This window comes from Pristis pectinata, chromosome 7 (genome assembly GCF_009764475.1).
Source record: "Pristis pectinata isolate sPriPec2 chromosome 7, sPriPec2.1.pri, whole genome shotgun sequence".
Lineage (NCBI taxonomy): Eukaryota > Metazoa > Chordata > Chondrichthyes > Rhinopristiformes > Pristidae > Pristis > Pristis pectinata.
Genome location: NC_067411.1, coordinates 13,178,270 through 13,466,627, shown reverse-complemented (window position 1 = coordinate 13,466,627; position 288,358 = coordinate 13,178,270). Strand labels below are relative to the sequence as shown.

The following is a 288,358-nucleotide window of genomic DNA, read 5'->3' as shown; positions in this document are numbered from 1 at the left end:
CTCTTGCATGAAAAAGTTGCCCCTCAGGTCCCTTTTAAATCTTTCCCCTCTCACTTTAAACCTATGCCCTCTAGTTTTGCACTCCCTACCCTGGGGAAAACACTGTGGCTATTCAGCTTATCTATGCCCCTCATGACTTTATAAAGCTCTATATGGTCACCCCTCAGCCTCTTATACTCCAGGGAAAAAAGTCCTAGCCTATTTAAACTCTCCTTATAACTCAAACCATCCAGTCCCACTAACACCTTCATAAATCATTTTTGTATGCTTTCCAGTTTAACGACATCCTTCCTACAGCAGGGCGACTAGAATTGTACCCAGTCTCCAGATATGGCCTTACCAATGTCTTGTACAGCTGTAACATGACATCCCAACTCCTGTACTCAATATCCTGACCAATGAAGGCAAGAGTGCCGAATGCCTTCTTCACCACCCCATGTCTATATGTGTCGCCACTTTCAAGAAAATATGTACCTGTACCCCTAGGTCTCTCTGTTCTATGACACATCTGGATAAGTATATAGATAGGAGGGGTTTAAAGGCATATGGGCCAAATGTAGGCAAATGGGACTGGCTTGTTGGGCACCATGGTCAGCATGGATAAGTTGGACCAAAGGGCCTGTTTCCATTGCTGTAGTACTGTATGTCTCTATGACTCAGTGACCACCCAGGACCCTACCATTTATTGTGTAAGCCATGCCCTGGCTTGTCTTACCAAATGCATTTATCTGAATTAAACTCCATCTGCCATTCCTTGGCCCACTGGTCCAGTTGATCAAGATCCTGTTGTAATCTTAGATGACCTTTCTCACTTGTCGACTACGCCACCAATTTTAGTGTCATCTGCAAATTTACTAACCATGCCACTTACATTCCCATCCAAATTGTCAGTATAAATGTCTCTGTTCACGGATTCCAGGATAAATGTGATTTACTAGTCACACTCACACATGTTCTGCCTCTGGGGAGGAAGACACAGGTGAACTTCCCTGTGGATGAGTCTAGTACTGAATTTTGCACACTTAGGAGATGGTTTCACACAAACCATCTGAGCCAGCTATTGTTGCACATCACAGATTGACTCCATATGTAAAAACAAAATGAGAAATCCTTGCAAATCTCCAAAAGGAGGCCATTGGGCCCATTGTACCTGTACTGATCTACCCAATTACTTGCTCTTCTCTGCTCCACCCCTGTTTACTTGTAATTTTTTCCCTCTCTAATTATGTGTTCAATTGTTCTTTGAAATCAACTTCCAGTGAGCAGTGCATTCCTGATCATAACAGCTCAATGCATAGAACAATTCACTTTATCTTCCTTTTAATCCACCATTCACCTTAAGGCTGCATTTTGTGATAATGCAATATTCAGTTTCAGTGGAGATAATTGGGTAATTTCCTGTCAATTTTGCTTGGTGACCACTCTGCAATAAGTGCCTGTGATTGATTTTATGCATGTAATTTATTTGTAAACATCCTACAAACTGCATTTTTTTCAAGAAGAAATTGCCTTGCTTGATTAGGAGAGGTTGCTGCATTTTTTTTCCTCTCTTTAATAGACTCTTGTCTTTTGACTAAATTGACTTTGTTTGCTGTATGGTAGATGGTTTGCTGTGAGTCATTTGTCGTCCTGTTCAGTGGTTGGTGCAGTATTGCCAATAAATACTCTGCTCTCTTAAAACTCAATGTCCTGGTAAACAAGCCTCCTGCTGATAGGAACAGATTCCCTGCATTTGATCTGTATAAACCCCTCAGAATTGTGAAAGCCCCTATCATCTTCCCTAGACTTCACAACTAAGAGAAAATCCCATTTACTCCAGACCCTCTGTGACCTGATTTTTGCTTGGTAAATTCTCATCATTTTTGAAAAACCTCTTTCTTGCTGTTGACCTAACATTCTTTAAGTGCACATTGCAACTGACCTAAAGAGAAAATGATAATTATAAATTACATGCACAATTTAGTTTCAAATGCTAAATCTTTATGCTCATTTGCATCCAAGGGTGTTGTTCTTTTTTCTTAAATACTCTACTTAAGTTTTGGAAAAAAAGATTGGGAAGGAACAGAGAATATAATACTATCAGAATAGGAAAGTGAAGCACAATAAGAGAAGCTGTGATGTCATTGAAACTCTTGGGCAGATCTTTGCTGCTTGAGGTCACAGGTTGGCAATGCCTTGGATCCAGCCCTTCCTTCCACCATGGTCCAGGGAACAATCTTTTGCTGAGGGACCAATTCTCAGCACAACAGCGTAATGCAGCATCTTCCCAGTACAAGCAACAAGCTGCATTTACAGAACAGCTGCTGAAGCCAGTGTCACCGGCTATTAATGATGCTATTGAAATTTAACGTTAGATTTATTTAAGGACTTGGAGTTGAACTGCTCAAAGTTATAATGTTGGTATTTGAAGCAACAAACAAAGTGCTGGGGGAAGTCAGCAGGTCAGGCAGCATCTATGGAGGGAAATCTACAGTCAACAACTTGGGTGGAGACGTCAACTGTCCATCTCCCTCCATCGATGCTGCCTGACCCGCTGAGTTCCTCCAGCACTTTGTGTGTTGCTCCAGATTCCAGCATCTGCAGTCTCTCTTGTGTCTCCATGATGGGATTTGAACTCATTTCTTTGGATCAACAGACCAGAGTTCTGAATATTAGCCCAATAACTTACCACTAGGCTACCACATCCCTACTGGTAGCATACAGCGTGGAAGCAGGTCCTTTGACCCACCAAGTTTGCACCGATTGTCAAGCACCCATTTACATTAATCCTACATTAAACCCATTATATTCTCCTCATATTCCCGTCAATTTAACCCAGATTTTACCACTCACCTACACAATGGGAGCACTTTACCCATTATCACCTCTAATACCAATGATCAGAGGAAAGTGTTAATCTGCATGTTAGTTAATATTAATCCATATATATTTATGGACTTACATGAAACGTGGTAGTCTACCATAATTAGAACATAGCAGGAAATGGCATCTCAAGCTCATCCCATCATTCAATAAGATTGTTGCCGATCTGATCTTGGTCTCGGTTCTGCTTTCCTGCCTGTTTCCCATGAACTTTGACTCCCCTAAAGTCTAAAGGTCTGGCTATATCAATCTTAAAGTTATTCAATGTTCATCATCTTCAGCTTCTTTTGGGTAGAAAATTCCAAAGATTTATGACTCCCCTGAGAGATGAAATTCCTTTTTGTCTCCATCTTAAATGCCTCATTCTGAAACCATACCTCCTAGATTCCCCCACAAGGTAATCAGCATAGTGCTAGGTTAGCAACCCAGAATTTGTGTGTTAATCCCTACAACAGCAGGTTATGAAATTAAATTCACCAAATCCGATCAGTTGTGTTAACACCAAGAAAGTAATGGAGTATGCAGGATTGATCAGTGAACTGGTTTGTTAACCCGAGGTAATGATTTATGTCACAAAGTTCCATGAAATATTTTAATCTGTTGCTTTTCTCTTGTAAAAGAAACAACACATATGAATAAAAGTGAGATCTCTTCTTTGCTCCTGGTATCCTTGTCAACTCAAATGCACCTGTCTTTTCTGTGTACTCCACTGTCTTCCTGTGTATTCTTGTGTATTCCCCTGTATTCCCTGTATTACCATATATTCCGCATATTCCCATGTATTCCATGTGTTCCATTATTCCAGTGTATTCCCCTGTATTCCTGTGTATTTTCCTGTATTCCACTGGATTCCTGCTCAGTCCCCTGTATTTCCATGTATTCCTGTGTATTCCCCTGTATTCCTGTGTATTCTCATGTATACCTGCATATTCCCATGTACTCCTATGTATTCTCCTGTAATCCTGTGCATATATGTATTCCAGTGCATTCCTGTGTATTGCAGTGTTTTCCCATGTATTCTGTGTATTCCCATGTAATTCAGTGCTTGACTGGAATTAATAACTGCTGTCATCTGCTCTGTCTCTTCTCTCAGCTTCAGAATTGATGTTACAGCCTTCTGTCCGATATATTGAGCTGGAAATCAGCACCTTTGTGGACCCCTCTTCTTGTCTCTTTCATGTGACACTACCACGGAATCTGCAACGCACTGGAGTCTTCTCAATCTTAGGCACTCCCTTGGGATGGAAGATGACTTGCCTCCATGAAGAACGGGAGAAGATGCTTCATTAACTAAATCTCAAAACTAGTCATTAAATTTTCACCCTTACGCAAGACTCCTCTACCACACTGTGAGTGTAAGTGGGTCTGTTGCAATCATATCATTCCCAGAACAGTACTGGGAGTATTTCCAACTGTTAGAGGTGTTGCCATTTGGATAGGTTATTAAACTAATGTTGCAGTTTCAGTTCTCAGTTCAAAGTAAAAGATTTTATGGATGACAGAAATATTGGTGGTGTTATGGATATTGAAGAAGGTTGTCTGATGCTACAGCAGGATAAAGATCAGATGGAACGTTGGGTGGAGCACAAGCAGATGGATTTTAATCTTGACAAGTACAAGGTGATTCATCTTGGGAAGTCAAGTAAGTGTAGGACATGTACAGTAAATGCTAGAGCACTAAGGAATGTTAATAAACAGAGGGACCTTGGGATACAAGTCCATGGTTCCCTGAAAGTGGCAACACAGGTAGATAGGATGGTGAAGAAGGCATATGAGATGTTTGGCTTCATAGGTCAGGCCATGCATATAAAAGTCGGGATGTTATGCTGCAATTTTACAAGACACTGGTTAGACCACACTTGGAGTATTGTGTGAGGTTCTGGTCTCAACGACGTGGTGGTGCTGGATAGAGCGCAGAGGAGGTTCACTTCAGTGTTACCTGGATTAGAAGACTTTAGTAATGGGGAGAGATTGGATAGGCAGAACTTGTTTTCCTTAAAGTAAAGGAGGCTGAGTGGGCGGCCTGATAAGGGTATATAAAATTATATTAGGCGTAGATAGGGTAGATAGTCAGAATCTTTTTCCCATGGTAGGAATATCATTTTAACGGGGTTTGGAGTGGAAAGTTTTGTTACATAAAGAGTGGTTGTTATCTGAAATTCGGTGCCAGATACAAAAGCTCACCAGCGTCTTTGCTTCCTCAGGAGGCTAAAGAAATTTGGCATGTCCTCTTTGACGTTCACCAATTTTTATTGATACACCATAGAAAGCATCCTATCTGGATGCATCACGGCTTGGTACGACAACTGCTCTGCCTAGAACTGTAAGAAACTGCAGAGAGTTGTGGACACAGCCCAGTACATCATGGAAACCGACCTCCCCTCCATGGACTCTGTCTATACCTCTCGCTGCCTTGGTGAAACAGCCAGCATAATCAAAGACCTCACCCACCCTGGTCATTCTCTCTTCTCTCCTCTCCCATCAGGCAGAAGATACAGGAGCCTGAGGGCACATACCACCAGGCTCAAGGACAGCTTCTATCCCACTGTGATAAGACTATTGAACAGTTCCTTTTATGATGAGATGGGCTTGTTTGACCTTGCACCTTATTGTCTACCTGCACTACACTTCCCTGTGTCTGTGACACTTTACTCTGTACTTTTATTGTTTTTATCCTGTACTACCTCAATGCACTGTGTAATGGATTGACCTGTACCATCAGTATGCAAGACAAGTTTTTCACTGTAACTTGGTACAAGTGACAATAATAAACCAATACCAATACCAATAATAGACATTTAGACAGGCACTTGAAGGATATGGATCTACTGTTCCATTCAGCTCTATGATTCTATGACTCTATAACTCCAAGAATAGGCAGTTCACCCCAGTGTGCTGGTCAATATTGATCCCTCAATCAATATCACTGAAAAGCCAGCTAATCTCTTCATTATCATCTACTGTGTAGATCCCATTGTATTATTTCAAAGAGAAATTCTCTCTGGTGTTCTGGCTAATGATTATCTCTCAATCAGCATCACTAAAACAGGATATCTAATCATGAATAAATGTATAGTTTTGCATAATTTATGTTTCTCTTGTGAATGGTGTGTATCTGATGCTATGTGCCTGTGAATGCAAGTAAGTTTTTCATTGTACCTGTACATACATGTACTTGTGCATATGACAATAAACTCGACTTTACTTTGAACATTGCTGTACATAAACTGACTGCTGTGTTTCCTGCATTACGGTGGTGACTGTGTGCTCCCAATGCATGGACTCATTCCAGAATCTCCATCTCTACTTTGAGTGGTTGTGGGCCAGAATTCCCAAGAATTAATGGGGATGTTTTTTCATGGAGACTTGTCCATCTGGTAAACACTTTCCTTGATAGAGCTTGGAAAGAGTATCCATTTTGGGAATCTGATGCATCTTGTTCAATGCAGCTGATTGAATTGAATTAAGAGCTTGGTGCTGGGGATGTCAGCCTGGGACCGGGGCCCTGTGTAAATGGCAGAAGGAGTGCACCTCACAAACTAGCCACCCGTTTGTTCTGTCAGGAACCACTGGCCCCGCCTCTGGAAAGGTCCACTGTTTCCACATTGGCCTAATCAGTCACCTTAGACTCCACAGAACCTTTGTGGAAGCAGGTTACAGAGTCATAGGAGGTACAGCATGAACCAGACCCTTCGTCCCACCAAGTCCATGCTGACAATCTACCACCGACTAATCCTACATCAATCCAATTTTTAATTCTCTCCACATCCTTATCAACTCCCCCAGATTCAAACACTCACTTACACATTAACTTTAGTGGCCAATTAACCTACCAACCTGCAAGTCTTTCTGATGTAGGAGGAAATGGAGTACCTGGCGAATACCCACATGGTCACATTGAAACTCCACACGGACAGCACCCGAGGTCAGGATTGAACCTGGGTCTTTGGTGCTGTGGGGCAGCAGCTCTACCAGCTGTGCCCCTGTACCGCCCCAACTCAGAAGGAGGCCATTCAGACCATCTCTTCCATGATGGCTCTCACAACAATCCCATGCTCCCACACCCTATTGTCACCCTCGATCCTGAGTAAATGACTAAGAAGACAAAAGAGATGTCAAAAAAGAAAATGGGCAATTGGTTGAAGGCTCTTTGGTGCATCCTAAGATTTTGAGAGGTGCTACGTAAATGCAGTTCTTTCTTTCTTTCAATAAAGGATCCCAACTAAAAAAATATGGCAGGCTTTCTGATTGCATAACTCTGCATTACGATGGCCAAGGAATAGTTGGCAGCTGCTTCTGTACAACAGAAGATCACAGCACAGAAGGAAGAAATCTGTTCTGCTGTGCCTTATTTTGCACATTTATGTGTCATTTATATTATAATAATTGATGTATAAAACTCTGCACTTTGGTTCCTGTTTCATTCTTAATTCAAAGTCAAAAAAATCCCCAGGAATGATTTTATAGAACAGGGGAGTTCTCCCTAATGTCTGGATATGTCTTATATTATGCCTTGCTTGATGAGTGGCATAGTAGTGCAGCTGGTGGACCTGCTGTCTTACAGCTCCAGTGACCCAGGTTCAATCCTGACCTCCAGTGTTGTCAGTGCAGAGTTTGCACGTTCTCCCTGTGACCGTATATGTTTCCGCTGGGTGCTCTGGTTTCCTCCCATACCTCAAGGACATAGAGTCATACAGCACGAAAACAGGCCCTTCGGCCCAACTGGTCCATGCCGACTAAGATTTCCATTTAAGCTAGCCCTATTTGCCTGCGTTTGGCTCATATCCCTCTAAACCTTTCCTGTTCATGTACCTGTCCAAGCACCTTTTAAATGTTATTAATTTACCTGCCTCAACCATTTCCCCTGCTACTCATTCTATATACTGACGACCCTCTGGGTGAAAAAGTTGCCCCTGAGGTTTCTATTAAATCTCTCCCCTCCCACCCTAAACCTATGCCCTCTAGTTCTTGATACCTCAACCCTGGGAAAAAGACTGTGCGCATTCACCCTATCTATGCTCCTCATAATTTTATACACCTCTATAACATTACCCCTCATTATCCTATGCTCCAATGAAGAAAAAACCAACCTGCTTAACTTCTCTCCCTAACTCAATTTCAACATCCTCATACATCTCCTCTGCAGTTAGCATAACGATTTACAGCACCAGTGACCTGAGTTCAATTCCGGCCACTGTCTGAAAGGATGTTCTCCCCGTGTCTGCGTGGGTTTCCTCCGGGTGCTCTGGTTTCCTCCCACATTCCAAAGACATATGGGTTAGGAAGTTGTGGGCATGCTATACTGGCGTTGGAAGTGTGGCGACACTTGCGGGCTGCCCCCAGAACACTACGCAAAAGATGCATTTCATTGTGTGTTTCAATGTACATGTGACTAATAAAGATATTTTATCTTATCTTATCTAATGGCATCTTTCCTGTAGCAAGGTGACCAAAACTGAAGACGATATTTCAAATGTAGACTCACCAATGTCTTGTACAAGTTGGTTGGTAGGATAATTAGTTATTCCCCCTTGGCGTAGGTCAGGAAAAACTGTAGGAAATGTAGGGAGAATAGAGTACAGGGTAATTTAATGGGGCAATGGCCTCCTTCACAGTTGTAAGAAAATGTGGAACATGAGTCACAGAATGAAAACTCGGTCCTTGTCCTGCACTGTGTTCCTGAATGTTGGTCATTAATTTGCAAGATTGAACTTCAGAGCAGCCTCTATTAATTAAAACAAGTACCTTTATTTTGTAGTTATTTGTAGTGGCTAGACTCACAGAATCATAAAGAGATACAGCACAGAAATAGGTCCTTCAGCCCACCGAGTCCATGCCAACCACCTACCACCCCGTTACACTCATCCTACATTAATCCCATTTATTATTCTCCCCACATCCTCATCAACCTCCTCCAGATTCTACCACTCACTTACACATTAGGGGCAATTCACAGCGGCTAGGTAACCGTCCAACCTGCATGTCTTTGGGACGTGGGATGAAATTGGAGCACCTGGAGGAAACCCATGTGGTCACAGGGAGAACGTGCAAACTCCATAGACAGTACCCAAGGTCAGGATTGAACCTGGGTCTCTGGCATTGTTGGGCAGCATCTCTGCTAGCTGTGCTCCAGTGCCACCCACATGGACAATGGATCTAGAGACATGTTTTTGAATCCCAACATGGTAGCTGAAGAATCTAAATTCAATTAATTAAATAAATCTGGAAATTTTAAAAAAATCTAAAGGTGACCATGGAGCTACTGGGTTATTGCAAAGATGCATCTGATTCACCAGTGTCTTTCAGGGAAGGAAGTCTCCTATCTTTAGCATGAAATAGTCTTATTGTGAGGATCCCACATGTAAGTATAGTTCTTTCATTATTTACTCTGTGCCACACGATCACTCCGTTAGTAATGGATCCCAGAATTTCCTTTACCACTGATGTCAGGCTAACTGGTCTATAGCTCCCTGTTTTCTACCTCCCTGCTTTCTTAAGTAGTGGACTTAGGCTAGCTACCTTACAAACTGTGGGAACCATTCTTGAATCTACGGACTGTTGGAAAATGACCATGGTTTCCATTATTGTTTCCTTTAAACCGTTAAGGTGCAGGATATCAGGTTCTGGAGATTTATCACCTTTCAGTCCATTTAGTTGTACTAATACCAATGCTTGTCTAGACTGTCCTTAAATGTTATGAGACTTCCTGCTTCCTTTGGTTATGGGGAGAGATTGGATAGGCGAGGCTTGTTTTCCATGGAGCGAAGGAGGCTAAGGGGTGATAGAGACATCTATATTTCTAAGAGGCATAGATTGGGTAGATAGTCAGAATCTTTTTTCCCATGGTAGAGTATCAAAAACAAGAAGGCATATGCTTAAGGTGAGAGGAAAGGGTTTTCAAGAGGACTTGAGGGGAAAGTGCTTTATACAGAGAGTGGTCGATGTCTGGAATTTGCTGTCAGAGGAAGTGGAGGTCAGATACATAGAACATAGAACAGTATAGCACACTACAGGCCTTTCAGCCCTCAAAGTTGTGCCGACCTTTAAACCTCGCCTAAGACTATCTAACCCCTTCCTCCCACATATCCCTCTATTTTAAATTCCTGCATATGCTTATCTAGTAATCTCTTGAATTTGACCAATGTACCTGCCTCCACCACCGCCCCATGCAGCGCATTCCATGCCCCAACCACTCTCTGGGTAAAAAACCTTCCTCTGATATCTCCCTTGAACTTCCCACCCATTACTTTAGTCATGCCCTCTTGTATTAAGCATTGGTGCCCCGGGAAAGAGGCATTGGCTGTCCACTCTATCTATTTCTCTCAATATTTTGTACACCTCTATCATGTCTCCTCTCATCCTCCTTCTCTCCAAGGAGTAAAGCCTTAGCTTCCTTAGTCTCTCCTCATAATGCATGTTCTCTAAACCAGGCAGCATTCACTACATTTAAGAGACATTTAGACAGGTATTTGAATAGGCAAGGTGTAGAACGATACAGACCTAATGTGGGTAAATGGATTTAGTGTAGATGGGAAAAATGTTTGGCATGGCTGTAATTGGTTGAAGGACCCATTTCTGTGCTCTACAACTTTATTGCTCTATGATTCCAATGTTCATTTTGGAACCATTGTCCCAAAGGACCTCATCAGCTCGCCGTGTTTGTTGAAAGAGGTGTTAAACTGGTGCTATTCCCCAACTCTTCTCCCACCCCCAACTCTTGCTCTTCCCCCATAGTCCAGCATGTTCTTTCTTTCCAGAGGTAATTACTTGAAAAGGTTAAACTAAAACTACAGGCCTATGACACATAAGCAGGGAATGGCATTAATTTGATGTTTTTTTTCAAAGATCCAGAACAATCAGGATGGACTGAATGACTCTGTAATGCTGTGGCCCCTAAATAAGTAAATATCCAAATCCCTTTTCCTCCATCTTCTTCCCTCAGATAATATGTTTTCACAATTTCAAGGCTTATTGCTCTTCTATGTCCTCGGGAGACTGTTACGCTAAAGAAAACCAGGAAGATTATCAAAGTTAATTCAAGTAGAATAAAAGTCAAGGAAACAAAATAGCAATAGTTGGAACTTTCCTTCAAAGCTAACAGTGTCTTCACCAGCTAAGGATGGATGATTTTATAGGGATGAATATCCTGAAACTGCTTCAAAATGCCCTAGAGAACTTGGATCTATAAATATTGGGAAGGTGAGTGGGTTGGAGTGTACATCCGCCATCATAGAACCATGGGTGGCACGTCAGTGAGTAGTTGGTGATGTTGCCTCACAGCTCCAGGGATCCAGGTTCGATTCTTCCATCGGGTCTTGTCTGTGTGGAGCTTGTATGTTCTCCCTATGACTATGTCCGCTTCTGCTCTGAGTACTGGTTTCCTCCCATATCTCAAAGATGTGCTGGAAGGTTAGTTGGCAACTATAAATTAACCCTTATTATTGGGTAAGTGGCAGAAGAATCAAATGTAAATTGATGGACACGTAAGTGGGAATAAGTTGCAGGGCTGCATGGAAACAAGGTGGGGGTGGTTTGGAACCAATAGGATTTCAAGGCTGGGAACTGGAATGGACTCAAGGGGCTGAATGGCCTCCTTCTGTGTTGTAATAAGTAGGGTTTAACACAGAAGGAGTTCTTTAAGCCCATTGAGATTATGTAGGTTCACAGTAATGCTATCCAGTCAAGTTATGAACTCCCTTCCTCTGCTCTTTCACTGCAGCCTTGTACATTATTCTCATTCAGGTTTCTATTGAATTCCCTTTTGATGGCAGTGATTGATTCTACTTCTAGCACCTTTAATGAATTCCACCCCATAAAGCTCTCTGGGTAAAAGGGGTTTTTAATCACATCTTCCTTTCTCCATGTTCCCTGATAGCTGCTGTCCATCCCTACATTAAAACAATGCCAATTCCAAAGGATTTAATTGGCTGTGAACCAGTTTAGGATTCCCAATGGTTGTGAAATCGCTGTATGATGATGACTCTGATTCAGATTCAGATTCAGATTCAGATTCAGATTCAGATTCAGTTTCTTATCATATACACCAGAGTGCAATGAACTTCCTTGCTCACGTGAAGCTCACAGAGCAAACAGTGTACCTGATAATAATAGATGCACAAATAAATACAACCATGAGTGCAAAAACGGCAGAATAGAGCAAAGTATAGTAGTGCAAACTGAGGTAGTGCAAAATGAAATGCTAAAGTGACAATACGGAAGAGGTAGAATTGCAGGGCTGCATGGAAACAAGGTGGCGTTGGGTTGGAACAAATAGGATTTCAAGGCTGGGAACTGGAATGAACTCAATGGGCTGAATGGCCTCCTTCTGTGTTGTAATGGGTTTGACACAGAAGGAGTTCTTTAAACCCATTGAGATTATGCAGGTTCATAGTAATGCTATCCAGTCAAGTTATGAACTTCCTTCCCCCGGGCAGCACCACCAGTAAGGGGGTGCAAAAGAGGTGATTGGTTCAGAAGTCCGATAGCAATGGGGAAGAAGCTGTTCTTGAGTCTTGTTGTCCAGACCAAATGCTGGTAAACAGCAATAGTGTAGATGGGTACTTCATAGTCAGCATGGAGACTATGGGCTGAAAGGCTCGTTTCTGTGTTGTATCACTCTGGGTATATGGTCTTTTCTTCATGCACTAAAATCTTCTGGGGTTATTTTCAGTCTTCGGATATCAAACCCAAAAGAAATAATCCCCATTGCCAAGATAATAATTTCACTCTATCAAATCCAGTCTTTCAATAATCTTATTTAATCACATTGGGTCCTGCCAGAATACTTTAAATATTCCACCTAAGGGCAGCTTAATAGCTTGGATTTCCCTGTAAGTCTCTGGTTCAAAACATCATTGAAATCGCAATTCACTGGCATTTATCTGCAACTTTCTCATTCTATTAATCTAATTTCTTCCCTGTCTGTCAGATCTTGCTTCTGGTTCAGCTGAGCAACACAACAAAGATGATGAGCAAATGCCATTTCAAATCTAGTTACAGTCAGCAACTATTCGATTCTCTTTCTGAATTTAAATTTTCAAAAACTCTTCTTAATAAAGAAGGACTTGCATTTTTCATAAGCTTCGCAGGATGTCCCAAAGCACTTCACTGTCATCAAAGTATTTTTGAAGCATAGAGAAAACAGGACAGCTAATTTGTGCACATGAACTTCCCACAAACAGCTAAATGACTGGGTCAATTCTTTGTCTTGATAGAAGACATCTAGCTCCCAGGTAGGGACATTCAGGAGCCAAGCCAAACGATGATTGGTACAGCTCTCCCCATCACTGAGGACATCTACAAGAGGTGATGTCTTAGGAAAGCAGCATCCATTATCAGGGGCCCCCACCACCTGGGCCGTGCCCCCTTCTCATTGCTACCATCAGGCAGGAGGTACAGGAGCCTGAAGATCCACACCTCAAGGTTCAACAACAGCTTCTTCCCCACTGCCATCAGGTTCTTGAACCAACCTGAAAAATTTTAACATTACCTTATATTTCTGTTTCTCTCTCTTAACTTGCACTAGTGTCATTATGTTCACTTTGTTGTTTATTTTTACGCACATGTAGGTTATGTATAGTTGTCCTGAAGAAGGGTCCTGACCCGAAAGGTTGACCACCTGCTTTTCTCCACGGATGCTGCCTGGCTTGCTGAATTCCTCCAGCATCTTGTTGTTTTTTTCATCCAGTTTCCAGCATCTGCAGTCCTTTGTTTCTCTCTAATGTTAATTTAAGTTTTTGATAACTTATGTTTGTCATGCTTGTAACGTACTGTACTGCTGCTGCAAAAAACTAATTTTCATAGCATTTATACCCTGTATATGTATGTCTGTGAACATAAACTTGACCTTGAACTTGATCGAATTACTTTATCATTATTCTAAAGCCCATTGTTGGGTTCACTGTATTGAGCTTTCCCTTTAATGATTTTAATCTTATTTTGATTATTTTATTAACCATGAACTTAAAGAAAATTTGACAATTTCTTAATATATTATTTGATATTTACATAAGAGACTGGGATAGGTGTAGGCCATTCGTCCCGTTGTCTTTTCCATCATTTAACACAATGATGGCTGATTTTTACCTCAGTGCCATTTTCCTGTATTGTCCTCATGTTCCTTCATTCCCTTACTATCCATAAATCTTCTTCAATGATTGAACCTCCTCAGCCCTCTTGGGTACAGAATTCCAAAAGTTCACCACCCCTCTAAATGAAAAAGGTTTCCCGCTTCTCAGTCCTAAGTGTCCTATCCCTCATTTTGAGACAGTGCCCCATAATTCCAGACTCTTCAACCAGGCAACCAGCCCTGTAAGAATTCTATGTTTCAAAGAGATCTCCTCTCACACACCAGGACTCCAGAGAATACAAGACTTGTCGACACAATTTCTCTTCTCTGTGTTGGCAAGGTTGCATTGCAGTCTGGTTGCATTCCTGGAACCGGTCTAGTGAACCTTTGCTGGACTACCTTTATGGCAATTATATTCTTTCTTAGGTAAGGAGACCAAAACTGTACACAAGACCTCACCTGCTTTCCAATTTCATATTTGTACTTCTTAGGATAGAACATAGAACAGTTGAGCACAAGAACAGGCCCTTCGGCCCGTGAAATCTGTACTGACCATGATGTCAACTTAAACTGTACATCTGCCTGCACATGGCCTGTGTCCCTCCATGCCTTGTCTGTTCATGTGCCTGTCTAAATGCCTCTTAAACATTACTATCATACCTATTTCCACCACTTCCTTTGGCAGCATGTTCCGGGCACCTACCACTTTCTATGTAAAAAAAAAATTACCTTGTAAATCTCCCTTAAACTCTCCCTCTCCCACCTTAAAGCTATGTTATCTAGTATTTGACATTTCCACCCAAAAAGACTCTGAATATCTACCCTATCTATGCCCCTCGTAATTTTATATACTTCTATTAGGTTGTCCCTTAGCCTACAATATTCCAGAGAAAATAATTCAAATTTGTCCAACCTCCCCTTATAGCTGAAACACACTAATCCAGGTAACATCCTGGTGAGCCTCTTCTGCACCCTCTCCAAAGCCTCCTGTAATGCAGTGACCAGAACTGCACACAATACTTCAAATGTGGCATAACCATAATTTTATAGAGTTGGAACATGACTTCCTGTCTTATATACTCAGTGCCCTGACTACTGAAGGCAAGTATGGCACACGCTTTCTTTACCACCCTCTCTATTTGTGTTGCCACTTACAGGGAGCTATGGACATGCACCCTGAAATCCCTCTGTAGATCAACGCTCCAATGGGTCCTGCTATTTACTGTGGACTTTCCTCTTACATTTGATGTCCCAAAGTGCAATATCTCAAGCTTGGTCAGAGTAAACTCTATCTGCCACTTCTTCTCCCATATTTCCAACTGGTCTATATCCTGTTGTATCCTTTGACAACCTTCCTCACTCTCCACTCTGCCAATTGTTGTGTCATCTACAAACTTATTAATCAGCCCACCTACATTTCCATCCAAATCACTTATATCTATCACAAACAACAGAGGCCCCAGCACTGATCCTTGCAGAACACCACTGATCACAGACCTCCCGTCAGAGAAATACCCCTCTGCCACTACCTTTTCCCGTGACCAAGACAATTTTGTATCCAATTTCCCAACTCACAGTGGGTCCCATGTGACTTAATCTTCTGGATTAGCCTACCATGATCGAATTTGAAGGCAGAATACAAGGTTAATGGCAGGACTCCTGGCAGTGCGGAGGAACAGAGGGATCTTGGGGTCCACATCCATAGATCCCTCAAGGTTGCCACGCAGGTTGATAGGGTTGTTAAGAAGGCATATGGAGAGTTGGCCTTCATTAGTTGGAGTATTGAGTTCAAGAGCCGCGAGGCGATGTTGCAGCTCTATAGAACTCTGGTTAGACCACACTTGGAGTATTGTGTTCAGTTCTGGTTGCCTCACTATAGGAAGGATGTGGAAGCTTTAGAGAGGGTGCAGAGGAGATTTACCAGGATGCTGCCTGGATTGGAGAGCATGTCTTATGAGGATAGGTTGAGTGAGCTAAGGCTTTTCTCTTTGGAGAAAAGGAGGATGAGAGGTTTACAAGATGAAAAGAGGCATAAGTCGAGTGGACAGTCAGAGACTTTTTCCCAGGGTGACAATGGCTAACACGAGGGGACATAATTTTAAGGTGATTGGAGGAAGATATAAGGGGGATGTCAGGGGTAAGTTTTTTACACAGACAGTGGTAGATGTGTGGAATGCATTGCCGGCAGAGGTTGTGGGGCAGATACATTGGGGACATTTAAGAGAGTCTTAGACACATGAATAATAGAGAAATGGGGGACTATGTGGGAGAGAAGGATTAGATAGATCTTAGAGCAGGATAAAATGTCGGCACAATATTGTGGGCTGAAGGGCCTGTACTGTGCTGTAATGTTCTATGTTCTACGTGGGACCTTGTCAAATACTGTACTAAAGTTCATGTAGACAACATCCATTGTCCCAACCTCATCAATTACCTCCATTATCTCCTCAAAAAACAAATTTGTAAGTTATGACCTGCCACGCACAAAGCCATGCTGACTATCCCTAATGTCCATGCTTTTCCAGATGTAAATAGATCTTATCCCTAAGAATGTTCTCCAGTAATTTTCCTACCATGTATTTTAACTTGTTCCTTAAGTTCATCACTGTGCATTTGTCATCCAGACATTAATATCCCAATGAAGAGTCTCGACCCAAAACATCGACTGTTTGTTTCTCTTCATAGATGCTGCCTGATCTGCTGAGTTCTCATTGCAAGCTGCTCTCCACAGATCTACTCATTACCCTTACTATAAACCAATACCAATTTTGTGTGTGTTGCTCCGGATTCCAGCATCGACAGAATCTCTTGTGTCTCTGATTACTATCAATATACTGTGAAAGGTAAAGGCTGCATGTCCACAGAATCTTGGGTATTTAGGGCTAAATAAGGGGAAAAAAAGAAGCACATGGCAGTGTAAGCATCTCAGGAGTGTAGAAAGTGTAGGGAGGGCACTTAAAAAGAAATTAGCAGAGCAACGAGGTGGCATGAAATATCATGGGCGGACAAGATTCAGAAAAACCCATTCTACAAGTATATTAAGAGCAAAAGTATAGCCAGAGAAAGAGTAGGGCCTGTTAGGGACCAAACAGACAATCTGTGCATGCAGCCAGAGGATATAGATGAGGCTTAAATGAAGACTTCTTGTCCAAAAGATGAAGAGCCTATTGGATCCATGGCACGTTAGCAAATTGAACCCCAAATTAGCTTGGCATTAGGAGGCAGAGGGCATGGGCGATGTTTGGAAGCCTGTGACCAGTGGTCACAAGAAAGTGCAGGGACTACTCTTGTTTGTTGTGTACATTACCAATTTGTATAGGAGGTATGATTAGTAAGTTTGCAGATGGAATTAAAATTGGTGGCATTGTTGATAATGAGGATGAGAGGCTTAAACTATTGGGTGATAGTTGAAAAGATGGGCAGAGGAATGGCAAATGAAAGTAATCCTGATAAGAATGAGGTAATGCACTTTGAAAGGACTAGTAAGAATAGGAGATACTGTTGTGTGAAATCGTTCTTTTAATTGTCTTAAGGATCAAGGACTCTGGAAACGAGCTTTGTAGACCAAAACTAGTTTAATCACAAAGGCAAACGCAGGACAGAATGGATGGGAACAGACACACGCTCACTCACACACAGGATACCATGAACCCAAGAGGGGAAGTGCAAACTGGGGTAAAATACACTCTCTCACACACACACACACACACACACACACACACACACACACACACATACAGACACACACACACATACACACACACACCAATACACACAAGCACACAGTAACAGTGTACAACTTCAGGATATAACACTTCGATGCCCGTCCCACACTAGCATTGACCCTTAACGCTCCCTGAGACTGAGTGAAACGCTCCCTGACCCTGAGTGAAATGCTCCCTGACCATGTGGTGATGCACTCTTACTAATGATCTCTGCAGCGTTGTCTCACTATTCCTGGGGTCATCGAAAGAGGAAGGGTTAGGGGAAGCAGCCCTTTTTGTGGTGCTAGGAGGCTGGGTGGAGTCTCACTGTTGTGATTTAAATGAGCCAATGGTGTGGAAGTCAAAGTCAAAGGTTCCTGCCACAGCCAATGGTCAGGAAGGTTCAGAGACAAAGGATACTGGTAGGTGGAGCTGCACCTTTATTGACAGTAGTATCACTTCCCATCAGAGGAGCAATGCTGTCCTCCGGTCAGCGGGGGTCAGTGTCGTTACTGTCACGTGACAGCCGTGTGGATTTCTCACAACAGATACATGATGAATGGTAAGGCCCTAGGGAGCTTTGAGGAAAGGAGGGACCATAGCGAACAAGTCCAAGTATCCCTGTAGTAGACAAGTTGGTGAAGAAGGGATTTGGGCTACTGGCCTTCATTAGACAGGGAGTAGAACATAAGGGCAGAGAGGTTATGGTACAAATTTATAAAACAGTGGTTAGGCCACAGCTGGAGTACTACATCCATTTCTGGTAACCACGTAGAGGAAAAGCATGATTGCACTCGGGACAATGCATAGGAATTTCACCAAGATGTTGCCTGGGATGGAGCATTTTAGCTCTGAGGAAACACTGGATTTGTTTTCCTTTGAATGCAGAAGACAAGGTGAACTGATAGACGTATGAGCGGGATGGATAGGGTGGATAGTAGCAAACCAGAGGTTTAGTTACCCTCTCCCTCTCTCCCTCTCACCACTGCTATTGCTGTAAGTTATTTCTGGATAATGTATTTCTCTGACCTGCTCCAGTTCATTTCCCATCAGTGATTCCTCCTTTCTTGCATTCTCCCCATATTATGTCAGAAAATGTTCTTGTATTCACTTCAAAAAGTTCCCCTTTCACTCCTGTTCCCTGTCAGTTTACATGGTGAAAGTTTGAATTCATCATAATTCCAATTCTTATTCATTCCATTGAATTGCCTCCTTTCCTTTCTGGTGTTTGGGTTATGATACAACCTGTAGGGTAACTAATCCCTTCCTATCATCTATCCTGATGTGGATTCTGAATCTCTCTATCTGTTAGTCTTTCCTTGCTATTGTAGTTAGTTATTTCTGGATAGTGTAGTCATGCCATTACTCTTCTTCTTCAAGAGTTCCAACTGTAGTTCCACCTATGACACAACTTGCAACATAAGTAGATGGGGACATAAAAAAAACATACGGCATGTTTGCCTTCGTCAGTCAGGATGCTGAGTGTGAAAGTCCAGAAGTCATAATGGAGCTGTATAAAACTTTGGTTAGGCCACACTTGGAGTAATGTGTGCAATTCTGGTCGTTGCATTACAGGAAGGATCTGGAGGCTTTGGAGAGGGTGCAGAAGAGGTTCACCAGGATGTTGCCTGGGTTAGAGGGTATTAGATATAAAGGAGAAGTTGGACAAAGTTGGATGGTTTTCTCTAGAGAATTGGAGGTTGAGGGTCGATCTGATTGAAATATATAAAATTAGGAAGACATAGATAGGGTAGACAGTCAAAAGAGATTTTCTGAGGGTGGAAGTGTCAAATATTAGAGGGCATAGCTGTAAGGTGAGAGTGGGAAAGATTAGAAGAATATTTTGTAGCATTTTATTACTCAGAGAGTGGTAGGTGCTTAGTACGCACTACTAGGGGGAGTGCTGGAAGTAGATATGATAGCAACCGTTTAAGATGCATTAGACAGACACATGAATATAGGCATGAAATTGAAGGATATAGACCATGTGCAGGCAGATGTACAGTTTAAATTGGTGTTGTGGTCGGCACAGACATTGTGGGCCAAAGGGCCTGTTCCTGTGCTGTACTGTTCTATGTTCTATAATATTTAACCACCAATACCTTCTGTCACCTGACATGTTTCCATGACTCTCATTACACATATTTGTTCAATTTTAATTATTGCCTTCAGTTCCTTTATATTGTTTCTGATACTTGAGATTTTGGTAAATGAGTGGCTTTCTTAACTCTTCACTCTTGCCACTCACCACCTGTACACCTTGGCTGCAGTGTGACTGTCGACAAGATGCTCTGAAGCAAACCACGAAAGCTCTTTGAAAGCACCTCCCATCTGACAAGAGTGACAGATGCACATGTGAAAAACACCACCTGCAGGATACATAACTTGAATTATATATAACTTACACATGTGCAAATTAAAGTTAATTTAAGTTTATGTTAACTTATGTTTCTCCTTGTCTTGTAACATACTGTGCTGCTGCCGCTAAAAGTTAATTTTCACAGCATTTATACCATGTGTCTGTCTGCCAATGACAGCAACAATAAACTTGAACTTAACCTTTGCTTGGCCCATCCCCACTTGCACTGCAATCATCTCAATGGGCAGCTGGGTGCTAGGGAGAAGCAGTCAGAATCAGAATAAAGCTTCAGATACAGTAGCCGTTAATACAAACAAGAACGAGTCTTTATGAACCATTTCAAAATCTAAATTACAAGCGGTAACCAGTTTTGAAATTAAGAGGTTAGCTGAGTAAACAAATAGCGCTGTCTGCAGAGAACAGGCTAGTGCATTACAGCAGGAGGCTGCTTAAGAGATATGGGTGGTAAACTGACGTGAATGTGAGATATTCTTGCATGCATTGGCCAAATGAACAGATAATGGGCCTAAATCAAACGAAGCATCAGACATCTTGAGCTAAGCAATCAATAATCAGGGCACCTTGGGGTGCAATTGCATGAATCATTGGAAGTGGCTAGGTAGACAGGTAAACTGGGTGGTTAAGAAGGCTTATGGAATGCTTGCATTTATTAATCGAGGTATTGAGTATAGGAGTCAAGAAGTTATGATGCATCTCTATAGAACTCTGGTTTGGCCGCATTTAGAGTATTGCATGCAATTTTGGTCACTTCACTGTAGAAAGGATGTCAAGGCTTTAGAGAGGGTGCAGAGGAGGTTTACTAGATGCTGCCTGGATTAGAGGGCATGTTCTATCAGGAGAGGCTGGACAAACTTGGGCTCTTTTCTCTGGAGCAGCAGAGGCTGAGGGGTGATCTGTTGGAGGTGTATAAAATTATGAGGGGCATAGATAGGGTGGACAAGCAATATCTTTTTCCCATTATTGAGCAATCCAATACCTGAGGGCATGCATTTAAGGTGAGGGGGGTAGGTTTAGAACAGACTTGAGAGGTACGTTTTTTACTGAGAGAGTGGTGGATGCCTGGAATGTGTTGCCTGATAGGGTGGTGGAGGCAAATTCATTGGGGGCTTTCACGAAGGGCTTGGATGGGCACATGAATGGGAGGAAAATGGAGGGATATGGGCATTCTGTAGGCAGGAGGGAATAGCTATGTCAGCATAACATTGTGGGCCGAATGGCCTGTTCTGTGCTGTACTGTTCTACGTTCTACGTTCTATTTGTGTACCCAGAGTGTGAGCCCTCACAACACTAACTTTTAGTGTCTGGGGTTTCTGTCCTCAAAATCCTTTAGACCACCTCCATGAATTATTTTTACCCCAACAAACGTGCTTGATGATCTTGTCAGTTAAAGTATACTCCTATTCAATGAAACCATTTGTCTGTACTCGAAATATTGGAGTAAACTGTGTAATAGCAACTTGGCTTCTGGACTTTCGGATCAGCAGACCTCAGTCTGTTAGAGTTGGTCATAACATTTCATCCACCCTGACCCTCAACACTGATGATCCCCAGGATTGCATGCTCAGTCCCCTGCTCTACTCCCTATGTACCCATGACTGTGTGGCCAAATACAGTGCTGACCCGGTCTTCAAGATTGCCGATGACTCCATTGTTATAGGCTCAGGAAAGCGATTGTAAACCTTGTGTTGTGGTGTCAGAACAATGACGTAACCCTTAACATCAGCAAGACAAAAGAGCTAGTTGTTGACCTAAAGAAGCAGGGAGGGGGATGAACACAATCCTGTCCTCATCAACGGAGCTGCTGTAGAAATGGCCAACAGCTTCAAGTTCCTAGGCATCCATATCATCAGCAACCTCCCCTGGTCCCTCCACACTGATGTGGTGATCAAGAAAGTGCATCAGTGTATGTACTTTCTTAGGTGTCTGAGAAGATTCGACTTGTTCATGAGGATTTTTTCGAACGTTTCGGACAGATGCGCTATAGAAAGTATCCTGACTGTTGCATCTCAGCCTGGTATGGCAACTGCTCTGCTCTGGACCAACAGAACCTGCAGAGGGTGGTAAACACTGCCCAGTCTGTCACAGGCTCATCACTTCCTTCCATTCAGTCCATCTTCACGGTGAGTTGCATCAGGAAGGCTAACAGCATCGTCAAGGATGTCTTTTCTCTTTTCTACCTTCCAGGAGAAGGTGCAGGAGCTTGAAAGCCCAGACGTCCAGACTTAAGAACAGCTTCTTCTCCACTGCTATCAGACTCCTGAACCAATCACCTCCTTCACACCCCCTTCCCGGTGGTGCTGCCATGTTCTCAAACCTTACATTCTACCTCTTCCATGATTGTCACTTCAGCATTTCTTTTATGCACTTCCTCAGTTTGCACTACTATACTTTGCACCGTTATGTTGTTTTAGAGGTTGTATTTATTATTACCATGTATACTGTTTACTTTGCAAGCTTCACAAGAGCAAGGAATTTCACTGCACCCTGGGGTATATGACAATAAACTAACCTGAATCCATTGAAGTTGTGTTCAATCACCTGTTGCTATATTTGTTCTAGAGATGTACTTTGTTCAGAGAGATTCCACCAAGAGATTCTCCCAGGAGATTCTTCTACCATGTCTCCTCTGTGTGTCTGAGTGTTGTGCTGAATAAAGACCTTTTACATCTACAGCTCCACTCTGTGTGGCTCATTCACAGTCCTAACTTTGGGTATCACAGGTAGATCAAACCAAGTTTGGGTGGTGGACGAGATTAAGAAACTGAAAGGGTTTTTACAACAATCCAGTAGTTTCATTGCAATTATCATACCAACTATGTATTCATAATTGTTTACTAAGCTGCAGAGCTACAATTCTTACTCACTCTGATTAGTAATACAGTGCTTTTTTTAGTGATGGGTGTTTCATAGATTTATAACCATTTTAAACAATCTTGTATCATTTCAGTATCCTGAATGGAATATTGGGATACATTTTGCCATTGATGTTTTCTGTTGTGATTCTGCTGTTCCAGTGTTGCATCTTCAAAAGGCTTGTTTTGCTGATGAACCATCCTTTCATAATGCAGTTAAATTTACCTTTAAAGACAGCTGGATCGTTGCAGGCAGATAAAGGTAACTTGGCACTAAAAAGTGTCTTTTATCGCAAGAAAATACCATGAAAAAGATAGAGGTAGTTGTGGGGAAGGGGAGGGGGAGGTGATGGGGTGTGAGAGTAGGTAAAGTGCAGGGGGTGTATGGGGTGTGGGTGGATAGGAATGTGGGGATGTGGGCAGGATGGGGGAATGTGAGGGGTAGGAGGCTGGGAGGTGAGGAGGGTGGAAGGAGTGATTGGGGGATGCATTATTTGTAGTTAATTGTTTGTGTTAAGTGCACAATTGAGTAATGGCTGGTGGGGGGTTATACTCTGCTTCCAAAATCCAGTTTCATTGACATCAAAAGGACCACAATTTAGTAGTGGACTACAATGATCATCTTCTGATATATCTTGCACATTTAATGCAAGCAATCTGGAATAAATTTCCACATCATGGATTGTTATAATGCCCTATTGTCTGTCCCCTGTAATGGCTGTTAACTCATCCTCAGTTACAAAGGCTCAGCTTCTCAACACAAGGTACTATCACTATCTTTAAGCATATAGCATGCTCTTTTCACTTGTGTGTGTGTGTGTGTGTGTGTTTGTATTGTGATTCAATTGGACAGTTGTGTACCTATTTATCAAACAGTATATTAGTTTTACAGACATCCATGTTTGCAGCAAGGGTTTAGAGGCCCGACATGTATATGGTCAATGTAATACCTTGTAAATAAACCTCTAACTTTCTTGGATATATATCTGCCATGTCTCAATGGGGACAAAAGACATTACATTCACCACCATTGTCAACAAAACATCATCACCAGCAACTAAACAAATGCCTGTATGGTGAAACCCTGATTAAAATGTAGTGAACATAAGCATCCCATAGAATGTACGCCATGTACTTCCACACCCTTCACCTGACCCAGCTCCACTTCCAGCCATTAATGAGATTGCACTGTTCAATTGAATCACACTATAAACACAGACACAGACAGATTGCACCACCATTAGCAAGTTTTCAATAGGAATGTTGGACTACCTGGTCAAAGAGTATAGCATTTTCAAGAGAAGTTGAAATCTCTTGAGTTAGCAATAAAATGTTTCAGCAGAAATTGTTTTTCTTCTTAGATCTCGTAAACTTCAATCGAATCATCCCTTAACCTTCTAAATTCCAGGGAATACAGTCCTTGATACCTTTTATCACCCACCCATTAAAACTTTCCCTCTTCAAGTAATTATCCAATTCCCTTTGAGAAGTTATCCTGAAGTCTGCCTCCAGGCAATGGATTCAGATCATAACTTGCTGTGTAAATATATTCTATTCTTCTTACCTCTTTCTATCATAAAAGAAAATAATTTAAAAACTGCAGATGATGGAATTCTACAATAAAAACCAAAAAATGCTGGAAATACTCAGCAGATCAGGCCACATCCGTGGGAAGAGGAAATACTTCAGGTTGAAAACCTTTCATCAGAACAGGGAAGGAGGGAAATGAAGACATAAGAGAGACTGCAGATGCTGGAAATGTGGAGCAATGCAGAGAGAAATGAAGTTTGTTAAGCTGCAGGGTGGGTGGGGGAGAAGGAAGACTCTGATAGGGTAAAACCAGGGTATAAGCTGTAAACAAGGTTACTTGGTCAATGAGTGAATGGGAACAGTTAGAAAGCGAGAACATAGACAGAAGAATGTAGGAGTTGCAAAATGCGGAGCAGAAAGCCATGCCCAGCAGGTCAGGCTGGATATGTCCTCCATGTCCAGAGAAAAGAAAAAAGAAAAAAAGGAAAATAAAACAAACAAGCTGAGCCAGTATTACAGATGGACAACTGAAACAGACAGAGAAATCAAGTTACCTGAAGTTGCAGAATTCAATATTGATTTCAGAAGGATGTAACAATGTTGAGTCTAGACAGAAGGTGAGGTGTTGCTCCAGCTTGCATTGGGCCTCATTGTTGTAGAAAGGTGCAACACGCCCAGTGAGGTCTAGCACAAGCTCACTGAGCAGATAACCTTGTTCACAGTTAATCCCCATGGTCATCCTCATCCTGGTTTTACCCTATCAGACGCATCCCCCTCTCCCACCCTCCCTGCAGCCTAACAAACTTCTCTTCTCTCCTTCCCAGTTCTGATGAGGAGTCTTTGACCTGAAACTTTAACCTTGAGGAGAATATTTATTATGGGTCATTGTTGAATCCTGGAGTAGCTCAGTAATCTGTTTCTCTTTCTATCTTAACTTTGTATCCTGCAGTTACAGATATCTCTGACTCATCCACAGCTAGAAGTGGCCTCTGCTTATTGACTCCATCATAAACTTTGTGAATTTGGACACCTTCCTTCTCTTTTCAAAACAAATCTTAGAAAATAGTTAACGATGATGGCAGTCGCCATACGCTTTGAGGAGAACATTTATTGTGGCTCATTGGCGAATCCTGAAGTAGCTCAGTAATCTAATCCTGTGCCTGCGGATCTAGCTGCAGAAATCCCTGATGTGGGGGTTCTGCCCATAAGCTGAGGTTGTTTACCTTTTTCTCTTCTGTGCTCTTTTCTTGGTTTTGAAAGCAAGATCTTTCTCTTCAAAGCAGGCTTGATGGGCCGCATAGCGGCTACCACACAGTTCCACCCACCTGGGTTCAATCCTGACCTTGGGTCCTGTCTGTGTGTGGTTTGCATGTTCTCCCTGTGAGAACATGGGTTTCCTCTTGGTGCTCTGGTTTCCTCCCATATCCCAAAGCCGTGCGGGTTGGTAGGTTAATTGGCCACCGTAAATTGCCTGTAGTGTAGGTAGTAGAATCGATGGTTTAAAGAAAAAATAAATGGGAATGGGATTACTTTATGAGCCAGCTTAGATGCTTTGGGCTGAATGGACTCCTATGCTGTATGGAAGTATGGGTTTAGCACTATAGTGATCAGTCAGTAGCTGGCTATTGCCAGCATTTGATGTCCATGTCTTTTTTTTTATTGAGAAATGCTTCCAAGTGCCTTTGTAGCATTTCCTTTGATGGACATGGGATCTCTAACCGTGACTGAGAAGGCTAAAATTGTCTGACGAGTCAAGAGTCAAGCATCCATATAGTGTCCAATCTAGTGAAAAATCATTTTTATTTGACTCTTCAGAAAAGAGTTTCCCTGTAAAAAAAAATCCTAGACCAGCATCAATATCTGGGATTTACAGTTTAGGTGGTGCATTACAAGTCCTCTTACCACATCTTTTACAATGGGTTGATTCATCCTGAAGGTAATTTGGTCATTTCTACGCTCAGAGAATTGAGAAAGAACAATTACACAGCTGATCAAACAAGTTCCATATGTTGTCAATGAGGCTTTAATTATTAATCAGCTTCTAAATTGGTTGCTTAATTAATTATTGTGGTTTAATATTAATATTCATATATAATAAAAGGACAGCCCTCATGCATTTATGCAGTAATAAATCCAAAGAGAATCTTTATGTTTTGCAAATCTACCAGTTAAATGTTCTTGGGAGATGAGCAACACAGGTGATATGGCATTTGTCCTTATGCCTAGCTATTCTGACGGTGTTATCAGCCAAGCACACAATGTGAAACTGCAGGGGCCATAAGAAAAACATGACATCCCGGACATTCTCTCTTCTCCCCCACTCCCATACAAAAGCCTGAAAGTATGTACCACCAGGCTCAAGGACCGCTTCTATCCCACTGTTGTAAGAAAATTGAACGGTTCCCTTGTACGATAAGATGGACCCTTGACCTCACAATCTACCTCGTCATGGCCTTGCACCTTATTGTCTGCCTGCACTGCATTTTTTCTGTAACTGCAGCACTTTATTCTGCATTCCCTGAACTATCTCAATGCACTGTTGTAATGAAATGATCTGTATGGATGGCATGCACAACAAAGATTTTCACTGTACATTGGTACATGTGACAATAATAAACCAATTTACCAATTTACTGTGTGACCTCATTTTGGTGACAATGAGTGCCCATTAGTTTTTGTTGAGGCTGGAGGGAGTATTTTCCTCATGCATACAAAGTACAATGTGGCATGCACTTTAAGCATCGCAAAACCCTGCCCCGCTGCAGGATTGTACGTGATAACCCCACATTACTTCCAAAGTCGCCTGAAGATCTTGGACATAAAAACATAATATTCCACTATAGAAGAAGTTATTAAATTGGCTGTTGTCCAGGTGATTAAGCAGGGGCCACAATAGCTATGGTGATGGCTTTGAGGGGGAATTCTGAGATAGGAATTGGTATTTTACATTTTGTGCAATTGGAGCTGGGCACTTGGAGCAAAGATCGACCTATCCCCACCCTCCACCATGATCTTAAAGACCCCTAACAAAGAAGAAGTCCTCACCTGTAACAGCAGAGCCATAGGGACATGAATGGAAAATGCTTTGATTGTCTTCATTGACAGACTGCCTAGACAGAGGTTTCAGTGGACTGGGCCCTTTAACTTAACTTTGAGCAGGCTTTCTTCCTCTCATTAACATCTGCTCCTATGTTTGAGGCCTATACATATATGCACAAAATTAATATTGCAGGAACAACGTCAAACATTTGTTGTCTGATAATTGATATTACTGCTTATTTTGAGACTATAACCCCTGCTCAAGACACCTCTGCCAAGGCAAGCATCAACTCTATCAAAGCCCCTTAAGAATTTTCCACATTTCAGTGCGATCACCTTTTATTGTTCTAAACTCAAGACAGTGCAAACCCAATCTGCTTCATCTCTCCAGAAACCTGCCTTTCCAGGAATCAATCTGGTAAATCTACACTGCATTCCCCTATTGGAAACATGTCCTTCCTTTGGCAAAGGGACCAGATGTGTGCCCAACATTCCAGATGTGGTCTCACCATGACTCTATTTAATTGAAGCAATATACCTCCATTCTTTTGGACAAATTCTCATGGAATAAAGGACAACAAATGATTTGCCTTCTTAACTGCTGCTGATCCTGCAAATTAGTTCAAGCTATTCGTGTACAAGGATACCCAGGTCCCTCTGAACATCAACACTTTTCAGTTGCTCATTATTTGAGAAATATTCTGCCTTTCTGTTTTATCCACCAAACTGGTTAACGTCACATTTTTTCACATGATATTCCATCTGCCATGTCCTCCCTATTCACTCAACCTGTCTATCTTCTCCTGAAGCCTTTCAGAGTCCTCCTCACAACCCACCTGCAATCTTTGGTATATTACACGTTGCTCACTCTTCTTTTTTATATATCCTATTTATATATTTCTTGCACTGCAGATGAGACAATCAACTTCCTCCACGTTGCAATTGTAAGAGGTTGAAATATTGCTGCATGAATGTGTGCTCCTTCATTATGTATTGTCATGGCTGTCATTATTGCCACTGGTTTTGTGAAATGGTTTAATGCAACACAGTAGATACATTCTATTCTGAGTTGTTGGTGTTTTTTTCCCCCAGAAATTGTTATCATCTTGGAATGCAACACATGAAAGGGCGGTGGAAGTCGACTCAACAACTTTCAAAAAGGAAGTGGGTACACACTTAAAAAGAGATAACAATGACATTTTGGTGAGGATTAACAAGGGAAGTGTGACAATTGATTGAGGCACAAGAGACTGCAGATACTGGAATCTGGAACAAAAAACAAACTGCTGGAGGAACTCTGTGGGTTGAGCGACACCTGTGGGGCGGAAGGAATTGTAGATGTTTCGGGTCAGGATCCTGCATCAGGACTGAGAGTGGAGAGGGCACGTGACCAGTATAAAGAGGAGAGGGGGAGGGATGAGACAGAGGCTGGTAGGTGATAGGTGGACTGAGGAGGGTCAAAGATGATGGGCAGAAGGAACCAATGTAGTAGATGGTTTGCTTACTAATTTTAGAATAAAGTGGAATTGTCGACAAACTTTTGAATACAGTGTAAATACAAATTTTGAAAGCAGCTGCTGATTAATATTGTATGTATTTAGTATAAAATGATTTTGAGTCTAGATTGGCTGATGTTGAGTTCTTGGTAATCAGACCCATTGTATTGTCCCATTCGTGTGAAATCTTCCATTGTGTTGCTGCTGTGTGGAATATTCAACATATTGCACCTTGAAGGTGTTGTTTAGATTTCTTCATTCACAGAGTACACACAATCTTGGATGATCTTGTTTGCTAGACAACTTGAAAAGGATATACTTGCCGATGAAGGAGTGAAGCAAAGATTCAATAGATTGGTTCCAGGGATGCAGGCTTGTGGTATGAGGAGAGATTGAATACACCAGTCCTGTATGCTCCAGAGTTTAGCCAGATCTCATTGTAAAATTTAAAATTCTTACCAAGTTCGAGAGGGTTGATGCAGGATAAGCCACTGTACCCAGGTGCTATCAACCCTCTTCAGAGTTCTTTGTTGTATCCAGAGTGATATATATCAAAATCATTGAAAATAGGTTATCCTAGCTGCTTAAAGGGTCTCATTGGGAACAAACTGCCTCCTTGTTTGCCTGCATTGCACAAGTGTATACATTTCCAACAGGGCTAACTGGTTAGCATCCTACCTTGCCCCAGCCCCTTCCACCTATTTTCCAGTGGCATTGTCAGCATAGTGCATGGAGCCCCTGTCCCCAAAACATCTCTGACATCCAGCAGAGCTTGAGGTGGAGCTTTGCCGGATGCAAAACCTGTCATTGGTATTAAATATCTTAGAGTCATGTAAAAACAACTAAAACTGAAGCGAGCAATTAAAAAAAGGAACAAGATATTTTAAAATACCTAATTAAAATGTAAAAATAATGATTAATTAAAAAAACATTAAACTAAAGCAAAATAATTTTGAAAATAGCATCCTCTCCTTCACCTCTTTATCCACAGACAGAATGTTTACAGGATTCAAGTCATAGGGAGATGTTGGGCAGGCTAGGACTTTATTCCTTGGAGCATAAGACACTAAGGGGTGACCTTATAGAGGTGTATAAAATCATGAGGGGTATAGATAGAGTGAATGCACACAATCTTTTTCCCAGGGAAAGGGAACCAAAAAAGAGGGCATAGGTTTAGGGTGAGAGGGGAAAGATTTAAAAGGAACCTGAAGGGCAACTTTAAAAAAAACCTGAAGGAACCTGAAGGGTGACAGTGGAAATAGTTGAGGTAGGTACAATAACAGCATTTAAAAGCCATTTGGATAAGTACATGGATGGGAAAGGTTCAGAGGGATATGGGCCAAACACAGGTAAATGGGACTCGCTTAGATGGGCATCTTGGTGAACATGGACAAGTTGGGCTGAAGGGGTTGTTTCTGTGCTGTATTACTTTGTAATTCTTAAAACAAAAGCAGGAGTAGGCCATTCAGCCCCTTTGCCTGGACGGCCTTTCAATAAGATCCTGGCTGATCTTTTACCTCAGTGCCATTTTCCTGCGCTAACCCCTTCGTCAGCAACAGCCTCTGCAGCCGCTTGAATAGAGAATTCCAAAGATTCACTACCTTCTGGGTAAGGAACTGTTTCTAATTTTGGTCCCGATTGACTGACTACTTTTTGTGAGTCTAGACACCCTAGACGAGATAAGTATCATCCCTGAATCTACCCATAGATCCCTATTAGAAGTTCAGTTCCTTCAATGTCTCTCATTCTTCTAAAATTAAGTGAGTATAAATCCAATCTGTTTAATCCCTCCTCACAAAATGAACCTCCGTCCCAGGATAATCCCCACTGAAAACAACAGCGTCTGGAGTGTGCAAGGTTCAGGATCCAAGAAGTAACCTCCTGGTGTATCACAGCAACACTGACCCAAGCTGCTGGAGGACATGTGTCCTGCAGCACATGGGCAGATATCCAGGGCTTGGGGAGATTTAAATAGTTGAATGACAGCAGATTCCATTGAAACTGCTAGCTGAACTATACCCTTCAACCCATTCAACCAGAAACTTTAACTCCATTTTTCTCTTCGCAAATGCTTCCTGACTTGCTGAGCATTTCCAGAATTTTCTGTTTTTTTATTACTTCAGTATAACCATTTAACTCTTTCTCTTTGCACAGACCCTACCTGACGCTCATGGATTTTTCCAGTATTTTCTCTCTGCATTCCACTTTGTTAAACTAACTCACACTCTGGAATATAATCTGAGTCAACTGACCAAGCTATTTCTTTCAAAGTTGGGTCTCCAGCACCATCATTTAACACGGAGAGGGGATATTAAAATTATGTAGAGCTTTGAAATACAAGTGGCATATCACAAATGAATCTTATCCTGAAGGCAAAATGAAGAAATAGGTCTGGTACAGATTCAATGTTGGAAATGGTTTAAAAGTTCAAGGTTTTTTATGTTGTCAGATCAAATTCTCATATACATGATGCACAGTTCAAATATGTAAAGCATTATCCTAACATTGCCACTGAGAAACTATTATGCAGTGATTGTAATGTTAGTCTTAGTCGGGAATGTGATATTGAGTCCCATGGTTACTTTAATATTGATGCAGTTTTGAATACTGAAGGAATCGAGGGATATAGGGGCTTGTTTGGGTTATCAAATTAGTGCAGGATATAGATTTAGTGCAGGATTAGTGTCATTCTTGGGATAAAGAATTATCCTTTGCAGAGAGGTTAAATAATTCTGGTCAATACTCATTGAGGCATACAAGTTTCAGGAGGTGATTGATAGTATTCATGCCGAGAGGGTTCCACAGAGACCAGAACTAGGGTCATAGTCTCAGGATAAGGGGTCAACCATTTATGACTGTGATGAAGAGAAATATTTTTGTTCAGAGGGTTGCTTGTCTTCAGAATTCTCTACCCCAGAGAGTTGTGCATGGTAATATCCAAGGCTGGGATTGACAGAGCTTTGGATGCCAAGAGAATCAGAGGATATGAGGATCTGATGGGAAAGTGGACTTGAATTAAAGGATCAGCCATGGTCTTAATACTTGAGGGGCCTACTCCTCCTGTTTCCTCTGCTGTTATTTTCTGTGTTTATCTTGGATTAATTGTTGCTTTTGTTTGAAAATGGATAAGATATTTGCTTGAAAACGGAAAATATATACTATTTTAGTCCAACACATGTCATTGGAAAAATGTTAGAACCTATTATTAAAGATATTATAGCAGGGCATAAGCAAAAAAATCAAGGTAATCAGGTAATTTCAGCATGGTTTTGTGAAATATTTGACCAACTTATTGCGGCTGTTTGAAGAAGTAACGCGTGCTTTGGATATAGGGGAATCGGTGAGTGTCCAACATTTAGATTTCCAGAAAGAATTTGACAAAGCATCATATTAAAGGTTTTTGTGGAAAATATTAGTTAATGATGTGGAAGGTAGCATAATGGCATGGACTGAAGATCGGCAGGCTCACAGGAAGTAGGAAAAAGGTATAAATTGGTCTTATTCTTGTCAGTAAGATGTCATGAATGTTGTGCGTCCGGAATTGGTACTGGGGCCTCAGCTCTTTGCATTTTATATAAATAACTTGTATGATTGCACTTAAGATATGTGGCTGTATTTGCTTATGGCACAAAAAATATATATAGGAAAGTAAATTGTGAACATAAGGAGGCTACAAAGAGAAATACTCCGACGAACTGAATGAGCAAAAATTGGCAAATAGAGTCCAATGTGGGAAAATGTGAAATTGTACATTTTAGCAGGAACATTAGAAAGGAATATATTATCTTAATGGTGAGTGATTGCAGACCTCTGAGAAGTTGAGGGATCTGGGAGTCCTAGTGCAAGATTCACAAAAGGCTTGAATGTCAGTAGGAAAAGTAAATTGGTCTATTATTGTCACATGTACCGAGGTACAGTGAAAAACTTTGTTTTGCATTGCCATCCGTACAGATCACTTCATCACCACTGCATTGAGGGAAAAACAACAACAGAATGCAGAATATAGTGTTACAGTTACAGAGAAAGGGCAGTGCAGGTAGACATTAAGGTGCAGGGCCACAATGAGGTAGATTGTGAGGTCAAGAGTCCTTCTTATCATACAAGACATCTGTTCAGTAGTCTTATGGGATAGAAGCTGTCCTTAAGCCTGATGGTATGTACCTTCAGGCTATTATATCTTCTGCCTGATGTGCGGGGGGAGAAGAGAAAATGTCTGGGGTGGGGAGGGTCTTTGATTATGTTGGCTGCTTTACTGAGGCAATGAGAAGTGTAGAAATTAGAAAAGATAACAGAATATTATACTAAAGCTGAGAAGTTATACAGCAAAGTGGTAAGAGCTCATACTGTGCAATGTATTTGTCTTAAGAAAGGATGCAAATGTGTTGGAACCAGTTCAGAGGAGGTCTACTGGACTGATATCTTGAATGGGTGGGTTGTCTTATGAGGAAAGGTTGGACAAACTAGTCTTGTGACTGCTGGAGTTTAGGAAAGGTTGACTGAAACATCTGAGATCTTGAGGGATCTTGGCAGGATGGATGTGGAGGGGATGTTTCCTCTTTTTGGAGAATGCGGAACTACAGGCCACTGTTTAAAAATAAGAGGTTGTTCATTTGCAAGTTGAATTCCAGAGCTGAAGTGAGAGGGCTGCCCTTGACATTAAGGCAGCATTTTACGAAGTATGGCATCAAACTGACCAGGTAAAATTGAAGTTAAGAGTTAAGGGTATCAAGGAGAGTACACTCCAATGTTTAGAACTTAAGGAAGATGGCTGTGGTGATCAGATATCAATCATCCCAGGTACAGGACATCACTGCATGAATTCCTTAGAGCAGTGTCCTAAGCCCAGTCACCTTTCACTGTTCCAACAATGATCTTCTGTCCTTTATAAGGGCAGAAGTAGGAATGGTCATTGATATTGTACCATGTTTGATTCCTTTTCCAACTCCTCAACGAATGAGGCAGTCCATACCTGCAGGTTGCAAGACCCAGAAAACATTTAGGCATGGTCTGATAAATAACAAGCAACACTTGCACCACAGAAGTGCCAGGTAATGACAATCTCCAACAAGTGAGAGTCTAAGCACCAACCTTTGACATTTGGTGGTACAACCATTGCTTTGTCCCTCACCATCAACAACCTGAGATCACCATCAAACAGAAACTCAATTGGATCAACCATTTTGATACTGTGGCTACAAGATCATGTCATATATTTCATATACTACCTCATAACACCAAAGGAGGCCATTTGGCCCACCAAATCTATTCTAGGTCCCAGAGCACTTCCTCCAATCTCCTCTCCCTGCTTACTTCCCTGTAATCAATTCTCCCACACATGCCCACTAACACCATACTGACTCTCCAAATTACCTTACAGAAACCAAGTAACCCGATGACTGGTATTACTTTGGGATGTGGGTGGAAATCAGAGCACCTGGGGTAAATCCACAGGGAGAATGTGCAAACCCCACACAGAACAGCATTGGAGATCAGAATTGAACCCAGGTCACTGAGACAGTTACGCTATCTACAGCTGCATTGTTCCACCCAAAGTCAACTGAAGAACTCGAGCATAAAGCAAAATGTTGGGAGCAGAGTATGTCGTAGCTTGGGCACTTACCTAGCATTTGATGTTTAATTAAGTGTGGTACTATAGTAGCTTTGCAGAGCCAACTGAACTCAGACAGGCTTTATTTTCTCCTTCACTGAATTCCTACTCATGCACCTTTGAGACATTCTTTTACAAAGTTCTAGGGTAAAATTGGTAAATTGATAAATTGATTTGTTATCATCACATGTACTGAGGTACAGTGAAAAACTTTGTTCTGCATGTCATCCTACAGATCATTTCATTTAAACAGTGCAAGGAAGTTCAAGGAAAAACAAAAACAGAATGCCGAATAAGATATTTTTATTAGTCACATGTACATTGAAACACACAGTGAAACACACACTCTTTTACGTAGAGTGTTCTGGGGACAGCCCACAAGTGTTGCCACGCTTCCGTGCCCAACGTAGCATGCCCACAACTTCTTACCCGTACGTCTTTGGAATGTGGGAGGAAACCGGAGCACCCGGAAGAAATCCACGCAGGACATGGGGAGAAACGTACAAACTCCTACAGACAGTACAAACTCCTTACTGAATATGGAATTGAACCAGGGTCGCTGGCGCTGTAAAAGCGTTACACTAACCGCTACACTACCGAGCCTGCCCACAGAAATAAATATCTCCCCGTCAGGGAATTGAACCCTGGTCTCCCATGTGACAGGCGGGGATACTAACTATTATACTAACGAGGAAGCGTATAGTGTTACAGTTACAGAGAAAGTGAAGTGCAGGTTAACAATTAGGTGCAAGGCCATGACGAGGTAGATTGTGAGGTCAAGAGTCCACCTTAACATACAGGAAGTTCATTGTAGCACATCCTCCCTTATATCAGCACATAACCTCGTTGCTCTCCCCTGTAAGGTCTAGAAGGCTTGTCAATGTTGTGATACCCTGACTGTCTACAGCTGTAGGTGACCTGGATACAACAGGTGATTAAATAGAAATCTGAGGATGACAAATGCAACCCAAACAACACTGGTCTCTGCTTTTCTCGGTTCAGGTGCACTTTATCAGTTTGTGGAGGCAACTAAATGCAGCATTAGCAGGGTCAGTACTTTATCAGGCTCTTGCCACTCTCATGCTGTCAGTCTACGATGACAAACACATGCAGATTTCAAAACAGCCTTGTGATTCAATTAAAATACAGTGCAAATGTAAGGACTTGTCACACCAGCACAGATTTCTGATGGATAATGAATTCTCTGTTGCTATGGTAACAGTTTAAAAGATTTGGAAAGCTGCGCTGCTTTAAAGTCATCAAGTATTTTATTATGCCATTGCAATAAAAAAATAGCGAATATTCAAACAGCGCTTGACCACATTTAGTCCTTTATTAGTGTAATTTAATCCTTTTGTTGATTTGCATTTGATAACTCATTTTTCCCCAGATGGGAATTTGGTTCTAAACTAAAATGAAAATTCCAAAATAGCCATTTAATGATCAATTGGTTGGCATGAAATAAACATTTTCCATTCATGCCACTTTGTTAATGGTCTCATTGTAACAGAGGGCTTCCTTTTTAATTTGTGTCCCTGGCTGCCTTTTTTTTCCACTGGAGCTGAACCTGGGGCTGACGACTCATTTGCAAAAATGCTGCTGCTGCAGATTCAAATGCTTGCTCGGCAGCAGAAGTGTCAAAGCCTCCCGTTATCAAACAAACATCTCGGTGCCTTGGGTCTGCTTGGACGAATGTGTGATTTTAGCACCTCAGAAGCAATTTGCCTATTCAGATGAACATCATTTGGGGTGGGTGGGGTTTAATTTGTATTCAAGACCTACTTATTTAATATTCTTTCCAAATATGCATACATATTGCAGAATACCTACACCTCCATCAAAAAAGGCTTCTGTATGGCTGGAATATGGCTGGAGAAATAAACAAAGCTTTCACAAACCTTTGCTGCACTGTGAAAGGACTATGCTGCAGGTTATACGGGTGTGTTATAGCAGGTCCACAATGAGATGAATAAATAAATGAAAGGCCGAATGAGAATTGGAGGACGTAGGAAGTATCCAAAATACGCGGAGATGGTATGCAGCTGACACTGCGATAAGTGGAAGTGATGTTACCATGCTCTGAGGGAATCAAACATCTTGCTGTGTAGTAATTAGGAAGGTTGGTGGTGTGCCTGCTGGTAATATAAATCCTGATTCGCCTATATGTACAAAAAGGCACTTAAGCCACCACCATACATAGAAATGACATCTGACTCCTTTCTGATACATTCCTCTAAATTGTATTTTTAATGTGCATACATATTCAATGAGCCCATTGTACATTTTGATTACTTGCCATGAGTGCGAGGCACACATTAATGTGGTTATGATTGCACTGGGAGCAACATGAAGTAGGATCAGTCTGTGTTCCGTGGTTTGTTATTTACCTTGCTGTCTGCTCCTCAAACTGTCTTGGCACCGGGATGGAGAAACAGTATTTTTAGCTTCCCCACTTTAGGTGAACCCAGGTTAAAGGGGGAATTACCTGTGAGGGAACAATGGAAGAAGGCTCCTGTGGAGGAGCTGACAAATTCAAAATTCTGAGACATTGACAGGTAGGTGTCCAGATTTAGGGATATAGTCTCAATATAAGGGAATAGTTATTTAGTATTGAAATGAGGAGAAATTGTTTCACACTGTGATGCTTTGGAGTTATCTATTTCAAGAGAGCAGTGGATGCTCAGCCAACAGTACATTCAATATTGGTGTTGATAGATTTTTAGAATCCATGGTCTTCAAGGGATATTGAGTTTGTATAAAAGAGTGGACTCAAAACGCAGGATCAGCCATCATTATAGCCCAAGCTGGCGCAGGTTCAGAGGACCATACGACCAACTCTTGCTTCAACTTCTTACATTCATGGAGCAGTTAAGCAGTTGTCTGGCTTGATACAGTACATTCCAGGAAATACTCTTCCTGTTTCAGATGGAAGGTGTGCTTTCAAAACTTGGGATATGCTTCACTTCACTAGGCAGTGATGTTCCTGTGTAGAGTGTTCAAAGCATTAGTCACCTGTTATCTCAATAACTGCTATGCCAAAGGGGAGAGGAAGTCAAGTCAAGTCAAGTTTATTGTCATGTGCACAAGTATGGTGAGGTACCTGCACAATGAAAAACTTGCTTGCAGCAGCATTACAGGCACGTAGCTACAGACAACACACAGATTATAAATTAAGATAAGATATCTTTATTAGTCACATGTACATTGAAACACACAGTGAAATACATCTTTTGCGTAGAGTGTTCTGGGGGCAGCCTGCAAGTGTCATCACGCTTCCGGTACCAACATAGAATGCGCACAACTTCCTAACCCGTACGTCTTTGGAATTTGGGAGGAAATTGGAGCACCCAGAGGAAACCCACGCAGACACAGGGAGAACGTACAAACTCCTTACAGACAGTGGCCGGAATTGAACCTGGGTTACTGGCGCTGTAAAGTGTTATGCTAACTGCTACACTACCATGCCTGCCACACATAAATTCTACATAAAATCATACCATACAGTGAAAAAAGACTGTGCAAATGCAGGACTGTAGTGCATATGAAAACAAATACACAATCGAAGACAAGTCTGTGGTAGTGCAAGAGGTGGTCCATAGTGTTTCATTGCTGAGGTAGGGTTGGGGTTGTGCAGATATGTTCAAGAACCTGATGGTGTGGGACTTCAGGCTTCTGTACCTCCTGCCTGACAAAGACAGCATCATCATGATGAAAGTAGTGGAAATTATGGACTGTTGAGGAAGTTGATACAGGATGAAGAGAACCCTATACTTACTCGAAGTGGGATAAGATGATGAATACAAACTGCACCACAATGCTGCTCATATTCACCTGAAGTTGGTGAATGAAATGGGACAGAGAAGTGGATACTGCTGACTGTGATGGCAAAGATGCAGGCCAGAGGTTCGGCCTCTCCAGTAACTCCTTGAACCAACCTTGGAGAGATATCATTAATATATCAAGTTAAAAAAAAGCATGTTAGCACTCACTGTGGAAGCAAGGGTTCAGAAGAGAGACTCTTTACCAGCTTCTCAGGAGCAGTTGGGTCATGGTCATTAAATCCTGACCTTGTCAGAGATGCTTGCCTCCCAAGAGAATGAGCTAAGAAGTAATGCCCTCCTCTAGATTCATGCTTACACAGATAGCTGTGATAGGTGAACAGCCCCAAAGTAATATGGTCACCTATGGCACTTAGAGCTCTGCACTTGCAATTCTCTGCAAGCTTTCACACCCTTACTAAAGTACATTGCCTAGACCTGACTGCAATACTCTGAAGACACAGAAATTTCTGCAGATGCTGGAATCTGGAACAATACACAAAAAGTGCTGGAGGAACTCAGCAGGTCAGGCAGCATCCATGGAGGGAAATAAACAGTCAATGTTTTGGGCTGAGACCCTTCATCAGGACTGAGAAGAAGACTGAGATGGCAAAGATGCAGGCCAGAGGTTAGGTCTCTCCAGTAACTCCTTGAACCAACCTTAGAGAGGTATCATTAATATATCAAGTTAAAAAAAAGCATGTTAGCACTCACTGTGGGAGCAAAGGTTCAGAAGAGAAACTCTTTACCAGCTCTTTACCAGGTCCAAAACGTCAACTAATGCTGGGATGAGAATACATTTCTCCTCAGAGGGCTGTGAATCTTTAGGATGATTTACCCATGGTGCAATGGTGAATTCAAGGCTGGGACAGATGGAGTATCAAAGGTACTCAAAGGTAATTGGGATTAAAGAGATAAGCTTTGAAGTGAGGGTTAAATCAACAATAATCTTATCTGAAGACATAGGAGGCTTGAGGAACCAAGTGGCATTTTCCTGCTATTACCTTTTATGTTAATTATTCCTTAATTGGCAGCCCTAAAGCATTGCTGTGTATGTGAGCTGGCTGTGTTCAAATTGGCTGTCAAGTATCTCCTGTTGCCGAAGTGACCACAGAAAAACTTCATTTCCCGTGAAAGGTTGCTAAACGTACCATGTAAGTTCTATGTCGTTCACTTATATTGCTAATTTGTAGATTTAGATATGCACATGAAGACACACACACACACACATACACACCTGCATATAAAGGCAGGGGGGATTCACATGTTCCTTTTACACAATAATCTGGTGTGTGATGAATACTAAAGGAAAATCAGGTCATTCCTGGTTAAAATTAATGGGGTGTGACAAGTTAGGTTTGTACTTAGTTTACAAAGCAACAGGTGGAATTGGCGGCACGGTAGTGTAATGGTTAGTGTAACGCTATTACAGTGCCATCAACCCGGGTTCAATTCCCACTGCTGATTGTAAGGAGCTTGTACATTCTCCCCGTGTCTGCGTGGGTTTCCTCCGGGTGCTTCGGTTTCCTCCCACATTCCAAAAATGTACAGATTAAGAAGTTGTGGACATGCTATGTTGGCACTGGAAGTGTGGCGACACTTGCAGGCTGCCCCCAGCACATTCCCAGACTGTGTTGTCTGTTAACACAAAAAGACACATTTCACTGTGGGTTTTGATGTACATATGACTAATAAATAAATAAATATGAATATTAAAATATTAGTAATCAGCTGGATGTTAGTTAATGTTACAAGCTTCAAGGTGATTCATAACACCACGACCTTAACACTTTATTAAAACAATCTGAGAACCTGGTAAAGATAAAATGGAAGTGGAAGAGCTCTGTCTAGGTCAGAAAGGTTGTAATTTATTTTTGTTGAATCAATTGCGGAGTAGGCACCCAGATTCTTGTTGGCAGCTTCCAGGGCATTACCGAAAGTATTTACTTCAAGCATTTCATTTTCCTTGGATACAGTTTTGTTCACCACTGTATGATTGTTTCATTCTTATACATTATAAGGTTTGGCAGGTCAGTGGCTTCTCAACCCCTTTCAAAGACCATTGCAGTGTGTACAAACACACACATGAAACATAGACCTCAAATATAGTGGATCTATTCAAGGGCTCTTCACAGATTGTTTTTCTGGAACTTACTGAAAAAAATAGTTGCCACTCAGGGAGCATTTAGTTACATAACACAGTGCTTCAATTCGTGACAACTTTGAAGTAATATCATGGTTCACAAACATCATTATATAAAAGAACACATGTTTCCCACATAAATCTCCCAAAAAGGTTTTCAAACCACCAAGATCATGCAAGATCATGCAAATGATGCCTGGGTTGATATGGAGATTTCTGGCATCTTTTTATTCTGCTTAGACATATACCAATTTGAAATCCTATTGAATTTTTTACTTCTGCTATTTTGTTTCTTCAGATATTGGCTGGAAATTGTATTAATTTACACACATTGCCATGTGCAAAATGTGCATGAAAGTTGCTTTCCATATATGTTACATGTTTTCCACATTAACAACATCTAAGAGGTACTTGGACAGGTACATGGACGGAAAGGTTTAGAGGGATATGGGCCAAACACGGGCAAATGGGACCTGCTTAGATGGGAAACTTGATCGCTATGGACCACTTGGGCTGAAGGGCCCATTTCCGTGCTGTATGACACTGTGACTCTATGTTAGATTGTATTTGCAATCATTTCAGTATTAAATTAGCAACCACCAGGAACTCTGTTGGCTAGTAGAGCATGCCCAATGCTTTCACAGCATTAGATATGACCATCATCAGGTGCCTAACATCTACTTCCATGTTAATCAACAGAAATTGATAGTGGAAAGAGGAAAGTTCAAATATTTGTTTCATATTTATATTTTTCATTGTCATTTTTAAAACATTAAGTAATGTTTAGTATATTATTTTTTATTTTTATGTTTCATCTTTAAACTTCCACATTATAGAAAATTATTTGCACCAATGATTATTTTCTTAATTAAAAGTTAAAACTGCCTCCCAGGGAGGCAAGTCTTCATCTCCAGTTTTGCCTACTGTCAAAGTTGCCAGTGCATTAAGGGCTGGTTCATCAGCAGTTCATGGTTGGACACCGTGAAAAGATGCCTTGCTATGGCTTCAGGGGGTGGAGAGAAGTCCATCCGAATCCATCTCAGTTTGACCCATTTTGACACTAATTCATATAAGAAATAATTCAGTTGCTTGTACATGGATCTTGATTTGAGAAACATCTTAAAGGTAAGTACAGAGAAGCATTACTTTACAGAGAACATTTTTGTGGAGCTTATGACTTAAGCAGCTGACAGCTCAGTCACCAGTAGTGGTGTGAACATTGGAATGTCATAAGGGGCTAGAATAGGAGGGGTACATCAAGCTGTGGGATCTTAAAGAGAAGGATGAGTACAAGGTCATTTGAAAACAAGTGTGTGTTTAAAACAGAGGTGTTATTGGATCAGGAGCTAATATAAATCAATATGGGGAAATCAGGATTGGTTTAAGGTCTAACATGGACTGCAAAGGACTCATCTTCACAGAAGTTACAAGATGGGAGCCAGCCTCGAGCCCATGTCAATGGTAAATTTAGAGGTAACAAAGGTATAGACAATGTTTCAGCTGCAGAGGGGCTGAAGCAAAAGTGGAGATAGACAATGAGATGGGCATAGCTGGTCTTGGATGTAGAGTGAATATGGGTTCAGAAGCTCAGGATGCCATGGTTGTGACCCATCTGGTGCTACCTCATCTAGTTTCTAGGGGAATAGATAGTGATGGACACCAAGAACAATAGCTCCAGTCTACTCATTACATAAATGGAGGAATTTTATTCACATCCAATACTGGGTGCATTTTCTTCACCTCTAGAATTCAGCTCTTTTTTTTTGAGGACCAGTCCACGAGTAAGGTCCAGAGTCAAGTGATCCTGGCAAAACTCAAACAGATCATCATTGGGTCAGCTAATCATGTGTAAATGTTGTTTGACAGCTCCACTGACAACACCTTCTTTCACTTTGCTGATGACCAAGATGGAGCAATCACTTGCTAGATTGGATTTCTCTTGTCAATACAATTTAAATCCATTCTCATATTGATTTGCAATTTTATTAAGTGTTCGCTGTGCCTCTGAGACAGAAATTTGTGTGTTCAAGTACCACTCCAGACATTTGGATTTAAAAACCCAAGTTGGCACTTTAGTGCATTACTGTTGGAGGTGTCAGCTTCAAGATGGAACAATAAATCAAGAAGCCTGTGCTCTCTCCTTGGATGTAAGTGACCTATCAGACTATTTCCATTATTTCATTGCTGCTTATCGGTGAGTGTGATACAAAAAATAGTTACCCTTTTTCCTATATTGTGATTATACTTCCTTAATTGGTTATAAAGTGATGTGAAAGGTGCTTCACAGAACATAGAACATTGAACACTAACAGCACAGGAACAGGCTCTTTGACCCACACTACCTATATACAATTTTACATGGATCTTCTACTGTGGTTAACACCAGCTTTGGCATTCTGATGCAAGGATTTTTTAAGCACTAAGGTAACAGCGTAAAATGCATTCCAAGTCTGGATGCCCAAAAAAATTAAAATGAGGCAAAAACAGTAAATGAAAATATTGGCCGAGAAATAATTCTGTGCCTCAAAGATGCTTTAAACTGGCAATGTGCAGGTGGGACCTCCAGCGGTATGTTGCTGCTCATGAGTCCCAAGGTATCAATAGAACAGGAGTGGCCTTGTCTGGGAAAAAAAGTACAAAGTGGAGGATCTCAGGCAAGTCACAGATCACAGGTCAAAGATTGTAGCTGAGGATCCTGACGTACATAAGGAAGGTCAGAGCTTTTAGAACATAGAACAGAGCAACACAAGAACAGGCCCTTCTGCTCATGATGCTGGTACAAGTAAGTTTTTCATTGCACCTGTGCACACATGTACTTGTGCACATGACTATAAACTCGACTTTCACTTCGACTTTGCCTGTGCTGACTGTGATGCCAATTGAAACTAATTCCATCTGCCTGCACATTGTCTATATCCCTCCAACCCCTGCCTGTTTATATGCCTATCGAAGTTAAATATCTCTATCATATCCATTTCCACCACCTCTCCTGCCAGCGCATTCCAGCACCTACCACTCTCTATGTAAAAAAAACTTGCTCCATAAATCTCCTTTAAACTTTCCCCCTCATGTTAAAGCTATGCCTTCTAGTATTTGACATTTACACCCTGTGAAAATCATTCAGGCTATCTACCCTATCTATGTATCTCATAATTTTATATATTTCTATCAGGTAACCCCTCAGCCTCCAACGCTCCAGAGAAAACAATTTTAGTTTGTCCAAACATTCTTTATAGCTGATACTCTCTAATCTATGCAACACCCTGATGAATCTCTTCTGCATCCTCTTCAAAGCTTCCACACCCTTTCTGTAAAGTGGAAACCAGACCTGCACACAATACTCCAAACGTGGCTTAACCAAAACTTTAGATGGCTGCATCATGACTTCCCAAGTTTTGCACTCAATGCCTTGATATCAGCAAGTGGAGGGGAACTGGGTTACTTTGGGGAAGGGTGGAGCTTCAGGGGTTCTGACTGGTTGGAAGGTAGTGAGGGGACTTAATGAACATCATTGCAAATTTGTGGAGGGAGGGAGTGAGGAAGTGAAGGGTAGGTAAAATTTTAAGGGACTTTTAAGATTGAAGGTGCATTTATGGACCACACAAAGGTGTGCTGCATGCTGTTTGATGCCAGTATCTGGAGAATGTCCAGACCCCTCCAAGTTTAAGCATGTCATATGCATAAGGTGCCCTTATGAATGGAGGACCCACATCATATTTTGACAAGCCACACCGTTTTAGGATTGGATTTTTAAGTAATTCCCTTAGTAATGCAAATGAAAATGTTTGTCAGCTATTGTTCGAGTGGGGGTCACTAGAACTCAGGGTCTGTGTTAGCTTTGAGTGGCATGCATAATCCTTGGATTTGGCTTCACTGTTGGATGTCAGATACAAAGAGATTGGAATGGCATTATTTAGAAAGGGATGAAAAGGATTTGCATTTAGATGGCATCCTTCATGTCCTCTGCATCTCATTGAAACATGAATGCAAAGCAGGCGTTATTGAACAGTAGCCAATTTTCACCCATCAAGCAATGGACCATGACTGGATAATTTGTTTTAGTGAAAGGCAAATATCAGCCAGGACACCTGGAATAACCTCCCAGCTCTCTGCTGATTTCGGAACAAAGGAAGACTTGCATTTTTACAGTGTCTTTTGCTTTCCTCTCAGGATGTCCCAGACCACCTGACTGCCAGTGGAATGAAATCTAGACACTGGGGAGCCAAGCTGCACATTTTTGCACAGCAAGCTCCCATATAAAATGACAAGGACTAGCATCTTTGTTTTGGTTATAGAGGATTATGGAGTCATACAGCATGGAAATGGGTGCTGCAGTCCATCAAGTCCATGCCGACCATCAAGCACCCTTTCATTTACATTGATCCTACACTGATCCCATTTTTTCCTCCCACATTCCTATCAACTCCCCCCATATTCTACACTCCATAAATGGTCCATAAGTGGTCCATAAATGTACCTTTAATCTTAAAGGTCCCTTTAAAATTTTACCTACCCTTCACTTCCTCACTCCCTCCCTCCAAAAATTTGCAATGATGTTCATTAAGTCCCCGCACTATCATCCAACTAGTCACATATTACCAGGGGTAATTTACAGCCACCATCTAACCGAAAAACCCGTATGTATTGGGATGTGGGAGGAAACCAAAACCACGAGGTCACATGCAGAATGTGCAAGTTCCACACAGACAGCTCCGGGGTCAAGGTTGAATCAGGGTCGCTGGAGCTGTGGGACAGTAGCTCAGCAGCATTGCGCTCTACTACTGCCACTTTGGTTGCACCATATTTCTCTGTTTCCTCTTTCTCGTCACAGCACAGTGGAACAACTATTTCGCCTACTCTAGTGCCAGTTTCTAGAATGAGATTGAAAGCAAAATCTTCAATCTTAGAGGCACATATGATTCCAAGTGATCGACAGCTGTTAACTTGAGAGAAAAGATCCATGATACTATTATAAAGTATCAGGCTAATTCATGTGCACACACGACTATAAAGGGACTTAAACCCATAATATTCAGACTCATTAGAAAGAGTGCTACCACCTTACCTAAAATGATACTACGTGAACGAAACAAAAAGTAGAAGCATGCCTTTAATTCACATTCACTGTTGGAAAGCTTTGCCTCGTGTTGCTTTCCCTTGTTGCTTTAATTAATTCATATCTTGGGAAGAAGGTAACACTGCTAAGGCCATCATTCATTGCCCATCCCCAGTTGTCCTTGAGAAGGTGATGGTGAGCCACCTTCTTGAACTGCTGAAGATGAAGGCTCTTCCACAATGGTTTAGGTATGGGGAACGCTGACATATATCCAAGTCAGTGTGGTGTGTGATTCATAGGGAATTTGCAGATGGTGGGGTTCCCATGAGCCATGAGTCTGCTACACTTCCTGGTGGGGAGATGCTGTCAGAATAGCTCAGCCAACTGAGTGCAGTGTATTTTGCAGATGGTACACACTGCAGCCATTGTGTGCTGGTAGTGGAGGCAATGAGTGTGTTTATTCTCAGTGCTCCATGATCTGCTCTATGCCTCACTTGCTCATGAAGGGATGATGTAGTGAAAAACATTCAATTGCCCAGAGGCCTTTTGTCTTCTTTGAATCATCTTCCACTCATTGATCAAAACTGCCACATATGCTCTCTGATACAGAGCATTAATCATGAGTACAACACTCTCTGGCTAACTGCTCCCTTTTTTTCCAACCTCTAGGGTGATTAAGATGGATGTGCACAGGTCATTAAAATTTATATTGCAGATTTTAATGCAACCAACATATTTGAAATGAACTTAGATGCACCGTGCATGAAGAAATGCGTGTGCCTACTGATGTGATTGGGACCCTTTCACCTATTTGACACAGGTACAGTACAGGCACTGAGATTGATGTACCATTAAATTGGTGACTACGTGCATGAAAACCAGCATTAAAACCAAGAGCAAAGTGCAGCAAGGTATTAAATGAAGTGAGTTATTGAGGTTGCGCTGCTGATTTTATGAGGGTTCTAGGCTTGGAGACTCAATACCTACAGTACCTTGGAGATAAATCTTTCAAATACGTATGAAGCATCTTTCCTAAGACATTGAATAATTTTCAACAATAATAATTTGCTTTTATGTACCTTGCTGCTGCAAATTTCTACTTTTGCCAAAAAAAGCTTACTGCCTGTCAGAATTTTATCTCTGAGGATTAAGTTTATTACCATGTTGAAAGCAGTGCTGGAGCAGTCAAAAGTTGGTAAAGTAGCATCAGTTCATTGAAAATACATTTCTTTGTCACACAGGGATGTGGAGGCTTTGGAGACAATTCAGAAGAGGTTCATCAGGATGTCACCTGGATTAGAGAGTATTAGCTATAAGAAGAGGTTGGACAAACTTGGATTGTTTTCTCTGGAACATTGGAGGGTGAGGAGTGACCTGAGAGAAGTATATAAAATAGTGAAAAACATAGGCAGGGTAGTAGTCAGAGTTTTATTTTTCCAAGGGTGGAAATGGCAAATACTAGAGGGCATAACTTTAAGGTAAGAGAGGGAAAGTTTAAAGGAGATTTACGAGGTAAGTTTTTTTTAACATAGAAAGTGGTAGGTGCCTGGAATGTGCTGCCATTGTGGTGGAAGTAGGTATGACAGCAACGTTTCAGAAGCATTTAGACAGGCACCTAAACAGGTAGGGAATTGAGGGATATGGACGATGTGCAGGCAGAAGTGCAATTTAAATCAACATCATTGTCGGTACAGACGTCATTGGCCGAAGGGCCTGTTCCTGTGCTGTACTGTTCCATGTTTTGTGTTACGTATTCACATTGAGAGGCAGTGACTTCTTGGATAAGTATTCCAAGCTTACTTATAGATATAGTCCAATTAAAAGTTGTTTGTGGTCCCAATAAAGCCCAGCTGAGAAATGTAAGAGAAACAATGGACAGCAGATGCTGGAATCTCCCTCTCTCACTGCTCCCCCTCTGTGATCTCCTCTGACCTCTGGATCCTTGACCATGTGCTCACTCAGTTCCACAGCCATGTGCACTGTCTCTTACCTGCATCTACCTATCATCACCTTGTGCCCACCCCACCTCCCCTCTTTTCTCTACCTATCACTGCTCTGCTTTTCCCTCCTATATATTGGGCTTCCCCTTTTCCTATCCTCAGTCCTGAAGAAGGGTCCTGACCCGAAATGTTGACTGCCTGTTTTTTTTTCCACAGATACTACCCGGCCTGCTGAGTTCCTCTAGCGTCATAGTGATTTTTTGGCTCAGAAATATATGCAGGTCAGGATGATTCGCTTCATCTCACTGCCACGTAAAGAGTGCATTTGAGCCTGTTATATTTACAGTAATGGTGATGTTGGAGGATGGGTCTGGAAGTAATTATAAGCACTTAGACAGGCAACAGTAGTCTTCATCGTCTGACTGTGAGCCTTCTCTACCATCTGCATAAAGGATCAACAGCCCTGTATCATTTTATTTTCATTTTGCAATCAGACTCTTCTGACTCCTTAGCCTTAGGCAATTGTTTCTTTACCTACCATTGAGTGGCAACCAGCTCCTCCTCATCCACTCCCCACTCCTTCTAGTGGAGTGAGTCACCTTTTGATATGGACGCTAACCCTTAAATTAAATTCTTTTCATTTCATTCCTTTCATACAAGGGCCACAGACACCACAGGCATGCACATTTATTTCCCACCTCTAATTACCTTAACAGATTAGGTGACTGGCCATTTAAGTGTCCATCACATTTTTGGCCAATCAGATAAAGACAGGTGAATTCCTTTACTGAAAGGCATTTCTGAACCAGATGTTTGTTCAGATTCTCCGATAGTCAATATTATTAATGCCAGCTTTGTAATTCAAGATTTATTTAATAATTCAAATCTAAATTCGCCAACTACTATAATGGAATTTGAATCCACGACTCCAGATCATTAATTTAAGACTCTGGATTAGTAATCTAATAACAAAACCACATCCTTGGTGGTTATATCTGGCTGAGTTCCAACTGCTGTTAATGTGAACAAATTCCTGATGTTAACATTGCAGTTTTTACCAGTTGAATCCACATTGGCTTGTTCTTCTATAGGGGTTTAATTTCAAAGATGTTCTTGAACCCTCCTTGGAAAAATGTAAAGTCCTCATCAATTTATGGGATTTCCTCTTCATACATTTTCTTCTCCCCTTTGAGCATTCCAAAGGTGGCTTCTTCCCTGCGATGCCTTGCTATACTCTCCAGTCGTCACACTGACAACCCTCCCCCTTCCCACAGCAGATGCTGTGCAAGTGCAGAAAATTAGACGTCCACCCTCTTACTTTCTCCCACCCCATTGCCCATGTCCTCACACACTGCTCACAAAAGAAAAAGTGATTTATTTGTGCTCTTGCAATCCAGCATTTGGCATTCACGGCTTACAATCCAGTCTGCCCTACATTTGGGGATATGAATTGCAAGTATGAGTTAATATCATTCCTATTACTACCCCAACACACTTTCATTTTCCCTTTTTTTAACATGTTACACAATAGTATAACCATTTTTTTTCAGAGAATCTGGTGAGTTTCAGCTAATCAAATGGGTCCTGGATCAGTTCTGAGGAACGGTCTTTGTCCTGAGGTGTTAACTCTGTTTCTCTTTCCACGGATGTTACCCAACTTGCTAGGTGTTTCCAGCATTTGCAGTGTTTCCGACATGTTTATACTCTGTGGATATCTTGTCAGGCAACAGTCCAAAAGAGGAAAGCCCAAATAAATTATAAGATAAGCACAGTAAACATTTAATAACTGTTTTCAATTTATTTTAGTTTTAATTATTCTGTCATTTTGTTTCACTTCGACCTTTGCCTCAGCAGTGAGAATTTATTTACTTTTAGCTCACTTGTATATCATGTCGAGAAGTCTTTTACTTTCTATGTGATATGCCACTGTCTTTGAGAGGCAGAAGTAAACAAGTCAAAAGCCAAGCCAGTTATGGAAAAGAATCTGGGAAAGCTTAGAAAGTTATGGACCAAGTGCTGGTAAATGGGATTAGTATAGATGGTTGGCATAAACAGTGTGCCGAAGGGCCTGTTTCTGTGGAGTATGACTATGACTCTATAACTTCCTGTCCATTTCACGTAGGAACTCAGAAACTGTCCAAAAGATCAAATTAATCAGGAGTTAATACTTTCTATCTGACTCTTGACTGATGAGGAATCCAATCCAAGCCAAAAATGCTCAAGGCATCTCTTGCAAATGTATAATTGGTCTGAACAACACTGGCTTTGGCTGAGGGTTCTTGAACCAACCTGCACAACTCTGATCATTACCCCAGTATAGAAACACCATGACCACTTTAATCATTTTGCACTACAATGGACTTTGTCTTCTTTTGTCTTTTTTTTGTTCTAATTGTGTTCTTTCTTGTAAATATTGTGTATAATTTGTTTAACTTATGTTTTTCTTGTGATTGCTGCTTATCTGATGCTATGTGCCTGTGATCTTGCTGCAAGTAAGTTTTTCATACATGAACTTGTGTATATGGCTTTGACTTTGGACATATGTACATCTCTGACTTACACTCAGGAACTCTGATGAAAGATAATCAATCTGAAATGTTACCTCTGTTTCTCTTTCCACAGTTCCTGCTTGGTGCACTGAATATTTCTCACCATTTCAAGTTTCTAGCACACATTTCAGACAGGATTGGAGGTGGCACTTTGCAAGAGGGGGCAGAGGTGATGGAGGCTACTGGGGTGTAAAAAGAGGACAGTGCTCCTGGGAGAGAGGGGATACAATGACAGCAAGAAGTGGCTTCATTAATCATGGTGGATGATGAGGGAGGTACATTAACAAAATTTAATAGGTACCTGGACAGGTACGTGGATAGGAAGGTTTCGAGGGATATGGGCCTAACATGGGCAAATGGGACCAGATTAGATGGGAGAGAAACAAAGGACTGCAGATGCTGGAATCTAGATGAAAAACACGATGATGCTGGAGGAACTCAGCAGGCCAGGCAGCATCCATGGAGAAAAACAGACAGTCAACATATCGGGTCAGGACCCTTCCTCAGGACCGAAGAAAGGAAAAGGGAAAGACCAATAGGAAAAGCAGAGCAGTGATAGGTGGACAAAAGAGGGGAGGTGGGGTAGGCACAAGGTGTTGACAGGTATTTTCCCTCCTATCTATTGGGCTTCCTCTTTTCCTATCTTCAGTCCTGAAGAATAGTGACATGGAATAATATCATGAAATATCATGAAATTACAGAGACACAAGTGACTCTGTAATTGTGACTGCGTGAAATTGCAGTTGTGCAGGAATATCCATTTTTGACCAATAAAGAGAAATATCCAAGTGTTTTTAAAATGGGATAAGGTTAGAATATGTGGAGTTCCTTAGTAATCTAGTGGTCAGTATACATCAATAACTGAAATGTGATTGTAAGACACAACACTTAATTGAAAAGCCTAATGAATTCTTAGCTGATAAATAGAGGGCTAAAATATAAAGAAGGTGTCTTATGGTAGCGGTATAAAGCCCTAGTTAGACCAGTTTTGAAGTACAGTGTACAGCTCTGGACACCAAACCTCAGAACAACACCTATCCACCCAAAATGTTACCAGAGTTTCCCAGGGTTAGATTATGAGATACTATATATTGTATAAACTACAATTTTATTTCTTGGAAGAAGGAAGACTAAGGGGTATTTTGTTTGAGAATTTTCAGATTTTGAAAGGATGAAAAACTTTTTCAGTGTCAAGGACAAGGGGACATAGAGTCAGGCAGCATGGAAACAGGCCCTTCCGCCGACCATGCCAACCATCAAGCACCCATTTACGCGAATCCTACACTAATTCCACTTTATTCTCCCCATATCCCCATCAATTCCTCCCAGATTTTACCATTCACACTAGGGGCAATTTACAGCGGCTAATTAACCTATCAATCCACATGCCTTTGAGATGTGGGAGGAAACCGGAGCACCCGGGCAAAACCCACAGGGTCACTGGAGCAACATGAAAACCCCATACAGATGGCACCTAAGGTCAGGATGGAACCGGGGTTGCTGGAGCCAAGATGTAGCAGCTCTGCTAGCTGCACTATAGTGCCACGCATACCCTTAAATTAGGAGCTAGGATATTCAGGAGAGAAGTTAGGAAAGACATCTTCACACAAAGAAAACTTGAAATATAGAAAAATAAACATAAACAGAATTAGCATCCCAGTCAATAATAACTTTGCACCTGTGATTGATGGATATTTGCTCTCAAAGGATATTAAAGAATCTGGCACCAAACTATGTGGCTGGATTTAGGAGAGAAATCATCTATTATCTCATTGAGGGGTAGAATAGATTAAAGGTCTGATGGCCTTCTTTATCCCGATATTTCTAAAATCCTAATGACACCTTTCATTAATTGGGCAACTTCTCAAGTAGTTGTATGAGAATTATCAGATGAAATTTGACACTGAACCCCACAAAAAGCTATCAGGGCAAGTGAAAAAACATCTGGTCAAAAGTACTGGCTTGAGGATAGTCTTAAAGGAAACCAGGGGCACCTAGAAACAGTGAAGTTTGGCAAGGAATTCCAGAGTTTAGATTCATGGCCGCTGAAGGTATGGTCACCAATGGAAGAATGATGGGAAAGCAAACATTCACAGGAGGCCAGAAATGCAGAGGGTTCTAGGGCTGGAGGAGATTTTGGAGATGTTGGAGGTTGAGGCCATTGACTTGGAAGCAGGAATGAAAGTGAGTTCTTGCTGGTTGCGGATCTGGTGAACACAGGGTATGGATAAACAGGAGTTGATGTGAGTTAGGATATGAGGTTTGGATGATCTCTTTTTTACTTTTAGTAAAAGTAGAAACATTTGAAATGTTGCACAGCAATTCCAATGCACAGGAACACAAAAGGCTGCAGAGAATTGTGAACACAACCCAGTCCATCATGGGCACAGCCCTCCCCACCATTGACCACATCTACGGGAGGCGCTGATTAAGGAGGCTGTATCTATCCTCAAGGATCCCCCCCATCTGGGTCATGCCATCTTCTCGCTGCTACGGTCAGGCTGGAGGTACAGAAGCCTGAAGTCCTACACCACCAGGTTCAGGAACAGCTGCTTTCCTACAACCATCAGGTTCTTGAACCGACCTGCACACCCTAACCCTACCTCAGCAATGGAAACACTGCAGACCATCTCTTGCACTGCCATGGAATTGTCTTTGATTGTGTCCTTGTTTTTTTTGCACTGTCTTGCTTTTGCACAGCTTTTTTCACTACATGGTATAATTTTATGTACAATTTATATTCTGTTTGTTGTCTGTACCTGCAGATGCTGCTGCAAGCAAGTTTTTCATTGCCTTCTACCTCACTGTACTTGTGCACATGACAATAAACTTGACTTAGCTTGATCATCTTCACCTTCATAAATTGGAAGCAGAATGCAAACCAGCATTCCAAGTCTTTAGTAAGCTACCACAGCATTGCAATTAATTTATGAGGATGTAGATTTCAAAATGAATGAACAGATATATGTAGGAACAAAAAACAGAAAATGATGGAAACACTCAGCAGGTCAGACAGTACCAGTCGAAAGAGAAACTGGAAAAGTGAGAAAAAGGTCCGTTTTAAATTGAGAAGACAGAGGAGGAATAGATACAATATTCTTCAGCATGTTTCCTGCAGGTCTGTGGACTTTTAGCTGCACCCTGGAGTGTATAAAGTACATGTGGCTGTTCTGAATTCAATGTGTGTGGGGAGCAGTGCTGGAGGAATACCTAAATTTGCATTAAGCATGAGTTTAAATTTGAACTGCAGGTCCCAAATAGACTGTACAGTACAAACATAACACAGAGAAAGTCTCTGAGAGGGAGAACAATGCACATAAAACACAGTATGAGCCATACAGGAGTGAACAGTGCAGACATAACAAGGTGCAAGTTCTGTTAGAGTGACAATGCAGACACAGCACCGTGGAAACCCCTTAATAATATTGAGGAAGGTAGAATAAATAGTACCGAAAGACAGGACAAGCACCGTTAGAGTGTATAGTGCAGAAAAACATAATAAAATCTGTGCAGAGCAGTATCACACAATGACAGCCTCTGATAGGCAATGGAGCTCAGATACAGAAAGTGGAAGCCCCTGATAGAGTGTTTGGTGTAGACACAACAGAGTTCAAGCGCTCCAAAAAGAATGGAGAACATAGGTACAACATGGTGAAAGTCTGCAAAAGACTGTAGAACAGAGGAAGCCTTTAATAGAGTGGTAAAGTGCAGTGACAATATAGTGAAACCTCCTCAGAGTGCACAGAAAAGACAACACTCTGAAAAGTCCCTGTCAGAATGTGGAGCACAGCCACATGGTTGAAGGCTCATGATACAGTCTGGTGGCAGTCACAACCTTGAAAGCCCGTGATTGAATGTGGAGTGCAGGTCCGGCACAGTGGAAGTCCCAAATAGAGTACACAATGTTCACAGCCCTGAAAGCTTCTAACAGAGCATACACTTCGGACACAACACAGTGAAGCCCTGATAGAATATATAGTATAAGCAAGACAGTGAAATCTCTCAGTAGAGTGAGCAGCCCAGATACAACACAGTGCAGGCATGATAGTGAAAGCCATTGATAGATTGTACTGTGCAGTGTCAACACAGTCAAGGTCCCTGATTGAATCTACAGTGGTCACAACGGTGAAAGCTCCTGAGAGAATGTCTTCTCCTTAGATGGGGAGTCACAGGTAGACAGGGTGATGAAGAAGGGCTTGTGCCACACTGGCCTTCATCAGCCAGGGCATTGAGTATAAAGGCTGGGAGGTCATGGTGCAGTTGTACAGGACACTGCTGAGGCTGCACTTGGAGTATTATATTTAGTTTTGGTCACCCTGCCATAGGAAAGATGTTATTAAATTGGAAAAAGTGCAAAAAAACATTTACAAGAATGTTGCCAGGACTTGTGGGCCTGAGTTATAGGGAGAGGTTGGACAGGCTAGGACTTTATTCCTTGGAGCGTGAGAGACTGGGAGGTGATCATACAGAGGTGTTTAAAAATCATGAGGGGCATAGACAGGGTGAATGTACTCAGTCTTTTTCCCAGGGTTGGGAATCAAGAACTAGAGGGCATAGGTTTAAAGGTGAGAGGGGAAAGATTTAATAGAAACTTGAGGGGCAACTTTTTTACACAAAGGGTGGTATGTATGTGGAATGAGCTGCCACAGGAAGTGGTTGAGGCAGGTGTAATAACAACTTTTAAAAGACAGTTGGACGGGTAGATGGATAAGAAGGGTTTAGAAGGTTATAGGCCAAAACGCTGGCAAATGGATGGGGCATCTTGGTTGGCATGGACCAGTTGGGCTGAAGGGCCTGTTTTCGTACTGTATGACTCCATGACTATGACTTAGATGGTTCCTAGGTTCAATGATCACATGCTTCCACATCAGTTGGTTCTGAGGCGACTGATGAGGATAATGTGGGGACCGACAGATTTTGCCGAATGTGGTGCAGGAGGTGACTGATGGGAGGAATTGGTGGAAAGTTTTTAAGGTGATGCTCTCTTTCTATCATTTGTGCATTGTTCCTAATGACAGGCTTGAGGTTCTCAGTGCCACCCCGAATGTTCCTTCTCCACTTTGAGTGCTCATGGGCCAGGATTCCCAAGAGTCAGTGAAAATGTTGCACTTTTTAAAGGAAGTGTTGAATATGCAAATGGAGTGGTTTTTCCCAACGGAGTCCATTGGGGTGTAATTAGGACCTCACTGCTGGGGAACTTGGCCTGGGAATGGACAAGTCGTCGAATTTATTGTCATGTGCACTAGTACAGTGAGGTACAGGTACAATGAAAAAATTTGCTTGCAGCAGCATCACAGGCAATAGACAACACACAGAACATAAGTTATACATAACTTCTACGTAAGTTATACAAGACCATGAAGAAAAAATAAGTGGATCATTGACACAGTCAATGAGTCATTAATCTTACAAGTGGATTTGAAGGATTTGCAGAGACGGCATTGCCTGTATCTCTCTCCAATGTTTTAACATATGTAATCCAAGTCTACAGGAGGGTTGGGATCACTGCTGCAGTTAAACCATGAGCTCTGTACTAGGTTTGAGGTCTTGATCTCCAAATATTCTTTTCTTCAAATGCCTATTCACTACTCAGTGAAAGTTCGTGTTGTGATCTGGAGTGTGAGCCTGTCCCAGTGAAATGCTTTGTGCACTGCAGATTCAAATTGTTCAATAGACCTTGTTGGATGTGCACTGCAGGCAGAGCACAGTGTGTGTGCAAGCTGCTAACATACCAAGCAGATTTATAAGATAAGATATCTTTATTAGTCACATGTACAGTGAAATGCATCTTTTGCGTAGAGTGTTCTGGGGGCAGCCCACAAGTGTCACCACGCTTCTGGCGCCAACATAGCATGCCCACAGCTTCCTAACCTGTACGTCTTTGGAATGTGGGAGGAAACTGGAGCACCCGGAGGAAACCCATGCAGACACGGGGAGAACGTACAAACTCCTTACAGACAGTGGCCGGAATTGAACATGGGTCACTGGCGCTGTAAAGCATTACGCTAACCCTACAACTGGCATTCCAAGATTGTCCAAGATCTCTCAGCTTTTCAAAATGTCAAATATGACCTTTCCAGAGAGAGCTTGGCTTAATCATTTGCTGTTAAGGTCTGATTGAACATAATGCTATTTATTGGTGGTCCTTCCCTCTTTCAACGTGCTGCCCTAAACATGTAGAACAAATTAATATACACATGGTCTCTTTGCTGATCTGTGAAAATAGTTTGTCCAGTTTGGTTTGTTCCACCTCTTGTTGCTTACTCACTGGATATTCTTTTAGCCAAAGGCAGTGAGCTGAGGAAATGTGAAGTGGACAGTCATCATATTCGCTTGTACTCTTTAAACTGTTAGTGCTCCATTTCCTTTGCTTGTGTGTACAAAAATGTTCCCTGCGGCTGTCCTTTGCTTAGCCAACACAAGTTATTGGAAGTCTAATCACAGGGTCCTTTTATTTCCTGACCATTATTTTTATTTGGCCTAATGCCGAAGGCTCCCTTTCAGATGCATTTTGTTTTGTTTTAAATTATTTTATTAAAAGCAACAAAAAAATTCAAACTTTAATTAAAGCATTATGCCCCCCGGCCTTGCAGTGCGTACCAGAGGACACCATGTGACCCTTCTTCAGGGAAATCCAGAGATAGACGTAACCTTGAAGAAGGGCAGGCAATCTGTACAGGCAGTCTGGGATTCCACAAATCGGTTTAAATCTCTGTTGCTCGAGATTGCTCTGTGCAAAAATTTCCACCTCCGGTTCTCAATATAAAGGAGAGAGAAGTCCCACATGGGGAGACCTCCAGTGGGGCTTTCTTCATGCTCAGGTGAGAAAATGGATTGCCAGGTTGTGTCTGGAGAGCAGGTGGGGGCAAAAAGAGTGCATTGTATGCAGGAGTACTCCATGCAAGAATTCCCTTTGTGTGCTGTAGAATGGCATGGAGGACACTTCCAAGAGATGGCTCAAATTATGTGCAATCGCCTCCCTAAGAAGGTTTTGGGCTTTAGGTCCAATGTGTAATTCTGAGTGTCTGCCCAGTTGGGATCATGCCCAAGCCTTGAACCAACAGTAATGGACCTTGGTGTGGTTTGGCTCCTTCATTATTTGACTCATCACCAAATCTGGCCACCCTACAGCCAAAGTCCTTGCTTCTGCCAACAGGGACCAATGGGAAAAGGGAAAAATGGAAGAAAAGGACCCAGCGCATACCATCCAAGCATGTTTCACTGCAGTATCCAAAGGTGAAAGGTAGCAGTCTGGATATATGGGCGTACATCAGTGACTGACCACTCTCATTGATCAGGAGACTCAGACCCACAGCAGAGACCCAGTGTTTTCTCTTGTTCATCAGAATGTCAATACTCATAATGGATGCCAGCACAGAAAACATTTGAAATGACTAATTTCAGCTTGTACTGATGTACTTTTCTGAATGCTTGCCTTTTGCCTATATTGTTTTGAACCTTGGATTGTCCTGCGGAAGATTTAAAACATAATCACTGTAGTGTTGACTTGGTTTTGACAAAAAAACACACAAGTTACAAGAATACGACCGGAAAATAGGAGCAGGAGTAGGTCACCTGACTCCTCAAGCTTGCACCGGTCCTTAACTCCTTGTGTGCCCGTTCCACATAGCCTTCAATTCCCTGAACTTATCTCCCTCCTCTTTAAGTACCTGCAGAGTTCTAGCCTCCGCAACCATCTGGGGCAGACAATCTCCGAGATTCACCACTCTGAGGAGAAATTCCATTGCACCTCACTACTAAGTGACTGTTCCCTTATATTGTAAGTATGTCCCTGTGTTGAAGACTTTCTCATTGGTAGAAACATTTCAACACCTGCTTTGCCATATCCACTTGGTATCTTAAACATTTCAATAAGATCACTCCTCATTCTTCTAACCTCCAAAGAATACAGGTCCAACATTTGTAGCCATTTGTCATAGGACAGCCCCCTCATCCTAGGAATTAGCCCAGTGAATCTCTGCTGGACAGGCTCCAGTGCCAGCACATCCCTTTTAACATAAGAGTACCATAAGTGCGCAAGGTACTCCAGGTATCGCACTTTGTACAATCCACAGCCTGTACAATTGTAACAATACTGCTCCATTTCTAATCTTCAACTCCCTTCAGGAACAATGGTCAATATACCATTTACCTTCCTCATTACTTGCTGTATCCGCATGCTGACTTTTGTGTTTCATGCACAAGAGAACCTAGCTCCCTCTGTACTCCACACATTTGCAGTTTCTCTCCATTTAGATAATAGTCTGCCTATTGATTCCTCCTACTGATGTGCATGATTTCACACTTTCCCAGATTAACCAGGTTTCCATCCATTCACTCAACTCTCGATATCTTGTTGCAGAGTCCAAATATCCACATTGCAGCTTGCTCTCCCATCTACTTTCGTGTCATCAGCAAATTTGGATAGTTTAGACTCTGCCCCCTCCTCCAAGTCACTGAAATAGACAGTGAATAATTGAGGGCCAGGACTGACCCTTGGAGCATCCTCACTGATTTCATCTTTACAATCTGAAAACAATCCATTTATTCTGATCTCTGGTCTTCTATGCAATAAATAGTCTTCAGTCCATGTTAACACACTTCCCCCAAAACCGTCAGCTCTTATTTTATGCACTAAGTTTATATGTGGTATCTTATCAAATGCCTTCTGGAAATCTAAATACACTACATCTACAACTCCCCCTCTAGTGATTCTGCTTGTTAAGTTTTTGACAACCTTCAGCAAATTTGTCTACAAGACCACAAGGTCCCACAGATTCACCACCCTCTAGCTGATGAAAACTCATTTCAGTTTCAAAGGGACATCCCTTTATTCTGAGGCCATACCCTCTGATCCTTGACTCTCCTACTAATGGAAACATCCTCTCTATGTTCACTCTATCCAGGCCTTTCAGTATCTGTGAGTTTCAATGACATCCCCCCTCATCCTTCTGAACTCCATCGAGTACAGAACCAGAGACATCAAATGCTTCTCCAAACCTGAGTCACCATTATAAAACCATGTTAACTTGGTTTGATTACACTAAGCTCCTCTAATTGACCAGCTAATCCTTCCTTGATTAAAGACTCCAGCATCTTCCCAGCAATAGATATTAAGCTAATGGGCTGATAGTTTCTTACTCCTTGTCAACATCCTTGCTTGAACAATGATGTCACATTTGTCTTTTACCAATTTGCCAGTTCCCTCTTGGAATGCAGTGAGTTTTGAAAAACTTCAGCCAACTGCTGCACCACCTCTGCAGCCACTTCCTTTGACACCCTTGAATGTCGTCTGTCAGGTCCTGGCTTTAGTCTCATTAATTTTTCCAATACTTTGTCCCCCATGATAGGGCTGTAAGAAGTTCTTTTCTCCTATTTGAAACTGGCCCATTTGTTAACTTTGGGATGTTTGAACTTTCCTCCACTGTGAAGACGAGTAAGAGTTTTGGTTTAAATCATCTGTCATTTCCTTATTTCCCATTACGAATTCCACTTTCCAGGAGTCCTGCACTTACCTTAGATATCACGGTAGTGTAGCAGTTAGTGTGACACTATTACAGAGCCAGAGACCCGGGTTTAATTCGCGCCGCTGTCTGTAAGGAGTTTGTACGTTCTCCCCGTGTTTGCATGGGTTTTCTCTGGGTGCTCCGGTCTCCGACTACATTCCAAAGATGTACAGGTTATGAAGTTGTGGGCATGCTATGTTGGCGTCGGAAGCGTGGCTACACTTGTGGGCTGCCCCCAGAATACTCAATGCAAAAGATACATTTCACTGTGTGTTTTGATGTATGTGTGACTAATAAAGACATCTTATCCTTGTATGCTCTAGTGTTTGATTTAATATTATCCTTGACCTCCTTTATTAACCATTGAGGGTTCATTATTTTCACTGTCTGTCTCCCTCATTGCGATACATTTCTGCTGAGCATTATGAAATAGCTGTTTAAAAATGTCACTGTTCATCTACTAATCTTTCCTTTAGCTAATTTTCCACTCCATTCCAGGCAACTCTTTCTTAATACTTTAGTAATTGCCCTTATTGAAGTTACCGTTATTGGTTATGGACCCTGAGTGTTTGCCATGAAACAGCAGTGATCACTACTGCTAGAAAATTGTTAACTACAAGTTCATTTATTAATTGTACCTTAATACACGTGACCAGATCTTAAGCATACTGTAAACACAGGAGACTGTAGATACTGGAATCTGGAGTAACAAAAAACCTGCTGGAGGACCTCAGTGGGTCGAGCAGCATCTGTGGGGGAAAGGAATTGTCGATGTTTCGGGTCGAAACCCTGCATCAGGACTGATTATCAGGATTAAATATACTGTTCCTGGGTAGATTCTATAACATATTGGTCTAAGAAATAATCCCTGATGCTCTCCACAAATGCTTACCAACTCCATGGTATTCTTACCAACTTGGCTGGTCCAATCAACATGCAGAATAACATCGGCTATGATAATTGCAGTACCCTCCTTGTATAAGAATATTTTCCCATTTTTATTTCCTATTCCCGTTTAATATTTCCCCATTTATGCTTTGTCATACAGTGAGACAAAACTTTGGGGACACAGACTACTTCCATCCATGACTTCTTTCCCCTGCTATTACATATTTCTACCCATACCAATTCTATATCATGATCTACTGCATTTATACCACTATTTCCCACTGTATTGATACCTTGCTTTATTAAGACAAGATAAGGTACCTTTATTAGTCACATGTACATCAAAACACACAGTGAAATGCATCTTCTGGGGGCAGCCCGCAAGTGTCGCCACGCTTCCAGCACCAACATAGCATGCCCACAACTTCCTAAACCTTACATCTTTGGAATGTGGGAGGAAACCGGAGCACCCGGAGGAAACCCACGCAGACACGGGAAGAATGTACAAACTCCTTACAGACAGCGGCTGGAATTGAACCCCGTCGCTGGCTCTGTAATAGAGTTACGCTAACCGCTACACTACCGTGCCTGCCCAACATAGGATATAGAACATAAACGGTATAGCACAGGAATAGGCCCTTCAGCCCACAATGCATGCTACCCCATCCTTCCCTGTTTGCATATTTTTTGGAACGGCAACTAACCTGCAATATTGAGTTCTCAGTCCTGGTCACCCTGCAACTAATCTTTGTAATAGCTATTAACTCAATCTCATTTATTTCTAATTGTACTATCAGCTCATCTATCTTGTTAAAATGCTGCATGCATTCAGACAAAGATCCTTAAGCTTTGACTTTTGCCATTGTTAGTTCAGTTCCAATCTCTGCCGCACAGTTTTGCTTATATTTTAGCATAACATTATTACAGCGCCAGCGACCCGGGTTCAATTCTGGCCACTGTCTGTAAGGAGTTTGTACGTTCTCCCCGTGTCTGCGTGGGTTTCCTCCAGGTGCTCCAGTTTCCTCCCACATTCCAAAGATGTACAGGTTAGGAGCTGTGGGCATGCTATGTTGGTGCCGGAAGAGTGGCGACACTTGCAGGCTGCCCCCAGCACATTCTCAGTAACGCAAAAAATACATATTTCACTGTGTATTTCGATGTACATGAAACTAATAAATAAATATCTTATATCTTAACTTCTTCCCGCTATGCATTGATTTTCCGTCACCCCCTCATGATCTCATGCCACTGTTCTCTCACTTATTTTGGATTTACTAGACATCCTGTCACTTTAAGCCTCCCACCTAGATTAACGCTCTGTCTGTAACTCTAGTCATGTGATATCTAGGACACCAATCCTGGCATTGTTCAAATTAACCCCTGAATCCCTCTACCTGCCTTGTTTGTAGTCACAGGCTGACCGCTGATCAGATTTACGATATAAAGGGTGTGACTGCCTCCTGGAACACAGTATTTGTTATATTTATCTGCATAACTAACCCACCCCCCCCCCAAACACACACAGAGGTGTCTCTGACATGCGCAGTGTTTGAAGCTCGGACTCCAGCTCAACAACTCTGAGCCAAAGTCCCCTGACCAACCAACATTTATTGATGACTCTAAATCACAATGAGTTGCACTAGTTTCTCCATGTTGTAGTGATTGCCTGTCCAGCTCTCTGTATTCCAATTAATTAATAAGTTTGGACTTTGTTAATTTAAACATACACTCTTTGGTTGTACTAAGGAGCATGGTTTGGGAATATTGAGAGTATTAATACCTGTTTATGTGAAAACATTGGAAATGGTTAATTCCAACCTGTACTTAAGTACTTTTTCCTGAATCCTTGCCTTCTCTCTACATTGCTTTGAACCATGGATTGTGCTAAGGAAGGTTTAAAACAATTGCGGTAGCGTTGATTTGGTTTTAACAAGAGTGGAGCTTCTTTTTCCCCAGAGTGCTGACTCTGTTGCCATCCAACGCGTGAGGGGTCAACGTTGCTGATCCAGTTCCAGATTGCGCCAGGTCACGTTCGCTCAGAATGAGACTGCACTCCGTTCCCCCGGGGTCAAGCTCCCCGCGGCGAAATTTCCCACAATATCATCTTCCAAAGCGTTTCACAAAAGTCTCGCAGTCTGTAGTTTTTCTATGTTCTGATTCACACGAGCCAAAACTTCCATCCCCTTTCAAGTGGGTGTGGTACTGGGGCCATGTGCCCACTTTACAGTGATATCGTTATAACACCCCAATCAGTGGGGAGAAAGAGCCTGTGCTGTGTACTTAACAGACGCGGTGCTCATGAGGGGTTACTCAATGACCTGAGTAGGAGTGTTATTTAAACCCAGCGAGAGCGTTCAAAGACTAACGACGTTCAATTTAAATACGTTTATAAGCTTGTCAATTCAGATCCGCAATACTTAACACAACTAGAGTGTATCAAATTGCAAAGAAATAAAGCTTATTTTTTTCCCTGCAAGATTGTACATCTCTATTAAAATTAAACGCATGCACACATCCTGGGTTTCTGAGATAGAGCCTGCAAGCAAATGGGTTTTCCCACTGCGATAGGAGGGGGAGATGAGTCGGTGGTCTTTTCTGGTGTTAATGAAACACCCCCTTTCCGCAAATGCTCTTTGCTAGAAGCCTCCTTGGCGTCCGAAGCACCCAATATTCTGCACATACCCTCCTGTTTGCTGAAATCATTTTCTTTCGCAGGAGCAAATCATTTCCGAGGGAGCATTTGTGTGCCAGGCAGAGGCACAACTCGGAGTTGTTGCTGAATTCAGCGAGCTCAGTCATTTGAATAGATGCTTTGCAGTGGGACACAATGGTCAGCATTGAGAAGAAACATTGATAATCACGGAAGAGCAATTTGAATGAAATTACACTTGACAAGCAATCTCGAGGCTAAATCGAGGGGAGTGAGAGAATAAGAGCCAAGCTCTGAGGACTTGCCCAAGACAGAAGACTTTTTCTCTCTCTCTCTCTTTCTCCCCCGCCTTCCAAAGCTTCTAATTGAAGCTTTTGTTTGATTTTGTGCATCCTCTAGGATTGACGACAGCCAGCAATGGAAGAGAATATGGAAGAAGGACAAACCCAGAAAGGTATTGTTGAAACAAAATGCATTAAAGAGCACAACTTTTCCTTCCGGTCATTAACTTGGCTAAGATGCACGGGGCATTAATAAGTAAACAGTCTTTATTAGTTGATCGCTGTGATTTGGTCTGATCTTTGCTTCTGTCGAAAAGGTGTCTTCCCGTGGGAGTGTGCGCGTGCACGCCCGCGCGTGCATGTGGGTCCGTCTATATCTGTGGATGCATATATGTGGCCGTGTCAATGTATGTATGAGTGAATGTATAGAAGTGTGGGTGTACATACGTGCCTGTATATGTGTGGGCGAGGAGATGCATATGTGGGCATATGCGTTTATGTGTTAATCTGCAATGTATGACAGAGAATGTGGGTGTACCCTTGTTTGTTTATAAGTATGGGGTGATTATTTTCTCAGCTCTTTATGCAGATTTATGGCTGCAGTGTTACTGATTTAAAAACGGTACAGAGTTGTTGAAATATTAAGCTGGTTGAATCTTACTTGCACTGTCCACGAGAGGTGCCTTTGTTAGCACAGCTATTGCCTGCCTTCTTACGCCTGGCAGGACAGGTCATGAGTGTCTAAATGTCAATGAAAAATACGTATCATCTTATTTGTTTAATGTGACAGGGAATCTACTAAATAAGACATCTGTCTACTTGGCGATCTAAGTGCCTACCTAGTATCAGTCCACTTAAACACATTATTTACCTAAATATCTATACATTTATGTACTTGTGTGTATACCTTGATGCATATATGAATTTGTATTTCATGTGAGAATGCACGTGGGTACAGATATCATGCATTATGCACACTTGTAAGTGTATATTAATTTACAAAATATTTTACATTAAGATACAAATTCTTTCATGCGTGGGTAAGTATTTGTATTTTAAAAATTTGCTCTTCCTAAATCAGCTCATATGTTTGCCACCTCTACGTAGTGTTAATCTTTTTCTGTACCGATTTCTGATTAAAGATTATATTGTTTAGAAAAAGAATGCTAGACTCTTGAAAAGAAACCAAAGTGTTCAGCAGTGGAATGCTGGCTATTTAGTGAGCATATTGTATATTAGTTTTATTCTGGGCACCATCACCAGCCCCATTATACTGTTGAATGCAGGTCGTCAATTAGCGGTCTGGTTGCTTTCTTTTCCCTCCCTCCCTCCTTGCATTGGGGATCCTTTCTGTGCTTCAAACAAATAACTGGACCTGAGGTCTCCAGTCTAAACTTGGCATCGGACTTCTGTCTTCCTAATTGCTTCTTTGCCTGGGGGTGGAATACCTAGCTGTACAGTGTGCTGTCGTTTGTGTGAAAGCTTTATATAAAGCATAAACTGAGCAGATTGTAAGAGGGAATGGAATGGAAGAGACTAATGCTTCTATAGCTGCCATTTTGAATCATGAGGCAATATAAATTTGCAGTCACTTTGTTTAAAATGAGTATAAATTTATATTTATTTTATTGCAACGGACACTGAATCCAATTGCATGTTCCAATCAATCATTTATCCACATTGAGCCAACAACTGCCATGCTCAGTCATTAGAAGTGACCCATAAAAGAAAAATAGGCTTGATAAAAACACATTTGTTATCTTGACTTATGTGTCTGTCCAATATCAACAGTAAATTAAAAAAAGAACAGCTGTCACCTCAACATATTTGTGTCAACTGAGTTCATCCTGTACAATTGGAATTTAATGAAGAGAAAGGTCTCCATTGTTTATCAGTCAAAGAGTGTTTATCTTGTATGATTTCTTCTAATTAGTGGAGTAAAAGAAACAATGTTGTATGAACTGAGGTTAATGGTGTGGGTATGTTCGGCAGGAGGGTGGTTGCAAAACTGGAAATCTCAAACCTGAGATTTATCACTAGTTGTCATGAACACAGATACTTGTACAAGGCCAGTTAACCCACTGTTTTTAGGCTGTTCAGAGGAGAATAGGTTCCAGACCTGTCAATGAGCAGTAACACTTCCTTTAAGCGACAAGAGACTGCTTGGCCTCCAGCAAATAATTAGCATATACAAAGACTGGGCGTTTAGATTATAGAGCTGGTGTAGATCTAACATACATTAATGCTGTAATTAGATCTTTGTTCTTTTAAACCCCTTACAATAGCTGGTTGAATTTATAAAATACTCATCTAAGGTTGCCCAGAAATGGGTTTGAAAGCTCTGTAAACCTTTTTTTAATCACTGAACGTGCTGAGTATTTATACAAGAGTTAATTAAAAAAAATTCAATAAATCAATTTTACCAAATTTCAAAATTGAAATGTTGTTGTAGGTGGTGTGTAGTGGTAGGTACAATGGTTACAACACAGGAATGCAGGCATGGTAGTGTAGTGGTTAGTGTAACACTATTACAGCGCCAGTGACCCGGGTTCAATTCCCACTGCTGTCTGTAAGGAGTTTGTACGTTCTCCCTGTGTCTGCGTGGGTTTCCGCCGGGTGCTCCAGTTTCCTCCCACATTCCAAAATGCATACGGGTTAGGAAGTTGTGGGCATGCTATGTTGGCGCCGGAAGCGTGGCAACACTTCCGGGCTGCCCCCAGAACATTCTACGCAAAAGATGCATTTCACTGTGTGTTTTGATGTACATGTGACTAATAAAGATATCTTATCTAATAACCTATGGTTTTAGGCTGGCAGTACAGAGACTTGAGTTCAAATCCCAACAACGCCAGCTGTGAAATTTAGAATTCACTTAATAATATGGAGTTAAAAAGCAATTTGTCATTAGTAATGAAGAGCATAAACTATTGGATTGTTGTAAAAATCCATTTGGTTTATATGGCCCTTCTGAGGAGCAAAACTGTTATCCTTACCTGGGCTTCCCTATATGTGACTCCAGGTCCAACAGTGTGGTTGGTCTTGGCAGTAGTGCTCAAGAATATCAGAATAAATGTAGCTGCAAGTGGAGGGTTGTTTATACACCTGCTTGTTATTAGGAAATTATAGAAACATAGTTGAATTGAGCCACTTGCTTGGCTGGGAACAGGAGGAGTGGATAAGCAAAGGGAAAGTCAATGCTGGGTCTGAACCACTTGCCTCCTGATAGTCATACAGCATTGAAACCTCATATCCATGCTGACCATCAAGTAACGATCTATAACTATCCCTCTAGTAACCAAGTGAAAAGCAGCACTGATGCAGGTGTCAGCATGCATTTCCCCTCTTCTTAAAAGTGTGACTGAATGAGATACAGTTGAAAGGTTTCACACATGAGATTTTGCAGAGAGAGGATCTTTTAGAACTCTGATATGAAGGGAAGTAATATTGCCAGCTGCCAGCTTTGTTGACTCTTTTGGTGACCCTCCTGTTCCTGAAACCAACTTTTGTGCATTAAATCTAGGCTGATTCTCCCAGTGTAGTACTGAGTCAGTGCTGGAGTGTTGACTGTTTATTAGATAGGGTGTGAAACCCAGGGCATGTTTGCCCTTTCAGGTGGTTATAAACATTACCTTGAAGAAATGGTGGGGAGTTGCATGGTGTTCTGTCCAATCCTCTGAGCATTTATTAGCATTATTTGATCGTTATTGAATTGTTGCTCTGAGACTTTGCTGTGGGTAAGTTGGAAGTTGTATGTGTCATGTTATGAAATGACTGGAGTTCTAAATTACTTCATTAGCTGTAAAGTCCTGAAAGCTGTATAAGAGCTGTTATATTATTTAATCTTTGTCTATAAAACAAAACATACTACGGTCTGAAATCTTTAACTGAAAGGGGCAGACACTAGAGGCTGCAGATGCTGGAGTCTGTAGCAAAACAATGAGCTGCTGGAGGAACTCAGCAGGTCAGGCCGCATCTGTGGAGGGAAGTGGACTTGTCGATGTTTCAGGTTGAGACTCCTCATCTGGACTGGATAGAGGTGGATTTAGGAGTAACTTTCAAAAGAGCTTGGATAAATATTTGTAGGACTGTGGAGAAAGAGCAGGGGAGAGGGGCTAGTTGCATAGAGCTACCTCAAGCACGCTGAGTTGGTTGGATCCTCGTCCTCAAGGTATTTGATCTCATGAAATGTAAGAACATAAGAAATAGGAGCAGGAGTAGGCCATTTGGCCCATCAAGTCCGCTCCGCCATTCAATAAGGTCATGGTTGATCTGGTCGAAAGGCAGAAATGGAGTCATGAGTTGAAAGAGAAGGGTGTCTCAACAAAACTATTAAAGATCTGTCATCTATATAGCACCTTAACGCTATAAGGATGACCCAGTACATAGTGGGATCAAGAATCTGAGGTCAGTGTTCATTGTAATCTCCATGAAAAGAACAGCCCAACCACTTGATTGGGTGCCCAACACTCATCAGCACTTTTGGCTGGAAACTGTAGAGCCCTGTCTTCTTATGGGCAGGCTCTCTCACTGACCTTGTCCCTTCAGTCTGTGGGTCACTACCTGAAGGGGGCTGATCTTTCAGGCTTTGCTTCTTCGGATAGAACGTAGAACATAGAACAGTACAGCACAGGAACAGGCCCTTCGGCCCACGATATTGTACTGAACTAGTTAAACTAGTAATTAAATGCCTAACTAAGCTAATCCCTTTTGCCTACACAATATCCATGTGCCTCCATCCTCTGCACATTCATGTGTCTATCTAAAAGCCTCTTAAATGCCTCTAATATATTTGCATCCACTACCAACCCTGGCAGCACATTCTAGGCACCCACCACTTTCTGTGTAAAAAGAAAAACTTGCCCAGCACATCTCCTTTGAGCTTACCCTCTCTCAACTTTCCCCTAACCCATGTTTCTGGTTGAGACCCTTCATCTGCACTGAACCTTCATTTGGTCCAGATGAAGGGTCTCAACCTGAAATGTTGACTGTCCATTTCCCTCCATAGATGCTGCCTAACCTACTGAATTGCTCCAGTGCTTTGTGTATTGCTCCAGATTTCCAGCATCTGCATCTTGTGTTTCCATTGAGCCTCAACTGTTATGTCAGTTTCTGGCTGAACCATAGGAGTAGGTGATGGCATTTCCAATATATGGCTTTATTTTTGCCCTTACCATTTGTCTAGAAGGTTTCACATACATGAAGGAAACTCCTGAAAATTCAATCCAACTGTGACTATAATGGAGCCTTTAGGGATTTCAGCATCAATGATTTTGATTTTTGTCATTGGAATTGTACTTGCCTTTGTGTCTTCCCACCAGGGATTTCTGTAGACTTGATGCATTGAGACTTAAACAGTTTCCATTATGTATTAGGTTTGGCTAAAACTTCAATTATGGTGAATAATTAAGCTTTCAGTGAACTGTATCATTCCACAATCATTTGCATATCTAAATAATTTTTAAGAGTAGTATTTTTTGTAATGTTAAGTCGTGTTTATTAACATGGAAAAATGCACTAGAACAGTGAACCAGATACTGGATTAGACTCTGAGACACTATCATGTACCAGGCTCAAGGACAGCTTCTATCCTGCTGTTATAAGACTATTGAGTGGTCCCCTTGTACGATAAGATGGACTCTTGACCTCACAATCTACCTCGTCATGGCCTTGCACCTTATGTCTACCTGCACTGCATTTTCTTTGGAACTGTAACTCTATATTCTGCATTCTGTTATTGCTTTTCCCTTGTACTACCTTGATGTTCTGATTTTGTGAAATGATCTGTATAGATGGCATGCAAAACAAAGTTTTTCACTGTACACCTTTGCATGTGACATAATAAAGTAGTTACCAATTACCAGATGGTATTGCATGAATTTACAACCAAACCTCCCTCTTTAAGAAAGATCTGAAGAGAGTCCTGGATCTTTCAAGAAAGATGTCAAGCAGAGGCCAGGCACTTGCCTGGGGCAAGATGTGAAGCTTATCTGCTGTCTTGGTTGTGCCATCATTTGCATGCCTGGGCATAGATAACCACCCGTGCCCTTTAAATAAATTGTATGGATCCCTTTAGAGAAAAGGAACGTTGGTTGAATTAAAATTAGAAATCCCTGTGAGGAACAGAAATATCTCATACTCTCTTACAACATAGAAGGAGGCCATTCAGCCCACTGAGTCTACACCAGATCTCAGAGCAATCCTGTCAATCCCACACTCTCACTTATTTCCCTGTAACCTATCCTGTCTCATTTAGCGATCAACTCCACCCTGATTCTTCTGCCACCTACCTACACTAGGGGCAACTTACAGTGGCCAACCCGTGCGTCTTTGGGATGTGGGTTGAAAACAAAGCACTTGGGACCAAATCCATGTGTCACGGAGAAAGTGTAAATTCCCCAGGAACAGCGCCGGAGGTCAGAATCAAACCCGGGTGGATGGAGGTGAGAGGCAGCAGCACTACTTGGTGCCTCTGTGCTGTCCACTTTGTATATGTTTATACACAACTAAGATGACATTTAACTTGTATAATGCCTTTAACATAATAAAAACAACAAGGTGCTTCACTGGAACTTTTTCAAAAATAAATGTGATGATAGGGCCATATTATAAGGTCAAAGTGGTAGGTTTTCAAGAGGAGAGAGAGAGGTCGAGGTGGGGGAAAACCAGAAATTGTGGATCTGGAAATCGTGTCTTTGTTGGTGGGATAATAAAGGTTAGGGAATCGGAAGCGGCCAGAATCGAAGGCATGCAAGCTTCCACAGGGTGCAGCCAAGTGTTGGTTTGGCATTGAGGTTGGACTGGTATTGTCATTAAATGCATTCTGACTGGCAGGAGCCAAGATGTCATTCTGGATGCTGTAAGAAGAAAAAGCCCCTTGGTGAGAAAGGAAGTTATTGACCTACGTCCACTTGCAAAATAGCTTTGATAATATTGGTGAAGAAGTCTTGCATTTGACTAGCACTAAATATATTTTGATTTTCAATGGGGAAATAAAAATTACTGAGTTGTGTGCAGTATTGTACAATACTATACATCTCACATCCAATATTAAACTGTAGCAACAACATACAAAATGACGTTAAACTGTGGCAGCAATGTTCTAGAACGTGATTTATGGTACTATTCATTTCAAAAATATGCCACGGAAGGAATACACAATATTATACTATGCAATAAAAGAGGCCACTTCTAGGGGGCAGGAAATGCTCAAAGACCTAAAGTTCTGTTCTATGTTGGAACAGAATCAAATTGAGGTCTGAAAAGGATATTGTCTACAAATTCATCCCCAGCTGATAATATGCAATATGGCTTCCAAGAACTTCAGAGGCAAAGCACAACATCAGAGGCTGGGGAGAGATCTGATAGAAGTTTATAAAATTATGAGAGGCACGGATAGAGCAGGCAGCTGGTATCTTTTTCCTAGGGCATAGCTAGGGTGGACATTCAAAATATTTCTCCCAGGGGAGAAGTGTCAAGTACTAGAGAACTTGAAGATATGGTGAGAGGAGGAAAGTTTAAAGGAGATGTTTCGAGCAAGTTTTTTTTTACACAGAAAGTGGTGGGTGCCTGGAATGTGTTGTCAGCAGAGACGTGGAAGCAGATGGGGTAATGGTGTTTAAGAGGCAGTTGGACAGACACATGAATATGCAGGGAATAGAGAGACATGGATCATGTGCAGGCAGAAGAGATTTAGTTTAATTCGGCCTCGTGTTTGGTACAGACATCGTAGGCCGTAGAGCCTGTTCCTGTCCTGTACTGTTCTCTATGTTCTATGTGCGTTAACACAACCAGATAAGATTTGTTCATTAGTCATGTGTACATTGAAACACAGTGAAATGCATCTTTTGCATAGAGTGTTCTGGGGACAGCCCGCGAGTGTCACCACACTTCCGGCGCCAACATGGCATGCCCACAACTTCCTGACCTGTACATCTTTGGAGTGTGGGAGGAAACCGGAGCACCCGGAGGAAACCCATGCAATCGTAAGGAGAACGTAGAAACTCCTTATAGACAGCGGCCGGAATTGAATCCGGGTTGCTGGTGTTGTAATAGAGTTACGCTAACCACTACACTACAGTTGAACCATAGGGATTTCTGATGAATGTGAAAGCACGTGATCAGAGTTTATTGTGTCAGCAAGTTTAATTAAGTTATATTTGGTGGTCAGTAGGGTTGTAGAGTTCATGCATCAGATGGTATATGTAGCTATTGACTGGGGATGAACTTCTAGGCAGCACCTTTAGGAGGATCAACAAGAGTGGACAATCCAAAAGAGCCATCAGCAAATCTGCTTCTTGCCCCAGGTAAGCATACAATCTCCTATTGACCTCAGTTCCAGCAGCAGAGAACAGGAAGCTATTGGCTCGCAGGGACTGTTTCCTGCCATCATTAATGTGCATCAGGCTGGGCAAAAGGGTAGCCAGCAGGCTGCATTATAATAGGTGCACAGTAGCATAGTGGTCAAGATACTTGGAGTAGTATGCAGAGACATGGATGCTTGAGAAGGAGACTTTTTTTTGAGTTTGAATTCCATGGGCAGGCATGGTAGTGTAGCGGTTAGCGTAATGCTTTACAGTGCCGGTGACCCGGGTTCAATTCCCGCCGCTGTCTGTAAGGTGTTTGTACGTTCTCTCCATGTCTGCGTGGGTTTCCTCCGGGTGCTCTGGTTTCCTCCCACATTGCAAAAGACGTAGGGGTTAGGAAGTTGTGGGCATGCTATGTTGGCGTCGGAAGCATGGCGACACATGTGGGCTGCCCCCGGAACACTATGCAAAAGATGTATTTCGCTGTGTGTTTCGATGTACATGTGACTAATAAAGATATCTATCATGGCAGCTGGGGAATTTAAATTCAAATAATTAAATAATCTGCAATGGAGGAATAAAGCTTGTATCGATAATGATCATGACACAAGAAAAAGATTACCCAGAAATTCATCCCTGATTTTTTTCAAAGAGCATATGGTGACTCATAGGACAATTCATTGCTAAATTACAGGTGGAATTGAATGAGGTCGATGATCAACTGTAATTAAATGAACTATCCAGGCATGCACGGCACAGTAGTGTAGCGGTTAGTGTAATGCTATTACAGCACCAATGACCTGGGTTCAATTCCGGCCGCTGTCTGTAAGGAGTTTGTATGTTCTCTCCGTGTCTGCATGGGTTTCCTCCGGGTGCTCTGGTTTCCTTCCACATTCCAAAGATGTATGGGTTAGGAAGTTGTGGGCATGCTATGTTGGCGCTGGAAGCGTGGCGACACTTTTGGGCTACCCCCAGAACACTCTACGCAAAAGGTGCATTTCACTGTGTGTTTTGATGTACATGTGACAAATAAAGATATCTGATTTTATCCTCAGATGTGTAAATTAACCAGTGCCCAGTTCCAGGTAGTCTCAAAGGGCGAGGAGAAAAATGTCATCATTATTTCTGTGTGGTCCAGTTCATGTTTCATATTGACATAGAATTGACTCAATGGGCAAAAAATTTCATTGTTAATGGAATATAATTATCCCAGTCCTTCTCTGAATACAGTGAACAACGAAGGTTGGTGAAACTAATCTCATTGTTATCACTGACTACAGTGATGATGATGCCTATCCACTGCTGAATTTGTCATTAATACTTTTGTTCTCACCTGATTTGAATAGTCCAGAATCAGAGTGAGGTTTATTATCACTGACATATGTTGTGAAATTTTATGTTATGAAGTCCAATATTCACCTGGATGATGAACCACCTTGAAAGATTACAATCCTCCTGTCTACACCCTAACTCCTACTAAATCCCATCTGCCCATCACGCACACCACCTCCCTGCAATGCTCGTTAACTTGTGTTAGCATCTGGTCTAGCTGTGCATCAATTTTAAAATCATCAATGGCTTTTCCTGCCTCTGTATCTCCAACAAGAAAGCATTCTTTAAAGGTGCCTGTGCTCCTCAAATTCTGTTCTCATGGTCACCCTGAATTTAGTTGTTCCCCATATGTTGACTGTGTCTTCATCTCCCTTGATCCCAGTGAATTATAGAATCACAGTCATAAAGCATAGAAATAAGCCCTTTGTCCTGCAGAGTCCTACATTAATTCTTCACTAATCTCATTTTATTTTCCCTACATTCCCATCAATTTTACCCCCAAATTCTGCCACTCACTTAGACACAGGGAATAGTTTACAGTGCCTCATTAACTTACCCATCTGCACATCTTGGAACGTGGGAGGAAACCAGAGCACCTGGAGGAAATCCCCGTGGTTATACAGAGAATGTGTACCACATAGATAACACCCAAGGTCAGGGCTGAATGATGCTTTGAGGTACTAGCTCTACTGACTTCACCACTCTAATACCTACCACCTCCTTTTCATAACTGCTTGTTTAGTCAAGCTTTTGTCCTAACATCATCTTGCATGTCAGACTTAAGTCTAATAATTGTTTCTGCACTGTACTTTGGGACATTTAGCAATACTGGTGGTTTTAAATAGGAGCAAGTCATTGTAGTATCACATGGTGAATAAACTGAGCTCTAGTGTTTCACAACATAATGAATTGCATATCATTTTTCAATGGCAAAAAAAACCTTGTGACCTATTTTAATCTCTTGGCAATGTTGAATTTCTGTCAGTGAGACACTAAAATTTGGTGAGGTCAATAGAAAATGAGGGATAATGTCTCCTGTGCAATCTGCTTGTCCAATAAAATGTCAACAGAGAAGGTGTGTGTGGTGGCTATTAAACTATGGTCTTAAATGTCCTCATAGAGAATAACCACTAAATTTAAAGCTGATCTTTAACTCTGAGATTTAGTTTTGTTTATTTGTCAATGGGATGTGGATGTCGCTGGAAGAGCAGTATTTATTGCCTGTTCCAAATTGGTCTTAAACTGAATTGCTTGCTACAACATTTCAGATGCCCATTTAAGAGTCAACCACCTTGTTGGATTTGTTGTAGCATTATAGTTACACAACACACGAAACAGACCCTTCAGCCCACCAGTATGCATGCCGACCATCGAGTATCCAGTTACATTAATCTCATTTGGTTTGTAGCCTTCTATACCTTGGTGAATCAAGAGCTTGTCTACATAGTTCTTATATGTTGTGAGAATAGCTGCCCCCGCCACCCACTTACATGGTGTGTTCTAGATTCCAACCAACCTCTGGGTGAAAGAATTCTTCTTCAGATCCCCTCTAAACCTACTAGCCATTTCTTCAACCTGTGCCCTCTAATTTTAGCCACCCCTACGACGGGGAAAAGTTTCCTACTATCTACCCTATCTATGCTCATAATTTTGTAAGGGGTGACATTTAGCCAGTCCAGGTAAGAAGTGTAGACTTCCTTCCCTGTAGATATGACTGAACCAGATGGGCAATCTGGTAGGTTCAAGGTCACCATTACTAGCTTTTCATTCATAAAAATAGAGCATAGAACAATACAGCACAGGAATAGGCCCTTCAGCCCACCATGTCTCTGCTGACTATGATGCCAATCTAAATTAACCCTAACTGCCTGCACATGGCCAAGATCCCTGCATTCTCTGCTTGTGCATGTGCATGACTAAATTCCTCTTAAAAATTGGTATAGTAACTCCTTCTATCACCTCCCCTGGCAGCATGTTCCAGGCACCTACCACTCCCTTTGTAAGAAAAAAAAACTTGCAAATCTCCTTTAAACTTTCCTCCTCTCACCTTAAACCTATAATATTCTACATTTCTACCCTGGGGAAAAAGGACTCTAATTATCCACACTATCTATGTTTCTGATAATTTTATATACATCTCAGGTCACCACTCAGCCTCTGACGCTCCAAAGAAAGCAATCCAAATTTGTCAACCTCTTCTTATAGCTAATACACTCCATTCCAGCCAGCATCCTGGTGAACCTCTTCTGCATCCCTTTAAAAGCCTCCACATTCTTCCCATATGAAGCAACCAGGCATGGTAGTGTAGTGGTTAGCGTAACGCTTTACAGCGCCAGCGACCCGGGTTCAAATCCGACCACTGTCTGTAAGGAATTTGTACGTTCTCCCCGTGTCTGCGTGGGTTTCCTCCGGGTGCTCTGGTTTCCTCCCACATTCCAAAGACGTACAGGTTAGGAAGTTGTGGGCATGCTACGTTGGCACTGGAAATGTGGCGACACTAGTGGGCTGCCCCCAGAACACTACACAAAAGATGCATTTCACTGTGTATTTCAATGTACATGTGACTAATAAAGATATCTTATCTTTTCTTATCTTAGACACAAATGTGTCTCCACTCTCCACAATACTCCGAATGTGGCCTAAACCAAGTTGTATACAACTGCAATATGACTTCCCAGCTTTTATACTCAGTGCCCTGACAGATGAAAGCAAGAGTGCCTATCACCTTCTTTACCACCTTATCCATTTGTATTTCCATTTTTAGGGACCTATGGACTTTCACCCTAAGATCCTTTTGTATATCAACATGTCTGAGTGTTCTACCATTTACTGTATACTTTCTTCTTGCTTTTGGTCTCCCAAAATACATCACCTTACACTTGTCTGGATTAAATTCCCATCGAGAATATCTCCGCCCAAACTTCCAACTGATCTATATCCTGCTCTATCATTTGACAACCTTCCTCAGTAGCCACAACACAATGTCAAGTACAACATACTAATTTCTTGAATCCCTCAGTTCCCATGTGTCTCTAGATCAAATAGTCCAGTCTTCAGAATACCAGGACTAGCTAACCACTATGCTACCAAAGCTTTGCCTATTTCACATCTGTCTAATAAATGCAACATTTGAATTTTGTATCCTCAGAATTGTTTAATTTTGAACACTGAATGTATTTGCTGGTTTTAAGACATCATCTTCCCGCCACATATGTCAATCAATAAGTCACATCCAATTAAAATGTTGCTTTAAGGCATTTATTTGTGTGTGCTGATGTCTGTGTGGATAAGCTGCATAACCTGCAGCTGACACAGAACAGCTCAATTTAAACTGAATAACTATTTAATAGATTGATTCAAAAGTGGTTTACTGCTGTATTGGTGCAGAATAAAGGGATTGCATTGGAAACATCGCATTTTGATCCATTGGACGTTGTAAGGTCTTAAGCATGTGGAACCTTTGTTTCAAAGGCTGTTTGCTAGCAAATGCATATAAACCAGCAGGATGGGCAACACAACACTTGATGTGCACTGTTGCTATGGCAACAACCCGAATTTGTGACATGATCAAAGCTCTTCTTCACTATGACCATTGCCATGGCCCAAGATTAGGAAGCATAACACACGTTGTACCCCATGTTTCCTTGAAAGTAATCACATTCTTTTGCTGTCATTTTAACGAAAAGGTGGCTTTGGAATCCAGTTCCTGCTGGATATTAGAATAACATTGCTGAAAAACATTAAATTATGTTTAACCATTTCCTTGTCAATCAGGGCTGACAATAAAGGTGCACAAAGCTAAGTGGAATAGATATGCAGCCTGAGCAGTCTGACTCCCTGATTATTAACAACACATCAATGGTAATTTTTCTTTTTCTGTCAGCCCGGTACATATGCCAGACTTGAGCATCTCAACTCGTTACGATGGGTGTCAAGGTCTATAAATTGCCTGCCTAATTTTATACCTATGTAAATGACTAGGCAGAGAATCAGGCAGGCTACAGATGTTGCTAATACATTTTGTGTAATGCAGAATCAGCACTTAAATCACCTGCCCTCACACTTCCTTATATTCTTCCTCAATCCCACTACCGTCATTTAATACATGCCTTAAAACCTGCTTCCAAACATTTCCTTCTTAGAGTCCATGCCAGAAGTTGTTTGGTCATGTTCCTGATGAAGTGCCTTAGGAATCAGATGTATCGTCACTGACGAAATGATGTGAAATTTGTTGTTTTGCAGTAGCAGTACTCTGCAAAGGTATAAAATTACTATAAATTACAAAAGTAAATAAATAGTGCAAAAAGATAGGAATAACAAGGTAGTGTTCATGGACCATTCAGAAATCTGATGGTGGAGGGGACAAAGCTGTTTCTGAATCACTGAGTGTGGGTCTTCGGGCTCCTGTACCTCCTCCCCGATGGTAGTAACAAGAAGAAGTCATGTCCCGAATGGTGAGCATCCTAAGTGATGAATGCTGTCTTCTTGATAAGATAAGATATCTTTATTAGTCACATGTACATTGAAACACACAGTGAAATGCATATTTTTGCTCAGAGTGTTCTGGGGGCAGCCCGCAAGTGTCGCCACGCTTCCAGCGCCAACATAGCATGCCCACAACTTCCTAACCCATATGTCTTTGGAATGTGGGAGGAAACCAAAGCAGACACGAGGAGACCGTACAAACTCCTTACGGACAGTGTCTGGAATGGAACCCGGGTCGCTGGCGCCTCTTGAAGATGTCCTTGATGGTGGGAAGTGTCATGCCCGTGATGGAGCTGGCTGAGTCGACAATCCACTGCAGCCTCTTGCAGTCCTGTGCATTGAAGCCTCCATGTTTTATTATGTTTGTCAGTACAAGTTGTTGTTGCAGTTCTTTCGGGCAGGAATGGCTTGGTGGTTGGGGTTCAGAGTTGCCTCTTGTGGAACCCACTTGACTTAGCTGCCTGGTTGGTCATTCTCCAAGTAGCAGGTGGGTGGTCAAGGTTGAAAGCACTCCAACTATGCTATATTTTGATACTTTTGGTGCAATTTCATTAGGAATCTTTTAAATTCCTGTTATTTACTTACTTTGGCACAGAAGGAAGCCATTGAATGCCTTGGATTGATGCCATCTACCAACAGCACTATTCCATAATTCCCGTAGCCCTCTCCTTATTTCCTGTAGCCCTACAACTTATCCTCTCTCGCATGTCCGTTAACTCCTCCTTGATTCTTTTGCCACTTGCCGGCACTAAGGGGCAGTTTACAATCATAAATTAGCCTATCAGCATTAAGACATGGGAGGAGTTTGGAGCACTGGATGGAAATCCACCTGGTCACAGAAAGAACATGCAAATTCCACGCAGACAGCACCCAAGTCAGGATCGAACTGGATCCCTGGAACTGTAGGACCTTCTAGAGATACTTATACCTCAAAACTTATTAGTTTTTATTTCATTTTTTTTTAATCAGGCAATTTGTTCCTTTGCTTACTTTTCTGTCCTTTTGTTTTTCCAGAAGGCTTGGGTGGGGAACTAATCTTGATTCCTACTTCTGGAAGAGAAGACAAATGGCAGATTGAAATAATCTCAGTTTCGGATCAAGTCAGATGTGTCGCTCTAGTCTCTTGTGGCCACAGAAGATTTTTTGCATATAATCCCCAACATGTGCCTCTCAGTTAGCTTCCAGTGTCAGAGTGGCTTTATGATCCCTGCTAGTGCTGTCACTCTGTTTTGTATTCACTGCAATATGAGCCTGGCCGCACCTAATCATCTTTAAAATAGAGAGAAAGTAAATGGGGCAACATTTGTTTTTTTACATTGGAATTGTGAGCTTTTGTATGAAGAATCCGCTGACAATTTTGCCTGAAATATGAATCCTCAGATCTCTCGCCTTGTAAATACATCATCGATCAATTGTCTTTTACATCACCCACAAATTTGTCATGTTGCCTCAGACAAGTGAAGAATTCCAGCAATAAAATTGATTAGTGGAAGCATGAAGTATAATGTGTAAGAATTAAATTTGCATATATTAATATGGGCCTGCTTTACAAGAGAATTGACGAGTTTCAAAGATATTGTAAGCAACGAATAAAATTCATGAGGGGATATCAATGTGATTTGAGACTTCTGGAGGTGTTACATCCTTGAAATATGCTCCTTTATTACACTGTTAAGAGCTGGCAGGCTATTATTTGCAGTTGCTGGCAAGCATTCTTTGTAAACAGCAGGTGCCACTCTGTGTTGAAATTGAATCGCATGATTTAACTTGAAAGTCGGACCTTGCGGTGTGCTTTTAATTCCATTCGCACTTGTTATTATATCATTGCCTTTTAATGAACATACCCGTTATTAGGTGTGGGTAAATAAACCAATGCATTGTCTGGCTATGTATTTGCTTTGTTTTACACTGGTTCTTAAAGAGGCATCTTCATGAACTAGATTTTGTGTGGGGATAATGAGAAAACATCATGTCAATTAACAATGATGCATTTGTCTCTGATGGGCAAAAAAATGATTTTCCAATTTTTTTTGCAATGTTCCATTAAACCCACACTCTACTGATAGTTTATCTTTTCAAGGCTGCTGCTTGTCTGTCAAGGTGGATTAAATAATTCCATCGAGCATGGAACACATCCTGTATAATTTGAATCCACTTTGCCTGCAGAGTGCCTTTGCAGTCTGTATATTACGTCTGGAAGCCTTTTAGCAGAAACCTCCATGTTGTCTATTACCAAAGATTATACTTAAATCCCACTGCTTTCTGGGTGAAGCTAAAACACTAATTCAATCTCGTTTTTTTTCCTGAGCACTAACCATAGGAGGTGTACTCCTGATGTGTGTGATAACATTGGAGCAAAAAGATGTGAATTACTGTTTATGACTCATTGACAGTTTCAATTAGCCTTTGTCTATGCTGAGCAGTTACCTAGAACTATCAAGATTAATGTGGCCGAATTTCTAATAAGTAAATATGACCTTTCCTAAGTTCAACTGTTAAATACTTTTACAGCTCTTCACAGTTGATAGCTAGCCAGAAGGGTTGTGGGACCTCTGTTCAAAACGTCATGTTGTACAGATTCATTTCCAATGATTCAATTCTTTGTCATAGAGTCACAGAGAGGTACAGCACGGAAATAGGCCCTTCGGCCCATTGAGTGTGCACTGACCATCAAGCACCCATTTACATTGATCATTCATTCCACATTTTTCATTTGCTCCTCAGATCCTACCATTTCCCCTACACACTAGGGGCCATTTACAGTGGGCAATTAACCTACTAACCCACGTGTCTTTGGGATATGGGTGGAAACCGGAGCATCTGGAGGAAACCCATGCAGTCATAGAGTTGTAGTAATACAGTATGGAAACAGGCCCCTCAGCCTAACTCATCCATGCCAATCATGGTGCTAGTCCCATTTGCCCGCATTTCGCCCATATCCCTCTAAACCCCTCCTATCCACGTACCTGTCCTAGAGTCTCTTAAATATTTTTATTGTACCTGCCTCAACCACTTTCTCTGGTGGCTCGTCCCATATACGCACCACCCTCTGCTTAAAGAAGTTGCCCCTTGGGTACTTTTTAAATCTTTCACCTCTCACCTTAAACCTGTGCCCTCTAGTTTTTAGTTCCCATTCCCTGGGAAAAAGACTGAGTGCGTTTGCCCTATCTATACCCCTCATGATCTTATGCACCTCTATAAGGTCACGGGGAGAGCGAGCAGGCGCCACATAGATAATACCCCCAGGTCAGAATTGAATTTGGGTCTCTGGCACTGTGTAGTGTTGGCTGTATTAGCTGCATCCCTGTGCCACCGAGTCAGATAATCAAGAGTTTGCTTCATAATGCATTCTACAATCCTACCTGGCAGAAGGAGGCCATTTGGCTCATTGCACTGGTACTGGCTCTATGAAGGAGTTAGCAGTTCTCTGCATTTTTCCCATTACCTTGCAGTTTCTTTTCCTTTTTCAAGTATACATCCATTTCCCAGGTTCTGATTTAAAAACTTGAACAGCACCTCATATTCTGCCTGGGTAGCCTACAACCTGACGGCATGAACGTTTAATTCTCCACTTTCAGGTAAACTGCTCCCCCTCTATTCCTCTTTCCTCCTGTTCTACCCACACCCACCCCAGCCCCCCATCACCCTGTTTCCTTCCCCTTCTCAACCCACTCCATCTGTCCATCACCCATACACTCCTCCCACTATCTCCCCTCCCACCACTGTTCTTATCTACACCATCCCCTCCCCCCCCCCTTATTTGGCTACATGTTCCACTTTCTGAAAGATTCCACCACCTGTAGCCCTTTGCCTCCACTTATCACCTCCGAGCTTCTGTCACTATCTCCACCCTTCCCTCCTCCATCTGCCTATCACTCCTCCTCACCTGGATCCACCTATTGCCTGCCAACTCTTGCTCCAGCCCTTCCCCTCACCTCTTTATACAGGCCAACTTCCCTCTGGACTGAAAGATATTCAGTCCAGATGAAGGGTCTCTACCCAAAACATTGACTGTCCATTAGTCTCTTGTGCCTCAACCGTTCCTCTATTCCCTGAGCCCTTGCACTATTTTGTTTTTGCTTATTTTCTGATTTCCAACATGGGCTGTAATTGAATTTTCTTTATCCAATTCTTCTCTGGGAGCTATCAGTGAACCTACTCTGGCTATCTTTACAGGCATTGCATTTCTGATCAGAAGACACGAGAGAGACTGAAGATGCTGGAATCTGGAGCAATGTACAAAGCAATGGAGGAACTCAGCAGGTCAGGCAGCGTCCATGGAGGCAAGTGGACAATCCACGTTTCGGCTCGAAATCCTTCATCTGGACTGTCCATTTCCCTCCATAGATGCTGCCTGACCTGCTGAGTTCCTCCAGCACTTTGTGTGTTGCTGCATGAAAGGCATTTGCCTTATCTTCTTCACGTCTTTTTGTTGACAATGAAATATGTATCCTCTTACTTCAGGACCTTCCACCAGTGGAAAAACAATATTTAATCTTCTACCTTTTTGAACCCCACTTTAAGCTATATTGCTCACAGGAGGAAAATCTAGTCTCTCCATTTAACAAGCTCCTCATCCCTGCTTCCATTCTGACACTTCTCCTTTGCAATCTATTGCAAAGAAATAAAGCAAGGTGTTTGGAAAATAGCCATTGCTGAAATATGTGTACCATTTAGATTTTGAAACGTAGGCATAAAGAAGGGAAAGGCATCATTTTAAAAATGTCGCTGTTGTGTTAATGTTAAAGGTCTTAAATGTTATCCCATTATTTTACAAGCATATTTCTGGAAATGTCTTAATATTCCATTGAAAGGATGTGAAGGCCCCTCGAGAGGGTGCGGAGTGGATTGAGTGGTTATGGGGATGGGGGATTTCAGCTACACGGTTAGATTGGAGAAGTTGGGGCTGTTTTACAGTCATGGAGTTGTACAGCATGGAGATAGGCCCTCTGGCCCATACTTGTCCATGCCGACTAAGATGTATATTCAAGCTAATCCCATTCCCCAGTACTTGGTCCACATCCCTCTAGTCATCCATATACCTGTCAACATTAGATACATTTCTTAAATGTATCTAATGTAGCTGCCTCAACCACTTCCTCTGGCAGCTGGTTCTATTTTCTTTGGAGCAAAGAAGGTTGCAAGGAGGTTTGATCACAGTGAACAAGATGGTGACGGGTTCAGGTGGGGTATCAAGACAGAAGTTGTTCCCATTGGCAGATAGTTCAAGGACCAGGTAAGGGGTGAAGTTTAAAATTCTGTGCCAAAGTTCTAAGACAGATATGATGGAAAATGTCTTTACTCAGGGAGTGGTTTAGATCTGGAGTTCACTGCCTGCAGAAATGGTGGAAACGGAATCATTCAGTGCATTCAGAAAGCAACAAGATGGGCACTTTCAACAGAACAATTTGCAGGGCAATGAAGTAACAGCAGTTGAATCGGCTTGGTTACTAGGTGGTGGCAAAGATGCAAAAGGCCAACTGACCTCCTTCTTTGTCACTACAGACCTATGGTTCCATGGGGGACAGGGGAAACCGGGGTGACCATGGGGACAATCTGTAAACAAGGTTAGAGATTCAAAAGACTTCAGATGCTGGAACCTAGATGAAAAACACGATGAGGCTGGAGGAACTCAGCAGGCCAGGCAGCATCCATGGAGAAAAGCAGGCGGTCAACGTTTCGGGTCACGAACCTTCTCCAGGACTGAAGATAGCAAAAGGGGAAGCCCAATATATCGGAGGAAAAAGCAGAGCAGTGATAGGTGGACAAAAGAGGGGAGGTGGGGTGGGCACAAGTTGGTGATAGGTAGATGCAGGTAAAAGATGGTGATAGGCAGGTGTTGGGGTGGTGGGGAGAGCAGATCCACTGGGGGATGGCTCAAAGGTGCTTTTCCCTCCTAGAAATTGGGCTTCCCCTTTTCCTATCTTCAGTCCTGAAGAAGGGTCCTGACCCGAAATGTTGATTGCTTGCTTTTCTCCACAGATGCTGCCTGGCCTGCTGAGTTCCTCCAGCATCATAGTGTTTTTCTTCTGTAAACAAGGTTATCCGGTCAGTGAGTGAATGGGAGCAGTTAGAGAGTGAGAACATAGACAAAAGAACATTGATAAAAGAAAGTAGGAGTTGCAAAACGTGGAGCGGGAAACTAGCTCAGCAGGTTGGGCTGGGGACATTCTCCACTTCCAGAAGGGGGATAAATGAACAACCAAGCTGAGTTAATGTCACAGAATGATGGAGAGAGAGAAGTCAAGTTACCTGAAGTTGTAGGATCCTCAACTTGAGGTCTTCTGCTCCGATATCTCCTCCACGTGGCTTTCTCTCTCCTGTAGTTGATGGAGCCCTCGCTGACATTTCCTTCATTTCCCAGATATTAATCTCACCGCCCTTCCCCCTAGACAGATCGGAGATGGGAGTCCCCTCACCTTTCACCCCACTAGCTTCCTCATCCACCATATCATCCTTTTCTGCCAGCTGCAACAGGGTCTCATCACAAGTCGCCTCTTCCCAACTTTCTGCAGGGATCATTCTCTCTGTGACTCCCCGATCCACTCATTGCTACTCACCCACCTCCCTTCATCACTTGGTGCTTTCTCCTGCGACCGTAGGAGGTGGAACACCTGTCCCTACACAACCCCGCCCCCCCCCACCACCACCACCTAGGGACCTAAACAGCCATTATAACTGAGGCAGAGATTTGCAAGCACATCCTCCAACTTCACATGTTGTATTCAATGCTCTTGTGGCCACCTACCTGGGTCATTCTCTCCTCTTCCATCAGGTAGAAGAGACAGGAGCCTGAGGGCACATACCACCAGGCTCAAGGACAGCTTCTATCCCACTGTGATAAGACTATTGAACGGGTCCCTTATACGATGAGATGGACTATGACCTCACGATCTACCTTGTTGTGACCTTGCACCTTATTGCACTGCACTTTCTCTGCAGCTGTGACACTCTACTCTACTGTTACTGTTTTTGCCTGTACTACCTCAATGCATTCTGTACTAACTCAATGTAACTGCACTGTGTAATGAATTGACCTGTATGATCGGTATGCAAGACAAGTTTTTCACTGTACCTCAGTAGAAGTGACAATAATAAACCAATAGCTGTACATTAGCGAGACATTAGAGTAGGTGTTCTTTTGTGGAGCACCTACATTCTGTCCATAATGGCCAGCTTGAGCTTTCGGTCGCATGTCTGTTCAACCCCTTCCCATTCCTATACCGGCCTGTCCTCTGCCTTCTCTATTGCCACAGTGAGGCGAGTCACAAACAGGAAGAACACCATATCAATTCCATTTGGGTAGCCTATAACTGAATGGTATGAACATTGAAGTTTCCAGTTTCAGGTAACCTCATTGCCTTGTGTTCCTTTCCCACTCCTCCCTCGGTCCACTGAGCTACTATCTCTTTGTTCACCTTTCTCATTTCCATCCGTCCAACAGCCACACACCTATCCACACAGGTTCCACCTACCTTGGCCAACCCTTTTGCTCCCCTCCTTCACCTGGTTCCATCTGCTCATCATCCCCCACCTCACTTGGTTCTACCTATCACCTACCAGCCCCTGCCTCACCCTTCCCTCTCACCTCTTTATACTGGCTGTCTTTCCTCTACACTCCTGATAGCCTGAAAAGTCAACTATCCCTTTGACTCCACAGATGCTGCTCAACCTGCTGAGTTCCTCCAACATGTTCCTTCTTTGCTTAAGTCCAGAAGGCTGCAAGGTGCCCAGATGGAAGATGAGGTGATGTTCCTTAAACTTGTGCTGAACCTCATTGTAACAGTGCAGAAAGCCGCAGATTGATAGGTCTGAGTGGGAATAGGGTGGAAGATTAAAGTCTGCTCCCAAGGCCTCGTTTTTAGGCTGTTGTCTGGCCTTTTCGATTTCATGTAGGTCTGGGTTGAAGACAGGACTAGACTTGATAGTTTGGTATGGGATGGAATAATGGACACGAGACAAGTTCAGAGGCAGAGCTGAGGATTTCTTTGAACCGTCCATTTCTCTATCCTTAGTAAACAGTCCTCTGTTGTTTGACCTGACATACGAGAGCTCTTGGGTGTTTGGTATATCTATGGTTTTGACATGGATGAAAAACAATGTATTTTATGCTTATCAGTGAATTAGATTCATAGAGACAGAAACGGGTGCTTCAGCCCACCGAGTCCATACCAACCATCGATCACACGAATCCTACATTAACCCCATTTTTATTCTCCCCAAATTCCCGTCAACCCCCCATAATTTTACCACTCATCTCGGGAAATTTACACTGGCCAATTAACCTCCCAATCTACGTATTTTTGGGATGAGGAAGGAAACCGGAGCACCCAAAGGAAACCAAAGGCAGTCACAGGGAGAATGTGCAAGTTCCGTGCACCTGAGATTAAGATATCTTTATTAGTCACATGTATATTGAAACACAGTGATATACATCTTTTTGCGTAGTGTTCTGGGGGCAACCCGTAAGTGTCACCACGCTTCCGGTGCCAACATAGCATGCCCACAACTTCCTAACCTGTATGCCCTTAGAATGTAGGAGGAAACCGGAGCACCTGGTGGAAACCTATGCAAACATCGGGAGAACATACAAACTCCTCACAGACAGCAGCCGGATTTGCTGGCACTGTAAAGCGTTATGCTAACCGCTACACTACCATGCCTTGTTGGGATTGAACCCATGATTCTGGCACTATGAGGCAGCAGGTCTACTAACTGCACCACTGTGCTGAGCAAATTAGTGGCCTTTCTCCACTATCTGTCATTTAGGTTGCTGGTTTTCTGTTGGGTCTCAAAATTCAGGTCCTATAGAGTGTTTTATTTTCCTTTTGAGGACCATTGGAGTTTCCAATCCAAGGATATCTTGTCTTTGCAGTTATTTAGCTCCTGGACCTCCTTGTCATTCTCAATGTACCAGCCCTGGTATTTTCATCTGAAGAAGGGCCAGATTTCTTATCTGATATTCATTAAGGGATCAGTGAAAAGTTCTTTCAGCTAAACTTTGGGCAGTCTAAAATCACTGTCCCCAAGCTCCGACAGCAATTGAGACTCAATGGATAACACAGTGGTGAAGCTAATTGAGTCAGTGCCAATGATTTGGGTTCATTCCTGACTTCTGGTACTCTATATGTGGAACATAGAACACTACAGCACAGTACAGGCCCTTCGGCCCACAATGTTATGCCGACATTTTATCCTGCTCTAAGATCTATCTAACCCTTCCCTCCCACATAGCCCCCTATTTTTCTATCATTTGTTTATCTAAGAGTCTCTTAAATGTCCCTAATGTATCTGCCCCTAAAACCTCTGTAGGCAGTGTGTTCCACGCACCCACCGCTCTCTGTGTTTACAAAAAAACTTACCCCTGACATCCCCCTTTATACCTTCCTCCAATCACCTTAAAATTATGTTCCCTTGTGTTAGCCATTGTTGCCCTAGGAAAAAGGTCTCTGACTGTCCACTCGATCTATGCCTCTTATCTTGTACACCTCTATCAAGTCACCTCTCGTCCTCCTTCTCTCCAAAGAGAAAAGCCCTCGCTCGCTCAACCTATCCTCATGAGACATGCTCTCCAATCCAGGCAACATCCTGGTAAATCTCCTCTGCACCATCTCTAAAGCTTCCACATCCTTCCTATAATGAGGCGACCAGAAGTGGACTATGTGGAGTTTGCATATTCTTCCTGCAACTACCTTGGTTTTCCCTGGATGCTCTGGTTTTCTCCCTCATTCCAGAAAATGTGCTGGTAGATTAATTAGCTGCTGTAAATTGCTCCCAGTGTATGGATAAGTGGTAGAATTGGGGGGAGTTATTGGGAAGGCAGGGATAATAGGTTACCAGGGACATAACGGGAGGAATGGGATTGCTATGAGAGCTGACATAGACTTAAAGGGCTGAATGGCCTCCATCTAGGAAATCTGGAAATAGAATTCACACTTGCAATAGTCTATTTTGACAATGAGAGAAATCAGCTTGTTAAAATGGCACGAGGACTTGAAGTGAGTTGACAACTTCCTTTGTTGTAATTATCACAAGTCTGCCATGCACATCTGATACTTCACATCACTCAGTCATTTGAATGGGAAGCCAGAGAGTGTGATGTGTTTTCATGAAGCTGTAGGTGGCCTGGCACATCATCTCCTGCTTCATTTCTGTGTTTAATTATGCACCTCAAAGTCACAGTCACACAGTCGAGTTTATTGTCATGTGCGCAAGGACATGTATGCACAGGTGCAATGAAAAACTTACTTGCAGCAGCATCACAGGCACATAGCATCACATAAGCAGCATTCACAAAAAAAACATGAATTATATGCAATGTTTACAAGAAAAAACACAATTAGAACAAAAAAGAACAGTCTATTTTAGTACAAAGTGATCAAAGTGGTTATACTCTACACTTCTCTCTGCCTTGGTAAAACACCCAACATAATCAAAGATCCCAGCCACCCCAGATAATTCTCTCTTCTCTCCTCTCCCATTGGGTAGAAGATACAAAAGCCTGAAAGCACGTACCACCAGGCTCAAGGACAGCTTCTATCCCACTGTTATAAAACTATTGAGTGGATCCCTTGTATGATAAGATGGACTCTTGACCTCACATTCTACCTCGTTGTGACCTTGCACCTTATTGTCTACTTGCACTGTACTTTCTTTGTACTGTAACACTTTATTTTGCACTCAGTTATTGTTTTTACCTTGTACTACCTCAATGTACTGTTGTAATGAATTGATCTGTATGGACGGTATGCAAGACAAGTTTTTCACTGCACCTCAGTACATGTGACAATAATATTACAATTTACCAATTAATAGTGTTATTAATCTGTAGTGATTAGAGTTTTGCCGGTTGGTCTGTGCGGTATGTATCAGAATCAGGTTTATTATCACTGACTTGTATGACGTAAAATTTGTTGTTTTGCGGCAGCAATACAGTGCAAAGACTTAAAATTACTGTAATTACAAAATAAAAAGTGCAAATAAAAAAGAAATAACAAGGTAGTGTTCATGGTTTCATGGACCGTTCAGAAATCTGATGTCGGAGGGGAAGAAGCTGTTCCTGAAATGTTGAGTGTGGGTCTTCAGGCTCCTGTACCTCCTTCCCGATGGTAGTAAGAAGAAGAGGGTATGTCCTTAATGGTAAGGGTCCTTAGCAATGGATACCATCTTCATGAGGCACTGCCTCTTAAAGATGTCCTTGATAATGGCCTTCCACTGAAGAAATTTTAAATGGCTGTGGTGTATGATTGTGTGTGGCTCTGTAATTTCAGGACTTGACTGCAAACAGCATCCTCCAAGGATGTTCCACCGGCTGTTTAACTGGAACAAGGATGCTGGTCAAGTGGGGTAAGCATGGTAGTGTAGTGGTTAGCGTAACGCTATTACAGCACCAGCGACCCGGGTTCAATTCCCGCCGCTGTCTGTAAGGAGTTTGTACGTTCTCCCTGTGTCTGCATGGGTTTCCTCTGGGTGCTCCGGATTCCTCCCACATTCTAAAGACGTACAGGTTGGGAAGTTGTGGGCATGCTATGTTGGCGCCGGAAGTGTGGCGACACTTGTGGGCTGCCCCCAGAACACTCTCTACACACAAGATGCATTTCACTGTGTGGTTCATTGTACATGTGACTAATAAAGATATCTTATCATGCTAAACTAGGAAATTAGAACAGTTTCCCTCCAATAGGTTTGTGACCACCGTCCTGGGATGTGGTGAAAGTTCGAGAATAAGGTTGGCTGTATCATTATCAAGTCACACAGAACTGTTCTGTTTTATTGATGCTGTGAATCTGTGGAATTCATTGCCACAGAGGGCAGTGGAGGCCAAGTCATTGGGTGTACTTAAGGCAGAGATTGATAGGTTTTGATTGGCAAAGGAGTTAAGAGTTATGGGGAGAAGGCGAGAGAATGGGGTTGAAAAACAAAATCAGCCATGATCGAATGGTGGAGCAGACTTGATGGGACGAATGGCCTAATTCTACTTCTATATCTTATGGTCTTATCTTACTTTAAAGGGTAGGGTTTGTTCGGGTAATGGCTGTGGTACTAATAACTCAACCAGTTAGAAAACATGAGTTCATGTTCATGAGTTCTGATGCAAAGTTTTGACTCAAGACCTCAACAATTCCTTTCCCCCACAGATGCAGCTCGACCTGTTGAGTTCTTCCAGAGGATTGTTTGTTGCATGAACTCGTATTCCTCTGTGTTTAGTTGAGGACTTGAATTTAGCTTAAAAGTGTCTAGACATAGAATGCTGTAGTAATAGAAGTGAGCATAAATCCATCAGAGAAATCTTATTGGTTTAACTTCAGGAGAGAAAATCTGCCATTCATCCATGGCGTATATGTGACTCCAATCCCATGCCATTGTGGTTGGCTTCCCCCTGCCCTCTAGTGGCCCAACGAGGCTTTACACAAAGCATTTGATTTTCAGGCACTGGGTGGACTCAGAGCACAATAAGAGAAGATATTTATTTATTAGTCACATGTATTTCACTGTGTTTCGGTGTACATCTTTTTGCATTACTGAGAATGTGCTGGGGGCAGCCCACAAGTGTTGCCACTCTTCTGGCGCCAACATAACATGCCCACAACTTCCTAACCCGTACGTCTTTGCAATGTGGGAGGAAACTGGAGCACCCAGAGGAAACCCACACAGACACAGGGAGAACATACAAAATCCTTACAGGCAGCAGCGGGAATTGAACCCGGGTCGCTGGTACTGTAATAGCGTTATGCTAACTGCTATGCTACTGTACCGTGTAACATAGTGGCAGTGATATTCCTGCACCTACGAACACTGTTCAAAGGTAAAATAGGTGTTAGGCTTCTTGCTGATGATGGGCCTAACTGCCTATTGAAGGTCCTCCTTGGAGAAATTTGCCATGACTTTGTAACAAATGGTTAAAATATTCTTTTTAATCTTGTCGAGCAAGTGCTCTGTGGAGGTGTGAAAACTGGGTTAGTTAAAGTACAAAGCACAATTTCAGCCTGGTGTTGGACCTCTTTCCTGGACAGTGTTCTGCCCATGTGGTGCCATGCTGCACTCTGATGAGTTCCCCTTTTGGTATGTAAATGCTTTTAAAATACTTAAGCTCGGGACGATGAATGAATACCACACAGGCACAAACAGTGGAGCTACTGCTTCACAGCTCCAGTGACCTGGGTCCAGTCCTGAACTCCAGTGCTGCCTGTGTGGAGTGGGTTTCCTCCCATGTCCCAAAGATGTGCTGGTTGTTGGGTTAATTGGCCTCTGTAAATTGCCTTGTGTGTAGGTGAGTGGTAGAATCTGCGGGTGGGGAGTGGAGTTGTTGAGAATAGACTTTGTTCCTTGGAATTAAGATGAATGCGGGGTGACCTTATTCAAATGCATAAGATCCTAAGGGGGCTTAACAGGATAGATGTTATCCTGTTACAGAGGTGCATAGAAATGTTTTCTCTCAGAGGGTAGTGAATTTCTGGAATTCTCTGCCCCAGAGGGTGGTGGAGGTCAGGTATATTTAAGGTGGAGACAGACAAATATTTGAAGGATGAAGAAAGTGAAGGTTATGGGGAACTGGCACAAAAGAGGAGTTGAGGCCAGTATAGATCAGCATGATCACATTGAATGGCAGGGCAGGTTTGAGGGGTCTGTTGGCCTATGTCTGCTCTATTTCCTTATGTTCAATAAATGGGATTGGTGTAGGATTAGTGTAAATGGGTGCTTGATAGTTGGCAAGGACTGGGTAGACCAAAGGGCCTGTTTCTGTGGTGGAGATGCAAAGCATTCTGCAGATGCTGGAATCTGGAGCAATACACACAAAGTGCTGGAGGAACTCAGTAGGTCAGGCAGCATCCATGGAGGGAAATAAACAGCTCACTTCCCCCTGCCTTGATGACCTGCCCATGTCCTCTCCTCCCCTCCCCCATCCTTTATTCCGTGGTCCACTGCCCTCTCCTACTGGATTCCTTCTTCTTCAGCCCTTTGCCTCTTCTACCTGTCACCTCTCAGCTTATTACATCTTCTCCCCCTCTCACACCCACCTACCTTCCCCCTCTCACTTGGACTCCCCTATCACCTGAACTCACCTGTCCCCTGCCTGCGTGTGCTTCCCCCTTCCCCCCACTTTCTTATTGTGGCTTCTTCCCTCTTCCTTTCCAGTCCTGATGAAGGATCTCGGCCCGAAACATCGACTGTTTATTTCCCTCCATGGACGCTGCCTGACCTGCTGAGTTCCTCCAGCACTTTTTGTGTATTGTTTCTGTGGTGTATGCCTCTGACTCAAACCAGAACTTCCATTTAGATAGTGACTTTGACGTGGTAGGATTTCCCAAGATGTTTCACTCTGAGCCAGAGAAGGAGGTATGGGAACAGATGACGAAAAGCTGTTGTCTGATGCATAATTAGAAAATAGGGAGGCAATCAGCCAGTTCTGTGTTCTATATTCTATGTTCTATCACTTAAAGATGAGGTGCATCGGAATTTCTTCATATAGAGGCTGGTGGATCTCTGGAATTCTCTACCCTGGAGGGTGTGGAAGGCGAGATCACTAGAGGTACTTAAAGAGGGGGTAGATGATTTTTCTTTTGAAAGACTGGGGAATTGAGGGCTGTGTGACACAGAAGAGTAGATGAGGCCTGGGTCAAATCAGCCATAATCACATGGTGGGCTAGCCTTGAGGGGCCCAGCTCCCCCTTCCTCCGGATGAAGGTTCTCAATGCTAAACATCGACTGTCCATTTCCCTTCACAGATGCTGCCTGACCCACTGAGTTCCTTCAGTAGTTGTTTTTTTTATTCCAGATTCCAGCATCTGAAGTCTCTGTGTCTCCCCTTTGCTCCTGTTTTCCTGTGTGTATTCTTGTGTGTAAGTAGTGGTTGACTGATTGTCCTCTTTCTGTACCCCCTCCACCACCACCACCACCCCTCCCCCCAAATTTTGCCATGGAAGCCACCAGCCTTGTTTTTGTGCAAACTAAATGTTGGCCGGTTCTATGTCTCCACCTCTCACTCAGGACTCCATCTCTGACACTACAGTAGATGTTACAGTGGAGGATCTAACCAAGCAAGTGTCAATCATTTACAATGGCAGACTCAAAGTGGACAGGATTTATTCAGAAATAATTGAATTGGAAGAGCATGGCACCTCCTTCCCATTAATCTGCAAGGATTGACAGATGAGCAGGTAGATGTGTTGCATTTCAGCTGGAATCCAGTTGGTCCAAGCTATGCAATTCATCAGGCTGGACCACACGACTGCCCATTCTGCAGAGTATTGCTCGGGAGCTGTGATATCCCTCAACGTTCTAACCTCCTCTGCCTCTCCACGGTAGAGTCCAGAGGTGGTTCTGCAATATACTTCACAGTGGGGTTAGTACACTTTGTGTCTGGCCCCTCAACCACATCTGGTGCATCTCGCATGGAGTTGCTAATCTGCAGTCAATGTTAAGCGGTTGTTTTTATCATTGTTGTTTTACATTTTTCATTAATTTTCATACATCGAATATGTTTTGAAATTGATCTATTAATGCTACAGTAATTAAAAAAAAAGTTCTTCATCAGTGTCTTAGAAATGGTGAAGCAGTGACATGTCAGCATAATGGGAACTTTCAGGGCAGTCTGTGGGATGGGGGAGGTAAACTTGTCCCCTGCCTGTGGCCGGCTTGCTGCTTGCAGACGTTCCGCTTTGTGGGACAACTGGTTTAGCTTTAGAAGGATATGGGCCAAATGGTTGGCATGGAAGAGTTGGGCTGAAGGGCCTGTTTCTGTGCTGTGTTACTCTATGGTTCTATAACTGCAGCAACAAAGCCTCAAGGAGGTTGGGAGCTTAGTAGCTGCAAAAGGTTTGTGTGACTTCAAGTGTCCTGTGACAAGCAAGCAGGAGGCTCGTGCTGCGCCATCCGTGAACAGCTCATTGGTCTTTCAACACTTGCTAGGCACATCTTTCTGATGCATGTACTTAGCAGCTGAATGTAATTCCCCAGCCAGAGCTCACGTCTGCCGATCATGGATCCAGATCTCTTTGTTATTTGTCTGCAAACTAAACCACAGTGCACTGTATCCCTGCGGCAGTGTGAGAAATTTGTTGTGCAGACCGTATTTTCACAGTGCCTGGGCATGCTGTTTCCCATGTGGGCAAGTTCTTGTGACCTGCTGCACCCTGCATCTATTCATTCACATAAAGGCACTCAGTTCACCTGAGCACCCCGGCTGCACCCACGCAATATTAAACAGGGAAGTGTTCCAGCAGCCCACGATTGTACAAGTCCTGATCATTAGTATAATGTGTCTATATACAGCTTTCTTAAATTTAGTGGATATTTGATTTTTGAGTCCAGTTGACAACCATGCCCACAGAATGTGTTTTCCTTGTGCATGAAACTTTGTGCTGGACCTAAGAGCTTGTAATATCGCTGGTCATTTTTCCTTTTCCAAGTTCAAGTTTGAGTTTTTTGTTGTCATGGGCATAAATGCCATGAAAATGAGCTTTTTGCAGCAGCAGCACAGGACGTTACAAGACGAGGACAAACGTAAGTTAACGTGAACTTAAATTAGCATAAATTATACATAACTTGCACATATGCAAAATAAACAACAGAAACACTGGTGCAAGAGTGAGAGAGAGAAAAATAATATGTAGTCCGACGTAGCGTTAAGGTTTGTCAGGTTGGTTCATTAACCTGATGGCAGTGGGGAAGAAGCTGTTGTTGAACCTTGAGGTGTGGGTCTTCAGGCTCCTGTACCTCCTGCCTGATGGCAGCATCGAGAAGAGGGCATGGCTCAGATGGTGGGGGTCCATGATAATGAATGTTGCCTTCCTGAGACATCTCTTGTAGATGTCCTCAATGGTGTTCACAGCTGTACATGTGGTGGAACATGGCTGAGTCCACCACTCTCTGTGGCCTCTTGCGTTCCTGTGCATTGGAGTTTCCACACCAGGCTATGTGCAACAATCAGAATGCTTTCCACCGTACATCTGCAGAAGTTTGTCTGAGTCTTCAAAGACATACTGAATCTCCTTAAACTTCTGAGAAAGTAGAGATGCTGGTGGCCGCCTTCATGGTTATATCTAAGTGCTGGGCCCAGAATAGGTACCTCGAGATGTTGATACCCAGAAACTTGAAGCTGCTCACCCTTTCCACTGCAGACCCTTCAATGAGGACTGGTGCATGTTCACCTGACTTGGTTCCTTGGTCTTGCTGAAACCACTTGACCAGCTGACCAATCTCACTGCTGATCACCGCCTCATCACCATCCATGTAAGTTCAGAAGAAATAGGAGCAGGAGTAGGCCACTCAGCCCCTCATGCCTGCTCCACCATTCAATAAGATCATGCCTGGGTTTTTTTTTTAAACCTCAGAAGAATTGATAGGCTGGGAGGTCCCATTTGGGCAAGGGATGGCTGGCAGGGTCAGTGGAAAGCATGGGAGCAGTTGGACAGTAGATAGGTGCTGCCTGAGTATACATTCTCCCTGTGACCATGTGGGTTTTCTTTGAGTGCTCTGATTTCTTCCCATGGCCCAAAGATGTGCTGGTAGATTACTGGGCTCCTGTAATTGGTTGTTGAGTGGCAAAAGGGCCAAAGGGGAGCTGATGGACCTGAGTGAGGGGGAGAGAGAGAGAGAATAAATTGAAGCACTACAGGAAATAAGGCAAGGGTCTGACTTGGTTCAAACTGAAACCATGTGTTAACTCTGCATAAAGCAAATTATGAAAGTATGAGCTACGAGTTCACTATGGTGGATAAAGAAGCTACAGTAAGTGATATGGTGAGCAAATGATGGCTAACTTTCAAAGAATTACTGCATAGATTACAATTAATATGTCCATCTCTTTTCAACAAAGGAAAAACAGGAAAGTGGTCTAGCCATAGCTATTGAGAGAAGTTAAATATTCCACTAGATCAAAGGAAAGGGCCTATAACTGCCAAGAAAAGCAGAAAGTTGAACATTTGGGAAAATCTCAGCAGACCATGTCACTGATAAGGGAAAGTAGGCCGGCAAGAAACATAGAAACAGTTTGGAGAGCTTCTCTAGATAAGCACAAAGGAAATTCCTATTCCTGTTCTGACTCCTATTTAGACCTGCAGCCTCCTCCACACCCATAGTGAGGCCCAGTGTAAACTAGAAGAACTATGTTTTATCATCTAGACACTTCCCAGCCTTCTGGAATGAACATTGTGTTTTCCAATTTCAGGGAAACTGCTCTCATTGTTTCCCATTACCATGCTTATGTCCCTTTCTCACCCTGTTTCTATAAAATTCCTAATTAATGATCAGGCTCCTTACCATCTGATCTTTAATCTATCTCAGTGTAGTCCTTTGTTTTACAGCCCACTCCTTCCCTTTTATCACTTCCACCTATCACCTCCCAGCTTCTGACATCATTTGCCACTCCCCCCTCCCCCATCTGCCTATCACCTCCCAGCTTCTGACATCATTTGCCACTCCCCCCTCCCCCATCTGCCTATCACCACCCTTCCCCCCCCCCCCCCCCCCCCCCCCCCCCCCCACCTGGATCCACCTACCACCTGCCGGTTCATTCTCCCACCCCCCCACCCCCTCCACCTTTTTATACCGGCTATCTCCCCTCTTTCTTTCCAGTTCGGATGAAGGGTCTCGACCAGAAACATCGATTGTCAGTTTCTCTTCATAGATACTGCCTGGCCTGCTGAGTTCCTCCAGCACCTTTTGTGTGTTGCTGTTTATCAACGGTAAACCCTCTACTCTCCTCCCAGTCCTGAAGAAGGGACCCAGATCCCAAATATTAACTGGGCTCCATTTCTATGGTTCCTCATGGAAGGCTAATTCAGAAAGACAGGAGGCATGGGATCCAGGGAAACTTGGCTGTGTGGATTCAGAATTGGCTCACCCATAGAAGACAGAGGGTGGTGGTAGATGGAGCATATTCTTCCTGGAGGTCGGTGACCAGTGGTGTTCCGCAGGGATCTGTTCTGAGACCCCTGCTCTTTGTGACTTTTATAAGTGACTTGGATGAGGATGTGGAAGGGTGGGTTAGTAAGTTTGCTGATGATACAAAGGTTGGTGGTGTTGTGGATAGTGTAGAAGGTTGCTGTAGATTACAACGGGATATTGATAGAATGCAGACCTGGGCTGAGAAATGGCAGATGTTCAACCCGGAAAAGTGTGAAGTTATACACTTCCAGAGATTGAATTTAAAGGCAGAATACAAGGTTAATGGCAGGACTCTCAGCAGTGTGGAGGAACAGAGGGATCTTTGGGTCCATGTCCATAGATCCCTCAAGGTTGCTGCGCAGGTCGATTGGGTTGTTAAGAAGGCATATGGAGTGTTGGCCTTCATTAGTCGGGGTACTGAGTTCAAGAGCCGCAAGGTGATCTTGCAGCTCTATAGAACTCTGGTTAGACCACACTTGGAGCATTGTGTTCAGTTGTGGTCACTTCATTATAGGAAGGATGTTGAAGCTTTAGAGAGGGTGCAGAGGAGATTTACCAGGATGTTGCCTGGATTGGAGACCATAGGTTGAGTGAGCTAGGGCTTTTCTCTTTTGGAGAGAAGGAGGATAAGAGGTGACTTGATAGAGGTGTATAAGATGATAAGAGGCATAGATTGAGTGGACAGTCAGAGACTTTTTCCCAGTGTGACAATGGCTAATACGAGGGGACATATTTTAAGGTGATTGGAGGAAGGTATAAGGGAGATGTCATGGGTAAGTTTTTTTTACACAGAGTGGTGGGTGCGTGGAATTCACTGCCTGCAGAGGTTTTGGGCGCAGATATATTAGGGACATTTGAGAGACTCTTGGATAGAATAATGAATGATAGAGAAATAGGGGACTATGTGGGAGGGAAGAGTTAGATAGATCTTAGAGCAGGATAAAATGTCGGCATAACATTATGGGCCGAAGGGCCTGTAATGTGCTGTAGTGTTCTATGTTCTAAAATTCCATAGATTGTAGATTGCTTCCCACAGATTCGAAGGTAGTAAATGGAACCCACACGTTATGAGAAGAAAGGAGAAAGAAAACTGAGAGTTTACACCATTTATCAGAGACACAAGAAATTCTACAGATGCTGGAATCTGGAGCAACACACACAGAATGCTGGAGGAACTCGGGCAGCATCTATGGAAGGAAAAAAACAGTCGACGTTTTGGGTTGAGACCCTTCATCAGGACTGGAAAGGAAGAGGGCAGAAGCCAGAATAAGGAGGTTGGGGGAGGGGGAGAAGAGCAGGCTGGCAGGTGAGGGGGGGGAAGGTAGGTGGGTGGGGGAGGGGGATGAAAGGGAAGTGATGCCAGAAGCTGAGAGGAACAACACCTCGTATTCCAGCTTGGTAGACTGCAACCTGACGGCCTCAATTTCTTGTAACCCCTCCCCTCCCCTCGCCCTTCTCCCCTTGTGTTTTCCCTGTGGCCCTCTCACCCCTTCTCTTTTTCATCCCCCCTCTCGCCTGGACTCACCTATCACCTACCAGCCTGTGCTCCTCCCCCTCCACTGACCACCTTATTCTGGCTTCTGCCTCTTCCCTTCCAGCCCTGATGAAGGGTCTCGACCTGAAATGTTGACTGTTCATTTCCCTCCAATAGATGCTGCCTGACCTGCTGAGTTCCTCCAGCATTTTGTGTGTTTTACACCATTTAGCTTATCTTTAGCAGGAGGGAAAATGCTGGAATATGTTAATAAGGAATTGACAACAACACACTTGGATAATAGGATTGGGTAGTGTGAACTTAAAAATGGAAATCCAAATGAAGTTTGAAAAATCCATTGGAATTTTTTGAGGTGGTAACTGGCAGAATGTTTAGACTTTTGTATACTTAGTTTGTATACTTAAGACTTTTGGAAGGCCTTTGATAAGGTTCCACACAAGAAGTCAGAGTGCATGGTATTAGTTGTAATATATTTGAGTGGATTGAGGATGGATTAACATATAGAGAATAAGATTAAACGGGACATATTTTGGTTGGGATCGCATGTGTTCACAATCTATATCACATTTAGATGAAGGATCCAGTGTAATGTATCTAAACTTGCTGGTGATACGCAGTTAGGTGGCGATATGGGCTGGAAGGAGTACACAGAATGATTTAGGCAGATATATACAGGCTAAGTGAAAAATCAACACAGGCATACCTCAAGGATACGTGCTTAGCCCACTGCTTTACTCTCTCTACACTCATGACTGTGTGGCTAGGCACAGCTCAAATGCCATCGATAATTTCACCGATGACAACACTGTGGTTTACAGAATCTCAGATGGCAATGAGGAGACGTACAGGAGTGAGATAGATTGGCTGGTTGAATGGTGTTGCAATAACAACCTCGCACTCGTCGTCAGCAAGACCAAGGAAATGATTGTGGACTTCAGGAAGGAGAGGTTTGGAGAACACACACCAGTATGTGTTGAGGGGTCAGTGGTGGAAAGGGTGAGCAGCTTCAGGTTCCTAGGTGTCAACATCTCAGAGGATCTGTCCTGGGCCCAACACATTGATGCAACATGAAGAAGGCACGCCAGCTCCATCACGGACACAACCCTCCCTGCCACTGAGGACATCATCAAGAGGCGGTGCCTCAAGAAGGCAGCATCCATCATTAAGGACCCTCACCATCCGGAACATGCCCTCTTCACATCACTACCATCGGGAAGGAGGTACAGGAGCCTGAAGACCCACACTCAACATTTCAGGAACAGCTTCTTTCTCTCCACCATCAGATTTCTGAACAGTCCATAAATACTACCTCATTATTCCTCTTTTGCACTATTTATTTATTTTTGTAATATAATTTTTATGTCTTGCACTGTACCATTGCTGCAAAATGACAAATTTCACAATGTGTGTCAGTGATAATAAATCTGATTCTGATTGGGCAAGGACATGGCAGATGGAATATGATATGTAAAGCGTGAGGCAAAAAATGAGCTGTTGGAGGAACTCAGCAGATCAGGCAGCATCTGTGGAGGGAAATGGATGTTTCGGGTCGAGACCCTTCATCTGGACTGAATCTTGAAAATGTGTGATCATCTGCTTATGAAGAAGAAATAGAAAAGCAGAATATTTTGTAACTGAGAGACTGAAAGGTGTTGGAGGGATCCCTACACGTGAATCACTGAAAATTAATATGCAAGTACAGCAAACAAGGAGGACGGCAAATACTCTATTTACCTTCTAGGAGCATCTGCCTCTACTCTTGTACTCAAATCCTCTTGGCCCTTATTACAAGGGTACAAGACTAGCGACACATTGCCCTAACTATACAGATGTAAAACCATATCTCAAACTTTGTTTACAGGTTGGATCTCCCAACCTAGAGAAGCATAGACTAGCAATGGAGGAGTGCAACAAAAGTTTACCAGATTGAATCCAGAAATTAGACAACTGAGGCAAGATTCAGACTGGGCCTATGTTTGGTAGAGTTTAGAAGAATAAGAGGTGACCTCAATGAAACATACACAATTCTTAAGGGACACAACAGGGTGGATTAAGATAAGATAAGATATCTTTATTAGTCAAATGTACATGGAAACGCAGTGAAATGCATCTTTTTGCGTAGAGTGTTCTGGGGGCAGCCCGCAAGTGTCGCCACGCTTCCGGCGCCAACATAGCACGCCTACAACTTCCTAACCCGTACGTCTTTGGAATGTGGGAGGAAACCGGAGCACTTGGAGGAAACCCACGCAGACACGGGGAGAACGTACAAACTTCTTACAGACAGCAGCCGGAATTGAACCCAGGTCGCTGCTGCTGTAATAGTGTTGTGCTAACCACTGGAGTTTGCCCAGTTTGCAGTGCATAGAATCAAGCTTCGCAGTCCTAAAGAGTCAGACATTCAATACATACCTGATAAACAACTTCTTCAACCAGAGGCTAGTCAATCCTTGGAATTCTCGACCCAAGTGGGCTCTGGAGTCTCAGTCACTGCATGTATTCAAGGCGGAGGTTATAGTTTTTTTATGTATTAAAGTAATCAAGTGACATATGCTACGTGTTGGAAAGTAGCACTGAGGTAAAAGACTGAATGGCAGAGAAGACACGAGGGCTGATGGCACACTCCTGCTTGTGTTTCCTATGTAATTCTGCTAATACCTTGCTATCGCAGGGAGCCGATTTGTTTTTACCATCTCCTACTGTGTCTTCAGTGCAAAACCATTGGAAGCCCAGGAGGTACAGTGTCAATTGATTTTTATAAAAGGGCAGACAATTGAGAGAAGACGCATGAATCATCTCTCATTAATTGGTTTCACAACTAGTTTCAAAAGCAGAAAAACTGCAAATGCTGGAAATCTGGAAAAATGAAACAAGGGAATGCTGGAATTAATCAGTTGGTCAGGCAACCTCTGTGAAGAGAGAAACAGAGTTAATGATTCAATTTTGAGCTTATTTACTATTTTGTGGGACTTGGCTCTCCAAGAATTAACTTGGCCTACTGAAGTCTACAGTCTCATTTCAGGTGATTGTAAGAGCTTCTGGGCTTGTTAAAGTATGAATTTGCATTTGGGTGTCAGCAACCTGTGACACGAACAAATTGTTGCTGTGCCCAGCATGAATTTAGGACTACAAGCAGAGTCCTCTCAAGATCTTGGGCTGGAGCAGGGATCTTTGGATCCACAAGTTCCCTTGGATTTCTGACAATGTCCTTTGTCCACAAAGCACTTTCTACCCCTTACTCTCCCGTGGTTCTGAATTCTTTACTGTTTTTGATCAGGATAAGACATCATTAGGGAAAACACATCAAATCTAGCAAATGATTTTAAACAAAAACGGGAAACTAAATTCAGGAAACACACCGTATCACTGGGGCCGACTCTCTGGAATGACTGCCTAGGATAATTACAACCCAGCCAGTCCCACAACATATCAGCAATTAGTTCTCCACACATCCATTTATCTGTATGAATGACTGGCTTAATGTTTGCATGCAGAGTTCTTAAATCTGTTAGATGAAGCCAATGGGAAATTCAGGGGAAATGTGGTTGAAACGTAGAACTCGCCATCACGGGGAATAGTGAGTTGTACGAGAAATTTGTGAGGCCGCACTCGGAATATTGTGTTCAGTTTTGGTCACCCTGCTCTAGGAAGGATGCCATTAACCTGGAGAGAGTGCAGAGAAGATTTACATGGGTGTTGCTGGGGGTCAAGGGAGTATGGAGAGAGGTTGAGTCGGAATGTAGGAGAATGAGGGGTGATCTTATAAGATCATGAGGGACATAGATAAGGTGAATGTGCACAGTCTTTTTCCCAGGGTTGGGGAATTCAGAACTAGAGGGCATAGGTTTAAGGTGAGTGGGAACAGATTTAATGGGTGCTTGAGGGGCAACTTTTTCATCCAGAGGGTGGTATATGGAATGAGGTGCCAGAGGAAGTGGTTGAGGCAGGTACATTAACAACATTTAAAAGGTGCTTGGACAGATACCTGGATAGGAAAGGTTTAGATGGGCCAAATGGGACTAGCACAGATAGGATCTTGGTTGGCCTGGACCAGTTGGGCAGAAAAGCCTGTTTCTGTGCTCTGACTCTATGAATAGTGAGGTGAAAGGTATGGGTACCTTTAAAGGAAGCTGGACATCTGCATGAGGGAGAAAGGAATAGAAAGATGTGTTGAAAGGGTTAGATAAAATAAAGTCAAGCAAGGCATCTGAGGAGCATAAAGGGAATGTAGGGGGAATAAAATAGGATTAGTATAGGTTGTTTAGTGTGAATGGATGTTTGACGGTCGGCATAGACTAGATGGGCTGAAGGGCCTATTTCTGTGCTACAACATGCTCAATTTAAATCTGTCGGGCAGAATGGCCTGCTTCTGTTCTGTAAATACTTTGTGATGATGTGAAGAGCCATAACATTTTTAATGCTGACATAAGTATTATAGAGAAAAGGGACAATCAATCCAACAATGGGGTGGCAATGCTCCCAGGATGGTATAATACCAGATGACACCAAGATTCGGATGGGAACCACATCTGGATTACCATATACTCTGAAAAATAGCCTGACCATTTCAAAACATGGGCGTTTTGCTAAATTAGTTGCCCATATCCAAAAATCCACTACAGACAGTGCTCTTGTTAGGCTCAGCTGGAGTTGATGGACTGATCATTGTTGCTGGAAGTGAGTGTTTGTGATGACTGCAACAGGGCACGAACAAGCTTGTTTATAATGTCCCTTGCGTGTTGGCTGATTACCACCTTCTCTCTGTCTGGGCTCGAGACTGATGCTCAGTCACCAGGGTGAGCTTCCTGATGCCAGGAGACACCTGAGGTCCATTCCCCAGTGAGGAGAAGAAATGCTGGAGAAAGAAACAATACAGTGCACATTTGTAGTTTTTGTTTTGAGGCTGGTAATTCTTAATTATGCATAGAAAGGGCTTCTGCTCTCAATAGTAATTAGCCAGAGCACAGGCATTGTTATTTACAATCCCTCCTCCTTCCAGAAATATTATGATAGACGTAGAACTTCTCCTTGGAATACACGTACTGCACAGCTGATGGAGCAGGGTGTGTGCATAGTTCTCTGCTTTAGGAATATGCTTCCATTTACTTCAATGGAGCTAAATTTGAGAAGTAAAACACAAAATGCATACACCACTTTCTCACTGGTTTACCATGCAACTGAGGGCTAGTTTCTACCGTAAGCTTTCATAGGGTCATAGAATAATACAGCATGGAAATAGGCCCTTTGGCCCAACTCGTCCATGCCGACAATGGTGCCCGCCCAACTAGTCAAAACTTGGTGGGCGCCATTGTCATATGCACGTACATGTATGTACCGGTGCAATGAAAAACTTACTTGCAGCAGCATCACAGACACACAGCATCATATAAGCAGCATTCATAAGAAAAACCTATTTGCCTGCATTTGGCCCATATCCCTCCCAATCTCTCCTATCCATGTACTCATTCCATATACACACAGCCCTCTGCATGAAGAAGTTGTCCCTCAGGTCCCTTTTAATTCTTTCCCCTCTCACTTTAAAACTATGCCCTCTAATTTTTAGTTGCCCTTCCCTGGGAAAAAGACTGTGTGTTCACCGTAATTATAACCCTCATGATTTTATACCCTTTTATAAGATTACCCCTCAATCTCTTGTGTTCCAAGGAAAAAAGGTCCTAGCCTAGCCTGGCCAACCTCAGGCCCTTGAGTCCTGGCAGCAGCCTCATAAATCTTCTCTGCACACTTTCCAGTTTATTGGTGTCTTTCCTTTAACAGGGTGACCAAAACTGTACACAATACTCCAAGTACAGACTCACCAACGTTTTGTACAACAGCAACATAATGTCCCAACTCCTATACTCAATCCTCTGATTGATGAAGGCCAGCATGGCAAGTGCCTTCTTCACCGCCCTGTCTACCTGTGATGCTATGTACTTTCCAAGTTTTAGAACTAAGAAACAACAAGTTGACAATGCTCTTACCTTGCATCTTCCCTTTCCCATTCAGTGCCCTCCTTTCTGTTTGCTGGTTTCTGGCTTATCAAATTTCCTAATGGCTTTAATTTGTTTGGACTCCATGCTGCCATGGACTACAGAGGTGAACCCACCATACAGGTTGATCAAACAGATCAGTGGGGTTCACTGAAGGAAGGTCAAGCCCTCTCAGTCAATGGGCAGAATCCTGGATGAGGACCGACCACCAGTGCATTGAAGAAAACTTCCAGTCACTTCTTATAGTGCTGGTTATATTTTGTAGCAATTTGGAGAAACTATGTTGAAGATTTCTTGCATGCATTCTATCTGAATTGGTATTGGTTTATTATTGTCACTTGTACCGAGGTACAGTGGAAAAACTTGTCTTGCATTCCGTTCATACAGATCAATTCATTACACAGTGCAGATAACATTGAGTTAGTACAGAGTGCATTGAGGTAGTACAGATAAAAACAATAATAGAGTACAGAGTAAAGTGTCACAGCTACAGGGAAGTGCAGTGCAGGTAGACAATAAGGTGCAAGGTCATAACAAGATAGATTGCGAGGTCAAGAGTCCATCTCATCGTATAATAGTCACCATCTCACCGTTCAATAGTCTTATCACTGTAGGATAGAAGCTGTCCTTGAGCCTGGTGGTATGTGCGCCCTCAGGCTCCTGTATCTTCTGCTTGATGGGAGAGGGAAGAAGAGAGAATGACCCGGGTGGGTGGGGTCTTTGATTATGCTGGCTGCTTCCCCAAGGCAGCGAGAGGTATCGACAGAGTCCATGGAGGGGACGCTGGTTTCTGTGACGCGCTGGGCGTCCACAAGTTCACCTCAGAAACAAATGTTAGGGGGAGGGTTGGGTGGGAGTGAGTGATAAAGGTCAACAATCCCTTCTCAATTTACTGCAAAATACTGCAGATTCTGCAAATCTGATACAAAGTCAAGAAATGCTGGAAGTGATCAGTGAGTCAGGCAACATCGGATGAAAATGCTGACCTGATGTAAGGCCAGATCTTATTTGTTTCATTCTTAGATACTCCCCGGGGGCTGAATATTCCTAGCATTTGGTCTTTCAAATTCTTTCTCAGTGAACAGTTGTATAAGTATTACAAAAGTCAGTCTAATGTTGAGTGAAAAAAAAGTATTGCGTTTTAACCATGTGAGAAAATCAGTAATGCTTGCAGTTTTAGTAAATATATCGAGTACATGAGGTATCGCAGTGGAGGAACACAATGGTGCAGCAGATGCCCCACAGCTCCAGAGACCAAATTTGATCCTGACTTGTGGTTCTGTCTGTGTGAAGTTTGCACATTCTCCCTGTGACCATGTGGGTTTCCTCCAGGTGCTCTGGTTTCCTTCCATATGTTAAAGATGTGCTGGTTTGTAGGTAATTGGCCAAGGTAAATTATTGCCAGTCTAAGTGGCTGGTCAGAGACTATGGAGGGAATTGATGGGCATGTCAATGACATGTCCATGAATTCTCTCCATAGTGTCTGACTGAATTTAAATTCAGTCATGTGAGAGAGAATAAGGGGATGGGATTGCTGTAAGAGCCAGCATAGAATTAGAGGGCTGAATGGCCTCCCTCTGTCATAAGAAAATGTGATTTACTATTTTTGTATCTGCTTCATTTTCAGTAAACTTATCTTGTGGTTTATAAGCTGGCATGGTCAGAAAGTGTGTGTGTTCTGCTGATCTAGGGGGATTTGAGAAATTCAAGTGGCAAGGACCATCGTTCCATGCCTTGAGCCTTGCTTCATTTCTTCAACAATAGTCCAGGGAGTTATATGGGAGATGAAGAGACATTTTATACAAAGTGAATTAATGTTGACTGTAAAAATAAAGGACTGCAGATGCTGGAATCTAGATGAAAAACACGACGATGCTGGAGGAACTCAGCAGGCCAGGCAGCGTCTGTGGAGAAAACCAGGCGGTCAACGTTTCAGGTCAGGACCTTTCTTCAGGACTGAAGATAGGAAAAGGGGAAGCCCAATATATAGGAGGGAAAAGTGAAGCAGTTGATTATAACTCACTGCCTGAAAAGAAAGTAGGATAAAAAAGCTTCAAAAAGCTAATTGGGGATATATCTGAGGTAGAAATTTGTTCTCTGTTATGTGCATTGCAGTAATATAAGAATGTTGGTGAAAGGACCTGAAATTGACCTGAAATGTTGACTCTTTCTCTCCACAGAAGCTGTTTGACTTGCTGCACTTTGCTGGAATTTTTCTGTATTTTTTTCTTACAGATTTTCAGCATGCATGGTATTTTGCCTTTGTGTGAGTCAGATACGGCAGAATACTGATTATGATTCTGGATTAGGACACAGAGATCTGGGCCATTGATCCAGAAACATAGTTCAAATCCCACCCTGGTTCCTGGGGAATTTACTTTCAGGCAGGCAAGTAAGTCTGGAACTAAAAGCAAAAAACAAACTCACCAATATAATGTTTTAAAAATTCACTTTATTCATTAATGTCCTTCAGGGAAGGAAATTACCATTGCTCACTAGTCTGGTCCGTACATGACTCCAGAATCACCAATGTGAGTGACTCTTAATTGCCCAGGTGCAGGTCGGAATAGACAATAAATGATATCCATGTCTTGTGAATGAATTGTAAAATAAGGTTTCAGAAATTTGGTTCCATTGACTTCTGTGGAATTTAGTTTAGATAACAGAGTTCACTGCGTGGATTAGGGGATGAATTTTTTCCCCCTACTTTCCTCCTCAGGCATATATCCCAATTATCCATTTCCAGGAATTATAGTTTGGCAGTCAGTGCCAGGTGATCCCTAAGCAGGTACAAAGATATCACCAGAGTTGAACCTACTGTTCCTCCTCCATAATATTTTATGCAACATCTTTTTCCTTGTGTTCAGCTTCACTGGCTGTATGTAAAAGCATTAAGCGACAGTTGTTTTTGCTGCTGTTGCTAAATGGAGGAGTCTTGACTGCGACCTGTACTAACTGCCACATATTTAGTGCAGCCAACTAGTAGGGGCACGTGTGTGGAGGTGATTCGATTGGGGCTGATTCAGGCACATCCATTTAGCATGAGCAACCGGAGACCAACTTCAAATTGTACAAGGCACAAGGGGTCAATTGCTCCCAGTTCCTGACTCTTTTTCTTTAGCTTTGCAAATGCTCTCTGGTCAAGTATTTCTCCAGTTCCCCTTTTTGAATATTGATTATTCTCCAAAATCCTTATAGGCTCTCATTTCAAATCAGAACTGCCCTCTGTGTAACAGTGGAGACAAGAAATACTGGAATCTGGAGCAGCATACAAAGTGCTGGAGGAACTCAGCAGGTCAGCCAGCAGCTATGGAGGGAAGTGGACAGTTGATGTTTCGGGTTGAGACCCCTCATCTTGAACTGTACTAACCTCCATATATTCTGTGCAGCTGACAAGTGGAAGTACATATGTGGAGATGATATATCTGGGGCTGATGGAGGCACATCCTTCATCTTCACGAATGGTCCAGATGAAGGGTCTCGACCCGAAACATTGACTGTCCATTTCCCTCCGTTGATGTTGCCTGACCTGCTGAGCTCCTCCAGTGCTTTATGTTTTTCTCTGTGCAACAGTGTTTAGCCGGTTGAGCTGCTTCCTCACAGTTCCAGTGACCTGGGTTTGTCCTGGACCTCTGGTGCTGTCTATGTGGAGTTTGCACATTTTCCATGTGTCCCTGTTGGTTTCCTCCAGGTGCTCTGGTTTTCCCAATGATGTGTGGGTTGTTAGGATGGGGAAGTGGGGAGAATAAAAAGGGATCAGTGTAGTTGGTGCTTGATGCTCTACCAGACTCAGTGGGCTGAAGGACCTGTTGCCATGCTTTATGGCTCCATGTAAAATCTCCTAATTTCCTCTCTGGCTGTTTTGGCCAATTATCTTAGGTCCTTTGGTTGTTGAACTTCCCTGGTAATCTTTTCTTATTTATTGGTTCAAAACAATTCATGGTAGTTCAACAGAAATAAGAGCAATGAACATTATGGCACACTGAACAGTGTTTTCATTAAACATCACTATCTCCATATTTATCAATCATGATAAAGTTAAATTTAAAACATGGAAATGTTTCCTGTGGTGAATTGAAGATATGACATCTAATCTAACATAATTGAAGATATAACCAAGCAAACCACTAGCATTTGTATGGAATTAAATGTTCTGGCAGAAACTATGCTAGCTAAGATGGAAGATTCACAAAGTTCAATCTTCTCCCTCAAATTTCCTAATACAATCTATTTTGTCCATTAACCCTCTCCCATTACATTCAATGTATTCTGTTCAGTAGCAATAAATTCTTCTGAGTTCACTTTTGCTTGCTTTAAATTAGTCATTCATCCAGAATCACATAATAGAATCATAGAATTGATAAGATCCTTCATTTTCAGAATCAGATTTATTATCACTGACATAGATGACATAAATTTTGTTGTTTTGCAGAGACAATACAGTGCAAGACATAAAATTACCATAAATTACAAAAATAAAAATAAATAAGTAGTGCAAAAATAATAATAGTGAGCTAGTGTTGAGACACGAGATTCCACAGATGCTGGAATCTGGAGCAACACACACAAAATGCTAGAGGAACTCAGCAGGTCAGGAGGCATCTATGGAGGGAAATAAACAGTCGACATTTGGGTTGAGACCCTTCATCAGGAATCAGTCATTGAATGAGCTAGTGTGCTGAATGAGCTGGTGTTCGTGGACCATTCAGAAACCTGATGGCAGGAGGGAAGAAGCTATTTCTGAATTGTTGAGTGTGGGTCTTCAGGCTCCTGTACCTCTTCCCCGATGGTAATAATGAGAAGGGAGCATGTCCCAGATGGTGAGAGTCCTTTGTGACGGAGGCCGCCTTTTTGAGGCACCACCTCTTGTTCTCAATGGTGGGGAGAGTTGTGCCCATGGTGGAGCTGGCTGAGTCTACAACCCTCTGCAGCCTCTTGCGATCCAGTGCATACCAGGCTATGATGCAACCAGTCAAAATGCTCTCCACCGCACATCTATAGAAATTTGTAAGAGTCATTGGTAACTCACCAAATCTCCTCGAACTCCTAATGAAGTAGAACTGCTGGCGTGCCGCCTTTGTGATTGCATCAATGTGTTCCCTGCCTACTCCAAATCTCCCTTCAGTCATTACTGCAAGGTGAACCCCAGCTTCTCCATTTACTCTCATGCTGAAATTCCTCATCCCTGAAACCACCCTAGTAAATTTTTCTTGCACCCTCCATCGGACCTTCATGTCCTTCCCAAAGCCCGATAATCAGAATTGAATGCAATACTCCAGTTGTGGCCTTGCTGATGCTTTGTGCAGGTTCAGAGTAACTTTTCTGCTTTTGTGCAGCATACCTCCTAGAACTCTATACATATTGCTAACCCTGCTCTCATAATATATTTCCTTATGACAAAGAAGGAGGCTATTCGATCCATTGAGTCTATGCCGGTTTGCAGAGCAATCCCATCCCTTCATTAATTTTCCTTGTAGCCTATTCTCCCCACATTAGACCATAAAATATGGGAGCAAAATTAGGCTATTTGGCCCATTGAGTCTGCTCTGCCATTCAATCATGGCTGATTTTTTTTATTTCCAACCCCATTCTCCTGCCTTCTCTTTAACACCTTACCAATCAAGGATCTATCAATCTTTGCCTTAAATGCACCCAGGGACTTGGTCTCCACAGCCCTCTGTGGCAACGAATTCCACAGACTCACCACCCTCTGGCTGAAGAAATTCCTCCTCATCTCAGTTTTAAGGGGATGTCCCTTTATTCTGAGGCTGTGGCCTCGGATCCTGGACTCTTCTACTAATGGAAACATCCTCTCCACGTCCACTCTATCCAGGCCTTTCAATATTCGGTAGGTTACTCATTCTTATCAATTCTATCACCCGTTTATTCTTGGGAAAATTTACATGTGGCCAGTTGAACCACTAGTAAGCCTTTGGAATGTGGGAGGAAGTCAGGATTGAATCCAGGTCATTGGAGCTGTGAGGCAGCATTCCTAGTTGCCACACCACTTTCAATGGTTTATGCACATCTACACCCTGACCCCTCTATCCCTGCACATACTTTAGGTCTATGCCATTCAGGCTATATTGTGTCTCATTTTCAGGTTCTGTTACATTTCTGTGAACTCTAAACATACCAAAAGAAAGCCTCCATTCAAGGGTAGCAAAGACTCAATTTTGTGTTGGGTCTTTGCTTAAGTTAATACGGTGCTGGTGACCATCCCTGGCTGCCTGGAGCCCTTGTTAGAACACAGGTCAGATTTAGATTGGCAGGCAGGGGCAGACTGTGTTGAATTGCTCCACTTTACATAGCAGAATTTCAGACTGATTGTCACTTCTTAAAATCTTCTTAAAATACTTGCTAGCTAGCCGCAGGAGAAATGACCTAGAAATAAACACGCATGCAAACAGTGTTCAGCACAACAGAAGTATAATACTTTGCCAGATGTTGAGCTATTGGTTTTAGCAATCTATCGACTAGTGCCTCAAGGTTATTCCCAGTGTTAGTCCTTGAGGATCATTTCCGATTAGCTTATGTTCTCCTAATCATTCGGCATCTGCAATGTTAACTTTTAACATCCGTGCATCTGAATAAAACTTGCCTTTTTCCACCTAATTTCTTAACCATAACAATTCCCTCATACTTGCCCTGTTATTGCAAGCTCTCCCTCTTTCCCCTACGTGGACATAATCAGTTATCAATTTAATTAGTATCTATGCTGCATTCTAAATTGAGCAGCAAAGCCCCTGCATTGATTCCTGAACTACCCTTGTGTACTGCACAACCAACACAATTTCAAGAAAAGCCCTCAATCCCCAATTCCAGTTGGCTACTTTCTAATCTCTTGGGCTACACCTTTGTGTGAGACTGTATTGATATTATGTTTCTGAATCTTAAAGGTATATCCACTAGAGGCCTTTTAAATTATGTATGTGTTTGATAAGGTCGACTAGAAATCTATCCACTTATGCAGATTACAAAGGAAGAGGATTTAAGGAGGATGGCTTCAGTAGGGAATTCAGGAGAAACCACTAGACTGGTAAGACTGTGGAACTCACAACCATGTGAATGTTTGAGTTGAATCTCATGGATACAATCAAAGGGAAGCTGGGTGAACACTTTGTCGTGCCACTGTAGCCCTTGTGGTGAAGGGATTTCTACATTGTTGTTGCCGAGGGAGTTCCATAAATTAGACCCAGCAATGAGGAAGGACCAGCCAAATATTTCCATTCAGGATGGTGTGAAGCCCCCTATTAGTTTAATCACATTCTTCCTATGGTGTAGCAACCAGAATTGCACGCAATACTCCAAGTGCAGTCTAACCAACATTTTGTACAACTATAACATGTCATTCCAGCTCCTGTACTCAGTGCAACAGCTGATGAAGTCAAATATGTCACACACCTTCTTCACCACCCCATCCATCTATGTTGCCACTTTTTAGGGAACTATGTACTTGTATCCCTAGGTATCTCAGTTCAACAACACTGCCAGTTGCTGTGAATCTCCCGGTCTGGTTTAACTTTCGAAAGTGTATCAGTTTGCATTTGTTTGAGTTAAATACCATTTCTTTGACCACTTTCTCAGTTCCAGTGCAGAGGAAGTGCAGTCAATCATTAGGAACACAGTAACAAACACTTAGAGAACTATAATTGATTGGTTAGAGTCGACACATATATGAAAGGAAAATTATATTTGATAATCACCTTTTTTCAGCTGTAACTAGTAGGGTACATACGGAGAGCCAGATGAGTATACTTGGACTTGTGTAACACTATTATACCGCCAGCAACGTGGGTTCGATTCCGCCACTGTCTGTAAGGAGTTTGTACGTTCTGCCCGCGTTTCCTCCAGGTGCTCCGGTTTCCTCCCACATTCCAAAAAGACGTACGGGTTAGGAAGTTGTGGGCATTCTATGTTGGCGCCGGAAGAGCGGCGACACTTGCGGGCTGTCCCCAGCACATTCTTAATGCTAAAAGACACATTTCACTGTGTGTTTTGATGTACATGTGACTAATAAATAAATATATATCTAATGCCAAGTTCATCCTTTTTGGAATTGGATATATTTTCTTTCATTTGTTTACAGGATGGGGGGTGTCACAGGCAAGACTACTTGAAAAGGCGATGAGTGAAAGAGGAAGCTCCTATCTCCCAACTCCACCACCACCGCACCCACCCCCCCCCCCCCAACCCACCGATCTGCCTATCATCCATCATTCCCCACCCTCCTCAGTCCACCAATCACCTCTGGCCCCTGCCTCACTTCTTCCCCCTCTCCTCACCACTCTTGCTGCGTTTTGACCTGAAATGTCAACAATTCCTCCCCACACTCCCCCACAGATCATGCCTGACCAGCTGAGTTCCTCCAGCAGATAATTTGTTGCAATAAGTGCAACTATTCAACTGCCTCTAACAGTGACGATATTCTATCACTGTTTTGCCTTCATGTCAAAGTTCTGCCATCCTCAGAATCACATATTGTCCGAGCGGAACTGATTCTGACTTTGCTCACTCCATGGAGGACTTTACCTTTCACTCTCGCTGCTCGGTTGTAATATATTCTCCGATACCCAAAGTCAAATTAAATTTTGCATTCAAGTGACCCACCATATCAGCATTTGTTAGAGTGATGTTATTTTGAGCAAATGTTTTGGAAAGCATTTTCCACACAAGAAGTTGTGTGCGTTAGTCAGCGTGAACATTAGTGGAATGTTACCCTAGTTTATGCTTGCCCCCCCATATGTCTTTTCCAATAAATTCAGAGAAAAAATAAGAAGCACCGGGTGCAGCATAGCCACTGATTCGTTACAGCCCGTTCTGGATGACCAACCAGGGTGAATTTGTATCCCTGTGGAGTTCTGCAAATGATTGAGACAGTGCTGTGACTCAATAGAATGCAACAGCAACTGCGATCCCCAGATTGGTGATACCTCTGTCTGCCCCTTATATTTCTGCGTAGTGATTGCCACGGTGCAGCAAGGTAATCTCAGTAGTACAGGGATGGGAGGCCCTGGATTTGACCCCGAGGAGGATGGGAGATAAAATGGAGGCAAGGTCACTACACACCCTGATGGGCTCTTTGCTCGTTATTTACTGACAGCAGGCTGCACTACGGAATTGGCAAATGCCCGGGAGCAGATTGTGCGCCTTCTTTCCTGAGGGCAACACAGGAAGAGGTGCTGGGGAAGCTGATGTCATTTCAAACAGAAAATAAAAGATTGAGACAATAAATGCAAAAACGAACATTGCAATATTTCAAGTAGCTTTTGTGCATATTTGCGATTAAGTATTCAGATAAACAGTCTTGTTCTAATAATGTGTAAGCGAGCAGTTGTTGCATTTACAAATGTGAATCTTCACTATTCCAAAACGTGCAAGGCACTCCATGTGTGTGCTGTATGGACTAATTAGGTCATGTGTGTAATCGGTAAGAAAAGATTTTTTCCATCTGCTTCTCCTCATTAAATATTGAAAAGCCAGACTCTGAGAGATGGGAACTGATGAAAAGTGTTGGTGTTTATCTTGTATCTGAACCACTGCGAATCAGCACTGTGCCATCTGTGCACTCTACTGCTGCTGCCACCTTCCCTCACTGCTCGCTGTAATACTCTCAGGCAACCGGCTGTGGCTCATCTGTAAATGGCTGCAACCAAAAACTGGAAGTTGCAATTTAAGTGATGCTCTTATTAATGATACTTTAGAAAAGGTTTTAGAAAAGGAGTTGAGGACATTTGACCGGCAGGCTGAGACACTTTGGTCATGTGGGGAACTTGGGAGAGTTCTCTTTAGAGCAGAGAAGGTGAGGGTGGATTTAATGGGTGAATTCAAAACTATGAGAACTGTTAATAGAATAGATAGCGATGAGCTATTTTCACAGTCAGGAATGTTGGTAATTGGTAGACACAGATTTAAGATAATTGGTAAAAGGATCAGGGAAAAATAAGGAGAAATATTTTTCACAAAGAGAATTCTAACAAGCAAATTCGTTGATGGAATTCAAAAGGAAATTGCAAATGTAAAAAATTCAGGGAATGGGGAAAGAGCAGAGAAATGAAATTAATTGGATTGATATTTCAAAGAGCTAGTACAGCAATAGTTGGACTGAATGGCCTTTTTCATCCTTTGATTCTATAATAGGATATGGTGCATGAACGAGTGGGGTTGAGCCTGGGCCATTGATTATTACATTGCTGTAAATATGAGAGATTTGCATACACTGTGGATGCATACACTGTGGATACATACACTGTGGACAGTTGACATTCCTCATAGAGTGGATAACGTACAGATGAACACAGATGTCAGTGGTACAGCTTGTTCTTTAAGTAGCAGTACAAGCATTTTGGTTCTGTCTTGCCTCTGTCAGACCTTGCATGAGTAATTCAGCTCTGGTGCACTTCTATGTGTAGTAAAGCTGAAGTGATTCAAACTGAAAGATAGATAGTGGTCCAACTTTGTAATAGATGAACCCTGTCACAAATATATGTAACACAGATTATACAAATACTTAAAACTCATTGTCTTTGATAGTTAAACATATTCTTTTAACAGTTTGCAGCAGATGAATATTGAAAATCCTTTCTCTCATTATGGGTATTCATTTTGTTGATCGTTGAAAAATAAGTGAAGAACCTGATATTCTTTGGACTATTTTTAAAAATTTAACTTCAGCAATACTGTGGTAACAATTACTCTGGGTCACTGTGATTAGCCTTGCCTTTAAATGCTCCTGCTGTTACTTAATTGCAGTAAAATCAGAGTATTATAGTGGCTATTGCAATATCCCCCAGTTTGCAATCCTACCCAAGGCCCTCTTATATCTGGATACCTTTCACCATTACACACAATGAATGGTGCGATTATGTATGATACTATATCCCATAGGAATAAATGCAGAAATTGTTGGAAATCCACAGAATATGAAAAGAAGAAAGGTAGTTTGATGTGGCATTGTTTTCTGCTGATCTGGCCACTAATTTGTAAATATGTTCATCTGTTGCATCGGGAAAGTTTCAAGCATTGAATACTCTGCTACACAAGTTTTAAAGTGACCCTTCCATTGAGACTGTTTTCCTGACTAACCAATAATTAAGGTCCAACTTTATTGGATTACACACTTCCATTAATCTTCCTGTTTTATTTGTCTGCCTCCATCTATCATGTCTCCCAACTCCACCCTTCCCTCCCCTACCTGGCTTGATCTTCACGTCATCCTTTAACACCCCCTCACTTCTTCAATCCACAAATCCACAAGGTTGCCACGCAGGTCGATAAGGTTGTTAAGAAGGTGTATGGAGTGTTGGCCTTCATTAGTCAGGGTATTGAGTTCAAGAGCCATGAGGTGATGTTGCAGCTCTATAGAACTCTGGTTAGACCACACTTGGAGTATTGTGTTATCATGCTTCTTGAGTCTCTCTCTCTTACTCTTATACGCGTCAATATGTTATTTTTATTTGTTTATGTGATGTTGCTCGCAAGGCTGATATGAATTGTTCATTCCTGGATGCATATGACTTGTAAAGTAACATTAGTGGGCAGTTAAGAGTTGCCCACATGGCCTCCAGACTTAGGAAAACACATTTCCCTCACTGGTCAATTCTTATGACAATCTGGTCATTTTACTTCTCTGTCTACACTTCTCACTGCCTCAGTAAAGCAGCCAACATAATCAAAGACCCCACCCACCCCGGACATTCTCTCTTCTCCCCTCTCCCATCAGGCAGAAGATACAAAAGCCTGAAAGCATGTACCACCAGGCTCAAGGACAGCTTCTATCCCACTGTTATAAGACTATTGAACGGTTCCCTAGTACAATAAGAAGGGCTCTTGACCTCACAGTCTACCTCGATATGACCTTGCACCTTATTGTCTACCTGCACTGCACTGCACTTGGGAAGTGGAAGAATTCTTACTGCTGAGTCATTGAGGGTGTGGCTTGTCCCTTTCTGGAGATTTGAACACAACACTCATGGCTGACCCTTCAGTGTTGCACTGAGTGCTGCACCGTCAGATGTGCAATAAATCAGGTGAAATGTCAAGCTGAATTGTCTCTGAAGTGGATGGCAACGAATCAAGTGGCTCCATTTTGAAGTACAGAGGGGATTTAACACTAGTGTCCTAGTCCATGTTTATAATATATTAAAACAGATTATCTAGCCAATACTAACTTGCTGTGTGGAGGACGTTGTTAATATGCAGATTTGTTACCACATGCTGTTATGAGACTATTGAACGGTTCCCTAGTATGATAAGATGGACTGTTTTCCTCAGGATCTACCTCGGTATGACGTTGCACCTTGTTGTCTACCTGCACTGCACTTTCTCTGTAGCTATAACACTTCATTTTTACATTCTGTGTTGTTTTCCCTTGTACTACCTCAATGCACTGTGTAATGAATTGATCTGTATGAACAGTATGCAAGACCAGTTTTTCACTGTACCTTGGTACAAATGACAATAATAAACCAATTCCAACATAGTCACTGTTCATGAGATTAGCTTTTCATTGCAGATTTTATTTATCTGAATTTAAATTCCCCATCTGCGAAGGCAGGATTCAAATGCATGGCTCTGGATCAATGGTCAAAGTTTTGGGTGATAGTCAAGTAACTTAACCATTATGTTTCTGTAGCTCTCACAAATAGTTAAGTGGAACTAATTGCATCTGATTAGTACCTAAAGGACAGTTTATTTCATCTCACTGCCTTTCCTCCTTGCTTTCTTTATTTCAGTGTTTTTTTTGTTATTACTCCCATCTTGTGCTCCCAGCTGCCTCTTTTAGTTTGCTTCACTGTTTCCCTCTCCCTGCCCTGCATTACTCCAGTACTCCTGTCATCTCCTTCCTGTTTTTACAGTTTTCTGTCACAATTCATCAGCTATCAAGCAGATTAGATTATATGATGCTCGTGTAGAACATAATGGAGTGCTTGGGTTGTTCCTATGCTGTAAAATCTATATAATGTTGCACGAAAGGTTTCTCTCTGGTTTCTTGCTCCTCAGCCGTTTCTTCTTGGGAGTTCTGTTCTTTCACTCCATTTTCCCCTAGGAAAATAAAATACCTCAGCAGCATCATCTTCACTTGTCAGAAAAGTTCAGGATCAGGACTGCAGGATTCGGGCCCAGAGCTGAAGAGAATGTGAAGATTGGGAACTGTTTTTCATCAGCTATCAAGCAGATTAGATTATATGATGCTCATGTAGAACATAATGGAGTGCTTGGGTTGTTCCTATGCTGTAAAATCTATATAATGTTGCACGAAAGGTTTCTCTCTGGTTTCTTGCTCCTCAGCCGTTTCTTCTTTCTTCTTGGGAGTTCTTTTTTCTACATGGGGAAAAAAAAAATTTGAAACTGAGAGGGAGTGGATAGAAGTGGGCAGAGGCAGTGGAGGTTGTGTTCACTCTTTGGATCCTTTGTGTTATGGAGCAGTGCAGTATTGAGTCACTGCACAAAAACTGGCCCTTTGGCCCAACTGGTCCATGCCAACCAAGATTCCCATTTGTCCGTATTTGACCCATATCCCTCTAAACCTTTCCTATTCATGTATCTGTACAAGTACCATTTACTTGGATAAGTACTGAGAAATGGATACATAATTAAAATGAAGACAAAACATTGAACCTTAATCAAGAAGGAAGAAGAAAATGAACAAGCGACCCTAATCACTGCCTTCACAACAGACAAGAAAGAGGTGATTCCACTGTCTATTAAAAAAGGGATCCAAACAATTACTTTAATCTCTGGATAATATACCTTCACAGTAGAGTAATGATTCTAAACCTTTCAATTAGGTAGAAAAAAGATTAACAGAGAATAAAAGTGAAGGGTATATTGTTGCAAAGCAAAAAAGACATAAATGAAACGAGTTAGTGATAACAAAAACAAATTATATTTATAATACAACTTTAATGAAGGATGACTTTTGTGTTTTACTGGGACAAAGCCAGATGCATGCACTGAGCAGAAGTGGAAACAGTAATAAGACCATAAGAAAAAAGAGCAGAAGTCAGCCATTCGGCCCATCAAATCTGCTCCGCCGTTCTATCATGAGCTGATTCATTCTCCCATTTAGCCCCACTCCCCTGCCTTCTCACCATAACCTTTGATGCCCTGGCTCTTCTGGATGGGTCTTTTACAAAGGGTTCTAAAGAAGAGGTAAGATTTCTTCAGGGGGTAGTGAATTTAAAGGAATTCCATATAAAGTGACGGAGGGCAAGTCACTGAGCGTAATTAAGAAGGAAACAGATTTCAAGACAAGGGGTCATCGGGAAAGGGGAAAGAGCAGGAATATGGTATTGAAATAAAGGAGTGAGGTGGAGGTGGTGAGAGAGGGGTTGAGGGAAGGAATTGAAGAGTTGAAGGGACAACTGTCAATGATGAAGTAAAGGGTTGCGATGGGAGAAGAGGAGTGTAGAATGGAGATTTGGAGGGAGAGGTATAAAGGGGATCAAGGTGCAGAGCAGATGAAGATGAAAGGAATTGGGTTAGGGGATGGTGTGAGGTCACGAAGAGATTATACAACAAGGTGAATGTTATATTGAAATTGTTGTTGGCATAAGCAAAGAGTGAGTGGGCCCTTGTGTGTGAGATCCGAGCAATAGAGCTTTGGATGAGCTGAAGTTTATGGAACTTTTGAGGATGCCATGAGAACACTGGAGTGGTTGAGTCTGGAGTGATGAGTTAAGCGTGAACGTTTGAGGAGCAGGTGGACTGAGAGCGGTGTTTGATCCTGAAAGGAAGCTAAACATAGATGGTGAATAAGGAAGTATATTGGCAGATGAATAGGCAGTTCCTTGAACTCTTATCTCCCGTCTCCTACAGGTATTAGAATAATCTCTGCTGCATTTTATAAATCAACTGAACTTTTTGGCCATTGATACACCTGTGTCTTAATTTGGCCTTGTGTTTCATCTTTCAACACTGTGATCAATAAGTACTTATTAGGCTTGGACAGCAAGGGAAAATCATACTAAAGTTCACACCTGACATGGCTTAATTGAAAAACTGCAGGCTTGAGGGGCTAAAAGGTTCCTTCGTGTACCTGTTGAGGGAATCAAAGGGAATTTTAAGCATCAATATTACAGGAATGTGGTTTTTCACTGCAGCACTTTCTGTCACTAATTTTTAAGCACATTTGTGGAACTCCATGGGATATCTATGAGTGACACAGTGGCACAGCTAGTACAGCTGCTGCCTCACAGCGCCAGCGAACTGGGTTCAATTCTGACCTCTGGTACTGTCTTTGTGGAGTTTTCACGTTCTCCCTGTGACAGCGTGGGTTTCCTCCAAGTACTCTGATTTCCTCCCACATCCCAAAAGTGTCCGGACTGCTAGGTTAATTGGCCACAGGAAATTGCCTCTAGTGTGTAGGTAGAGTGGAAGAATCTCAGTGGAGTTGATGAGGATGGAAGGAAAATGAAAGATAATAGGATTAATGTAGGATTAGTGTAAATGGGTGTTGATGATTGGCATGGGCTTAGTGGGCCGAAGGGGCTGTGCTGTACCTCTCTCTCTCTCTACTCTCTCTCTATACTCTCACTCTTACTCTCCCTCTCTATACTCACTATACTTTCTCTCTCTGTACTCTCTCTCTCTCTCTACTCTCTCTCTCACTCTCTCTCTGTACTCTCTCTCTCTCTCTGTACTCTCTCTCTCTTTTAATGTGTTCGCTTTTGTATTGCAGGAATGTAGCTAAATTGGTGCACCCTGATACAAAAGATTTCCTAATTTCTGGAAGCATAGAACAATACAGCACAGAAAACAGGCCATTTGACCCTTCTGGTCTGTGCCGAAACGTTATTCTGCTAGTCCCATTTCCCTGCACCCAGTCCATAACCCTCCAGACCTATACCTCCGTCCATATACCTATCCAATTTATTCTTAAAGCTTAAGAGTGAGCCCGCATTTACTACATCAGATGGCAGCCTGTTCCACACTCCCACCACACTCCCCTAAACCTTTCACCCTAAAGCCATGTCCTCTTGTACTTATCTCTCCTAATCTAGGTGGAAAGAGCCTACTCGCATTTACTCTATCTATGCCCCTCATAATTTTGTAAACCTCTGTCAAATCTCCCCTCATTCTTCTGCGCTCCAAGGAATAAAGTCCTAACCTGTTCAATCTTTCCCTTTCCCTATTAAAGATATGCCTACAGACATTTCACTACAGAGGTAAGAGCACATCACCCAGGTTGACATCCCCAGTGTAGGACTGCACATTTGGGATTGAAGCCTTTTGGGCAGAGATGTTAAAGTCTAGTGTGACCTTTCAGGTGATGTATGAGTAACATGGCGCTATTTCAAAGGAGAGTAGGGGAACAAAATCCTGGCCAATAAACCATCAACAAACATCACTAATAAACAGTCTAACCAGCTGCTTTCACTCATCGGTATGTGGGACGTTACTGTGGGTACATATTCAGAGGAAGCATCTTAACCCAGAGAATGGTTATAGAATTGTTATCTGGTTGTCACTCAACCAGATAACAATTAGGGTGACAAGCAAAGATGCCCTTAAAGGGAAAGTAAGGGAAAGCTCAGTACAGTACAAACACTGGCAGGGATTAATTAAGCTAACTGCCTTGCTTCTCTGTGCTTCTTCGTGAAAATCAGCTGCCCTGTTTCCTACTGTACAATACTGCAAAGGAGTACATAATTGGCTATGAAGTGCTTTGGGACATCTGGGCACATGATAGACTCTCTGAAGATGCCAGTCTTTCTCCCAGTTCCTGTTACTCACTGAGTAGTTACAAAAGAGACTTTCAAGGGTTTCTCATTTCTTTGCCTTTGTGGCACGTCACACTGGTGCACCCGTCTCAGCAGTACAGATGCAAACACAGGGCTTTCTTCAAGGATGTAAACAAGAAGCATAGGAGGACTGACGTCAGGGTGTCCCGTACACATCAGCCATTGTTCAGATCCCCACACCAAATTTCCCTGCTTTGCAGCAGTATTGTTCGAGGACATTTCTGACTTCCATCTGAGTCATTACTGATGTAAACAAACAGTCCACAAAGCACCATTCATCCTGGTGACAGTCAACCAGTCTCCAATGGAAAATGAAACACTGTTTGGATGCAACTTTAAAGGGACAATTGCAGAGAAATTTATCCCCAGTCGATAGTATTGAAGATGTTATATAGTGGCATCAGCCAGGTGTTCTCTGCTTCTGATATTCATTGCATTGATTTAAGTGAATGCACAATTATATAACATGTTTAGTGCTACCAATAAAGCACACGTTTTAATCTACATGCAAAACAAAAATCCATTCCATTCCTCGCATATGATCTCATTCCCATTTGACAACAGCGTCGATAGTAACCTGGGACGAAACCACCTGTCCCCATAGGATGTGCCACCCTTTGCCAAATTCAAAGATTACGCTGGGGTTTGGCCTCTCATTTAATGGCATATGTTTTATCGAGAGGACGCAGGGGGTGTGCAGAATGTGACAAGGCCTGTACACAGACTGTATCACCATGGGGTATCGAGAAATCAGGAGAGCCATTACACTCTCTAAGGTGACGATGGACACTCAAAATGGTGCCTGCAACACGGAAGGAGCAAAACAGCAAATATTGTAAAACAAATAGCTGTGTTTAGTGGATAAACAACAATTGAAAGTCAGGCAGCACCACACTAACTGGGAAATAGAAAACATGATTTGGTTCCAACAAACATTCAAACACGGTAGCGTAGCGATTAGTGCGATGCTATTACAGCGCCAGTGATCAGGGTTCGATTCCCATCGCTGTCTGTAAGGAGTTTGTACGTTCTCCTGTGTCTGCGTGGGTTTCCTCCGGGTGCTCTGATTTCCTCCCACATTCGAAAGACGTACGGGTAGGTTAATTTGGAGGTTTAAAATGGGCCGCGCGGACTCGCTGGGCCGGAAGGGCCTGTTACCACGCTGTAAATAAAATTACAAAAAAAATGATTGAAATCTTTTTATTGATCTCACTTTGTGTTTAGCAGTATTCTATATTCCCGGTAGTATGGGTGTTCCATGCTCATTTTTTTGTTTGCTAGAGGCTGTTTGTTGAGTTGTGTTGGTCACTAAACAACCATATATAATAAATATTCAAGGGATTAAATGGAGAGTTCACATGAGGCTTGAAGGTTCCCCACAGTGCTATACTCTGTGTTCCATGACCATTATTATACAAAGTGGGATCTTTCTAGTATTAGAAGAAAAGGTGCAGAGGAAGAGGTGCCAAAGACCAGCTAAGATTTTAGGAGTTTGCAAAGAAGGCAGGAGGTTAACCCGGTGTGTTTAACAGTGTGGGGTGCCGAAAGGTCAGTCCCACAAAACACAAGTGGTAACTGATAGTGAGAATAAAGAAAAGGTAGGATTTCATCTTCCTTTAACTTCAGTAGAATCAAATTTCAGAAGGAAGAATTCTACTTGCAAATTACATGCACTTATTGGATACAAGAATTTCTACACAAAGGACTTTGTTCTGCAAATAGGGCTGAAGAAGGTGACATAAATGTGGGAGGATGTATCCCACTCCCTGGCCACTCAATTTTATCCTGCACTGTGATTCTGACCCCCTCTCTCACAAAAGACTGCTTGCTGCAACTTAATGTCCCCCAATACCACCTCAGACTATCTGCTGTTGAAGTTCTGCCCATCAAACTTGACTATTCTATCCTTTCCAGTATACTGTCGTCCACTCTCACTAAACCTTACCTCATTCAAAGCTTGGAGACACAAGAGACTGAAGATGCCAGAATCTGGAGCAACAAACAATCTGCTGGAGGAACTCAACGGGTCGAGCAACATCTGTGGAGGGAAAGGAATAGTTGACGTTTCAGGTCGAAACCCTGCATCACGGCTGAAACGCTGACAATTCCTTTCTTCCCACAGATGCTGCTCAGCCCACTGAGTTCCTTCAGCAGATTTTGTTGCTCAGTCAAAACTTCACTGCCTATATCCCAAACTGCAAAAAAGCCTCTCCTACCATCACTGACCTACTTTGCTTGTTGATCCAGTAATTCTCATCTTAAAATTTCTCCAAGGCCTTCATACAATCCAAACTGTAAGTTACACCAACCCTACAACCAGCAGGAACTTATCCTCCTTCAATACGTACTTTAACCTTCACATCCCTTGCCCCATTTAGTGATCATATCAATCCTTAGGCTCTGGAATTTCCTCCTTAAATCTCTCTGACTCTCCATTTCCTTTTTCCTTTTAAGAAGATCCTTAAAGCCTAGCACTTTCACTGAATTTATTTGCTTTATCTGTCTCAGTGTTAATTTTTATCTGGTTATCTTACTTTTAAGCACCTTGAGATATTTTCTGTAATTAAGATGCTGCATAATTGCAAGGAAAAACGAGAGGTAGATTTCCTTGTTCGAGGTTTAATTACACCCTTCAGAATCTATCCAAAATCTGAGGAATGAAGAAGCAACCTGCTTAACATAATGACAGTGGATTGACTATGAAAGTAAAAGGGCTTCCTGCAACCTCCGTAGTTATATGGATTAGTTTCATATATAACATAAAACTCCAAGAAGCATGGGATTTTGATGGGATAGAACAAATGTTAAAAAAGACAATCAATTAAAAAAAAATCCATCTGATGATGAGAAATAAACAAACTGTTGGAGGTACTCAGTGGGTCAAGCAGCATCTACGGAGGCAAATTAAGGGGTTAACGCTTCAGGTTAAGACCCTGCATCAGGACTCCAGTGAACCTGAAGCATCGACCATCCCTTTGCCTGCACAGATGCTGCCTGATCCACTGAGTTCCACCAGCAGTTTGTTTTTTGCTCCAGATTCAAGCATTTGGTGCCTCTTGTGTCTCCCTCTGATGACATGTTCTCTATCTGGAGTAATGGTACATAGGTGGTTTACATCCCCAGAGGTGCTAACATTAACTTGAATGAAACTTAGTATAATATGAATAAATTGTCAACAATGATTTGTAAGGGAGCAACTTATGGATCAGGATGATGAAATACTGCATTCCCATGAGAATATTGATATCATAAAACTGTTTATTCAATTAATATAAAAGTAGACTATTCAGTACATTGTAGGTGGTTTATGCAATAGCTTGGTTGAGTAATGCTGATTGTAAAATACAAACCACTAGGTCTCTCAGAAGTTAGTTTCCTTCATCAAGCATGTAATGGCAAGGCTAATATAGATTAGATTTTTGTATGTCTGTAATATTAGTGACATTTTATTTATAGTTGATAGAAGCTTAAATTAACTTGCTGAGCTGCTCAACTCACCTGAGTCCCTAATGATCCTTAATGCTTAGTACAGGCTTAACTCATGTCTCATTTTTAATTTGATACTATTAAGCCCTTGAGGCTTTTTATTGAGTCTGTGGCTTGAAATGTTTATAGCATTGTATTGGAGATGAGTCAGGGTAATAATATTCTAATGCAATCATTGAAGCCTTACTGAACGCACAAACTTGGAAGAGCCATTCAATTCTGAGCTGTTGGTGGTTTTTTCCCCCAGAAATTGTTATCATCTTGGAATGCATCACCTGAAGGGGTGGTGGAAGATGATTCAACAACAACTTTCAAAATGGAATTGGTTAACCTACTTAAAAAAAAGATATCAATGATATTTCTGTAAGGATTAACTAGGGAAGTGTGACAATTGACACAAGAGACTGCAGGTGCTGTAATCTGGAGCAAACAACAAATTGCTGGAGGAACTCAGCGGGTTAGGCAGCATCTGTGGAGGCAAAGGGATGGTCGAAGTTTCGGGTCGAGTTATCGCTCTTCTAATGGGAGAGCATGGATAAGATCAGGCCAGCATGGTAGACCTGGGTTCAATTCTACCCGCTGGTGCTGTCTGTCTGGAGTTTGCACGTTCTCCCTGTGATTGTGTGGGTTTCCTTTGGGTGCTCCGGTTTCCTCCCACATTCCAAAGATATGTAGGTAGGGAGGTTCATTGCCCACTGTAAATTGCCTCTAATCTGCAGGTGAGTGGTAGAATGTGAGGGGAATTGACGGGAGCTTGAGACAAATAGATTACAGAGAAAATAATTGGAGAAAGTGAGCTGGCATAGACTCCATGGGCTGCACATTCCAAAGATGTACAGTTTAGGAAGTTGTGGGCATGCTATGTTGGCACCGGAAGCATGGTGACACTTGCGGGCTGCCCGCAGAACACTCTATGCAAAAGATGCATTTCACTGTGCGTTTTGATGTACATGTGATTAATAAAGATATCTTATCTTACCTTGTCTTTCTATGTTGTAAGAAAATATGGAAGTTTCTGTACTACGTGGGCATAGATATGGTGAATGCACACAGTCTTTTCACTAGTGTTGGGGAATCAAGAACTAGAAGCTATAGTTTAAAGTGAGAGGGGAAAGATTTAATAGGAACTCGAGGGGCAACTTTTTACACAGATGGTGGTATATATGTGTAATGAGCTGCCAGAGGAAGTGGTCGAGGCAAGTACAATAACAACATTTAAAAGACAGTTGGACAGGTACATGGATAGGAAAGGTTTAGAAGGTTACGGACCAAACACAGGCAGATGGGACTAGCTTGGATGGGGCATCTTGGTCGGCATGGACCAGCCGGGCCGAAGGGCCTGATTCCATGCTGTATAACTCTATGACCATGATTCTCTGATTAAGCGCATAACATTGGGACTGAACTAGTGTTGCCACAAAATCACTGACTGCTCACACTTGAGCCACACTTTTTTTTACCAACGTGGCCTTGGGTGCGGTGTACTGAAGAAGCCTGGCTCCCAGCAATTCAGTGGAGTCCATTACAGAATAGGCGCTCTCTTAGAACAGGCTGCACTCACAGAATGGCGCTGGCAACTGACGGGGCCCTGTTAGTAAGACCTCTGAATCGTTGTGAATGTTGTGTAAAATTTAAGGAAAAAAATTAAAAATATTAGTTTGTGAACAGAACAATGGCACAATAAAAAATGTTTAAAATATTGAAAGGTAACAAACAATTAAAAATGACTCATTTTACCAATCACTCAGCAGTTGCTGTTTCCTGTTTGGATGGAAACTGCTGTGCTTCTGCCAATTTTGCAGGTTTAATGGACAGGCTTCTCAGGATGGGAGATGGGAAGTATGCAGAGGTCTATGCTGCCTGCACCGGTGCTGGAAACCAGTGTGGGTCTTGGTGCCAGGGAGGAAGATGTGCATTGTTACCTATTTGTAATTAATGTAATGAATGTTGCATTGAACTGTGCCATCTGAAATTTCTGCTCCATAGTGTTGGCTTATTCAGTGCAATTCTCCAGAAAATGGCAAAACCCTGGTTTCCATTCAGCGCAGACTGAGTCTCTGTGATCTTTCGGATTGGTTGTAAATGCATCAAGACAGAAACCAACAAGAAGTCCCGACCTAATTAATCAGCATGGCAAGTTTCCACAAATTGGATCATTGTTGCTCATGGAGTCATAGAGTCATACAAGAGACTGCAGATGCTGGAAATCATAGAGTCATACAAGATAGAGACAGGCTCTTTGGCCCATCATGTATGTGCTGGCAGTCAAGTACCCAACAATATAAATCCCATTTTCCAGAACTCTGGAGCAACCCACAAAATCCTGGAGGAACTCAGTGAGTCAGGCAGCATCTATGGAGGGAAATGGACAGTTGACGTTTTGGGCCGAGACCCATCATCTGTTGTCAGATGCTGCCTGACCACCTGAGGTCCTCCAGTATCTTTGTGTGTTGCTTCAGATTCCCAGCATCTGCAGTCTCTTGTGTTCCCAGAACTCGGAGGTTATATTTAGGTGCAGGTAAGAGTAGACAAATTTTAAAAACTGTTGAATAGAATGTTTTAATAGAACTTTCTGACATAAATGAAACTAGTAAATGTTTCTGGATAGACTTTTGGCATGATCTCCAATCCTTTAAAATCAGGTTATTCCAGCTGGTAGACTTGACATTCTAATGGACAAGACTTATTTCTGTAATAAGTTGTAATGGTCAGCTTACCAATACTGAATAATTCAAGAAATATTTCATAATGCAAAATATTATTAAAATATATTATTTTGTTGGATTGCACTAGTCTCTGAAAGATTTTGCGTTCAGTGATACACAAATGAGCTTGAACTGAATCTTGAACATGTCCCAAGGTTAACTCGATATCAGCTGCAATTTGTGTCTGAGTTTGTATCTGGACCATAAGTGGAAATTATTGGCCATCACAGTGAATGAGTCCCAGCTGTTGGCTAGCATCTTGTAAGGGAGAGTACCGAGATGGATCTGGGGTTCTTAATTCATGATCTAATCTGGGATCTGCCATGGAACACAGAAGCCAGACTGTTAATGGGCTTGAGATGTCAAGTGGCTCAGGTGTGTAGAAATAGTCCACAGGGAGGGTCCAGAATGAGGGGTCATAGTCTTAAAAATGAGATAAGACAATTAGGACTGAAATGCGGAAAAAAAACTTCTTTGCTCTCAGGGTTGTGAACCTGTGGAATTCTCCACCACAAGAGATCATGAAGTCACTGAATATAGTAAAGAAGGAGATAGATTTCTGGACACACATCAGGGCTCTGGGAGAGAGCATGTATATGATATTGAAATAGAGGATCAGCCATGATCATATAAAATAGTGGAGCAGGTTCGAATGGTTGGATGGCCTACTCCTGTTTTCTGTTTCTATATTTCCATGAAAATGATATGAGATCATTTTCAATGTGCTGTCTCTGGCTCCACAGAACTGAGGAGACTGCCTGCAAAACCCTACTTCAGTGATGGTTACCTGCTGAAATTTGGGAGCGTGGAGGTAATTGAGATTCCAGGATGCCCTAATTCAATTCAGGTGCATTCCCACTAACAATGACATTCAATTATATATCCTATTTAATGCTGCAAGAATGTCCCTAAGTGATTTTGACTCCCAAAACTCTAGTGAGGTTGCAGAATGACCACAGAAATCCAACCTCTTTGTATTTTCTGCGCTGATCTTACAACTCTTAATCTACAATTGACCCATCTTAATCATTCCTAGCCTTTAGAATTAGTGTTCAACAGTGATAAACTGTGAAAGGATGGTCTTTACATGTAATTTGCACCAGAGTATTGCCATATATTGTGATCTACCAAAGCATCTTCCATCACGCATCAGTTTTTTTGATGAATGTCCATCACTCATTATTGGTATGTGATCCTAAAATTGTAATTAATGAGATATCAAGTTGCTTGTCAGAGAAAGCCAATGATTGTTTTTACTTTTTCTGTCCAATGTTCCTCCTGGACCCTTAAAATTTTCTTGATATTTTGACAAAACACTTGTCAACCATCCCAGACCTCTGTAGGATGGAGAACTGTACTCATTGGAAGATGAAGGACAATTCTGACTCATGACTGTGTGAATATCAGTAACTCTCTCCAGGGGATGAGAATACACAAATAACATTCAGGAGCATTCAGTTCAGGACAGGAAAGTTGTGTAGATAGATCTATGAGACACTCTTGAGAGATTAAACAAGTCATTGCATGGGGAGATGGAAGAAACCTCAACAAATGACGGAGTAGCCATTTCAAACGTGAATAAATTCTAGCACTGGAAACTTATAAAAATCAAAGTATGTAAGTTTCAAAGCGCCAGTTTATGTTGATTTACAGGATGCTGCAGTGTAGTGTTTTTTTATAGGACTAATAGTCTAAGTTCTGAGCCATTGATTCAGAACCATGAGTTCAAACCTCACCATGGCGGGGGGACTTTTAATTTAAGTAAGTAATTAAATCTGGAATTGAAACTAGTCTTATTCATGGTAACAATGTTATAAAAACCCATCAGGTTCACTATCCTTCAGCGAAAGAAGTTTGCCATTCTTACCTGGTCTGGGCAATACATGACATTGGACCCACCAATGTGGTTGTTTTGATCTGTCTTCTCAGTTCAGTGGCAATTAAGGATCGACAGTAGATGCTGGCATTTGCAAGAGAGTGTGTAAATAGGATTACTATAGATGGGTACTTGGTCATTAGCATGGACATGGTGGGCTGAAGTAAAGCAGAAAGTACTGGAAACACTCAGCAGGTCAGGCAACATCTGTGGAGAGAGTGACGGTTGTTTCGGGTTGAAGACCCTTCATCAGAACTGGGAAAGAGAGAAAGCGAGTGAGTGTAGGTAGCAGAGAAGGTAGGAGTGGGCATTGGTTGGAACTGAGGGTGAGCAAGACAAAAGGGACAGTGGAAGTCACAATGGAGAGGAGAGGAGAATTTTTTCAAGGTAGGCATTCCTGCAAGAGAAGTGGCAGTGAATTCAACAGTAAATGAAAATCAAAAAAAAAATAAACAGGTCTTTCTGTGTGGTTTGACATTCTGACTTGGTGAGAGTTGAAGGAAGGATGTTTGATGCCACCCAGATATGGTGGAGGAGAGAGTGGGTGGGCTTATGACCAACTTAGATTTTATTGCAGCAAAGTAGAACAGGTGATGTTGGCTCTTCTACTTCAGTGTGGTTACAGTCTTTCAAGAATGAGCCCAGTTATTTTGCACTGTTTTACTCATTAAGGAGCTATGTTAGGGACAAAAGACACTAGCATGGTGCCTTACTGTAGGGTGAGTAATGAGGCGTGCACTTATTGGTGCAAGGGAGAGAAGGCAGGGAGGTGGTGTTACTCTTTTACTCAGCATTTGGAATTGTGGAATAACTTTATGGTGGAATTTCAATGGGCATGAATTCTGCCTGATTTTCCAAGCATGTAATGTGGCTGGATTAGCTGCCAGTAAATTAACTATCAGGACGGCACAGTGGCCCTGTAATCTGAGTTCAATCCTATTCTCTGCTGATGTCTATATGTAGTTTGCATGTTCTCCCTGTGACCGCGTGGGTTTCCTCCCACATCCCAAAGACATGCTGGTTGGCAGGTTAATTGGCCACTGTAAATTGCCCCTAGTGTGTAGATTCTGGGAGGAGCTGATGGGAGTGTGGAGAGGATAGCATGGGATTAGTGTAGGGTGACTGCTAATTGGGTGCTTGTTGGTTAGCATGGACTTCGTGGGCCAAAGGGCCTGTTTCCCTGCTGTATAACTCTATGACTTAAATCACTGGATGAATTCATCATGGTGGTCTCAGTCAGTTAGTATGTTGGTGTTCCTCTGGTAGCAAAACAATAATCCATCTGAGAATGTTAACATATTGGAGAAAGAGGCAAGAAGGTTGGGGGAAGAGTGAATCTGGCAGTTTGCTCACAGTCTCGTGCTGAAGGCAGCCTCTGTTTGTACCATTTGCTGCCTCTAACTCTGGCAGCTTCCAAAGCCATTGTAATCTATGGTCACTAATCCAATATAGTTGATCTGATAAACAATGAATACACAGATCATCATCTGCTTCTTGTTGCAAGCAAATCTGCACTTGTACCATCCCTGATTTTGGCAGTTGTCAAAGCCATTCTAATCCACAAAATAATCCAGTGTTATTACCATTTTTGGACATGTTATTCCATTAGAAAATAAGGAGCCTGAAATGTATAAGACCTGATAAAAAAAAGACACTTACTGGGATCTAATGAAACTGCATTCAAATCCCTGTTACAAATAGTCATATTAGTCAGTGTTTTTTCAGGGATCAGCGGTATTTCCACCGCATTTGCCTTGCTCATTGCAAAGTAAACAAATAATTTTCTCAAACGGTGTGAGCCTATTTCTTAGTCCCGCATGGAGTATTAAATTTTCTGCCTATGTAGTTGCGTCTGTGGCAATACAATTACACCTGCTGACGGAACAGATGGGTTGTATCTTCCTGCTATTGCTCTAATAACCAGAGACCTCTCCTGCTGGTGTTTACCGTTTTTGGGCCCTGAGGATTACATCAGCATCAATGCACCCATCCAATTGGAAACAGTCGTGAAAATAACATGGTATCCTTCAGATGTGGGGGTCAGCTAATCAGAATGGCTATCACATCTGTTATCTGGGTTTTCCATTGCTGGTTAGTTAACTGTTCTGTTTTCAGGTGTAATACTATTGATAACAAGAAGTACAATTTGTAGCAATAGGCTAATCTTTGCAACCTCATGATATCACAGCAACTGAGTTTTAGTCATTGCTTTAATGTCGGAAATCAACATCAGCTTGCAGTAATAAAAAAAAACCTGAAACTTAGTCAAATGCCTCAAACTGCTTCACAGGATCTTCATAAACTTGACAGTAGGCCATGCAAAATTTGAATAGATAACTAGAAAGTTGTTTAGAGGGGTAGGTTTTAAGAAGCATTTTAAAAGGAGGAGAGCAGAGAAATGCACCATAGAAAGCATCACGGCTTGGTATGGCAACTGTTCTGCCCGTGACCGCAAGAACCAGCCTCCCCTCCATGGATTCTGTCTATACTTCTCACTGCCTCGGTAAAGCAACCGGCATGATCAAAGAACTAACCCACCCAGACGTTCTCTCTTCTCCCCCTTTCCATCGGGCAGAAGATACAAAAGCCTGAAAGCACGTACCACCAGGCTCAAGGACAGCTTCTATCCCACTGTTATAAGACTATTGAATGGTCCCCTAGAATAAGATGGACTCTTGACCTCACAATCTACCTCGTCATGGTTTTGCACCTTATTGTCAACCTGCACTGCACTTTCTCTGTAACTGCAACACTTTATTCTGCATTCTGTTATTGTGTTCCCTTGTACTACCTCAATGCACTGTTGTAATGGAATGATCTGTATGGACGGTATGCAAGACAAGTTTTTTCAGTGTTCCTTGGTACATGTGACAATAATAAACCAATTTACCAGAGAGGCAGATGGGGTTAGGAGGGAATTCCAGAGAGTAGGGGCTGAACATGTATCAAGAGATGGGCATCTGATGTGGGGCAATGGTTATTGAGTATGTGAGTGGGGACTTGGAGATCTTGGAGGATTTCTAGGGCTTTAGGAGGAAAAGGGAGAGGATAAGGGTGAGGGGTAGAAGGGAATTTTGTCTCAATGATGAGAACTTAAACATTAAGGATTTGCTGGTTAGGCGCCAACGTAGGTAAGCAAACAAAGGAATGTTAGAATCCCCACTTTCATGCTGGTAAAATGGAAAGTTGTCAGAGCAGTGATATACCTGATTCTCACTAATGGATAGGGAGCAAAATTTTTGGGATTAAAGTTCACTTGCAGGATCAGCAGAAACTGTGGGGCGATGCGATAGAGTCTCTGTCAATCTTCCAATTGTTCGCGAAAGTCAAGGTGGGCATTGCACAGGAGTTTATCCCGAGGCGTTTTCTTATCCTTTTGACCAACTGTTAATATTCATCCATGGAGGAAGACATTGTGCTTGGGATGGATCTGATTTTCATATTTTCACTTCCAACAGTCAGTTCAGGAACAAAAACTGTGCTGTCTGATGTCATTTTCCATAGATAAATCAGGAGAATTTAAAAAAGGAAGCATCCGACTCATTTTTTTTGTACAACGTAGAAAGAAGCTATTCAGCCCATTGAGTCCACTGGTTCTCAGAACAATCCCACTCCCCTCCCCCCAACTTATTTCCCTGTAACCTAATTTCCCTCACATGTGCATCAATCACCCCCCCCCCCCGCCCCCGATTATCACCACTTACTTACACCAAGGGTCATTTACAGAGCCCAATTGACCTATCAGCCAGCATGTCTTTGGGATGAGGGAGGAAACCAGAGCATCTGGTGGAAGCTCAGCCAGTCACAAAGAGTCAGGCAAACTCTCTACTGTTAGCACCGGAGGTCAGGATTGAATCTACCAGCTGCACTACTGTGGATTTGAACTTCTTCAGCATGAATGACAGTCATTGTTTGAAAGAAATTGAGCTCTTGCTGTTCCATGATCTCCCTCTGCCCTTACTGTTACTGTTTCCTCAACTCCACAACAACATCAACCCACTCAGGTCAGGATGGACACCATTGTGGAAACACTTCTTTAGCTTTTAACTGCTGACAAGAAAATTGCCACCCACTGGTGAATTAAGCCCACAATGCTGACTTGCGTTTTTAAAAAATTGTATGCAGGGAGAGCTTCCGTTTACCAAGCACCTCTAATGTACTAAAACATTTCAAGTTGCTTCACAGGAACAATTAATAAACACATTTCTTATAGTGAGACATTTAATGAGCTAGGCTTTAAATGAAGAGAGAGAGTTAGGCTCAGAGAGGGGTTTCCAAAGCTTAACTGCTGGAGTTAATGTCTACTAAGCAACGTTACTTAACCTTGTCTGTGCTAGCTGGGATGGTGATAACGTAGTCAATTGCTAAAGTGTTAAGCAAGGAATAACTCTTGAGGCTTTTATTTGGATTAATGTCCCCATATGACAATGCAAAATGCTCTTTGGTTAAATTGCCAGCATACTTCTGCTGTGCTTTGCTGTGTGTAGGACTTTGCAGAGATTAGTCTGGTACACTTCAGAGATCCTCCTCCATATGACTAATAATAAAAAGGATAAATGAACACTTGAGTTGTTACCCTTACAAGGGAGCATTTGTGGCTCCTAATCGCTTTTTGCACAATTACTAATGAACACTTTGTTGCTGCTTTCATTTTCAAGATCTCGTGTCTTGTTCCCTGCAGGGTTTCAATAACATTGGGGTGAGCAGAAGTCCAGTGTGGTGAATTGCTGCAGGCACAGTAGCGTAGCAGTTAGTGTAACGCTTTACAGCACCAGTGACCTGGATTCAATTCTGGCTGCTGTCTGTAAGGAGTTTGTATGTTCTCCTTGTGTCTACGTGTGTTTCTTCCGGGTGCTCCGGGTTCCTCCCACATTCCAAAGACGTACGGGTTAGGAAGTTGTGGGCATGCTATGTTGGCGCTGGAAGCGTAGCGACACTTGCGGGCTGCCCTCAGAACACTCTACACAAAAGATGCATTTCACTGTGTGTTTTAATGTATATGTGACTAATAAAGATTTCTTATTTTCTTGCTTCTGTAGCACTTGATGTGATGTGGACATTCTGTATTGTTCTGGAATGAAGGCGAAGGGACAAACTTTGCATCTTGTTGTGTTGTCCGAGTATACCAGATGAGTGGACAGCATGCCTGCATCTAGCTCAGACAATTATGGTCCAAAACCCAGTGAATCTTACCCAACCCATGGTGGGAGTGCTGGTAGTAGAATACTGGTCATCTGCTCCTTAAGGTGGACAGAGAATTTTCTACAGCCCACCATGGAAGAGTACTGAGTTCTCTGAGGTGTTCTGACCAAATTTTATCTCTGGTGCTACTAAATGCATTGCTGATTGTGGCAACTTGCCATGGGCTAATTGGCAACAGTAGCAATCTTCTGGAGGAACTCAGCATGTTGAGCAGTATCTGTGGTGGGGATAGAAATTGCCGAAGTATTAGGTCCTGATGGTATTGGTTTATTGGTATTGTGTTGGTTTATTATTGTCACTTGTACCGAGGTACAGTGAAAAACTTGTCTTGCATACCGATTGTACAGGTCAATTCATTACACAGTGCAGTTACATTGAGTTAGTACAGAGTGCATTGAGGTAGCACAGGTAAAAACAATAACAGTGCAGAGTAAAGTGTCACAGCTACAGAGAAAGTGCAGTGCAGGTAGACAATAAGGTGCAAGGTCACAAGGTAGATCGTGAGGTCAGAGTCCATCTCATCGTATAAGGAAACCGTTCAATAGTCCTATCACAGTGGGATAGAAGCTATCCTTAAGCCTGGTGGTATGTGCTCTCAGGCTCCTCTATCTTCTACTTGATGGAAGAGGTGAGAAGAGAGAATGATCCGGGTGGGTGGGGTCTTTGGTTCAGGGCTTTGACCCCAAACGTTGACAGTTTCTTCCCCCCACACAGATGCTGCTCGACCCACTGAGTTCCTCCAGCAGATTGTTTGTTGCTCCAGATTCCAGCATCTGCAGTCTCTTGTGTCTCAATTGGAAACTGTGTTTCTTCCATTAACTACATTTCACTGTCTGCAGAGGTTAAGGTCCTGCAAAGCGTGTTAATAATTTTTCTCTTCTCTTAGATATACTGAACTAATTTCTGGGGAAGCAGGATTGATGCAAGAGGAAAGATTGGGTTTCTTAGGTTGATATTCATTGGAGTACAAAGAGGGTATCACAAAGAAACAAAAATTCTTATAGGAATAGACAGACTAGATTCAGGGTGGATGTTCCTGATGGCTGGACAGTTCAGAACCAGAGGCCAAAGGCTCAGCATATGGGCTGTGCCATTTAGAACTGAAATGAGAAGGAATTTCTTTGTCCAGAGGGTGGTGAACCTGTGGAATTCTCTACCAAAGAAGGCAATAGAGGCCAAGTCATTAAATATATTAGAGATAATTAATGCTGCAGGGACATGGGGAGAAGGTGGAGAGAAGATACTGATGTGGATGATCAGCGATGATTGTGTTGAACGGTGGAGCAAGCTCAAAGGGTTGAATGGACTTCTCCTACTCCTGATTTCTACATCTGCATGTCCTTTGTTCAATATGCTTAATTTGCAATGTGATATTGCTTTCACAACAGAACAGTGAGTTAGGACACCACACATGCAGTAATACAGCATGGAAACAGGCCTTTCGGCCCAACTCTCCGATGCCAACCAAGATGCCCATCTAAGCTAGTCCCATTTGCCCATGTTTGACCCATATCCCTCTGAACCTTTCCTATCCAGATCCTATCCAAATGTCTTTTTAATTGTTGTTATTGTACCTGCCTCAGCCACTTCCTCTGGCAGCTCACTCCGTATGCGGACCACCCTCTGTGTGAAAGGTTGCTCCTCAAGTTCCTGCTAAATTTTTTCTCCTCTCACCTTAAACCTATGCCCTCTAGTTTTTGATTCCCCAACCCTGGGAAAAAAGACTGTGTGCATTCACCCCCTCATGACTTCAGACACCTCTATCTCCTGTGCTCCAATGAATAAAGTCCTGGTCTTCCCGACCTCTCCCTATAGCCCAGTCCCTTGAGTCCTGGAAACATCCTCATAAATCTTTTCTATACTCTTTCCAGCTTAATGGGATCTTTCCGATAGCAGGGTGACCAAAACTGAACACGAATTTTGATATTGGTATGCTGCATGAGATCAATGATGTATACACAGCTCCCCTTTAAACTGGTCTGGTACCCTAGAGCATGGTGCTAATGTGTTTTAGCAGCAGACCATTAATGATAAAGCATGGCTCTAAGAATGCATCTCTTTCTGTTATAGCTGCTGTCTTCAGAATAAGATCTAAGCAGGACCCAGTATACTGCATGTCTTGTGGTTCACAGATCAGGAGCCTAGAGTATTACATTATTCAACTACCTGTGCCTGACAGATGGTTGACACAGGTTAGGCTTGTGTAGGTTTAGCTGCTATCATACCAGCAGCTTGTTATGTGGGTGGAAGATGTGTGCAGTGTGTCAATTCATGAATTCTTCCGGAGGCAACAACAGGTATGGTATATTATTTATGAAAATTAATAAAGAACTGCAGATGCCAGAAATCTGAAATAAAAACAGAAGATGCTGGAAACATTCAGCAGATCAGGCAGCATCTGTGGAAAGAGAAACGGTTAATGTTTCAGGGGACACAAGAGACTGCAGATGCTGGGATCTGGAGCAAAGAATCAAACTGCTGGAGGAACTCAGTGAGTCAGGCAGCATCTGGGGAGGTAGAGAGATTCGGGCTGAGACCCCGCATCAGGACTGAGCATATAGAGGGAAATAGTCAGTATAAAAAAAGGTGAGGGGGAGGGTTGAAGCAGGAGCTGGCAGGCGATAGGATTGAATCCTGATGCAGGGTTTTGACCCAAAACATCGACAGTTCCCTTCCTCCCACAGATGTTGCTCGACCTGCTGAGGTTTTGAAGGTGAGGAAGCAAATCTTAAAATCAATTGTCTAGGAAACAGGAGGTCAGCAGCTTGGTGAGTCAAGGGATACTGAACCCTTGTTGAAATGAAAACTCACTGGAATATTTTGGATAATGCACTCCCATAATTTCATTTATGGCTGCATATCAGGCCAACGTTTATTACCCATCACTTATTGACCATTGAACTGAATGGCTTGCAAGGTCATTTCAGAAGGGTATTAAGAATCAACTACATTGCTGTGGGTCTGGACTCACATAACAGGTTTGGATGAATCAGGATGTCAGATTTCCCTCCTTCAATGGCATTAATGAACCAGGTAGGTTTTATTAATCCATTGGCTTCATCATCAACATTGCTAATATATGCATTTTAATTCCAAGTTTAATTATTTTGCTGTAGTGGTGGGATTTGAAATTCCATATCTGAAAGCCCCTAGCTACCTAGTTCACTAACTTAACCCCATGCTTCTATTCCCCTTGGTTGAAATATCTTTGTGAGTTTCTGACCCTTTGAAATAATCAATGCTGTGAACTTGAATTGGATTTCTTCCTCTGATTTGAAAAGATCAGTGAGGCAGTTCCCAATCCTAAAGCTCAGCACAGGGCAACAGAAAAGCCTTGCCCTTATGATTATGGAATATGGAGACAGTGCTGGAAAGGAAATAAGTACATTTTTCAGTGAAGAAGCATTACTTTTGAACGATTTTCAGAAATACTCATTTCTTTTTGAAACAGCTTGCAAAAGCCTGTGTAAAACTTGGTTTAAGAGCTCGGGGGAGATACCAGACCATGTTTCCTAAAAAAGGAAGATAATCAACAGCTGGACCAGACTAATAAACTCATTTATGAAACAGTTGGATATCATTACACTGAGACTTGTAATCTTGAAGGATAATGTCAAATAGCTGAATAGACTTCCTCATCTAATCAAGTTCAGTGAGCTGCAGTTTGAACCAGTGGAATGTGTTTCCAATGCAAACTTCCAGCAACGCTTTATCAAGGATTTTTTTTATCTTGATAGGATTGCACCAACTACTTTATCTCTTTCCAACAGTCTTGAAATGATGAACAAATAACTTCAGTGTGATTGGCTGACACAACAGACTGCAGATGCTGTAATCTGGAGCTAAAACCAAACTGCTAGAGAGTCAGGCAACACCTGTGGAGGCAAAGTGATGGTCAATGTTTTGGGTCGAGACTCTGCATCAGGATGTAATTTGTTACTTTCCTTAGCAAAGGATGGCATGAAGTCCTGTATGGATTATCTATTTTCAATTGTCCTGAGAAGATGCTGGTTAGTGCCCTTGAGTTGATATGATGATGATGATGCTTTCATAATGATATCAGGCTAATATTTCAATGATACCCACAGTGATGATGAAGAAATCCCGCACAATATACACCAAAATCAGGATCATTGGGACCATTTCTTGGGAAGGCAGGATTTGTACAAATAGGATGGGTTACATCTCTACCAGAATGGGACCAACATCCTTGGAAGGAGGTTTGCTGGTGCTTTTGGGGTAGGTTTAAACTGAATTGGCAGGGGAATGGAGCTCAGAGCAGATGTTCCGATGGAGAGGTAGAATCACCTAAAGGACAAATATTTAGTAAGCCCATTGGGATGAGCAAGCAGGTAAGTGCATGTCAGGAGAATTCAAAGCCAAGTTACATCTACTTTAATGCAAGGAGTCCAACTACTAAGGTAGAAGAATCAAAGCTATAATTAACACAGGGGATTGCAATATTATTGCCATCACGGACACTTGGTTGAAGGATGGACAAGAATTGCAACTCAATATCCTGGGGTATAAAATATTCCGGTGAGATAGAAGAGGAAGTAAAATAGGAGATGGCATTGCACTGTCGTCAGTGACTGCAGTATTGAGAGGGGATATCCGAGAAGGCTCCTCAAATGAGGCTGTATGGGGAGACATTACGAACAAAGAGGGTGTTGTCACTTTTCTGGGGGTATATTACAAACCTCCTAACAGTGAACAAGAGGTAGAGGAACAGATTTGTGGGAAGATATCAGGGAGATGAAATAAAAATAGGGTTATTGTATGAGGGGATTTTAATTTCCCAAATATTAACTGGGATTGCCTGAGCGTAAAAGACTTGGGGGTGGGATTTTTGAGATGTGTTTAAGAGAGATTTTTGACACAGTAAGTCAAAGACCAATGAGGGAAGGAGCATTACTGGACCTTGGGGAATGAAGCTGGTCAAGGGGAGGGAGTGCCAGTGGGAGACCATTTTGGGAATACTGATCATGACTCCACATAGTTCAAAGTGGTGGTGGAAAAAGATAGGAATGGACCAGAAATAAATGTATTAAAGTGGAGGTTAAACAATTTCATGAGACTTTGTAAGGCAGGACCTGGCTAAGGTTGAGTGGGAGCATATACTTGCTGGCAAGTCTACATATGCACAGTGGGAGGTATTCAAAGGAGTAGTAGCAAGAGTTTGGAGTTAACATGTTCCTATTAGGGTAAAAGCCAGGGATAACAAGTTCAGGGATGTCAAAGGTTATTGAGGGTTAGACAGAAAAAAGAAACATATGGCAGGTATAAGGAACTAAAGACAAGCGAGGCCCATCAGGAGTACAAAAAGTGGAAGGAGCTGCTTAAAAAGGAAATTAGAAAGGCAAAGAGAAACATCACTAGCAGATAGGATTAAGGTAAAACTGAAGGTGTTCTGTAAGTATATAAAGTGCAAAATAATAACCAAGGAAAGAAGAGGGCCCATTCGAGGCAACAGTTGCAATCTGTGTATGGAGCCATCAGATACACGAGTGGTCCTAAATGGATACTTTTCGTCAGTATTCACTAACTAATAGACTTTGTAGACAGAGAATTTAATGAATGGGTAGGTTGAAAGTCCAGTGCAAGTCTCAATAAATAGGCAGGAGCTACTCAATGCATTAGTAGGCTTTAAGGTGGCTGGATGAGATCTATCAAAGGTTGCTGTCCGACTATCTGTCGGACTAAAAGAGTCCGACTATCTGCCCTACTTATGCACCTCATAATTAGAAGTTTATAAAATCAGATCGCCCCTCAGCCTTTGACACTCCAGAGAAAACAATCCAAGTTTTTCCAACCTCTCCTTATCGTTAATACTCTCTAATCCAGGCAACATCCTGGTGAACCTCTTCAGCACCCTCTCCGAAGCTTCTATATCCTTCCTGTAGTGCGGCAATCAGAACTGCGCACAGTGCTCCAGATGTGGTCTAACCAAAGTTTTATATAGCTGCAAAATGACTTGACAACTTTTATACTCAAAATCCCAATCAATGAATGCAAGTATGCCATGTGACTTCATTACTGCCCTATATACTTGTGTTTCCACTTTCAGGGAGCTATGAATTTGCATCCCGAGATCCCTCGGTACATCAATGCTCTGAAGGGTCCTGCTATTTACTTTGCTCTCACATTTGACCTCCCAAAGTGCAATACCTCACACTTGTCTGGATTAAATTCCGTCTGCCATTTTTCCATGCATATTTCCATCTGGTCTATATCCTGATGTATCCTTTGCCAACCTTCCTCACTCTCCACAGCTCTGCCAAGTTTTGGTTGTCTGCAAGCTTACTTATCGGCCCACCTATATTTTTGTTCAAATCTCTGTATCACAAATGACAGAAGTTTTGGCACTGATCCCTGGGGAACATCACTGGTTATAGACCTACAGTCAGAATAGCATCCCTCCACCCCTACCTATAGGGTGGTAAAGAAGTGGCATGGTGGTGTAGCGGTTAGTGTAATGCTATCACAGCACCAGATACCCGGGTTCAATTCCGGCAGCTGTCTGTAAGGAGTTTGTACGTTCTCCCTGGGTTTTCTCCAGGTGCTCTGGTTTCCTCCCACGTTCCAAAGATGTGTGGGTTAGGAAGTTGCGGGCATGCTATGTTGGCACCGAAAGCGCGGCAACACTTGCGGGCTGCCCCCAGAACACAACGCAAAAGATGCACTTCACTGTGTGTTTCGATGTACATGTGACTAATAAAGATATCATAGCTTATCTTCTATGGCCAAGGTTATTTTGAATCTGATCTACATGCCACTGTGGATCCCAAGTACCTTAATCTTCTGAAGTTATTGGAAATAATGCTGAGGGACAGGATAATCATCACTTGGAATGCCAGGGTCAAGACAAGGACAGCCAAAGTGGCTTTGTCAAGGGGAAATCCTGACTGACCAATCAGATTGAATTTCTTAAAGAGGTAATCAAGAGTATCGATGAAGGCAGAGCAGTAGATGCAGTTTATGTGGACTTCAGTAATGCCTTTGACAAGATCACACATGGGAGACTAGTTCAAAAAAGTAGGGCCTGTAGGATCCAGGGAAAATTGGCAAACTGGATCCAAACTGGTTTGGCAATAGTAGACAGGGTGGTGGTAGAGGGTAGTTTTACTGATTGGATGCCCGTTAGTAGTGGTGTTCCTCAGAAATCAATGCTGGGATTTTTGCTACTTGTAATATACGTGAATGATTTGGAAATGCATGTAGGAGGCATGTTCAGTAAGTTTGCAGATGGCACAAAGACTGCAGAGTCGTGATTGGTATGGAAGGTAGTCTTAGGCTACAGAGAGATATCAATGTGTTGGTGAAATGGGATGATATATAGCAGTTGGAATTCAATCCAGATAAATGTGAGGTGATGCATTTTGGGAGTACTGATGAGGCTAGGCCATACACCATGAATGGTAGGGTCTTAGTGAGTATTGATGAACAGAGGGACCTTGGAGTACAAGTCTAGAGATCATTCAAGATAGCAGTGCAAGTAGGTGATGTGGTTAGGAAGTCGCATAGAACACTGATCTTCGTTAGTTAGGCCATTCAATGCAAAAGCAGGGAGGTTGTGCTCCAACTTCATGAAACTTTGGTTAGCTTTCAGCTGGAGTACTGCTTGCAGTTCTGGATGCCACACTATAGGAAGGATGTGATAGTGCTGGAGAGGGTGCAGAGGAGATTCACCAAGATGTTGCCTGGGACGGAGCAGTTCAGTTATGAGGAGAGATTGGAGAAACTGGGTCTGTTCTCCCTGAAGCGAAGAGGTGGCTGATTCCATAAATACCTTTGTAAAAAGGGATTTGGTCTATGTCTTGATGTTGAGCAACTTCAAAGGTAACAGACAGAAAACAGTTGTGTTGGCTTATCACCATCTTTTCAAAGGTAGTCAGGGATGGATATTAACTGCTAACTTTACCGGTGATCCTCATATTCTACGTGATCACAAGATTACTGCATGTAATGAGGATAGAACTCTGAGGCAGAGTCGAGATGTTGGGCAACTCACCTGTAAAGAAAGCCTGAAGATCCCCCGGCATAAGTGACTGGGATTGTTTTTATGCACAGCATTTGAATGCAACTATCCTCCATTCACTGAACTTCACTGTGAAAATGCCCTATTTATTTGGAGCAGTTGCTGTGGTTTGAGGTTCAAGTATTTTTTCCTGTGCTTTTTAACCTGATTCTGCTTTCTAATATTATTTGCTCTAATATTATTTGAATATGACATTATAGCAAAGTTTTGTTTGCACAGGCATCTACCCTGCCTGCCTCCAATTCATTGGCCAGTACAGTGCTGTTCATGGTGACTGACACAAAAGTAGCACTACTTGTCTTTCAGCGTTCCAGCATTCGCAGGATGGACTGAATGGCCTTTTTCCATGTTGAGCGATGATACTCCAATTTTGTGAAACTCTAAATATGAAGAGGATTGAATCTTGGGAATCCCAATGTATCACATTTAGTCTTCATTTTAATAAAACAGTAACTTTCCATGCTTCGTTTTTGCCTCGGGAAAATTTAATTGGCCGCGTTGCCTCATCTTATTGTGATTCCCCGCGGCTCAGTCTTGTAAAATGTCAGAGTCTGCTATTGTCCCGGCAAATCTGTTGACAGACAGTAATTGGGTCACTGCAGAAAGCCCTCGATCTGTGTTTAGATCCAGCAGCAATAGTTGGCATGGCAACCACATTGGTCAATGAAAAATGCATAAGGAGCGCTTGTGAGCCTGTGGTTTCTACACACTGGAGAGGGGATGAAGCTGAATAAAAATGCTAACAGCAGAAGCTGCAAAGGATTGCTTAATTATTTATGTTCTTAACCCTCCTTTGTTCACTCCCACCATTGCCTCAGCTTTAAATTGTTTAATGCGCCATCATATCGCATAATTAGAGCCATGTCAAGCTGCACCACCAAATCAGAAAGCTATGGTAATGAAAGTATGTGCTGTGGCCGTTACAAGCCAGGTTGCAGTCCACAATGAATACCATGATGTTGTCCGATGTCTGGAGGAGGGAATAAAGCAATTCATCAGTTCGCTCACTGAATGGAGAAATTTCTTCTCCCTGAAGGGATTTAGCAGCACAAATTCAAAGGATGAAATATTGAAATGCATTTCTGCTGTATGTGGTGGAAATTTATCTTCGACCACATATGCTGAATATACGATTTAGTAGCATGTTCACATTTATCAAATCATAGAATTGTCAGGGCACAACAGGAGACCATTGGCCCATTGAATCTACACTGGTTCCTGACAGATTTCAATCCCAGCAGTCTCATTCCTCTGCTCTTTCCCAGTTGTCCCGCAAATTATTCTCTCTCAAGTGCGTATCCAACTTTCCTTTTGAAACCTTCCTTTTGACTCTGTTTCCACCACTTCTCCAGGCGGTGAATTCCAGATCATAACAATGCCATGATTACAAATGTTTTTCTCAAATCCCCTTTGTATCTTATCCCCCAAATTTTAACTCGTGTCTCCCTGGTCCTTGAATTATCCCCCAATCAGAACAGTTTCCCTCTATTTACCCTATATAAACCATCATGAATTTGTATGTCTTTACCAAATCTCTTCTCAACCTTCTTTACTGTGAGGAGAGCTTTTTCCGTCTAACCTCCCAGCTGAAACTGCTCTTCCATTGTACTCCACTTCTGAAATTCACTCTTTGGAAATCAAATTTCACAAGCAGAGCTCGACTGCTGTCTGTGTGGAGTCTGCATCTTCTCTCCGTGACTGTGTGGGTTTCCTCCGAGTGCTTTGGTTTCCTTTCAAATCATATTGCAAAGGATGTGCTGGTAGGTTAATTGGCTACTGTAAACTCTTCTTAATGTGGGTTAATAGCAAAAAGAATCAAGGTGAGTTGACAGGCATGTGTGAGAGAGAATAATTTGCAAAGGTACAGGAAAATAAAGAGAAGGGGAATGGGAGAAATGGGATTGCTCCACGAGGAGTTCACATGGACCAGATGGGATAGGAGTCATACTGCATCGAAACAGACCCTTCGGCCCAACTCGTCCATGCCGACCAAGGTGGTTACCTGAGCTCATCCCATTTGTCTGCATTTGGCCCATATCCCTTTAAACCCTTTCCTATCCATGTACCTGTCCAAATGTCTTTTAAATGTTGTAATTTTACCCACCTCTACCAGTTCCTCTGGCAGCTCGTTCCACCTACCCACCACCCTCTGTATGAAAACTTGCCCCTCAGGTTTCCTTTAAATCTTTCCCCTCTCGCCTTAAATCTATGCCCTCTAGTTTTAGACTCCTCTACCCTGGGGAAAACACTGTGACTATCCACTTTATCTACACTCCTCATGATTTTATTTATTTGATACGGTCACCCCTCAGCCTCCTTTGCTCCAAGGGAAACAGTCCCACCCTATCCAGTCTCTTCCTATAACTCAAATCCTCCAATCCTGGCAATATCCTTGCAAATCTATTTTACATTCTCTCCAGCTTAATCATATCCTTCCTGTAATATGGCGACCAGAACTGCACGCAATACTCCAAGTGCGGTTTCACCAACGTCTTGCACAGCTGTAATGTGACATCCCAACTCTTGTACTCAATGGCTCGATTGACGAAGGCAAGCACACCATATGCCTTGTCCAACCACCCTGTCCAACTGTGTCACCACTTTTAGGGAACTATGTGCTTGTACCACTAGGTCTCTTTGTTCTACAACAATCCCAAGAGCCCTGCCATTCACAACAAAAAGCTTAAGGAAGTGCCATTATAAATATGAGACAAGTAGCACAATCACTTGTTTAGTGCTTGTGGTCAAAGACTTTTTTTCCTACGCCTTACTAATGCAAAGCCTAAATTCACAGCCTCTTACCACCTAGAAGGACAAAAGTAATAGGCATTTTGGTATTGATATTGGTTTATTATTGTCAGTTGTACTGAGGTACAGTGAAAAGCTTGTCTTACAAACCAGTCGTACAGGTCAATTCATTACACAGTGCAGTTACATTGAGTTAGTACAGAGTTCGTTGATGTAGTACAGGTAAAAACAATAACAGTACAGAGTAAAGTGTCACAGCTACAGAGAAAGTGCAGTGCAATAAGGTGCAAGGTCACAACAAGGTAGATCGTGAGGTCATAGTCCATCTCATTGTATAAGGGAACCGTTCAATAGTCTTATCACAGTGGGGTAGAAGCTGGTCTTAAGTCTGGTGGTACGTGCCCTCAGGCTCCTGTATCTTCTACCCGATGGAAACTATCATTTGAAATAATCACCATCTGCAGGTAGCTCCCAAATCACACAGTTGCTGTTCTGAAATGTACTTCCACAGTCGTGGCGTATAAAAATCCTTTTGCATACAAATCATATGATTTGTAGTGCATTAATATTGGACTTGGGAATGAACCATTAACTACTTGCCATTGTCTGTGATCTTCATATCTCATGTATGAATAAAAAAAATCCAGAAATTGTTGAATAATAGTTTTTCTTGACGTATATCTGATAAGGAAACGTAATTACTAGCCTTACGAACACAAAAAGTGCCAATCTTTATTAAGTCACTGATGCAGAATGAGACAAAGAATTGCACAATAATGAACTAGTATCTGTACATCTTATATGAATGTTTACAAATCATGGCTTGAGAGATAGTGATTGAATTAAAATGAGTCTCCATCCGTCTGTGCACTATATTTCTGAGGTAAAAATAATGTCACAGGAGGCACTAAAATAATCTTTAAAATCAGATACAGATTATTTGTTGTTACTGTACTTAATGTCTGGAACTAAATAACATTATTAATCACCAGTCTCTAGAATGAGATATGCCTAGACTTTATTTAATTGGATTGTTTTAAATGCATTTCTCTAGAGATTGGAAAAAAAAGTTCGCATTTATCCATGTTTGTGCTTTTTTTTATAAATCTACCTGTAAACTCCTCTGTATATGAAGTAAAATAACTTTCCTTCTTCTTAATTTTTGCATTTGTTCAGTAAACAACGACGAAACATTGCAGATACCTTTCATCCCATCAATGAAATCCCACCAGCAGACATGTCTCCCTCTCCCCTTACAGCATTCCAAAGGGAAGTTCATGACTCCCAGGTCCATTTTTCTGTTGCCATGAACCACGCCTCTTCTTGCAGCACTTTCCCATGCAGGAGATTGGAAAACGTTCACTTGCACTTCTTTCAGGTCAAGGGTACTGCTGTGCCTATTTTGGCGTTCACAACTTTCTCTCCTCTATTGGAGAAATCAAATGTGCGACACACTTTGTAAGGCATCCTTTTTTTTTCTTATTCATTCAAGGGACATGTGCTCCAGAGGCTGAGCCAGTATTTAATTGCCCATCCGTAAATGGCCTTGAGAAGGTGGAGGTGAGCTGCCTTCTTGAACCTCTGCATTCCTTGAGGTGTGGGTGAACTCATAATGCTGTGAGGGAGAGAGTTCCAGGATTTTGACCCAACGACGGTGAAGGAATGATGATATATTTCAGAATGGTGTGCAGCTTGGAGGGTAAATTCCAGGTGGTGGTGTTCCCATGTTTTTGTTGCCCCCATCCTGATAGAGGTCATGGGTTTGGAAGGTGTTGTCTAAGGGAGCCTGGTGAGTTGCTGCAGTGCATCCTGTAGTTGGTACAAACTTCTAGTACTGTGTGTAGGTGGTGGAGTGACTGACTGGTTGTGGATGGGGTGCCTATCAATTGGGCTGCTATGTCCTGCCTGGTGTCAATCTTCTTGAGTGTTGTTGATGCTGCACTTATCCAGGCTAGTGGAAAGCATTCCATCACACCACTGATTTGAGCTTTGCAGATGGTAGACAGGCTTTGGGGAGTTGGGAGGTGACTTACTCACCACAGGATTCCTAGCTTCTGACTTGCTCTTGTAACCAAATTGTGTATATGGCTACTGCAGTTCAGTTTCTGGTCAATGGCAACCCTTGGGATATTGGTAGTGGGGGATTTAGAGATGGTAATGGCATTGCATGTCAGGGAACGATAACCGGATTTTCTCCGATCGGATATCGCTGTGGCTTGGCATTTATGTGGCATGAATGTTACTTGCTACTGGTCAGCCCAGGCCTGGATATTTTCCAGGTCTTGCTGAAATGGGATGTGCGCTGCTTCATGATCTGCGGAGTTGCAAATGGTGCTGAACATTCGTGCATTCATTGGCAAACATCCCTAACTCCTGATCTTATGACTGAAAGGAGGCCATTGATGAAGGAGCTGAAGGTGGTTGGGCCTTGAACATTACCCTGAGGAACTCCTGCTGAGATGTCAATTATCTATTTCCCTCCATAGATGCTGCCTGACCCACTGAGTTTCTCCAGCAGCTTGTTTTTTGTTATTAACCTATCAACCGGATAACTTCATGGCAGGCACGGTAGTGTAGCGGTAAGCATAATGCTTTACAGCGCCAGTGACCCGGGTTCAAATCTGGCTGCTGTCTGTAAGTAGTTTGTACGTTCTCCCCGTGACTGCGTGGGTTTCCTCCGGGTGCTCCGGTTTCCTCCCACATTCCAAAGACGTAAAGGTTAGGAAGTTGTGGGCGTGCTATGTTGGCACTGGAAGCATGGCGGCACTTGTGGGCTGCCCCCAGAACACTCTACGCAAAAGGTGTATTTCACTGTGTGTTTCGATGTACATGTGACTAATAAAGATATCTTATCATCCGCAGCTTATTACCGTGGCATCCCTGCCTCACACAGTCAGAGTTATCCTATCTGTCCTTTTCCTCCTCTTTGCCACTTAAAACTAACTAGTTTTCTTTCTTTCCCAGTCCTGATGAAGGGCCTCGACCCAAAACGTTGACTGTCCATTTCCCTCCACAGATGCTGCCTGACCCACTGAGTTCCCCCTGCAGCTTGTTTTCTGCTCTAGATTCCAGCATCTGCACTCTTTTCTCTCCATGTCTCCAGAATTTTCTGTTTTTATTCCAGATTTGTCAAATGTGTTCAGGAAAGTTTCCTTAATAAATACGTAGAGGTCCCAACCAGAGAGAATGTGATACTGGATCTCCTCCTAGGGAATGAAACATGGCAGGTGACAGAAGTGAGTGTAGGGGAACACTTTGGATCTAGTGATCATAATTCCATTAGTTTCAAGGTAATTATGAAAAAGGATAGGACTGGTCCAAGGGTTAATATTCTAAACTGGAGGAAGGCCAATTTTGATGGCAGGGATCTGGCATGCATAGATTGGGATAGGTTGTTTTCCGGCAAAGAGATGCTTGGTAAGTGAGAGGCCTTCAAGAGAGAAATATTTAGAATCTGTACGTTAGTGTTAGGATAAAAGGCAAGGCTAACAGGTCTAGGAAACATTAGTTATCGAGGGATATTGAGGCCCTGGTAAAGAAAAAAGGAGGTGCATATCAGTTATAGGCAGTTTGAATCAAATAGGTGCTTGAGGAGTAGAAGAAATGCAAGAGAACACTTAAGAGAGAAATCAGGAGGGCTAAAAGAGGACATGAGGTTGCTCTGGCAGACAAGGTGAAAGAGAATCCAAAGGGTTTCTATAGCTATATTAAGAGCAAAAGGATAGCAAGGGACAAAATTGGTCCTTTTGAGGATCAGCGTGGTCATCTATACATGGTTACAAAAGAGATGGGGATATTTTTAATGGATTTTTTGCATCTGTGTTTACTCTGGAGAATCAAGAGTTGAGGAACAAGAGTGGTGAGATCATGGACTGTATCCAGATTACGGGCTTGACGAGGTGTCCCCTTAGACTGTGTGGGAGGCTAGTGCAGAAATTGCAGGGGCCCTGGCAGAGATATTTAAAGCATCCTTAGCCATGGTTGAGGTGCCGGAAGACTGGAGGATAGCTAATGTTTCGTTATTTAAGAAAGGCTCTAAGAATAAGCTGGGAAATTATAGGCCGGTGAGCCTGACGTCAGTCGAGGGTAAATTATTGGAAGGTATTCTGAAGGGCAGAATATATAAGTATTTGGATAGACAGGGCCTGATTAGGGATAGTCAGTATGGCTTTGTGCATGGTAGGTCATGTCTAAACAATCTAATTTTTTGAGTTTTTTGAGGAGGTTACCAGGAAGGTTGATGAAGGCAAGGCAGTGGGCATTGTCTACATGGACTTTAGCAAGGCCTTTGACAAATCCTGCATGGCAGGCTGCTCCAGAAGGTTAAGTCACTTGGCATTCAGGATGAAGTAGTCAACTGTATTCAACATTGGCTTAGTGGAAGAAGCCAGAGAGCGGTAGTAGACGTTTTTCTCTCTGATTGGAGGCCTGTGACTAGTGGTGTGCCGCAGGGTTCGGTGCTGGGTCTGTTGTTGTTTATCATCTCTATTAATGATTTAGATGATAATGTGGTAAACTGGATCAGCACATTTGCGGGTGACACCAAGATTAGGGGTGTAGTGGACAGCGAGGAAGGCTATCAAAGCTTGCAGCATGATCTGGACCAGCTGGGAAAATGAGCTGAAAAATGGCATATGGAATTTAATGTAGACAAATGTGAGGTTTTGCACTTTGGGAGGACAAACCAGGGTTAGACTTACATAGTAAATAGTAGGGCACTGAGGTGTGCAGTAGAACAAAGGGACCTGGGAATACAGATTCATAATTCCTTGAAAGTGGCATCATAGGTCGATAGGGTCATAAAGAGAGCTTTTCACACATTAGCCTTCATAAACCAGGGCATTGAATACAGGAGTTGGAATGTTATGTTGAAGTTGTATAAGGCATTGGTGAGGCCAAACTTAGAGTATTGTGTGCAGTTCTGGTCACCTACACCTACAGGAAAGGTATCAATAAGCTTGAAAGAGTGCAGAGAAAATTTACATGGATATTGCCAGGACTTGAGGACCTGAGTCACAGGGATAGGTTGAATAGGTTATTCCCTGGAGCGCAGGAGAATGAGGGGAGATCTTATAGAGGTATACAAAATTATGAGGGGTATAGATAGAGTGAATGCACGCAGGCTTTTTCCTCTTAAGGTTGGGTGAAACTAGAGCTAGAGGTCATAGGTTTAGGGTGAAAGGTGAAATATATAAGGGGAATCTGAGGGGGAGCTACATCACCCAGAGGGTGGTGCGAGTGTGGAACGAGCTGCCAGTGGAAGTGGTGGATGTGGGTTCAACTGTAACATTTAAGAAAAGTTTGGATAGGTGCATGAATGAGAGAGGTATGGAGGGCTATGGTCTGGGTGCAGGTAGATGGGATGAGGCAGATGGGCCGAAGAGCCTGTTTCTGTGCTGTAGTGCTCTATGACTCTATTTCCAGAAACTGTAGATTTTTGATTTTCATTTTGAGATCCTCCTTGGTTCTTGAACATAATTGAAACATTTTCACTTTTGTCCAAAAGAACAGCACTGTTTTCATTATCCAGAGACTTAAAAAACTTGCTTGACATATCTAATGCTGTCGGCAAACTGTAAACAAGTTATTAATAAATCGAAAGTAAATTGCATAAAAATCAGAATTCATAATGATACTGTCAAAACACAAACAGTGCCAATTGCAACCAAATGTGAAATCACAAAACTATTTTCAAATAGGAACTGTTGCAAACAATGCTAATTAACTTGGGAATTGTTCCATTTCAGTTCTGCTTGGGAATTGTGGATTGATTATGCCAGATTCATCTTCCTGTGCATCATGTCAGAATCTAATTCTGCAGTGATGATATCAAAATGACTTCTTGCCGACTGCAATCAATCTGAGGGAAAGCCCAAAATAATACCTTCAGGGACTGGAGCAACATGTTTTTAACAAATGAAATACCCTGAGCTGCTTCTTGGGTGTGTAAACCAAATAGATGTGGGGCCAGAGAGAAACAAAATAGGTGATGGGACAAAAAAATTTGGATAATGAGACTAAGGCATATCTTAACAATAAGAGAGGGTTATAGAGTAAATGGTTGAGCTCAGCCCTGAGAAAGTTAAAGGTACAACCGCCAGTGGTGGAATGAAGGGACTGCAGAAGAGGCCAGAATTGGAGAGATGCATTGATCTATTTGTGTAATCTGAAAGGAAGCATACTTGACTCAGTTTCTACCTTTTTGGAAATAGTGCTGCATCGTTTGAGGTGCCATCTTATGGATAAGACATTAAAGCAAACCCCATCAGCTCTCTCAGGTGGACATAAAAGATCTCATGACATAATTCTGAAGTAGATCAGTGGGATTCTCCTGGCCAATATTTGCCCTCACTCAATATAGCTAATTGGTCGTTATTCACATTGCTGTCTGTGAGATCCTGTGGTGTGTATATTGGATGCAGGGTGCTTTAGGATGCCTGGAAAGTGATGGGAGAAAACAAGTCTTTCTTTAGAACCAGGGGCTTGTCATGGCAGGGAAGCTGGCCATTTCTTTGCTATTTTATCAGTCCACTTGTTTCAGAAACTCAGACAGTGGGGACCAGGCAAACGAGTTGAGAGTTCCCTCTGGTTATTTGAAAATGTCTCAGCTCTTCAGGGCCATCCTGCAAAAGGGGTCTAGTAAGAAAACTCTTTGGTACTGGTGCCAAAAAACTCTGCCAAATGTGCCAGACCAGTCAGATGCATTTGGTACCAGGGGCCACGATCAGCTGCAGAACTGCAGACTGCTACAGTTTAAAGTCTGTGGGAAGGGAAACCAGTTAACTTTTCAGGTACATAGAACAATAGAAACAGTACAGCACAGAACAGGCCATTCGGCCCACAATGTTGTGCCGACATAGCTATTCCTCCGACCTACAGAATGCCCATATCCCTCAATTTTCCTCTCATTCATGTCCCCATCCAAGCCCCTCTTAAAAGCCCCCAATGAATTTGCCTCCACCACCCTAGCAGGCAATGCATTCCAGGCATCCACCACTCTCTCAGTAAAAAACCTACCCCTCACGTCTATTCTGAACCTACCCCCTCTCACCTTAAATACATGCCCTCTGGTATTGGATCACTCAATAATGGGAAAAAGATATTGCTTGTCCACCCTATCTATGCCCCTCATAATTTTATACACTTCCAACAGATCACCCCTCAGCCTCCGCCGCTCCAGAGAAAAGAGCCCAAGTTTGTCCAGCCTCTCCTGATAGCACATGCCCTCTAATCCAGGCAGCATCCTGGTAAACCTCCTCTGCACCCTCTCTAAAGCCTCCACATCCTTCCTATAGTGAGGCGATCAGAATTGCACGCAATATTCTAAATGTGGCCTAACCAGAGTTCTAGAGATGATGCATCATAACTTCTTGACTCCTATACTCAATACCCCGATTAATAAATGCAAGCATTCCATAAACCACCTTAACCACCCTGTCTACCTGTGTAGCCACTTTCAATGAGTCATGGACTTGCATCCCAAGGTCCCTCTGCTCTTCACCACTGTTAAGGGTCTTGCCCTTAAGAATGTACTGTCTCTTGACATTATTTCTACCAAGGTGCAACACCTCACATTTATCCGGGTTAAACTCCATCTGCCATTTCTCTGCCCACATCTGCACCTGATCTACATCACACTATATCCGTCGCCAGTCTTCTACACTATTTACAACTCCAGCAATCTTGGTATTGTCTGCAAATTTACTAACCCATCCATCAACATACTCATCCAGGTCATTTATGTACATCACAAACAGCAGAGGTCTCAGCATAGATCCCTGCAGAACACCACTTCTCACAGGCCTCCAGCCCAAATAAGTCCCTTCAACCACCACCCTTTGTCTTCCACGGGCAAGCCAGTTCTGGATCCACACAGCCAATTCTCCACTGAGCTCCACTGGCTCTACCAGTCTGATGTTACTCGAGGGACAAGAGTAGTGCAGTTGTACCTTGTAGAGAACGGCCTCCTTCTTCGTTCATATCCACCCAAAAACCTCCAGTGACGAACATATTTCAAGACTCACAAGTTGGCACTTGTAAGTTCATGCTAAGGTCATCACCTCTTGCTGTTGTCATATACTTTAGCTTTGGTAAAATGCCCTCATTTTGCACCCATTAGCTTTTGACTTGCCACTTGGGTGTGGAGGCTGCCTGGGGTCCACCTCCAATGATGGTCCATCCCTCCTCTGGCCCCAGGAGGCTGCTCAGCAGGTGTGTTGCTCAATATCAGGCTGTAGCTACCTCATCTGCTGGTGGGCAGTCACAGGTGTGGCATTCAGTCCCTCCGTTGCCAGAAGGAAGGAGACGCCTATGTGACTTGAAACACTCAGCTGCCTTGGTAAAATGGAGCAGCGTGTGAGTGAGATTGGGAACTTCTAATCTTCCTGGGTAATACGTTTCTCAGTAACTTTGTCTAAAGCTCTTAAAGCTGGTAGTAGGATACTGCAAGTTTCATTCATCAGGCTGATGAATGGAAGAGATTCAACTGAGGAATGTCAGTCATGGTGAGAGCTGGCAGGCATTAAAATGGCTTTTACTATAACAATAATTTTACTATAACAATACTTTGCAACACAATTGACTTATTGGAATATGATTTATTGGAATTTTGTTGGCATTATCCTCCTGCTCTGTTCTGTGCTTTTATCTCTGGCCATATGCCAAATGTCAGTGAGGGCTCGGTTGTGCTCAGTGATGCCAGTAATGTAATCTCACAGTAACTTAAACTGTGCTAAGAATGGTCCTTGATGAGTAAATAGAGTGCTATTGATTATGGTGGTTAAAAAAAAAAGATGTCAAAATCTTTCTACACAGTGTTCAAATGAAGTCTATTAAAATGTGAGGAACAGACTGAAATACCGAGCTCTAAAGCAAACAAAAACATTGTTTTAGAGTAACATTCTGCTTGATTTTAGTTCGCGGATGTATCTTGGTCCTCCAAATCATTCCCACAGCTAAAAGTCAGAACGCAACACATAACCGTGAAGGAACTCAGCGGGTCAGGCAGCATCTATGTAGGGAAATGGACGGTCAACGTTTCTGGTTGAGACCATTCATCTGGACTGAAAGATAAGGGGGGGGGGTAGCCAGTATAAAAAAGTGGAGGGAAGGGGTGGGGTAAGAGCTGGCAGGTGATAGGTAGATCAGGGGGAGGGGGTGATGGCAGATGGGGAGGGGAGAGTGAGAATGGTGTCAGATAGGGGGAAGTGACAAAGGTCTCAAGATGATGGAATCTACTAGGAGAGGAAGGTGGAACACGGAATAAAGAGAGGGAGGTGAGTAGGGCAGAGGGGAGCAGTGGGGGAGGGGGACCAGTGGGAGGAATGTGTGGATGGTGGGCAGATGTAGAGGGTGGCGGGAGGGGAGAGAAACAGGGTGATGAGGGCTGGTGGACCAGGTGGAGCGAGAAAAGGGACAGAGGGGGAGCAGTTTACCAGAAGTTGGAGAACTCAGTGTTCGTACCGCCAGGTTGTAGACTGCCCAGGTGGAATACGAGGTGCTGTTCTTCGAGTTTGAGTTTAACTTTAACTTGGCTGTGGAGGTGGCTGAGGACTGGGGAGGAGAATTAAAATGGCTGGCAACCGGGAGATCCAGTTGGCCATGGCGGACGGACTACAGCCGCTCAGTGGAGCGGTCACCCAATTTCCTTTCCCTTTCTCTATGGTCACGACCTCTGACCCTGTGTGGAAACATGAAAGTACACACCATATTGGTTCGTGCCATATGTAAAGCTTGACAGACGGGCTGGGAATTGTGAAAACAGATGGGTGGGGAGGGGGCAGGCAGGGTGCCGAATAGTTGATGGGGGTGGGGTGAGTAATGAGAGAATGAAGAGGCATTGCATGGAGCACGTATGGTCATATTTGAGTTACAAAGGTTTTCACTAGCTTATTGCTAATTATGGCAAACTTGTAATAATAGAGGATGGATAAAAGATATTCCTTGTTTTAAGATGATAATTTATCAACTATGAATTGGAGAGAGTTCGCTTGTGTGTGCTATTGGTTTTAACAATGCTGGACTGACGGTGCAAAGAAACATTGCACTCCCATTGGGAGTTACCACGGTTTGGAAAGACTTTATTGCAGTGATGTTCCAAGGAGTATATTAAGCATCAATGAGTTTGTCAAGTAACAGTGATGAAGCTCTCTCTTATGCAGTATTCATTGACTTACAATGCCACGCATGGATTTGAAGGGCTCATATAGCCTGTCGGAACCAGCACAAGAAACCACTCTCACAGACCTTTTCAAGCGAAGGAAACACCAGTGACACACTGTATTTGGCATTGTTAATAATTAATAGCCAAATTCCCCATTGCATTGGTAAAGTGGTTCTAATTGACTGTTTCATGTGAGGTAGCTCAGGCAGTTGAAGCTCGTTAAGAGTTTTGGCTTGTGACTTCATACAGTCATAACATCATGGAACCATATATCACAGAAGGAGGCCATTTAGCTCATTCGCTTGTGCCAGCTCCATAGGAAGTTTGTAATTCCACTCTGCCGCTCTTTCTCCATTAAGATACATTATTTTTGCCTTCTGTAGCACATATGTAGTGTTGATTGTAAATGGGTAATTGCTGCTTGAGGGCCATTTCCGCTTTAAGTGATAGTTATGGTTAACTGTTTAATCCAGATCTATTTAATTACCTGAATTTAAATTTGCTTGCATCTGTAGTGAGACTTAGGTTTAGGCTTCTAGCCCAATAGCCCAAGCCTTTGGATTATCAGACTATTTACTTAATCACCATACCATAGGATAGGATAGGGTAGGGTAGTTGTTTGCTCTCTGGTTTTTAAGCATTGTTTATAAAAAACTTTCGAGGACCCACGCTGACTGACTTTGTGAAATTGTTCAGTATTTTGCATTCTATTCAACAGAGACCCTAGATACTACACATTCAGATATTTATTCGACAGCTTTTTGAGGGTGGATATACATTTTTAATGCCTTCATTCGCATGATTGGCTAATGGTTGTTGATGTCCAGAACTGCACCTGAACTGAGTACTTTGCTTGACAATTTCAGTGGACAGAGAAGAGTCAATCACATTATTGGTTAGTGGGTTCAAATACGCACGCAGGCCAGACTGAGGCACATTTCCTTCTCTGAAGAACATTCGTGAATCAGATGGGCTTTTCTTAAAGAAAAAAATATTTCATGGTTAACTGTTTAATCCAGATCTATTTAATTACCTGAAGTTAAATTTGCCTGCATCTGTAGTGAGATTTAGGTTTAGGCTTCGAGACCAATAGCCCAAGCTTTTGGATTATCAGACTACTTACTTAATCACCATACCATCACACCACAAATAATTGCACCATTACATTTATTTCCACCATCCTTTGAAATAGTGCATAGCCAATTGATTTGTTATGTAACAGATGCTTCTTCATGTTGCTTTTGGTTCTTTTGACAGTCACTGTAAACGTATGGTTAATGGCCCTAATGCACTGGAAATAATTTATCCTTACTTTAACATATTGTTTCATGATTTTACATAGAACATTACAGCACAGTACAGGCCCTTTGGCCCCAATGTTGTGCTGACATTTTATCCTGCTCTAAGATCTATCTAACCCTTCCCTCCCACATAACCCTCCATTTCTCTCATTCATATGGCTACCTTAAGAGCCTTTTAAATGTCCCTAACGTATCTGCCCCCACAACTTCTGCTGGCAGTGCATTCCACGCACCCACAACTCTCTGTGTAAAAAAAACTTACCCCTAACATCCTCCTTATACCTTCCTCCAGTCACCTTAAGATTATGCCCCCTCGTGCTAGCCATTGTTGCCCTGGGAAAAAGTCTCTGACTGTCCACTCAATCTATGCCTCTTATCATCTTGTCACCTTGTACAGCTTGTCACTTCTCATCCTCCTCCTCTCCAAAGACAAAAGCCCTAGCTCACTCAACCTATCCTCATAAGACATGCTTTCCAATCCAAGCAGCATCCTGGTAAATCTCCTCTGCGCCCTCTCTAAAGGTTCCACATCTTTTGTATAATGAGGTGACCAGAACTGAACATAACACTCCAAGTGTGCCTAACCAGAATTCTATAGAGCTGCGTTTTGACTATCACCATATTATGTATAGATTTCGGCACGGTAGCGTAGCGGTTAGCGCAACGCTATTACAGCGCCAGTGATTGGGGTTCGATTCCCGTCGCTGTCTGTAAGGAGTTTGTACATTCTCCTGTGTCTGCGTGGGTTTGCTCCGGTTTCGTCCCACATTTCAAAGACGTACGGGTAGGTTAATATGGGGGTTTAAAATGGGCGGCGCGGACTCGTCGGGCTGGAAGGGCCCGTTACCACGCTGGAAATAAAATTTTTAAAAAAAATTTAAAAAAATTCTCCATCAAATCTCCTTGTGGTCTTCACTGCTTTCAGGAAAGTAGCCCAAGCTTCTCCACATGGTTGAATTCCCTCATCTTGTTACCTTACTGTTCAGTCTCTTCTGCACCCTCCATAACATCTTTCCTAAATTGTGGCATCTGGCACAGTAATTCAGCTGACGCTATATAAATTGTGGTGTAAGTCCTTTGCCTTTGCATCCAATGCATCTCTTCAACAAGGATCCCTTGTTTTTTAAAGACTTATTCAATGTCCACCCAGCTTCAAAAACATGTTACAATAGAGTCATAGAGTTGCACAGCACAGAAACAGACCCTTCAGCCTACCACATCCATGCCAACCTTTTTGCCCATCCAGACAATTTCCATTTGCTCATATTAGGACTCCACTTTAAAATAGTGCTCTGTGGTTTAAGTGACCTTTCCTCACTCTACCTGCCAAATATCACTCAATAGTGTTGAACTTCCATCTGCCATGTGTCTACCCAGTTCAGAGTTCAGGAGGACAAAGATAGAGAGATGAAGTGGGTAGACTCAAGGCAGATGAAGTTTAACACTTTTGAGTGATATTTGGCAGGAAGAATGAGGAAAGGTCATGTTGTGTTATCCAGAAACCTCACTACATATCCCTGTTGATTCCACCAAATAAGTGTGAATATGCCTAGTGGGACTTCGGTGATGTTTAGAACATAGCACAGTACAGCACAGGAACAGGCCCTTTGGCCCACGATGTCTGTGCCAAACCTGATGCCGAATTAAACTAATTCTGTTCCACCTGGACATGATCCATATCCCTCCATTCCCGGCATATTCAAGTGTCTTTCTAACAGCATCTTAAACACCACCATCGTATCTGCCTCCGCCACTCCATCCAGCAGCCCATTCCAGGCACCGATCACTCTGTGTAAAAATACATTGCCCTACACATCTCCTTTGAACATTCCCCCTCTCACCTTAAATGTAGGTCATCTAGCATTTGACATTTCTGCTCCGGGAAAAACATTTTGACTGTCTATCTATGCCTCTCTTAATCTTATATAATTTTATCAGGTCTCCCCTCAGCCTCTGATGCGCCAGATAAAACAACTCAAGTTTGTCCAACCTCTCCTTATAAGTCATGCCCTCTAATCCCGACAGCATCCTGGTAAACCTTTCCTGCCTACTTGGCAAATGAATTTCATCAAAACAGAAATACTGCTTCTTTTAAAATTTTCAGTTTTACATTGCCTTTTTTTACATCCAAATTGTAATGTGTTTTTATATATTTAAAAAGAAATAGAACGTAACATTTAAAATAATTAGATTGAAGGTTGTTAAAGAGTCACTTTACTTCCACCATGGTTGCAAATAATTGAGCAAGATGATCATCAATATCTTTGCCCAGTGGGAAGGTTTCTAATCTATTGTCATTTCATGTAATTCTCTACCTGAGTTCTTGGAACCTCAGCAACAGCATGATAGATCAAAGAGGATGCTTTGATGGACAGCAATAAAATGCTGTTGCCTTGGGGTGTAATTGATCCTGAATCAAGAGAAAATGCTGGGAATATACAGCAGATCCATGAGCACCTGAGCACAGCAGAGGAAGAGTGTCAGCTGTGGCTCTGCTGGTAGAATTGATTCTCGTGAATTTGCAGGCTCTGGGTTCAAATCCCACACCAAAGGCTTGAGTGCAAAGATCTGGGCTGGTCCTCCAGCAGCTGTGTCGAGAAGTGAGTGCAGTGCACTTGGGTGTGTTGTCTTTCAATGAGATGTTGAAGGTGAGGGTGCATTTTCTTCTTCAGATGAATGGCAATGATCACCTACAGCTCTTTTGCAGAGGAGCAGGGGAGTTTTTCTCTACAGTATTTCAAAAATCATATTGTACAATTGTTATCACATCGGTGTTGTAGGAGTTTGCTTTCAGTGGGAGGCTGTGTTTTCTGCATTTCTATGTGATTGCACTTTAAACATACCTCATTGGCCGCAGAGTGCTTTGGTTATGAATCAGAATCAGGCTTATTATCACCGATATTTGTCGAGAAACTTGTTGTATTGTGGCAGCAGTACAGTGTAAAGACATAAAAATTACTAAAGTTAGAAAAATAAATAAATGGTGCAAAAGAGGAATAACGTGGTAGTGTACATGGGTTCGTGAACTGTTCAGAAAACTGATGGCTGTTTATGGCTGATGGGACATTTGAGACTCTTAGATAGACGCATGAACGATAGAAAAATAGGGGGCTATGTGGGAGGGAAGGGTTAGATAGATCTTAGAGCAGGATAAAATGTCAGCACAACATTGTGGGCTGAAGGGCCTATGATGTGCTGTAATGTTCTATGTTATGTCTTTCTTCATCGTAATATTGGCGAGTCACTTACCTAGCCATGAAACATATTACTAGCAATTGTACACTTATGCTGGTTCCTCCCTCCATGATGGTGAGAGTCCCAGCCACTCTCATGTCATTCATTAAAGGCTGCAGTTGTTGACGTGTCTATTCACAAAGTGCAATTGAATGGTTATCAACTGATTTTCGGCTACTGTGACAGTGGCTGCTGTGCCTGGAAAAATTCTCCTGGGAATAGGGGGTCATTTGGCTCCTCTCTCCCCCTCTGTTTGACTTCTGACCCTACAGATTATTCCAAAGGGACCGGTTACAAAAGTGACTTGACCTTCTCCTTTGGATTGACTGCAAATTTCTCAGCTGGGTCTGACAAAATTATAGTCATGGGATCAAACAGTCATACAGTACAGAAACAAGCCCTTCAGCCCATCGAGTCTGCACCGAACAATGAGCATTCATTTATACTCATCCCACGTTACACTTGGAGACACAAGAGACTGCAGATGCTGGAATCTGGAGCAAAAAAAACTGCTGAAGGAACCCAGTGGGTCAGGTAGCATCTGTCGAGGGAAATGGACAGTCAGTAGGTTGGGTTGAGAACCTTCACCTGGACTGGACGTTTAACTGTGCATTTCCCTCTACAGATACTGTCTGACCCACTAGGTTCTTCCAAAAGTTTGTTTCTTGCTCCATTTTATACTTGCCACATTCCCATCAATCCCCCAGCCCCCATATTACACCACTCTCCTACACACTCAGGGACAATTTAAAATGTCCAACTTACCAAATAACTCACGGGACCTTGAGATGTGGAAGGAAACTGCAGCACCCAGTGGAAATCCACGTGGTCAGAGGGAAAACATGCAAACTTCACATCAGGCAAGGTCAGGATTGAACCTGAGCCACTGGAGCTGTGAGGGAGTGGCTGCAGAAATGCTACCAGGTGAAGTAGCGGTTAGCGTAACGCTATTACAGCGCCAGCGAACTGGGTTCAATTCCGGCCGCTGTCTGTAAGGAGTTTGTACGTTCTCCTCATGTCTGCGTGGGTTTCCTCCGGGTGCTCTGGTTTCCTCCCACATTCCAAAGACGTACGGGTTAGGAAGTTGTGGGCATGCTATGTTGGTGCTGGAAGAGTGGCGACACTTGCGGGCTGCCCCCAGCACATTCTCAGTAATGCAAAAAGATGCATTTCACTGTGTGTTTCAATGTACATGTGACTAATAAATAAATTTCAATTAATGCAGGTCAGGATGCACTTGATACAGAAACCTTTAGTTTAAGATGTCTTTTTTATTATTTCAAGCAACACTAGAACTGGACAAGGCCCATCAAGCCTGCTCAGCCTTACTTAGCTCCATCGACCCACCTCAGTTCAAAACCCCCGCAAGTGCTCTTCCCTCAGTTAAATCTGTCTCTTCAGCTTTGGTATTTTCTGTTGATTCCACCTTTATGGGAGAGAATTCTATTTCCACTGAAGTCACGACTGAATGACTCAGTTCCAATTTTAATTTCATCTCACCGTATTCTGGATGAACTGACTTAACACACTCACACCACTTGATCATGTCTATAAATAAAAAGTCCTTGCAGCCAAGCAACTACACTTAGATCATGTCAATATTCTAAAAAGATTGAAAATCAAAAAAAAATTGCTGATGCTGGAAATTTGAAATAAAAATAAAAAAATGCTGGAAACACTCAGCAGGTCGGGCAGCATCTGTGGAAAGGGAAACAGAATTAACGTTTCAAGTCGAAGACTCTTCATCAGAGATTTCTTTCCAAAGGGTCTCTGAACTGAAACATTAACCCTTTTTCCATAAATGTAAACTTTTTTTTACACAGAGAGTGGTGGATTCGTGGAATGCACTGCCGGCAGAGGTTGTGGGGGCAGATACATTAGGGACATTTAAGAGGCTCTTAGATAGACACATGAATGATAGAGAAATGGAGGGCAATGTAGGAGGGAAGGGTTAGATAGATCTTAGAGCAGGATAAAATGTCGGCACAATATTGTGGGCCAAAGGGCCTGTACTGTGCTGTAATGTTCTATGTTCTATGTTCTAAATGCTGCGTGACCTGCTGACTGTTTCCAGCATACTCTGTTTTTATTTCTTTGGATTTGTTTCTTATATTTAAGCTGTGATATGCAAAGCAGATAGTTCATCTACTGCTTAGTAACTTTGGTAACTGGGATGGCACAGTGGTGCCGCAGATAGTAGCTAAAGTAATTAGATCTATATTCTAAGAAAAAGAGGGGATCTTATTGAAACATATAAGGTCCTTAAGCTGCATGACAGAGGAGAGATCGAGATGTTTTCACATGGGGGAATCTTGAATGAAGGGACGTAGCTGCAAGATTATGGGGAAGTCATTTAAAACTGAGGTGCGTAGAAACTTCTTAAGAGTAATGAACCTCTTGAATTCTCTACCCTGCAGGGTTGCAGAGGTCAGATCATTAGGGATATTTTAAGAGGAAGTAGATACATTTTTAATACATTAGGAATGGAGGGCTATGGGGAACTGGCAGAGAAGAGGAGGTATGACAGGGCAGATTATATTGAATGGTGAGTTCGGTTTAGGAGGCTGAGTAGTCTCTCCTGCTCTGATTTTCTTTTCTCCTAATGTTTTTATGCAGCCGCCTCACAGCTCTAATGACCTGAAGTGCTGTCTGTATGTAGTTAGTATGTTGAGTGCATGGGTTTCCCCCAGGTGCTCTGGTGTACTCCCACATCCCAAACACATACCGGTGGTTAGGTTAATTGGCCACTGTAGAATTACCCCCAGTATAGGTGGCTGGTGAAAAATCAGAGGGATGGAGTGTTAGTGGGCAGGTGTGGGAGAATGGGTTTGCTCTGACGGCTGATATAGACTTGATGGGCTGAATGGCCTATATTGTATGGAAATATGAAAAAAATATGAAGTAATTGCAGTAAAGGATAAAAAAGTGAAAACACATTAATCTGGCGAGAGGAAAATGAAACAAAACGTAAAATAACTATTGCTACTGAGACATTGTTTGTTCATGTCTGACTCTATTTACCAGTTTGTCCTTTGTTGAATCCAATAGTGCATATGCATTAAACTCTACTGATATTCAGTTCAGTGAAGCCAATTTCATCACGTGTTCAGAGAATGAATTTATAACTCAGTTTGTTTCCCATTTGTGATACCTTATGGTGAAATTCAAGGAATCTGTAAACCAAATCAAAGTGCCAACTATTCCAACAGACATATTTTCAACCAAGAAACATGTTAATTATGCCCTGGGTCTCAAGCAGCCCAAGGTGTGATGAGAGCCTGGCTGCCTAATGAGACCCAACTATATATAACAAGTTTGGGTCAAGCCAGTACTATTGTATGAACTCAGGCTATGGTGGGTTTGAAATTGGCCATTGTTTGGTCAGATTTAGATTGTTTTTAATTTTATACCTAAACAGATTATTAGCTTTTTTTTCAATAATAAACTTCTTTCATAAAAGTATATAATAAATACAATATTATCAGCACATGCCTTTCTTTATAATCATAGTGCTATCAAATCAGTACATTCACTGTGCTATCAAACCAAAACATTCTACGAACAAAGCACTAGTCCCTCTCAAGAGGATCGTTAGTATGAAGGGCAGATGTAATGTTTGTCCCTTCAAGGTCAGTGCTGGAATATCCCTGCATTGAGCAACATAAGCAGATACATCTCTGGGTCAGTAGGAGGCTAATTCCAAGTGCTATTGGAAGGCTGTCTCTATTGACAGCTGCTTTGTCTATCACTGACCTATTAGACCAGCTTACTTGTCCACCCACTCTTAATCAACAATGTTAGTTGTCCTTTGCTGACCTCCAGGAGTTCCCATAGGGTCAGAAGCTCTCAGTGGCATGGCCTTACATGATAGTGGAGTGGATTTGAGTCTTATTGGTCCTTGTGTTGCTGGGGTAGCAAATCAGTTTGCATCTGAGGAAAGTGAAAGAGTTAACGTTCAGGTCCGAGATCCTTTGTCAGAACTGGGAGAATTCTGATGGGGAGTCGTGGACTAAAATTAATCAATTAATTTTGTTTCTCTTGATTTTTGTTTTGTTCCTCTTTCGACAGGTTCTGACTGACCTGCGGAGTTTTCTCGCATTTTCTGTTTTTATTTCAGATTTCCCGCATCCGGAGTTCTTCGATTTCCTTGTGCTTGTCTGATTTTAATCTGGCCATCAGCTTTGCCCACAATGTAAAGTGGTGTGGGAAAAGATGGTTGCAGTGTCAGAGCTAACATCTTTTGCATGAGATGTTCATTTGAGGATCTATCCCATCAGGTGGGCATCAAAGACCCCACAGCACTTTCCCAAAAGGTAGGAAGTGGACTGCCTGAAAATGGCTGCACAAGTTGTTAGGGTGGTAAAGAAGGCTTATGGCATCCCTGCCTTTATTAGTCGAGGCATTGAGTTCAAGAGCCAGGAAGTTATGTTGCAGCTTTATAAAACTCTGGTTCGGCTGCATCTGTATGATTGCATTCAATTATGGCCACCCCATTACAGGAAGGATGTAGAGGCTTTGCAGAGGGTGCAGAAGAGGTTTATCAGGATGCTGCCTGGACTAGAGGGCATGTACTATAAGGGAAGGTTGGACAAACTTGGGTTGTTTTCTCTGGAGCAGCAGAGGCTGGAGGAGACCTGATAGAAGTATGTAAAATTATGAGAGGCATATGGTAGACAGCTGGTATCTTTTTTCCAGGATTGAGATGTCTAATACTGGAGGGCATGTATTTAAGGTGAGAGCAGATGTATGGGGCAAGTATTTTTATGCAGAGGGTGGTGGGTGCCTGCAGTGCGATGCCAGGGGTGGTGGTGGAGGCAGATGCGATGGAGTCATTTGGGAGGCTCATAGATAGGCACATGAATATGCAAGAAATGGATGAATATGGGCCATGTGCGAGCAGAAGGGATTAGTTTAATTAGACATCATTAACATAACATGGTGGGCCGAAGGGCCTGTTCCTGTGCTGTACTGTTCTATGTTCTATGGACGGTTTTATGCACACATGCACACACACACACACACACACACACACACACACACACACACACACACACACACACACACACACACACACACACATTTAGCCAACTTCACTCACCTCTCCCAACTTTTTAAAAAGAGGTTTGCACACCCAACTTTTTTCACAAAGTGCCTTGAAATTATTTCAAAGATATGATTGAAGGCAAAAATTGCTTTTACGCTACAATATTTGGCCTTTGAGTGAATATTTAGAACTGAACTGCATTTATCCATGTCTCAGGTACACCTCTCTTCACAACCAGTCATGCAGGCTGAACATAGCATTTCATTGTCAATTTTCCAATTGATTCAGACCTGAGCATTAAAATCCCTGTGGTCAGTCATTAAGCAAGACTCTAGAAATTGCAGATGCAGGAATCTGGAGCAACAAATAATCTGCTGGAAGAACTCAGCAGGTTGAGCAACATTTGTGGGAGTAAAGGAATCGTCGACGATTCGGGTTGAAACCCTGCATCAGGAGCCGAAATATCGACAACTCTTTTCCTTCCACAGATGCTGCTCGACCTGCTAAGTTCGTCCAGCAGATTGTTTGTTGGTCAGTCATTGTGTCAATTTCCACTTCTGAAGTTCTGATGAACAGTTATCGAGCTGAAATGTTAACTCCATTTCTCTCCCTGTCTACTTGTTCTGCTGAGTATTTCCAGCATCTTCTGATTTTATTCCACCTTCACTGTGTTGCATGTTGTTATCCCACGACTCCTGATCCAACCCTTTATGAATTCCAGATCTGTGGCCTCCATTGCCTCTTTGCCAACTGCCAAGTTTTTCAATATCCAATTAAAATGAAATCCACCCCTTGGGTCAGTTCCCATGAAAGTTTCTGTTCCCCTGTTGTTCTATCAGCTCTCTGTTCTCCCTGTCATATAATTCAATCCTCATTTAGCCTTTTCAGCTCTTACCACTGCACTTGAGCATTGTACAACTGGTGACTTTGAAAACAGCTATAATAAAGCATTACCTGAAGAAAGGTGGGAATGTTCACTGACATTGTCTGGACAAGATGTCCAATATGATTGGGTTATAGAAAGACAGGTAACTCTCTGGGTTACAGGAAGACAAAGATTGGATTGGGTTGCAAACATTCAGATAAGTCCCTGATTGGGTGTAGAAAGACAGATAACTCTGGGTTCTACCCTCAGCAGCTCCAATTTGATCTGTTGTCCAGTGTTTCCTCACTGCAATTAGGAAAATGCCATTTTACAGTGAGTTGCATTAGTCTTCATGCAGAGCTCATCATGATGGCTTGGTACGGCAACTGCTCTGCCCAGGACCTGCAAGAACTGCAGAGAGTTGTGGACACAGCCCAGTGCGTCATTGGAAACCAGCCTCCCCTCCATGGTCTCTGTCTATACCTCCGGCTGCCTTGGTGAAGCAGCCAGCATAATCAAAGACCTCACCCACCCGGGTCATTCTCTCTTCTCTCCTCTTCCATCAGGCAGAAGGTACAGGAGCCTGAGGGCACGTACCACCAGGCTCAAGGACAGCTTAAATCCCACTGTGATAAGACTATTGAATGGTTCTCTATACGATGAGATGGACTCTTGACCTCACAATCTACCTGTTGTGACCTTGCACCTTATTGTCTTCCTGCAATGCCCTTCCCTGTAGCTGTGACACTTTACTCTGTACTCTGTTATTGCTTTTACCCTGTACTACCTCAATGCACTCTGTACTAACTCAATGTATCTGCACTGTGTAATGAATTGATCTGTACGAATGGTATGCAAGACAAGTTTTTCACTGTACCTTCGGTACAAGTGACAATAATAAACCAATACCAATACCAATACTAGCTGACAATCTGAGCCAAAGCTACATTTCTCAGTTTCCAAATGATTCAGTGCATATCATTCACAGAAGTAAGGAAGTGGGGTCATTTTGTGGGATTGGTACAATTGCTACCCCATAAAGAATCCTTGGCTATACCAGTGTAGCAGATTTTGTTTTCAGTGTAGCAGAGCTCCTGATTTATTTGCATTTTAAAGTAATGCATTCTTGGATAGTTCTGCCATGTCTTTAATGGCTGTACAGCTTTGGAGTTTATTATTTTAATAAGTTATCAAGATGAAAGATACATGGCTTTAGAATGCAATACTAGGTGGAATTGACTGAATTCTTAATCTGCAAATTGAATATTATTTCATGAAAGATTAGGTTTGTATTTTTTGAATCATTTTCTGACACACCAATGGGCGATGTGGGTTGCTAGGGGAACACATATTATTTTCTGTCAACTGTGGAGAAAGTGCAATGAAGCTCATGCAATGAACCTTTATTTATAATATCTAAGGGATAGCAGAGTTGACACAAGCATCACTGAGATTTATAAGACTATTTCCAGGAGTGAGTGGGTAGAATTATGCAGAAAGGGTAAGCAAATTATATCTATTTTCTTTGAGGAGACCTAAAAGAATCAAGTATCATACAGAACATAGAACATCACAGCACCAGAACAGGCCCTTCGGCCCACAATGTTGTGCTGAACTAATGAAGCTAATGATGCCTAATTACACTAATCCCTTCTGCCTGCACATGGTCCATATCCCTCCACTCTCTGCAGATTCATGTGCCTATCTAAGAGCCTCTTAAATGTCTCTACCCCTGGCAGCACATTCCAGGCACCCACCACTCTTTGTGTAAAAAAAAACTTGCCCCGCACATCTCTTTTGAACTTTCCCCCTCTCGCCTTAGATGCGTGCCCTCTGATATTAGACAGTTCGATCCTGGGAAAAAGATGCCAGCTGAATACTCTATCTGTGCCTTTCATAATCTTATAAACTATTGGGTCCCCCCTCAGCCTTTGCCACTCCAGAGAAAATAAGCCTAGTTTGTCCAACCACTCCTTCTAAGTCATGCCTTCTAAACCAGGCAGCATCATGGTGAACCTCTTCTGCACCCTCACCAAAGCCTCCACATCCTTCCTATCATGGGGCGACTAGAAATGAATGCAATACTCCAAATATGGCCTAACCAGGGTTTATATAATTATGAAAAAAATTAACAACACAGGAGGCCATTTGGCCCATCGTGTCTGTGTTAGTCATAAGACAGCTACCCAACCTCATGCCGCTTTCTGTTACTATGTCTGTAACCCTACAGGTCACAGCTGACTCTTCAAGTATATATCCAATACTGTTTCAATATGATGAGACCTCACTCTACCAGTAAGTAGAATCACTGCCACTCAGACCTATCTCTCTGTGGCCTCCATCCCACTCCCATTCTGACCTATCTACTGGTGGTCTCCCGCACCGTTACAACAAAGCGCAATGCAGGCTTGTAGTACCATACCTCATTTTCAGTTTGGGCACATTGCACCCTTCCAGACTTAATATCGAATTTTCAACAGTAGGTAACTTACTTTCTTTGTTATAATCAGAATCAGATTTATTATCACTGACTTAGATGGCATGAAATTTGTTGTTTTGCGGCAGCTGTACAGTGCAAAGACATAAAATCTATAAGTTACAAAAATAAATAAATAGTGCAAAAATGAAAGAATAACGAGCTAGTATTCATGGGTTCATGGACTGTTCAGCAATCTGATGGCGAAGAAGCTGTTCCTAAATTGTTGAGTGTGGATCTCAGGCTCCTGTACATCTTCCCTGATGGTAGTAACGAGAAGAGAGCATGTCCCAGATGGTAAGGGTCCTTTGTGAAGGATGCTGCCTTCTTGAGGCACCGCCTCTTGAACATGTCTTCTATGATGGGGAGGGTTGTGCCCGTGATGAAGCTGGCTGAGTCTACAACCCTCTGCAGCCTCTTGGATCCTGTGCATTGGAATTCCCATACCAAGCTGTAACGCAACCAGTCAGAATGCTCTCCACCGTGCATCTGTAGAAATTTTTAAGAGTCTTTGGTGCCATAGTGAATCTCCTCAAACTCCTAACTGAATAAGTACTGGCCATTTCTGCTGTAAATCATCCATCTGTGATATTGGCTCAGTTTTTTTCTCTCCCCATTAGTATAGACTGACTTGCTGGGTATGTCCCATAGCCTGATTTAGTAAGACATAACAAAAAAGTATAATTACCCCCAACTACTCTCTTTGTCATCACTGTGTGATGTACATAAATGACCTGGACGAGTAAGTTGATGGATGGGTTAGTAAGCTTGCAGATGATACCAAGATTCGTAGAATTGTGAATAGTGTCGAAGACTGGCGATGGATACAGCATGATATAGATCAGCTGCAGATGTGGGCAGAGAAATGGCAAATGGAGTTTAACCCGGATAAATGTGAGATGTTGCACTTTGGTAGGATTAATGTCAAGAGGCAGTACACTCTTAAAGGCAAGACCCTTAACAGTGTTGAAGAGCAGAAAGACCTTGGGGTGCAAGTCCATGGCTCATTGAAGTGGCTACACAGGTAGTCTGTGTGGTTAAGAAGGCTTATGGAATGCTTGCATTTATTAATCGGGGTATTGAGTATAGGAGTCAAGAAATTATGATGCATCTCTATAGAACACTGGCTAGGCCGCATTTAGAGTATTGTGTACAATTCTGGTCACCTCACTACAGGAAGGATGTTGAGGCTTTAGAGAGGGTGCAGAGGAGGTTTACCAGGATGCTGCCTAGATTAGAGGGCATGTGCTATCAGGAGAGGCTGGACAAACTTGGGCTCTTTTCTCTAGAGTGGTGGAGGCTGAAGGGTGATCTGTTGGAAGTGTATAAATTCTGTGGGCATAGATAGGGTGGATGAGCAATATCTTTTTCCCATTATTGAGCAGTCCAATACCAGAGGTCATGCATTTAAGGTGACAGGGGGTAGGTTCAGAATAGACGTGAGACGTACGTTTTTTACTGAGAGAATGGTAGATGCCTGGAATGCATTGCTTGGTAGGGTGGTGAAGGCAAATTCATTGGGGGCTTTTAAGAGGGGTTTGGATGGGCACATGAATGAGAGGAAAATAGAGGGATATGGGCATTCTGTAGGTAGGAGGGATTAGCTATGTCGGCACCACATTATGGGCCGAAGGGCCTGTTCTGTGCTGTACTGTTCTGTTCTATGTACTCTCATTGGCTCATTTGACTTCACCTCTTCATTTCACAAATATTCCATTTGTCCCACCCACCTCTCCTGCTGCCTTCTTTGAACTTAAAATTACTTTTTTTATTCTCTACTTTCCATTTCTAAAGAAGCATCACTGACTGAAACATTAACTCAGTTTCTTCTTCCACAGACGCTGCCTGACCCATTGAGTATTTCCAGCATTTTCTGTTTTTATTTCTGCCACTGCCACACTTTCAGGCAGTGGGTTCTGGACCCCTATCACCCTCTGGGTGAAAAAGAAACATTTTAATTTCATTTTCAATGAATATGGTGATTAATAGGATGGATGCAGAACAGAAAATGTTTAAATTATATGGGTGAGTCCAAGAAGGAGCCATAAATATAATAAAACCATTAACAGATTAAATAAAGGATTTATGAGCAGCACTTTGCAAAATGGTTTAATGTGGAACTCACTGTCACATGAAGTGAATCAAATAGATTAAAGGCAATGTATGCATAAATGAAAGAGAAGGGAACAGCAAAGAAAGAATGTGAAAGACTCAGAGAAGGGGCAGAAAAGATGTACAGGTGCAGCCTCGGGGTAGAGACGCATCTCCCCTCTACTCTTTCAGTCCAGATGAAAGGTCTTGACCAGAAATGTCAACTGTCTATTTCCCTCCACAGATGCTGCTTGATCCATTGAGTTCCTCCAGCAGCTTGTTTTTTGCAAGCGATACTTCAGATTGACTCGAGAAGCTAGGATCTCCTAGCAGTAGGGAAAACAGAGAAGCTGTTTGATATTGTACAAGATAGGGAAAATAGAGGGAAATTGTACTTGGCAGGGGCACAGATTTAATTTGATTGGCAAAAGATCCGGGGGCAATGTGAGGGAAAATATTTTTTTTTACAAAGGTTGTGGTTATGATCAGGATTGTATTGCCTGAAAATGGGGTGGATGCAAATTCAATTGCGGCTTTCAAAGGGGAGCTGAATAAATATTTGAACAGTAAAGGATATCGTTGGGCCATGGAGAAAGAGCAGGGGAATAGGATTGGTTAGATTGCAATGCAAAGAGCTAGCAGAGATTTGATAGGTCAAATGTGCCATAGCAATTCCAGGATGCAGGGTAGGATAGGAGTAGGAATTCTGTGAGAATTTGCTGTAGTTTTTCCATTCACCCCTACAATGGCCCTATCTTTAACCTTCCTTTTCTCTGGTTCCCCACCCACATCTCTCTCCACTGTTTGAGGTTTCCGTTCCACCACCACATCAGAGGTGCTCAGGACAAAGCCACGGGTAATATTTTAATTTGAACTGTACTCTATGGAGAGGGAGCTCCAACCACTTTGATCTCACTCATCTCAACATCCAATCCTATCAATGTAGTATTTTTTTTATCAAGGCCAGTTCCTTGCCTCTCCCACTACTGCAGGCAACTTTTGGTTATAGAAATGCCTCTTGTTATTGTTAACATCAATACTGTTTATTATAATGTTTGTATTAGTATTAATAAGGCCAGATGTGACTATAATAAAAGAACATCAAACTGTATTTTAAATAAAATGACGTTATAGAGCATTTTGATGGTAATGATTGCAATCCACTCTGATTTGCTGGATTGTGCATTGAAGTTCTGAAGTTCAGATGAAAGTGCCATTAATATATTTAAGGTACATCATTTCTTTTAATTTAACATATCCTAAACCTCATACTGTTCCTTGGCATTGTGGTTATCTCTCCAAGTTCAAAAGCCCAATTCAATCTGGGCAAATGCAATTTTGTCATTTCAATTTTTGTGGCAAAAATGAATTATCAGCAGTTTTTTTATATGAAGGGAAATCAAATTACTTTTAAATCCAATTCACGGTCTCATTCACATTTCTTTGTTATTGTGCTATCGTGCTTCAACAGTGAGGACAGGTTAGTTGAGAACTCAGTCTAATCCACAATTATTACTTACATTATTAAGTGGGAGTACATTTCTGGCATGAATTCGCTTCTCTGCCCATCACAACCTTCAACCTTCTGCTATTTCAATCTAACAGCGGATCATGTTGTCATGTAGCATCTGAGAAATGACTTTGATTGTCAGACCAGGATATAAAGTCAAAGCTCCTCCGAATGAGATTCCAGTTCCAATGCTATTCAATCCAGATTTATGACAGAGCATCAGAACTGCAATATCATTTGCTTGCATCTTTCACTAGAACTCAAGGTAAATTGTTTCTCAGTGAAAATCAACAAAAAGCTGCAGATGTTAGAAGTGTAAAATAAAAGCAGAGAATGCTGGAAATACAGAGCAGGTCAGGCTGCATCTGTGGCAAGAGAAACAGAGTTAATATTTCAGGTTGAAGACCCCTTTGTTAGATCTGGCATCATAAAGCTGCAGGGTGGGTAGGGGAGGGGAATGTTTCTGAAAGGGTAAAACTGGGGTGACCATGGGGATAAAGTCATTGAGTGAATGGGAGCAGTTAGAGAGCGAGAACATAGACAAAAGAACGTAAGGCTTGTGAAATGCAGGGCGGGAGGATATACCTGGCAGGCCAGATTCTGGAGGAGATTGAGGGGATGGAAACTAAGATGATATTTCCTTTGGTGGGGTATCTGGAACTAGCACATGGAACATAGAACAGTACAATGTAGGGACAGACCCTTCTGTTCACCACATCCAAGATGCCAGTCTAAGTAATCCCATCTGCCTGCACTTGGCCCATATCCCTGTTTCCATGCTGTATTCTATTCCCTGCCTGTTTGTGTCTGTCCTCGTACCTCTTAAATGTTGCTACCGTTTCTGCTTGTACCACCTCCTCTGGCAGTGTGTTCCAGGCACCCACCACTCCCTATAAAACAAAAAAAAACTAGTCTCGCACATCTCCTTCAAACCTTCCCCCCTCACTTTGAATCTATAGTATTTGACATTTCTACCTTGGGTAAAAGACTGTAATGACCCACCCTATCTCTGCCTCTCATAATTTTATATACTTCTATCAGGTCGCCCCCTCAGCCTCCGATGCTCCAGAAAAAAAGCAATCCAAGTTTGTCCAACCTCTTCTTATAGCTAATAAACTTTCCCCTTCATATTTTAAACCCTTGTCTCTAGCATTTGTCATTTCCACCCTGGGAAAAAGATTCTATATACCCAATCTGTGGCTCTCATAATTTTACATACTTCTATAGGGTCACCCCCTCAGCCTCCGACACTCCAGAGAAAAGAAGTTTGGCCAGCCTCTCCTGATAGCTAATATAATCAAATCCAGGCAACATCCTGCTGAACCTCTTCTGCACCATCTCCAAAGCCTGCACATTCTTCCTCTTGTGTGGCTACCGGAACTACACCCAATATCCAAATGTGGCCTAACTAAAGTGTTATACAGCTGCAAGATGACTTGCCAAGTTTTATACTCAATGCCCCAACTGATGAAGGTTTGTGTGCTGTATGTCTCCTTTACTACCCTATCCCCTTGTGTTGCCACTTTCAGGGAGCTATGGACTTGCACTAAGGAGGCATAATTTCAGAATAAGGGATCACCCATTTAAGATGGAGATGAGGAGGACTTTTTTTCTCTCTAGGAGGGTTGTGAATTTTTAGAATGCCCTACCCCAGAGAGCTGTGGAGACAGCGTCATTTAACAAAGAGACGGACAGACTATTTAAATCATAAGTGAGTCAATGGTTTGGGGAGAGAGCAGGAAAATGGCACTGAGGCCAAGATGAGATCAACCATGTTCTTAGTAGCTGGGAGAGGAGGCATGAGAAGCTGACTGGCCTATTCCTTCTCCTGCTTCTTATGTTCTTATCTAATACTTGGTAGTGTAGCGGTTAGCATGATGCTATTACAGCGCCAGCGACCCGGGTTCAATTCCAGCCACTGTCTGTAAGGAGTTTGTACGTTCTCCCCGTGTCTGCATGGGTTTCCTCCGGGTGCTCCAGTTACCTCCCATATTCAAAAGACATACGGATTAGGAAGTTGTGGGCATGCTATGTTGGGGCCGGAAGCATGGCGACACTTGCGGGCTGCCCCCAGAACACTCTATGCAAAATAGATGCATTTCACTGTGTGTTTCAATGTACATGTGACTAATAAAGATATCTTATCTTATATCTTCATCTGTTCTGGTTCAACCTCAAAGGTTTTTATAGAATCATATCTTTCCATGCCTTCCTGACTATCTCCATCGCTGTACCTAAAAAATCATTGTCTGGATCCTTCAATATAAATATCATTATAAGAAATATCTGATTTCTTATATGATAAACTTGACAATGTATCTGCAATCCATTTTGCTTAGATCTGTATATTGGATTGTATAATTATATTGAGACAAGGGATGGTACACCTTTACATTCTAGACATTGTTGCCAGTCTTGCTGATTTTGGACCAAGAATTTCAATAAAGGCTTATGGTCTGTAACCAAGGAGGAAGGTCTGCCCACTGGGAATTGTTGAAAACTTTTCACTCCAGAGATAATTCCTAACATCTATCAATCTGAGAATTCTTTCTCTTGCTCTCTTTCAATATAATTGGTTTATCATGACCACCATCCATCCTGTCATTGATAGAGTCATAGAGTAATACAGAATGGAAGCAGGCCCTTCGGCCCAACTCATCCATGCTGACCATGGTGCCCACCAGTCTAGTCCCATTTGCCTGTGTTTGGCCCATGTCTCTCTAAACCCCTCCTATCCATTTACTTGTCCAAATATCTTTTACACAGTTAATTGATAGTTCTTACTACGTAATTGAAGTATAACACTCAGGTTTCAATGTACGTGTTATACCATTGTGAACTAGCAGTGTTTCACTTCTCAGACTTTTCTTGAACAAGCCATATACCTTTTGCTGCTCTTTGCTCCAATTCCATTTCTCCTTTAAGTAACTGATGTATTGGAGTCACTGCTGTTTGGCGGAAATCTTGCATTGATTAACACCTTGCCTAGATCCAAGGTTTCCATTCTTTTCAAGTCTTCTTACTTTCACAATTGCACCAGTTTTTTTGTTGGACTGGTTGCAATACACTTGCATTCACCTTCATAAGCTACTTCCTTTTGTACAAATACATACTTACTTCTCTTTAGCTTAATATTGTGTTCATGCAGTTAATGGAACACTTCTAGTATTCTGAGTTTCTGTTCTTCCGTATTTGTGGTGATTAGCACATCATTTTGATTGCACAGTCAATGACCTACATCTTGTATCTTGTCCATTGTAACCTGAAAAACCTTTGTTAATGATTTCACACTATGAGGCAACTTTAGAGTTGAAGAATTATAAAGTAATACGGCATAGAAACAGGCTCTTCAGCCCACCATCTCGTGCTGTCAATCAATAATCCCCTTCTACTAATCTTGACCTTTAGCCTTCTATGCCTTGGTGATTCAAGTGCTCATCTTGATACTTCTTTGTGGAGGTATCTGTCTCCACCACCCACTCAGGCATTGTGTTTGAGATTCTAACCAAACTCTGGGTGAAAGGGTTCTCACATACTCTCTGAACCTCTTATCCCTTACCTTAAACTTATAACCTTTGATTTTAGACACATCTGTTGTGGAGAAAGTTTCCTATTATCTACCTCATGTGTGCCCCTCATAATGTTGAATACTTCTATGAGGTCCTCCCTCAGCATCTTCCAAGGAAAGCAAACTCTGCCTGCTCGGTCTCTCCTCATAACTGATAACTTGGGATATTACAATCATTGATTCACACTCAGTCATTCTCATTTTTCTTTTCACTGTGTTCCATTAGAATTATCTGACAGGCATGGTAGTGTAGCAGTTAGCGTAACGCTTTACAGTACTAGTGACCTGGGTACAAATCCTGCCACTGTCTGTAAGGAGTTTGTATGTTCTCCCCGTGTCTGCATGGGTTTCCTCCAGGTGCTCCGGTTTCCTCCCATATTCCAAAGACGTACAGGTTAGGAAGTTATGGGCATGCTATGTTGGCGCTGGAAGCATGATGACACTGGCAGGCTGCCCCCAGAACACTACGCAAAAAAAGATGTGACTAATACACTGTGTGTTTCGATGTACATGTGACTAATAAAGAAATCTTGTCTTATCTTCTTCCATCTTGTCCTTCAGAGCTTATGGAACTGCTGGAGGCTTGCTGTAGATTGGCTTTATACAAATCTGGGTTTTCTACCTTGTAATACACGTATAAACATCCTAGAGTATTTCTGCATTCTTTCCCAATGGTCTGTCTAATTGTGATTGTAAAACATCCAAGTTGGACACTATTCTTCATCTGGCTTCCATTTTCTGAGCCATTCTTTGCTGAGGTCACTTCAGATGTGCACCCAGGGTCAATTCAATGTGGTCCTATTGATGTAATCGGCTATCATCGGTTGTCATCCATTTGCTGACCAATATTCATTTCATTTGGCCCAATGTCTTCTGTACATCACCGAAATATATTTTCAGATACACCGTACTCTTTATTAGCGGTACTTGGCTGGATTTTAGCCTGCGTCTTTTCCAATATTTGAGCAATATGCTGGAATCTGCAACACAGTGAGTGGTACTGCCAGTAGTTCAGCTGCCTCACAGCTCCAGAGAACTAGATTGGATCCCGACCTCTGATGCTGCCTGGGTGGAGTTTGTATGCTCCCTTTGTGACTGCATGGGATTCCCTTGCGAGCTCTGATTTCCTCCTACATCACAAAGACTTGCTAGTTGTTAGTTCAATTGGCTTCAGTAAATTACCCCTGGTATTGGTGGGAGAATCAAGAGGGTGTTAATGGGCATGCATGAGAGAATAGTTTGAAGGAAATAAGTGTGGCATAAGCTCGATGGGCTGAATGGCCTCCTTCATCACCATCAGGAAATCTGAGTGTTGATGCTTTTATTAATTCACTAGCCATTTATCCATGCACTGATCATTTAAGTCATTCTGCTTTCAGTCTTTACCACTAGTGGCATAATTACTCCATAAGCCCAATTCTCCATTGTTCATCTGGGCTTTGATTCTGTGTACACTTCCTCTCCGTAGCTTCTAACCATGAAGGCTTCCCTTCTGTGAAGAAATCACATCACCAGTGTTGCTTTGATTAAATAGCTTGGCTTAAGACTTAGCCGCCCGCAAATGAGACATTTTGCCACATTAACTGGTATGCAACTGTACTGCACTCATAGCAAAAACTTGTGGCAGTCTTATCCACGTTTTCTGGACTCTGCTCTTGAATGTTAGCTCAATGATTGTGGACCGCAGTTGGATTTGTATCTTGCATTGAACAAAAATCTCCAGCATTCTCGATGCCATCTCCATAGGTGTTGCAATTTTGCACACATGACCTAATATGATGTTTTTTTATGTGTTTAATAACACTGATTCTGTTTGGTATCAATTAAATCAAAAACTGTCTAGTGTACATTGCAGTGTCGACAATTCCTTCGACACACCTGATATATTTGCCAGCAGTCTCACTGACTTCTGTTTCTATTTCTGAATTTGTAATAGCCCATGATTTCTTATGACTTATTAAAATGATCATCTAGTTTCTAAACTATTTCACTTAATGAAATGCCTTTTTGCTTTCTGTGCATTAGAAAATTTGCTCATGTAATGCACGTCTCAGAACACATCTCAATTTAAAAATAGCTTGCTTGCACTCTGTAGAGCATCACTGTGCAATGCCATTAACTTCAATTATATTGTTAGCTCTGAAGATAATTTTTAATAATTCTGTGTATGAAGTAGAAAACTCACACACCCAGTTGTACTCCCTAAAGTTTCCAATTTAGCTCAATTACATTTGAATGCTATTTTGTGCACTTCTTTAACTTTCAGCAAACTGATGGATGTCATTCCAGTGTACCAGATTTCCCATTGATTTAGTGAATGTGCAAGTTAATGGCTGCACTTTCAACTCACTGAAATGTTGCAATATCTTTTGCAATGCAGTTCCTGCACTGTCACCCCCAATGGGAGTTTTCCTGTCCCAATACTCACATGCATTTGAAGTCACACTGCTGACTGCAGTGTCCTGCTCTTCTGCCATGAGAATTGTGGCAGTCCTCACCTACAGTATTGTTGCCCTCTCTAACCCTTGCACAGTATGGTTGGAATTCTTTTTGGTCCCAATTTTGAACTTGCCAGTGCTCAGTAAATGTTAGCCATGGGCTTGCTATGCAGCCAGAGACTTGAGCGGCTGCTCCTGCTGTGAAACTGGGGTTGAACTTGATGCACAGGTAAATCTCGATGCATAGTTGATTCTCTAAAGCCTCCTTCATACTCAATGCCAGCTTGTGATATTTGTGTGTCTTCCCTCCCCAGCTTTGAGTAATGTAGAGGTTTCTGAGGAACACGAAGATGCACAGAGAACTACCAAACTACTTTTCAATTTCTTACTCCTTTTCCTTACTAAGTATATGTTCATACACATCATCACACACACCTTACACACACTACAGAGGGTAAATAAGATGGATAATAATTGCCAGCCTTGGCAGTGACCTCCATATCCCAGAAGCAAATACAACAAAGCACTGTCATTGGCAATTCTAACAGACTTCTAGACCTTGAGGTCTGGACTTCCCTTTCTAAATCGCTTCCTATGCTCACATCCTTCTCTCTCTTTAAGATGCTTTTCAAAACAATCTCTTACCAAACGTTTTGTCACCTTGTACATCAGAACAGGTTGACTTCCAATTGCCAACTTTTGCTTTACATGCCTGATGTTTAATTCTTCAGGTTAGTGGAACTGACAGTTGTGTAAGAACCTAGATTTGAATGACATCATGAAAGTAAGGGATATTAGGCTCTATTAGATGCACATATATAGTACATGAGTTACTAGGCATTAGTTTGCAATCAAGATAGAACAGGTATCACCTGATTCCATTTAAACTGTTATTAGTGTATCCCTTGAACATCTTCTTATCATCTTCTTTGAGTTAATAAATCTCCTGATTAGGATATGCTAGTCAGAAACACACTGATTGAGAGATTCAGATCAAATGAATTATTAATCTGAATTGTCCAGTTTTTATAGTTTTCCAAACTCGACCTACATGTGTTTCGCTGTGTCTCAAGGCTGCAATAACATTCTAAGCATCCAAAGTGGAAATGAGCACCACTATGTCAAATATCCCATTTCCTCTGTGAACATCTTTATGGTCTAATAACAGTGGTGAAAGTTGCAGAAAGGCACTGAGCCGACACAGATCAGAATCAGGTTTATTATCACTGACATATGTTGTGAAATTTGCTGTTTTGTGGCAGTAGTACAGTGAGAGACATAAATACATCAAAATTACAAAAATAAATAATGCAAAAGAGGAATAATGAGGTAGTGTTCATGGGTTCATGGACTGTTCAGAAATTTGATGGCAGAGGGGAAGAAGCTGTTCCTGAAACGTTGAATGTGGATCTTTAGGCTCCTGTACCTCCTCCCCGATGGTAGTAACATGAAGAGAGTATGTCCTGGGTGGTGAGGGTCCTTAGCGATGGATGCTTCCTTCTTGAGGCACCACCTCTTGAAGATGTCCTCGATGGCAGAGAGGGTTGTGCCTGTGTTGGAGCTGGCTGAGTCTACAATCCTCTGCAGCCTCTTTCGATCCTGCGAATTGGAGCCTCCATACCAGACGGTGATGAAACCAGTCAGAATGCTCTCCACTGTGCATCTGTAGAAATTTTCAAGGGTCTTTGATGACATGCCAAATCTCCTCAAACTTCCAATGAAGTAAAGCCCCTGGCATTTGACTTAATAGTTCAAACATCCAATATTATTTTCAACAATTCTGGGTCTGAGCAGCAGTGGATTTTTGTCCATTGGTGATGCTGTTCCCAGTCCCTCACAGTGCTCAGTAAGGCATGTTCTTAATTATTTTCTCAGCAAGTTGTGGCATAACTTCACTGCTGAAGGCTTGGCATACACTGCAGTTCAACATGTGATGCCCAGCCCAATATTGCCATGAATTCCAAGCCATTCTCATTTCTGTCTCCAAACTCTGACCAAAATCCTGACATTGCTGCCATTTTAGAGGTTGTGTAGAATTACATAGAACATAAAGCACAGAGGAAAGTTGACTTGTTTATGCCAGTTATATTCAGGTGGATCTCCTTCTATTCCTCCACTTTAATATTGAACTTTAAATATCTCTTTCTATTCCATTTTTTCTCATCTGCTCATCTAATTTCCCCTCTGAAAGCATTTAAACTGTTGGCTTATTCACCTGCTGTGGTAATGTCTTCCACATTCTAAATACTCTGTGCAAAGACATTTCTCCTTATTTCCCTGTTGGGTTGTATCTTACTACGATGCTGAAAATTGCTAATCTATAAATAGGAATCATTTCTTTTTGTCACAATAATTGTTTTTCTAATTAAATCCCAAAGTTATGTTGTGTAGTTCTAGTAAAATGTTGATTGCTTTCTGATTTATGAAATACTGAATGTGTTTTGTGGGTTTTTTTCAAATACAGTGGGAGCCAAATAGCTTTTAGGGCACTGAATAAAAAACAGATTTAATGAGTTGTGCTCAGGGTAATTGTTATTCAGCTCATGCAGACTCAAGCTGCACCAAGGAAAACATCAACGCCTTTAAAGCCGTATGTTTGAGATCTCTCTCTCTCTCACTTGCACTTCATCTCTGTCCGCTTGTCTGTCTGTCTGTCTTGTGCTCTATCATTGTTTTTAATTAGTGGGAAAAAATGACCAATTCCTTGCTGTACCTGTAGCGATAAAGTAATGGTTAGGAAAAAATAAATAAATTGTGAATGATCTGCAGTTTATTTATAGAACAACAGCATCCAATAAAATGTTTACAATTTATGAGATATTCCTGTCCTCTTGAAAGATGGCACAATTTTGACCAGATCTTAGGAACATTGATTGATTTCGAGAGAAAAAAAAATCATATTGGGAATTTGCAGTGTTTGTTTTTTCATTTTTCTGAATGATACTGTGATGAAGCTAACAAATATGTGTGGCATGAAGACTGTGAAGATCCTTCCTAAGAAAATAGAATCAACTTTAATGTGCGAATGGGGGAAATCATAATCTCCCATATAAACTGAAATGTTTCCTAAATCATATTACGTGTAACTTCGAATGAGTTTAGCATTTCTATTTTAGATTTTGAAAGAACATGAGTTATTTAAGAAGCATTTATTAAAAAAAAAGAGTGAGCGTGTGTTTCAACATGTTCAGCTGGTAAAATTTACTGAAACAGCTTTGATATTGTGGAAAAGGAGTCAGATTATTTAGTGAATCTATGAACATTTGGGATTGCTTTTGGAAACAAAAAAACATAAGAATGTTGTGAAATGGAGCTGTCAATTCACAATTGCTCCCTTTATCCAATTTCATAAAGTTGGAATCAATCCCATTGACTTCCATGGGGGGAGAAATTTGTGTTAGCATTGCATTCTTGAGTACATTTAACAAGTACTTGGATGTGCATTTAAAGAACCTTAACTTGTAGGCTATACCTGGAGGAGGGAATAGGGAATAGAAAAGACTATTTCTGCATAGCATGGGCTCAGTGGACTGAATGGCCTTCTGTGATGTAAATTCCTGCATATCACACCAACAACTTTTATTTATGTAACTCTTTTAATATTAGGATCGGGCAATAAATGCTGATCTTGCCATTGACACCCACATCCTATAATTGAAACAGAAAAATAATGACAAGTTTTAAGGCACTTCACAGGAGCATTACCAGACAACATTTGGTACAGAGTGCCATGAAGAGACCTGAGGGCTGAGCCTCAAAAGGTGGATTTTAACAAGCAGAAAGAGGTGAATTATTGAAGAGACTTCAGGAGGGACTACTAAAGTTCAGGTCCTGGGTGGACGAAGGCAAGACCACTGGGGAAAGAATAATAAAGATCTGAGAGAAGCATCAATCAGAATAGAAAATCCAGTCACAGCAACAAATAATGTGTTGGAGGAATTCAGCGGGTCGAGCAATTGTGTGGGAAGAAAGGAATTATCAACATTTTGGGTTGAAATCCTGCATCAGGACCAGAAAATCCACCAGTTTTAGTAATCCATCCCAGGAGTTTTGTATATGGTCAGCAGGTCTGCTGGACACCGAGAATATTCCTGGTCAACTTTCCTAATAGCAATATGGCTAAAGATCGAGAGATCCCTGGTTCAACTCCTTGGTCAATGCCCCCATATCCACAATGGTGATGGAAGCAGCATAATCGGCCATGCTCCACCACATCTCATAATCCCTAATGAATGTCTGCAACCATGGACATAACAGAAGAAGGAACAGAAGGAAAAGTCCATAATGGCTGAATGATATATCCCCTCAATCCTGCTCAAACATTTAATCGAATTACAACTGATCCTGATGATGGATATTGGAACAGGACTACTGCAAAGTGTTGTCTATGATGGGATCCATTGATTGATTGATCTGCCGATACTGATTAGTACTGATGTCCCCATCACTCATGCCGTGATAAGTGCTGAAGGCTGCTGGATTAACTACTGCCTAATCCAATATGTCATCTCCATTAACCTGACCTAATCAATGACCCCTCCCACCCCGGACATTCCCTCTTCTCCCCCCTTCCATCTGGCAGAATATACAAAAGCTTGAAATCAGGCACCACCAGGCTCAAGGACAGCTTCTATCCTGCTGTTATGAGAATCTTGAACGGACCTCTAGTACAATAAAGATGAGCTCTTAACCTCACTATCTACCTCATCGTGGCCCTTGCACCTTCTTGTCTACCTGCGCTGCACTTTCTCTGTAACTGTAACACTATATTCTGCATTCTGTTACTGCTTTTGCCTTTGTATTACCTCAGTGTACTTATGTTTTGAAATCATCTGTATGGATGGCATGCAAAATAAAGTTTTTCACTGTATCTCAGTACACGTGATAGTAATAAACCAATTACCAATGACAATGGCAACAGAAATGTTGTCACAGGAAAATCAGTCAAAAGTCCTGAAGACCCTTTACACAGTTTCTCTTGGACAACTGCTGACGGCTTCCAAATAAAGTGAGCTTTTCTGGCTTGAAGTCTGCTATAATTTGCTTCTGGGAATTACTTTAAGAGAACACGAATTAATTGTAAACACAAGACGTTCTTGGACTAGAGACACAATCATGTCTCAAGAGGTAAAGAACAGAATTACTAGCATCTGAAAGCCAAGATCTACCAAAGAGCTGATGACCAAAACATCAGATGGTGGAGTAGAAGGTGCACAGGGGATCCATCAACAAGCTGATACTCATGGCTTACAAGGAATCTTCAGCACTGTCAAAATCGCCAATGGCCCAGACACCCAAAGACCTATTCTGGTGAGAGTCAAGAAGAAAGGAGAACTTAGCAAGGATAGAGAGCCAGTCCTGATGCAGGGTTTCAACCCGAAACATCGACAGTTCCTTCCCCCCCCACAGATGCTTGACCCATTGAGTTTCTTCAGCAGATTGTTTGTTCCTCCAGATTCTGGCATCTGCAGGCTCTTGTGTCTCTAGAGAGGCAGTCCTTTCCTGGTAGAAGAAGCTTCTCAGAGACTCCTCAAACAGGACCCTGTCCATTCCACAGCATACCATCCACTGGTATGTATTTAGTTTGTTCATGTTTTCCTTGTGAATGCTACTTATCTGATGCTATGCGCCTGTGATGCTGCTGCAAGTAAGTTTTTTATTGCACCTGTGCATACATCTACTTGTGCATATGACAATAAACTTGACTTTGCCTGTGGACTCTTGGTGCTGCCTCAGCTTGAGCACAGGTTCAAAAGGCCCTCCATGTGTTGCTAAACAGCAAGAACTCTGGAGTCGGTGAAATCCCTCCTGAACAAGGCAGAGAAGTACTTCATTGACTTTATCTCCCTGACTTAGGAAGAGGAGAGCATGCCAGAATTGTCAAAATCATGACCATCTGCAAGAAAGGAAACAATTCTGACTGCATTTATCGCAGAGGAGTCTCCCTGCTATCTGCTACAGGGAAGGTCATTGCAAAAGTCCTCTTCAATTGTTTCCTCCCAGAGGCTGAAGAGTTGCAATACAGATTCCATTAATTGTAAGGTACAATGGACATCATCTTCACTGAATTAAAAATCCAGATATTAGAGCAGCACAAAACTTTATTCTATGCCCAACCCAGCCATCGGAGCACTGGGATGTAATCCATTTGCAGAACAGCAGGGACAGAAGACTTATTATGTAGCACATCCATTGCTATTGATACCGAGCAGAGGACACATGCAGTAACACAAGGAATATCATCCTGAACTGGAGATAGTACTGAGACAACTCTGACCAATTTTTACAGGATATCGACCCAGTCTAGCCCAGACACGACGCTTGTTGTCGACTTCAATCCGGCTGTATTCCAGGTCATGTTCCCTTAAATCTCGGCTGTCTTCCTTCACTCCACATTGTCTCTTCAGAGCCAGGTCTGGAGCCACTAAAATTTTTGAGCCAGACTCTTCAAATTTGTAATTAAACACAAATAACCACACTCCATTGATTTGTTGTATAACTTCAGACTTGGAACTTGACTTGTATTTATATAAAACCACAATGTTTGAAAAAAATCCCAAAGTGCTTTATACAATCAATATTCTCTGAAGTGGAGTGCCATTGTTATATCTCAAGAAAGGATCTGCAATGCCAAAAGGAGTTAGCCGAACAGAATTCTAGTTAATTGATCTTGTTCAGCAATAGTTGGTGTAATGGAGATATAATTTTACAGTATATTATGTGAAGATCTTTTCACTGCACTGGCTTTGGACAAGGCAGCTTTAGATACAGTCTGGTGAACTGCAGCTCCAAATACAGCAAAACTCTGATAATCCAGCATCTGATTGTAGAGAAATTGTGGTGGTTCAGCATCTAGCTCACTCAATTTTCTGTGTGAACTGAGGTTCCAGAGTGTGAGCAGGCCATACAACTGGGCTCGAGGTCCAGTCTGGGGGCTGTGTGTGTGGCTGGAGCCAGGATTCTGGTCTGGAACACCAGGGTCAGGATATGGATGGGAATGCAGCCAGAGCCAGGATCTGGAGTGCTCATATATTTCCCACTCCCTTTGCACTCACCGGTTTCATTGGAAAATTTATGATGCCACTGTGCAATAGGTTAAAGAAGTGAAATAAAAGTTTGTTTGGGTATTAGTAGGTGTAACATCCGATGCTCTGGAACATCTGGCACTACTAAAGTCCCGGGGTGCCAGATTATCAGAGTTTTACGGTGGCATCTGCATCTGGCAGGTGTTCCCATTCAGGAGACAAGTAGCTACTCTATATTACATTGCAGGTGTTATTCATTCTTGGAAACCCATAATCTCAGCTGATAATTTAGTGCAGTTCTAGGGGTGTGCAAAAAGGAAACGGGGTGTTTTGAATAAGGTATTAGTATATAACCTATTTTTAATTGGTATTAGGTGCCTTCCTGGGTAAAAGGAACCACATCACTATTTAAAGAGATGGAAGATCATCTCAAAGCACTGGCCAACATTTCTTCCTCTTACAACACCTTTGAAACAGATTCCCTTGGTATTATTGCATTGCCATTTGTGGGATCCACTGAACCTGTGGCACAGCATTAGTTGATTGGAACTCTGAATGAAATCCTGTGGATAACCTTTCTCTCTAAGCAGCCAGTCTGTTGCGCTAGACAAGACAATGGAAGAACAGTGAGGGATTAATCTATGACAAAGACCTCATGACAGTGACTGGAATTATATGCAATAGCTTGTGATTTTGACTATGAAGTGAAATCACTTGTGATGTACGAAGAAAGGCAGTATTATGCTCAGAAACCTGAGAGATAACTTGAGTGCAATCTAGGCATTAGTCACGGAGACTCCTGTATTCCAAGCAAACTTCAGAGTCCCCTCTTGTAGTTGTATGTTTGTAGAGTGAGAGAGGGGACTGCTTGTTTTGACTTCTGCTGTAAAACTCCATGGATTGAGATTACTGTTCCTTTCTGTGACATCTTGGATGGAGCAGTAAACGAAATGTTCAAGTATTTTTCCTGTGACAGATTATATTGAGTTTGCTCTGCAGACTAAAACCATAAGATATAGGAGTAGAATTAGGCCATTCAACCCATTGAGTCTTCTCTGCCATTTAATCGTGTCTGTTTTTTTTCAACCCAATTCTCCCATCTTCTCTCTTTAATCCCCTTACCAATTAAGACCTACCAATCTCTGCCTTAAATACGCCCAATGAGTTGGCCTCCACAGCCCTCTGTGGCAACGAATTCCACAGATTTACCGCCTCCAGCTGAAGAAATTCCTCCTTGTCTCTTCTATCCTCTGCTAGTAGCTTGCCTCTAACACCATGGGCTTCGTGTTTAGCAGCCTCGTGTGCAGCACCTTGTCAAAGACCTTCGAGTTATGGGTCGTCACAACAAAAACTTGCCACAGCTTCCATGGTGAGCTGTGTCTCCTCACACGTTGTCCTTCACAAGTGCAGGAACAGTTGTTGTGGTTCCTCTTCGGCCCATGTGCAAATACAATTTCCTTCCAGTTTCAATTATCCAACTCAGCCTTGAAAATTTCCGACCCCAACATCTACAGAATTTTGTGGGGGCCAATTCCATATTCCTACTGCCCTTAGTGTGCAGACTTCCCAAGTTCACATCTGAATAGACAAGTCTGAGCTCTTGCTCTGGGTTTCACTCTGGAGAGGAAATACGTTTGCTTGCAGCAGCAAGCGATCTGCTGGAGGAACTCAGTGGGTCGAGCAGCATCTGTGGGAGGAAAGGAATTGTTGACGCTGTGGGTCAAAACCCTGCATCAGAACTGAGAGTGGAGAGGGGAGACGGCCGGTATAAAGAGGAGAAGAGAGTGGTGAAAAAGGAGTCTGAGGTGACTGGTGGACTCCTTATACTGGCCACCTCCTCTCTCCACTGTCCGTCCTGATGCAGGGTTTTGACCTGAAATGTCGACAATTCCTTTCCTCCCACAGATGCTGCTCAACCCGCTGAGTTTCTCCAGCAGATCGTTTGTTGGTCCAGATTCCAGCATCTGCAGTCTCTTGTGTCTCCAAATAGTTTCACTTTCTTTATCCTATTGAATTATTTTACATTGATCCTACATTAGTCCCATTTTGTTTTATTCCCCTTATATTCTCATCGTCTTCCCAGATTCTACCACTCATTTACAACCCAATTGCGTTGGCCAATTAACTGACCAACCAGCACATCTTCAGGATGTGGGAGGAAACTGGAGCACTCGGAGGAAATCCATGTGGTTACATGGAGAACATGCAAACTCCACATAGCCAGCACCCAAGATCAAGATTAAACCCAGGTCTCTGGCGTAGTGAGGCAGTGGCTGTACCAGCTGTGCCACTGCATCACCCAGCAGGTCAACTGGTGTTTATCCAAAGAGATTGACAGAAAGAAGCACAAAGCCTTGGAGATTTGACGATATGATCCATTAGAGATGATGACGGAAATGGATAAAAATTTTGAAAGGAAAATATGCTGGACTGTGGAGTGAGATCAGGGGACTGAGACCAGTTGAATAGACCCTTCAAAGAGCTGACACATGGATGAGGGAACCTTTTGCACTGAATGATTCCTCAAAAGAGAAAGACTGGCTCGTGGTTTGCATGCTTCAGAAGTGATGCTGACTTGCTCCAAGTGCGGTTTCAGAATTTCTGTATGTTTACTTCTTAACACTTTTCTCCAAGTTAATAAAAAGGGAATGATTAGACAGAACAGTCAAGTCTGACCAGACTTTAAAGCCATTAAGTGAGTCAGTTAACAGATTTGAAGCCTTTTGGCAGCACATGTGTAGTGTTCTTGACTGAGAACAATTTGCAGGAAGACACAGACATTTTGTTTTTGGCAATGAGGTAGAACATTACCAGTTCTATTTAGATAATACCTTTTAATATGGCAGAACGTCTCAGGGCATCTCACAGGAGTGTTAGCACGTGAGCATTGATTCCTAGATGTATAAGGAGATATTAGGGTTGGTGACCATAAGTTTAGTGCAGGAGGAAAGATTTAACTTTTGTCTTTGAAAAGGGAGCTAGAGAAGGAAGTTCATTGTTCTGGGGCTTGGCAGTTCAAAGCATGACCACCAATTCTGGAATGACTAATTTTAGTGATGATGCAAGAGGAGTATTGGAGGAGATTATAAGATGTAAGGAATAGTGCGACTTTGGCAAGATTTAAAAGCAAGATTTAAAAGCATTTAAGGTGAGAGGGGGTAGGTTCAGAACAGACGTGAGGGGTATGTTTTTTACTGAGAGAGTGGTGGATGCCTGGAATGCGTTGCCTGATAGGGTGGTGGAGGCAAACTCATTGGGGGCTTTCAAGAAGGGCTTGGATGGGCACATGAATGGGAGGAAAATGGAGGGATATGGGCATTCTGTAGGCAGGAGGGAATAGCTATGTCAGCATAACATTGTGGGCCGAATGGCCTGTTCTGTGCTGTACTGTTCTATGTTCTATGTTCTAAGTCTGAGGTGTTAGCTAATTGAGAACTAATATATGTCGACAAACACAAGGGTGCCATGATCATAGAACAGTACAGCACAGGAACAGGCCCTTTGACCCACCATGTCTGTGCCAATCCTTTCTGATTGCACATATTTCTCCATTCCTTACAGATTCACATGCCTACCTAAAAGCCTCTTGAAAGCCACTATCAAATCTGCTTCCATCACAACCCCAGCAGCCCATTCCAGGCACCCACCACTCTCTGTGTAAAAACAAAACTTGTCCTGCCCATCTCCTTTAAACGTCCCCCCTCTCATCTTAAAGCTATGTCCTCTTGGTTTGACATTTTGACCCTGGGAAAAAGATTCTGGCTGTCTACCCTATCGATGCCTCTCATAATTTTATAATTATGGAGTTTTACAGGAGGGAACTGGGCTCATTATACCTCCAAGTCCCTGCTGATCATCAATTACCCACTCACACTAATCCCATTTTTTTATTCTCCCGCTATTCCCAGCAACAAGCCCTAGATTCTACCATCCCTCTGGCGCACTAGGGGCAATCTGCACTGGCCAATTAACTTACTGACCTGCGTATCTTTGGGAGGTGGGAGAATACCTCAGCACCCGGAGGAAACTTGTGCAATCACAGGGTGAATATTGCAAACTCCACAAAGGCAGGGCTGGTGGTCAGGATCGAACCCAGGTGACTGTGAAGCCAGGAGGCAGTAGCTCTCCTGGATCCACCACTGTGCTGCTCATTGTGACTTGTTACTGGGGCTAAGTGTGTGTTAAGACATGGGCAGCTGAATTTTGGATGACCTTTGATTTAAAGAGAGTTGAAGGAGGGAGATTAAGATAAAATAAGGAGTTAGGATAAGAATTGGAACAGTCAAATCTGGAGATTACAAAAGGATCAGCAGCTGCCTACCTTTGTGAAGCCATCAGGGAATACCAGTGGAGTTAATAAAGAACTGAATATCAAACAGTTGATAGGCCAACTCATGTAGTCTAAAATCCCAGGAATTTTGAACATTAATAACTGCCTTCCTGCTGCTTGGGAAAATTAATTTCACTGGCAGTCCCTTGCGATCGGGGATAATTGTCTGCCAAGGAATACTTTATGCAGAGGTAACAGATGGCTTATGAGGCCCATCCAGGATGTTCAGTCTGTTGCAAAGGAAGATGCCTGCATCTGACTTCTTTTAGCCTGGAAACAATGCTACTCACCAGCATCTACACTGCTCTTTTTAGAATGTGGGGGGAAAAGACACTTATCTGGATATCTGGTTGGAAGAGGAAGCCAGAGAAAGAAACCGAGGCAAACATCTTCTGGATGGGTTACCAGCTAAACCTGGAGTGGGTCCAGTTGGAATGTACCCAGCACATTAGCTGAGTAGAAACTAGGCTCTTTTATATACGTCTGTCAAGTGGCTGCGTTAAAGGCACACAGAAGCAATTGGTATCTGTCAATCCCTCGATGATTAAAGTGTAAACTTCCATCTTCTTAATCTGAAATGGAAGAGGACAGTCACGTGGATTCGTTATACTCCGATCTATTCCAGGCAAATTTTAAACAAAAAAATAAGCAGGCCATTCAGACCATCATATCTATACAGGTTGCAAAAAAGTGACCCAGTCTAATCCCACCTTCCTGCACTAGGTCCGTAGCTCTGCCGGTCACAGGTCCTAGGCACAACCAAATACAAGATTAATTGGTCTATAATTATAGTCCTGCTTTCTGTGAACAGGACATACCTGGGCAATTATCCACATTGTTGGGTGGATGCCAATTGTGTACATGTACTGGAATAGCTTGGCTAGAGGTGCAGCTATTTCTGAACATCACGATGTTGTCTTGTCCCATTGCCTTTGCTATATCTGCTGTTCTTTGTCATTTCTTGGTGCCATGTGGAGAGACTATAGACTCACAGAGAGAGTCATAGAGACATACCTCACAGAAACAGGTCCTTTGGCTCATTGATTCGCACCGAGCACCAACCAGCCATTTATACCAATCTGACATTAATCTCATTTTTCATTCTCCCCACATTCCTATCAACCCCTCAATAATCTACCACTCACCTACACATTAGGGGCAATTTGCAGTGGGCAATTAACCTACCAACTCACATGCCTTTGGAATGTGGGAGGAAACCAGAGGTCTTGGAGGAAACCTACTCGGTCGCAAGGAGAACATGAAAACTCCATGCAGACAACACCCAAGGTCAGGATTGAATGCAGGTTTCTGGTGCTGCGAGGCAGAGGTTCTACTAACTTCACCACTGATCTGTCCTGAATTGAGTTACTGAAGATTGGCTTTTGTGATGGTGGGGAGCTAAGGAAGAAACTGAGGTGAATCACTTAAGACTTCTGGCTGAACATGTTTGCAAATACCTGAACCTTTTCTTTAACTCTTGCATATTGAGCCCCACCATCCTCATTTACGGCATGGGTGCTGTTTCCTGCACTCATGCAGAACATCAATTTTATCACCTTCGCTACCAACTTCCACCCTGCCGTCAAAGTCACTTAAGTCATTTAGATATAAGATAAGATATAAGATATCTTTATTAGTCACATGTACATTGAAACACATAGTGAAATACATCTTTTACGTAGAGTGTTCTGGGGGCAGCCTGCAAGTGTCACCACGTTTCTGGTGCCAACATAGCACACCCACAACTTCCTAACCCGTACGTCTTTGGAATGTGAGAGTAAACCGGAGCACCCAGAGGAAACCCACGCAGACATGGGGAGAACGTACAATCTCTTTACAGACAGTGGCCGGAATTGAACCTGGGTCGCTGGCGCTGTAATAGCTTTACGCTAACTGCTACACTACGGTGCCTGCCACTTCTGACACTTCTCTCCCATCTCTGGATCTCTCTCTCTCCATCTCAGGAGACAAACTTTCCACCAATATTTCCTATAAACCCTGCTACCTCGACTACACCTCCCACTCTGTCTCCCATACCGTCCCTTTCTCTCAGTTTCTCCCTCTCTACCACATCTGTTCTCAATGCAAACTAGAAGAACAAACCTCATATTTGACTTGGCTAGCCTCCAACCCACTGGTATGAACACTGAATTTTCCAATTTCATTTAGACAGGCACATGAACTGGCAGGGAATGGAGGGATATAAACCATAGGCAGGCAGATGGAATTAGCTTAATTTAGCATCATGGTCGGCCCATTCATCATGGGCTGAAGGTCCCGTTCCTGTGCTATAATGTTCTGTGTACTTCTAGAATCATTGCTGGTCTATTTTCACAATACTATGCAAAACCTACCCACCTGGATTCTATACCTCATCAGACTTAATTTATCCAATCTCCTGAGCATTCCGCTATTGGTTTTCCTTCTCCCAATATACTGAATTCTAATATTTTGTTCTCAACTACAAGTCTGCCCATGGCTCCCCTGGTCTTTGCTGCTTGCATTCTCCTCCAGCCCAATGTGTGAAAATAACCAGCTGCTCTTCCATCCCTCTCACTTTCCTCCATCTTTCTTCCACGTTCATTTGGAGCGACGATTTTAAGTAACAAAAAGTGTTTTCTTTCTTTCTTAGTTCTGATGAAGGGTCTTCAACCTGTTTTTCTTTCCATACATATTGCCTGACTGCTGAGTTTTTCCACCATTTTCTGGTTTTATTTACATTTTTAAGTCTACTTTATGATCAAATCAGCCTAATGCTCTCAAGGAAGAGTAGAGAGCAGAATATTGTGTAAATGGAGAGAGACTACAGAGTGTCATTGTGCAGAGGGATTGAATGTCCTTATATGTGCTGCAGCTGTACAGGGCACTGGTGAGACAAACCCTGGAGAGATGCCTACAATTTTGAATGCCTTATTTAAAGAAGAACACATTTAAATTTGAGGCAGTTTGGAAAAGCTTTGTTCCTGGGATAACAAGGTTGCCTCATCAGGAAACTTTGAGCAGGTTGGGCTATACTCACTGGTGTTTAGAAGAGTGAGAGGTGATTTTATTGAACATCGTATTCTGAGGGGACTTGACAGGACAGATCTGAGAGGACATTTCTGCTGGAGGGCAGACCTGATATAGGGGGCACAGTTTCGCAATGGAGTCTTCCATTTAGGGTGGAGATGAAGAGGAATTTCTTTTCTCAGAGTTTAGTGAATATTTTGGAATTCTCTACTTCAGAGGGCAGTAAAAGCTGAATCATTAAATATATTTAAGGTCCAGGCAGATTTTTGGTCTCTATAGGTTTAGGGTTATCTAGAGATGCAAGTTAAAATCCTTGAGAATTTAATATCAGTTATATGTAAACTTATTCTCACTAACTGTGATCATGAAATGATCAGTTTCCAATGCACTGATATAATGGAATTTGCATTCCTTGGACTGCAGACGCTGGAATCTGTAGCAACAAACAATCTGCTGGAGGAACTCAGAAGATCAAGGAGCATTTGTAGGGGGAAAGGAATTGTCGATGTTTCAGGTGAAAAGCCCTGCATCAGGACCCTGCGTTTTAATGCTCAATGACCTGCTGATGCAGGGTTTCGACCCAAAACATTGATAATTTCTTTCCTCCCGCAGATGTTGCTCAACCATCTTCATTTCTCCAGTAGATTGTTTGTTGAATCTGCATTCTTTACGTGGGCTGGTTTACATGTGATTCCAGATCCATCCGTATGGTTGACTTTGCACTAATATGGCCCAGCAAGTTCAGAGGCCGTTGGGATGGGTACACATGTCCACATCTGGTGAATGAATACATTTTTAAAGAAGTTTACTGATCATTGTTATGTCTTGGTGATGCCACTAAATGTGCTGACTGCCTCCTTTGTTAATACAAGCTCTCGTTTGAACTAATTTCACTCCCAAAGTGGAAGATGCACAACTCTGTAACACAAGTAGCAGAAGTTGGTGAGACAACTCCTCCAGTACACCTAGAAACTCTCCCTAAGTCTTCGTTGTGCATTAATACCAGAGAGCCTCCCCTCCTTGAGCTCTGTCTTTACCTTTCATTGTCTTGGCGAAACAGCCAGCATAATCAAAGACCCTACCCACACAGGACATTCTCTCATCTCTCCTCTTCCATCAGGTAGAAGATACAGGAGCCTGAGGGCACGTACCACCAGACTTAAGGACAGCTTCTACCCCAATGTGATAAGACTATTGAACGGTTCCCTTATACAATGAGATGGACTCTGACCTCACGATCTACCTTGTTGTGACCTTGCACCTTATTGCACTGCACTTTCTTTGTAGCTGTGACACTTTACTCTGTACTGTTATTGTTTTTACCTGTACTACATCAATGCACTCTGCACTAACTCAATGTAACTGCACTGTGTAATGAATTGACCTGTACGATGGGTATGCAAGACAAGATTTTCACTGTACCTCGGTCCAAGTGACAATAATAAACCAATACCAATAGCATGCATTTAAGGTGAGAGGGGGTAGGTTCAGAACAGATGTGAGAGGTACGTTTTTTACTCAGAGAGAGGTGGATGCCTGGAATGCGTTGCCTGATAGGGTGGTGGAGGTAAATTCATTGGGGGCTTTTAAGAGGGGCTTTTAAGAGGGGCTTGGATGGGCACATGAATGAGAGGAAAATGGAGGGATATGGGCATTCTGCAGGTAAGAGGGATTAGCTATGTCAGCACAACATTGTGGGCCGAAGGGCCTGTTCTGTGCTGTACTGTTCTATGTTCTACGTACTATTGGAAAGCCTATCTCTGCATCCAAACAAATCAAACAAAGTTTTGAGAATATGAATTCCAACAGAGCAAAAACTACAGGAAATAATTAACCTTAATAACCTAAGAACTGCAGACTAATTATTTGACACACTTTTTGAATTGAGTGCTGTTTAAAGTCAATGACCCTGGGTGCGCATCTGAAGTCACCTCAGATCACATAAATTATTATTGGATACGCAATAACCTGTTATTTATCCCTCTGTAGAAGTAAGTCAAATGGATCATTGCCGATAAGACCTATTACATACAATTATCAATCAATTTAATCAGAGAACAGGTGCTGAACCTTGCTGAACTCTGAAATAAAATCAGCTGCATCTGTTCAATAAAACAAATACTCTGCGTCCAAGGAAGAGGGTTCAACCTTGTGTCAATGGTGATATTTAATCCATAAATAATCCCACTGGGTACGGATTGACCAATATATTAGAAATAGTTATGATCTGTGGTGGGTATATGGAACGAGCTGCCAGAGGAAGTGGTAAAGGTGGGTACAACTGCAAAGTTTAAAAAGACATTGAGACAGGTTCATGGATTGGAAAGGTTTAGAGGGATATGGACCAAATGCAGGCAAATGGGACTAGCTTAAATGGGCATCTTGGCCAGCACAGATGGGTTGGGCCGAAGGGCCTGTTTCTATGCTGTATCACTCTATGATGCTATGACCTGACACACATATGTTTTCCTGAATTTTTACCTTCTTTAGTTGCTTTGTTAATGATCTTTTCTCCCTCTGCTGTTCAGATAAAGAGCCTCTGGCCACATGTTTGGGACTCCTGGTGAAATTATTGAACTCTCCCTCGCAGTGCCCAGGTACTCATATAAAGACAAGGTTTCACAGAAGCTTGTGAGACCTGCTTTTACTTAACTTAAGGAGGCCCTATCTGGGTGAATCCTAGCCTGAGGCTGTGAACCCAACTTGGATAGGACCCTTTAAGGTGGGGCTTCCTTAAGGGTTCCCCTACTACATATACCCAGAGTGATTGCCACCTCCTGTATCACCCCCACCCCCCCATCCTGCTTCACCTGCTGGCCCAATTCAACTCAAACCCACACTGGTGAACCCCACCCACCTCCTGATCACCCCTAACCATTAAACGCACTATGCATTTCCCCACCCCACACAACGAACGATCCAAGCACTTGACCAACCAGCCTGACCACCAAGCCCATCTTTCCCATGTCCCACATCCACTGCCAATCCCTGATAACTGACCCTTGCCCCAACCACCCCTCCAACATCCAATTCCTGACTCTACCCTAACAACCTCCCTTAGGCCTCCGGACCCAATCCCAGCCCCAGCTCCCAGCTACCAGCTCCCAGCTCCCAGCTCTGATTCCTGATTTCCTTCTCACACTCCACCATGATGAAGAACTTGCGAGGCCTTGAATGTACAAGACCTGGTTGGTAGCAAACACCGCCTTGGGCCTTGAGCATGACTGAAGTTCCCAGCAACAGGCTCATAAACCCAATCGTATTGTCTCTCACAAGTATTCTGACCGTAACACCTTTAAGCTGCTGACTGATTAGAATTATAGAGTCAAACAGCACATAAACAGACCTTTGGGCCTACAATTTCCATGCGTTTCTAAATTCATTCAAGGGATGTGGGCATTGCAGGGTTAGGTGAAGGAATGGCGATATAATTCCAAGTCAGGGTGGTGTGTGGCTTGGAGGGAAACGTCCAGGCGGTGGTGTTCCCAATGCTTTTGCTGCCCTTGCCGGGGGCTGGCAGGGGTCATGGGTTTGGAATGTGCTGTCTAAGGAAACTTGGTGAGTGCTTCCTGTAGATGGTACAAACTGCTGCTACTGTGAGTCGATGGTGGAGTGAGTGAATGGTTGTGGATGGGGTGCCTATCAAGCGGGCCGCATTGTCCTGTATGGTATCAAGCTTGTTGAGTGTTGTTGAAGCTGCATTCACCCAAGCAAGTGAAGGGTGTTCCATCACACTCCTGAGTTGAGCTTTGTAGATGGTGGACAGGCTTTGGGGAGTTTGGAGGTGACTTCTTCACTGCAGATTGGGTCATTATCCACCTATACTAATCCCATTTTCCAACACTCAGGCCTTCTATGCCATGATATTTCAAGTGCTCATCTACATCCTACTTAAATGTTTTGAGAATGTCTGCCTCCACCACTGCTCAGGCAGTGTGTTCCAGATTTCAATCACCCTGTGGGTGATAAATTTTTTCCTCAAATCTCCTCTAAATCTTTATTCCTTACCTTAAACTTATGCATCTTGTTTTGTAAACTTCTGCTGAGGGTGAAAGTTTTTTTTCTATCTAACCCACTTATGCCCTGTATAATTTTGTCTACTTCAGTCAGGTCCCCCTCAACCTACTCCACTCCAAGGAAAATAAACCCAGCCTATCCAGTCTCTCCTCAGAGGTGAAACACTCCATCATAGGCAACATCCTGGTGAATCTCCTTTGTGCCCCTTCCAGTGTAATCACATTCTTCCAAGAGTGTCAAAAGCAGAACTGCACGGAGTACTCCACCTGTGGCCTAACTAAGGATTACTTACTTATGCCTCAGTTTTGTTGGACATATTATGGAACAGATTCCATTTGCTACTCTTTTTTTCTGTATCCTTTGATGTTCTCACCTAATAAAAAGCAAAATAATTCTTAAAAGTTCAAGTTATCCCACCATCTACAGTCTTTTAGAGTCATAGCACTGAAACATAGCACTGAACTCATACAGCACTGAAACAGACCCTTCAGCCCAGCAAGTCTGCGCTGATCATCAAGCACCCATTTACATTAATCCTACATTAATCCCATTTTTAAAATTCTCCTCACATTCTCATCAACTCTCCCCAGACACCACCACTCCCCCAAACACTAGGGGCAATTTACAGTGGGAGGAGACCAAAGCACCCAGAGGAAACCCATGGGGAAGGGAATACCAAACTTTCACCCTTTGAAAACATGCTTCCAGAATTGACTTTTCAAAGGGATTGTAGATTCTTTTAGGTTTGTTGCTTGCCCTACAAGAGGAAGTAGTTTTCTTTTGCTCTTAACCTGTGATGTATTTACCTAAAGAACAAATGTAGGAGTTCAAAATGATTTTTATTCGGGTGGAGAAAGTTTGAGCTGCTGCCTTTGTGTCCTATATCATGCATATTTTAATGTTTCTTCTACTCCCTTCTTCAATTTGGGAATCTAAACATAATTTTATCAGCCCTCATTTTAGTCTATGGAAAAGAATTCCAAATTTCCAAAGGGTAAATTTCCAAAGGCTATTTGATAATGAAAACATCACAGAGCTATGGCCAAAGATCAAGGATGTAGGACTTACAAAATGGCTCTTTCAAGGAGGCTGTATGGGCATGATGGATCAAGTGGTTTCCTTCGATGCTGTATTATTCTGTGGTAGCTTTGTACTGCAATAACAGTGCAATCAGCTTGACCATACACTATGCATCTGATTTGGTCTCATTTCATTTTTTTTTTGTATAATTGTGTATAATTTATGTTTTTCTTGAGAATGTTGTGCATCTGATTCTATGTGCCTGTGATGCTGCTGCAAGTAAGTTTTTCCTTGCACCTGTGCCTACATGTAATTGTGCACATGACAATAAACCCAGGGTGACTTGATAGAGGTGTACAAGATGATAAGAGACATAGATCGAGTGGACAGTCAGAGACTTTTTCCCAGGGCGACAATGGCTAACACGAGGGGGCATAATTTTAAGGTGATTGGAGGAAGGTATAAGGGGGATGTCAGAGGTAAGTTTTTTACACAGAGAGTGGTGGGTGCATGGAATGCACTGCCGGCAGAGGTTGTGGGGGCAGATACATGAGGGACATTTAAGAGACTCTTAGATAGACACATAAATGATAGAAAAATGGAGGGCTATGTAGGAGGGAAGGGTTAGATAGATATTAGAGCAGGATAAAATGTTGGCACAACATCATGGGACGAAGGGCCTGTACTGTGCTGTAATGTTCTATGTTCTACGTTCACTATGTAATATAGCTTTAAATTCCAAGGCATTAACATCAGATGACCTGTCCTGGGCCTAGCACATATCACAAGGCAGGCACACCAATGTCTGTATTTTCTTAAAAGGTTAAGCCCTGAACACTCTAACAAACTTCGACAGATGTACTGCTGAAAGTATCCTGACTGCTTGCATTATGGTGTGGTACCGCAATTCGAATGTGCGTGAATGTAAGAAGCTGTAGAGAGTAGTGGACTCAGCCCAATGCATCACGGGTACATCCCTCCCCACCATCGTTCGTATCTACAGGAGGTGTTTCCTCAAGAAGGCAACCTCTATCATCAAAGATCCCCACCATCCAGACCATGCCATCTTCTTGCAGCTACCATCAGGGAGGAGGTACAGAAGCTTGAAGTCCCACACCACCAGGTTCAAGAACAGCTACCTCCCTTCAACCATTCGGTTCTTGAACCAACCTGCACAACCCTAATCACTACCTCACTATAACCACAATATGACACTTTGATCACTTTGCACAACAATGGACTTCTTTTTGTTCCAATTATGTTCTTTCTTGAATAATTTTGTATAATTTGTTTAGTTTATTTTTCTTTTGAATTTTGTGCCTCCAATGAAATTTGTCTGTGATGCTGCTGCAAGTAAGTTTTTCATTGCACCTGTGCATACATGGACTTGTGCGCATGACAATAAACTCGACTTGACTTGGTACATTGCACTACCCAGGTTGGGAGTGAGTGGTGGATACATACGAACCTATGAATTAGGAGCAGGAATAGGCCACTCGGCCCCTCAAGCATGCTCTGCCATTCAATAAGGTCACAGCTGATAGCAACTGATAGCAACCTCAACTCTGCATTCATGTTTACCCATGTAACCTTTCATCCTCTTGCTAGCAAGACTCTATCCATCTATGCCTTAAAAATATTCAAAGACTCTGCTTCAACCACTCCTTGAGGAAGAGAGTTCCAAAGACTCACAACCCTCAGAGAGGAAAAAAAAATCTCCCTCATCTCTGCCTTGTGGATGACCCCATATCTTTAAAGACTGACCCATAGTTCTGGATTGTCCCACAAGAGGATACATCCTCTCCATGTTGGGAATCTTTTTACTTGTTTCTCCATCCAAACACAGACTTTATTTACTTCTACGGAGGATTCACAATGGGAAATAAGGACACAGAATGATTTTTTAATAAATTTATTTCTTCATGAGATGTAGACACGTCCAGCAATGCTGTCCTCTTGGCATAAGTTCCTGAGGGACCTTGACAGTGGATGTGGAGAGGATGTTTCCTCTTGTCGGAGAATCTAGAACTAAGGTCCATGGTTGAAATATAAAGGGTCATCCATTTAAAGTAGAGATGAGCCAACTTTTTTTTCTCACAGAGGCTCATGAGTCTTTGGAATTCTCTTCCTCACAGGGCAGTGGAAGCAGATTCTTTGAATTCTTTTATAGAAGAGGTAGATAGAAACTTGATAAATTAAGAAAGTGAAAGTCACTGGGGTTAGTTTTGGGATTACAATCAGATCAGCCATGATCACATTAAATAGTGCTGTGAGTTTGAGGTGTACTCCTGCTCCTAATTTGTGTGTTTGTATATCCACCACGTCACTTAACTGGATAAAGGCTCCTTTTAAATGTGTCAATCACTTTGCCTTAGTTTTCTACTTGCCAACAGATAAAAGCCAAGTCTGCCAATTTTTCCTCATAAGACAATTCATTCATTCTGGGCATCAGTCTGGTGAACCTTCTCTGAACTGCTTCCAATGCATTAACATCCTTCCTTAAATAAGGAGACCAGTACTCGGAATGTGGCCTCACCAATGCCCTATACAGCTGAGGCATAATCTCCCCACATCTGTATTGAAGTCACTGTACAATAAGCAAGAACATTTTGTTAGCTTTCCTAATTATGTGCTGTACCTGCAAACTGCATTTTGCAAACTGTAAAACAGTTACTCTCAGATCCCTCTGCATCTCAGAGAAGTGGATGAGAAGAGATAACTGATCTTTTGACGTGACATCATCCAAATGGTATTTGGATAAGTATCAGAATCAGGTTTATTATCGCTGGCATATGAAGTGAAATTTTGTTGTTTTGCGGTAGCAGTACAGTGAAAGGACATAAAAATCTATAAATTACAAAAATAAATAAATAATGCAAAAAAAGGAATAATGAGGTAGTGTTTATGGGTTCATGGACTGTTCAGAAATCTGATAGCGAAGAGGAAGAAGTACATGGAGAGGAGGGGTTTAGAGGGATACATGGCAAACGCGGGCAAATGGGACTAGCTTGGTGAGCACAATGGTCAGCATGGATGTTGGGCTGAAGGGCCTGTTTCCATGCTGTGTTACTCAATGACAATGATACTTCATCCAACTGATACCCAGCCAGTTGTAACCATCCTTCCTCCTGGAATAAAATGGTCTCAATTTGTGAATGTGCAAACGAACATAGCACCAAGGGAAGGTGACACCAGTAGCGTGGCTTTTGCTCATTTCTTGTGTAGAAAACACTGTCGTAGTCAGAGATCAGCAGACTTGTGACATGGAGGGACCAGAGTTCTGTATTCAAAGAAAAAGATGTTTTCAAATTCTAATTTTCCTCACATTTTATGTTTGATAAGTATATATTTAATCTTCAGTGCAATTATTTTAAGGAACGTTATGCTCATGACTTGGCTTTGTTTTAATGTATTGTCCATGTTTATGTTATCCTTTGTACTGGCACGGTAGAGTAGCTGTTAGCGTAACGCTATTACAGCGCCAGCAACCTGAGTTCAATTCCAGCCGCTGTCTGTAAGGAGTTCGTACGTTCTCCCCGTGACTGCGTGGGTTTCCTCTGGGTGCTCTGGTTTCCTCCCACATTCCAAAGACGTACAGGTTAGGAGCTGTGGGCATACTATATTGTCACTGGAAGGATGGCGATACTTGCAGGCTGCCCCCAGCACATTCTACGCGAAGATTCATTTCACTGTGTGTTTCGATGTACATGTGACAAATAAAATAATCTTATCTTATATTGACAAAATCTGCATAAAAGTGGGTAAAAAGTTTGGTATACTTTCCACATAAGAATGCCAGGACTCGAGGGACTGAGTTATTGGGAGAGGTTGGGCAGGCTAGGTCTTTTTTTCCTTGGATCATGGGTGACTGAGTTGTGATCCTATAGAGGTGTATAAAATTTTGAGGGGCACTAATAGGGTGAATGCACAGTCTTTTTCCCAGGGTTGAGAACTAGAGGGCATAGGTTTAGGGTGAGTGGGGAAAGATTTAATAGGAACTTGAGGCGCAACTTTTTTACACAGAGGGTGGTACGTATATGGAATGAGCTACCACTGGAAGTGGTTGAGGCAGGTACAATAACACCTTTTAAAAGACAGTTGGACAGGTACATGGAAAGGAAGGATGTGGGCTAAACGCAGGCAAATGGGACTAGCTTGGGCGGGCATTTTGGTCGGCATGGACTAGTTGGGCCAAAGGGCCTGTTGCTATATGGCTCTGTGACTAAGAGTGGGGGAAATTACAAGCCAATGTATTTTTTTGGTTCACTTTTTCTTCAAGTGGGCTGCGAAGCAACGGAGTAGTAATGAATGCACAGACAGTCTGATGGAGAGCTTGGCAGAAATCCTGACTTGATTTGAGGGTGAGCTCATCTATTTTTAAGAAGACTACTTTCAGAGCCTTAGTTTAAAGTACATAAAGATTATGCCTTTTCAGAACATTGACAACCTGAAATTATTGTGTCTGTGTATCACCAGGCTGCCTAACCAAATGATTTGATTAATTCTAGATAAATGCCTATAGCAAGGACTATACCAGTCCTTACCACCCAATGATTAGCCCACACAATATTTCTTTACAGGCGGTAATGACAGGGCCCATTAGTAACCCTCAGAATCCAACTTAATGCAAAAGGGTAGTTCAGATATGTAGGTAGTTTGTTTTTTGTTCATCAGCTAATCACAGTTTTTATTTTTGACTACTCTGCAGAATCCACAAGGGAGAAAATGTAGAGAATGGCTTTTTTAAAATGTATTTGTTCACGCAGTGTTGATTTGACTGGCATTTATTGTCCCGCCTTAATGATTCTGAACAGACGAGGCAGTTTCTTTCAATGTAATTTTGTGTCAACCACACTGCTGGCACTAGATATATGTATTGGCTGGACAGGGAATGGATGGCAGATGTAAACCAGGAGCAACAAATAAGATTGGTATTGGTTTATTATTGTTGCTTGTACCAAGGTACAGTGAAAAACTTATCTTGCATACCATTCGTACAGATCAATTCATTACACGGTGCACTGAGGTAGTACAGAGAGCATTGAGGTAGTACAGGGTGCATTGAGGTAGTACAGGGTCAAAATAATAACAGAATACAGAGTAAAGTGTCACAGCTACAGGGAAGTGCATTGCTGGTAGTCAGTAAGGTGTAAGGTCAACCAAGGTAGATTGTGAGGTCAAGAGTCCATCTCATCGTATAAGGGAAACGTTCAATAGTCTTATCACAGTAGGGTAGAAGCTGTCCTTGAGACTAGTGGTATGTGCCCTCAGGCTCCTGTATCTTATGCCTGATGGGAGGGGAGAGGAGAGAAGAGAGAATGACCCAGGTAGGTGGGGTCTTTGATTATGCTGGCTGCTTCATCAAGCTAGTGAGAGGTATAGACAAGAAAGTCCACGGAGGGGAGGCTGGTTTCCGTGATGTGCTGGGCTGTGTCCACAACTCTCCACAGTTTCTTACTGTCCTGGGCAGAGCAGTTGCCATGCCCAGCCGTGGTGTATCCAGGTAGGATACTTTCTATAGTGCATCGAAAAAAATTGGTGAGTGTCAAAGGGGACATGCCAAATTTCTTTAGCCTCCTGAAGAAGTAGAGGTGCTGGTGAGCTTTCTTGGCCGTGGTGTCTACATGGTTGGACCAGAACAGGCTATTGGTAATGTTCACTCCTAGGAACATTCTCTCAACCCTCTCGACCTCAGTACCGTTGATGTAGACAGGTGCATGTACACTGCCCCCTAATAACCAGCTCTTTTGTTTTGCTGACATTGAGGGAAAGGTTGTTGTCATGATGCCATGTCACTAAGCTCTCTATCTCCTTCCTGTACTCCGACTCATCATTATTTGAGATATGGCCTACTACGGTGGTATCATCTGCAAGCTTGTAGATGGAGTTAGAACAGAATCTGGCCATACAGTCGTGAGTGTATAGGGACTAGAGTAGGGGACTGAGGACGCAGCCTTTTGGGGCACCAGTATTGAGAATAATCGTGCTGGAGGTGTTGCTGCCTATCCTCACTGATTGCGGTCTGTTGGTCAGAAAGTCAGGGATCCAGTTGCAGAGGGAGATGTTGAGTCCCAGGTCTTGGAGTTTGGTGATGAGTTTGCTTAGAGTTATAGTATTGAAGGCAGAGCTGTAGCCAATAGACAATAATCTAATGTAGGTGTCTTTACTGTCCAGATGGTCCAGAGTTGAGTGTAGTGCCAGGGACATGGCGTCTGCTATAGACCTATTTCAGCGATAGGTGAATTGTAGTGAGTCGAGGTTGTCTTGGAGGCTGGAGTTGATTCATGCCATGATGCTGGAGGAACTCAGCGGGTCAGGCAACATCTGTGGAGGGAAATGGACAGTTGACGTTTTGGGTAGAGACCCTTCATCACCAGAAGAGATTTTATAACAGTTTAGTGATCATAGAGTCCTACAGCAAGGAAACAGGCCCTTTGGCCCACCAAGTCCAAGCCAACTATCAATATCCATTTACACCAATCCTATTTTTATTCTCCCCACATCCTGTCAACTCCTCTCAGATTCTACCGCTCACCAACACACTCAGGTAATTTATGATGCGAAGTAACCCACCAACATTCATGTCTCATATAAGTGACTGTTATCTTCACTTCATAGTTAAGTTATTTGAATTTTAATACCCCAGCTGGTGCTGTGGGAATTAAACTTGTATCTCTGAAGCAATGATCTACAATCTTGGCTGCAAGACCAGGGACTAAATCACTGCACTACCTTAATCACTATCATATCCATGCCTAAATGAATCCCCTATCAATTGAGTCCAATGTGTTGGGGAAAACCAAAAGAATTACTTGTCAGGTGTGTCCTTGGAGCTTGTAACAGCACAGCATTAGTGGCTTCTTGTATTCTGCTAAGTTGGAAGAAACAAAGTGACAATTTCTCTCACTATCTTCAGTTCTATAATTGTCCTTCTAACAGCTCCCGAATCTTACTAAAATTGAATTTTTGTTTTTGGATTTCCTATTGTACATTATACCCAGTTGTTAGACAAAACAGTTTTCTTATAAATGCTGTCTGACATCATTCAGCCAGGATATTGAATGCACACATTGAAAGAAATTTTGGCAGCTTGCCTATTTATGATGTTCTAGGCAATCACAAATATATTTTATGGTCCAAAATTTTTTAAGTCTGAGTCTCTGTGTTTAGACATTTATTTGTATGGACTTTTCAGTTTTCTTTAAAAGAAGCAAATCAATAGTGGTTAGAATGGGATCAGAGTCTTTCCAAATGCTGGGATGTTCCTGTGAGAATGACCAGTAACATCACTGCGAATCAAAGACTCTGGCAAAGGTTCTCAGCAATGAGCTCCGTGTGTCAGCTAACTGGAAAGGGATGAACTCAAATTTTTACATTTGATCTCAATCAGTTTGAATGATTCCATCAGCTTTAAAGCAATAATTAATTCTCAGTTACCAATGCCTAACTTTACAAGATGATAAGAGGCATAGATCGAGTGGACAGTCAGAGACTTTTTCCCAGGGCGACAATGGCTAACACGAGGGGGCATAATTTTAAGGTGATTGGAGGAAGGTATAAGGGGGATGTCAGGGGTAAGTTTTTTATGCAGAGAGTGGTGGGTGTGTGGAATGCACTGCCGGCAGAGGTTGTGGGGGCAGATACATTAGGGACATTTAAGAGACTCTTAGAAAGACACATGAATGATAGAGAAATGTGGGAGGGAAGGGTTAGATAGATCTTAGATCAGGATAAAATGTCAGCGCAACATCGTGGGCCAAAGGGCCTGTATTGTGCTGTAATGTTCTAGGTTCTACATACACAATACATGTCCAAAACTTGCTGAGAAGAAGTGGACAATGGATGTGAAGTTCCACTTGCTTTTCTAACTTCATATTCCTTCAATTTTTGCATTTTAATTGAATCAAAAAAAGCAAGATAGCTCATTGGTGGTGTAGGAACCCCTGACAAATTGGATGCCATATTCTCCATATAACAAAAGGTCCACTTACATTGGGTGGAAAGGCATTATGTCATAGGGTCATGGAGTAATACAGCATGGAAACAGGTCCTTTGGCCCAACTCGTCTAGGCCAACAATGGTGCTAGTCCCATTTGCCCGTGTTTGGCCATGTCCCTCTAAACCCCTCCTATCCGTGCACTTATCCAAATGTCTTTTGAATGTTGTTATTGTACCTGCCTCAACCACTTCCTCTGGCAGCTCATTCCATACACACACCACCCTCTGCATGAAGAAGTTGTTCCTCGGGTCCCTTCTAAATCTTCCACCTCTCACCTTAAACCTATGCCCTCTAGTTTTTAGTTCCCCTTCCCTAGGATTATGACTGTGCTTTCATCCTATCTATATCTCTCATGATTTTATACATCTCTATAAGGTCACCCCTTAATCTCTTACCTTCCAAGGAATAAAGTCCTAGCCTGCCCAACCTCTCCCTATAACTCAGTCCCCTGAATCTTGGCAGCATCCTCGTAAATCTTCTTGACATTCTTTCCAGTTTAATGATTGTTTTTCCTATAACAGGGCGACCATAACTGTACACAATACTCCAAGTGCAGTCTCACCAATGTCTTGTACAAATGCAACATAACGTCCCAACTCCAAACTCAATGCCCTGACTGATGAAGGCCAGCGTGCCAGTCTTTCTCTTTATTGCATCTCAGATCCTTTCATCCCTTTAAAAGCTCCTTCAGTTTTTATGCTTAAGATTCAAATTTGTTGTGACAAGGTGAGTTTTTTTTTAAAACAAAGTAGTTTTAATCTAAATTTGTATCTAAATATTTTGTATCTATTTCATCTTATATTTTTATGTATTTTAAGATTAGATCCATGAAATTCATGTGATAACTGACATTAATTTTCATAGTGAACTGCATCAGCCATGTACAGTATTATTTTTGTTTGAATGGTCAACCTGCCAGTGTTCTGCTATGTTGAAACTGGCTGAGGACACACAATGCTGTGTGGGTTTATCAGACTTCATTTGAACTGAATGGCCAATGTAAGCCAAGCCAAGCATTATGTTTTGCTTCAGCTTTGCATGAATCATCTTCTCCAAATGTATTTAAACATTTATGTAGAACTTACAGCAGGCCAAAAGGTCATTGCTGGTATGAATGTTCTTCATGAACCCTGGGTATTCTTGTCCCCTTAATTATTGGGCAGGGATTGGATCCACAAATATTTTACATATCACTTAAGCAGAGCCAAAAATGGAGACGGTTCATTTAATTTCATCCGTTACATTACTATCAGCACCATCAAACTTTGTGTTTCCACATCAAAGGACAGCTTCTATCCCTCTGTTATAAGACCATTGAATGGCCCCCTAGAATGATAAGATGGGCTCTTGACCTCACAATCTACCTCATCATGGCCTTGCACATTATTGTCTGCCTACACTGAACTTTCTCTGTAACTATAACATTGTATTCTGCATTCTGTTATTGTTTTTCCCTCGTACTACCTCAATGCACAGTTGTAATGAAATGATCTGTATGGAAGGCGTGCAAAACGAGTTTTTCACTGTACCATGGTACATGTGACAATAATAAACCAATTTACCTCTTGGATACGTGAAGTGAAAAGCTCAATTGTTAATGATACAAAGGTAGAGTATACATGGTCTTTGTATTTATTGCTGGTAAAAATACCATTAAAAACCATAGATAATTCACTCTGGACCATTGAGCCACTTCAGAGGACTGCAAGAGTTTGCTTTCTTTTTTTCTGTGGTTGATGATTTGCTGGCATGTTATTTCAGTTGCTGTCTGTAAATAATTCAAAGGAGGTACCTGTTGTTCCTTGGTCGCTAGTTACGTGCCATCTTCCACTGACTCCAATGGAAAAAAGTTTCAGAAGCAGAGTACAATGTATAGCTGATGTTCTTTTGCTTTCTTCTGCTCAGAGGTTTGAGGATGATTTGATTCCACTCCACTTTTGTGGGTTCTCAGATAACTGATGAAGCCAATGTGGGAAACACAGACTCTTTCACAAAAGGGACAGAGGTGCTTAATGGGCTGGGTGTGTAGTTGGTGAGGTGGTGCAATCATTCTACTGTTTAAGTAAGGCTTCTGTGTGCTCCTCATGCCTGGACACAAAGTTCTCAGTGCCATCCTAAATGCCCCCTCTCCATTTTAAGCAGTCACGGGCCGAGGATTCCAGCAGTCAGTGGGGATGTTGCATTATTTTTCAAAGAGGCTTCTGTCATTTCTTCTGTCTGCTTGGTAATCTCTTCCCATGGCAGAGCTTGCAGTTCAATGCCTGTCTCAGGATTCTGCTGTGGATGTTATATCCTAAGAACAAATTGGTTTACTTTTGTCACATGTACCAAGGTATAGTTAAAAACTTTGTTTTGCATGCCATCCATACATACATTTCATCACATCAGTGCATTGAGGTACTGCAAGGGAAAACAATAACAGAATATAGAATGAGGTGCAAGGCCATAATAAGGTAGGTAGTGAGGTTATGAGTGCATCTTATCGTACTAAGGGACCATTCAATAGTCTTATAACAGTGGGATCTCAATATTATTATTATTGAGATCCCACTCTTATGAGATATATGTGTGATAATATATCTCAATCTAACTGAGATCTCAATATTATCACTTTTGTATTTTTAGAATAAGTAACCAGGGTGAAAGTCTTCTCAGCAGTGACTGCCCTGCTTTTCTTAATACTGACATTTGGAAGTTCAGGTCGCTGTGAACATTACTGTATTATGAAGGCAGCGAACTTAAAAAAATTTCTAATGTTGGACGTTAAAAGAACAATTGCTATTTCATAGAAGCAATTAATATAAATTGTGCAAATTGGTGTAAAATTAAATAGCTCTGCAATTGTTCAGTGTTTCATAATTTATAAATCTCAATCTAACAAGCTATAAATCTGTAAACAAGCACATTAACTTTTACATTTTAATCGGATGCAAAACACATAATGAAAGAACATAAAAATTAATTACAATTTTTAACTAGACTAAATTGCAGGGCTTTGTGGCTTGTCTTATCTGTCTGATACAGAAACAGAAGCCATTCTCACTAATTTCTGCCTTACATAATATCAGGGGTAGCATGAATTAGGATTTGGCTTTCATGGTTGGGATTAGAATTGTTCTTTGTGTTTACCAAGCTGCAGAGTTTCATGATGTTGAAATTCGTCATTGAATGAATGATTTCTCTTTTGAGCTTGATTGGATATGCCTTAGCTTCTAAGTGAAAAGGTTATGGCTCTGAGCTCTGGCATAGAATTATGTCTGTTAAAGTTACCTTTATACTGTGCCTTCAATATAGTAAAGTATCCAAGAGGAGCATCATCAGACACAATCTGGCACCCCAACACACAGAGGCATATTACGGCTAGTGGCCTAACCATTTAATCTAAGAAATGGGTTTTAAAGAACAACTAAAAAGTTCAGAAAGTTAAGGTTTAAGAAGTGGTCAATGTTAGGCACTAGTTGAAGGTATGACTACCAATGAAGGGAAAAGACCAAAAATGGAATCATCTAGCATTCTTAAAGGTTTGTGAAACTAGAGGAGGTTGCAAATATAGGGATAGGGAGGCCCTGAACTTATCTGAATACGATTAATGTCTAATTTGTCAGTACTGCTGGACTAAGAGCCTGTATATGTCAGCAAGTGGGATTTGATGCTTTAAGGTGGTAAAATAGGAAATGTTCCTTCATCTAGCCTAATGGAGGAGGGGGGAGGGGCACTTCAAGGGCAAATACCCCAGCTTCAGGGGGCTTTCCCAAACACTTTTTGATAAGGTAGATGAGAAGGTTGATGAAAGGATTTTCAGGAAGTGTTTGAGAAAGTCCCAAACAGAAGGTTGGTTAGTAAAATTGAGGGCCATGGAAGTGCAGGGTCAGTGGTAGCATGGAGACAAAATTGGCTTAAAGCCAAAGAGCAGAGAGTAACGTAGTGTAGCGCTTAGCGTAACGCTATTACAGCGCCAGCGACCCAGGTTCAATTCCCTCCGCCGTCTGTAAGGAGTTTGTACGTGCTCCCCGTGTCTGCGTGGGTTTCTTCTGGATGCTCCAGTTTCCTCCCACATTCCAAAGACGTACAGGTTAGGAAGCTGTGGGCATGCTATGCTGGCGCCGGAAGAGTGGCGACTCTTGCAGGCTGCCCCAATTGTTAACGCAAAAACAAGGCATTTCACTGTGTGGTTCGATGTACATGTCACTAATAAATAAATAAATAAATGTGTTTATATACTATATATGTTTCTTTCTCAAACTGGAGGATCTTAAACAGTGGTGTCAGTTTAGAATGACTGCTTATGGGTCTGCAGAGTTAAGTATTCAAACTTGGAAGTGTGACCAACAGTGAGGATGTTGGTAATAGGTGGCAAGAAGAGAGAAAGGCTGACTGAATGGGCAGACAACAGGCAGGTAAGATTTATTAATACTAAAAATAATTATAAACTGCCAGTTTTAAGAACCAAATATGATTAGAGAGATAATAATCAGGAGTATCAGGCAAATATGTCAACATTTTAAAGTAGCCACTTCAATGAACTAGTAAGTGAAAACCAAACAAACTGCAGATGCTGGAAATCTGAAATAAAAATCAAAAATGCTGAAAGCACTCATCACGGTAGCGTAGTGGTTAGCGTGACGCTATTACAGCGCCAGCGATCGGGGTTTGATTCCCGTCGCTGTCTGTAAGGAGTTTGTATGTTCTCCTGTGTCTGCGTGGGTTTCCTCCGGATGTTCCAGTTTCCTCCCACATTCCAAAGACGTACGGGTAGGTTCATTTGGATTTGAAATGGGCGGCGCGGACTCGTTGGGCCGGAAGGGCCTGTTACCACGCTGTAAATAAAATTTAAAAAAAAGGTCAGGCAGCATCTGTGGAAAGAGAAACAGAATTGCCGTTTCAGGTGAAAGAGCCTTCATCGGACTGGGAAAGAAAACAAGTTGATTTCAGTTGTATTTGGGGGGCGGGGTGCGTGTGCGTGGTAGATTGACAAAGGAAATATCTCTAATCTGAAAACTAACTAAAGCTGGAGAGAGTAAGAGTGAGATAGAGAAGGTGCTCCAAAACATAAGGCAGCCAGTTGATGAGAGTCTGCCCATGTATCATAGGCAAGCAGTGCAGGTATGACAGGAAAAGTCTGAAGTCAGAGGATGAAATATTAGATCTGACATAGTATGGAAAACCTCAAGACTGTACATCAGGAGCACACAGAATCCCTGCAAAGTAGAGGAAGGAGCCCACGGCCTTATGAACTATCCACATAATCATCCACCCCCTTTGGAAGAGTCTGTGATTCCCTCATTGACCTCATCAGCCACCTCAAACCACACAACACTGGAGTGGGAGCACGTCATCCTTGATCTTGAGTGACTGCCTCAGAAGAAGGCAGCTCGGGGTGAGCCAGTCATTCTTCCTTTGGGTGTATGGAGTGCAATAAACTAATTGGGAGATCTCCACAAAATAACTTAAATCAGAATGCTTTAGCAGTCTGTGACACATTCTGATAGATGTGGTAAATGCTCACTGCCTAGAATGCTAAAGACCTATATTATACCGAGGGTCTATTACCAACTAATCTTAACGGAGGCCTCTCAAAATGAGTTGGTGGACCTTGATCGGCTTGTGAGAACAACAGCTAAAGAAATTCTCCATCTCCCCAATGATACTACTAATGGGTTATTGTATTCTAGATCTAGAGATGGAGGATTGTGCCTGCCGAGACTTGAAGTGCAGATTCCAGTGGCGATTATACGCAAGCGCCAGTCCTTAGAACAATCTGAGGATGTGATTATTAAACACTCCTTCGAATGGGCAGGCGAAGACAACAGTGCTGTCATTGAAAAATTAAAAGGACTGGAGAATTAATTACCACTCAGAAGGATCTAAAGACACTTTGTCCGATGAGAGGCTATTACTGCAATATATCACAGCACAATGACTTTACTTCTCCACTGCTTAAGCGTTCCCAATGTGTAGTGAAAGGACTTTGGCTTGTTTGTTTATACCATGTACTCAGGAACCAATGATGTAGTTTAACAATTTAATGTTAGCTTTAATCTTCATCCAGATACCCGTCTCGTGACCTTGGTAACCTGCACTGCCAACTTTCACTTTGGAATTTTGCCAAGGTTCTTGGAAGCGGAATAACAACCCTTGGCAGAAAACCGAAATGACGGTTGTGTTATTGAAAAGTCCCAGCAAACTCATAGAGTGCAAAAGGCTTCAGTTTTAAGCTCATTCTTTCAGTGTTACAAAGTGAAAACAGTATCCTGCTTTGTGTTTTATTCAGACCCTACTTCAAGCCTTATAAAGGCAGCTATTGATCTCCACACTGCCCACACACCAAATGGCTTTTGTTCTTGCCGATGTTTATTTTGCTCAGCGGTAGTTTGAGGCCTGCTAGTGACTATCATGTGTGTGGCATTTATTTAAGAGCAACACACACAAAATGCTGGAGGATTTCAGCAGGTCAGGCAGCTTCTATGGAGAGAAATAAGCAGTGGACATTTCAGGTCAAGCATTTATTTAAGAAACTGATTTTTAAGATAAGATAAGATTTTTTTATTTGTCACATGTACATCGAAACACACCGTGAAATGCATCTTTTGTGTAGAGTGTTCTGGGGCAGCCCGCAAGTGTCGGCACGCTTCCGGCACCAACATAACATTCCCACAACTTCCTAACCCATACGTCTTTGGAATGTGGGAGGAAACCGGAACACCCGGAGGAAGCCCACGCAGACATGGGGAGAACATACAATATCCTTACAGACAGCAGCGGGAACTGAACGTGGGTCGCTGGCACTGTAAAGCATTACGCTAACTGCTACACTACCATGCCTGCCCCTTTGAACCCTTTGAAGGTAGTTCTTTTGCAAGGTGCAGTGTTATAGTATCTGTTGCGTTTTCATTTGTCTCAGTGTCGTATTACCTCCATCTCTTTACATGGTGACCAATGTAGAGAGGTTCATGAGGCTGCATGGGAGCTTCCTCAGGACATCGCAGGGAGCTGCACAGCCACTGTGGCCACCTGCACAGCCACTGTGGCCACCCACATAGCCATGACTTGCAGATCTCGACAATGGCTTAATGAGGGCATTCTGCAGACTAGTTTCTTCTGGGGAAGGTTGGGGGGTGGGGGGGGGAATGGAGGGAAACAGACCACCCAGAAGACCCTGAACTGTCTCTGTATCTGAGTCAGCTCCTCCAGAGCCAATACGGTGAGCCAGGGCTGGGTCACCATACCAAGGATGTGCAATAGCAGTGAGAGACAGACACCTTTTGGTCTGCCCACTGCTGAAGGATGGCCTAGGCAAGGCTCACGATTTTGCCAAGTCAATCTCTTCATCTTGCCTGTGAATGGAAAGATCCAGAACTTTGCTGGATAGAAAAAAAAAGGATTATATTATTATTTTTGTCCCGATTATTTTTGTTTGAAGAGGGGAACTGGGGAAGGGGAAGCCGTTCTTGACTGGAAAGTTGATTTTAGTTTATAGGGCGTCATGAGGCAGCAATCAGCTTACTACTACTTGGATCAGTTTTCATTATTGTGCGCGTGGAGAAGAGTAAGTGACTGAGTCGCAGTTTAGGCACTTCCTACTCTTCACTAATAACTGCACTTCAAAGGCACTCCATGAGCTGTAAGGCACTTTTAGGATGTTCAGAGTTTAAGAACTAACTCAATGTAACTGCACTGTGTAATGAATTGACCTGTACAATTGGTATTCAGGACAAGTTTTTCACTGTACCTCAGTCCAAGTGACAATAATAAACCAATACCAATACCAAGAAAGGTACTACATAGATGGAAATATTTCTCTTCTTCTGTTAAAGGTGCTACCCTTTTCAGCTGAGTGGTAGGAGTGAGCATGTGGTTTGAAAGTGGAAATAAGAAACGTTGAAAAAACAAGATGCTGGAGGAACTCAGCAGGTCAGGCAGCATCTGTGGAGAAAAGCAAACAGTCAACGTTTCGGGTCAGAACCCTTCTTCAGGACTCAAGAAGTGCTGAGTTCCTCCAGCAACTTGTTGTTTGTTCATCTAGATTCCAGCATCTGCAGAACTTTGTTTCTCTAATAAGAAACGTTTGGTGCTACTTTACAGTTTCTCCAGAGGTTTCACCTAGGCAACATTCCAGTAAAACAACAACTTCTACTTTGACAGTTCCTCAGGCTTGAGGGTGACCTGCGTCCACTGCAGTTCTGTGGCTCCTGAGGTGCCTGGTGACTGTCACAGGTGGGGCAAGAGGTGCTGGACGGGTGGATAGTGCGGGAGATACTGTGCTCCATCCACTAACCGCCTCCACCCACTGTCTTGATGCAGGGTTTTGAGCCGAAACACCGACAATTCCTTTTCCCCCCGCAGATGCTGCTCAACCCACTGAACTCCTCCAGAAGGTTGCTCCAGATTCCAGCATCTTCTGTCCCTTGTGTCTCCACCCACTCTGTTATGCCCATCGTTTGGTTTCTTTGCAAAGTAGAAAAAAATTGTTCTTGCATGACTGAAGGACTGTGCAAACACGAATCAGAGAGTCCTTGCTGAGTGTGAATTGACATTCCACAGCTGAAGGAAGTGGTCATTAACAGCCATTAAACACTTAACTGGAGTTAATTATCCCACTGGAGTGTGGAAGGTGGTTCTTTTCTACACAGACTGGATAATTGAATAGAATAATAATGCACCACAGAGACAGTTGTCTGCGATGTCTGTCACGTTCTCCTTCCATTGCTACATTCAGATAAGTTCTCTTGGTCTTTTCTAATGTCTAACTTCAATAGCTCCTGGATTCCAATACCCTTTTCTTCCTGCCATTCTTTCGAACCCCATCTCTGACCTCCGGTTGCAACCACTGCCATGTTACACCATCCCCCTGATCTTCCCCCCTCTGATCCCGAGCGATAAGTCCTCAGCAGGGACCCCATCTTAATGAACTCTGACCAACAGACAAAATGCTGGAGGAACTCACAGGCAGCATCTATGGAGAGAAATGGACCCTTCACCCGGACAATGAACCCCCGGCCCAAAGTCACATTGGACTCTTCCTTCACTGCCATTGACTGCTGAGTTTCTGCTGACCTGCTGCATGAACAATGGCACCTATGGAGATAGTGGATCAGGATGCATTTACTCTGGTGTATTGCAGAGTCTATTTGCAGAGCAGAGGAAACATAATCTTCAGCCCTTCATATAAATAGCATCATTTCCCCAGAAAAATGTAGTAGGTGGAGGATAGTTACTTATAAAATGAAGACATTAGATCTATTTCAAGCAACACACGAAGGCGCTGGAGGAACTCAGCGGGTCAGGCAGCATCTATGGAGGGAAATGGACAGTCGATGTTTCGGGTTAAGACTTTTGTCACGTTTTGATGAAGAGTCTCAACCTGAAATGTTGACTATTTGCTTCCATAGATGCTGCCTGACCTGCTGAGTTCCTCCAGTACCTTTGTGTGTTGCTCCAGATTTCCACCATCTGCAGTCTTTTGTATCTCCATTGGATCTATCTCAGTCACTTACAGCAATGTGGGCACCAATCTTGATTGATGTAAGCTTCAGCCAGTCATCTCTCCTGTACCCACTGTAGCATTATCAATATAAGGTACCTTAATAACAAAAGACCACTAGGCTATGTAATGCAAAACTATGGGGAGGGTGTTTTTTTAGAAGCCTTATCTTAGTGGCTTTCTTGACCTATAATTAACGTAGGCAGAGCCAACTAAAAACAATGTCAGTCAATGAGTATAACTGGACTTGAATTAGGGAGCAAACAAAGTAGATTTAATCAGTTTATTTAAAGATCAGAGGAAACAGAGTTTATACTTAAATCCACAGCAGATTCTCCTGGTAAATGCAGGCTAATATCTGCAGCAAAATGCAGTAGATGGAGAATAGTTGCATACAAATTATGTGCATTATCTTTAGTCACTTACATCAGGGCAGTCACTTAACTTGATTGACAGGGGAGTTGCACATTCACTCCTCTGTCTGAGAATATCATTGTCGTGATATATACAGCCTTAAACACTTCATTTGATTAATTGATTTGTTGTGAAAATTCATTGCATCTTGCTCCCACAAAGGGGAGAGTTTTAGGTGAAGTGGAATTGTCAGGTGGAAGCCGGCGATACTCAGCAGGCTGTCTGCTTGGCAAGGGTTTCAAAAGTGCTTTGATAAGATAAACAGAAAGATATCTTATACCATCCTGAGTCCCAAGAGCCAGCACAGATAGGTGGGTTGAATGGCCTCCTTCTGTACTTCAAGTCTATAATACTATGATTCCATTTTGGACCAATCAGCTTCTTGGGCAGTACAACTGGCATGTTTATCTACCTTAAAATTAAAGTAGTGGTTAACATTTACAGAGGTAACATCTAGAGAGCTCGGGATTGTATAGAAGGATAAGCAAGAAACATGCAAATCGTACTGCCCAAGAAGATGATTCGTCCAAAAATGGAATCGTAGCTATTTGGAATATAAAGTACAGAAGGAGGCCATTCAACCCACCTGTCTGTGCTTGGTCTTGGGTTTCAGGATAACGTAAGATACGTTTCTCTCATAGCTTAAGCTACAAAGGATGTCCTGTGGTGGGATGGGAAATCCATGGTTGGGGGGAGGGATGTGACTGAGGCAAGGTTGGGGTTGGGTGATCAGTGTGACAACAGAGGTAAATTGGCCATTCACTGTGTTTATTTTGTATATTTTGTATTTACTTGTATATATTTACTTGTATATATTATACTTGTATATATTTTTTAAATTATGAATATAGTTTATTTTTGAAATAGAAAAAAATGGTCAGAATCCCAAATTCGTCTGAGAATGCCGACCTCCCTATCACCCCTCTCACTGACCCAACAAATCCTACCCCTGCTGGCAAGTCTGCTGTGGATCTCAAGCAGGCCAATTGAGACCGACAGTAAAATCCTTTAAACTGAACCTTTAGCTGTCCAGGTATATGGACTCCTTGCATGAGTGGGGAAGTTTGCTGTTGTCAAGGGGCTAGGGACTTCGGTCATATCTCCACAATGTGCACCATGGGCACCAGGATTACATGTACAGTCCCGGCTAGAAAATCACAAGAATACCTCTGTTGGACAGAAGGAATACAGGAAGCTTTGCCCAGTTATCTTTGGAAATTTGGCACTTCAGTGACTGAAATAGATAGTAAAGCTACCTTTAAGGAGCATCTGGACAAGGAAATGAAGGAGAAGGGAATATGGTATTGGTATTGGTTTATTCTGATGGAATTAGGTGAGTAAAGACAGGAGGAATCCTGAGTGGAGGATAAATGCCAGCACAGGCTAGTTGGGTGAAGTGAGTTGTTTCTGTACTCTACATCCTAGATGAGCTTCTCCTGTCTCATGAATTTCTATGCGTCCAACAGTAATTTGAAGCAAAGTGCTTTACTCAAAGAGTGATTAGAAGCTTTTGAAGGAGATCTATAAACTTGTAAAGCTTCTTATTCTTCTTGGTGTTATAAATTAAATCATTTCAGCACACACCTATATGAATTTAATAATCCAAGGATCAAAAATGAAAATTCAAATAAAATCCTCCACAGAATTGTCATAGAGTCAGACAGCACAGAGGGCAGGCACGATAGTGTAGTGGTTAGCGTAACGCTTTACAGCGCCAGCAAACTGGGTTCAATTCCGGCTTCTGTCTGTAAGGAGTTTGTACGTTCTCCCCATGTCTGCGTGGGTTTCCTCCGGGTGCTCCAGTTTCCTCCCACATTCCAAAGACGTACGGGTTAGGAAGTTGTGGGCATGCTATGTTGGTGTCAGAAGCGTAGTGACACTTGTGGGCTGTGCCCAGAACACTTTATGCAAAAAAATGCATGTCACTGTGTGTTTCGATGTACATGTGACAAATAAAGATATCTTACCTAAACAGGCCCATCAGCCCACCACATTTAGGTGTTTGTCCAGATGTTTTTTAAATGTTCTGATAGTACCTGCCTCCACCATCTTCTCATGCAGTGCCTTCCAGATGGCAACCACCCTTTGGGTGAAAAAATTCTCCTCAGATTCACTCTAAACCTTTCACTCCTCGCCTTAAACCTTTGCCCTCTAGTCTTAGGCCCTCAGCCATGAGAAAACATTCCCTACTATCTATCCTATCCATGCCTTTCATAATTTTGTCTCCCTTTATCCCTCAGAACTGAAATGATCCATCCCAGAAAGCATCCTGGTGAATCTCCTGTCTTTATATTTGATTTAATTTTAGAGCATAGTAATCAGTCTTCTCTGGAGATTACTGACACTGACTAGACATTAAGCTTTGTGTCAGGTTTAAGCCATGATCATCAAACATTCTACTCCTCACTGAAGGCAATAATGAATTTCTTTATGGATGTCTACCTACCCTGCAATGCGGCTCCTGCGATAGGGAAAGAGATCCATGTTTTCCAGGGTCTCAACGTGGACGTTTGTTGTTGAGCGGGCTGTGTTGTGCAGAAGGGGCAGGTCGTTTTGTGGATCGTAGGTACGAGGTCCATTTGCTCGTAAACCTCAGTAAACAAGTCAGACGATGGCTAGAAACTTGGCCTCCCCATGTGCCCAAGTGCAGGGGTCGCCTGTGCTCTGCAACACCATGACCGAGGTTGGGGTGTAGCCTTGGTTTTGGAGGTCGTACAAAGAACATAGAACATAGAACACTACAGCACAGTACAGGCCCTTCGGCCCACAATGTTATGCCGACATTTTATCCTGCTCTAAGATCTATCTAATCCTTCCCTCCCACATAACCCTCCATTTCTCTCATTCATGTGGCTACCTAAGAGCCTTTTAAATGTCTCTAATGTATCTGCCCCCACAACCTCTGCCGGCAGTGCATTCCACGCACCCATCACTCTCTGTGTAAAGAAACTTACCCCTGACATCTGCCTTATACTTTCCTCCAATCACCTTAAAATTATGCCGCCTCGTGTTAGCCATTGTCGCCCTTGGAAAAAATCTCTAACTGTCCACTCAATCTATGCCTGTTGTCATCTTGTACACCTTGTACAGTTCCCCCTTTGTCCCTTAAGGGACCATCATCGCAGCAAATAAATTTTTGGGACGTGAGATACACTGCAACAAGAAGAACTGAGAAAAGTGTCGGGGCAATGATACAGCCTTTCCGAATGCCATTCTGCTCTAAGATAGGGTCTATTGTGGACTCTTTGGTTAAGATCACAGCTTATGTGTCATCATATAGCAGGTGTAAGATTCATAGATCCATAGAATTATACAGCATGGAAACAGGACATTCAGCTCAACTTGTCCATGCTGACCTAGATGCCTATCTAACCCAATCCTATTTGCTCAAATCTTTCTTATCCATGTACCTGTCCAAATGTCTTTTAAATGCTGTAATTATCACCTTCTTTGACAGTCCATTCCATATATCCACTACCCACTGTGTGTAAATCCTGCCCCTCAGATCCCCTTTAAATCTTTCCCCTCTCACCTTAAGTCTATGCCCTCTAGTATTAGTCTCCCTTACCCTGGGAAAAAGCCTTTGACTAATGACCTCATCAATGCCTAGCTTAATTTTATAAACGTCTGCATGGTCCCCTCAGCCTCCTTTGCTCCAGGGAAAACATCCCCAGCATATCCAGTCTCTCCTTATAACTTAAGCCCTCCAGTCCAGGCAAAATCCTTGTGAATCTTTTCTGAACCTTGTTTAGCTTAATCACATCCTTTGTATGTGACTAGAACTGCACACAATACCCCAAGTGCAGAGTAACCAATGTTTTGTACAACTGTAACATGACGTCCCAACTCCTGTACTCAATGCCGATGGTGATGAATTTCTCAGAGAAGCCGAATTTGAGAAGGAAACTCCAGAATTCCTCTTGATTGATGGTCAAAGGTCAAAAAAGCTATGTATAGTGGTATTGCTATTGGTTTATTATTGTCACTTGTACCAAGGTACAGTGAAACATTTGTCTTGCATTCCATTCGTACAGATCGATTCATTACACAGTACATTGAGGTAGTACAGGGTAAAAACAATAACAGAATACAAAGTATCACAGCTACAGGGAAGTGCATTGCAGGTAGACAATGAGATGCAAGGTCATAACAAGGTAGATTGTGAGGTTAAGAGTCCATCTCATCATATAAGGGAACCATACAATAGTCTTATCATAGTGGGATAGAAGCTGTCCTTGAGCCTGGTGGTATGTGCCCTCAGGCTCCTGTACCTTCTGCCTGTTGGGAGAGGGGAAAAGAGAGAATGACCCAGGTGGGTGGGGTCTTTGATTATGCTGGCTGCTTCACCAAGGCAGCGAGAGGTATAGGCAAGTCCATGGAGGGGAGGCTGGTTTCCATGACGCACTGGGCTGTGTCCACAACTCTCTGCAGTTTCTTGCAGTCCTGGGCAGAGCAGTTGCCATACCAAGTGGTTGATGTTGCTCCCTGCATTTGCAGTGTGGTGAAAATCATGTCCACTACATCTCTAGATTAACAGAATTCACATACAGTGATTCAGGAAGTAAATCTTTATCCATTGGGAGAATGAAGCTGACAAGAACCCTCATGATGATGTTTCCCCTGGCAGACAGCAGGGAGACCCCTCTGTAGTTACTACAATTGGATTTGCCTCCTTTCTTGAAGGGGGTCACAATTACAGCACATCTGAGTTCCCTGGCTTGGCTTCATCATTGAAGATGTGGGAAATGTAGCTATGAATTTGTGACTGAATTTCCTCTCTGCCAAGTCTGAAACTTTTCAAAACTTTATACAGCACCGTAACAGGTCATTCCAGCCCACCAAGTCTGCGCCACCCATTTTAAACACATGTTAACCTACCGATACGTCTTCAGAATGTGGGAGGAAACCAGAGCACCCAGAGGAAACCCACGCAGACACGAGGAGAATGTTCAAACTCCTTACAGACAGCGATGGGAATCGAACCCTGATCGCTGACACTGTAATAGCATCACGCTAACTGCAATGCTAACGTACCGTCTTAGTACAACAGCAGGGATATCTTCTGCTCCCAAGGTCTTATGGTTTAACTTATGGTATCCTGTATGTTTTTGAGACATTGCCAACCTACAATAGATACTTAAAGCACTGGATAGGTATCAGCAATGCTATCTCCACAAAATCTTCCAAATCCACTGGCAGGATAAGGAAACCAACTTTAGCATCCTGTCTCAGGTCAACAACCCTTATATTGAGACTCCAGTTACACTCAACCAGCTCTGACGTGCAGGCTATGTCAATCATGTGTCCAATACCAGACTCCTGAAGCAGGCACTCTACTCCAAGTTTCGTCACAGCAAGGGATTGCCAGGAGGACAGTGGAAAAGATTCAAGGATGCTCTCAAAGGCTCACTGAAAAAGTTCAATATCACCAGAAACTCTTGGGAATTCCTGGCTTGTAACTGCTGTCGGATCCAGTTATTTTTGAATCCGCAGGTTCTTATGGGAGTCCAGGAATGAGTTGAAAACAATTTGGCCCTTCACAAAATTTTATTGGAAAAGTTTAAAACAAAGAAACAGTCACAGAGCACATTGCACTAGCTCTACTACTGGGAGATGAGCGGAGACAAAAGGAACTAAAGATGAGCTCGGGGTGGGGGTGGGGGTGGGGGGGAAGAGAGTAAGAGAGAAAAGCAGGGGAGAGATAGAAGCAAGAGAGAGAGAGATAAGAAAGAGAAAGATAGAGCAAGAGAGATAAACAAAAAATGACAGCTTTTACACCAGAGATAAGAGGTACTCCTTAGCTAACAATAGTCCAATCAGGAAACCTATTAGATATCTGTGGAAAAACCAACCAATGAGAAAACACGTATTCACCTGATGGGCGAACCAATAAGCTGGGAAGTGGCCATTCCTTGTGCAGCCACTTGAGGTGTATTAAACACTATACATGTTAAAAAAACTGCTTTAAAACGGTCTAATCCAACACTGCTTAAAATAGAGAAGGAGTATTCAGGTTGGTATTGAGTTCATGTATCAACAGCACGCAGAAGCCCAGTGAGGAAAACAGTAGGAATGTCCAACCTCCCAAACTACCCACCTGCCCAAGTCCGCAGGTCTCACGTAAGTGCTATCAGCCACCTCGGGGCAAATGGAACTGGAGGGAAGCAAGTTATCCTCGACCCTGAAGACCACTTAAGAAGTGAGAAAATGCTGTGCCATGAAGCTAAACTCAAACGATGCTAAAGTTAACAGTTAGATGTGGTGCAAACTTTTCACTTTTCAACTACTTTGGGATGCTTTTCAAGAAGCATCACGTTTAACTAAAATAAAAGCAGAAAATGCTGGAAACACTCAGGAAATCAGGCAGCATCTGTGGAGAGAAAACAGGGTTGATATTTCAAGTGGAGACCCTTCACTGGGTTGGTAGGTTAGCTGACTGCTGTAAATTACCCCCAGGTTATGTAGGTGAATGCCAGAATCTAGGGCAGTTATTGGGAATGTGGGGAGAATAAAATGGGATTAGATTAGGATTAGTGTAATTGTGTGCTTGATATTTGGTATTGGTACTCGGTAGGCTGAAGGAATTGTCTCTATGCTGCCTGACTCTATGACTCCATAACTATTCATAAATAATTCCCATACCACTACTTGTAGTGTCTCATTCACCTACCAGCCCTATGTGTGAACACCGTGCACTGTCTCTTGGTTTAGCAACTCTTTGATTTTAACATTCTCTTCCTGGCTTTCAAAGCTTTTCATGGTCTTTCCCTTCCTGGCTCTGTGGTGTCCTCTAGCAGTGTAACTCTGCACTCCTTCAAAGCTGGCCTCTTGCACTTTCCTGAATTCAATCGCTCCATCATTTGCAGCCATACTTTCTGCTGTAAGGACACGAAACTTTGCAATTTTACACCTAAACCTTTATTTCTTTTTCCTCCTTTAAGGTATTTCTTAAATTCTATCTCTTTGATCAAACTCTAGTATCTCCTTACGTGGTTCAACATCAATGTCTTTGCTTCTATGAAGCACCTGGGGACATTTTTGCAATGTTAACAATGACATATTTATGGAAGTAGCTATTGTGGATGTTCCTGAATTACCGATTTCCACTCTATTGCAAGGTAACCATGGTGACTATTTGGTCAAAAAAGACTTTTCATGGGATAGAGAAGAGTTACCTGGCAAAATTAATGGAGTGAATATCAACACACTGTTATCAGTGCAGTATTGGTGGGTTGGGACTTGTATGTCTCCAAACTTATGCCCAAAACTACAGCAAAGCTGAATGTGTGGTTATAGCAAGATTATGTCTCCAGCCAAATGCATTAAGTGGGCAGTGTGCACAAAATTAACCCCTGGATATGAACAACAGGGGAACTAATCTTTGCTAATATGGTCTCTGCATGTGCAGGGAGAAATGCATGATAAAAAAAACCTACTGTACAGTGATAAATAAACTTTTGCTCTTGAATTGACATCTTTTTGAATTATTGTTCATTCATGTCATGACTGGGGATACCACTGGACCTTAGGAATTTTTAGAACATAGAACATAGAACACTACAGCACAGTACAGGCCTTTTGGCCCACAATGTTGTGCCGACATGTTATCCTGCTCTAAGATCTATCTAACCCTTCCCTCCCACATAGCCCCCTATTTTTCTATCACTCGTGTCTATCTAAGAGTCTCTTAAATGTCCCTAATGTATCTGCCCCCACAACCTCTGCCGGCAGTGCATTCTACGCACCCACCACTCTCCGTGTAAAAAAAACTTGCCTCTGACATCCCCCCTGTACCCACCTCCAATCACCTTAAAATTATGTCCCCTTGTGTTAGCCATTGTCGTGCTGGGAAAGAGTCTCTGACTGTCCACTCAGTCTATGCCTCATCATCTTGATTTTGTGGTAAAGTTTGATTATGGTAAAACTGATTTTGAGCTTCAGCACTTGAGTAGTAAGTTAACAAAACTGAGCACACGGCCAGTTATAGAATTTGCATGATTGTCCTATTAATTGGAGCTGGATCACATCAAGCAGGAGGGAGGTGGAACCATCGTATTGCTTCCTTAAATATTATACTTTGGGGCAAAGTTGCTGGCTTGTATATTTAACATTGCAGTAAATGTTGAGGAAAGTTGTGACTTTACATTGTGGATGACTGATTCATTTGTGCACATCAGTTAAGAGTTGTTAGAAAATTTTAAACATCTTAAAATTTTAAATTAATATGAAAATAACAACATCTTAAAATTTGCTTTGTTTTTATTGTGTGTTTCAGGATGCTTCGAGTGCTGCATCAAGTGTCTGGGAGGCATTCCCTATGCCTCTCTGATTGCAACCATCCTTCTCTACGCTGGGGTGGCACTGTTCTGTGGCTGTGGCCATGAAGCTCTCTCTGGAACAGTCACAATTCTGCAGAATAACTTTGAGGTGGTAAGAGGTGCTGGAGACACCCTGGATGTTTTCACCATGTAAGTTGTTCCTTCTTCTAAAACACTAGTTCGGTCAGTTGCTTGTACCACACTGGGAAAGGGAGGCTGCAGAAGAGATGTACAGGAATGTCTCTGTGGATGAAGGATTGTGTTATGTGGTTAGGCTGGAGAAGCTGGGGTTGTTCTACTTGGAACAGAAGAAATTGGGAGGGGGTTTTGGAGAGGTATTTAAAGTCATGAAGAACTCAGACAGTGGAGATGTAGAGAAACCACTCCCACTGGCTGACACTACTCAAGACAGCAAAGACGCACCTATTGGGATATCTGTTCAGTATCCTGCTTCCAATTAATATCCATGACCCTCATTGGAAAGTGTGGACATTGGATGGCCATAGAATTGGGATCATGAGATGGTCCCATGGTTGAATAGTTGACTTATAACCACTATTAGAGGTGTCAGGGGGAAGTGAATATGGACAGAAGATTTTTTAATTCAATGGCAAGACCAGCATTTATTGTCCATCCACAAATGTCATGGAGAAAGTAGGTTGTGAGCATTGATCTCCTAGTCCTTCCGGTGAAGATACTCGCAGAATGCTGTTGGGTATGGAATTTCAAAGTTTAGACTAAGATCTATGTCTAGTCCTTCGAGCAGCTTATACTGTATATAATGAATAGACTAATAATTAGACATGGCTCCTCCTGGGAATGATATATACCTATGGCTTAAAGCCAACGGCAGCTTCTCATCGCTAGACTAAAGGTTAATGTAGTATGATATGGTTAATGCAAAATACTAATGTATTAAAAAAGAATATAGGAATACGCAGCATGTCAAGCAGCATCTGAATAGAGAAGAAAACGGTTAATATCTCAGGTTAATGACACATTATATTAATATTAGTCTTCAGCTTAGAACCTCCAATTAAAGAATGAACAAGTATGATTTTTTTATCTCTGAAATAATTATAAATAAATAAAGTGATTTTTTTTTAACAAAAGCTGAAGCATTCTGGGGCTTCTTTGCTGTTAGAGGAATGAGTATGAGGGCTGAAATCTCTGTGGTATTTTTGAGCAGGGTTACTACTTGGTGATAAAAAATGACTTTTCGCTCTTGGTAGGGTAAACCAATGGCAGATGTGGTACTGATGGAGGCTGTGTGAGCCATAACAGAGACTTAGTTGAGAGAGGGACAGGAATAGGTGCTTAATATTCCAGGGTTTTGATGTGAAGGATAGAGAGGGAAGTAAAAGAGGGAAAAGAGTTGCACTACTGATCAGGGACAATGTCACAGCTGCATAGAGGGGACATAATGGAGGGCTCGTCCACTGAGTCTATATGGGTAGAACTCAAAAATAAAGGTGCAATCTCTCTGATGGAATTATATTATAGATTCCCCCAATAGCCATGGGACATTGAGGAACAGATATGCAGGCAGATTAGGGAAAGGTGTAAAACTAATAGGGTTGTTGTCATGGGGGACTTCAACTTCCCTGATATAACCTGGGGCCTCCTTACTGTAAGATGTTAGAAGGGGCAGAATTTGCTCGGTACATCCAGGAGGGTTTCTTAAATCAATATGTAGATAGTCCAACGAGAGGAAGGGCCGTACTGGACCTGGTGTTGAGTAACGAGCCTGGCCAGGTGACCGACCTTTCAGTGGGAGAACAGTTAGGGAACAGTGACCACAATTCCTTAAGCTATAAGGATAAGTATGGACCTTGCGGGTGAGTATTAGATTGGAGCAGGGAAAATTATGGGAGCATTAGGCAGGAACTAGGGAGTATTCATTGGGAACAGCTGTTTTTGGGCAAGTCCACATCTGACATGTGGAGGGTGTTTAAAGACCAACTGCACAGAGTACAGGACAGGGATGTTCCAGTAAGAAGGAAGGACAAGGATGGCCAGGTAAGAGAACCTTGGATGTTGAGATAGGTGGTGAATTTAGTCAAGAAGAAAAAGGAAAAGTATGTAAAGCTTAGGAAGCTAGGATCAAACAAAGCACTTGAAGATTATGAAGAACCCAGAAAGGAAATCAAGAAGGGAATTAGGAAAGCCAGGAGGGGCCATGAAAAGTCCTTGGCAAGTAAGAGTAAAGAGAATCCCTAGGCATTCTACATATACATCAAGAGAAAGAGGATAACTAGGGAGAGGGTAGGACCACTCAAGGATAAAGGAGGGAACATGTGCTTGGAAGCAGAGGATGTGGGTGAGGTCATTAATGAGTACTTTGCATCAGTATTTACCAAGGAGAAGGACGTGGAGGATAGAGAGATCAGTGTGGACCATGCTAATATGCTGGGCATTTTGAGGTAGAGGAGGAGGTAGTGTTGGGTCTCTTAAAGAGCATTAAGGTGGATATCACCGGGGCCTGATGGGATATACCCCAGGTTATTGAAAGAGGCAAGAGATGAGATTGCTGGTGCCTTGACCAATATCTTTGTGTCCTCTCTAGCCACAGGCGAGGTTCCAGAGGACTGGCGAGTAGCTAATGTTGTTCCATTATTCAAGAAGGGAAACAGGGATAATCCTGGTAACTATAGACTTGTGAGTCTCATGTCAGTGGTAGGGAAGTTACTGGAGAGGACTCTTAGGGATAGAATTTATGAACATTTGAAAAACCATAGCCTAATTTAAGACAGTCAGCATGGCTTTGTGCAGGGCTTGAGTTTTTTGATGAGGTGGCGAGGGTGATTGATAAAGATAGAGCTGTGGTTGTTGTCTACATGGATTTTAGTAAGGTGTTTGATAAGGTGCCTCATGGAAGGCTCATCCAGGAGATTAAGATGCATGGGATCTATGGTGAGTTGGCCATTTGGATTCAGAACTGGCTTGCCTGTAGAAGACAGAGGGTAGTGGTTGAGGGAATTTATTCTAGCTGGAGGTCTGTGACTAGTGGTGTTCCTCAAGGATCCATACTGGGACCTCTGCTGTTTGTGATGTATATAAATGACCTGGATGAAAATGTACATGGGTGGGTTAGTGAGTTTGCAGATGATACAAAGATTGGTGGTGTCGTGGATAGCGTAGAAGACTGGCAAAGGATACAACAGGATACAGATCAGCTGCAGATATGGGCGGAGAAATGGCAGATGGAATTCAACTGGGCCAAATGTGAAGTGTTGCACATTGGGAGATCAAATGTAAAAAGACAGTACACTGTTAATGGCAAGACCCTTAACAGTGTTGATGAGCAGGGGGATCTTGGGGTCCAAGTTCATAGCTCCCTGAAAGTGGCTACACAGGTTGATAGGGTGGTAAAGAAGGCATATGGCATGCTTGCCTTCATTAGTCGAGGCACTGAGTTCAAGAGTCAGAAAGTTATGCTGCAGCTTTATAAAACTTTAGTTAGGCTGCATGTGGAGTATTGCATTCAGTTCTGATCACCCCATTATAGGAAGGATGTCGAGGCTTTGGAGATGGTGCAGAAGAGGTTTACCAAGATGCTGTCTGGCTTAAGAGGGCATGTGCTATGAGGATATGTTGGACAAGCTTGGGTTGTTCTCTGTGGAGCGGTGGAGGCTGAGGGATGATCTGATAGAGGTTTATAAGATTATGAGAGGCATAGGTAGAGTAGACAGCCAGTATTTTTTCCCCAAGGTTGAAATGTCTCATATCAGAGGGCATGCATTTAAGGTGATAGGGGGTAAGTTGTAAGGTGATGTGCAGGGCAAGTTTTATACACAGAGAGTGGTGGGTGCCTGGAATGCACTGCCAGCAGTGGTGATGGAGGCAAATACGATAGAATTGTGTTCAAGAAGCTCTTGGATGGGCACATGAATATGAGGGAAATGGTAGGATATCGACATCGTGCAGGCAGAAGGCATTAGTTTAGTTGGGCATTTTATTACTAATGTAATTGATTCGGCACAACATTGTGGGCCGAAGGGCCTCTTTCTGTGCTGTACTGTTCTATGTTCAAACTGCATTGTTCCATCAACCTCTATGTTAAAATGTACATACATGTGGGGAGAACAGCCCCCGGAACTTAAACCTGTTTTAAATATGTACCTTAACTCCATCTTCTTGTTTGCTTCTAAGGACCTTCAATATGTATGCCCAACAAAAGTCCTTCAATGTTTGGAAATGTTTAATTGATCCACCCTCAACAAAATTTTGGGGAGGAAATTCTGGATCCTTACATCCCTTCCTCTGAAGGCCCTTCCACATATTACCCCTGAACAACTTAGTTCTAATCTTAAGGGCACATATCCCCTTATTCCTGACTCCCTTACCAAAGGAAGTGTCTGCCTGGACCTATTTGCACAAGCCTTTACATGCACAAAGCATGCTTGACTGAATTTTCCCAGGGGTAGATTGCACTAGTACAGATTTAACATGGAAGCTGATGAAACCACATATCAGTACTGTTTGCCTCACACATTCATTGCTTGGTCAAATCATACCCATTGGGAAATTGGCTTCAGGTACTTTCAGGTGTGATTCACTTCAGCATGTGGAGATTTGCCGGGCACTAGTTGCCCACCATTGATGGCACAGGTTATATGTCGCACACTGCACATTCGTTCCACTCCTGGCAGAAATTGGGGCCTGGGTAAAACCGACAGTTAGCTCACAGGAAGGTTCAGAGGATATTCGCAGGGTTTAGGAATGATATGGCCATTAAAGAAACTGCAGGATTACTTCAATGTCTTGTGCACTGCATCTTCCAGCCTTGGTGTCCTACAGTATTGTTGAGAGTTCTGTTCACTGATCACAGCCTTTCTCTTAAAACCAGTCATCAGCCCCTTGAACAACATAGCAGCTTGCAGTGGGTTGGGTCTGCACTTGGCATGGGTTTGGACTGGGCCAATTCATGGTGGGGCGATGGGGGCTGGGCATACTGGAAGAGGAGGTGCCTCCCTCCCCTTGTGCCCACGGGAGCCTTTTCTTCACTGTGTCTGCCCTGGGCAGTAGTCTTCAAGTTCCGTCTTGCTTCCCAGCTGGCAGTATGGAGAGCTGTCATCTCTATAACCAGCCCTGATGGGAATCACATGGAATCTACTTAGAGTCATAGGGTCATACGGCAGAGAAACAGGCCCTTTTGCCCAACCAGTCCATGCCAACCGATTCCCATCTAAGCTCGTCCCAGTTGCTCGCGTTTGGCCCATATCCCTCTCAACCTTTTCTATGCATTTACCTGTCTAAGTGCCTTTTAAATGTTGTTAATGTACTTGCCTCAACAACTTCCTCTGGCACCTCATGCCTCTGGCGGCATGGTAGTGTAGATGAGCGGCACGGTAGCATAACGGTTAGCGTAATGGTATTACAGCGCCAGCGATCGAGGTTCAGTTCCCACCACTGTCTGTAAGGAGTTTGTACATTCTCCCCTTGACTGCAGGGGTTTCCTCTGGGTGCTCCGGTTTCTTCCCATATTCCAAAGGCATACAGATAAGTAGGTTAACATGGGTGTAATTGAGCGGTGCGGGCTCGTTGGGCTGGAAGGGCCTGTTACTGTGCTGTATAAATAAAGTTTAATAGTTTTAAAGTTTTTAAATATGGACCACCCTCTGGGTGGAAAAAGTTGCCCCTCGGGTTCCTGTTAAATCTCTCCCCTCTTGCCTTAAATTTATGCCCTCTAATTCCTGATTCCCCAACCCTGGGAAAAAGACTGAGTGCATTCTCCCTATCTATGCCCCTCATGATTTTATACACCTCGATAACATCACCCCTCATTTGCCTATGCTCCAATGCATAAGGTCCTAGTGAAAGAATCTTTATATAAAGAGAACATAACACTGCTTCTAATCTGTTTCCACCACCCTGCCCCCTCCCTACCAATTTCACAGTCTTTCAAGGGATCTGAATTGATGTTAACAATATAAAGTAGTAGATGTTTTACAGACCAGAGAGTGAGCATCAACGCCATACAATTTTCTCTCTACCCTTTCAACTATTTTAACCTTATAAATCTCATATTCTATATACAAGGAAGTAAACACGTAGTCCATGTAACCCATCCTCTTAATTATAGGGATCATTCCAGTTAATCTGCATTGCAGTCCCGCCAATGTACCCTACTGAGATTCCGTGCCCAGAACTGAATGCTTTGCTCTGAAAAGAGAATAATCTTTATGTGCCTGTACCATAATAGAAAGCTTTATGAAATGCTTCAAATTCTCTGCTTCTTGTGTGCAAAGGCTATTGTGTAAAATTTTTTATCTCCTCAGTGAAATTGATTCAGTGAGATTGCTTGAGGATGTGATTAGAATTCAATCAATTGACATCTCTTGATATAGACTGGTAGTAGATTTATTAAAGTATTGAAAGGAACACTATAGTCTGATTATGTCATTGGAAGCTCTCTGATTCTATAGGCCAATGATATGGTCTTTATGCTTACAATTCAGTGCCACAAAATTCTGGACATGTATTCTTTTAATCAAGAAAGGATGTAGCCAGGTTCCAAGTTATAGTGTTAAAAAAAAAGAAACAAGAATTATTTCCTGTCAGAATTATTTTTAAACTTATTTTTGTAGAAGTTATAGGTATAATTTTCAATCTTGGTCAGAAGCCCACAATCTAGACTGCTACTTCAGCAGAGTACTGAACAGTGTAGCAGCATTGGGGTGTTGGCCTCTGGATGTGTTGTTATGTTGGAACCTTATATGATGGTTCGATTCACAATGGCATCATTTGAAGGTCTTGGCCAAACTAAAATCTGAAAGCTGAGACTAATAAGGTCTAAGGTCCATTTTCTGATTGAATGATACAAGAAAACAAGAACAAAAGAAAACAGGAGCAGGAACAGGCTACCAGGCATCTTCAAGCCTGCCTCACCATTCAATATCATGGCTGATCTCTGCTGATTTCAACTCCTCTTCTGTTCCAGTTCCCTATGGACAGTGGACAGTCAGAGACTTTTTCCCAGTGCAACAATGGCTGACACAAGGGGACATAATTTTAAGGTGATCGGAGGAAGGTACAAGGGGGATGTCAGGGGTAAGTTTTTTACACAGAGAATGGTGGGTGCGTGGAACGCACTGCCTGCAGTGGCTGTGGGGGCAGATACATTAGGGACATTTAAGAGACTCTTAGATAGACACACGAATGATAGAGAAATGGGGGGCTATGTGGGAGGGAAGGGTTAGATAGATCTTAGAGCAGGATAAAATGTTGGCACAACATCGAGGACCGAAGGGCCTGTACTGTGCTGTAGTGTTCTATATTCTATAACCCTTAATTGCTCGATTCTTCAAATATTTATGTATCTCCATCTTAAATATCTCTAATGATCTGGTCCCCACCACCCTCGGGGGCAGAGAATTCAAGAGATTCACCACCTTCTGAGAGAAGAAATTTGCATGCGCCTCAGCTTTAAATGACCAGGCCCTCATTTTGTACTTATGTCCCCTTGTTCATGACTGTCTCGCTAGTGAAAACATCTCAACATCTACTCTGTCAAGACACCTCGTTTGAAGGTCACTCCTCATTATTCTAAACTCCGAGGAATACAATAGGATAAGGTTGATATAAGAGAAACAAAGGACTGCAGATGCTGGAATCTAGATGAAGAGCACTATGATGCTGGAGGAACTCAGCAGCCCAGGCAGCATCTGTGGAGAAAAGCAGGTGGTCAACGTTTCAGGTCAGGACCCTTCTTCAGGATTGGCAGTCCTGAAGAAGGGTCCTGACCCGAAACGTTGACTGCCTGCTTTTCTCCATGGTTGCTGCCTGGTCTGCTGAGTTCTTCCAGCATCAGGATAGGGTTGATGGCTTTGAATATAGAATGCATAATGAAAAGTATGCGAACCTACTTATTGAGTGGAACCTTCCTATGATGGGAATTAACAACCACGTGTGTGTGGGTGAAAGGGAAGAGCAGGTGAGAATGACTGGTCACCAGTCTTACAAAGCTATTTCTACACTGCACAGACAAATGTGGTGCTATGGATATGGTATGGTGGGGCCTTCCCAATCTCTGCATTGCCTTTTTATTCAATCAAAGGATTTCAGCATTGCTGATGAGGTGAACTTGTAAGACATAAGAAACAGAAAAGAGTAGGAGTAGTCCATACAGCCTCTTGAGTCTTATCGTGGGCTTTGCTAGCCAGGCCAGCAATAATTGCCCATCCTTAATTGCACCTGTGGCTTGCTTGGCCATTTCAGAGTCAGACACATTGCTGTGGGTCTGAGTCACATTTAAACCAGACTGGGTGTACAGAGCAAGTTTCCATCCTACAACCCCTGCCCTTCCAGACCATCAATGAACCAGATGTTGTTTTCAAATTCCAGATTATTAAATGTATTTAATGCCATGGTGGGAATTGAACTTGGTCCTTTGGATTGTTCTTCTAACCTTTGGATTGCCAGCCTGGTAATGTAACCGCTGCACCACCTCAATAATACTCTGCTCTGCAGTCAATAAGAACACCTATTTCCCCTCCCTGATCCCCATATCTACTGCTTCCTTCAGAGCCCACAAACCTATTGATCCAACCTTGAATGTACTCAAGGACTGGGTGTCCACAGCCCCAGAGGTCCAGCATTTTACCCCTTGCAGTAAAGATAATATTTTCCTTTTTCAATCCAAAATGCTGGTTCCTTATCCTCAGACTGTGCTCCCTAGTTCTCCCCTCTCCAGCTCAGCATCTGGTATGTCAGTGCCTCCTGTATATCCTAAAGAGATCACATTTCATTTTTCTGAACTTTGGTGACTCTAAGCCAGTCTTCCTCTGTTAATGTTCATCCTTTACTTCTGCTGAGCTGAGTAGTTTACACATTGGTTTCTGTGAGGATTTCAGAGGCTACCACAGTGGTGAGTCTGGAGTGATGTGTAGGGTAACTCTGGAGAAGTTTGGCAGATTTCCTTTGTGCAAACATAGTTTTGAAATGGATGGGTTTATATAACAATTCTGTATTTCATGTTCCCTATTCCTGATGGTAGCTTTTTATATTAACATAGAACATAGAACGTTACAGCGCAGTACAGGCCCTTCAGCCCACAATGTTGTGCTGACATTTTATCCTGCTCTAATTATCTAACCCTTCCCTCCCACATAGCCCACTATTTTGCTATCATTTCATGTGTCTATCTAAGGGTCTCTTAAATGTCCGTAATGTATCTGCCCCCACAACCTCTGCCGGCAGTGCGTTCCACGCACCCACCACTCTCTGTGTAAAAAACTTACCCCTGACATCCCCCTTATACCTTCCTCCAATCACCTTAAAATTATGTCCCCTTGTGTTAGCCATTGTCGCACTGAGAAAAAGTCTCTGACTGTCCACTCGATCTATGCCTCTTATCATCTTGTAGACCTCTACCAAGTCACCTCTCATCTTCCTTCTCTCCAAAGAGAAAAACCCTAGCTCACTCAGCTTATCCTCATAAGACATGCTCTCCAATTCAGGCAACATCCTGGTAAATCTCCTCTGCACCCTCTGTAAAGCTTCCACATCCTTCCACATTCTTCTGTCAGAGGGTTGGGAATTCTATTCCGGAATGCTATGGGGGTTGTTACTGAATATCAAGGCTAAGACAAAGAGAGATATAAGAGACCACAGGAGCAGGAATCTAGGGCAACAAACAATCTGCTGAAGGAACTCAGCGGGTCGAGCAGCATCTGTGGGGGCAAAGGAATTGTTGATGTTTCAGGTCAAAATCCTGCATCAGGATGTAGAGTGAAGAGGGGCGATTGGTGAGACAGGGAGCAGAGGTGATCGGTGGACCAGGAGAGGGGGGAGAAGGTGAAGGATGAATGGCAAATCGAAGCAGGTAGTGGAGGGGAAGGATGGAATTGGGAGACAAGGGTAGGTGGATGACAGATGGAGGCAGTCAAATAAAAGAGGCCAGATGGGGGGAGGAGAGGGTGAAGATGGAGACAGCTGCTAGAGGGGGATAATCGGGAACACAAAGGAAGGAAGGGAGGTGATAATGGGAACCATTAGGGGAGAGGTGAAAGGCAGATGGAACCAGAACCAGATGGGGGAGCTGGGGGAGAGCCGGTGGGTGAAATGTGTAGATGGTAGGTTGATGATGTTTAGACTATAGGGGAGTCAATGGGCACGAGGATCAGGTAGTATAGAGGACTTGACCCAAAAGTCAGATCAACCATGATCTCACTGAATGTTTGAACAAATTGAGTGAACAGGGACAGGGTGGATCTCTGGAACCAACTTCCATTCCGTAACGGTTAACATAACGCTATTACAGCGCCAGCGACCCGGGTTCAATTCCGGTCACTGTCTGTAAGGAGTTTGTACGTTCTCCCCGTGTCTGCGTGGGTTTCCTCCGGGTGCTCCGGTTTCCTCCCACATTCCAAAGATGTATGGGTTAGGAAGTCGTGGGCATGCTATGTTGGCGACGGAAGCGTGGTGGCATTTGCGGGCTGCCCCTGGAACACTCTAAGCAAAAGATGCATTTCACTGTGTGTTTCAATGTACATGTGACTAATAAAGACATCTCATCTCTCATTCTGAATTTAAGGAAATTTATCCCTGGACATAGCAATCAGGTCCTTTTCCACTGATAAGGAAATAGTGGCTTGAACAAAAAAATAGGCAGAGGAATTAAGTGAGGCCAAAACAGCTTAGTACACTCACATTGATTTATTTCATTCTGTTGCCTGAACAACACGATAAGAAAATTTAAGCCAGGTAGGAGTGCACCATGTGATACAACGTGGAGGTCTGGAATTCACTGCTGGAAAAGGTGATGGAGGCAGAAATACTCATCATGTTTAAACAGTATTCTGGAAGAACATTGAAGAGCAATGCCCTACAGGACTACAGTGTGACAGTTGGAGTGTGACTTTTTTGCCAATGTGGACATCATAAGCCAAACGACTTCCTTCTCTGCTGTCAATGTCCATGACATGCCCAATGTCGGTACCTTGCCCTTGTATGATAATCTGATGCTTGTTCATTTGACCCTGCAGGATTGACATCTTCAAATATGTCATCTACGGGGTGGCAGCTGCCTTCTTTGTCTATGGCATTCTCCTGATGGTGGAAGGATTTTTCACAACTGGAGCCATCAAGGATCTCTATGGAGACTTCAAAATCACCACCTGTGGCCGATGTGTCAGTGGCTGGGTATGTCGTGCCCTTTCATTGCTTTGAATATTTAGAATCGTAGAGTAATACTGCATGGAAACAGGCCCAATTCATCCATGCTGGCCAAGGTATTCATCTAACCTAGTCCCATTTGCCCGCATTCAGCCCATATCCCTCTAAACCTTTCCTATCCATGTACCTGTCCAAGTGTCTTTTAAATGTTGTATTGTACCTACCTCAACCACTTCCTGTGGCAGCTTGTTCCATATACACACCACCCTCTGAGTGAAGAAATTGCCCCTCAGGTCCCTTTTAAATCCTTCCCCTCTCTCCTTAAACTTATGCCCTCTCGTTTTTGATTCCCAAACCCTGGGAAAAAGACTGTGACCATTCACTCTATCTATGCTCCTCATGATTTTATATGCATCTGTAAGGTCACACCTCAGTCTCCTACACTTCAATGAATAAAGTCCAAGCCTGCCGAACCCCTCCCTATAACGGAAGCCCTTCAGTCCTGGCAACATTCTCAGAAAACTTCTTTACACTCTTTCCAACTTATTGACGTCTTTGCAGTCTTAAGTTTTAGTCCCTTACATTATTTTCTCACAGGATGTGGGCACAGACACAACATAATACCCAAATCAAGTTGCCTCTTTATAGGTGTTGGTGAGTCACTGAGGGGCATTGGGCAGCAGCTGGGATGTTACAAAGGTGGATAGGTGTCACAAACTGGATAAGAATGGCAGATTTTCTTCCCCAAAAGACATTAGTTAACCAGATGGATTTTTACCACTATCCTATAGCTTCACCACTTGTGGGACTGACTTTTTTAATCCAGATTTATTTAAAGAGTGGAATTTAATGTTTCCAGTTAACATAATGGGTTGAACTCAGTCCCGGATCAATAGCACAAGCCACTGGCCCAGTAATTTAACCACCAGACTGATGTGAGTGAATGCTAGCTGAATCTATACTCACAAGGTGCCTCCTCCATTGTAAAGCCTTATTTTTCAGTGGTCAGTAAGAATAAGCGATTTTAGTCTGTAGTTTACCAGCCTTTCATAAGGATCTTTAGCTTTTTTAACATAAGATTCAAGAGAACAGAGACTCTAATTGAATTATTGTGAGTAGATATTGAGATGTTTTCACTAGTGGGAGAGTCACAAATTGTCACAGACTCCACTATTGAATCAGTAAGTAAAGCATGAAATCAAAAGGCTGATTATAATATCAACTGCATTAACTTTGAACTTGATGTTCAATATAATAATTACCTTGAGCTTGATAAACCAAAAGTGGTGCTGTAAACAAACCTACGTTCTGGAATTCCCTCAAATTGACGATAATGAACCTTGATAAAATTTACGGCTATTATATGAGAGAATAAAGGAACAAAATTTAGTAGCTAATGGGCACTTGACCCAAGACATTTATTCTGTGCCTTCTCAAGATGCAGCATGGATTCATTCTTCTGTAGTTTTGCTTGCAATACAGCCACAATCAATGATTAAATGTCACTTAATGAATTAGTACATATGACGACCATTGCCTATAGTTAGCATTACTCAGGAATTTTAGCACGTCAGTGAGATGGACATTTTATGACAGATTCTGTTGAAGAATAAGAATTGGACTTTATATTTTATAGTTGATCTGTATATTTTGATAAAAATAATGGACCGTACTGAAACTAACTTCCATTAAATCTCCATATTTAAACCAATGGTTGTGCTAATTGAAGTGTACAGACATGAGGTTTACAGATTTTAGATTGGATCCATTTTCCTTCACAAGATAGGTATGGATGAACAAGGTCGGACAACCATCCCGATTAATGTAACCCAATGAAAAACTTGTATGCATTGATAACATTTTGCAATTGAATATTTGGTGTTCACCTTTTTTAATCATACCTTGAAAACCATTGCAGATCTGTTTGAATGAAAGTCTTTTATATGAAATTGCTATTAACCTACACTTCCCTGTATATTTTCTAGCATTTTATTACTTAATACTCATTATATTTTAATAGCATTCTTCTGTTGGGCTTTGCCTTTCAAGACGAAACTGTTCCAGTTTCCTGAATCTTTCCACACAAGCCACCGTTAGTTCCTGGTTTGTGAGAACATCTCTTGACATATGTCAAGAGAACATCTCAAATTGTTTTCCAGAATAGCTAAAGAATTTGTCTATTTTTTGGTGCTCCACTGTAATTGAACCTTCCAATTCACCCTTCTACTTCTTATCTACTCCACGCAAGTTTCAATCTATGTCGCTGTCTGTTTGGCATTCCTCTAGTACAGATAGCAATTTTATCAAATTATTTTCCTCAGCCCTTGGCTATTTCCTTCGACCTTAATTCTTCAGCTTGACACTGATGGGAAGTAGAATATTACCTGATCAAACCCGACAGGACTGCTCTTTCCTCGGTAGAGACATGCATGGTTTCAGATATTCCATCATTGCAGGGTAACAGCAGATAATCAGAGGGTTAGGCCAAGTAATTTCATGTGCTGCACACTCCATGATTTCCTTAAGGCAAGCTTTTTATACTTGAGTGCATGTTATAGGGTTTGCTTCCACTATAGTATGCCAATGAGCTCCGACAACTGAATGATTGAGCCGTCAGAGACAGTATCCAGTGATATATCCTCATTATGATTCTCTTGTTCCATTCCCTCTTACAACAAACAGTCAAACACAAGTGATGAATAGCAAGTGTGTGCCCATAGATCCCTGAAGGTAGCAGGACAAATAGATGGACTGGTGAAGAAGGTTAATAGGATACTTTCTTCTAGTAAGTGAAAATTAATAAACTGCAGATAGTGGAGCATTTGAACACAAGAGAATAGGAGCAAGAGTAGGCCACCAGTCCCTTCAGACCTGCCCCATCATTCAGTGACTGATCGGTGCTGGCCTCAACCCCCACACAGTTCCCCATAGCCCTCAATTCCTCCTTTCAAATATATATCTACCTTCACCTTAAATATAACTAATCCACTATTCTTGGGGGTAAAGAATTCCAGAGATTCACTACCCTCCAAGAGAAGAAATTTCTACACACCTCAGTTTTAAATGGTCGGCCCTTTATTTTGTAACTATGTCCCTTTAGCTTGTGACTCTCCCCTGGTGAAAACATCTCAATATCTACCCTATCATTCCCATTCAGAATCTCATATGTTTGAATAACATCACCTCCTCATTCTTCTAAACTCCAAGGAAAGCAGACATAAATCCAGAGTGGAATTCTGACATAAAAATGTAAAATGTTGGAAACACTCAGTAGGTCAGGCAGCATCTGCGGAAAGAGGATACAGAGTTAACGTGTCAGGTTGAGGGCTATTCATCAGTTTTGAATATGAGCAAATGGGGATCATACTGCAAATACTTAAAACACTAGCTGGGCCACAATTAGAGTACTGAGTGCAGTTCTGCTCACCACACTGCAGGAAGGAAGTGATTGCATTGGACAGGGTGCAGAGGAGGTTGAGGAAGATGGTGCCAGGACTGGAGAATACCAGTGGTAAGGAGAAGTGGACCAGGCTGGGCTTCCTTTCATTGGAACAAGGGAGGCTGAAAAGAGATTTTATTTAATGAATCTCTTCTTCAATTATTTGGAAGATGCAAGCTTCCCATTACCAAGTGTGGCTCAGTAAATTGTTGTAATAGGACCTGGCACAGATTTGATGGCCTGAATGTTCCCCCCTACCCCCAGCAACAATTCTATCCTGTAGGTACTGAAATAATTCACATTTAATGAAACTATTGCACCTGACCTGGGACAGGGTGTCAGCTAATTTAGCAATCTGTTGAACGACAGATTTCTGGAGTACTGTGACACCTTTAAAGCCCTTGTCAACATGAGATCTCAGAACCATGATGACAACAGTCTAAATGTTCATGGCCTCAGGCATATGCCTGTGACCATATGCCTGACTTGCCTCTAAACAGCCCTGCTCTGCATTTCACCACTCCTACATTCATTTTGTCAATGTTTTCATCTCTAGCTGCTCCCTTTTACTCATTGACCGGATGATCTTGTTTACAGCTTATCCCATGGTCACCCAGGTTTTACCCAGTCAAAGACATTACCCCTCCTCCCCAGTAGTTTAATGAGCTTCTTTAGTCTCCTTCCCAGTTCTAACAAAGGGTCTTCAATCTGAAACGTTGACTGTTTCTCTTTCCACAGATGTGGCCTGACCTGCTGAGAATTTCCAGCATTTTCTGTTTTTATTTCAGATTTCTAGCATCTGCAATTTTAAAAAAAAATTCATAAATAATATATCTGCTGTTGCCTCCGGAAGAATTCATGAATTGACACACTGCACACATCTTCCACCCACATAACAAGCTACTGATATGATAGCAGCTAAATCTACACAAGCCTAACCTGTGTCAACCATCTGTCAGGCACAGGTGGTTAAATAATGTAATATTTTAGATTTCCTGCATCTGCAACTTTTTGGATATGTTTTACCCAGTACTATCTGTGATCTGCCAGAACATGAACCCTCAAAAAAATAGTTCAAAAATGTAATTTAATGTTGGCCTTCATTGCAAGAAGACTTGAAGAACAAAGGAGTGGATGTTGTAATGTAGTTCTAGAGTTTCAGTTCGACACCAATTAGAGTTGTGGATTCCGTTTTAGACAGATCTGCACATTGTTGATTTGGCAGAATGATACTGGGGCAAAAAGAATTATATTATAAAGTGAAAGCAAGTTACTCGAGTTGCAAGAAATCAGAAATATTAACTGAAACTGCCTGAACTAGTCAGTAGGTCAGGAAGCATCTGTTGTTGGGGTGGGAAGGAGTGGGGGGGGGGGGGGGGTGGAGATCGAGAGCTAGGGAGAGAGAGTGTGAGAGATAGAAAATCCTCTTATTATGAAGGCCAACATACCATTTGTCTTCTTAAATGTTTGCTACACCTGTACCTTTGTTTTCAGTCACACTCAAGTCTCTTTGTACATCAACACTTCCCATTCAAACTCCAATTAAATAATATTCTGCCTTTTTGATTTTCTTACCAAAGTGGATAACATCAAATTTATTCATATTTTCCTACATCTGCCATGCCTTTGCACATTGGCCAGGTCCATCTAAGTACATCACAATCTCACCCTGTTTAACACTGATGGCAAACTTCAAATTATTTCATTCTGTTGCCTCATCAAAATCATTGATGTATATTGTGAAAAGCCGAGGCACAAGTATTGATCCCTCTGGTACCCCATTAGTTACAGCCTGCTACCCTGAAAAAAATGTTTATTCTTCTCTCTATTTCCTGTCTGTCAATCAATTTTCAATCCATGTTAATACATTACTCCCAATAGTATGCTCTTTGATCTTACACACTGAATTTTTATGTGAGACATTGTGAAAGGCTGTCTGAAAATCCAAGAACACCATATCCGCTAGTTTTTCCTTATCTTTTCTACCTGTAGATCCTCAAAAATTGCCATTAGGTTTGTCAAACGTGAAATCCCTTTCAGAAATCAATGCTGATTCTGTCGAGTGACATTAATATTTCCCTCGTCCAGTTATCTCATCCTTTATATTAGCCGCGAGTATTTTCTACTACTGTTGTGAGGTTAACCAGATAGTAATCTTGTTTCCTTTCTCCCTCTTGTTTTGAAATACTGGGTTACCTTTGCCAATCTATAGGAATTATTCCATAATCCATAGAATTCTGGAATATGATAACTAATGCAACCATTATTTCAATGGCTACCTCCTTTAGCATCTTGAGATGCTAATTATCTTAACTTGGGGATTTAATAGCTTTCAAAGCCATTCATTTCTCCACTACTATTTTCTCATTGGTACTAATTTCCATTAGTTAGAACATACATAGAAGAGTACAGCATAGAAGCAGGTCCTTCGGCCCATGATGTTGTGCCAAGCTCTATAAACTAGTCCCTTCTGCCTACACAAGTCCATATCCCTCCATTCTCTGCACATTCATGTGCCTATCTAAGAGCCTTTTAAACACCTCTATCATATTTGCCTCCATTACCATCCCTGGCAGTGCATTCCAGGCACCCACCACTCTCTGTGTAAAATAAACTTGCCCCACACATCTCCTTTGAACTTTCCCCCCTCACGTTAAATGCATGCCCTCTAGTATTAGACATTCCGACCCTGGGAAAAGATACCAGCTGTCCACTCTTTCTATGCCCCTCATAATCTTATAAACTTCTATCAGGTCTTTCCTCAGCCTCTGCCACTCCAGAGAAAATGACCTCAGTTTGTCCAACCTCTCTTCATAGTACATACCCTCTAATCCAGACAGCATCCTGGTAAACTTCTTCTCCACCCCCTCCAAAGCCTCCACATCCTTCCTATTATGGGGCAACCAGAATTGAATTCAATACTCCAGACACGACCTAACCAGAGTTTAATGAAGCTACAACATAACTCTTGAACTTAATGCCTCAACTAATAAAGGCAAGTATCCCATACACCTTCTTTACTACCCTATCACCTTGTGCAGCCGCTTTCAGGGAGCTATGGACTTAGACCACAAGATCCCTCTGTACATTCACATTGCTAAGGGTCCTGCCATTAACAGTGTACTGTCCCTTTACATTTGATCTCCCAAAGTGCAACACCTCACACTTGACCAGATTAAACTCCATCTACCATTTCTCTGCCCATATCTGCAACTGATGTATATCCTGCTGTATTCTTTGGCAACTTTCTACACTCTCCAGAACATCACCAACCTTTGTACCATTTGCAAAAATTGTTCACCTTCATTAAATTCTTGGTTTCCTAAAATGTCTCAAAAGTTACTTGTGTCCTCTTCAATGAAGACAGAACTAATGTATTTGTTTAATTGCTCTGCCATTTCCCCATCCTACATTATTTACCCATTTCTGACTGTAGGGGACCAACACTAGACTTCACTAATCCTTTCCTTTTTACAAGTTTTTAGAAAGTTATGGTCCACTTTTATATTCCCTGCAAATTTACTCCTATAATCCATGTTAATTTTGCCTGATTACCTTGAAATGTTCGAACTATGCTGTTATAACATCTTTAATTGTTTCTAACATTTTCCCCAATGAAATGTTAAGCTGCCTGGCCTGCAATTTCCTGCTTTCTATCTCACTCCCTTTTTGAATCAAGTGGTCATATTTGCTATTTTCCAATCCAATGGTTACTTCACTGGATCGAGGGAGTTTTACAGAAATAAATCCAGCTCATTGACTGCCTTTAGGGTGAAATCCATTAGGACCCGGAGACTTGTCAGCCCTTAGCTCCAACAGATTGCTCAGAGCCACTGCCCTGATGGTTGTTATTTTTGTGAGTTATTTCCTCCCTCCCAGTTGCTAATTTATAAGTATTTCTGGGATATTAGTTGCATCTCTCATAATAAAGGCTAGTGCAAAACATTCACTTAATTAATTTAGAATCTCATTGTTTTCCATTATTGGTTCCTCAAATTCATTTTCTATCAGGCTAAAAGAGTCAGAGAGCCATAGAACAATAGAGCACAGATTCAGCCCAACCCATCCTGGCCAACCATGGTGCTCACCCAGCTAGTCCCAATTTCCTGCATTCGGTTCATATCCCTCTAAGCCCCACCCCTCCATGTACCTGTCCAAGTGCTTCTTAAATGAGACTATTGTACCTGCCTCAACCACTTCCTCTGGCAGATCATTCCAAATACACACCACCCTCTGCATGAAAAAGCTGCCCCTCAGGTCCTTTTAAATCTTTCCCTTCTCACCCTAAACCTACGCCCCTAGTTTTGGACTCAGCTACCCTGGGGAAAAGACTGTTACCATCCACCTTATCTATGCCTCTCATAGTTTTAAACACTTCTATAAAAGTTGCCCCTCATCCTCCTACGTTCCAAGGAATAAAGACTGGGCCTGGCCATCCTCTCCCTGTATAACTCTAGTCCTGGCAACATCCTCATAAATCTTTTCTGGACTCCTTCCATTTTAACCATATCTTTCCTATAATAGGATGACCAAAACTGTGCACAGTTTTGTGGCCTCACCAACGACTTATACAACTACAACATAATATCCCATCTCCTGTACTCAATGCCCTGACCGATGAAGGCCAGCGTGCCAAACGCCTTTTTCATCACCCTGTCTACCTATGACACCACTTGCAACGAACTATGCACTTGGACTTCTGGGTCTCTCTATTCCATTACACTCCCTAGTGCTCTACCATTCGTTGTATAAGTCCTGGTTTGACTTTCCAAAAGGCATCACTTCACACTTATCTGTACTGAAATCCCTAACTAATCAAGATCCCCCGTAATCTACAATAACCTTCTTCACTATCAACAGCACCTCCTAATTTTGTGTCATCTGCAAACTTACTGATCAAGCCTTGTGCATTTGCATCCAAATCATTTATATAAATAACAAATAACAAGCATCCCATCACTGAATCCTCGGCCTCCATTCCAAGAAGCAACCTTCAACCACCAGCCTCTGCTTCCTACCTCCGAGCCAATTTTGAATCCACCTAACTGGCTTTCCCTGGATTCCATGGGACTTAACTTTCCACATTAGCCTACCATGCGGGACTTTGTTGAAAGGCTTGCCAAAGTCCAAATAGACAGCATCCACTGCCGTACCCTTATCTACCCTTTTGGTTACCTCTTCAAAAAACTTTAAAAGATTCATCAAGCATGATTTTCCATGCAAAAAGCCTCCTCCTAGTTAGACTTTGTCTATCCACTTGTCTATCTTGGCCCAAACGTTGACTGTTTATTTCCCTCCATGGATGCTGCCTGACCTACTGAGTTCCTCCAGCACTTTTTTGTATTGCTCCAGATTTCAGCATCTGCAGAATTTTTTGTGTCTCTTTGTCTATCCAAATGCTGGTAGAACCTGTCCCTCAGTATTCCCTCCAGTAACTTCCCCACTACTGATGTCAGGCTGACCGGCCTGTAGTTCCCTGACTTGTCCTTGCTACCCTTCTTAAACCACAGAACAACACTGGCCACCTTCTGGTCTTTGGGAGCTGAATAATCAACTTGTCAACACTTTTCTTTTTTTATATTATGTGTAGGAACTTATACCATCATGTATAGTTCTGGCTACTTTTATCTCAACTTTTTTTGCTTCTCATTAGTCTGTTAGTAATTCATTGACATGTTTTATATTCCGTCTGCTCTGTCCTGCCACCCACCTTTGCTTAATTACAGTCTTTTCGTTTGATAATATCTTGAACATTTTTTTAGTTAATCGCAGACGGCAGGTCCTCCTCTTGAAATTTGTCTTTCTGATTACAGTGCATTATTCTAGGCCTGTTCTATGATCCCCTTCAGTATCTGCCTCTACATGTCGACTGACTGATCCCTTAATATAACTTGCCAGTTCACTTTTGCTTTCATGCCCTCATAGTTGCCCTTATTTAATTTATGATTCTTCTGCTGTGACTTTAGAAACTGAGAGATGATTTATGCATGGTCTACTCCATGCAAGGTTGTAGATCTGGGAAACTATAATTATAGGAGGCAGGTTGTTTTGTTTCTAGGAACGAGGAGGACAGGGGTGGGGTGACCAAATGGAGATCTTTTAAATATTGAAGGGGTTTTACAGGGCAGACATGCAGGAAATCTTTTCTCTTATGGGGAACTTGAAGTTAGTGGCCATTAATCAGATAGTCGTCTTTACCCAGAACAAGGATAGAATACAGAATTTGTAAGCACAAGAAGCAGCTGAGGTGAATAACATGGATGCATCCAGTGGGAATCTGGTTAAATATATATGAGAGGAAAGCACTGAATGTAATGCTGATAGAGTGATTCTTGGAAGCATAAGCAGTGGTACGGATCTGTTATGTCAAATGGTCTGTGTCTGTGCTGTACAATTTTATGTCGTCAATAAAGATAAAAATGATAAGGCACAATTTCAATTTCATTGGTTAAAACTGAGCAATAATATAGTTTAAAGAACCAAAAACTGTTCTACAAAGAAAATGTGTACGCATCAATTTAAAATTAAACATGGGGTAATTAATATTTGTCAAAGATATATTTTATCTTTGTTACTTTATCTCCTAAGACTTAGTTCAAAATTTGATGAGGTTAACTGGGTGGGAAATTAAGTTATGAAAGTTAATTTAAAAGGCCAAAAGATGAGAGCTGGAGTTTGGGGATCTTAGGGCATGGAGTGTTCTGCTTGTAATGAGCAGAACCCATAACAGATTGTCAAACAGATGTAGAGAAATATAAATATGCAGTATGGAAAGAATTACATGGGGCAGCACAATGGAAAACGGGGGATAGATCTGTCTGCGCCTCCTGCTGATGCAAATCTAACTCACTAGAGAAAAAGCTTGAGCAATGATACCGAACACACATTTTATATATTGCCTCTTGAAGTCCACTGGTCTATTAATCCATCACTTCAGCTTTGTACTGGGTAAGTTCAGGGAAGCTTCCCCTAAAGGTGAATTGAGTGAATATTAGAGGAAGAAGATCATACCTGATGAGAGGAAAGAAAGCGTAGGCAATCAATTATGTGTAGGTGGATCCAGCTGAGGAGCTAGCAGGAGCATGGACATAATGGGCTGAATGCACTCCTTTGAGAAAACAGCAGAAACATATCCTTTCACACACTGGTCTCAGTCGCTTCATCTCCTGCATCAGTCTGTTGACTCCAACTGTTTGTCTTTTGTTTGCAAACAGAAGGAAAGCCAATTCAGGAAAAAATAATTACAAGCAAGGCATAGAAAAGCCATGCTATCATACAATCATATAAGAAGAAGCAATGACATTTACAGCCCAAAGCAGGGCTTTCACCCATCATATCTACGAAAAGCAAGCTCAATTTTCCCAGCTCTTGGTTCATGACCCTGCAGGCCATGATTTTTAAATCCTAACCCAGGTACCTTTTAATTGTAGTGACAGTTTCTGCCTCCACCATCCTTTCAGGGAGTGAGATTGCCTTCTGAACTGAGAACATTTTCCCTCAGTGCTCCTCGAATCCTTCCACCAATTACCTTAAACTAATGTAGCCTACTTACTGACCTCTCTCCCAAGGGGAATGAGTCCTGCATTCATTTTTTTATGTATTGTTTTTTCTTTCATTTGCAAGCAAAATGATACAGTCAGAGGTGGAAATATGTGCTAGGATTTGAGACCATGCTTTGGCCTTTCACAATTTTATATACCTCAGTTAAATTTCCCCTCCCATCTCCTTTGTTCCAAAGGAAACAACACCAGCCTGGACAGCCTCTACTCTTAACTACAGTATTCCAGCCCTGGCAACAGCATTGAAAAATTCCTCTTGGTTCCTTCTGGTGCTGTACTGATTTGTAATTTTTTAATAGAAACAAAGAAATTAAGAATAGGCCATTTGACCCATCAAGTCTGTTCCACCATTCAATATAATCCTGGCTGATCATCCAAATTCAATACACTGTTCCTGTTTGCTCCCCAAACCCCTTGATCTCTTCAGACCTTACTGCCATATCTAGCTCCTATGTGAATGTACTTAATGCTTTGGCTTCAGTTGTCTTCAGCGGCAGTGAATTACACAAGTTCACCACTTTTTGGGTTGTGTAGTGCTGTCCATTAACACAGAAACATTTTGGACCATGTGTGTGGCAGACCAATTGAGCAGGCCAAAACAGCAGTGTAAGGAAATCAACTTCTGCAGAACAATGGCAGCTTTAGTGTTTAAAGCCCTGAAGGTGCAATGTATGTGCATTAGAACATAGACATCACTGGATGAATAAAGACAAGGCCCATCTTGTTCACTGTTTGCTGTCCTGTGACTGAATTAGGCAATGAAACATCAGCCACCTGTGTTGAGAAATTTGACCAGATTTTCAGCCAGGTACATTTTAGGACATAGAACACAGAACAGTACAGCACAGGAACAGGCCCTTCAGCCCACAATGTTGTGCCGAACTAATTAAACTAGTAATTAAATGCCTAACTAAACTAATCCCTTCTGCCTACACAATATCCATTTCTCTCCATTCTCTGCACATTCATGTGCCTGTCTAAGAGCCTCTATCATATTTGTCTCCACCACCACCCCAGGCAGCACATTCCAGGCACCCTATCACTCTCTGTGTAAAGAAACTTGCCCCACATATGTCCTTTGAATTTACCCACTCTCATCTTAAATGCATGCCCTCTTGCCCTCTGGAATTAGACATTTCAACCCTGGGAGAAAGATACCAGCTGTCTATCTATGCCTCTCATAATCTTATAATTCTCTATCAGGTCTCCCCTCAGGCTCTGCTGCTCCAGGGAAAATAACCCAGGTTTGTTCAACCTCTCCTTATAACACACACCCTCTAATCCAGGCAGGGTTCTGATAAACCTCTTCTGCACCCTCTCCAAAGCCTCCACATCTTTCCTATAATGGGGCAACCAGAATTGAATGCAATACTCAAGATGCAGTCCAACTAGAGTTTTATAAAGCTGCAACATAACTTCCCGACTCTTGTACTCAATGCTTCAACTAGCAAAGGCAAGCATGCCATATGCCTTCTTTACCACCCTATCAACCTGTGCAGCCACTTTCAGGGAGCTATGGACTTGGACCCCAACATCCCTCTGTACGTCAACACTGTTAAGGGTCTTGCCATTAACAGTATACTATCCCTTAACATTTAATCTCCCAAAGTGCAACACCTCACATTTGGTCGGGTTAAACTCCAGTGTTTTAATTTTTCAGTTCATCATGCTGACCTATATCTTCATGCTGGCGTGGTTGGGAGTGACAGCCTTCACCTCGCTGCCCGTCTTCATGTACTTCAACATCTGGACACTCTGCCAGAACATCACCATTGTGGATTCCACTGAACTCTGCTTTGATCTTCGTCAGTTTGGTACGTGCTGAGTGATGGAATGTTTACAGTTCACGAGTCTTTTCCTCTCCCCTTCCCACATCTGGTTGATAGCGCTCTTCTTTCTCGCTTAGGTGGTGGTGGGTTCAAGTTGCACTCAGGGAGCTGAGCACAAACCCAGCTTGGACACTTCCAGAGCAGGACTCGGAGTGCTGATGTGCCCTCTTTCCGATAAGATATAAAACTGTAGTCCCCTCTGTTGTCTCAGCTAGAAGTAAAATCTCCAATGGGATTGCTTCAAAGGAGAGCTGGGGAGCTCTCCATGGTATCCTGGCCAATACTTGTCCTTCAATCAAAATTTCTGAAGCAGGTCATTTGTAATTTGTAAGAGTTTCCTTCCTTCCCTCCTTTTGCTTATTCCCATCTTTCATTCCTCCTTTTTTTCTTTTCCTGTCCCTCCTTTCTGTTCCTCCTTTCTTCCCTCCTTCCTTCCTTCCTTCCTTTCTTCTCTCCTTCCTTCCCCCTTCCTTCCTTCCTGTCCCTCCTTCCTGTCCCTCCTTCCTGTCCCTCCTTCCTCTCTCCTTCCTTCCCCCTTCCTTCCTTCCTGTCCCTCCTTCCTCTCTCCTTCCTTCCTGTCCCTCCTTCCTCTCTTCTTCCTTCCTGTCCCTCCTTCCTGTCCCTCCTTCCTCTCTCCTTCCTTCCACCTTCCTTCCTTCCTGTCCCTCTTTCCTCTCTCCTTCCTCTCTCCTTCCTTCCCCCCTTCCTTCCTTCCTGTCCCTCCTTCCTGTCCCTCCTTCCTCTCTCCTTCCTTCCCCCTTCCTTCCTTCCTGTCCCTCCTTCCTCTCTCCTTCCTTCCCCCTTCCTTCCTTCCTGTCCCTCCTTCCTCTCTCCTTCCTCTCTCCTTCCTTCCCCCTTCCTTCCTTCCTGTCCCTCCTTCCTCTCTCCTTCCTCTCTCCTTACTTCCCCCCTTCCTTCCTTCCTGTCCCTGTCCCTCCTTCCTCTCTCCTTCCTTCCCCCTTCCTTCCTTCCTGTCCCTCCTTCCTCTCTCCTTCCTCTCTCCTTACTTCCCCCCTTCCTTCCTGTCCCTCCTTCCTGTCCCTGTCCCTCCTTCCTCTCTCCTTCCTACCCCCCCTTCCTTCCTGTCCCTCCTTCCTGTCCCTCCTTCCTCTCTCCTTCCTACCCCCCTTCCCTCCTTCCTCTCTCCTTCCTTCCCCCCTTCCTTCCTTCCTGTCCCTCCTTCCTGTCCCTCCTTCCTCTCTCCTTCCTACCCCCCCCTTCCTTCCTTCCTGTCCTTTCCTGTCCCTCCTTCCTCTCTCCTTCCTTCCCTCCCTTCTTTTCTTCTTTCCTTCCTTTCCCTTCTTCCTTCCTTTCCATCCCCCTGTCCCTCCTTCCTGCCTGCCCTCCAAAATACCATCATTAAGGCAATCAGGTGGCTCGTTACCGAGCCCCTGTTGATGGTATTTGACAACTGGTCACTGAGATCTGTTGCTACGAGCAGTCTGAGTCAGAGTTCATAATCAGTACCCTACTTTATTAAATCCCTTGCAACTGCAGTGAGATTGAGGATTCGTGATGATTGTTAATTAGCAGATGTTTCTTTTCCAGGTATTGTGCCTATTCTTGAGCAAAAGACGGTCTGCACCTTGAATGAGAACTTCAGCAAGTTGTGCCAATCCAATGATGTAAGTCCATTCTATAGTTTATTGTCCAAGGAAACAAATGGATGTACATTCTGGTGCCTTGACCCTCTCGCAGTATATCTGCATAAAAATTCCAAATGCATCATGGAATACACACTTCCTTACTGCAAGCCTCATGTCCTCTCACAATGTGGATCAAGATGATCTTTTTCCCACCTGGTTTGTTATGTCAGTTGCAAAGTGTAGTTGCAGACTTATGCTCTCAGTTGGGGCTGAATACTGAGTCCAAGTATCTATGGGGAAATCAAGGAATGGGGCAATAGTGCATGATAGTGGCATTTGAGGTATGAGGTCAGCCATGATCATATTGTTTGGTGGAGGAGGACTGAGGGGCAAATTGTCAACTCTTGGTTCTATTACTTATATTCTAACTCTGCCACTGAGGGAAGGAATTTTAAGGGATGGGCTTATAAGTGGCAACACCATAAAAGTTTCAATCAGTGACCACTTCCGAGAGAGAGCCTAACCACCTGTACTTGACATTCAATGGGATTACTATTGACAAGTCCGCCACCATCAAAAGATCACCTTTGACTAAAACTCAACTGGGCCAGCCACGTAAATATCATTGCTAGAAGGGCACTCAGATGCTGGGTATCCTGTCATGAGTAACTCACTTCCTGATGCCCCAAGGTTTTTCCACACCATCTACGAGTCAGGAGGATGGTGATATAGAATCACACAGCATGAAAACAGCCCATTCAGGCCAATTCATCCATGTCAATCAGTGGACACCCTTCTGTATTAACCCCATTGTCCAGCATTTAGGCTGTAGACCTCTATGCTAAGTGATTCAAATGCTCAGCTGGACAAATACTGTCAGCAACCCAGTTTCAACCACTCTCTCAAGCAGTGCATTCCAGGTACTTACAAATCTCTGGGTGAAGCTGGACCCCTTATATTCCCTCTAAATCTCTTCCCCCTTACCCTAAATCTATGTCCTCTAGCTTTACCTGCCTCTGATATGGGGAAAGGTTTCTTGCCGATTACCCTATCCATACCCCTCATAATCTTATATACCTCAATCATGTCCCCTCTATACCTCCTCCGCTCCAGGGAGAACAGACCCAGCCTCTCCAGTCTCTCCTCATAACTAAACTGCTCCATCCAAGGCAACTACCTGGTGAATCTCCTCTGCACCCTCTTCAGCACTATCACATCCTTCCTGTACCTTGGTGACCAGAACTGTACTCAGTATTCCAGCTGAGGTCTGACCAAGGTTTTATAACGTTGGAGCACAACCACCCGAATTTTCTACCGAATGCCCCAACTAATGAAGGCTGGTATTCTGTATGCCTTCCTAACCTGTGTTGCCACCTTCAAGGGTCTGTAAGCTTGTACTCGAGGTCCCTCTGTTCCTCAATAGTCCTTAAGACCCTATCATTCATGATCTCTGTCCGAGCCAAAATACATCATCTCACATATGCTTGGATTAAACTCCATCTGCCATCGTCCAGCCAATTTCACTACCATATCGATATCTCCCTGCAGCCTAAGACCACCTTCCACACCATCAACAACTCTGCCAATCTTTGTGCCATCCGCAAACTTCCTAATCCTGCCTCCCACATCCACATCCAAGTCATTCATGTATCTTACAAACAACAAGTGTCCCAGCACTAATTCTAGTCACAGGCATGCAATTACAGAAACAACTCTTTACCGTAACCCTTTGTCTCCTATTGCCAAGCCAATCTTGGATCCAGTTTGCCAACTTGCGTAGGATCCTAGGATGAATGCAGAATTCATCTCCTACTACTGTCAAGAAGCTAGACTCCATCCAGGACAAAGCAGTATGCTTTGATTGGCCCCCATTTAACTACCCTGAACATCCATTCCCTATACCATCTGCACACAGTGGCTGAGTGAGTACCATGTATGAAATGTACTGCAATTATTTACCTAGGGCACTTAGACAGCTCCTTCCAAGTCTGTGACCTCTACCACCAGGGACAAGGTCAGCTGACCCAGGAGAAGGCCCCCTGCTGATCTGGAAATATATTGCCAGTCCTTCATCATCCTTGGATCTAAATTCTGGAACTCCCTACCTAACTACACTGTAGGAATAACTTTAACGGACTGATTACAGTAGTTCAAGAAGGCAGCTCTCCACTACCTTCTCAAGCGATGGGGAATCAATGTTGGCCTTGTCAAGGATGCCCAGATCCTGAAAAATGTGCGAAAAAATAAACCCAAATTGCTCCATTGAAATTCTGAGATCGAGACAGTTACAATTCCCTGCAATGGGTATCTAGCCAGGGCTCACTGTTTCCCAATTTAACAGATGCTTGTGTGCCAGTGGCTCATGCAGAGTCCTAATTTATAAAGTCTAATAGGTGGGGGGGGGGAGGGGTGTTGGATGACGACTTTCTGCTATAGTGCCCTCATCCTGAGTGGGAAGTTTACTGAAATTGACCCACGTGTATTGGGAGGTGTAGGGAAGCCATCCAGTTAGACTGTTTATCTTCCTTTGTGCGTTGGCCCTGCACTGGATTCCCCCACCTACTTTCACAAGATCTTCCAGATGCTGCTTGGCAACCTGCTTGCCAGGTTGGATTATCCGGCCATCCAGAGACCAGAATGGGAACTCAGTCACTGTCGTGCTCACAAGGACTAGTACAGTATCTCACTTGGCGAGCAGGAGAGGTGATTGCAATTAACTGTTTTGTTCTCCTGGTTTAAGCTGGGTAGGTAGGTTTATAAACACCTTCGCTCCCTCAGTGACAAGAATCAGGAGTTAGAATGTAAGAAAATGGAGCAGAAAGTTGCCGGTTGGTCCTTTTTTCCTTCTCCACCATTCAATAAGATCTATATATGCTACCTTGATTCAGCTTTCCTGCACTCTCCCTATAATATCCAGAAATGTGTCTTGTATAAACTTAAAGATGGAGCATTATCTTCAGAGCCTTGTTAACTGCAATAAAGGAGTCTTCCTGATATGGAAGTGGAGGTCATGTACCTCTCTGGCTTGGAAATATAGTCATTTTCTCCTTGTCATGAGACCTAGCTCCTGGAATTCCATATCTGACCTCCTGTCGGAGGTACTTCATTTCAAGGATTGCGGTGGTTCGATGTGCTTCAACACTACCTTCTGAATAGCAACTAGGGATGGGCAATAAATTCTGCCCTTGTCAACTGCAGCCCTGATCCAGTGAATAGATTAAATAAAAAGTGTTCTGTTCAGTCAAATGTGTTTGCAAAGAATCCCTCCACACACTGTTTCACTGATTCCTTTGATGACACAGTCAATGCAGTTTGATCAATGAATTTAAAAGCCACAAAGCTGAATTTCAATCCCATTAATTCTTTGAAGATCACCTCTGGTCATTACTTAGACACAGAGCATGTTGCAAGCTGCTTCCGAAATTTATTTCATTGACTTCAACGGAACGATGTTCAGAAGCAGGGTACAACGAGGTCTCAATATAAGGCTTTTCGAGCAATTGATTAGAGATACATTTTGAGGTATATGTTTCCATGGAATTTTCACTTTCCTGATGATTAATGGGCATTGCTTGATGGTTGTGTTTTGCTCTTCTGCCTCCTAGCTGAACATGACATTCCATTTGTTTATCGTGGCCCTCGCTGGTGCAGGAGCTGCCGTCATTGCTATGGTGAGTATTAGACGCAGTCCAGCGCAAGACCTCAGGTGAGGCATGACCTGCATGTTGATGGATATAATGAAAAATATACTTCAAGCCATCAGTGCTATGTTGCACTTATACAAATGTGTACAACTTCAAGTGTCAATGAAGTCAGATGACAGAAGGATGGCAAACCTCTGTATGTTGTTTCCATTGGAGGCAGGTGTAAATCTTCATTAACAGGACATGCGCTAGAATATTGGACTGCACTGAATGTGATGGGTTTCCGACAGCAGGATGTATGTTGTGTTCAGACGGCAGGAACTGATTCTCTGTCTTAGTGGACAATCTCAGCAGAAACAGTTGTTTTAATCAATCATGTCCCAAAGGCTCAGTGCTACCTGTGTTGTAGCAAGGAGCTGGAATAAACCAGTTCTGGGGAGAATTCTAAGCAAAATATTGCGGATTTCTTCCAACATAGGAGGAGGTACATCCCATCGAGTGTGTGCTGGCTTCCAGAGCAATAACACTTATTTCCCTTTGATCCATTCTCTCTCATACACCCACTACCTCCAGCCTGGTTCTCCTACTTCTTGGGGTAATTTACAGCAGCCAAATAACCTTCCAACTGGCACGTCTTTGGAATCTGGGAAGAAACCTGAACACCTAGGTGGAAAACCCATGCAGTGACTGGGAGAACGTGCAAACTCCATAAAGACAGCATCCTCAAGATAGAACCCAGGTCACCTGAGCAGTGTTTACTGCACCACTGTGCAACCCTAATGATGCTGGAAATCTGAAATAATACTTGGACATGTTGTAAACTCAGCAGGGCAGACAGCATCTGTGGGCAGAGAACAGAGATAATGCCTTAGGTCAATAATCCTTTCATAGGAATTGGAAAAAATTAGAGATAAAACAAATTTTAATATACGAAAGGAAGTATCCAATGTGGAATTTATGTCTCCCCTGACTGGCTGATTAGAACTCGGGATCACAATCTCAAAATAAGGGGACAGCCACTCAGGACTTCTTAACCCAGGGGGTAATGAATCTTTGGAAATCTCTACCCAAGCAGACTGCAGAGGCTCAGTTGCTGAGTATCTTCAAGACGTGGACTTTCAGATATTAAGGAAGTCAATGGATGTAGGTTTAGTGCAGCAAAGTGGCATTGGGTTAAAAGATCATAGTGGAAAATTAAGGTAAAAGAGATTGAAATCGCTGGTGGTATTGGTAGTGAGGAAGGTAGACGGGTTACAGGAAGATATTAATCAGCTGGCAAAATGAGCAGAGCAATGCTAGATGGAATTTAAACCTGATAAGTGTGAGGTTATTCACTTTAGGAGGACTAATAAGGGTAGGATATAAACGGTGAACGGTAAGGTCATAGGGAGTTTAGAGGACTCAAGAGATCTTGGTCTACAAGTTCAAGGATCCCTGAAGGTGGCAGCGCAGGTAGATAAGGTGGCAAAGAAGGCTTCACTAGCTGGGGGCATAGAATATAACAAGCCTGGAGGTAGGAAGCTGCAGGACAGGCCCAACAAGTCAGGTTGTGAGAGAAATACTGAGCCTTTGTCTGTGTTCCCATTTAAAGCAGAAGTGAGTAGGAATCTCTTCTCACAGATGGTGGTGAACCTGTGGAATTATCTATCCTGGAGGGTTGTGGAAGTTTGATTACTGAAGGTATTTAAAAAGGAGGTAGGTAAATGTTTGGAAGATTAGAGAATTGAGAACTATGTAGAGCTGATACAGAGGAAGAGATGAGGCCTGGGGCAGATGAGACATAATCATGCAGGGCTGAGGGGCCATGGCATACCCCTGCTCCTACTTTCTCGTGTTCTTGGGAGTGTTTTGTATCTGGAGAAATGTGCTGAAATCTAAGTTCCCAATATTGCTACAATCACTACCTCAGTATAGCAACACTATGACCACTTTGCACTACAATTGACTTTTTTGGTTCTAATTGTGTTCTTTCTTGTACAGTTTTGTCTAATTTATGTTATGCTTGTGAATGTTGTATATCTGATGCTATGTGCCTGCGGTGCTGCTGTAGGTAAGTTTTTCATTGCACCTGTTCATACAGGAACAGAACAAATGGCAAGTGGGAGGCTTTTAAGAGTGTGATATCAAGAGTCTAGGAGCAGCATGTTCCTGTTAGGGTGAAGGGAAAACCTGGCAAGTTTAGGGAAACCTGGCTGACGAAAGATATTGAGGCTCTGGTCAAGAAAAAGAACGAAGCATACATTGGGTTTACGGGGTCAGAGATGAGTGAATCTCTTGATGAATATAAAAAGATTAAGAATTAAGAGTGCAAAAAGCGGGTATGAGATGGATCTGGCAGGTAAGGCTAAGGAAAATCCCAAGAGGTTCCATAATGGAAAGTGTGCAGAAAAGATTTACAAGATGTTGCCAGGACTAGAGGGCCTGAGTTATAGGGTGGTGAGTATATGGAATGAGCTACCAGAGGAAGAGGTTGAGGCAGGTACAATGATATCATTTAAGAGGCTTGGATAGGTACATGGAGGGCCAGGGCTTAGAGGGATATAGGCTGAATGCAGGAAATTGGGACTAACTGAGTGGGCACGGTTGTCGGCATGGACTGGTTGGGCTGAAGGGCCTGTATCCGGGCTGTATTGCTCCATGATTCTATGACTATGTATTTGTGCATATGACAATAAATTCTACTTTGGAACCAGGCATAATTGGAGTTGCCAACTCTATAGTATACGGTCTAAGAAAGATGTAAAACATGCTTCCCACCAGCAACCCACAAGGTAGGACAGAAAGACTGTAGGGAAATTGAAGAAAGTTCCAAGAATCACTCAGAGGGCCATGAATATTCTCACAAACATGATACCTGCTATGTGAGAGGTCCTTTCTACTAAGGTCCAGGACACTCACCAGCGCTGTCATAAGTAGAACCCACAGGAGTTGGCTACAGCTTCCTCCAGGAGATTGAATCCCATTTAGTGGAACAACGTGGAAGTAAATTTCATGTCCACGTGAGATGTATCATGGAGAGCGGCCAACCATGGAAAACAGCTGCAACCATCCACTTCATTAATGGAATCAATTTTTGAATATCTGATGAAATGAAGAAGTGACCTCTTGAAGGGCAGCCTCTTGCACTGGACCTTGCCAAATTACGCATCTGGTAATTTGCAAATGAGCTTGAGAGGAATCTTGATGCAAAAGAACACTTCTGAAAACAAAGACATAAGAAATTCTGCAGATGCTGGAATCTGGAGCAATACACAAAAATGCTGGAGGAACTCAGCAGGTCGGGCAGCATCCATGGTGGGAAATAAACATTTCGGGCCGAGACCCTTCATCAGGACTGGTAAGGAAGAGGGCAGAAGACAGAATAAGAAGGTGGGGGGGAGGGGGAGGAGCACAAACAAGCAAGGGATAGGTGAGTTCAGGTGATGGGCAAGTCCAGGTGAGAGGGGGAAGGTAGTGTGTGGGGGAGGGGGAGAAGATGTAATAAGCTGAGAGGTGAAAGGTAGAAGAGGCCGAGGGCTGAACGAGGAGGAATCCGGTAGGAGAGGGCAATGGACCATGGAATATAGGGGAGGGGAGAAGAGGAGATGGGCAGGTCATTAAGGCGGGGGAAGGGAGCCATGGGAATAAGGGAAGACAATGGAGTGGGGGGAAGGGGGAAAAAAGAAGGGGTGGGGTTACCAGAAGTTAGAGAAATCGATGTTAAGGCCATCAGGTTGGAGAATCCCAAGGTGGACTATGAGGTGTTGTTCCTCCATCCTGCACCTGGCCTCAACATGACAGTACAGGAGGCCATGGATAGACATGTCAGTATGGGAATGGGATGTGGATTGAAGTGGGTGGCCACCGGGAGGTCCTGGCTGTTGCGACAGACAGAGCGAAGGTGCTCGACGGGGCAGTCACCCAATCTGCGTCGGGTCTCACCGATGTACAGGAGGCCGCACCGGGAGCACCGGATGCAATAAATGACTCCCTCGGACTCACAGGTGAAGTGCTGCCTCTTAAAGCAAGTCCAGTTCTGGGTGCAATACTCCATGGTAGCTGGCATGCGTGAATAATGAATGTTGTAGTGACACACCGTGAAAATCAATCCAAAAGTAATCCTCATCTGTAGAACTGCAGGACTGGATCCTGCTTGACCAGCTCATGGCTTTTATTTGCTTCTTGCAGGATATGCATGAATGCAGTTGGAAATAGTTGAAATAACAAAAAATAATTTCAAAAATTTGGATAATAGCAAATCAATTTGACGCATTCAACTTACGTAAATTCAAATTATTAATTAAAATAAAGCTTAGAAAGAAATCCAAAGCTCAGCAGTGAAGGTGAGTCATCCCATTGAGATGAATGGGATCCTGATGGCCTGGTATAAAATGCATGCAGCCCCTCAGTATGGGTGGCTGGGGACACTGTCATCTCCAGTGCCTCCCACGCTGTGTCTGCCCAATTGAATCCTCTGCTGTGCAGTGGCAGCACATCACAGGAAGGTCCAATTTCTGGTAACATCTTACATTCTGTGCCTCCCCCCCCATCCCCCAACTCTCTCCTTCTGATCCACCTCTGGTTTTCCCATTTTTGCCCCTTTTTCTATCCCCCCACCCTCCAGCCCCCCCATCACACATTTTCATCCCCCTCCCCCCCCCCCCCCCAGTTTCCATCCACCTGCTCCCCACACATTTTATCCACAGGACCCCTCTCTCTTCCATCTGCTTGCATCTGCCTACCTCTTCCTAATGGTTCCCAGTATCACCTTCCTTGCTTATCAGATTCCTGGTAGCCTTTGTGTTCCTGCTTATTGCCCTCCTCCCAGCTGCTTCCACCTTCACCAACCCCTCCTCCCACTTGGATTTATCTGCCTTCCTTTTGTCTACCTCCACCTCTCATCTACCTGCCTCTGTCTCCCAACTCCACCCCTCCTACTCCTCTACCTGGATCCATCTGCCCATAACCCCTTCACCTCTTCTTGTCCACCAATCACCCACTGGCCCCTGTATCACCACTCCCCCTCTCCTCTTTATACTGGTTCTCTTCCCTCCCCACTCTCACTCCTGATGCAGCTTTGTGACCCGAAACGTTTAAAATTATTCCCCCCCCCCCCCCCCACCGATGCTGCTCAACCCACTGAGTTCCTCCAACAGATTGTTTGTTGCTGCAGATACCAGCATCTGCAGTCCCCTGTGTTTTCTTAGAAGGCAGTCACACTGCTGTCTAGGGCACCTGGGTTTTGGACAAGGTTTCATTGGATGGGACTTTCTAAGAGCTGTCACTCAAAGACTGGGGTACAAGGCCTACCATGCCATTTGTGATGCTTAAAGGGTGGCCTTAATTTGCGCTGCCTTCTCACAGCCCCAGGGACGCAGGTTCGATCCTGATCTCAGGTGCTGTCTGTGTAGAGTTCTCCCTGTAACCATGTGGGCCTCCTCCGGGTGCTCCAGTTCCCCCCCTACGTCCCAGGGACGTGCTAGTAGGTTAATTGGCCAATGTAAATTACCATTTAATGCAGGTACTGACAAAAGAATCAACAAGGGGAGTTGAAGGACACATGGAAAAGAAAAAATTACAGGGCCACAAGGAGAGAATGGGACTAATGGAAGTGCTCTGCTGGAAGTTAGCATGGACCCTAATAAATAAAACAAGCAGTGTGAGAATTGCTGCAATTATATTCATGTTGCACCTACATAAATCATTTTGTAGCTATGTAAGACTTTGGAGTATTATGTGTACTTCTGGTTGCCCCTTCACAGGAAGGAGATAGAGGCTTTGGAAAGGGTGCAGAAGAGGTTTACCATGATGCTGCCTGGATTAAGGGTATAAGATGTCAACAGAGGTTGGGTTGTTTTCTCTAGAGGGTCGGAGGGCTGAGGAGAGACCTGATAGAAGTGTATAAAATTATGAGATGCATAGATACGGTAGACAGTCAGAATCTTTTTCCTGGGTTAGAAATGTCGAATATTAGAGGAGATGCATTTATGGTGAGAGGGGGAAAGTTTAAGGGAGATGTGCGGGGCAAGTTTTTTTTACACAGAGAGCTGTGGGTGTCTGGAATGTGCTGCCAGGGGTGGTGGTGGGAACAGATACATAGCAGCATTTAAGAGGGTTTTAGATAGACACATGAATATGCAGAGACTGGAGGGATATAGATCATGTACAGGCAGAAGAGATTTAGTTTAATTTGGCATCGGGTTTGGCACAGACATGATGGGCCAAGGGCCTGTTCCTGTGCTGTACTGTGTTATGTACATGCTGGTTCAAGCACCTTCATCGCTCCCCTGTGAATTAAAAATGATAATTAGGTGGTGGAGGCCAGAGGGGAGAGGGAGAGGGGACAGGAGGCTCTGTGGCATTCCAGCCCGTTCAATTGTTTCAGCTGCATCGGCTGATTTAGAATGGCGGTGAAGCAGAAGGTGCTTCTCATTGATGTCCAGCATGTCTGCAGGCCTTCAGGTGGCGAGGACTGGTGGGCGATGGTCAGTGAGATGTGCCGCCGGCTGCAGCCAGTTGTCTAGAAGTACACCCTTGCCCTCTGGCAGATGGTCAGGGCTCAGAGAAATGGCACTAGCACCGCAGGGCTAGAGTCCGCTCCACACTGTGTGTGCAGGCTGTCGCTGACCCCGATCCAAATAGCTGCAACTCTTGATCCATCTCAGCGGGCACACACAGGCTTTCAGTGCTTCATGCTACTTTCCTTAAATTTGACAACATTTTCATTCCCTAGCCTCCAGCACTCTGTCCCAGGACTCGCACTTGAGTAATGGGTCCCTGTGGTAACCATGAATCGGAATCAGGTTTATTATCACTGACTTAAATGATGTGAAATTTGTTGTTTTGCAGCACAGTACAGTGCAAAGACATAAAATTACTATAAATTACAAAAGTAAATAAATAATGCAAAAAAAGGAATAACGAGGTAGCGTTCATGAGTTCATGGACCGTTCAGAAATCTGATGGCGGAGGGGAAGAAACTGTTCCTGAATCATTGAGTGTGGGTCTTCAGGCTCCTGTACTTCCTCCCCGATGGTAGAAATGAGAAGAGGGCATGTCATGGATGTTCTTGATCTTCTAAGTTCTATACTCTTGAGAATAAGGGGAGAAATTTAATTATGGGAAGAAGGGAGAGAAAAACAGAAAGGCCATGCCCCTACTGACGGCTGCAACATTCCCTGGTCTTACAACCTCCCAGCTTTCTGCTTTTCCCCAGTTCTAGCCTAATTTTTATCAGGAGACGCAAGAGACTGCAAATGCTGAGATCTGGAGCAAAGATCAAACTGCTGGAGGAATTCAGTAGGTCAGGCAGCATCTGTGGAGGCAGAGGGATGGTTGACATTTTAGGCCAAGAACCAGCATCAGGACCGTTTGAGCAAAACGGCCATGGCCCTGCTGTGCACTGTCTGTAATCACGCCTCTCACAGGCATTGAGGAGGTTCCAGGGCATAATCAGTTATCAAGGATGAGAAATATCCAGCATCCCTTGTTACTCTAAGATTAAAGCACTGTCACTTAGTAAGGCTAAGAAAAGAACCCAGCCAATAAATGAATTGCTGAGATTTTTCACTGCTATTAAAATAACCCAGAGCAGTGTTCAACAATGAGTGCTGCTTCTGGCTCTTTAATTTAGACATCTGACCCCGTTATCCATCTGTTTTCACTAAAAAAAGAAACAGGCCTTTTGGCTTTAACGCATTAATCCCTTGTGGGAAGGGTTATCATTGTGCATGGTGCAGGAAATGAGCAAAGCCTCCAGACACTCTCAGGCTAACCAGGTTAAGGGCACCTTTAAATCAACACAGCCAGACAACTGAACGAAAAGCCATCCTAATAAGCTGTAACTAAGGAGTGGTGACCTGGTGTGTGTCAGCGCACTGTAAGATCCTATGGATGCTTGAGTGAACTTCATCCAACTTAGCACCACGGGGCTCCACAATCTGTTTTGGAAACACTCATAGAACAAGCAAATCCACCAAGCTAAAAATAACTTGCTAGCACACGGTGAGTGACGCACTGAGTAATTACTCATATGATTACTAACATTACTGGGCTTCTTTCTGCCATATCAGCTGCAATGATTGGGCTGCTAGAATTGGCCTCCACTGTAGTTGAGCTTGAATTATCCTAACCAATTCAGACATCTGTGATAAATGATCTATAATACTGTCCCTTCAGCTCTTTCCTGACCTTCCTCGGCTTCCCATTGCAGATACCCTGCCTCAATTGCTGGGACCATCCCAGCACATCTCCCATCCCCAGCACCCACTCCAGGTAACTTGGACTATTGAAGTTGCAGACACGAGACACTGCAGATGCTGGAAATCTGGAGCAACACACAAGATCTTGGAGGAACTCAGCGGGTCAGGGAGCATCTATAGAGGAAAATGGACAGTTGACATTTCGGGTCGAGACCCTTGATCAGGACTGGAAGTTGCACATGTGTGAGGCTGATCTGAGAAAAGAATGTAATAAAAAAAAGCAGAAAATGCTCAACTACACAACAGGTCAGGCAGCATCCGTGGAGAGAGAAACAAAGTAAATGGATTAGATTTACCTGGAACAAGCCAACTTTCCAGACTCACCGAAACACTGGGTTCCCCTTTTCTGTATACAGTGGACTGGATGAGATGACTTTCTGGACCCAAGGGGTATCCGGCAAGATGGAGCGGGCTTTGAGTTCTGAGAAGGACCAAGGGATCCGATGCTGAGACCCTTCCCCCCCCCCCCCAATACTATTGACAGCCTTTGAGAAAGACATTGAAATATTATTAAAAATTAGCACCACAGAATCATGAAATGATTAAAGCACATAAGGAGACCATTTGGCCCCTCGAATCCACACTGTAATAGGAGTCCAGCTAGAAACATTCCCCCACCCTTGCCCCAGAGACCTGCAAATTCTTTCCCTTTGGATACTTAGCCAGCTCTCCACTGCCTCCACTGCAACAGCCAGGATTTCCCGGTGAACAGCCACTTCAATTCCACTTCCCATTCCCATACGGACATGTCTATCCATGGCCTCCTCTACTGCCACGTTGAGGCTGGATGCAGGTCGGAGGAACAACACCTTATATTCGGCCTTCGTAGTCTCCACCCTGACAGCATCAACACTGATTCCAACTACTTCTGTTCCAACCTCAGCTTCTCCAGTCTATCCACAGGACTTAAGCCTCTTATTCCTGGAATCGATGATAAGACTCTTTTGCATCCTGAAATACTTTACATCTTTCCTGATGTATGGTGTCGTGAATTGGACACCTTCCTCCAGTTGTGCTAAACCAGTGATTTAGCAAAGTTCTTCATGACTTCCTTGCTCTTAAACTCAAAGCCTCCATTTATTAACACACATGAAAAGTGCTGGAGGAACTCAGCAGGTCAGGCAGCATCTATGGAGAGAAATAAACAGTCGACGTTTCCGGTCAAGACCCTTCATCAGGACTGGAAAGAAAGAGGGTAGAAGCCAGAATAAGCAGGTCAGGGGAGGGGGAGGAGCACACGCAGGCAGGTGATAGGTGAGTCCAGGCGAGAGGGGGAAGGTAGGAGGGTGGGGGAGGGGGAGAGATGTAAGAAGCTGAGAGGTGATAGGTGGAAGAGGCAAAGGGTTGAAGAAGAAGGAATCCGGTAGGAGAGGGCAGTGGTATTGGTATTGGTTTATTCTTGTCACTTGTGCCGAGGTCCAGTGAAAAGCTTGTCTTACAAACCGATCGTACAGGTCAATTCATTACACAGTGCAGTTACATTGAGTCAGTACAGAGTGCATTAATGTAGTACAGGTAAAAGCAGTAACAGTACAGAGTAAAGTGTCACAGCTACAGAGAAAGTGCAGTGCAATAAGGTGCGAGGTCACAACAAGATAGATCTTGAGGTCATAGTCCATCTCATTGTATAAGGGAACCGTTCAATAGTCTTATCAAGGTGGGGTAGAAGTTGTCCTTAAGCCTGGTGGTACGTGCCCTCAAGCTCCTGTATCTTCTACCCGATGGAGGAGGAGAGAAGAATGTCCCGGGTGGGTGGGGTCTTTGATTATGCTGGCTGCTACACCAAGACAATGAGAGGTAAAGACAGAGTCCAAGGAGGGGAGGCTGGTGTCTGTGATGCGCTGGGCTGTGTCCACAACTCTCTGCAGCTTCTTGCGGTCCTGGGCAAAGCAGTTGCCGTACCAAGCCGTGATACATCCAGATACTCTCTAGTAAAAGTTGTTGAGAGTCAAAGGGGACAAACCAAATTTCTTTAACCTCCTGAGGAAGTAGAGGCGCTGGTGAGCTTTCTTGGCCGTGGCTTCTACGTGATTTGACCAGCATAGGCTATTGGTGATGTTCACTCCCAGGAACTTGAAGCTGTCAACCCTCTCAACCTCAGCACCATTGATGTAGACAGGTGCATGTACACCGCCCCCTTTCCTGAAGTCAATGACCAGCTCTTTTGTTTTGGAAGGAAGTGGGGAATAGATGGGCAGGTCATGAGGAGGGGAAAGAGGAAGGGGAAGGGGGGCCACAGGAATGAGGGAAGACAAAAGAGGAGGGGGAAGGAGGGAGAAGGGGAGGGGTTAGAAAAATCAATGTTGATGCCGTCAGGTTGGAGACTACCAAGGCGGAATATGAGGTGTTGTTCCTCCAACCTGCATCTGGCCTCAACATGGCAGTAGAGGAGGTTGTGGAGAGACACGTCGGTGTGGGAGTGGGATGTGGAATTGAAGTGGCTGGCCACCGGGAGATCCTTGCTTTTGCAGCAGACGGAGCAAAAGTGCTCGATGAAGCGGTCACCCAATTCTCTGGTGCCTCCACTTTTTAAGCCCAGGAGCCCATACGCTTCCTTACCCCTTTCTCAGCCTGCACTGCTAGTTTCCACCAACGGCACGTACACTACAAAATTCCGAGGGCACAGCCTCAGAATAAAGGGATTGTCCCTTCAAAATTGAGATGAGGAGGAACTTCTTCAGCCAGAGGGTTGTGAATCTGTGGAATTCGTTGCCACAGAGGGCTGTGCAGACCAAGTTATTGGGTGTACTTATTGGCAGAGATTGATGGCTTCTTGATTGCTAAGGGGAATAAGGGTTATGGGGATAAGCTGGAAGAACGGGGTTGAAAAAAATTCAGTCATGATCGAATTGCGGAGCAGATTCAATGGGCTGAATGGCCTAAGTCTGCTCCTGTACCTTATGGTCTTAAAATGCTAAAAAAAAGAATTAAAGAGCACTAAGATAAAATAGAATAATTCATATGCTTACTTGCACTTTCATTTTACCAAAGGGCCTTTACTAGGCTAGCTCTCCCGGTCCAACCCCTCAGCTCGGCAGCTGAGCTGGAAGGTGGGTCCAGCATTCGAACTATCCCATCAGATTTTTTACTTAATTCTGAAACCTGTGTTTGGACAAATGCGTATAAACCAAGTGGAGTGGCTGACAGCCTGTTATTACCAACAGAGCAATGTTGAAAGCCATTGGGTCGATAAACTTTCATCACCACTGCTAATAATGGTTTTATCTCCAGAACTTATTTAATGAAATAACTAAAATGTAATTCCCCAGCTCTGATACTAGGATTTGAATTCATGACTGTGGAGTAGAAGTCCAGCAACATAATTGTTTCATGTGTCTAATTTCTTGTCAGTCCTACAATTCTCTGAACAAATTGATCGAGAGTACTAGCTTAAATCAGGACATGCTAGAAATGCTCAGCTAGTCAGGCAGCATCTGTGAGGAGAGAAGCAGAGTTGACATTTCAGGCCAATGATCTGTCATCAGAACCATAAATGTTAAATTGGTTTCTATCTCCACTGACATTGCCTGACCTGCTGAGCATTTCCAGCAAGTTCTGTTATTTTAGATTTCCAGCACCTGCAATATTTTGCTTTTGTCGTTTATTGCTCATTTGTGAATCCTATAAACAGGGACCTATAAACCCTCTGTTCTTTCTTTTACAATATTTTTATTAAATCCATGAAAAAAATACAGAGTACATGCATCAAAAAAGAAAGTAAAAATACTACTAAATACATTGTAATAAGTCGTACTTAGGATTACAATACTGTAAATTAATAATCACATATAGTAGTTAGTTAATAAGGAAAGAAAAAATTGGAATATTTTATTACAAAAAAATATCTACCCCCACTACCAAAACCCGAAGCTGTTAGGTAGAAGAAACAGCAAGGAAAAACCTTAAAAGAAATGTAACAGTGTCAGCCAATATCTGCATTTTAGTCCCCAAATCAGAGATTTTGAAAATAATTCAAAAAGGGTCCCCACAGGGTTTGAAAGTCTAGGTTAGATTCAAAAACTGAACACCGAATCTTCTCTAGATTCAAGTATGACATAGCATCCCGTAACCATTGAACATGCGTAGGCGGAGTAGCTTCCTACCATTTAAGCAATACTGCTCTCCTGGCTATAAGAGAAATAAAAGCCAGAATATGTAAATCAGAAGCCTTCAAAGTTATATCTTTTTCTCCAACAATCCCAAATAGTGCAGTCAAAGGATTTTTAAAATTTATTTTAAAAAGTACACAAAAAGTATGAATATACTCTGTCCAATATTTTTTAAGACTCTGACAAGTCCAAAACATGTGAATTAAGGAAGTCACTCCGTTATTGCATTTATCACAGTAAGGAGATATATCAGAATAAAAACGGGATAGTTTATCTTTAGACAAGTGAGCTCTATGGACCACTTTAAATTGAAGGAGAGAGTGACAAGCACATAATGATGAAGTATTAAACAACGTGAAAATTTCATTCCAAGTTTCCTCGGAAATTGACATCTGCAAATCTTGTTCCCAAGCGTTTTTAATTTTATCTAGTGGCACGTTACTCATTCCTAGTAATCTGTCATAAATATTAGATATTGAGCCATCCTGAAAGGGTTCCAACTTAAAAATTACATCTAATAAATTCTTATCGGGACACAAAGGAAAAGAATGTAATTGAGATCGAAGAAAATCTCTAATTTGTAAATATCTAAAAAAAAATGAGTCTTTGGTAAATTATACTTGGTAGACAATTGTTCAAACGAAGAAAGATTTCCTCCAACAAACAGATCTTGAAAACAAGTAATACCTAATTTGTCCCACTCTTTAAAAACTACATCAGTCATAGAAGGTTTAAAAAAGTAATTAGAGAAAATGGGACTGGACAAAGAAAAACTCAATAAACCAAAATATTTTCTAAATTGTAACCAAATCCTGAAGGCATGTTTAACTACTAAATTATCTGTTAGTTTAATTAATGATAAAGGAAGTGGAGAACCAAGCAGAGAAATAATAGAAAAATTTTTAACAGAGTTAATTTCCGAAGAGACCCATACTGGACAAGCCTCTCGATTAATGTAATATAACCAAAACGTAAAATTTCGTATAGTGACTGCCCAGTAATAAAATCTAAAATTAAGTAAGGCTAAACCTCCTCTTTTCCTCTGTTAAGCTTAGTTTATATGATTCATCCTCCTGAACCAATCTGTCCCTTTAAACACTTTGCTTGTTGTGATCTCAGTCCTTTCAATAGTTACAATATTCTCCTTGCATGCCGGTAACTAGAACTATACCTCATAGTTTCAATGCAGGTGCATAAAAGGGAGTAAGATTCTCTCATAACTCAGGCTGAAAATTAACCTGTTACATTTCAGGGATTTGCTTCGTTCATCACCCACACACATAGTTGCATAGGTCAGACCAGATTCCTTTGATCTTTTTGATCCTCATGAACGATGAGACATTGTTGCATTAATCTAGTGGCACAGATAGTAGAGCAGCTACCTCACAGCACCAAAGACCCAGGTTCAATCCTGATATCAGGTGTTTTCTGTGTAGGGTTTCCACGTTCTTCCTGTAACCGTATGGGTTTCCTCCGGGTGCTCATGTTTCCATCCACATCCCAAAGACGTGTGGGCTGGTAGGTTAATTGCCAGCTGTAAAATGCCCTGAGTGTGTTGGTGAGTGGCGGAATCTGGGGGGTTTTTGTTGAGAATGTAGGGAGAATAGAAAACTGGGACCACAAATGCCCTCGATGTTGCCTCCTGTACATCGGTAAGATCAAGTGCAGCCTGGTGACCCATTTGCAGAGCATCTGTGCTCTGTCCGCAGTGGCCATCCGGAGCCCACAGTTGCATGCCATTTTAATTCCCATTCCCATTCCCATTCCCACACCTACCTGTCCATCCTCGGCCTTTTCCACCAGGATGAAGCCCAACGCAAGCTGGAGCAACAACACCTCCTACCTGAGTAGTCTACAACTCAGTGGCGTGAACATTGAATTCTCCAATTTCAGGTAACCCTCATCTGCAGTTCCCCTCCCCAACTCTCTCACTCCTTCCAATACTGCTGCTATCCCTGTATTTTTGTCCCCTTTCCAACAGCCTCCCAACCCCCATCACCCATTTCCATCCCCCTCCCCTTCCCTCTCCCTGTTCCATCCACTACTACCCACACATTTCACCCACCGGCTCTTCTCCCTCCCCCATCTGGTCCTGGTTCCTTCTGCCATACACCTCTCCCCTAATGGTCCCCACTATCACTTTTCTTACTTATCAGATTCCAGCAGTGGTAGCCCTTGGTGTTCCCACTTATCACCCTCCAGCAGCTGTCGCCACCTTCACCCTCCCCACCCTCTCCTTGCTCCATCTTCCTCCGTTTTTATGTCTGCCTCCATCTATCAAACTCCCAACCTCACCACCCCTCCATCTGCCCATCATCCTTCAACACCCCTCCCCTCCTCCTCAGTCCACCAATCACCTCTGGCCTCTGTTTCACCACTCCTCCTCTCCTCTTTATACTGGCTCTCTTCCCTCTCCACTCTCAGTCCTGATGCAGGGTCTTGACCTGAAACACCAGCAGTTCCTTTCCCCGCCACAGATGCTGCTCGACCCGCTGAGGTCCTCCAGCAAATTGTTTGTTGCTGGTGGAAAAAGGATAGGATTAATGTAGGAGTAGTGTAAATGGCTGGTTGGTGTGGACTCGGTGGGCAGATGGGCCTGTTTCCGTGCTGTAAGTCTCCAAGACTATGACTGTCAAAGGCTTTGCTTGTTGATACACATCCCCTTACCCCATTCAGTATAGTTCCTATGCAGCATATGTTCCAAAAGCACTGGTTCAATTCCTGGAGCTGAAAGAGGCTGCCGATTAGACTGAAATTGAAATATATTTATGTCATATATCAGCTCTGTTATAACAAATAATGCTTCTGCTATATTTATGATTCCCTTACACAACCTATTTCTCAGAGCATAGCTTTGCATTAGACTTTTTTCCATTACTTGTAAAAGTGCAAGTAATTAGAGCATGTCAATTCCAGTTACTATGGTGACAGAAACAGATGTAAAGAGCTAATATAGAACCTAAATCCTATTCAATGGACTATCCTCCCACATGAAACAAAATACAAAAAGTAAGAAGAAGAGTCTGTGCACAGCATGTATGATAAAAGGACATCAAAACCGAGAGTGCCAAACAGGTGTTCTTCTGATTTCCCATTCATCTGCAATAGCTTCAGCATGGGATCAGTGGAAAGTCTGAAGAATGGCATTATGGTCATGTGCAGTATTCCTCTGGGATTACTGTTGAGCTGTTGTTCCAATGACTGGTAGTAGAAATGCTACTATAGCAGATAAAGATGGTTTGGTTTATAATCAATAAAATCTGCAAAGACATTAGCGTCTGTTGGGAGATTGTGGTTTGTGAAGAGGCCACTTCCCTTTTACACACATCCGCACACTCTGCGCTGAGACTTGTTTGTGCTGACTTTAGCTTTGTCTTCATCAGCCTGAAAGGTGCAGTCTGAAATTCTCACAGACGTTATTGATGGGACAGATCTTGGCAGACAGAGCAGAATACATAAAGAGTTGCAGATTGCGCTGCTCAGATCTTTTAGTTAACTACATGTTGTTCAGAAATTAGCTAAGTGCCGGAGGTAAGTGTACCAAGCTAAGGGAAGACCATCTTGCTACCTGTCTTCTTTATGATTGGATGAGTGAGTTATGGTGTGCATAGACATGATCGCTTGCTTTGAGGGTCTTCCCGACTCAAAAATTAACCAATCGGCAAGAAACATTGAGCAGAAACGAAGAGAAGGGGGAGGAAGAAAGAGAGAGAGAGAGAGAGAGAGGTAAACATGATCCCTGGCTTGGCTTACCTTGACCAGCGCAAGAAAATCACCAACCACTATGAGCTGCAGAGACTGAGCAGCTTGCTGCTTTTTATCCACCTTGTTCTATTTTATGGTCTATTTTATGTAATTGTATTCTGAAATTTATTAAAACTGTCACATCCCTCTGAACCAATGCAACCACACTATCTACAGTCCAAATGTGTTGAAATGGAGTTACAATGTTGTACTGCGTAAGCCCCAGTGGGAAACTGTCTACACAGGTATTGGTATTGGTTTATTATTGTCACTTGTACCAAGGTACAGTGAAAAACTTATCCTGCATACCGATCGTACAGGTCAATTCATTACACAGTGCAGTTACATTGGGTTAGTACAGGTGCATTGATGTAGTACAGGTAAAAACAATAACAGTACAGAGTAAAGTGTCACAGCTACAGATAAAGTGCAGTGCAATAAGGTAGAAGGTCACAACAAGGTAGATTGTGAGGTCAGAGTCCATCTCATTGTAATGTATGTCGCAAGGTCTGTGGAACTTGGGAGGAGGACACTCAGGGTATTGAGAGTATTAGTTTGTTTCCTTGGTCAGTGTCTGATACATTGCCCCACCCCCAGAACTTTGTAGACTTTGTCTGTCTTGTATGACGTGAAATTTATTGTTTTACCAATGACAATAAACCTGATTCTGATTCTGATGTGATTGCAATTCCTCAATGTGTGCCAGTGTTAAAAAATTGTGGAATTTTGCATATTGTGGTGTCAAAGTAGGTGGATGGACTTTTTTTAATATTCATTTCTCAGGTTCTGGACCAGACGAGTAGACTCAACTTTTATTGCCTGTGGTGGTGGTGGTGGTGGTGGTAGTGGTGGTGAGCACTTTTGTGAACAGTTGTGAGTCTTTCTGGTGAAGATAGTTCTGTAGCGCTATTGGGGAGGAAATTCTAGGGTTTAGATCCAGCAACAATGGAAATATATTTCAAGTCAAGATAATCTGTAACTTGAGGGGAATTTGCAGGTTGAGATGTTCCCAGGCACCTGCTGCCCTTGTCCATCTTGGTGGTACAGGTTGGAGTTTGGAAGGTGCTCTCACGGTTGCCTGGGTGAATAACTGCACTACATTTGTAGTGGCATGCACTGCATCATTGTTGGAGGGAGTAAAAGTTGAGGATAACCATAAGTTATTGGTTGGCATTTTAGAACATAGAAATTGTTCAACGTCATAGAACATCGAACAGTACAGCAGAGGAACAGGCCCTTCAGCCCACGATGTTGTGCGGAAATAATTTAGCTAATGTCACCTAATTAAACTAGTTCTTTCTGCCTGCATATGGTCCATATCCCTCCATTCTCTGCATATTCATGTGTCTAAGAGCTTCTTAAATGCCTCTATCTGCCTCCGCCACCACCCCTGGCAGTGCATTCCAGGCACCCACCGCTCTCTGTGTAAAAAGACTTGCCCCAACATCTCCTTTGAACTTTCCCCCTCTCACCTTAAATGCCTGCCCTATAGTATTAGACATTTTGATCCCAGGAAAAAGATAACAGCTGTCTATTCTATCTGTGCCTCTCATAATTTTATAAACTTCTATCAGATCTCCCCTCAGCCTCTGCCACTCCAGAGAAAACAACCCAAGTTTGTCCAACCTCTCTTATAGCACATGCCCTCTAATCTAGGCAGCATCCTGGTAAACCTCTTCTGCACCCTCTCCAAAGCCTCCACATCCTTCCCATAATGGGACAACCAGAACTGAATGCAATACTCCAGATGCGGCCTAACCAGAGTTTTGTAAAGCTGCAATGTAACTTCCTGATTCTTGAAACCCAAAGACTCAACTAATAAAGGCAAGCATGCCATATGCCGTCTTTACCAGCCTATCAACTTATGCGGTCACTTTCAGGGAGCTATGGACTTGGACCCCAAGATCCCACTGTACATCAAAGATCCCTCTGTACATCAAAGATTGCTCGGTTCATCAAGGTGAGAGGGGAAATATTTAAAGGGGTCCTGAGAGTATATTTTCTGGGCTCTGTAGCCTTGAATCTATCAGAGTGGCTGAAAATTCATTCCACGAGTCTTAGAGTTGTTAAAGACACAGAGGAAGAGTACTTACCCCCTTGAGTCTATGTCAGTTCCTCATGGAGCAACCTCTTCAGTCCTATTCTCCCACTCTTTCCCTGCATCCCCGTAAATTATTCTATCTCAATTCCTTTTTGGAAGCCCCAATTGATTCTGTTTCAACCACCCCCACAAGCATCGAGTTCCAAATTATAACTACTCCCTGCGTAGGATATTCTTCCTCACAGTAGAGCTGTTAGAAATGCTACCTGGCAGCTCCAGCAACCAGGATTCAGTCCTCATCTCTGGTGCTGTCTGTGTGGAGTTTGCAAGCTTTCCCTGTGACCATGTGGGTTTCCTTCAAGTGTTCCTCCCGCATCCCAAAGATGTGCTGGTTTTTAGATTAGTTGGCCACTGTAAATTCTCCTAGTGTGTAGGAGAGTGATAGCATCTGGGGGTTAGTTGATATAAATGTGGGACAAATAAAATGGGATTAGTGTAGGATCCCATTGAATCATTAATGATCAAGACACATATTTAAAATATATAAAATTATGAGGGGCATAGATAAGGTGGATGGTCACAGGGCATTTCCCAGGCTAGGGGAGTCTAAAACTAGAGGGTTTAAAGTAAGAGAGAAAATATTTAAAGGGGACCCAAGGGCAAGTTTTTCACACAAGAGGGTGATGGGGATATGGAACGAGCATCCAGAGCAAGTGATGGGGAGGGTACAGTTGCAATGCTTAAAAGACATTTGGATAGATACATGGATAGCAAATATTTAGAGGGATAGTGGCCAAACACAGACAAATGGGACTAGTTCAGGTCGGCAACTTGATCGGCATGGATGGGTTGGGCCAAAGAGCCTGCTTCCATGCTCCACAACTTCATGACAATGACTTGGTGAGCTGAAAAAGCAAATTTCACATGTCAGTGTTAACAAACCTGATTCTATGATTCTACACCTCTAAGCAAAGGCCCCTTGTATCTTTTGAATAAAATATTAAATCTTTGCCTTCTTGGTTTTCAAACCATCTACTGATAGGAAGTCCTCCCTCTGTTTACCACATCTAAACCTCCAATGATCCTGTTCACCTCAATCAAATTTCTCAACCTTGTTTGCTCCAACTCCAGCTTGGGTTACCTGAAAATGGAAAATTCAATATTGGGTTGTAAACTACCCAGGTGGAGTATGAGGTGTTGTTCTTTTAGTTTGCATTTGACCTTACACTGGAAATGAAGAAGGCCGAGGACAGACAGGTCCATGTGGGAGTGGGAAGGGGGAGTCAAAATGTCTTGCAATCAGGAGCTCAAGATAGTCATGGCAGACAGAGCGCAGGTGTTCTGCAAAACAGTCGCCTATTCTCCCCGTGGTCTCGAAGATGTGGAGGCTACATTGAGAGCACCGAATACAGTGGACAAGGTAGGAGAAGACTTTTGATAAGGTGGCATATAAAAGGTTACTGAACAAGATGAGAATTTGGGGGACACAAGAGATTGCAAATGCTAGAATCTGGAGCAGGACACAAACAGCTGGAGGAACCTTCAGCATTTTATGAGAGTTCAGGAGTTAGAGTAATGTATTGGTATAGATGGAGGATTGGTTAACTAGGGGAGAACAAAGAGTCGGTATAAATGGGCCGTTTTCAGAATAGTGATCAGTAACCAGTAGGTGGCCACAGCGGTCAGTGCTGGGGCCTCAACTATATACAATTTATGTGAATGACTTGGATGAAAGGATTGTGTGTACTATAGCCAAATTTGCTATGATACACAAAGGTAGGTGGGTCAGCAAGTTGTGAGAAGAACACAAAGAGCCTGCCAAGGGATATGGAAAAGTCAGGTGAGCTGGCAAGAAGCTGACATATCTAATGTAATTGTGGCTCAATGTTTTGGAGCGCATTTGGCATAGGCCCAGGTTGAATGTTTCAAAACTACAATTTGCTTCACCGCCGTTTTCTGTGTGAGTTTGTGTATTATATATGTGTGCTTGCGATCATGTATTGATGTACTTACACATGCATGTATTTGCATGTGTATATACATGTATGTGTGTGTGTGTGTGCAAACTCTGTTACCTCAAATCCAAATTATTATACAATTATCATTACTATAATTTCCTTCAATTGTAACATGCAGTTTAGTTTATGCTTTCAAATGTGTGTGTTTGTGTGTGTGTGTGTGTGTGTTTATACATATATGTGTATGCACGTGTTCAAGTGGTCTTATAGGTTTAAGGTGAGGCGCAAAAGGTTTAAAGAAGATCTGAGGCATAATTTTTTTACCCAGAGGATGGTTGCAATCTGAAATGCACTGAGGAGGTGGAGTAGGCAGGTAATCTCACAACAGCTAAGAAGTATCTTGATGAGTGCCTGAATCCCCAAGGCAGAGTAAGCTGTGGACCAAGTAAATTGGATAAAAAGTGCTGGTAGATAAGAACTTGATGCTCAGCATGTACATGGTGGGCCGAAGGGCCTATTTCTGTGCTGTATGACTCTATGATTCTATGACTCCTAAATACCTGCATGTGCCTGTGTTCTTTCATGTATATGGTATAGACATGTGTTTGCTGAGATTCATATGTATAGATCTGATTACATGTGTTAATTTGTATGCCGAGTCAAGTCAAATTGAGTTTATTATCATGTGCACAAGTACGGTAAGGTATAAGTACAATGAAGAGCTTGCTTGCAGCAGCATCACGGGCACAAGACAACATACATAATATAAATTATACATAAATTATACAAGACAGTGAAGAGAGAGAGCGAGCGAGAGAGAGAGAGAGAGAAAAGACTGTGCAAAAACAAGACATTAGTGCAAAAAATGACACAATTAGACAATTCCATGGTAGTGCAAGAGGTGCTCTGTAGTGTTCCTTTGCTGAGGTAGGGTTAGGGTTGTGCAGGTCAGTTCAAGAACCTGACGGTTGTAGGAAAGTCGCTGTTCCTGAACCTGGTGGTGTGGGACGTGTGAATGCATGTGTATGTGCCTTTGTGTCCATGTGTATGCATGTGTGTGCGTAACACTATTGAACAAATGTATCGACCACTGTGTTTGCTGATCATTAAAGGTCCTCCACTCCTGTCTTACAGGTTCACTACTTAATGGTGCTGTCCGCTAATTGGGCCTATGTGAAGGATGCCTGCAGGATGCAAAAGTATGAGGACATCAAATCAAAGGAGGAGCAGGAATTGCATGACATTCACTCCACCCGCTCAAAAGAGCGGCTAAATGCCTACACATAAAGAGCCCCTGCCCCCTCGCTCACACCAGTTACTGCTTTTGTGTCTGACTAAAGCTAAACAATTGACTCACAGCCCTTGTTACTGGTTCAGTAAGTTCCTATGCGACTCAACTATGTGTTTCTTTTTTTAAAAAAAAGCAGCGATCAAAACTGCAAAAGCCATGTTGTTTGATAAAGGGTCAGCCCTCACCTCTCTCACACGCATTTGAGGTTTTCATGCAAACGGATTTTGAAAGCTTCTTGCTCTAACTGTTTTCTTTTAGGAAGACTTTGGTATTTGTAATTTTTCTTTTAACACTCCAAATTCAAGGAGAGAGATCTCTGTTGAAAATATCACTGTACACGCATTTCACATCAGTACTTATTTTAATGGAGATGATTGCCCATTTATTGCAAATGGGTTGCCAGTTAGGTTAAGGAAAGTAACTTGATACCAGCATGATGTTATTCATCATCTGTAGTTATTTCCAGTTTATATTTTTCCAAGATGATCTTCCAAAACAAGATATTTCTCGGATATACCTGCATTGATAAATTTCTGGATCTAATAATCATGTTCATACTGATTCTTTTTTGTATATTATCTAATTATAGATAGGTTCATTGATCAAACAGTTCAATATTAATCCTTAGTCCCTGGGATTATTTTAATTTGCTTTATTGATAATTAGTGACTCTCAGTGCATGATCAAAATCCATTATAAAAGACATATTGCGACGGGTACAGTTCCTTTTCAAGGCTGGCATTTCACGGGATTATTGGAAAACCCTTTACTCCAGTCCTTTCCTCATCTCCTTTTCTGGTGCATTGGTTCACTTCCTGCTCCTGAAATAGAAAATTTCAACACCTGGGAAAGGATAAATAAAAGTCAAAAGGGTGTCCACACCACACCAGAAATATTAATCTGCCTGTTCTCTTTTTGGGCAATTAAGTACTTCCAACCAGGACACTGTAATTAAATCAGAATGTGGACAACTGATGAGGACACCAAATAAATGAGGGGAGCAAATGCATGAGATTCACACCCCAAGTTCAAATGGCAACATATATAGAGTCCTTGTCATGGGGATCAATCCATTCTTTTATTATTGGATTTATCCCAATGACAAATTCCCATTTCTGATGATGTAGGATTCTGGGAGATTTCTGCCCATGACCCCTTGAAAGCAGGCCTTGGGCTTTTTTTTTGTGATGGATGAAAGTTTTGGGAAACATGCATGGAGCATCAAGAACTGAAAAGATGCACCTGGGAACTTGAGTGTTTAGCTGACTCTAAGAAAGCAAGTGCAACTCGTTTCATAGGAGCTTACTACTATAGGACACACTCGCACATTCCGTTTGTTTATAACTTTTTAACTAACTCTGCGAGGACCTTCCTCAAGCACTTCACACAAAATGGTGGGGTTGGGGGCAGGACATAACACTTTGGGTCTTTTACCTTTCATTTCAGTTCTGACAACAAATATCAGCATCGGATCAAACAGCCAAGCTTTTGAGAGTTTAATCAAATGGTCTCCACCAAGTGAAAGCAGTTTCACATGCAAAATATGTAAGAGGAGAAACTCAACTTTAGTTGCCATCACTAAATACGTAAAGCTGAGCTGACAGCTGGTACTCTTGCACATTAAACGCAAGTGACTGAAGTCGAATTTCTCCCCTTGTCACGTTTGGGGAAACAGCACAAAATCTTTTGCCGTGAACATATTCAAGCCACAAATGGCAAATGTTGGTGTTAAATATTTAGACGAGGGAGAAATGGAAAAAAAAAGCTACCTGTGAAATTTGTACTGTGAGAGTCATTGAGAGCGTTCTATCAATACTGAACCAAAATGGGTGTGTTGAATTTTATTCTGTATTGCCTATTGATACTGCTGTCTGTACGCAGTATGGTGTCTCCCTGAACCCCGTAGCCTGAACAAAATCTCCATTGATGTTCTTTGGATGTAAAATCCTGGTCTGTTTTTCTTTTGGTCCAGCTCTTGGACCTATTGTGGACTATGGTGAGCTATTTCCTGATGTAAGTGCATTTCTAATGAAGTTAAGGGAATTGAGATCTGCTTTATACTGTAACAGTCACGCAACATTTGGTAATTTCTAAGCGTTTTATGTATTAGATAAGAACTTTGACGTAGCTGTTAATCGCGGCATGATTATACTCTAGGTATGGGGATAGCTTCTTGAGAGTTGATAGCGTTTATTTTAGCATTAGGCTGTCTTACTGTATTGTGTGCAGTATCATGGTGCTTATGCTAGCAGTATTATGCTGCGACTCTCATAGTATATTCTAATGTAGTGTTTGATTATTTTTGTGTGATATCTATAGGTTGTGTCGATTTAATCAATGTCCTTTTATTCGGATATGATGTCTTGTATTCAGTAATAATGCTATTGGCTTTCTGGTACTAGTCTTTGTATTTTCACAAAGAATGCTTCGTAGCAGGCTGTATAATTAATCTGTTTTTGTACATGAATGTGCCAACAGCTTGACAGTGGCTTTTTTTCTTTTGACTGTAGGAAGAAAATGCTTGCAATTTAATAAATAAAAAAATAAATTTGTGTACTTGTTCCTTTGGGGAGATTTTGCCTGTTTATTAATTGACCTCTCATCACTTCCCCTATCTGCTGAATGTTTACTTGTCTGGAGCAAATCTTCTAGCAATAAATTCTTCAACAGAATCAGAGACTGCTGGAAACACTCAGCAGGTCAGAGAGCATCTGTGGAGGGAGAAACAGAGTTCATGGTTCAGGTCAAAAACGATTTGTCAGAAGTTGGCTGCAAGTTATTGCTGAAGCCCTATGGAGCACAAGGCCTTCTAATCACATATTACCTGACCCAGCAGGATTTGAACTATCTCCATCACACAAATGATTCTGACATTCAAGAATTATTTTTTAAAAATCACTATTAAATTTTTTTTAAATTAAAATGTTTTCAAGATATTAAAGCATTTAAAAACACTAGATACAAATTATTAATTACATCTGTTAATTAGTCTAAACATGACAATTGTAAAAATCTACTCACTGCACGTATTTGTGACTGTGCATAAATGTACATATACATAGAACATAGAAACCTAGAAAACCTACAGCACAATACAGGCCCTTTGGCCCACAAAGTTGTGCCGAACATGCCCCTACCTTAGAAATATCTTGGCTTGTCCATAGCCCTCTATTTTTCTAAGCTCCATGTACCTATCCAAAAGTTTCTTAAATGACCCTATCGTATTCGCCTCCACCACCGTTGCCGGCAGCCCATTCCGCACACTCACCGCTTTTCGAGCAAAAAACTTACCCCTGACATCTCCTCTATACCTACTCCCCAGCACCTTAAACCTGTGTCTTCTTGTGGCAACCATTTCAGCCCTGGGAAAAAGCCTCTGACAATCCACACGATCAATGCCTCCTATCATCTTATACACCTCTATCAGGTCACCTCTCATCCTCCATTGCTCCGAGGAGAAAAGGCCAAATTCATTCAACCTGTTTTCATAGTATGTCTTCATGACTTTGTGCTTGTGCTTTTCCATGCATGTATAGGTATGTCTGTATGGTCATTCTTGAACACGTGGGTATGCATATACAATTGCATGTAAGTGTATATATACACATGTGGGCATATATCTGTGTTATCTGCATGTCTATGTGTATGTTCCCACATTTATTACTGCTTGTGTGTATGAGCATACAAGTGTGTGTATCTGTATACATGTCTGTGGGAGACATGTTATTAAGGAGGTTAGTCCTAGGAATGGAATATCCAAACCTAACCCATCCATCAACATAGAAAAAGGACGCTTGCCTGCTTCATAAAAAGCAGGACAAATTCATTCTGCCAATTCTCGCTCCATCAGCATAATCAATAATAACTTGATGAAAGTTTTCATCAATAATGCTATTAAGCAGCTTTTAACAATAACTTTTTTTGATTTTGATTTATTTATTAGTCACATGTACATTGAAACACACAGTGAAATGCATCTTTTGTGTAGAGTGTTCTGGGGGGCAGCCCACAAGTGTCGCCACGCTTCCAGTGCCAACATAGAATGCCCACAACTTCCTAACCCATTCGTCTTTGGAATGTGAGAGGAAACCGGAGCACCCAGAGGAAACCCACACAGACATGGGGAGAACATACAAACTCCTTACAGACAGCGGCCGGAATTGAAACTGGGTCTTTGGCGCTGTAATAGCTTTACGCTAACCGCTACACCACTGTGCCTGCCCTCTGCTCACTGCTCACTGATGCCCGGTTTGGGTCCACTCAGTTCCAGACTTTGTTTTACACTTGGTGTAAATGTGCATCAACAAACTGCAACCGTGTTCAGCCAGAATAAATGCTCATTCATAGCTTCGTCCTGAAATCCCCATCACACTGGGGCCAGACTCCAGTCAAATCAATTCTCACTCTACACGATATCAAGAACTGGTTGGGATCACTGGATACAACAATGACTGCAAGTCCAGACAACATCCTGGCTGTAGTACTGTAGACCTATGCTCCAGAAGTATGCTCCTTCTGTACCATCGACAAAAGGCATTGAAAATACTTGCCTCATCTACTCCGACAGCAAAAAATAGGCCTCTAGCCAAAAAATAAGCTGCTGGGGGAACTCAGTGGATCAGGAGGCATTTGTGGAGGCAAAGTGATAGTCGACATTTCAGGTCGAGACCCTGCACCAGTCCTGAAACGTTGACTATCCCTTCGCCCAACTCCAGGCTGGCGATGCTACGTGGGCTCTTCTCTTCCCCGTCACTGATTTCGCCACACCCTACCCATTCCCCCCGATCTCATGCCCAAGCACCACTATCAACCTGTCTCCCTCTTCTCCCTCTCTTCTCCTCATGCAGTGTCTCGACCTGAAATGTCAACCACTCCTTTGCCTCCCACAGATGTTGCCTGACCCACTGAGTTCCTCCGCTAGATTATGTGTTGGTCCACCTGCACTCTCCTGCGTCTCCACCTCTAGAATACAAACATTAAGAGAAAGATCAGCAGAAGTTGGGTTTCCTGCAGCAAGTAACTCACCTCCTGATATTCCAATACCTTTCCACCATTTGCAAGGCACCTTGATGAATAGAGCTCTCTGAAAGGTCTCAAAAAACATGACACAATCCAAGACAAAGAATCCTGCTTGACTGGCACCCCATCAACAATCCTAAAAATTCCACTGCCAGTGCGCAGTAGCTATGGTGTGTACCATCGACAAAAGGCATTGAAAATACTTACCTCGTCTACTCCGACAGCAACCCCCAAACCTGTGACTTCTATCATTAAGGAGGAGAAGGCCAGTAGATGCAATGGAACACCACTGCCTGCAGGGTCCTCTCCCAGTTGCACACTATCCTGACGAGTAAATATATCGCCAGTCCTGCACCATCATTGGGTCTAATCCCTCCCCAATGTCAGGCAGTGGTTCAAGAAGGTGGATCACCACCCCTTTCTCAAGGGCAATGAGGGATGCCTGAGAAATGCTGGCTTTGCCAATGATGTGCAGGTCCCAAAAATGAATTACATAAACAATGCCAGCATAGGATGTGAGCCCATTCACTTGGAGAATCAAAGGGAAAACACTTCAGTTGTTCAAATCATACCTTGTGCTGTTAATAATTTCTGTGTTATATGTTGGTATTGGTATTGGTTTATTATTGTCACTTGTACCGAGGTACAGTGAAAAGCTTTGTCTTGCATACCGATCGTACAGGTCAATTCATTACACAGTGCAGTTACATTGAATTAGTACAGAGTGCATTGAGGTATTACAAGTAAAAATAATAACAGTACAGAGAAAAGTGTCACAGCTACAGAGAAAGTGCAGTGCAATAAGGTGCAAGGTCACAACGAGGTGGATCATGAAGTCAGAGTCCATCTCATCATATAAGGGAACCATTCAACAGTGGGGTAGAAGTTGTCCTTAAGCCTGGTGGTACATGCCCTCAGGCTCCTGTATCTTCTACCTGATGGGAGAGGGGAGAAGAGAGAATGACCCCGGTGGGTGGGGTCTTTGATTATGCTGGCTGCTTTGCCAAGGCAGCGCAAGGTAAAGACAGATTCCAAGGAGGAGAGGCTGGTTTCCGTGATGCGCTGGGCTGTGTCCCCAACTCTCAGCAGTTTCTTGCGGACCTGGGCAGAGCAGTTGCCGTACCAAGCCATGATGCATCCAGATAGGATGCTTTCTATGGTGTATCAATAAAAGTTGGTGAGTGTCAAAGGGGACATACCGAATTTCTTTAGCCTGAGGAAGTAGAGGCGCTGGTGATCTTTCTTGGCCGTGGCATCTACGTGATTTGACCAGGACAGGCTATTGGTGATGTTCACTACCTTGAAGCTCTCAAGCCTCTTGACCTCAGCACCGTTGCTGTAGACAAGAGCCCTCTTTCCTGATGTCAATGACCAGCTCTTTTGTTTTAATTGATTTGGTATTTGTTTAAAAAAAGTTCATCATTTTGATTTTTTTAAATTATTTATGGCAATCTTTATTGTTTCATAATGTTTGTGACTATCCGAGACATTCAGAAAGTGGTTTGGCTCCTATTGTTGTGTGTTCTGGAGCGGGGTCTGAGATATGTGCCACCAGAGGCACAGTCAGCACCTCAGTTCCCTTCACCGTGAGAGCCCTGTGGGTGCAGATTCAGCACATCTGCCCTCCACATCCAGAAGATGGGCAGGAGCTGTGGTGGGCAGTGAGTCTGGGCAGCGAGCTGAAGAAAACTCGATTTGGCCTGTTGGCTCCAACCAAGCCCTCTTCAAAGTCAAAGTCAACTTTATTGTCATATGCACAAGTACATGTATGCAAAAAGTGCAGTGAAAATCTTACTTGCAGCAGCATCACAGGCACATAACATCAGATACCGTACACAATATTCACAAGAAAAACATAAACATGAATTATACAAGAAAGAACACAATAGAACAAAAAAAAGTCCACTGTAGTACAAAGTGGTCATCGAGTTGCTATACTGAGGTAGTGATTAGGGTTGTGCAGGCTGTTTCAAGAACCAAATGGTTGAAGGGAAGTTGCTGTTTTTGAACCTGGTGGTGTGGGACTTCAGGCTACTGTATCTCCTGCCCGATGGTAGCTGTGAGAAGATGGCATGGCCCGGATGGTGGGGATCTTTAATGAAAGATATTGTCTTCTTGAGGCAGCTCCTCGTGCAGATGCTACCGATGGTGGGGAGGGATGTGCCCATGATAGAACATAGAAATAGTACAGCACAGTACGGGCCCTTCGGCCCACGATGTTGTGCTAACCTATATAAACCTTATCCCCATTCAATCTATCCCCCTCCCTACTTCACTTTCCATAACCTTCTATTTTTCTTTCATCCATGTGCCTATCTCACAGTCTTTTAAATGACCCTATCATATCAGCCCCTAGCACCACCCCCGGCAGTGCACTCCAGGCACCCACCATTCTCTCTGTAAAAAACTTACCCCTGACATCTCCCCTGAACTTTCCTCCACAGACCTTAAATGGGTAACCTCTAGTATTGGCCACTGGCACCCTGGGGAAAAGATGCTGGCTGTCCACTCTGTCTATGCCTCTCATCATCTTTTCTACCTCTATCAAGTCTCCTCTCATCCTCCATTGCTCCAAAGAAAAAAGCCCTAACTCGCTCAACCTCTTCTCATAAGACTTGCTCTCCAATCCAGGCAGCATCCTTGTAAATCTCCTCTGAACCCTCTCCAAAGCTTCCACATTCTTCCCAGAATATGGTGACCAGAACCGAGTGTGGTATAACCAGAGTCTTACAAAGCTGCAAAATTACCTCTCGGCTCTTGAATTCAATCCCACGGCTAATGAAGGCCGGCACACCACACACCTTCTTAACCGCCCTATCTACTTGTGCGGCAACTTTGAGGGATCTATGTACTTGGAGCCCAAGGTCTCTCTGTTCCTCCGTGCTGCTAAGAATCCTCCCATTAACCATGTAATATGCCTTCAAGTTCGTTCTTCAGAAGTGTATCACTGCACACTTCTCTGGATTGAACTCCATCTGCCACTTCTCCGCCCAGCACTGCATCCTGTCTAAATCCCATTGCAACCTATGACAACCTTCTTCACTATCTACTACACCACCAACCTTCGCGTCATCTGCAAACTTACCAACTCATCCTTCTACTTCGTCATCCAAGTCATTTATAAAAATCACAAACAGCAGGGGTCCCAGAACAGATCCCTGCAGAACACCACTAGTCACCGACCTCCAGGTCAAATATTCCCCTTCTACAACCACCCTCTGCCTTCTGTGGGCAAGACAATTTTGAATCCACACAGCCAATTTTCCATGGATGCCATACCTCATGACTTTCTGAATGACTCTACCATGGGAAACCCTGTCAAATGCCTTGCTAAAATCCATATATACCACATCCACCACACTACCTTCCTCAATTTGTCTTGTCGCTTCCTCAAAAAAATCTATTAGGCTCATGAGGCACGCCCTTCACAAAGCCATGTTGACTATCCCTAATAAGACTATGCTTCTCCAAATGCTCATAAATCCTGTCCCTAAGAATCCTCTCCAACAGTTTGCTGACCACTGATGTAGGACTCACTGGTCTATAATTCCCAGGATTATCCCTTTTAACTTTCTTGAATAATGGAACAACATTTGCCATCCTCCAATTCTCTGGTACCACTCTTGTGGCCAGGGGGAACTCAAAGATCATCATTAATGCTCCATATATCTCTTCCCTTGCTTCCCATAGTAACCTGAGGTGTATCCTTTCCGACCCTGGGGACTTATCTATCCTAATGCTTTTTAGTAGCTCCAACACTTGCTCTTTCTTAACCTCGATATGCTCCAACACATTGGCTGTTCTACGCTAACCTCACAATCGTCTGAGTCCCTCTCACTGGTGAACACTGATGCAAAATATTCATTTAGGACCTCCCCTACCTCCTTCACCTCCAGACACATTTTTCCCCCCTTAACCCTGAGCGGTCCTACCCTCACCCTAGTTATCCTCTTGTTCCTTACAAATGTGCAGAACACCTTCAGGTTTTCCTTAACCCTACTTGCCAAGGCCTTCTTATGTCCTCTTCTAGCTTTCCTAAGTCCCTTTTTAAGCTCCTTCCTGCCTACCTTATAACTCTCAAGATCCCGATCTGATTTTTGCTTCCTAAACCTTAAATATACTTCCTTTTGACTAAACCTTCCACCTCTCTTGTTAACAATGGTTCCTTCACTCTGCCATCCTTTTCTTGTCTCAGCGGAACAATCCTGTCTAGAACCCCATATAAGTGGTCCCTAAACAATTTCCACATTTCTGTGGTACATTTACCAAAGAACATCTGTTCCCAGTTTACACTCCCAAGTTCTTGCCAAATACCATTGTAATTTGCCTTTTCCCAATTAAACACTTTGCCATAATGTCTGCTCCGATCTTTGTCCATGGCTAAGGTCAGGGAGTTGTGGTCACTATTACCGAAATACTCACCCACTGAGAGGTCTTTCACCTGACCAGGTTCATTGCCTAATACCAGATCCAGCATGGCCTCTCCTCTAGTCGTCCTGTCCACATACTGTGTCAGGAATCCTTCCTGTACAAACCTAACAAATTCTGCCCCACCTAAACCTTTTACACTAAGGAGGTGCCAATCAATATTAGGGAAGTTGAACTCACCCATGATAACAACCCTGTTATTTTTGCACCTTTCCAAAATCTGCCTACTCATCTGCTCCTCAGTATCCTGATGGCTACTTGGGGGCCTGTAGAATACTCCCAATAGAGTGATCGCTCCCTTTCTGTTTCTGACTTCCACCCACACTAACTCAATAGATGATCCTTCTATGATGTCCTCCTTTCCTACAGTTGTGATATTATCCCTGCTGTATTGGGCTGAGTCAAGTAGAATATTTATAGGCAATGGCAGAGAACCCCACATCCCACCAGTTTTGCTTGAGTCAGGTTAGTCATTGTTCTAACCTAACCCTACGCCCATTTGCTGAAATTATCTTTATTGGGAATACATTAAAATAAAACACATGAAAATAATACATAAAATAAGAACATCTAATTGCTTGTTAAAGGAAGGTCATTGTCTGGTTTTCTTCCACAATCCTTTTTGTCACAGATTACACTGATAATTAAGTTACTGACTAACCATCATAATTAATGTTCAATTAGGCCACAACACACCAGGCGTGACATAGGGAACTCTATTTGTGGGGAGCTTTGGGAACCAGAGGTTCAAACAGATCTGTTCCTTGCAAGCCTTCTACACTTAATACTAGTCTCAAATTATTCATAAACTTGTATCCCAAAGAGCTTCGTTCCTGACCTGTCAGTGGGACCTGATAAGATTCTCCTCAAGGCAAGTGCTGTCTGTAGGACTAATTATGCAGCAGAAACTCTAGAGGGAGTACAATAGCTGGGGAGAGTTGGCAATAGATGGATTTAACAAATTGTATTAGATTACGTGTGTAATCTGCCTTTCACCAAATTGTGTTAAAATCTGTAATAAACCTACGATCATTTACACAAGATTCTTTTGTAGCTGAAGCTATTTAGAGACAAATAGCATTTTCTTCTTTTGATTCTTTCAAGGGCTACATGGGAGGCAGGAATTACCAATTTTTATTACCCACTCAGAAATGCTGCAAAAAGAGCAGCATTTTTGGCCTTTGTAATCTATTCCCACAGTGCTGTTGGGTAGGAACTTCTCATCTCCCCTTGGAGCGGGACCTTTGAAAAGAGGTGAGTCTCTGTGCCTGAGCTTGTGAGTTTCATCTTGCAAGAGTCTAAACGAGGCACAATTGTAAATTGTTACCTGCTGATTGGCTTATTAACAGCAGCAAATAAAGTTAAGGCAAATATAAGTGGAGTGGACCAGTATTAGACTGGGGGAGCTGAGGTTTCTGTGAGAAGAGGGGGAAAGGTAAGTGTCTGGAAGGTTTCTTTCTTACTTTGATTTGGTGTGCCCTTTAGTGCAGAGTAGTGAGAATGGCTCCAGGGTTAGTGGTGTGTTTGGCTTGTGAGATGTGGGAGTTCTGGGAGACATGTAGTCTCCCTGATAACCACATCTGCATGAGGTGCATCCAGCTGCAGCTCCTTACAGACCATGTTAGGGAACTGGAGCTGCAGCTGGATAATCTTTGACTCCTACGGGATACTGAGAAGTATGTAGACAAGAGCTACAGGGAGGCAGTCACTCTGAGGCTGCAGGAGGCAGGTAGCTGGCAAACTGTCAGGAGAAGGATGGAGAATAAGCAAGTAGTGCAGAGTACCCCTATGGCTGTTCCCCTCAATAACAGGTGTATAGCTTTAGATACTATTTGGGGGGGGGGGGATGACCTACCAGGGGAAAGCAGCAGTGACCAGGTCCCTGGCACTGAGCCTGGTCATGTGGTGCAGAAGGGAAGGGGGGTGGGGGAAGGAAGGAGAGCAGTAATGATAGGTGATTCCATGGTGGGGGTGCAGACAGGAGATTCTGTGGATGTGAAAGAGACTCCTGGATGGTATGTTGCCTCCTGGGTGCCAGGGTCAGGGATGTCTTGGATCGGGTCTACAGCATTCTGAAGGGGGAGGGTGGACAGCCAGTGGGTGTGGTACATATTGGTACCAATGATATGGGTAGGAAAAGAGATGAGGCCCTGAAGAGGGAATATAGGGAGTTAAGTAGGAAGCTGAAAAGCAGGACTTCAAGGGTAGTAATCTTTGGATTGCTGCCTGTGCCATGTGCTAGTGAGGGTAAGAATAGGATGATCTAGCAGATGAATGTGTGGCTGAGAAATTGGTGCAGGGAACAGGGTTTCAGATTTGTTGATAATTGAGATCCTTTCTGGGGAAGGTACGACCTGTACAAAAGGGACAGATAACACCTGAACTGGAGGGAGACCAATATTCTTGCCGGCTGGTTTGCTAGAGCTGTTGGGGAGGATTTAAACTGGTTTGGCAGGGAGGTGGGAACCAGAGTGATAGGTCAGAGCTTGGTTCATTTACTGTAAAGTAGATGCAGAGTGCAGAAAGACTGAGGAAGGATAGGCAGTTGAAAGGGCAAAATTGCAGTCAGTTGGATGGGCTGAAGTGTGTGTGTACTTTAATGTGAGAAGTATCAGGAACAAGGCTGATAAACTTAGTGTGGGTAAGTACATGGAACTATGACATGATAGCCATTACAGAGACTTGGGAACCAGTGTTCTTGGGGAAGTGCACAGTGGAAATGTGGAGGTTGTTTAAGGAATACTTGCGTGGGGCTCTGGATAGGTTTGCCCCATTGAGGCAGGGTAAGGATGGTAGAGTGGTTGACACGAGATGTAGAATATCTTGTCAAGAGAAAGAAAGAAACTTACCTGAGTTTTACAAAGCATGGATCGGGCAGGGCTCTGGAGAGAGAAAGTAGCCAGGACGGAGCTTAAGAATGGACTTAGGAAAGCTAGAAAGGGGTACAAAAAGTCCTTGGCAAGCAGGATCAAGGAAAACCCCCAAGGTGTTCTACATGTATGTGAAGAGCAAGAGGATGACGAGTGAGGGTAGGACTGATCAGAGGTAAGAGGAAACATGTGCCTGGAGTCAGAAGAGGTAGGGGAGGTCTTTAATGAATATTTTGCTTCAGTATTCACCAGAGAGACCTTGATATTTGTGAGGATGGTGTACGACAGGCTGATACGTTAGGGCATGTTGACATGAGGAAAGAGGATGTGCTGGAACTTCTGAAAAACATCAGGATAGATAAATCACGGGGGCTAGATGGGATATATTCAAGGTTATTACAGGAAGCTAGGGAAGAGATTGCTGTGCCTTTGGTGGTCTTTACGTCCTCACTGGCCACAAGGCCACGAGAGTAGTGCCAGATGATTGGAGGGTGTCAAATGTTGTTCTTTCCTTTAAGAAAGGGAGTAGGGATAACCCTGGGAATTACAGACCAGTGAGTCTTTTTTCAGTGGTTGGCAAATGACTGGAGAAGATTCTTAGACAGGATTTATGGGCATTTGGAGAAGCATAAGCTGATTAGGGACAGTCAGCATAGCTTTGTGATGGGCAGGTTGTGCCTCATGAGCCTGACTGAATTCTTAGAGGATGTGACAAAGCACATTGATGAAGGTTGTATGAGCAGTGGATGTGGTGTACGTGGATTTTAGTAAGGTGTTTGATAAGGTTCCTCGTGGAAGGCTTATTCAGAAAGACAGGAGGCATGGGATCCAGGGAAACTTAGCTGTGTGGATTCAGAAATGGCTCACCCATAAAAGACAGGGTGGTGGTAGATGGAGTGTATTCTGTCTGGAGGTTGGTGACCAGTGGTGTTCCTCAGGGATCTCTTCTGGGACCCCTGCTCTGTGATTTTTTTTTAATAAATGATTTGGATGAGGATGTGGAAGGGTGAGTTAGTAAGTTTGCTGATGATACAAAGGTTGGTGGTGTTGTAGATTACAACAGGATATTGATAGAATGCAGAGCTGGGCTGAGAAGTGGCAGATGGAATTCAACCTGGTTAAGTGTGAAGTGATACACTTTGGGAGATTGAATTCGAAGGCAGAATACAAGGTTAATGACAGGACTCATAGCAGTGTGGAGGAACAGGGATCTTGGGGTCCATGTCCATAGATTCCTCAAGGTTGCTATGCAGGTCAATAAGGTTGTTAAGACATATAGAGTGTTGGCCTTCGTTAGTTGGGGTATTGAGTTCCAGAGCTGTGAGGTGATGTTGCAGCTCTATAGAGCTCTGGTCAGACCACACTTGGAGTATTGTGTTCAGTTCTGGTTGCCTCATCATAGGAAGGATGTGCATGCTTTAGAGAGTGCAGAGGAGATTTACCAGGATGCTGCCTGGATTGGAGAGCATGTCTTATGAGGATAGGTTGAGTGAGCTAGGGCTTTTCTCTTTGGAGGGAAGGAAGATGAGAGGGGATTTGATAGAGGTGTATAAGAGGCATAGATCGAGTGGACAGTCAGACTTTTTCCCAGGGTGAAAATGGCTAACATGAGGGGACATAATTTTAAGGTGACTGGAGGAGGGTATAAGGGAGATGTCAGGGGTAAGTTTTTTTTCGAGTGGTGGGTGTGTGGAATGCATTGCCTGCAGAGGTTGTGGGGGCAGGTACTTTAGGGACATTTTTTTAAAAAAAAAACTCTTAGACACATGAATGATAGAGAAATGGGGGAGGGGTGGTGGCTATGTGGGAGGAAAGTGTTAGATAGATATTAGACAGGATAAAATGTCAGCACAGCATTGTGGGCCAAAGGGCCTGTAGTGTTCTATGTTCTAACACAGGAGGAGGCCATTTGGTCCATTGAGTCTTGGCTGCCCCCAAAGCATTCTCATCTAATTTCCCTGTAACATTGTCTGTCAGGTACCCATCAACTCCCCATGATTCCCTTGCCACCAAACCTACAGTAGAAGTACTTTACAGTTGCCAATTAAATCCATCAGCATGTCACTGGGAAGTGAGCACTCAGGGTAGACCCATGTGGATAAAGGGGGAACATCCAAACTCTACACACAGCACCAGTGATCAGGATCAAACCTGGATCACTGAAGCCATGCATCCCAACAGCAATGAAGGAACAGTGATGTATGCGCAGACCAAATTTGGGGGAAGTCAAGGGACCAGTCAGAATGGTGGTGGCATCAGCATTCTCATGTCCCTGCTGCCTTTATCTGGTATATTGATGTCATGAGTTTGGAAAGCACTGATGCAGAAACTTTGGTTACCTGTAGCATTTTGTAGGTGGTTCACACTACAGACATAGTGTTCTAGTGCTGGAGTGAATGAAAGTTTAGGGTGGTAGATGGGCTGCTAATTAAGCAGCCTGCTTTACCTTAGTTGACATTTGAACTGCCTAAGTGTTCTTGAAGCTATCAGCAAGTGAATTCCACTCTGCTGTCAACCTGTA

At 42.6% G+C, this 288,358-nt stretch overlaps 1 protein-coding gene across 1 annotated transcript; it reads left to right on the top strand.

The window, feature by feature from the left end:
• Nucleotides 1-63,026: 63,026 nt before the first annotated feature.
• LOC127572420 (proteolipid protein DM beta) lies at nucleotides 63,027-276,087 on the top strand. The gene is made up of 7 exons (XM_052019656.1): nucleotides 63,027-63,543; nucleotides 222,920-223,112; nucleotides 233,951-234,107; nucleotides 246,739-246,892; nucleotides 248,456-248,532; nucleotides 252,099-252,164; nucleotides 273,364-276,087. Exons 1-7 carry the CDS (start codon nucleotides 63,507-63,509, stop codon nucleotides 273,514-273,516), a joined length of 837 nt encoding a protein of 278 aa, XP_051875616.1. The 5' UTR covers nucleotides 63,027-63,506; the 3' UTR covers nucleotides 273,517-276,087.
• Nucleotides 276,088-288,358: the final 12,271 nt, after the last annotated feature.

Excerpts from the sequence above, each read along its gene's own strand:
- LOC127572420 (XM_052019656.1), top strand. The coding sequence starts at position 63,507 with ATGGAAGAGAATATGGAAGAAGGACAAACCCAGAAAG. Across the intron at positions 234,108-246,738 it reads GCCGATGTGTCAGTGGCTGG|TTCATCATGCTGACCTATAT; the intron begins GTATGTCGTGCC and ends TTAATTTTTCAG. Across the intron at positions 246,893-248,455 it reads CTTTGATCTTCGTCAGTTTG|GTATTGTGCCTATTCTTGAG; the intron begins GTACGTGCTGAG and ends TTTCTTTTCCAG.